This window comes from Panthera leo, chromosome D1 (assembly GCF_018350215.1).
Source record: "Panthera leo isolate Ple1 chromosome D1, P.leo_Ple1_pat1.1, whole genome shotgun sequence".
Classification (NCBI taxonomy): domain Eukaryota; kingdom Metazoa; phylum Chordata; class Mammalia; order Carnivora; family Felidae; genus Panthera; species Panthera leo.
In genome coordinates this window covers 108567516-108836010 of record NC_056688.1, presented here as the reverse complement: position 1 = coordinate 108836010, position 268495 = coordinate 108567516, and the positions used below count along the sequence as shown (strand labels likewise).

The window sequence follows — 268495 nt, the reverse complement described above, 5'->3', positions numbered from 1 at the left end:
ATTCATTTATCAGTTCTAGTATTTTTTGATGGAGTTTTTAGGATTTTCTATATATGATATGTCATTTGCATATAGAGTTTTACTTCTTCCTTACCAACTTGGATGCCTTGTATTTCTTTTAGTTGCCTGATCACTGTGGCTTGGACTTCTACTACTATGTGGAATAAAAGTGATGAGAGTGTGCATCCTTGTCTTGTTCCTGACCTTAGGAGGAAAGCTTTTAGTTTTTCACCATTGAATATGACGTTGGCTGTGGGTTTTTCATAGAAGGAGTTTATTACGTTTGGTATGTTTCCTCAAAACCTACTTTGCAGGGTTTAAAAAAAAATTTTTTTAATGTTTACTTATTTTTGACAGAGAGAGAGAGAGAGAGACAGAACATGAGCAGGGGAGAGGCAGAGAGAGAGGGAGATGCAGAATCCGAAGAAGGCTCCAGGCTCTGAGCTGTCAGCACAGAGCCCGACATGGGGCTCGAACTCACAAACTGTGAGATCATGACCTGAGCTGAATTCAGACATTTAACCGACTGAGCCACCCAGGCGCCCCTGCAGGTTTTTATCATGAATGGATGTTGTACTTTGCCAAATGGTTTTTCTGCATCTACTGAAATGATCATATGGTGTTTAATCCTTTCTCTTATTGATGTGACATATCACGTTGTTTTGTAAATATTGAATCACCCTTGCATCCTGGGAATAAACCCCACTTGATTGTTGTGTACACTTTTTAAAAATATGTTGTTTGTCGGGTGCCTGGGTGGTTCAGTCAGTTGAGCATCTGACTTCGGTTCAGGTCATGATCTCACAATTCATGACTTCGAGCCCTGTGATGGACTCTATGTTGACATCTAAGAGTCTAGAAACTCCTTCGGATTCTGTGTCTCCCTCTCTCTCTGCCTCTCCTCCACTAGCATTCTGTCTTCCTGTCTCTCTCAAAAAAAATAAATAAACATTTAAAAAATATATTGTTGGATTTGGTTTGCTAATACTGTGTTGAAGATATTTGCATCTATACTCATCAGAGATATTGGCATCCTGTAGCTCTCTTTTGTGTGTGTGTGTGTGTGTCTGGTGTCTTTATCTGGTTTTGGTGTCAGAATACCTCATGGAATGAATTCAGAAGTGTTCCTTCCTCTTCTATTTTTTGGAATAATTTGAGAAGAATAGGTATTAACTCTTCTTTAAATGTTTGGTAAAATTTGTCTGTGAAGCTGTCTTCTCCTGGACTTTTGTTTTGGGGGAGTTTTTATTATTATTATTATTATTATTATTATTATTATTATTATTCTGCTTCAATTTCATTGCTGGTAATTGATGTGTTTAAGTTTTCTATTTCTTCCTGCTTTAGTTTAGGTAGGTTAACGTTTCTCGGAATTTATCCATTTCTTTTAAGTTGTCCAATTTGTTGACATGTAGGTTTCCATAATATTCTGTTACAATTGTTTGTATTTTTGTGGTGTTGGTTGTTATTTCTCCTTTTTCATTAATGATTTTGTTTATTTGGGTCCCCTCTTTTTCCCTTTCTCTCTCTCTATCTCTCTTTCTCTCTCTAGCTAGAAGTTTATCAATTGTGTTGATCTTTTCAAAGAACCAGTTCCTGGTTTCATTGATGTTCTATTGTTTTGTTTTGTTTTTAGTTTCTATATCATTTATTATTTCCTTCCTTTTGCTGGTTTTGGATTTTGTTTGTCCTTCTCTCCTAGCTCCTTTAGGTGTAAGGTTTGGTTACTTGAGATTTTTCTTGCTTCTTGAGGTAGACCTGTAGTGCTACCCTCTACACCCTCTTAGAAACACTTTCCCTCTTAGAAACACTTTTGCTGCATCCCAAAGATTTTGGACCATTGTGTTTTCATTTCCATTTGTTTCCATGTATTATTTTTTAGTTTCTTTCTTTCATTTTAGTAATCTCTACACCTAACATGGGGCTCAAACTCACAACTTTGAGATCAAGAGTCATACACTCTTTTGATTGAGCCAGCTAGGTGCCCCTCTATGTATTTTTGTTTCTTTTTTTTTATGTTTATTTATTTTGAAAGAAAGAGAGAATGAGCAGGGAAGGGGCAGAGAGACAGAGAGAATCTCACGCAGACTGCACTGTCAGTGTAGAGACCAACCTGGGGCTCAAACTCACAAACTGTGAAATCATGATGTGAGCTGAAATCCAGAGTCAGATGCTCAACCAACTGAGCCACCCAGGTGTCCCTTTTATTTATTTTTTGATTTCTCGGCTGATACATTCATGGTTTATTAGCATGTTATTTATCTCTAGGTTATTTGTGGTCTTTCTAGATTTTTTTTCCTGTAGTTGATTTCTAGTTTCATAGTTTGTGGTCAGAAAAGATACATGATATGACTTCAATTTTTTTTTGCGTTTGTTGACACTTGTTTTGTGGCCTAATATGTGATCTATTCTCAAGGATGTTCCATGTGCACTTGAAAATAATGTCTATTCTGCTGTTTTATGATGGAATGTCCTAAATATGTCTGTAAAATTCATCTGATCTAGTGTGTCATTCAAAGCCATTGTTTCCTTGTTGATTTTCTGTTTGGATGATCTATCCATCAATATAAGTGAGGTGTTAGGGAACCTGGGTGGCTCAGTCAGTTAAGTGTCCAACTTCAGCTCAGGTCATGATCTCGTGGTTTGTGGGTTTGAACCCCACATCGGGCTCTGTGCTGACTCCTCAGGGCCTGGAGTCTGCTTTGGATTCTGTGTCTCCATCTCTCTGCCTCTCCCCCACTCACACTCTGCATCTCTCTGTCTCTCTCTCTCTCAAAAGTAAATAAAACATTAAAAAGAATTCGGGGCGCCTGGGTGGCACAGTCGGTTAAGCGTCCGACTTCAGCCAGGTCACGATCTCGCGGTCCGTGAGTTCGAGCCCCGCGTCAGGCTCTGGGCTGATGGCTCGGAGCCTGGAGCCTGTTTCCGATTCTGTGTCTCCCTCTCTCTCTGCCCCTCCCCCGTTCATGCTCTGTCTCTCTCTGTCCCAAAAAAAATAAATAAAAAACGTTGAAAAAAAATTTTTTTAAATAAAAAAAAAAAGAATTTAAATATAAGTGGGGTGTTAAAGTGTCCTACTATTATTGTATTACTGTCAATTATTTCCTTTGTGTTTGTTATTAACTGTTTCTTTTGTTTATTTTTTAATGTTTATTTATCTTAGAAAGAGAGACAGACTGTGAGCAGGGGAGGGGCAGAGAGAGAGGGAGACACAGAAACCAAAACAGGTTCCAGGCCCTGAGCTGTCAAGCACTGAGCCTGACACAGGATTCAAACCCACCAGCCATGAGATCATGGCCTGAGCCAAAGTCAGAGGCTTAACCAACTGAGCCACCCAGACGTCCCTGTTATTAACTGTTTTATGTATTTAGGTGCTTCCACTGGGTGCATAAATATTTACAGTTTTATATCCTTTTGTTGGATTGTCCTCTTTATTATTATATAGTGTCCTTCTTTGTCTCTTGTCACGGTCTTTGTTTTAAAATCTCTTTGGTCCAATGTAAGTATTGTTACTTCAACTTTCTTTTGATATCCATTTGCATGATAAATGTTTCTCCATCCCTTCACTTTCTTTCTTTCTTTTTTTTTAAAAGCTTCTATTTTTAAGTAATCTTTATACCCCATGTGGGGCTCAAATCCACAACTTCAAGATCAAGAGGTGCATCTTCAAGATCAAGCTCTTCCAACTGAGCTGCCCCTCCATCCCTTGCCTCCAATCTGCAAGCGTCTTTTGGTGTGAAATGAGTCTCTTATAAGCAGCACATAGATAGGTCTTGTTTTTTTATCCACTGTCATCCTATGTCTTTTTTTATAAATCACCCTATGTCTTTTGTTTGGAGCATTTAGTCCATTTACATTCCAAGTAATTATTGATAGATATGTATTTATTGCCATTTTCTTACTTGTTTTATGGCTGTTTCTATAGATTTTTTCTGATCCTTCCTGCTCTCTTTCATGGTTTGTTGACTTTCTTTAGTGATATACTTGGATTCCTTTCTCTTCATTCTTTGTATAACAACTACTGGTTTTTTGATTTGTGGTTACCTTTTGGTATATAACTATCTTCTGCATATACCAGTCCATATTCAGTTGATTGTCACTTAAGTTTGAACCCATCCTCTACTCCTCTCCCCACCACATTTTAGGTATATAGTATCATATTTTACATCCCCCCCTCATTTTTTTATGGATCCCTTGACTGATTTTTACAGAAATACTTATTTTCACTGCTTATATGTTTGTTTGTGTTTTTTTGTAGGGCTGGTTTAGTGGTCATGAACTCCTTTAGTTTACGTTTGTCTGAGAAACCCTTTATCTCTCCTTCTGTTCTAATTGATAGCTTTTCTGGATAGAGTATTCTTGGCTGAAGATTTTTCCCTTTCAGTACTTTGAATATATCATGCCACTCCCTTCTGGCCTGCAAAGTTTCTGCTGAAAAATCTACTGCTAGTGATGGGGTTTCCCTAGTGTGTAACTGTCTTCATGTCTTTTACTGCTTAAAAATTTTTTTTTCTTTATCACTACTTTCACCATTTTGATTACTATGTGTCTTGGTGTGGACCTCCTTGGTTGAATTTTGGGGTGATATCTGTGCCTCCTGGATCTGGCTGTTTCCTTCCCCAGATTAGGGAAATTTTCAGCTATTTCTGCCCCCTTTGCTCTCTTCTTCTTATGAGATCCCTATAATGCAAATGTTATTACCCTCGATACCCTTGATGGAGTCACTAAGTTCCCTAAGACTATTCTCAATTTGCATAATTTTCCTTCCTCTCCTTTGCTCAGCTTGGCTACTTTCCTTGACTCTGCCATCCAGGTCACCAATTCATTCCTCTGCTTCATCTAGTCTGCTATTTATTCCATCAAGTGTATTTTTAATTTCATTTATTGTGTTCTTGATCTCTGATTGCTTCTTTTTTATCTCTGTGTTAAGGGTCTTACTGATGTCCTCCACTCTTTTCTCAAGTGCAGTAAGTATCTTTATGATCATTACTTTAAATTCTCTATCAGGTATATTACTTATACCCTTTTTGTTTAGGTCTCTAGCTATGATTTGGTCCTGTTCCTTCATTTGGAACACATTTCTCTGTCTCCTTGTTTTGTATAACTCTCTGTGTCTGTTTCTGTGTGTAAGGAAACTCTGCTACTTCTCTTGCCTTTAACAGTAATAGCCTTCTGAAGAAAAGGTCTGTAGTGCCCTGCAAGTGGAGTGTCCCATTCCCTAGGGCTTGGAGCTTCAGGGAGTAGGATCTCTTATGTGTGTTGTGTGTGCTCTGCTTATTGAGTCCTGGCCTCTCTTTCCCTCAGTTCAGTTGTCTGCACAGGTTCTCTTTGCCTATTATTGGTAGTGTTTGGTCTCCAGCAGGAGTGGGGCACGTTTTAACAAGGTGTGAAGTGGTCTGCTTGCAAAATGAAAAGTTCCCCTGCTGTGACTGGACCCAAGGTCCAAAAAAAATGTGCAGGTAGGGAGATGAGGTATTGGTGGGGTTTGCACTGGTCTCCTGGGGAATGGGGCACACATCAGGAGCATTAAGGTCAGTGTATCTGGGAAGGGCAGATTCACCAAAGTGTGAGGGGGTGGGGCTTGGTATAAGCAATGTAGGTAGTGAGTGTTGGCTGTGCTGGTTCCCACAGGTGTCTGTTGTTTATGCCGAGGAGTTGGGAGAGGGAAATTACACCTGCCAGCCCCCTTGTTCCTGGAGGGGTCTCCCTGTGATCCCTGTGTCTCTGGGTCATGCTCTGAAGTGAGCAAATCACTCTCCCTCCCATCTGCCCCCCAACCACTGGTACTTTTTCAAGCTTCTGTACCTGCATGGACTGTTTGTCGTGCTGTCTCTTTAAGGGCAGGGACTCCACTTCCTAATGCCCTCCAGGTTCTCCCAGAGCAGAGCCTGCTGATTTTTAAAATTCTAGATTTGGGGTGTTTGGATGGCTCAGTTGGTTGAGCTTCTGATTCTTGATTTTGGCTCAGGTCATGATCCCAGGGTCATGGGACTGAGCCCTGCATCAGGCTCTGTACTGAGAGTAGAACCTACTTAGGATTCTCTCTCTCTCTCTCTCTCTCTCTCTCTCTCCTCCCTTCTGTGGCCATGCACTGAAGAAGAAGTTCTCAGACACCAGATTGAGCAGATGTGCAGGACTACCTCTGTGAGAGAGCAGCAGCAGCTGGGGTCTGGGGTCTACACATAGCCTTTATTTCATGTTTTCATTAGATATAAGTATCAAAGCATATCAAAGCATGGAAAGAGAACACAAAGGATCTTTAGACATAAACCAGACATGCACCTGCTGACTACATGAAGACATTCAGGGAGTGGGTGTAGTTTCAAGGAGTGTCAGGGAGTTACAACGGGTTTTGTATCTTAACTGTCCTCTGGGGGGATCAAGGGGCTCTGTATCTCATAATGTTATCACATTTGACAGCCTTGAGACATTGCTGATGTTTCAGTTATTGCCCCATTCACCCTCTAGGACTTACAATACATTCTAGAAATAACTCCACACTCTCCCTCTGCCCCTCTCCCCCACTGGTGTTCTCTCTCTCTCTCTCTAAAAACAAACAAACACCAAAACAAACAAACAAACACCCAAAACTTCCAGGCTTTTAGTCCCAATTGTTGTAAGAACTCATGAAATTTGGCACCTCTTGCTTTCAAGGACAAATATCATGGGGATTCATGCTCTCTGTTCATGGGCTCCCTGGTGTGAAAGTCTGTTTTCACCCTTCTCTGCACCACTGGTTGTTTCCCCACCATTGATGGCTATGGTCTGTTTCACTCTCAAATCGTGTCTTCATCCTTCCTAACTTCTTTGATGTGGCCTCTTCTCTACCTTTAGTTGTGAGTTTGTTCTTCCAGGCTTCAGCTTGTTTTCTGGGTTATTTACCCTGATGTGAGTGTTATTTAGTTGTACCTTTATCATGAGGTGAGCCTAGGGACCTCCTATTCTGCCATCTTCCCAGCTGACCCTATGGAAATAACCCCTTCCCTTTTCTTGACCTCAGTTTCCTCATTTTACAATGAAAAGACTAGACACAATGATCCTTGATTCTGAACTATAATGTTGAGGAGGAGGCATTTTGGAATTAGACCTGGGAAGGGGCTTGCTGGTGACATCATAAAGGGAGAATTCCGTGAGAAGACTCGGGCTTTCCTAGAAACCCCAGTGCCACAGCTTAGGTGGGAGGAACAATTCAGGAAGGAGTCTTTTGGCCCACATCTTGAGCTCTCCTCGTTCCAGAGGTCCCAGCATAGTCATGGATCAACACTCATTGGCTAAAACAGCTCAAAATGAGGCAGACACCAATAATTTGGATGTGTTATCTCACCCCAACTCACCAACGCCACAGCACAGACCAGGCCATAGTGGAGTCCACCACCATCGTGGGTCTCATTACCACGGTGGGTCCCACCACTATGGTGAGTCCCACCACTACAGTGGGTCCCACCACCATGGCGGGTCCCACCATCAAGGCATAGTCCACCATCATCATGGGTCCTCCCATCACATGGGGTCCCACCACCATGGTGAGTCCCACCACCACGGTGAGTCCCACCATCATGATGGGTTCTCCCATCACAGTAGGTCCCACCGTCACGACAAGTCCCGCCATCATGGCACATCCCAGCATTATGGCATATCCCACCATCATAGTGGATCTCACCACCTTGGTGAATATCCAGACTCTCATGACAATGCCTCCTCTCACGATTCTGGCAATTCCCACCACCCCCACCACTCCTACCACCATGGTGAGGCCCACCATCATGGTGGAGCCCACCACTCCACATCCCTTGCCCTGGCTCCTTCTCATGGCACTGTTCATGGTGATTACCACCATGGTAGCAGGAGATATCATGATAGGCCCCACCACCGTGGTGATTCCTACCACCATGATGGGCAGTCTCACCACCATAGGGGGTCCCACCACCATGGTGGATCTCACCACTATGGCGAAGTTTCCCACCATAGTGGGCTCCATCACCAAGGTGAGCCTTACCACCGTAAGGATCCCAACCCCTATGGTGGCTCTCACCATCACAGTGAGGTCCATCAGCATGGTAAGCACCATCTTGAAGTCCACCACCACAGAGGGCCTCTTCATCACGGAGAGACCTATTCCCACCATTCCTATGCGGGGTCCCACCAGGATCGCATACCTCGCTCCGGCAGACACCCCAGTGAGCACCACCATGGCCACCATAGCAAATGCCACCATGGCCACCATGCAGAGTGCCACCATGGTGAGCACCACCACAAGGAGCATCACCATGGCAAGCACCACCATGCTGTACGTCGTCATGATCATCTCCCTGGTGATCACCGCTATGGGGAGCACCATCATGGTAGCTCCCAAGTCTTTGGCCCACACAGGTCTCACAGTGTGGCCAGACCGTCTCTCCATTCTGGCGTAATAGCCCTCCACCCCAGCATGGCACAAATACAGCACTCAACCTTCAGCTTGAGACGTTCCCTCAGTGTAGTGTACTCATGTGCATCCCAGATATCCAACAAAGTCCATCCTCAGGATTCCTCCTCTACAACTTCCTTGGAAACCAGGTCCGAAGAAGATGAGCAATTTCAGAAGCGTAAAAGTGAGTCGCTGCTCCCCGCAACCCCAACTCCCACTGCCTGGCCCAGATTTCAGGCCTGACTCGGGCCCTGCACTGACCTTCGGCAGATCATGAGGCATGACTCTAACCTGCACGCATATTCCATTGGCTATCCGCTCACCTGGCTGTCCATCATCCATCTTTTGTTCCTTGAACGACGCACCTCTTTAGGCCATCTGCTACTTGTTCATCCAGTCATTGCCTTGCATATGTACACTCACTGATTGAACGTTTCTTCTTGTCTCGTACAGGTGCCTGGCCTGCCTGGGCCCTGGGAGCACAGAGAAAAAAAATCCTGCCCTCAAGGGGCTCCAAGACGGGGGGTGGTCACTTAGACAACCAATCCTAGACTAGCCCACCATATCAGGGCAGTTACCACTGTGGATTCTATTTGTCCACATTTGCCCCCACTCAACCATGAGCATCTTGACAGAGATTGGGAACCGGTGTCTGAATGAGGGTCTTGAGGGCAGGAGGGACCTTAGCTATTAATTCACAGTCCCCCAAGCTTGGCCTCTAATGGTTCAGTAAACAGAGCAACAGCCTCACAAACAAGCAGAGAGGGGCAGGTACCTAACTGGATAGCAGCAGGGAAGGCAGCTAAAAGGAGGGGACGTTCCAGCAGGATCTCGGAGGGAGAGGGAGAGTTTACCCAGACGATGGGTTAGGGACGAGAATGGGGTTTTCCGTGCTTAAGTTGCCACGTGGGTAGAGAAAGGCCTGGAGGTGTAGAAGCATGAGCCTGCAAGATGAGCCTGAGTAGACCACAAATCCCAAACAGGCCGGCATCTGCCACGGAAGGGGTCAGGACGGTGGCCGCAGGACCAGCACAGGACTAGTCTATGGGCACTTCAGCGAGTGAATGGTAGGCAAGCAGGCAGGCATGAAGACGAACCCCAAGTCAGTCTGGGAGTACGCCTCCTCCTCCAACACAGACTTGACCTTCTGTCCCCCTTACAGCCGCCAGAACTCAGCGGGCCCACAAGAAGCTGCACACCGTGGATCTCTTCCACAGGCTGTGGGAAAAATTAAGCCACCTCACTCAGCGCCTCCGGGGAATGCTTAGGAACCTGACTGAGTCCTTACCCTTTGAAGCCTTCATCTTCCTCGTCGTCAGCCTCAACACTATCATGCTTGTGGCCCAGACTTTTGCCGAAGTCGAGGTCCGGGGTGGTAAGAGTTGGGGACTCCCCTTTCACATGGAGCCGGCCATAGATCTTGTTCCAGGCCTCCTGTGGGCCTAATCTAGTGTCAGGCGGTTTATGTAACTTAGCTCATTTGATTCTGACCCGTGGGAAGTCGACAACATTGCCCAGTATTCAAGATGAGCCTCAGAGATTTTGCTGAGGTCAACCAGTCAGCCGCAGACAGGCCCGCAAAACTGGAGGACGTGCTGTTCGTGATACAGACACCAGGTGGCGCGCCAACCCTAAACACGCCGCTTTGCGGGGCAGCTGGTGGAACCCAGGTCGCCCAGAAGGGCCCGGAGACCCTGGAATGCTGTGGAAGGGTGAGGGTGGAAAACTGGGGAAGGTGGGCCCTAGGACTCCTGGTAGCAAGGTGAAAGAAAGGCCTGCCACAGCACACATTAACTAAAGAGAGAATAAAGGTGGCTGCGTTCTTATTCTTACGGTGTGAAATGAATGTAATATTCACAAAAATGCTACGAGACAGACCGGTGTCGTCACCGGACCAAGGTGGGTCTGCTGCTTGGTGAGTTACAGGCAGACTACACCAGGTTGAGTTAACTCACAAGGTCATCTTTATCTGTAGAAATAAGGACATCAAGGGGAATACTTTCTTTTCTTTTCTTTTTTTAACATTTATTCCTTTTTTGAGAGACAGAGAGAGAGAGAGAGAGAGACAGCGTGAGCGGGGGAAGGACATAGAGAGAGGGAGGCACAGAATCTGAAGCAGGCTCCAGGCTCCGAGCCGTCAGCACAGAGCCCGATGCGGGGCTCAAACCCACCAACCACCGTGAGATCCTGACCTGAGCCACCCAGGAGGCCCCAAGGGAAATACTTTCTAAAGCTGTGATTCCCCTAACAAGGGAAAGCAGACTCCTTTTACTGGGGCTGGGGATGAATATTCAGAGGAGGATTTTAACATTATAATGAGGCTGAGAGGAACTTTCTGGCAACTCTCGGATTCTGTGCCGGCAGTCTTTCTCAAATGTTTCTTTTTTCGGTTCCAGCAGTTCCTTCCTTAGTCTCTAAAAGGTAAGACTGACTGACAGGTAGAAGCTTCTAGAAGTTTCCTGAATTCAGGAGATCAGTCCTGAGTTCAGGGGGTCAGGCCAGGGATGGTGTTATCACTGCTTTACAGACAAGAAAACTGAGGCACAGAGCGGTGAAGACACACAGCCATCAGGGCAGAGCCGGGTGCTCCCTGCAGGGCTGTGTGAGGTTCCAGAGGGGAGGAGGGGAGAGGGGCTAAGGTTGCTGGGGATGGCCCCGAGTGAGCCGCTTGTGTCCGTGCAGAGTGGTACTTCATGGCCTTGGACTCCATTTTCCTCTGCATCTACGTAGTGGAAGCTGTGCTCAAGATCATTGCTCTAGGCCTCAAGTATTTTTCTGACTCCTGGAACATTCTGGGTGAGTGAGGATGGTGTGTGTGTCTGTGTGTGTGTGTGGAGGGAGCCACGGGACTGCTAGAGGAGGCTGAGGACGAAAGCGGAGGGCGTTGGTGTCGGGAGGACAGGGGGTCTGGGAGCCAGGTGCCTGGGCAGGAGTCAGTGACACCCAGCCCCCCGCTGTGCCCTCAGACTTCTTCATCATGATCATGGCTATGCTGGACTTCATGCTCTTGCAGTTCAACTCCTTCTCCTTCGTCTACCACCAAAGCGTCTTCCGGATCTTCAAGGTCTTCAAGAGCCTGCGGGCCCTGAGGGCCATCCGGGTCCTGCGGAGGCTCAGGTTAGCTGGGCCATGGTTGCCCACTCCGGTGTGGGGACTGCACAGGAGATGGGGACACGGGCCCGGGCAACCAGCGTGTCTCCTGCGACCTGTTTAAGGGATGGGGGCTCCAGCCCACTTCTGATAAGCCTCCTGCCGTCTGCTCAGACCAATCATTTTCCAGAGAGGGCTGGACTGTCCCAAGCCCCGGGCAAAACGGGGACCTCCTGCCCGCACTTGCAGTTTCCGGCTGCCGGGCACAGATCCCCACCCCTGCTCCTGCATTCGGCCTCGCCCTCAACTTCTGCCCACAGCTTCTTGACCAGCCTCCAGGAAGTGACCGGGACTCTGGTCCGGTCCTTGCCGTCCATCACCGCCATCCTTAGCCTCATGTTTACCTGCCTCTGTATCCTGTGCTGTGGGGGCTGGGGTGGGAGCCAGAGGTGCTGCGGTGGAAGGGTTTGTAGCGGTGGGGGGGGGGGGGGGGAGGGGGGGTGGGCGGGACCCTGTGAGCCTGGTTTGGCCCTGAACAGCCAGTCCTCTTCTCTGTGGTGCTCCGGGCTCTGTTCCGTCAATCTGACCCCAAGCGCTTCCAGAACATCTTCACCACCGTCTTCACTCTCTTCACCATGCTCACCCTGGACGACTGGTCCCTCATCTACCTGGACAGCCGGGCCCAGGGTGGGACAGGCCCCAGGCTGGGTGCAGGGCAGGGGCTTGGCTTGGGAGGGCAGACCCCGAGGGCTCCGTTGCCCCGTATGCGAAGTGGGGCTTCTGATGCTGGCAGGGGTGTAGGGAGGGCCGTCAAGGAACTCACAGCTCGAACGACGCCCTCTCTCCCAGGCGCCTGGTACATCATCCCTATTCTCATGATTTACATCATCATCCAATACTTCATCTTCCTCAAGTAAGGACTCCACCCCTACTTTGCTCCCCAGCTTCACCCCCGCTCCCCACCTACCTTGGGGCACCCCTGCCCAGCCTCTCCAGCCATCTCCCCTCGGTTGTGCCCCAACGAACCCGGAGGAGGGTTGCAGGGCCTCTCCTACAGCCTCCTCCTTGAGAGTACCCACCCCCACTGCCCACCCCCACCATCCCCAGCCTGGTGATCGCCGTCCTGGTGGATAACTTCCAGATGGCTCTGCTCAAAGGCCTGGAGAGAGTAAAGCAGGAGGTACTGAGTGCGGTGGGGCAGGTGGGCCGGTGAGGGAAGCCAGAAGGGGTGGGCACAGAGGCTGGAGGGAAGGGTGGAGGGTGTTCCAGAAAAAGGCAAACAGGGGACTCTGGCAGGACAAAAGCCTTTTCTTCCCAGAGGGCAGCCCGGATCCATGAGAATCTACAGGATGACTCACTGACCGAACTCAGAAAATCAGGTGCTGGCCCTCCTTCCACGGTCAGACACAGAATTCCGGTCTCAGTGGCAGAGTTTGAGAATCCGAGACTCGGGAGAACTTACAGAGCTTAGACCTTTGGTCCAAAGAGCTCTAAGGCGATCCTCTAAAAGCCAATTAAGCGGATAGTCAATTCTTGAAAGCCCCCTTTATGAAATGATTAATTAGCCAGATTATGATTTGCCAAATAGTCATTTCTTCTAATAACTTATAAAGGTTATAGCGGTTGGTTTTACATGGGATGGTTTTGACTGCCTACACACTCGTCCAGACTCACTCAAAGTGGATTGAGAGTAAAAATTGAAGTTTCCTGTACATGTTCATTTTTACAAAGCCGATTTCCTGAACGATTGACGTTGAGACAGTTGGTGTGCTTCCTGCTTAAAGATCTTCAGAACTTTAGAATCTGGGCTCCAAGAATCCCACTCTTAGGCTCATCAACACTAGAGGACTAAGGATCCCCAGGGGTCACCTGGTCCCTCACCTGCCCCCTCCATCAGGGTTAGACGCTCAGGGCAAAAATGCTTAAGGAAAAAGAGGAATTAATTGGCTCAAATTACTTAGCAAATTCAGGGTGTGGGGGTTTTCAGGAATGGCTGGATCCAGGACTCGAATGCTGGTCAGGAGTTGGTCTCCTTCTACCTCTCTGCTCTGTAGTCCTCTGTGTGGTTTTGTGCTTAGGGTGGTTCTTCCCTTGTGTTAGGAAAATGGCCACCTGCTACTCTAGCCCCAAATCCTTGCAAATTAGCCATCCCTAGCATGCCCAGCAGAGAGGTCCTCTTCTCCCAACTGTTCCAACAAGGACCCAGAAATGAGGCTTCTTTTCTTTGATCATCTGACGATTTTGGAACCAATCACTATAGCCAAAAGAATAGGCTGTTCTGATTGGCCAGGTCTGGGTCACATGTCCTTGGAGGTAGGGGGACAGGGTCAACCCCTGCTGGATGGTGTGGACCCAAAAGGCACAGGAGTGATTCCTCAGGAAAACTGGGGGACTTTCACCAGAAGGAGAGACAAACGAACAAACAAAACTGATACCCACTCTGCATGGAGAAGCCATCTCTTTGGGGCCATCATGGACAAAAACTCCTTTAGCCCCATTTGATTTTTGTTTTTTAATGTTTATTTTTTGAGAGAGAGAGAGAGAGAGAGAGCACGAGTGAGGGGAGGGACAGAGAGAGAGGGAGACACAGAATCCGAAGCAGGCTCCAGGCTCTGAGCTGTCAGCACAGAGCCCGACACAGGGCCTGAACTCACTAACCGTGAGATCATGACCAAGTTAGACGCTTAACCGACTGAGCCACCCAGGTGCCCCATCCTTTAGCCCCGTTTGAATATCTCTGTGACACAAAAGGTTCCTTCTACCTCCTCTCGATCCAGGCATCTCCTTGACGTTCCCCTTTTTTATATCCAGAGCCTGAAGAGGTGGTGAGTGAACATACCAAACAGAAGCAGTTCATTGAGAAGAAATTTGGGACCATGACTGAGAAGTAAGGAGGCGCAAAGGGAGGGGCGGCCATGGTCTGGCAGGGAAAGGGACATCATCCACCTCTCTGGAAGGGGGGGTGGAGCGCCAAGGCTCAGGTAGAGCCTACGGGTGGAGGTGGAGACCACAAGTGACTTCTGCTCACCCAGAGCCATCTTGTGTCGCCAAGAGAATCCCACGAGCGGTGCCTAGAGGGCCATGAGAGCTCCTCGAGGCTGAGGACAAGCGCAGGGCATCGGAGAGGTCCCAGAGAAACAGCGATCCTGCTCATCTGTTTACTCAAGGAGCATCCCTGACCCTTGCTCTGGGTCAGGCCCTGCGAGGGTTCCAGGGACCCAAAGATGACACGGACTAGGCCCGCCCATGACAACCCTATTGCTAAGGACCTGTGCTGGGCCATGGAGAGCAGTGGTCGGTTAGGTGGAGGGATGAGAAGGATGGGTCGAGGAGCGGCTTGGGAGAAGGCCTGGGAGGCAGATGGTCAACACCCCATTCTCGTCGAGTCAATTGGCCAATTGGTCCAGGACGGCTGGGGACTTGTGGCTGTGCTCCTGGCTGGGGGACCTCGGCACAGACTCCCGCTTCCTGGCTCCCAGAGAACCTTCTCTCTGAAAGCTGGGCCCCCCTCTACCTCAGCCAGTCTGGCTCTAAGCCAGCCGACAGGGCAGCCTGACTCCTGGAAGCCTCCAGCCTCTCCTCACCCACCATCAGAGCTCAAGCCCCAACAGGCCCTCTGTGATCAAGCCTTTGCCAGCCTCCCTCGTTGCCTTACGGCCACTCCCACCCTGGCACATCTGGGCCTTTGCCCACACTGTCCTCTCTAACTGGAGTGTCCTCTGGCTGCCAGTGCCAGGCTCAAGTGACCAAGATTTGGGAGAGCTGAGCTCCAATCCGGCTCGCTTCACCTTCCGGCCCTCCCGGCCCCTCCCTCCACGTTCCAGCAACTTGGCCCCTGGCACAGCGGACCCTTGGCACCTTTCCTTGGGGGTTTCTTGGCCTCCAGACTCTTCCCCACTGGTCCACCTCCACTACGAGTGCTCTCTGTTCGTGTTTGTGTTGTTGTTGTTCGTATGTTTTACCCTTTCCTTTCTTAGTGGTCTTTGTTAAAAGTAGTTTGGGCTTTTCCTTCATCGTCAGCATTTAAGACCCTACAAGACGCTTGCCTCCTTTAGGCATCCACTCTCTACAGCCTCCTTCCCTGAGGCCTGCCCTGGCCCCCAGCGTAACCCCGTTCTTCTGGGGTAGGGGACCAGGAACCTTGCCTAAGCCTGGCAAACCCTCACGTGTCTTTCAAACTCAGCTCCATGGCACTTCCTCTGGAAGCCTTTTCTGATCCCCGGCAGTGGATGGGGTTTTCCTCCTCGGGCACCCTCAGCACTCTGTGTTTCCACTTATCCCGAGTGTAAACACTCGGTTTGCTTTCCTGGCTCTGCTACAGGCTGAGCTTCTTAAGGGCGAGGAGGGTTTCTTGTTCATTTCTTTTTTTTCAACTTTTTTTTTTTTTTTTTTTGGGACAGAGAGAGACAGAGCATGAACGGGGGAGGGTCAGAGAGAGAGGGAGACACAGAATCGGAAGCAGGCTCCAGGCTCCAAGCCGTCAGCCCAGAGCCCGACGCGGGGCTCGAACTCACGGACCGCGAGATCGTGACCTGGCTGAAGTCGGACGCTTAACCGACTACGCCACCCAGGCGCCCCTTCATTTCTGTGTCCTCAGAGCACCTGGCAGTGTTCATTTATTTCAGTGTCATTTGGTGGATGGATTTATAAAACAGGCGGGTGATGAGGGGGTCGGCTGGATGAATGGTTGGGGAGGGGGGTTGTGAGGTGGATGACTGCACAACACGGTGAAGGGGTGGGTGGCTGGGTCCAGGGACGAGCAGGTAGATGGGGGCGCGGGTGAGCAACTACAAGGTTGGGATGGTCGGATGAGTGAGTGGATGGCTGGGTAGGTGGGGGCATGAATGGGTCGATGGGTGAGTGGGTGCCTAGAGAGGTATGGGGTAGTTGGAGGGGCAAGCAGACGGGTGGGTGGAGGGAGGGAGGGATAATCGGGAGGGTTAGCGTCCTCCGTGGCACAGGCACGCGCGGGGCTTTTTACTCGTGGAAGAGAAGCACCGCGAAAGGCCACGCTCAGAAGAGCCGCGAGGGCGGGCTGGTGGGTGTCAAGCAAGAGGAGCTGGAGTGGGGGGAGGGCTCTGGCAGCCCAAAGGGCCCTGCCAGGCAGGTCAACTCGGCCTCTCCTCTGCCCCCCTCCCGCCCCCAGGCAGCGAGAACTCCTGTTCCACTTCCTGCAACTGGTGGCCGGGGTGGAACATCATCAACAGAAATTCCGCTCCCAGGCATCCGTCCTGGACGAGATTGTGGACACAGCATTTGAGGTGAACAGGGCAGGACCAGAGGAGAGGGGCCGGCATGGGAGGACCCCAGAAGGCCAGGCATGGGAGGCTCGCCCCCAGACGTGCCCCTAAGGGTCACAGGGGCAGGCGAGAGGACAGAGGCCAGTACTGGCTCAGTCGGCCTCCCATCCTACCCCTGCAGACTGGAGAAGAGGACTTCAGGAAGTGACCCCTCGATGGAGAGAGACATGGGATGAAAGCCTTCGGCCTCTGGCAAGCTGCCCACCAGGGTGGGCCAGGACAAGTTCCTACCTCTGCTGGAGTGGTTGTCGGGCCCACAGGGCTGGGCCCTAACAGAGTTTTAAAACCCCAAGTGGCTCTGTGTCCTCCCTGGGTAAGCCAAGGCACAGGGCAGGGGAACTGTGTGCACTGGCGGGTGTACATGTGTGTGTGTGAGTGTTGGGTGTGACAGGCGCTGTTCTTGGTCCCCTCCAGCCCCCCACCCCCACACCCCCAGGGCCTGCATCCTGGCTCGGGCCCACAGTGCATTAGCAGCAGCCAGAGAGGTGACTCAGAAAGGGGGCCAGGCTCGGTGCTGGAGGGTGAGTGGGCAGTCACCTTGCTTCGGGGAGGAAGGTCCATCTGGCCCCAGAGCTGGGAGGAAAAAGAACCAGCTGGAACAGCCCCTGGTTGTCAGGGCCTGGGGGATCAGTAGGTTCCAGAAATCGGGGCTCAGAGTCCAGGAAGCCGGGCCTACCGAGACCCTCAGAATCCAGTACAAGAGTGCCGACCTGATGGCGATAACACGCACTCAGAGGTCAGAGGTCATTGCCATACCCTGCCCTGCCTGGGGTCACATTAAAGAACCCAAGTGAGGGGAAGCAGGGTGGAGGCTGTTGAAGTCCTCCTGGCCTCAGGCTATTGGTTGGAGTGCAGGTGGGGGTGGGTGGGAACACAACGTATGTGTATATGTGAGTGTGTGTGTGTGTGTGTGTGTGTGTGTGTGTGTGTTGAGGGGATAGATGAGCCTCTGTTGGAGGAAAGCAGAGAATGAGACTAATGGTCGCCCCCACCCCCAACCCTGCCTGGTCTAGGGCTTAGATGAGTTCCCCTACTTTCAGCCTGAACCTGGGCAAAATGCCCAGAGCCCGGCCCCATGGCCTTGTTGGAGGTAAGGCTCTGACCCAGGTCCCCAAGGGCCTGGGCCCGGTGCCGGAGACCTAGTGCTGAGTCAGGCTTGAGCCCAGCCTTGGCACTTCACAACCGGAGTGGGGCGTTGCACCGTCTACGGCAGCCACCTCGTCCCTGGTAGAGCGAGGCCAGGGCACAGTACGGGCTGGAGGGGGTCAGGAGCAGGATGGTTTTGCCAGTCTCCCTCCCCCTCCACCACCTCTAGGCTGGGCCAGACAGAGGTGAAGACTCCAGGCCCTCGGGCAGAAGCAGAGCCTCACTCCCTGGCCCGGCCCGGGGTTCCGCCTGGCCCGAGGCCCGGGAATAGACTGTGTAGACGAGATGCCGTCTGGGATCCGGGCACTGATTCCGGGGGTGGAGAGGCCACCTGGCAGATATCTGCAGGCGTCGCCTCACCCACCGCCTCACGCATTCATTGAGTAAGCATTTCCTGCCACTTCCCCTGCCCAGTGTCGGAGGCTCCTGCTAGGTGGCCCACGGGAGCCCTTCCAAGCGGAGGCCGACCTCCACACTCCATGGCCCTGGGCTGTCTGAGCTGTCTCGTCTGACAGGCTCAAGCAGGGCTGAGGTTTTCCGTTGCACCCCTAGTTCCCGTCAAACTCAGCCCCTTCGCTCCTCAGTGTTCCGTGTGGAAGTTACCTCTATTTTCCGCCTCCCCATCCCTACCCCTACATAGCCTCTGGGAGCAGAGGGCAGGGCCTGGCACCCGGGGCTGCTCCTCATTAGGTCCTAGCACTGGGCAGGGGGCTGGAGGCAGGCACGATGGGGGCGGTGAGGGACAGAAGACCGGGGCAGGGGCATTCCCCAGGTCCACAGCCACCAAAGTTCAGCCCGCCAGGGCCTGCTGGGGCCCACGCCTAGTGCTCCCAAGGGATCTAGTTACTGCTCGTCCTGTTCCAGGCGTGTGCGTGTGTGTGTGTGTGTGTGTGTGTGTGTGTGTCTGAGGCACAGCTCCCGGTGGGGGATGTGGGTCTCTGGGGTTATGTGTTTGGAGGTCTGTATACATGTCCAGGCTGCTTGGGGTGGAGGGTGTTACTTCTGTGTGCACCTGTGTTTCTGGAGCATCCAAGTGTGAATTGTGGTTTGTGTGTGTGTGTTTGGTGTGTATATAGTGAGGACGAATGGTACACACATATGCAGTTGTGCATAAAATGTTGCAGTTCCGTTTTCTTTAAACGACATCAAATTGCATCTGTCCCCTCATCCCTCCTGTGGGCAGATGTGACCTCGGTCCCCTTGGGGCTTCCTGTCCGTCCCCTTCCAGGAGTCTTGCCTGGGGCAAAGCACTGGGGAGTCCCTCTGGCGTATAGCCCACAGTGTATCCTTGAAAGCCGCTGTCCCTGCCCTCAAGGTCTCGTGGCCTGTGGGACTCTGCCATCTCTGGCCCACGTGAGGGTATGGGATTCTCACAGGCTGCGAACTCTGAGTCCTGGGCAGCGGGGAGTGAAGCACTCAGGAGAGTCCAATGTGAGAAGCCGGCAGCGCTTTATTGTGACAGATACATCCATGGATGTGTGCCTTCCGCGCTGCACCTGCTCCCTCCGGTGCCCATGCCTGAAGGGGTCTAGGTTATGGTCACACAGTTATGCTTTAGAAGTTGGGAGGAATTCTGCCAGGGGACCACCAGGATCTCGAAGTCACAGAGCAGTTTCTGCAGGGAGAGAAGGAGAGGTGAGTGGGGCCCCAGGCCTGACTCCCGGTAACTGCCATCCTCAGCCTGCGACGCTGTGCTCTGGGGTCACTGGCCCAAAGTGACAATGAGTCAGATGGCCGGGACTAGATCCCAGATCTTGCTAGCCTGCTCCTGTGAGGGAGAAGCCCGTCTCCTCCTCTCTGTACCCCACCCTGGCCTGGTGAGTGAGTCATCCAGGTGGCAGGGACAGGTTCAGCCAGACATCAGCCTGGCCAACCAGACCAGTTCGGGCCGGACAATCTAGGGCCTTGGGTGCTGGGCAGTGGGATGCGGGGCTGTTACCTCCTCCTGCACGCCTGTGGCCAGGGGGCAGGTAGTGACATCTACGCCATCTCCGGTGGCCACGTTCTTCCGGCAGGCTGTGCTCCCCATCTCCAGGGTCAGGTAGTACTTGATGCCCGCCACCAGCTGGGGAGGGAGGGCAGGAGCGGGTGAGGGGCACCGGAAAACTACCCCGGACCCAGACCTCTCCCCCCTCTCCACGTTTGGCATGCTGGGCTGGGCCTCGGGATTCAGACCCTGGATGGGGAAGTTCTGGTGGCGACCCCTGGGGAGAGGGGCGGAGGCCCGGGCTACACAGGAAGCTGAGACCCAGGTGTGCACATGTCCTGAAGCCCACCGCCCCATCTCCCTCACTCCCCTCTCCCCAGTCCGCCCCTCAGGGCGGGGGCTACCGTGAGGCTAGTGAGACAGGGCTGGATCCCGTCCACTGAAAGCTGGATAGGTCGTTCATAATGAATTCTTGGCATTAATCCGATTTAAAAAATACATCGTATGAAAATGTCCCGATTACTCTCGTGGCACCCCCTCAACCTGGCCACCGGCTGAAAGCCCTGCTGGCCTGGTGGGAGGCTGCCCCTCGCCCCTGACCCGCCCGCCCGTCCACACCTGACTCTGGGCCTTGAGGATCCTGGTGTCGCGGAAGTAGTAGAGGCTGTTGCTGCCCATGTTGTAGCTGGCCACGGCCGCCTGCGCTGCCTTCTGCACCTGCGGGTCACTGAGTGACAGGTTCTGGCGTTCTCCGACTCTGCGTTCCGCCCGGCGGGCACGGGCGTCACCGGGCAGCGCCAGGAGGCAGAGCGCGAGCAGGCCCAGGCCCAGAGCCCGCGAGAGGCTCGGGGGCGCCATGGCCACGGTCGGTCGGTCGGTCGGTCGTCAGTGTCAGGCCCTCGGGGGGGCGCGCCGTTTTTATAGGCTAGCGGCCCCGCCCGCCCCGCCCACCCCGCCCGCCCCGCCCACCCCGCGGCAGAGGCAGAGCCGGGGAGGGGTGGGAGCCTGGGCGATCTGAGAGGCCGCTGTCCTCGCGCCAAAGGGGGCAGTCCATGGCCCCAGCACACCTGTGTCCCCCGCGATGCTGCCCTGCCCTCCAGGGACACACCCAGTTCGTGAGTGAAAGGACCGTGACAGTCCCCGGCAAGTGCCACCATTCAAACAGTTCCATGGAAAGCTCAGCCGGCATGAAATACCGACAACCGTTGGCGAGGTCTTACTATTGCCACCGTTTGCTACCTGTGTAACCTGGAAGGGATGCCTTAATCGCTCAGTGCCTCAGTTTCCCTCTCTGTAAAATGGGTTGCTGTGAGAACTCAACAGGCAAAGTGCTTGGAGAAGCCCTGGTCCTATAAATATGACAGGAAAGGAGACCAGTGCACTGAGCTGGGCACCGTTTGACCCTCCCGGCCAGCATGAAATGGGAATTGGTAATGTTTCCACCTTACGCAGCGAGCCACAGGATGCAGAGGGGAGAACGATTTGCCCCAGGATGTCAGCTAGTAAATAGTAAGTGATGATGCTGGCTTTTGAGCCCAGGCAGTCGAACTCAAATCTGTGCTTTCAGACCACGCTGAGCCCAAAAGATGAAGACGGGCCAGAAAGAGGGGTGTGTGTCATACCAGCTCAGCTCTGGTGACTTGGACAAGTCCCATGGCCTCCCAAGGCCTCTGTGTCATCATCGAGGATAGGTGACCACTCTTACCTGCTAAGGTTATACTGGCATTAACACCCGGGACTGGGCCACCCATAGGTAAATTGTGCTTGCTGGAGGTAGCAGCCAAATAGGGCACTAGGAGTTTTTTTAGAAAAATCTGGTAATCAATGGACAGCACTGAAGCAGCTAACACGGGAGAAGTCTGAATCTTGGTGGACTTCCTTATTTGTGTTTTAGAGTTCAGTGTAGCTTGTACTTTTAATCACGAGTTGTGGGGGGTAGGGGTGCATTTTGCTCTGGGGCACGAAGATCTTGTTAGTGCTTAGGGCCTCCAGGGATCTCGCTTGGGGCTTGTAAGGGGTAGTGGGTTATAGTACCTGACAAACCGTGGGGGGCTATTACGATGGTGAATATTACGACCAGGTAGAATTCCCGGTCGGTCGCGGAATCCCGGGGCCAGGAAGGGCCGTGATTTCCTCCCAGGGAGACCCAGACCAGCTGCTCCCCACCCCCTCAGCCCAGCTGTGAAAACCAATCTGGGATTCCAAGGAACAGTCACACAGTCACAGGATAGGCTCAGGTGTCTGCCTTAAAGGGACAGATGCCCGTTTGTGGGAGAGCCGGCTCACTTGTGGCTTAATGAGGCAGAAACCCGACCTGAGAGAACCTGGGAGGGGGTGGAGTAAGAGGCTCAGGGCAGAGGAGGGAGAGGCAGCCCCAGGGGGCCGGGAGCCTCCCCAGACTCTCCCCCGTCCTGCTCTGCCATTACTTGGAGCTCAGCCATGGCCACACTTACCTCCAACAGCTCCTTGGAAAACCAGCCAAGGCCTCGTCTCTGACCCACCAAGGGCCGGTGGGTCCCTAGCTCGCTGGCCCCTACCCTCCCCCTCACTCCTTTGCACCGGGTGCGAATGAGCACCACAACCTAACAGTCTCCAAAGATCTTTCACCCACTGGTCTATCCTAAGCACTCTTAGGTAGTAAGCATCGAGCTTGTTTTTCAGATGAAGAAAGTGAATCAGAGAGCTCAGGTCATTTGTCTAGGGTCACACAGCTAGAAGCGGTGTCTTGGTGGGAAAAGAGGGATGGGGAAGGCTAAGTAACAATTGCTGGGCTTCTGGTGTGTGCCGGGTCTTGCACCGGGGCCTCGACACACTCTCATCCTCATAACTGCTCTGCGGAAGCCGTTTTACTAGGGAGAAATGGGGGAGGTCAAAGGAAAAGTGTCAGGGGTGGAGCCGGGTGCGTGCCAGCGTCCTGGTGTGTGAGTCCTGGACGTGAGTCCCACGTCTCCACGGGGATATGAGGTCTGCTGTGTAGGCGGAGGCTCCCTGGAGGCAGGGGGACCCCGAAAGGATTTTCCCAGGGCTGGGTCTCATCTGGAGAAGAGCCCTCGGCCTGGGCTCCATCCTGTGGGGACCACTCTGGCTTCCAGAAGGAGGCATGGGCCAGGTGTGAGCTCGGGGTTGGCCCTCCCTACCGGCCACAGGGCACAGTCTTCTTTTTTGCTGTGGCCCAGGGATCCCAATCCAGGTTGCCCGTGGCACCACCCTCTTGCCTCTGGCCGATGGGTCTTGCTGACCAGGGTGGGCTCTCGACATCTTCACCCTGGGATCAGGCTACTCGGGGCCTCGGTGCTGCCCCCAGAGCCCTCTTCCCTGGACTTCCAGTTGGGCCACGGATATTCCCTCCCCCGGGGCTTCGCTCCCCTTGCCCTAAGCACATCTGAGAAAAGAGACGTTAAGGCAAGGAAAGCTGAGATCCAGGAAGCTCCCATCGGTGGAGGAGTGCCCCAGAGTGCCCGGGGCTTCAGGTTCATTAGCTGGTTGAACCTTTACAACCTATACCAGGTGACAGAGGAGAGAAGTCAGGCTCCGAACAGTGAGCAGCTGGCCCCAGGTCACACGGCAAGTCGAGGAGGCCCTGATTCAGAAGCGGGTCTGGCTGGCTCCTTCAGGCTGTCAGCAGTCGAGGCCCCGAGTGACAGTAGAAAGAGCCTTGGGTCCCTGAGGGGGTGTGGGCAACGGGGAAGGGGGTTGATAGGCAAGAACGTATCTTCTGAGCCTTTCACACCGTCTGGGCTGCTACTGGGCCAGAGTGGGGAGGCGTGTCTCAGGCTGGGGTTCATCCCTAGCCTCCCATTTCCCTCCGGGAACAGCAGGACCCCTTCCGGACCCCAGAGCGTGGAAGTTGGGTTCACCCCAAGCTCTGGCCACATCTGAGTACTCATAACTAGAGTGGCCGAGCGGGTCAAGCTCTGGCTGGGTACCGCAGGGGAGGGAGGAACAGGGGGCAGTATCTGCTGACTCCCGTGCCCACCCGTGCCCCCTGGCCGGGCACATCCTGTTGAGCAGTTTGGGTTGACATTTAGATAACCTCCTACCCGTCCCCGCTCAGGTCTGCTTTCTCCAACATTACAGGCCTTGGTCCCTATGTCCTGCAGGCTAAGTTGGGGCTGGATCTCTGAAGCCACCCTGTCACAAAGTACATTCTAGATGCCTTCTGTCTCCTGCTGCTCTAGGACTGAACCAGGAACTTGTGTGGGATGCACTAAGGGACCCAGATAAAGGGTTTCGACCTTTAACGTGTCACAGACGCTGCCTGAGCCCCAAGTGAGAGGTGAGATAGCAGGTCCCAGCCGCTTCAGAGACAAAGACTGTGGGCGAGGCAGGGAAGGGCCCACGAGACTGTGGGTGAGGAGGAAGCAGAGCGGGCAGTGTGGCCCACGAGCTTCTGCTGGGCGGGCCCCCTTGCCAGAACCACGAGAGGCAAGACCTGCCAACCGGCATGGGCAGGAGCCATGGGAAGGGTGTTGTGGGGGAGGAGGGAGTCTCCATTGCCTCCTGAGCGTCAGCAGCCATCTGGCAGCGTCAGGATTGACGTAGGGGGAGGGCATGGCCCTGCCGAGCCCCTGCCTGAGCACCCCAGGCCCGTGTGGCAGTGTCACACCGCAAAGGGTTGAGGCTGAGGGGACTCTGAGGTGGCCCTGGACCCATCCAGGAAAACATCTGAAACTTAGCCTGAAACTCCACGGACGGCCTGAATTACCACCGCGGTCTGGGAGTCAGACTGGCATCCTCCCAGAAAGTGGTCTGTAACACAAGCTGGGCCCTGCTCTGGCCACCTGGTGCCCTTCCAGGAGGGCTGCTCACTTTCCAGACCCAGCCCCGCACTCACCCCTTACCCCGACCAATAACCATCCTGTTTTCCAAGTAATCACGTAATTGCTCTATCCCTGGGGCCTTACTTTTGATTTCCTTTTTATCCTTCCACTGTTCTGAGATGTAGCTTATACCGGAAAAGCACACACTGCGTATGTGTTAACAAATTAGTCGACACCTGTATTGCCACCCCCGCCCCCAAGCCCCCCGCTGCTCACACCTCCTTCCCCCAAAGGGAACTACTCCGCTTCTACTCGTCTTTCTTCTAGAGTCTTACCACCTATACAGGGATCCCTGAGCAGGGATCCACTTAACTTTACGTGAACGGCATCACGGCATTTGACATTTTGGGCGCTCGGTTCACCTGTCCTTTGTTCACGTTCACTGGTACCGACAGCCGTTATGGTTGGTCCAGTTGGGGGTTGTTATAAATGAAGCTGTGGTGAACACGCATTCGTGAGCACGCGTTCAGGTGCGGACATGCGAGAGTCCTTGGCAGTGGCCCCGGGAGCCGACCTGCAGGGTCACAGGATGGGTCTTATCTTTAGTTTTACTAGAAAACGCCCAACTGTTTCCCCAAGGGGTCATACCAATTGACACTCCCACCAGCTGCATGGAAACTGTTGCTTCACTCCCTCATCAGCACTTAGTATTGTTTGACTTCGGAATTTTTGCCAGGGAGTGGACAACGACATCTCATTTGCGTTTCCGACTCCTGTGATCGAGCACCTTTTCTTAAGCTTATCCGCCATTTGGGGTGTTCCTTTCATGGCTGCCATTCAAGTCTTTTACTCTTTTTCTATCTTGTCTGCTTCGTCTTCATCATCGTCAAGTTCTCTGGATGCAGCCCTCTGTTGTTTATGTGTGTTGCCCGTAACCTTTCCCACCCTGGGGTAGCACTGCCACTCTCTTTGGAACTTCAGACAAAGTTGCTATTAGCGGAGTTGAGTTTATCAACTTTTCCTTCACTTTTCCCTTCCCCGGGATCACGAGAATCTTCACATAGTATCCCAATTTTTTGCATCTAATACCTGTCATGCTCCCCTCACCAGACTGTAAGTCCTGCGGGGAGAATTCTGTAAGCAAGGAGTTCCTCATCAGTGGTCCGGGGAAAGAAACAAAGCCAAGCAGGGCTGGGTGCCACACGGCTAGCGTTATACCTGATCCTTACAACCACCTCATTTGCCAAGTGGGAAAACAGAGGCTTGGAGAGGCCAAGTGACGTGACCAGGGAACAAAGGGCCCTCAGGTACGTGGGTTTTGAGCTACATTTTGAGGGCCAATCTGGCAACTTCCGAGCAGGAAGTCCATGGTCAAATTACTTAGTCTCTCTGAGCCTCTGGTTTCCTCACCTACAAAAGAAAAAACAATTACCTCTTACCAGGGGAGAAAAATATGTTTGCAAAGATCTTAGCTGCGGGCCTGGTTACCACTGAGCGTTCAACAAAGACCAGGACAAAAATTACCCAACAAAAGTATAACTCACTCAAGCCCGCGTAGTTGTGATGTCCACGTTCTTTCTGGCTCCCTAACCTCCCTAAGAGAGCCAGAGGCCTGGCCACTCCTCCCAAAGGCCAGGAAAGCACCCGATGATTGGCAGGTGAACTCTTACCTACATCTGATTCACCCTCTTCCCGGTACCCTGGACTCCCACTGACTTTTCCACCAGGTGCTGCCTAGCCCAGATGTTGACTCGGATGACATCTGGAACATCACAGCCCACCCAGATCCCAGGGAGATATCAGCCCACACTCCCTGCCAGGTTACTAAGGGACACGCCAAAGCACCTGGCTGAGGCCTACGTGGCTAGGGTGGCTGCCCTCCCGGGTAGGAAGGAAGCCGCCAGTTTCAATCTGCACTGATAAGGAGTGTCGCAGACCTGGTCAGTCTGTGGGGAAGTCCCAGCCCACCTGCTTTTCAACGCACAAAGCCCAGTCAGGAAGGCCACTGACTTTATTGATTTAAAAAACTTTACAAGGACAGTGACTGTTTTGCCAAAAAAGAGCCAAATAGCATAAAACAGACCAGAGGTGGGGGTGGGAGTGGGGGTCAGGGAAGGGCCTGGAATCCACTCGGGAGAAGCTGGTAATTGTTGACATGAAACCGGCAGGGGAAGGAGAAGGGAAATGCATGCAAGGGCGAGAATTTCAAAAAGTTGAAATGGTGAGGGGAGAGAACTCCCAAAAGACCTTGGAGTACATCAGAGGTGGAGTACGACAACAGCAATCTCTTCCTTTGTAGAGGACAGGGGAGGAGTCCCCACGCGGCTGCAAACTCTGGAGACTCCGTGCTGGGGCCAGGGGCTGGGGGCTCCCCGGAGAGCCTCACAAGAAGGCGTCGCACCACTCCCGAAGGCACCCGAAGCAGTCCCGGGACTGCTTGGCATTGGCACCGCATGTGTCCTTCAGCCATTCCCGGAAGAGATCTTCATCTTTCTTTAGCACCAGGAACTGGCCAAGGACCACGTAGGCCTGCACAACGGGCAAAGTAAAGGGCATGCTGCTCAGTGCTCGAAGGCCACTACTGTGGCTTCAAAGCACGTGAGGCTGGCGGGTACAACAGGCTCTGGCTATCCCTTCAGATCACACACCACTGTCCACCCCCAACAGTTACTCTCGCTTTCCTCACCCCTAACTGCCAGGAAACATGGTAGTCTGCCCTACCCACACTCACCACCCCCCCCCCCCCAGATGCATGCAGTCACCCCCCACCTTGTCAAAGCCCCTTTCCTCCAGCTTCTTGCCCAAGACTTCACCAATCCCGGCCAGGCTCCCCACTGGCTTTTCCCCCATGGGCTCTGCCACGAAGTCTCGGTGTTTTTGGGAGGTTGTCATCTTGATCAGCTTAATCTAGGAATCCCAAGAAAAGGGAGTTAGGGCTGAAAACCGGGAACTCCCAAGGGCCCAGGGGCCCTGTTCTAGTAAGAGAACGCGAAACCAGCCATTACGGCGGCTACCCCGATCCCCCTCCTTTCACGGAGGAGAAAACCGGGGTCCAAGAAGAGTGTTTTCCCCGCCAGGCAAAAGAACCTTTCCCTGCGGGATCTGGGTTTTAGCGCTGCCCAGGAGGAAAAACTCTCCTGCCCTCACAGGTGGCGCACTCGGGGCAGCGGGAAGATTCCCAGAGTCGGTAGCCGGGGCCCTCCCTGAGCTGTCACTCCGTGTGTGTGACCTTGGCTGGGCTAAGAAGGCACTGACCCCGCCAGGAGCGGCTCCCCTGGGCCGAAAAGCAAACGAAGGGTCGCTCTGCCCCCACTCGCCCGCGCACGCCGCTCACGGAGCGACCGCGCTGGCCGGAGCGCGCGCACCTGCTCCTCCCGCGCGGCGGGGTCCACGCACGCGCTCCCGCCCCGCCCTCCGGCCCCGCCCCACGCGCGCCGCCCCGCCCCCTCCACGCGCCGCCGCGCCCCGCCCCGCCCTCTCCCCGCCCGGCGGCCGAGCCCTCTCCGAGGGCGCATCCTCTAGGCCGCTCCAGCGCTCGGGCTCCTCTCCACCCCTCCTCCCCGCGCCTCTTCCCGTCTCCAGCTCCGGCCCTGCTCCGCAGCTAGCGCTCACCGGCAGCTCCCGCTCCCGTAACGGCTCCTCCCGCCACCCGGCTGCTCCGAGCGATACCTCAACCCACTAGAACTTTCTTCCACTTCCGCTTCCGGGTCGCCTCAAGAGCCGCCTGTGAAAAAAAATTCCGAATTGGGCGCTTCTAGCCGCCTCGAGCCATAGAGATGAGGCGCTCTCGACCTCAGTGGCGCCTTTAGTAGGCTTGGCTTTCGGGTTGCCTCTCGGGAAGCCCGGCTGCTTTCTGTGGTCTCGCTTCTCGGGCAGTATGTCCGGTCTCAGGAAGCTGGGGCGTCGGAGAAAACTCCGTTCCCCGCTGCACGCATCGGGAACTTAAAAACTTAGCCTCGGCTGACCTGGCGGTGGGAAGAGTTAAAGAGACGGACGAGGCGGGGGAGGGTAGCCAGGAGGCTTCCGCGGTAGCACCGGAAGTACGGTGCTCGGAAGGATCCGACCCAGGAGGGCTCGCGTAGTCCTCGTCGTCACTGGGCTTGGAGGAGTCGGCTAGAAGCCAGAGGCGCGGGGGACCTGAGTATATGTCCACGCCATCGTCGTGACCGCCGGCAGGCCCCTTTTCTGTGCCTTCGTTGGCTTAGCTGCGAAGTGAGTCGTGGGCGAGCTGCTCTCGGCCTCCTGGAGAACGAGGTCGTTCGGGCAGCGCCCGTGGGAGACGCAGGCCAGAGAGTAAGTGTGGGTCTCGCTCTCAGCGTCTTTCCTCCAGGAGAGGGAGGGAGGAGGGCAGGGGACAGCAGCTAGAGGTGTCACTTTGCAGTTTCCTTTGGAAACCTTCAGCCTTGGTGGAACGAGTCCTGTCTTCTCAGTACCCAAGTCAGAAATCAGATGCCGCAGACCAAGCCGGCTTACCCGACCTTCTATGAACTTGTTCCTGGCTCGGACCATGGGTCTCTGACTATAGTGTGTTGAAAAATTGAGCATCTGTGTTGTGTGGCTGTGCTGGGATGTACGGATGTGTTGAGGAACATAGTTAGGTCCTCTCACACTCCTTCCCCGGGCGGCTGCTGGAATGACTTATTTCTGTAGGACATGTGTTTAGTTTCTGTGATTGTGCCAGCACATGTGGTAACAGGAGGGTTTTTTTTTATATTTATTTAAAAATGTTTACTTAAAATGTGTATTTCCGGGGGCGCCTGCGTGGCTCAGTCGGTGGAGGGTACAACTTTGGCTCAGGTCATGATCTTGCGGTCCCTGAGTTCGAGCCCCGCGGCGGGGCTCTGTGCTGACAGAGCTGGGAGCCTGGAGCCTGCTTCAGATTTTGTGTCTTCTCTCCCTGCCTCTCTCTTGCTCGTGCTCTGTCTCTCTCGGTTTTAAAAGTAAATAAACATACATACATACATACATAATTAATTAATTAATTAATTAAATGTTTATTTAGAGAGAGAGAATGAATCCCAAGCAGACTCCTAAATAAATAAATAAATAAATGGAATGTTTATTTAGAGAGAGAGAGAGAGAGATTGAATCCCAAGCAGACTCCCGGCTTGATCTCACAGCTACGAGATGAGGACCTTAGACGTTGTCAAGAGTTGGACACTTAATCTACTGAGCCACACAAGCACCCCAATCAGTTGTTTTTATGTGCCATATCCTGTGCTAAGTGCTTTGCTTGCCTTCTTTTATTCTACTAACGGTGATCAGAGTTAGCTATTATTTTTCTCTGAAACTAGGGAAGTTGAACAGCTGGGACATAGCCAAGATAGAATTTTTTTTTTTTTAATTTTTTTTTTCAACGTTTTTTATTTATTTTTGGGACAGAGAGACATAGCATGAACGGGGGAGGGGTGGAGAGAGAGGGAGACACAGAATCGGAAACAGGCTCCAGGCTCCGAGCCATCAGCCCAGAGCCTGACGCGGGGCTCGAACTCACGGACCGCGAGATCGTGACCTGGCTGAAGTCGGATGCTTAACCGACTGCGCCATCCAGGCGCCCCAGCCAAGATAGAATTTGAATCCTAGTAATTAGATTTTAAAGGTCATGTTCTTTTTTTTTTTTTTTTTTTTTTTAACGTTTATTTATTTATTTTTGAGACAGAGAGAGACAGAGCATGAACGGGGGAGGGGCAGAGAGAGAGGGAGGCACAGAATCGGAAGCAGGCTCCAGGCTCTGAGCCATCAGCCCAGAGCCCGACGCGGGGCTCGAACTCACGGTCCGTGAGATCGTGACCTGAGCCGAAGTCGGACGCTCAACCGACTGAGCCACTCAGGCGCCCCTTAAAGGTCATGTTCTTAACCAGGACATAGTCACTCATCAGTAAAAGGTCTTTCTCCGTCTTCAGAACAGTCCTGGGTTCTGAACTTGCCATCGAAGAAACTCAGGAGGAGGAGTTGACAGTCTCCCCATCCCTCACCCCCTGGGACGGGCCCCAGCATGTCTCAGGCCACCAAGAGGAAGCATGTGGTGAAGGAGGTGCTGGGGGAGCATATGGTGCCCTCTGACCAGCAGCAGATCGTGAGGGTGAGTGGCATTGGGCATAAGCGGCTCTGCCTCCCCATCCTTCTACTCCCCTTGGACCCCTAGCATGGCGGTAAGGTGCAGCACAGCTCACTGAGTATTTGAGCTGGCTGATGAGGCTGACTGGTTCTTGGTCTCTCTTGGACCAGGTACTCAGGACCCCAGGGAACAATCTGCATGAGGTGGAGACAGCCCAGGGGCAGCGCTTCCTGGTGAGCATGCCCTCCAAATACCGGAAGAACATCTGGATCAAGAGAGGTGAGAGAGGTAGCCCTATAGGAGACAACTGTTTCCTGGGGGCTTGGTTTCCCCCGCTGCAAGCAGGATTTATTGTGTCTTTTCTCCTGTCTTACCTGCAGGCGACTTTCTCATTGTTGACCCGATTGAAGAGGGAGAAAAAGTGAAGGCTGAGATCTCCTTTGTGCTCTGCAAAGACCATGTGCGCTCTCTGCAGAAGGAAGGGCTCTGGTAGGGTGGTCCCCTTGGTCACTGCCTGTCTCATTTTGGGGGATATTGACTTCCTAGCTGTGGAGGTGGGGGAGGGAAGATGGCATCCCAGGCAGGGACAGCTGGAAACAGCTTTTTTGCTGATAGATTTTTCTGTCTTTTCTGACCCCGGTTCTTCTCTTGGTACAGGCCTGAGGCCTTCTCAGAAGTGGCTGAGAAGCACAACAACAGTAGGAACAGGTGAGGAACAAGCCTTAGGACAGAAAATAGGGGCTAAGGCCTTGGAGACTTGAGGGGAAAATAGAGACCTTCTTTCTATCTGTGTAGAGTCCCTGGTGAGAGCTCCAGAATATGTGGTTGTGAGTGTGGCTTGAAAGTCAGATGCCTGGGGTTAAAATCATGGCAATACCACTTGTAAATGAATGGTTTAAGTAGGTTACTTCATCTCTTAGGCTTGGATTTCCCCGCCTGTAAGATGGGAGCTTTGTGAGGATTAAAGGAGTTAATGCTTGTAAAATTAGTTAGTATAGCACTTGGTATGTAGTGTGAGTCCATTGAGTGTTGGTGATTGGACTCCTTATTAAAACCAGTGGTTCTTGCAGACTTTTGATGTGAGGTGGGAAGTAGTCTTTAGACAATTTTTCTTGGCCTTATGCCCTCCTTTTTATGGGGCTCCTTGATTGCCAGTCTAGTTTTTCCAGAAGGCATTGGGTTAACCCTGTCCCTTTCCCCCATGCAGACAGACTCCGCCAGAACTCCCAGTGGAGCCACAGTCATCAGGAGAAGAGTCCAGCTCTGAAGATGATTCTGACCTCTTTGTTAACACCAATCGCAGACAGTATCATGAGAGCGAGGAGGAGAGCGAAGAGGAAGAGGCAGCCTGAGTCCCTCGACCCGCTTCTCTTGCCCAGAGACTAGGATTGGCTCCTCTGAGCTCAGACATTCCTGGGGTGCTCTGCAGATCTTCCCCCTCTGGATGGGGGACAAGGCAGGGCCCCTCTCTGAACTGACCTTCTGCTCAAGGAGAATTAAACCCCTGGTGGGTGACGACTTGTGCTGGTGTCTGAGTGGCTCTCTGGAGGGAGGAGGGATTCGTGAAGTTACAGACTGCTCCTTGGTGCAGGTCCTAAACGGGCAGGAAATGGAAATGGCTGGAACCTTTCCTAGATTCTCACTGGGCACTCAGTAAGTGCCAGGCCCTGTGCTGTGCCTTCATGCATGTATTTACTAACTGGGAGCAATCCTTCTCTGTTGCCTGCTGGCAAGTAATACTGAGTCAGGCATTCAGGAGCACGGCGGAAGGATCTAGTGCCTCCGCCTCTAAGAGACACTCAGGACAAATTTCATAGTGCCTCGTAAGCTGTTTTCCTGGCATGCCAGTCACCACGACTGCAGGAATGCCCACCTCCGTGCCGTGGTGTACATCCTCTGCCTGGTGGCAGCCTTGTGGCTACACAGACCATTACTCCTCAGCCCTCTTGCAAACCATCCCACTTGTCCTTTGAAGCTCATACTTCTGGCCATACACTCCCTCTTCATTATTGGCCTTGACCTAATCACTGTTCAGATGTTGAAGAGTTTACCCCCTGGCTTAGAGTCTTCTATTCCTGCTTCTGTCATCATTTTCTACCTCCTGGGAGTGGGTCTCTTCAACACTGTGTGTGGCCCCCTACTTCTTTGTCTTCCACTTAGGCCTGCTGCCTGTGTCTTCGGTCCCTCCCTGGATCCCTGCCATTGGTAGGAATTGCCCTTCTTGAATTCATACATCTGTGCAGTCACCACGTCCTGGCTTTCTTGCTTGCTTGCTCAACTACCTCCTCTTTATCTTTATCTGCAGGCCTCCCCCCCACCCCCCCCACCCCGCTCCTTTCCCTTCTTACTGTTACTCTCCTATCTCCACTTTCCTATACCCTCCCGCTCCCTTGTTTCCCTCCACTGTGTTCATCTAGTAAAACCTAACCCCGGCCAACCCGTTTACCTCTCTGCTTATGCTCAAGTAACTGCTAGAGAAAACAGCCAACCTAGCTCCCTAGTTTTACCTTAAATTCATAATTAACAAAACCTCAAGTGGACACTCAGCACTGCCTAGCAGATCTTCTCTGGGATGTTGTATTTCAAAACTTTTACGTTGTCTGCCAATTCCTCCTTCTCTTAGGTGTTGACCACATACTTCATTAAATCATAGCCTTTGGAGGGAACTCTCACCTCTCCGTTACCAAGCGTACAAATGTGCTCGTGGATTGTCTTGTCTCTAATGTCCCCATGTAATCCAGTGGGACTAAAACCTTTTCTGTTGTGCTTTGGAGCTTGTCTGTCCTCCTGCTTAAGGACTGTATGGAAGTTTTGGTTTTTGTCATCCTTTCTACTGGATGTGTTAGCATCGAACACGCTGTAGACTCTCCCATCCAAAACAGCCTGAAACACCGGTCGCTGTTCCCACATCCTCTCCAGCTACTGCTTCATTTATCTGCTTCTTGTTCACTTTCCTTTATAGTATCTTAGTATAGCTTTAAACGTATACATGTGTATGTGTTTGTATGTCTGTGTGTACAAAAAATAAACTTCAGGTGAGTTAAGGATATGTATGTATGTGTATATTGAACTTGGCTGAAATTTATTTTTTATGGGAAGTGACTTTTGCTAAAGGGATAGTCATCTGTATACCATCTACTGAAGGGGTCGTTCTTCACAGATTTAAGGTATCTTAAAATAAACGAAATTCCTGCGTATTTATGGGTCTCCTTTCGGAATTTCTAATCTGTTGATGTATGTGCACCTACTACGTTTTATGGCAGGATTAATAATCTCATAGCTCCCTCATCTCTGCCTTACTATTCCTTGAAAATTTCATATTTTCTCTTACATAAGAACTCTAAAAGGAACTTGTTAATTTCCACTTAAAAATCCTGTTGAGATTTTCATTGGCAGGGTTTTACATCTAGCTTGAGGGGTGCCTGGGTGGCTCAGTCAGTTAAGTGTCTGACTTCAGGTCATGATCTCACGGTTCATGAGTTCGAGCCCCACATTGGGCTGTGTGCTGATAGCTCAGAGCCTAGAGCCTGCTTCAGATTCTGGGTCTCCTGCTCTCTGTGCTCCTCCTCTGCTCATTCTCTCTCTCTCTCAAACATTAGTAAGTGAATAAATCTCCTAGCTCAATTTGGAGAAAAGCGCTATCTTAACTCGTGAACCATGAGATCATGACACTTAACGGGCTGTGCCACCCAGACGCCCCTGAATTCTTCAGTTCTCGTGGTTTTTCAGTTAATTCTCTTGGCTTTCTGGGTAGTCCAGTCATGTCCCACTGGTGGTAGTTTTATCCTTGACACTCTTTTTTCTTTAGGGATTACAGGGATCAGGACCTCCAGTGTAACATTGGGTGGCATCCTTGTTTTTCTCCCAATGGGAATGGTTCTCATGTGTCATCACACAGTTCTTGCTCTAAGTTTCTGCTAGATAAACTCCATTAGGCTGAAAATGTTTCCTTCTGTTCCCAGCTTGCTGAAGGTTTTTACCCTGTATTTAACAATGATGGATTTTGCTATCTCCTGAGTTAACCAAAAGTCTTCATCTTATTACTGTGCTGCTGTCCATGAACAGACTTCCTCAAGCTGTCCTTGGGTTTGCTTGTAAGCCCTGTTTAGTTTTAGAGGATTTGTTCATTTCTTTAGGATTTTTATATTTACTTCTGGGCCAATTTCACTTTTTGTTTTAATGGTGTCGCTGTTCCATTTTGATAACAGCATTATGCTAGCCTTGTAGAATGGATTTGGAGATGTTTAATCTTTATCTTTTTTTTTGTTCTGCAATAATTTGTAGAACAGGAGTAATTTGTTGCCTCAAAGTTTGGTAGGCTTTATTTATAAAAATATCTCTGTTTGGTTCCTTTTTAAGGGGTAGATCTTTGCTTTTTAATCCTGTGCCATTTTATTCAGGTTTTCTATCCTTCAGTCCATTTTGGCAGTTTATATTTTTTGAGTCGTATTTCATGTGTATTTAAGCTGTTTGGGGCATCATTTTGGACCTTCTTACTTATAAGCGACAAAATCTAACTCCAACTAGCAGAAGCAAACCAGGGCTCATTGACAGAGGTCTAAGAATACAGCTCTAGGCAGAGCTGATCCAGGTCTGGCATGATTTCGTTAGGACTCTCATTTGTTTCTTGGATTACCTCTGCTTCTGTAGGTGGACGAATCTCTTTCTCCCTACCATTGTTTTCTGCAGGAAGCCCTGGTTTACACTCAGTCCTTACAGGCAAAGAGTTCCTCCCTTAGCATCTGTGTATTTCACAGAAGATCAGTGGGTATTCTTGGGTCGCTGGCCCTCTCCTGAGCAAGCGCTGTGGCCAGGGCTGAATAGGGAGGATGGGGGTTTGGTGGGAGGCGAGATGAGCCAAACCTGATTCGTATGTACCACGTGCTCCATAGAATAGAGAGGTTCTTTTACCAGAATAAGGAGACGGGGTGAGAGCAGTTAAAACCAACAAACATTTGTCCTGTATTCTGTGCATTTTATTTTCTTTGACTAGCTTTGCAAGATGTCTGCCTACTTTATTGGCCCTTTCCTTCTGTTTCTTTGGGTTTATTTGCTCAAAGCTACCTTACTGAGTTGTGTGCTTCATTTCAGTCGTATTTCCTAGCATACTCGTGGCTACCAGTGTTCCTCTGAGTACTCCTTTGACTGTTACCCGCTTGGTCATATGTATCTGCGATTTTTTTGGCATTGTATCTGTAAGCCTGGCCTTAGATATTTCTCTAGCTTTCAGTGATTGTGTGATGTACCTAATAGCCCCTGTTTTCCCCCTAAAACCTTTTCATCACCATTTCTCCATCTCTTCTCAGTCTTTTAGCTCCTGTGGGCCGTAACTAAGCTTCCCGATGCAGGTACAGTCCTGTGTTCTGCATAGTACTCCCCTTTGCCATTCTCTGAAGTTGAATGCCCCCTCCATTTCCCAGCTTAGCGGCAGAATCCAACCATGAGTGAATAGATCTCCCAGAATGAGCTGAGTATTCTAAGAGCTCCCCCTCCGCCCCCCACGATGCCATGGTCAGTCCATGCGATTGGATGCCCAATAGTAGTAATTTGTTAGGTTTGAGACTTGTGGCCCTTCGGGCTCTGCGCCTGTATCACTTTAGCATCGGCCTTACGGCAGGTCATTTCCACTAGAACTTCCCCACCCGCCTCCTCCCTCACCATGCGGCCACCAGCATACGGGTGCCAAGGAGCACACCTGGTAATCTGAGCTAGCCACGTGTTTTTTCTCCTTTAGCCTGTGACTGCGGTAAGCTACCTTGACAGTTTTCTCATCTTAAAACATCCTTGCATTCCTGGAATAAAACAGCCATGCTATATTTTCCAATATATTGCTGGACTTGTTTTTCTGATATTTGGGGGCATTTTGGCATCCAGGCTCAGAAATGAGATGGTTTAAGTTTTTTCTCTCCTGCGCTGCCCTTGTTTTTATATCGAGATTATTCCAACTTCATAAAATGAGTTAGAGAGGGTTCTATTGTCATTACAAGTGTTTGTACAACATTGGAATTTTGGATTTCTAAAATTTTTGGTAAAGCTTGCTGTAAAACCATGGTGCCTGGCATGTTTAGGGTGGGTGGGAAGTTTTTTTTTTGGTTTGTCTTGTTACAAGAGCAAGACATTATGAGCTGGGGAGAGGAGCAGAGGGAGAGAGAGAGAATCCCAAGCAGGCTCCAGGCTCAGTGTGGAGCCCCATGTGGAGCTCGATCCCATCACCCTGGGATCATGACCTGAGCTGAAATCAAGAGTCAGCTGCTCTACCGACTGAGCCACCCAGGCACCCCAGGTGGGGAGATTTTTAACTCTAGATTTTTGGTGATAATAGATCGTTTATGTTTCTCTGTTCTGGATTCTGTGATACTTTTAAGGAAAAATGTTTTCCTATTTTGTTATCTTTGTGCTTTCAAATTTATCACAGAGTTCTTTGTAGAACTGCCTTATGTTTGTAATCTTGGCTATCCACATTGTGTCTCCTTTTTTGTATCTAATATTATTGTGTTTTCTCCTTTTTTGTCAGTCTTGGTAGACATTTCATTATTCTTCAGCGCATTAGTTCTTTGTTGTCATTCTTCTTCGCTATTAGTTTGTTTCTGTTTCACGAATCAGAAATATGAATTTCCCTTTTTCTCACACTCGCCTGAGTTTATCCTGTGGCTCTTATTCTAACCCTTGTGCGTGGGCACTTCGGCTCGACCTCCTGCCCGCGCCCAAGCCTGAAGAAAAGGTGAAAGAATTGTATGCCCTTCGTGGGGCCACCGCTTTGCAAGATTTGCCACGTTCTACTCCTTTCTACACACAACATGCATAGGTTTTACATCGAGTTGTTATGTCTGTTTAACCTCTTTTAGAACAGATACCTTAATGGGCTTTTTTTTTTTTTTTTTTTTTTTTTTTTTACAAGTTCAAGCCAGTTATCTTATTACAATGTACCATGTTTGGATATCTGTGATTCTTTATGCATACTTAGATTTGGGTTAAACAATTTTAGCAAAAATAGCTTAGGACTGATGTGTTCCTATTGCTTATCTAAGGCGCATGGTGGTGACGGAGAAGGTCCCAATCACTGGTGGTGCTAATTTTGATCACCTGGTTAAAGAGATGGCTTCTAGATCATTTCTCTACAAAGGTGCTCTTTTCCCTTTGTGGGACAGTCTTACCCTTTCAGGCCAAAATGTCCTTTGATGCAGGTCTGTATGCATTTGTATTTAGTTATTATTATTAAAAAAATTTTGTTTAATGTTTATTCATTTTTGAGAGAGAGCACAAGCGGGGGAGGGGCAGAGAGAGAGGGAGACACAGAATCCGAAGCAGGTTTCCAGGCTCCACGGTGTCAGCGCAGAACCCAACATGAGGCTCGGACCCACGAACTGTGAGATCATGACCTAAGCTGAGGTCAGAGACTTAATCAACTGAACCACCCAGATGCCTAATTTAGTAATAAATTAAATTATTTAATTAGTAAGTTAAAATGTACATACAATTTCCCATCATAACCATTTTTAAAGCATTTTTTTGAATGTTTATTTTGAAGAACGTGAGTGGTGGGAGGAGGGGCAGAGAGAATCCCAAGCAAGCTCTGTGCTGTCAGCTGTCAGAGCCCGGTGTTGGGCTTGATCCCACAAACCATGAGATCGTGACCTGAGCTGAAATCAAGAGCTGGAGGCTTAACCGACTGAGCCACCCAGGCGCCCCGTCCCATTGTAACCACTTCTTAGCATACAGCTCAATAGTGGTAAATACATTCACAATTTTGTGCAAACACTCTCCTTTTCCGACTGGCTTGGCAGAATGTCTTCAAGGTTCAGCCATGTTGTTAGCGCATGTTAGAATTTCCTTTTTACGGCTGAGCCTGTCCCGTTGTTTGTGTATACCACAGTTTGCTTATCCATTCACCCATCGGTGGACTCTGGGATTCCTTCCACCGTTTAGCTATTGTGAATAATGCTGCTATGAACGTGGGTGTACAGGTGTACAAGCATCTCTTTGAGACCTTGGTTTTAACTCTTCTGAAGATATGCCCAGAAGTGGAATTGCTGGATGATAGGGTAATTCTATTTTTAATTAAAAAAAAATTTTTTTTTAATGTTTATTTTTGAGAGAGAGAGAGGGAGACAGAATCCCAAGCAGGCTCCGTGCCGTCAGCACGGAGCCTGATGTGGGGCTTGAACCCATGAACCATGAGATCATGACCTGAACCGAAACCAAGAGTTGGATGCTTAACCAACTGAGCCACCCAGGCGCCCCTCTATTTTTAATTTTTTAAGGAACCATCAGCATACTGTTTTTCATAGTGGTAGCATTATTTTACATGCCCACCAACAGTGCGTAAGTTTTCCAATTTCTTCATATCTTTGCCAACACATTATGGGTTTGTTTTTTTTTTTTAAATAGTAGCTATCCTGGTAGGTGTGAAGTGTCTAGTGTTTTATTATAGTTTAGTTTTGAGTGTTTTCTAATTTCCATATGATTCCATTTTTGGTCCATAAATTATTATATTTAAATATTTGATTAAAAAAAATTTTTAACATTTATTCATTTTTGAGAGTGAGAGAGACAAAGCATGAGCAGGGGAGGGGCAGAGAGAGAGGGAGACACAGAATCCAAAGCAGGCTCCAGGCTCCGAGCTGTCAGCACAGAGTCCGACGCAGGGCTCGAACTCACAGATCACGAGACCATGACCTGAGCTGAAGTTGGACGCTCAACCGACTAAGCCACCCAGGCGCCCCTAGTTGATTATTTTTAATAATGTAAGCACCTTCAAACTCACCACCACAAAACAAAGACTCCAGCTGACTCTACAACAACCCAAGCTATCATTTGCCTCCACCCTCCCATCCTAAACCCTGTCCGTCCCATCTTCCGTTCCTCCACCCAAGGCAACCAACTTGGACTCTGTATGCCCTTGTCTTCTTCCCATGTCATTTTCTTCTACCTACGTGCGTTTTCTAAAAGGTTTTTTTAGGGGTACCTGGGCGGTTCAGTCGGGAAGCATCTGGCTCTTGATTTTGGCTCAGCTCATGATCTCAGTTTGTGAGTTCGAGCCCCACATCAGGCTCCGTGACGGTGCGGAGACTGCTTGGGATTCTCTTTCTCCCTCTCTGCCCCTCCCCTGCTCAGTCTCTCTTTCTCTAAATAAACTTTTTAAAAAGGTGGTTTTTAACCTTATGAAAAGGATGACATGCCAAATGTCATATTTAGGGGCTGATGTTACATTTAATATATTACTTTGATTCTCCTGGTTGCTGTAGTTCATTTGTTTTGACTGCCAATAATATTTCCTTGCGGGACTCTCTCACAATTTTTCCACTCACTCTTCTGCTGGTGGCCCTTGGGGTTCTTCCTCCCCGCCTCCCCCTCCCCCAGTTGTAAATATTCTGGTAGGTAATCTGTGCCGGTGTGAAAGTTCCTCTTAGGACATTTCTCGGGCACGGAATTTGTCACAATTTTAGGCGATGCCACCAAATGTTTTCCGAAGTGGCTCCATCGATGGACATTCATCAGCTGTGGATCCCTGAGGGGACTGAAGGATTTCTTCCTGTAGTCTGTCACCTTTTGCTTAATCGATTTTGAGTTTATGGTATTAAGTACAACACATTCAAAACTGCTGTCTCCTTTTGTGAATTGAACCCTTTCTTACGGAGTGATGCTTTCCATCCCTCCAGATGCTTTTCATCCTTGTTTATGTGATGTTAGCATAGCTCCCCCCAGTTTCTTCTTTTTTTTAAATATGAAATTTATTGTCAAATTCGTTTCCAAATCCCAGTTTCTTCTGCTTAGTATTTTTCTTTCTGCCTGGTAAATGCTTTTCCATACTCTTTCTTTCAGATGCTCCACCCATCTCTACATCGTAAAAGTTGAATCACGCATCACTATTTTTCCTTTAAATGATACACGCAGCTCATGTAACTTCTTTTAATAATTGGTATAGGGGACCCATCTGTCCTATTTGGCAGTTTGGATGGATGTAAATTTCCAGATCCTAAATCTTTTCCTTCAATACTTTGAAAATATTACTTGATCGTCTTCTTGTTTTCAGCGTTGCGATGGAAAACCCTGACATTGGTCTCGTTCTCATTGCTTTGCATGTGGTATGCTCTTTCCTATCCGTGTTATCTGCGCTATTCGTAAAGTTCTAGATGGCGTGTGTAGATGTGAGTTATTCCTTTTTCTTCTCCTGGCACTCTTTGGGCATTTTGTGATCCCAGGTGCTTTATGTTTATATGATTCCAGGAAGTTTGTCTCCATTATTTCTTCAAACATCTTCTCCCTCCATGTTTAGATTTCTCTCCAGAATCCCTGTTTTTCAGATTTTAACATCTTTATTTCTACCTTCCATACCTTAGCTTTTCTTGTGCAGCTGTTTTCTTTAGTCCTTCCTCTTAGATCTTCTCAGTCTGGTATTCTGATTTCCCTGTTTCATGCCTAAGAGGTATCCCTTCTGTTAGACATCCCGTCTATTATGTTCCTTTTTTTTTTTTAATGTTTATTTATTTTTGAGAGGGGGGAGGGGCAGAGAGAGAGGGAGACACAGAATCCGAAGCAGGATCCAGGCTCTGAGCTGCCAGCACAGAGCCCAACACGGGGCTCAAACTCATGGACTGTGAGATCCTGACCTGAGCTGAAGTTGGACGCCTAACCGACGGAGCCACCCGGGTGCCCTCCGTCTGTTGTGTTCTTTACTTCAACTCAGGTTGACTTTTCCAGCAGGTTGAAACTGCAGCTGACCATACTAGAAATTTCCTTCCTAGAGAACTCTGGGAGCCAGCATCTAACCCTTCAGCAATAGCCCGAGGGCAAGGCAGCGAGGGCACTTCCCCAGCAACTCACACCCGTCATGGGTGGAAGAGGGCTGCTCCTGGGGGGTTGGCTTCCAGCCTGCCCCTGTGTGGGTACACAGACTTCGGTGGCCAGGGAAAGTCCTCAGGCAGAGAGTTGCGTGTGATGGCCATGGAAACCTGGCCAGCACGCACGCATCTGTCATGTGCTGAGGGGATGCGTGTGGGGTTCTACAGGAGGCACATCCCAGCGGCAGGGAGAAGACCCTGAGAACTGGTGGAATGGAATTTCCGAAGCTGAGACCGTCGTTCTGTGGGGTGTGCAGGAGACGGGGCTCAGTGGCGGCGCCGGGTTCGCAGCTTCTTGATCTTCCAAAACTTCCTGTTCCAGAGGGCCCTTCAGGCACGGTCTCTCGCCTGCTGGCCTGGCGCACGGGCTTCAGTAAGGTTCTTAAATGTGGAGTCTGCTGCCTTCAAAATACAAAGAAGCTAAACTGGCATAGGGCTTCTTTCTTTGTAGTCGGAGGCATAAGGCCGGCAATTTATCCTCAGTAGGTGCCCAGACGTCCCTGAAGGAAGTTACCTGCGTTGCAGGACCCCGGATTTTGCCCTCACCCAAAGCCCAACCATCTCTGCTTATCTGTATCTGAGCGGCGTGTGAGGCAACATGGACAGTTGGCTCAGTAGGAACCAGGGTCCGTGTCATCGACGTAGTGGAAAGTCAGGACAGCAGTAGCTCATATCGTGCTCCGGCCTGATCCACTGATGACACCTGCAAGAGACTCCACAGCCCCTACGGAAGGCGTAAAGGCACTTGGCACACCTTGCCTGGTGACGCAGAGGAATAAAAGCACTGGCCGAGGCTGTCCGCTGCGCGTCAGCAGTGACAGCAACTTTTCAGCTGCTGTTGCCATAGAGTCCGATGATGCTAACTACTAAAGTGTGTGTGTTCAGTAACCCTCACTGGTTCGCAGTGAGGTGCCAAGGGCCAGAAACCTTCGTTCCCAACCGGTCCCGGTTGTTAGCCATGGAGGTGGTCGTGGGTACCACAATGCCTCAGTGGTTTTTATTTGAGAGCAGCACTCTCTTTTCCTCCCTGTGGTATGCACTCTGGTTCCAACTGTGTGCCCCGGGCCCAGGGCCCACATGAGGTTGCTGGCTCCGTATTCCGCCCACATTTCTAGAAGCTACCAGCAGAGGTCACGATGAGCACGTCCAAGCGGCAAGTCAGCACCCACCCCTGTTCGGCAGCAGCCGCGCCATCCGTCCTGATTGTGGGATCCAAGACCAGCCACAGCAGGCCAAGTCCAACCGGGGGCTCCAAGTGTCTCAACAGCAACTGCGACACAAGTCCCATGCCCCACGGGGAACTCACTTACAAGGCGCTATCGGTCCCCTCCCCTCCAGCGTATATAAAACAGAAGACGTGCTTGGAGAGGGGTGGGGAGCTGCCTTCGTCTTTCAGTTTGAAAGTATCCAAATCAGGGTGCCGGGGACTCAGCAGTATCTGTCCCCCCAGATTTTTCAGAAAATGGCATGGAATCCAGGAAACCATGAGAGGCCGAGGAGGGGGTGAGACCTCAGAACCCTACAGGGGTATTCTCCCCAGAGCCCTCCTCACCCCCCTATTTTGAGTGTTTCCCTTCTAGAAATTGCTGGAACTTTCAGACTCTTACTTTCCTTGCTCCCTTCATTTGCCTTGTCTCTGAACCCTCCAAGTGCTTTCCTCCTTCATATGGGTCCCCTGTCACCTTATGTCTTCCATAATCTAGCATTTTGATAGTCAAGTTGTGCCTTATTAAACCGTCCATGGCCACACATAGCTTTGCGAGAGGGGGCCTTTGCAGGGAGAACCTCCCCTTTCTTCGTTCTCTGTCCAGACACTTTTTGGGCCCCCTACCTCCCCGCCAGCTGTCCCCTCCCCACTCCCCAAGGCAGAGCATATCTTGGCACAGAGAACTATTTTACTTCTCTCAGTGTCTCCCAGAGCCGGTGCACAGAGGAGGGAAAGGCCAGGGGTCTGAGGAAGGGCAGGTCACGTCGTGTGTCTGTGCCGAGCAGGGGCATGGTAAGTCTGGAAGGTACGGGGCTTGGAATGCCAGGCTAAGGGGCTTTGACCAGAACTGCTTGAGGTGGCAAGATCTGGTACATCGAGTCTGGGAAGGGGAGACGGATGGCTAGAAGCCAGCCCAGCCCGTGTGCAGACCCTGAGTGAAGGGACTCTGACTTCCCAAGGTGTTGGGGCTTCAGAGAAATGGCCGAGGAGGAGAGACTTTGACTCACCCCAGTCTCATGAGCAAGGACGGCCATCCCTATCTTATACCAAGGTGAGGGCATTCAGACCAACTGAATATAGGAGTTTATCACCAACAGACAGGAGGAACTTCTAGAAGATGAACTTCAGAAAGAATGAAAAGAGATCAGAGAGGGAAGAGATCAGAATGAAAAGAGATCAGAGAGAAGAGATCAGAGAGGGAAGAAGGAATGAAGAGCAAATAAGTGACTGAGGATGATGTCCAATTTGGGGGTGGTTCTTAAAAAGTCAAAATTAAGTACTGGAGAGCAAAAACCCATAAGAACAGAGAGCGATAATAATAAAGTGTTCTAAAGGCTTTGTATAGGTTGAAGGGAGATAGATCCATTGACTAAGTTTAGACTTTTGTCAATACACTTGGTGAAATGTAAGAGTACTCTCCAAAAGAATAGAAATTGTAGGGCGCCTGGGTGGCTTTGTCGGTTAAGCGTCCAACTCTTGATTTCGGCTCAGGTCACGATCTCACAGTCGTGGGATCAAGCATGGATCTTGTTCAAGATTCTCTCCCTCTCTCTCTCTGCCTCTCCCTTGCGCTCACTCACCCTGAAAGAAAGAAAGAAAGAAAGAAAGAAAGAAAGAAAGAAAGAAAGAAGAAATGAGTGTATACCTTCTGAGTCAATAGAAAGAAAACGTACTGGGGCGCCTGGTTAAGTGTCGACTTTGGCTCAGGTCATGACCTCATGGTTTGTGAGCTCAAGCCCAGCTCCAGACTCTGCACCTTCTCTCTCTCTCTCCCTGCACCTCGTGGGATTCTCTCTCTTTCACTCACACACTCTCAAAAACAAATTAATTAATTAACTAATTAATTTAAAAAAAAAGAAAAGATATTTAAAACCCAATCATTAGAAAAGAAAGCAAGGAAGCAGAAAAACAATAGAAAGCAGGACAAACCGAACATATAAAGGTTGTGTAGAATAAAAACGACTCTGTTTTTGTTTAAGCAGAAAAAGAATTTTGGAGACTGTTTTAGGTGACATGTTTTGATGTTAATTTTCTGTGTCAGCTTGACTGGGCTAAGGGATGCCCAGAGAGGTTTTATTTCTGGGTGTGTCTGTGGGGCTGTTTCTGGAAAAGACTAGCATTTAGATCAGCAGGCGGAGTAAAGAAGGTCCCCTGCCCCGGTGCTGGTGGGCACCATCCAGTCCGTTGAGGGCCCGGAGAGAAAACCGGCGAGGGAGGGTGAACCTGCTCTCTGAGCTGGGACCGCCACCTTCTCCTGCCCTTCTGGACTGGGACTCACGCTGTCGGTTCCCCTGGTTCTTGGGCTTCAGACTTGGACTGACTTACCCCACTGGCTTTCCCAGTTCAGTCCACAGACGGCAGACTGTGGGACTTCTCGGCCTCCATAATTATGCGAGCCAATTCCTATAATAAATCTCAGACATATGGGTATATCGTGTTCATTCTGTTTCTCTAATCCACTCATGGAATCTCAGGAAGCTCAGAGACTCAGAGGTTCCATGGCCAGGAGAAACACCACTTCGAAGCGTCCAGTGGCCCCAACTGGGGAAGTGTTGGCCCTGGAGGTGTCTCACGGGGCTGGCCCGGGACCTCAGCATCCATACCCTACCACTCTTTCTTCTGGAAGTCAATAAACATCAGAACTGCTTTCAGCATCATTGCCACTAGTTGACTTAGAGCTTTTATTTGATATTTATTTATTTTTGAGAGAGAGACAGAGAGACAGAGTGTGAGTCGGGGAGGGACAGAGAGAGAGAGGGAGACACAGAATCTGAAGCAGGCTCCGGGCTCTGAGCTGTCAGCACAGAGCCTGACGTGGGGCTTGAACCCACGAACCGTGATATCATGACCTGAGCCGAAGTCAGACGCTTAACCGACTGAGCCACCCAGGCGCACCCCCAAGAGCTTTTTTATTTGAAATAGATGATGTTTTTTTATCAAACAGAATGAATACAATTGCATGGTTTTCTTATTTAATTGTGCATGTAATGAATGATGTCAATAGATTCTCCATGGAGAATCACCCTTACTCTTCTGAAATAAATCTCATGGTGTATTATTCTCTTGATACACTCCCGGATGAGATTTGGTATTTTATTTAGAGAGTTTGCATCTATATGATTTATAAGCAACATTTGTTTTTTGCAGCATATTCCTCAGAGTTGGCTATTCCCATTTTATCAACATCACAAAGTATGCTAGAGTGTTACCATCTTTCCCTGGGGTCTGGAACAGTGTAAATAGCATATGAATCATCTGCTATTTATTTTTTTTTAATTTTTTGATGGTTATCTATTTTTGAGAGAGACGGAGCATGAGCAGGGGAGGCGCAGAGAGAGAAGGACACACAGAATCTGAAGCAGACTCCAGGCTCCAAGCCGTCAGCACAGAGCCTGACGCGGGGCTCGAACCCATGAACCGCGAGATCATGACCTGAGCCAAAGCCAGATGTTTAACCGACTGAGCCACCCAGGCACCCTGGAATCATCTGCTATTTAAAGGTGAGACAGAACCATCTGGGTCTGGTGCCTTTTTTGATAGTTCAAAGAATAACCACAACAAAGATTTACACTGTGTTTAGATTTGGAAAATTAATAGTGGCCCTTTGAAACACTGTAGCAGGAAGACAGGAAGTTACAGGCCTGGGAAATGATAGACCCTTAAGAGAAAAAGGAGAAAAGTGAGCTTTCTTCAAGTGAATGGAAGAATTCATGGACTTTCCTCAGTTCTCAAGCTGGACATTTTTGTTACTTATGCAATTATTGAAAACAGTGCTTGACATATCTTTTTTTTAATGTTTATTTTTTTATTTTTGCAAGAGAGAGTGAGCGAGCACTATGGGGGTGGGGCAGAGATAGGGGGACAGAGGATCTGAAGCCTGTTCCACGCTAACAGCACAGAGCCCGACGCAGGGCTCGAACTCACAAACTGTGAGATCATGACCTGAGCTGAAGTTGGACGCTCAACCTACTGAGCCACCCAGTGCCCCCAATGCTTGACATATCTTAATGAACTTAATGAACTTAATGACCATGAACTTTTTACTTCATAAGAGAAAAAGATGAACTTCCCGGAATGTAAGAGCCAACTTAGAAAATAATACGACGAGCAACAGGAATTTTAGCTTAACAAATTTAGCTAGTGAAGCAATTTACAATCTTATAAAGGGAGCCAATATTTCTGACTTTTTGCTCCTTCACAACAAAGGGCCTTATATATATATATATATATATATATTTTTTTTTTTTTTTTTTTTTTTTCCTTCACTATCTTTAATCATCTTTCCAATCTCTTGTTTGGTCATTAATCTATTCCTGAATTCTAATGGTTTCAAGGTCAATCTTGGTATTTTACATTATCCTAGGAAATGATTAATTTCCTTTGAATTTTCCAGCTGGTTGTTGTACTTTTTCTCAAAAGCATTCCCTGGTGATTATTTTGATTTCTTCTGGATCTGCAATAATGTATCCTTCCTCTTTCTAAGCCTGTATATCCTTAAGTTTTTTATTGAAGAATATTCATACAATAAAGTAAAAAAATAATAAGTATACAGCTCAATATGTTTCCACAAAGTGAGCAAACACTCCTGTATCCAGCACCCAGAAGAATAAATAAAACGTGTCCAGCCCAGCTCCCCTAGTGGCCGCTCCTCGTCAGTCTCTACCCCCAGAAACAATATACTGACTTCTAAGGGCATAAATTAATATTCCTGTTTTTGTAAAGCGGAAGCAGCGTGTATGATTTTATGTTTTACTTCTTTACTTCTCTACTATGTCTTGAGAGCCATCCATGTTATTCATTCCATTATATGAATATCCACTGTTATTTATCCATTTTACTGTTGATGGACATTTGGCTTGTTTCCAGTTTGGGATGGTTATAAATAGTGCTGTTCTGAACATTCTTGTTCATGTTTTTGGCTGAACATATGTACATTTTTCTGTTGCTAAGCCAACATTTTTGCTTTTTTTTTTTCTTAATTTTTTTTTTTTTTTTTTTTTTGAGAGAGAGAGAGTGCAAGCGGGAGAGGGATGGAGGGGGAGGGGGGAGAGAGGGAGAGAGAGAGAGAGAGAGAGAGAGAGAGAATCCCAAGCAGGCTCCATGCTGCCAGTGCAGGGATCGATCACACAACCCTGGGATTATGACCTGAGCCCAAATCAAGAGTAGGACGCTCAACCGAGTGAATTACCCAGGCTCCCCTTTGTTCTCTCTTTAAAAAAAAATTTTTTTTAGTTTATTTTTTGAGAGAGAGAAAGAGAGAGAGCGGGGGGGGGGGGGGGCAGAGAAAGGGAGAGAGAGAGTCCCAAGCAGGTTCCGCACTGTCAGCACAGAGCCCAGTGCGGGGCTCAAACCCACAAACTATGAGATCGTGACCTGAGCCAAATCAAGAGTAGGACGCTTAACCAACTGAGCCACCCAGGCGCCCCATGTTCTTTTTAAACAAAGTTTTACAATAGAAGTTTTCAAATATATTCAAAAGTAGATGGAATGGAATAATGAACCCCCTTGTGCCCATCACCCAGCTTCGATAACAATCACCTTGCTACCCCTGCCTCATATATCCCCACTCCCCATATTTTTATTTATTTATTTATTTTTTATTTATTTTTTTTTCCAACATTTTTTATTTATTTTTGGGACAGAGAGAGACAGAGCATGAACGGGGGAGGGGCAGAGAGAGAGGGAGACACAGAATCGGAAACAGGCTCCAGGCTCCGAGCCATCAGCCCAGAGCCCGACGCGGGGCTCGAACTCAGGGACCGCGAGATCGTGACCTGGCTGAAGTCGGACGCTTAACTGACTGCGCCACCCAGGCGCCCCTATTTTTTTTAATTTTGGAGTAACTTAAAGCAAATCCCAGATCTCAATGCATACTCCTGGTGGTTGTATACGTTATAACACACATATCATATATATAATATATACACATGTATATTACATGCTTCTCTAGCAGATAAGGATTTTTCTCTTAGCATAACCATCTGATGGTATCATGCCCAACAAAATTAATAGTTGCCTTGATAGTATCATCTAATACCCAGTCTGCATTCAAATTGCTCTGATAATCTTAAAAATGTTTTTCTCATCCTGTTTGAATGAGGGCAGACAGGGTCTACATTGTGCTTTCCTGTGGATGTCTTTTTTTGTCAAGTTTTTTTTTTTTCTTTGAAAGAGAGTGAGTGGGGGAGGAGCAGAGAGAGAGAGAGAGAGAGAGAGAGGGAATCCCAAGGAGGCTCTGTGCTGTCCGCTCAGAGCCCAACACGGGGCTTGAACGCACAAACTGTGAGATTGTGACCTGAGCCAAAACCAAGAGTCAGATGCTCAACTAAGTCACCCAGGCACCCCATCTGTGTCTTTTTCATCCACCACATTCACCTCTCACCTTTTCTTGTGCCTTTTATTTTTGGTGAAACAGGTTCACTTGCCTGTGGACTGTCCATGCGTGATTTGGCTGTGTCCTAGTGGTGATGTCTTTTTTTTTTAATGTGTATTTATTTTTGTAGGAGAGAGAAAGCATGAGCAGGGGAGGAGCAAAGACAAAGGGAGGCACAGAATCCAAAGCAGGCTCCAAGCTGTCAGCACAGAGCCCGACGCGGGGCTGGAACTCACAAACCGTGAAATCACGCCCTGAGCCGAAGTGGAGCACTTAACCTACTGAGCAGCCCCCCACCTGGCGCCCCCTAGTGGTGATGTCTTAATGTGCTCTGCCGTTGCCCGTTTTTCGTGTAGACTGGTAGGTAAATTTAGAAGCTATTGTTTTAGAAAGAACACTTCACAGGTGATGCTTCTGCATCACATCAGGAGGCATGTTCTGCTTTTAAATGTGAACATTGTGATTTTAGATGTGAAAATTGACCCGCGTGTTCAGGAATTGTTGGCAAGACGCATCTGTTATAAAGTCTCCTATCGACCTTCACGTGATGGTTTCAGCAGCTGTTGGTCGAGTTCATCATGATCCTGTTGATCAACCTTCATTAACCAGGCATTGCAAAAGGGTGATTTTGTTCTCATTAGATCATTAGTTCTGTATCCTCAGCTGGAATTTTTCTAAAAGGAAAAGCTTTTCATTATTAGCTATTTGGTCACCCTTAAATATAATAAGTAGAGGAGAAACAAGAAGTGTCTTGTTTTTTCTTTTTTTAACATTAATTTCAGCATTATCTGGCGCCTGTACCAGCCAGAGCCCAGCAAGGAGATAGAAGGAGCCACTTCAGCTGTGAGAATGTTGTCTAAAGAACCATTCAGCAAAGTCTTTAAGAACTGAGAAAGCAGGGGGCGCCTGGGTGGCTCAGTCGGTTCCGACTTCGGCTCAGGTCATGATCTCGCGGTCTGTGGGTTCGAGCCCCACGTCCTGCTCTGTGCCGACAGCTCAGAGCCTGGAGGCCGTCTTGGGTTCTGTGCCTCATTCTCTCTCTGCCCCTCCCCCACTTGTGCTCTGTCTCTGCCTCTCAAAAAATAAATGTAAAAAAAAATAAAAGCGAGCAACTTCTGAGAGTATTATGAACTCATGATTTTTTAAAATGTATTTGAGTGTGTTTGAACCCAAGTCATTAATATTTTTGATGCTTAAATCGTCCTATCTCTGGCTGGCGGTGGTCCCTTACAGGTGGCTCCTGTGTCAATCTGACAATCCCCGTCCTAGGTTCCTTGCTATCCAGCGTGACAAGATATTTCAGACTCAGCTTGTGTATTTCCTGCCCCAGACCCAGAGTCCACCTTCTCTAAAGATACCTGCTTCCTTTTAGTGGTAAGTGGTTTTTGTTTTGTTTTGTTTTTGTTTTTGAAAGAGAGAGAGAATGAGCAGAGGAGGGGCAGAGAGAGAGGAAGAGAGAATCTCAAGCAGGCTCCACACTGCCAGTGCAGAGCCCGACCCTGGGCTCGATCTCACGAACTATGAGATCATGACCTGAGGCGAAATCAAGAGCCGGATGTTCAACTGACTGAGACACCCCAGAGCCCCGTGATTTCTTAATTGTTTATTCATTTCTTTTTTTTTTTTTAACGTCTATTTATTTTTGAGACAGAGAGAGACAGAGCATGAATGGGGGAGGGTCAGAGAGAGGGAGACACAGAATCTGAAACAGGCTCCGGGCTCTGAGCTGTCAGCACAGGGCCCGATGCGGGGCTCGAACTCACAGACCGCGAGATCGTGACCTGAGCCGAAGTCGGCGCTCAACCGACTGAGCCACCCAGGCGCCCAATTGTTTATTCATTTCTTAATGGCTCTTTTTATCCTTACTTGATACCCCAGTAGGGGGTGTAAAGTCAAAATGTATTTTTTGTGTCATTCAAAAGAATTTTTTGCTATGTTGCTATGCAATCAACTTGATATAAAATTCGGTTCACTTGTTTATTTAGGCTTTTAGGGATTGCTTTTATATTGACTTACATTTAAAAAATAATGTAAAAAACTTACCTGGTTTCCAAAGTCAAAATGAGAAAACAAGACACATCAGAGAAGTCCAGACTTCTTCCGAGTTTCCACTCAATTTTTTTTCTTCCATCGTTTTAGAGAAAATAAGATTATTTGCGTGTATTAACATCCCTCCACTTTGCTCAAAAGTTCAGAGGTCTGTCTAGCTTGAGCAGTCTCAATTCTTCAAGCTTTTGCTCTGTTAGACACCAAAACCAGCTTCCAGGGGCTCCCACTGGTAAAACTTGGGACAATTTGAGGTGGGAACTTTTGTCTCCATCTGGGAGCCAAGGAGGCGGGGCTCAGCGGGGGCACAGAGTGCACCCAGGGTCCCCAGGGTCGTGTAGATGATGAGCTGGGTGAGACCTGGCCTAGTGACCAAGGAGGGAAAGGGAATTTGTTCCTCCCGCTGTTGCACCCCCTCCTCTGGGAAACAGCCCCTTCTGGGCACTTGACATTGAGGCCTCAGAGGCTTGACAACCCAGAGCCCTGCTCAGTAGGCTCCTGAAGCCACCTGGCTCCTTCCTGAGGATGCCAAGGGACGATGTGGGACCAGCTGGGAAAGGTGGGGCAGGGAGCATAGCTCCAGGGGGCAGTCATGGGCTTGGCGCTGAGGGGCGCCCAGGATGGCACCTCGGGGGCAGACAGGAAAGCATTCAGCTCACCAGCCTATGCTCCGAGGACCTACTGCCAACAGCCCAGACTGGCACCTCTTACCGGTTGCATCGGGATGCCTGGGCCGGCCCTGCCTGAGCTGTTTCCGGCTCCGACAGTGACAGCCTCCTAAGGGACCGCTGCCTACGGAGTGAGGACTGAGGTCGGCACGGGCCCGGCCAGGGCGGGAGCCGCACGAGGCACGGTGACCGTGCACACCGCCAGCCGGGTCTCACGAGCTTCTGGGAGAAATGTCCTGAGTTCCAGACGCTAGAGCCAGCGTTGGCGCCCCGAGCCCGCGGGCAGCCCTCCCCAGGGACCGGAGGGGCGGCCGAGGTGGAAATTCAACCCGGGCGAGACCTCACACGAGGGAGACCACGAGCTCAAAGTAAGCGTGATGTGACCGCTTGCTGGGTTTGTCCGGCAAAACCGTCCCCAAGAGCAATCAGGGCAACTGTGTGTCGCCCGAGCTTACACTTCCTGCGAGACCGTTTGAAACCATCCTTCTCTTCTACTTCGTGTTTGTTGGCCTCAAAAAAAAAATCCGTGAACCACCTGGAATGTGTTTGGGCGTCGGTGGCAGCAGGACACCAGCTCTCCAACGGGAGCCTCGATTCAGGGCTCTGGTGCGTCCCGTCGTGGCACGTCCGAGCCTCCTTCAGAGCTCACCTCCCTGGGGAACCACACGCGGGACACGTCCCCAAGCAGACGGGGGCGGCACAGGGCCTCGAGGAACGCGGCGTGGAGCCCGGCCCACTGGCCCACGCGGTCCCGGGCCCCCGAGGGCAGTGATCATGTGTCATCAGAGGCTGGAGAGACCAGGGTGACCGAGGCTCTAAAACCACCTCCACTTCTCACCCGACAGCCATCCCTGGCGAGGGTAAGGTGTGACCTTTGACAATCAGCCACGACCTGAACCACCACGCCGGGGGCGGGGGTGGAGGACTGTCCTAGAGGATCTGGACAGTCTCTCCCTCGTCTCTTTATCTGTGTCACTGGGTCATACCTAGCAGATGTCAGACTCTGAGGCATCTCTGAGGGGTCCTGCTCGCCTCTAAATGCCAGGTGGGTGGGTGGGTACATGGACGTACGGATGGATGGATGGATGGATGGATGGATGGATGGATGGATGAACTCATTTCATCCTCACAAGACAGTCTATGAAGCAGAGGTGCTTTGATTGTACAAATGGCAGAACTAAGGCTCAGAGAGATTCGGGGACGTCCTGAGGTCACACAGCAACCAGAGCCCGCCTGAGGGCAGCGGATGCCCCGCCCAGCACTGCCTGCCCCTCCTCCCAGGTCTAACCCTGGAATCTGCACCATGACGCAGGAGGAAAAAATAAGGAGGGAACTTTATTTAATATTAAAGTCGGGGAGGGGATCGGAAGGGAGATCGGATTCACTTGGTGATGGTGTTCCTGCGGAGAGAAGAGAAGCATGAGGCTGGACACCGGCTTGGGCCTTCCCACCTGGTCAGGTGGCCCCTGCCACGGCCCCCGCCCCCACCCCCGCCCCGGCCCTGCCCGCCGTGCTTCCCCACTCACGCGTTCATGCTCTTGCCGCTGCCACTGAGCACGATATACGGGGTCTTCTGGGCCTTTTGCTTCTCCTGGAGCAAAGCCACTGTGCCCAGGGGCGTGTCGCTGGAGCTCATCTTCTTCAGGAGCTGCAGGACAGGGGCCAGTCAGCACAGGGCAGGAGTGGGCCCCAGAACACCCATCACCCCAGCACCGGCAGGTGCCGAAGCCACCCCACGTCCCCACGGGCCACCCACCGCCTCCTCGTCCAGCTTCTTCATCCGCCGCTCAGTCTTCATCTTGCCTGAGCCTTTCCCGTGGAAGCGGTGGGACAGCTGCCGGAAAGCCTGGGGACACGGGGCAGGAACCGTGTGAGAGCCGCCTGTGCCCCAGAGGGCAGGGGAGGGGTGGTCGGGCCGGGGCCGGGAGGAAGGCAGCGACCTGGCGCCCCCCAGGGGCTCCGCAGAGTCACAGAGACGGACTCGGGGGCCGGAGGTGCCGCGACAGGGACACTGAAGATCCTCGGTGAGACCTGCGTGCGGAGGCTGAGCCGGCCAGGGGCTGGGGCTGGGTGGGCCGTCCAGACTGACGGTGCACCCCGAGGCTGGGCTGGGAGCACGTGGGGAAGAGCGCCAGTGGGGCGGGGGCCAGGACGCCAGCCACCAGAAAGGCGGCCCCCAGGGTAGGTCAAGCCACGAGGGGGCAGGCCGGCAACGGGCCCATGATGGAGCCTGCTGTGCCCCCCAGAGATGGAAACTGAGGCACAGGGGCTCTGACACTTCACCAGCACTCCAGCCAAGACCCCGCGGTGCAGCTCTGCCTCCTCCGGGAAGGGCAGGGGCCCCGCCTCTCCGTGACTCAGTCGCCCACAGCCCTGCTCACCTCCTTGGGCGTGAGTTTCCGGCCCGTCTCGTCCACATACTCAATCTTAACGTCGGGTTTGTAGCCGTCCTTCTCCTTGAAGTCCTGGGTAAAGCCTCGGTACTCCTCCCGCCGGCTGTACTTGTCGTCGATGGCCCTGGGTGAGAGACGGGGGGCCTCAGGGCCAGCACCGCCCACCCCGCCTGAGTTCCCCACAGCCTCCGGCCGGTGACACCCCCGTGACCCGCTGCCCAACCGTCCCACTCACATCTTGTCTTCGATGCAGTACACGGCCGACGGCAGAGACTTGTTGGGCGCCTTCACCCGGGCCACCTTCTGCACCGTGGTCTCCAGCAGCCCTGGGGAGAGGCGGTGGTCAGACTCCAGGAGGCCCGCCGGGTCCTCAAGCCAGGGTCTCTCAAGGCCACGGCCTGACCACTTCCACTGCCCCGGTTCTCCCCAGAGATGCCAAGACTTCAGGAGCGAGTGGTGGCTTTGTGGGGGGGGGGGGATGGGCAAAGCCGTCAAAAATGGGTTGACACGGCGCAGAAAGGCTGGATGCTGCTATGACCGCCCCAGACCTGGGGGCAGGGGGGCAGCTCGCAGGGCCCGGGGAGTGGCTCACCCTGCCGCCCCCGCAGGGCTCACAGCCCTCACCTTTGTTCTGACACAGCAGCAGGGCAGCTGCCAGCCCTCTATTCACGATGGGCTCCTCGTCCAGGATGGTGGTGGAGGAGGCAGAGAACTGGGGGGCGGCACACGGGACGAAGGTGGTGAGCGGGCCGCGCGGACTCTTCTCACCCCTCACCCCCCACCCTCCCCCCACCGCACACAACCGCGGTCCTTCCGGTGACCGGCCCCACGCCAGACGCCTCGCTGAATCCTCACCACGACCCTGTGAGCATCACAGGCCCCATCGCAGAGGGGGACGGCGGGGCTCTGAGACAACGGGCCACTGCTCCAGGTCCCCCGGCCCCCAACCCCGCTGCGCCGTGGGCCCCTGCTCCTCCCCCCCCCCACCCCCCGCCTCGCTCCGCGCCCCTCACATCCTGCTGCTGCTTCTCCTCGTCCAGGTTGACGGTGCTCCAGCCGATGTTCTCCTCCCCGTCGGACTCAGAGCCGCCGTTGGCCGAGCGTTCCTCGTCTCGTTCAAAGTCCTGGGGGTCAGGAGGCCAGGGTCAGCCCAGGGAGCCCCAGCCCCTCCCCGCCCCCAGCCTCCTAACCCACCGGGGCCCCGAGGCTCGTTCCTGGGGACCTGACCAGAGGGGGGGGGGGGCCCAAGCCGGAGCCGAGGGGAGCAGGGGGGAGGGGCAGGCCGCCCGAGGACCCACCATGAGCTCTTCCTGCTCCTCCCGGTTGCCCGCCAGCCCGTAGGTGGGGATCTCCCCCAGCGTGCGGCAGAACTCCGACGTGGCGTTGAACACGATGGCCCCCTTCCGCTCGGGGTCCTCGTCTTCCTCCCAGCCCCGCTGGCGGGCTTCCAGCTTCTTCACAATCTCCACCACCTGGGGGAGGGAGCAGCTGTGGGCAAACCCAGAAGTTTCTGGGGAGGTGCCGTCGAGACCCAGAGGCCGCTCCTATGTCCACAGCGGACCTGGCTGGTCTCTGCTTCCTCCCTGGCTCCCCGTCCGCTCCCCCACTCTGCACCTACACCCATCTCGCTAGGTCACTCCTCTGCCGCAAAGCCGTCGATGGCTCCCTTCTGCCCTTTAAATTAACATCCAGAATTCCACACGGCCGTTCTCCAAAGCCCCACAGCCTCACGTCTTCCTCTGGGACCGGGGCACCCAGGGCCTCTCGGCCACTCCACCGCCACCCACCCTTCACCCCACAAACTCCAGTTTCAAACACCTCTTCCAGAACCCTTCCCTGAGCCCACAGGGTGGGGAGACGCCTGTGGAACTCCCACACACTTCTGGCACCCACCGCCCCCCCCGCACCGCCTGCCTCGCTCCTCCCTCAGGCCACCCTCTGGCCCAGCATGGCCCCAAGGCCCCTCACAACTCCGCTCCCGATGCCACCCTCCGGTCCCCTCCACGCAGCACTCCCATAAGCACCCAGGACCGTCTAGGATCTCCCCTCCTTCCACCCCTCACTTTCGTGCTCTGCCCCGACAGCAAGCTCCTCAGAGAAGTTTCCAGTCACCACATCCACTTCCACACCCCTTCCTTCCATCCTGTTTTACTACGTTTATTTTTTTTTTAACGAATATCACCATAAACATAAAAGGGTCCTGGCACGTGCATGTTTAAAAATAGTAATAACTAAACACACACCCAGGCACCCATGGCCCACTCGCAGATATATCATTAATATCCTTTCAAGCCTGACTGTCTCCTCCCCCTTTTTGGGCTCATAATTCACTGGCTTTACTCTCCTTTTTTAATAAAGTTTATTTACTTATTTTGAGAAAGAGGGAGAGAGATGGAGAGAGCTACCAGGACAGGGGCAGAGAGAGAGAAAGAGAGAGAAAGAGAGAGAATCCCAAGCAGGCTCTATTAGTGCAGAGCCCGATGGGGGGCTCCAACTCATAAACCACAAGATCATGACCTGAGCCGAAGTCGGACGCTTAACCAACTGAGCCACCCAGGCGCCCCTCACTAGCTTTTCTTTACGGTTTTACCACACAAAGACCCATCCACAAACAGGGTATTATTTTGTTGTACTTTTTTTTTTTTTTTTTAAGTTTATTCTGAGAGAGAAAGAGCGCATAGTAGGGGGAGGGCATAGAGAGAGGGAGACAGAGAATCCCAAGCAGGCTCCATGTGGCCAGCACAGAGCCTGACACAGGGCTTGATCCCATGGTGTGAGATCGTGATCCGAGCCAAAATCAAGAGTCAGACACTTAACTGACTGAGCCACCCAGGCGCCCCTGGTTGTGTGGTTTTTTTTTGTTTTTGTTTTTTTTTTTTTGAGAGAGAGAGACAGAGACAGAGGGCGCAAGTGAGCAAGGGGCAGAGAGAGAGACAGAAAGAGAAGCGGGGCTCACCTGAAGCAGGGCTTGTGTTTTACGTAAGTGGGGGGCTCATGTTTTACCCAAAGCAGGGCTTAAACTCACCCGATATGGGACTCGAACTCACGAACCGTGAGATCGTGACCTGAGCCGAAGTCAGATGCCTAACGACTGAGCCACCTAGGTGCCCTGGTTGTGTATTTTTTTTTAAATGCTTTATTTTTGAGAAAGCACAAGCGGGGGAGGGGCAGCAAGAGGGGGACAGAGGTTCCGAAGCAGGCTCTGTGCTGACAGCAGCAAGCCCGAGTGGGGCTCGAACTCACGAACTACAAGATTGTGGCCTGAGCCGATGTCGGACCCTCAACCTACTGAGCCACCCAGGTGCCCCCAGCTGCACGTTTTTAAAACATCATACAATCTGAACCGTGCTGTAGATTCCTCCGTGATTTGCTTTTTTTTTTTTTAATACGTTTTAAGATTCATCCTGACACGAGCGGCTGTACTTCGTTAGCTTTTCGCTACAGAATCGCGTTCCACGATGTGAACGTACTTAACCTAGGCACCTGGCGCCGCGGACGGCCCTTCTGTCTTTCCACACAGGACGCGGCGACCAGCGACGTGACGCCCGGGCCCCGGAGCGCGCGGGCAAGTGCGTGTGAGGATTCTGGCCGCTCCAAACCCTGACACTTGACCCCGTCAGACTCGGACATTTCTGCCAGACGGTGCGGGCGGGACCCGATCGACGTCCTCGTGGCTCGCCTTCCCTTGACCACGAACGAAGCTGGGCCCCCCTGGGTATCCTACTGGCTATTTCCCCTTCCGCTTCCGTGAACTGCCTGCTGGGGTCTTCTGCCCGTTTCCCCGTTTTGCCCGTTTTTGTTGTCCGGATATTCTCGACACCAACCCTTCTGGGACGGTTACGTGCACGTGGGCAGAGATCTTCTCCAGGCCCATCTCGTACTCCTCGTGACACCTTTTTCAAATAACTACCGGTTCTTAATTTCTAAGTAAATATTAGGGGTTTTTTTCCTCCCCTCATGGTTTACGCTCTACATTTTTATCGTTTAAAAAATCTTTCTTCTAAAATCATCCAATCACAAAAAAACAAAAAGCAAAAAAAACCCAAAAACCTGTGATGCCCCCCGCCCCCCCCCCACAGGAGGTCCCTGGAGAAGGTCAAAATCACAGGGACAGGAAGTAGGGCGTGGCTGCCTGGGGCCGAGAGATGAGAGTGTTTAATGGGAACGGAGTTTCAGGGTTCCAAGACAGGAAGAGTTCTAGGGATAGATGAAGGACACGGCTGGCTGCACAACCACGTGAAGGGATTTAACATCACTGAACATTTAAAAATGGTTAAGGGGCGTCTGGGTGGCTCAGTCAGTTGAGCGTCCGACTCTCAATTTTGACTTGGGTCACCATCCCAGGGTCGTGGGATGAAGCCCCAGGTCGGGCTCGGTGCCGAGTGGAGCCTGCTTGGGATGCTCTCTCTCCCGCTGCCCCTCTCCCCTGCACACTCTCTCTCTAAAATGTATATATATTAAGGCCTAAGTGGCAAATTTTATGTTCTATGTATTTTAATGCAATTAAAAAAACGAAAAAAATTTTTCTCTGCTACAAAGTCACAAACATAATTTCCTTAACTTTGTTCTGAAATGTCCTATCCGTTAACGCAGCTGTTATGGACTGTGCTGCGTCCCCCCCAAATTCCTATGTTGAAACCCTACCCCCAGTATGACTGTGTCTGGAGACAGGGCCTTTAAGGAGATGGTCATGGTCAGAGGTCATAAGGCTGAGGCCCTAATCCAGCAGGTTGGTATCCTTGTGGAGAGAGAACGACACCCCAAGGATACAGGCACACAGGGAAAAGGCCACGAGAGGCCACGGTGAGAAGACGGCCACCGACAAGCCTCAGGAGCAGCCAGAACTCCTGAACGCCCTCCCGAAATTTCAGACTCCAGGACTTTGAGAAATAAATTTCTGTTGCTTAAACTACCTTGTCTGTGGCATTTTGTCAGGGCAGCTCTAGCTGCCTAAAACAACAGTGTACCTGTCTTCTTTAATGTCTTTTGAAACCAGACTAGGATCTTCCCCGTACAGGTCTTTTTTTTTTCTAATGTTTATTTTTGAGGGAGACGGAGTTCAAGCGGGGGAGGGTCAGAGAGAGAGAGGGAGACACAGAATCCGAAGCAGGATCCAGGCTCTGAGCCGTCAGCCCAGAGCCCGACGCGGGGCTCGAACTCATGGACCGCGAGATCGTGACCTGAGCCGAAGCCGGGACACTTAACCGACTGAGCCCCCCAGGCGCCCCTCCCCTCCAAATCTTACGCATCATTTACTCCTTTTTATTTGGTTGCTGTCTTCCTTATCTGTTACCCGTTTAGAAAAGATAGAAAACATCTGTTTAGCAAGCTGCCTATTGCTTGCCCGTATCACTTCACCACCTGTAACGCCTTCATAAACAGTATCTTTTTTTTAACATATCTTCTCTCTCTCGCTGGGGTACAGAAACACGACCGGCTTTCCTCTGGTAATCTCGTATCACCAACCTCACTACAGCCTGCCTGATCTGCCCGCATCTCCCACCGAGGCCACCTTGGGCAACAGCACGGATGACCTCCGTGCTGCCCAATCCAGAGGTCAGCGCTCATCCCGGATACCCTGATTCTCCATGGCATTTGTCACAGATGCCTCCTGTCAAGAACCTCTCGGCACGTGGCTTCCAGGACAACACCCCGTCCTCCCGGTCTTCCTCGCGCGCTCTCCCCCTCGGGCTCCCCTCCTTTATCCACACTCACCGTCCTGGGGACTCTACCCACTCCTGTGGCTTTTGACTCGCGTCTACATACCTACTGACTTCTGCATCTATGCCTCCAGCCTCAGCCTCTCCCTTGACGTTCAAGTTCTTGCATCCAACTGCCCGTTCGGTGTCCAACACGTCTAGTAAAAAGGCACCTCAAACACGGCCAAAACCGAACCCTTGGGTCGTCCTCCCCCAAACCCGTCCTCCCCTAGCCCTTCCCATCTCAGGAACAGCCCTCCCTGCTCCTTAACTCAGTCGACGGCCAGCTGTTCAAGTCAAGGTTCCTGGGGGTCGTCCTTAACCTCTCACACCCGCTCGCGATCTCGCACGCAGTCGGTCCGTCAGCCAACACCGTCAATGCCACCCTCAAGATGCACTCCACACACGGCGGCTCCTCCTGGTCTCCACGGTCCCCGGCGGGCCCCCATCCCACCTGGTCTTCCCCCGACAGAACCGCACTGGCTAAACCTACCGCGAGAGCAAGCCCCCGCCCGACGTGGCCTCTGCCCACCCCCCTCCCTGCCGCTCTCCCCGTGGCCCAGGCCACACGGGCCTCACCCAACTTCCCGAGCGCGCCCGGTCGCTCCTGCCTCAGCGCCTCAGGTACCGGGTGCTCCCTCACCTCGGAACCGTGCCCTAGGATGCCGCTGAGGCTCACTTCATCTCGTCTCAACCGTCACCTCCTCGGGGAGGCCCCCCCCGACCAGCCGACTGAAAACGGGAGCGCTCCTTCACTCCTGATCTCCCCACCGCCTCGCCTTCTCCTCTCTCTCCTCTTCTCACCGCCGGATGTTGTTCTGCCCTCTCTCATCTCCTCTCACTAGAAGCCAAGTTTCACGAGGACAGACACTCCTGTGCTTTCAGCTGCCGTGTTCCCCGCTGGACGCGGGGCGCTTGGCAAGTTACTCGCCGCGGAATGACGCTAACATCCCGCGGCACCGTGAACTCTGGGAAGGCGCCGAGAGCAGCTCCGCCTCATTCCCGACGTCCTGCGGGGCGCAGGCCCTGGCACGTGGGGGGCGCCTGCTGCTCCCGGGCTCCCATCACCTCCCGACCTCCTCACTTTCACTGTGGATTCCGGCACCCAGCCTCCTGCCTTCCCTCTGCCCCTACTCTCGTCTGCACTCTCGGGGACCTCTGCCTCCAAAGGACCCATCCAACCACTACCCCAGAGGTTTGCTGAACTCCTGACGGCTAACAACCGTTTCCCCAGCCTCTCCTCCCCTCCCCTCCCCCGCCAGGGCTCGTCCTCCCGGCCCTGGCTTGTCATCACCGACATCCACAGCCCCGCCCCGTCTCCTCTCCATCGGCTGCCTCCCATCTTCCCGGCTCACTTACCCTGTAAGCCTCAATCCAGTAACTCCCCCACCTCACCAGGACTCCAGTCCCGTCCTCCCACCCGTCGCCCCTCCTGGTGCGTCCGTAGCGCCCAGCGTGCATTCTGTGCGTCAGCGGGGTCCCTCCTCTGCAAACACTTTACCTTGTCTCTCCCCTCGACCCACCCAACCCGGATTCATCCCAGACGTCACCTACTTGGCTGACAACACGGAGCACCGGACGGGCTGCAGAAACCCTTAAACGCGCAGACCCACTTCCGACTCGCGACCCCTTGTTGCAAACGCGGAGTCTCCGCTCATCTGCCCAGCAGACCTGCTTTTCGCCCCGTACCCGACTCCGGGCTCCCACACAGCGCCCCACCTCCCCAAGACCCCGCGTCCACCCCACCCTCCACCTCCTCGCTGGAAAACAGACAACCAGACGGGGCTCCCTTAACTTCTTCCCCCCACCAGCCACCTGCACCTGCTGTGCCCGCTCCTGTCCTCCCCGAGACAAACCACGACGTGACCTGGCTCCACTCAAAGGCCACCCCGACCAGCACTCCAGGCCCCACCCCTGCCTTGCTCCTTAAGGGTTTGCTCCTGAAAACAGCTCCTCCCTTCTCTTCACTTCTCTGGCTCCCTTGGATCGGCAGCGAGCACACTCGTGAATCGCCGTCACTTAAGAAAACCTTCTGAGAATTTAAAACTGGATTAGACGTTGGTTCAAACCCAAAAGGCGTTGGGGGCATAACTGGGAAGTTTTGTCATGGACTGCTATCAGAGGATTTATGGGATTTTTCCTCCGGGGAAGGTGGGGTCCCCTGAGCCTGGGGTTCAGCAAGTACCGTATGGGATTTTTAAGGGAACACAGCTACGTAGGGCAATGTCCTTATTTTTAGAGACGCCTGCTGAAGTGCCTCGAGGGAAGAGTCACAGAATCCGCAACTTACTTTCAGGGATTCAGAAAAACAGAAAAGAGAAAGCGAGGCGAGAGCACTGTGACAAAATGTTTAAAAATACTGAATTAAGAGAACGTATAAAAAAGCTCATCATGGGGGCGCCTCGGGGGCCCAGTCTTAGTTAAGCGTCCAACTTCAGCTCAAGTCACGATCCTGTGGTTCGCAAGTTTGAGCCCCACGTCGGGCTCTGTGCTGACAGCACAGAGCCTGGAGCCTGCTTCAAATTCTGTCGCCCTCTCTCTCTGCCCTCCCCCGTTCTCTCTCTCTCAAAGATAAATAAACATTAAAAGTAATTTAAAATTAAGTTCATTATGATACTCTTTCAACTGCCCTGCACCTAACTGCTGCGGGGTGCGGCCCAGGCATGTTTACAAACACCCCCAGGTGACTCGGGCTCAGCCCAGGCTGAGAACCATCGGGCCACGTGACCTCTGCGCAGTCCTTCCAGCCACAAACTCTACGATTCTTAGATCCCATCTGTAAATATTAGCACTATTAACCATTAAGTACAAAAAAAAAAAAAAAAACAACCCTACTCTCCATCACGCCCCCTTCAGCTACTGCCCATTTCTCTGACCCTCTTTAGGGCAGCGGTGGACAAAGGACCGGCCATCACCTGCTGCCACAAATAAAGTCTTACTGGGTCGCAGCCATGCCCCGCTGCAACGGCCGAGCGCCTGAGCCCCTGCGCTCCAGTGTTCGTGCGGTCCACCTGCTCCCGCTCTAACTGCCCCAAGTTGCCGCCCTCGCTTCCGTGTCTCCTCAGTCTCGTTGACACACTGTGCCGCACCTGACTTGCCTGTCCCTCCTCGAAAGTCCTTCTTGGCTTCTGTGAGCCCCACTCCCGCGGCTCTCCTCGACCTCAGGGGCTGCTGCTTCTTGGATCCCCCCGCAGGAGCTCCCACTGCTGTGCCCCACCGGCTGGGCACGCAGGGCTCCCCGTCCCGGCCTCTCTCTCTCTCTCGCTGCAGAAGGGGGAGGGGTAGGATTAAACGCGCAGACTTTGGAGTCAGGCTGTTCAAACCCACGTACCAGTCACGGAACCCTGGGCAACTTGCCTAAGTGAGTCGACAGGGCACCCAAGCGGTGCCCAGACACGCTAGTGCCCGCTGAGGGTCAGCAATGACCGAGGCCATACGGACCGCCGGCCCCTCCGCTCAGCTCACACCACCGGGTCCTCAAGAGTCCTAGGCCAATCCCTGCGAGGCTGGCCCCTCGTGTTAAGAAGTCTCAGCTCAGATGCCGCCCCCTGCGAGATCTCCCCCAGACAGCTGATGCAAGACGCCAGCCGCCCAGCCGTCGGCTCCGTCTTCCTGGGTTCGGTCTGCCCGGCTCGAGGCACCACCAGAGTGTGTTCGTGCACGCGTGCCGGCCTCCACCCCCAGCTAGAAACGCAGCTCCGTGAGCACAGGGCCCCCCGCGGTCCTGCTCACCTAGGACTCCCCGGCCCTCGGGACGATGCCTTACTCGCGGCAGGCACGCAACACCCGACCACAGAAGGGAGGGAGGCAGGGGAGGCCCCAACCCTACGCCACCTTAGAGCAAAAACGCCGCTCAAACCTAGGGATCTGCTAACGACGTGATGCTAAACGAAAAAGAGGATCCTGGCCGGAGTGCAGGTGCCGTGCTCACGGGGACCGGGCGCCACGGCACACCCGTCCCCGGAGACCCCGGCCCCGGAGGGGCCAACACCCACCCGCTCCCGCCCGGCCCCAGGGCCCCCTACCTTCTCGCCGCTGTCCCGCAGCTGTTGCAGCTGCCGCAGGCGGCGCCCCTTTTCCAGCTGCTTCTGCAGCTCCAGCTCCGCCTCGTCCTCCTCCAGCGCCTCTGGGGACCCGGCCTGCGCGCCTCCTGCCTCCTCTGGCGGGGAAACACGGGAGGCCTCTGCTCGAATCATCCCCTCGCCCCAGGGTGCTCGTCCCCGCCCCTGACCGCTCCCCCCACCCCACCAGCCCCCGGCCGGCAGGGCGCCTCACCCTCATCGCTGATGTCCATGTTCTCCAGGCGGGTGTCATCCGACTGCGAGGGCTGAGGCGCCGGCTCCTTCTCCTCCTCCTCCGGGGCCTCCTCGTCCGCCTCAGGCACTCGGCGCCGACCCCGGCCCCGCAATCTGGGGGGAGAGGCCTCTCGGGTGAGCACGGGCCCCCGGGCCAGGCCAGCCCCCACCCCGCACCCCTCTTTGCAAGCGCACCGGGAACCAAAGTCCCCGTCTTGAGTCTGGTCCCCGAGAGGCAATAAGTCATCGGCCCGCACGACCACCTCCTTCTCTTTCTTGCGGATCTTCTTCACCCTCCGTTTGGTCTTTTTAAAGGTCACCTAAGGGGAGGAGAGGCGACGCCTGAGACGGGGAAGGCGGGCGGCCACGGGCCCCCGAGAACGAACACTTCCTTGGTGCTCCTCCGTGCCAGCCTCTGTCCCAAGCGCTTCCCGCGCACAGACGACACGTGAGGGAGGTGGGACTTCATCCCACCTGTGATGACGAAACCTGAGGACAGAGAGTCTACGTTCCTTGCCTCAGGTTGCCCAGCTGAGAGGGACAGCCGGGATTGCGAATCTTGTTTTCGGGGCTCAGGGGGTCCTGCTCTTAATCACGCGGCCAAGCACTTCACCGAGCCCGGCGTCTACCTCTGCGTTCACAATCCTCCCAAACACAAACTCCACACAGAAGGTAAACTTACGCTCACCCACGCTGTCACTAACCCTCGCGATGGCCCTCAAGACGGGGGCTCCTGCCATTCCCATTCCAAACGGGGAGCCTCGGCCTCACGGTCAAATGACTCACCCAAAGCACGAGCTGGCTAGACGGCAGAACCTGAACACGAACTCAGGACCGTCTGTCTCGACGGTCCCCGTTCTGTTGACAGCCACTGGCTCCCTGCAACACCTCCCTGCTCACCCATGAGGGCCAAGACCCTCACACTCGATCCCCCGCAGCTCATCTGGCCGCACAGGACCCGGGAGGAGGGGGAGGAAGCCCCACCCCATCACAAGCCGTGGCTGGAGGGCTCGGGGCTCACCATCTCCTCGGGCGTGAGGTACTCGGAGGCGAGCCGGGGCCCGACCGTGCTCAGGGACTGAGCCTGTAGCCGCAGCTTGGCCCGGATCTCCTCCAGCTCCCGTTCCCGCACGCCGTCAGCCGTGCCGCCCTGCTCCAAGCGGAAGGAGTGCGGCCGCTCGCCCTCGAGCTCCTCGTCGTACTTGGACAGGATGGAGCGGGGTTTCTGCTGCAGGACAAGGGGGACAGGTCGGGATCCAGCCTGTTCCCGAAAAGCCCCAGAGCCCCCATCTCACAGCCCCGTGCCGCCCGGCCTGCCTGGGCCAAGCCGTCCACGCTCTCATCCTCCGCATACGGCAGGTAGTCGGGCTTCTTCTTCCGCAGCTCCACGTTTTTCTCTGCCCGCTCCTTATCTACTAGGTTCACGTTCACCAGGACATCCTCCTCCTCCTGCAGCACACCTGCGGACAGGGCAGGAGCAGCAGCCACTCACAGCTGCCCTCAACTCAGCAGTGCCTACGTCCCCGACCAGAGCACCTGAGCTCAACCCACCTTTGTCCTTGAGGGTGAGGATCACGGTCTCCCCCTCTCGGAAGGAATCGATAGCGTGCTCCACGGTGAGGCCCTGGAGGTCCCGGGCACTGTACAGGTCCTACAAGGCAGAGGGAACGTCCAGACAAGTCAGGGGACCGGACTCCCCGAGCCCTGGGACCCCAGCACTAAGGACAGTGGTGCGTCCACCCCTCCCTGCCCTCGGCCGCTGCAGCAGCCTCACCTGCCGCCTCTGCCCGAACTCCTCCTCCACCAGAGTGCTGACACCAAACTCTTGGTCCATCTCCTCCAGCAGTTTGGCCTATGGGATGGGAGGGGGGTGACCTATGACCTCACACCATTCGGCATCACTGGAAGACACGTGGGACTCTACCAGGTGGGAGTGCAGAAAAAGCAGGCCATTGCAGGGAATCCAGAGCAGACAGCATTGACCGTGGGCCTCCTACCTCTCTGAGCCCGGTCACCTCCCAAGAACAAGCCTCCTGCCTCACCAGCCGGTCGGGCTGCCAGAGGCCCTGAGTGACCGCCCCCAGCTTCCCCGGGCGCTCACCCTCTTCTCCGCCAAGTCCTTCTCCTTCTGAAGCTGCCGGCTCCGCTCAATCCAGGCCGCGGTGTCGTCCAGCCACGGGTCATCCTCCCCCAGTGTCTTTATCTTCCTGAAGAGGAAAGAAAGTGGCCTTCTGGAGAACCCCTTTCCTGCTCCCCCCACCTGACTCAAGAGCTCCCTGGCAGCCTCCTCAGGTCCTTCCCTTGTCCACCCCGGCAGGGACCCCCTCACCCCAGCTTCTGGTTCAGGAGGCGCTTTTCTTTGGCGGCTGCCAGCTTCTCCCGTAGCTCCTCTCGCTGTCTCAAGGCCATGGGATTGATGACATCGGCTGCCACGGGCTCCTCCTTGGTGCCCGCCTCTGGAAGGGAGGCCCAGACGTGAGGCTATGCCTGCCCGTGGCTGGTGGGGAGAGGAGGGAGCCACTCACCCTGCCCCCTTCCAGCTCAGGGGGCCAGAAGGGGCCAGGAGAGGGGGGGATCGAACCCTTCACTTGCCTCCTCCCACTACATCCCCACACTTCCGTGTCACCCCGCACAGCATGATGGGACCCTCCACGCCTTACAAGCCCCCCAAGTCATGCTTTAAAAGACAAACACACCTGACACGTGCACAGCTCAGGTCAGTTTGTAGCAGCTACGCATGTGTCTCAGCCTGGTTAATGCTGCCTCACAGCACAAGGCTAGCACGTGGTGCTAGCCATTTGAACTTAAAGAATAAGCTGATTCCCAAACCCCCATGACCGCTGTAGGGAAAAGCCTCATGTCTATTGGCAACTATGTACACACATACATACACACACACACACACACACACACACACACACACACACACGGACAGCGCCACTAAATGGGGCTGAACCTGTGCCATAACCCCACCCTCCTCAGAGACCCTTCAGATGGTCCTTTTCTTCCACCAAAATGCCCTCCCTCACCCCCATCCTCAGCCCCACACTCACCCTTCTTGACAGCGTTGACCTCCAAGGGTTTCAGCCCCAACTTTGCCCGGAGTTTACTGAGGGCAAGAGATACAACTGTTAGGAGCCGTCAACGAAACAGGTGCACGAAAGACATTTCAGGACAGACGGGGTGAAAACAGGATGAGACGGAGAGATCACGAGGGTCCCCAAAACAGGACCTGACCCAGGCAGCCTAGGACATTGGGAAGGACACTGGCCTCCAATATGGGGAACACAGGCACCAGGCCTGGCCTGCCCCTTAACCAGCGGGCCATCCTTCCTCTCAGATCTTAGTGTCCTCTTCTGTAACTCGGATGGTCATACGGCACTTCTGATTTCAATGAGAATGCTTTAGTGTGGGGAAGGCCACCCCCAAGAAGCTGTCCCGGAAAATAAAAGCAGAAACATACGGGAGACAGAACTTACTTGGTCTCCTCGATGCTGAGTGACGAGGCATCTCCTGAGCTCGTTTTGGAGCCGGCGGCTAGAAGAAGAAGAAGCCTGGATCAGGTGCCGAACACAGGCCCAAAGATGAGGGCCTCTTCCAAACTCCTCCATTTCAGGAGACGACACAACCACCCACCTAGCTGCTCCAACCAAAATTCAAGGAGTCATCTTCATTTCCTTCCTCTTCCCACCCTCATCCAAGTGCTAAGATGTCTTAAATTCCTTCCGCAAAACACGATTTCGATCTGTTTCGGGTCTCTCCATCCTCCTACTGCCTCGGTGCAGACCACTATCAGCCCTCACGTGGCCTCCACTCTTGACTACTCTTGAGCCAGTTCTCAATGCGGTGACACTAACAACATGATCAACTCACTCCTCGGCTCAAATCTACGGCTCCCGACCACCCTCAAGACAAAGCTCAAATTTCTACAGGGTCCTTTGCGTTCAGACCCGTTTCTTATCCCTGCTATGAGCCCTGCACGATCTGCTCAATACCAGATTTCTTCCTGCCTCTACGCACGCTAGGACTACTTCATTCATCCGTTCACTCAACACGTTTACTGAGGGCCTGGGACGTGCCAATTGCAAGGAAAACAAAATCTCTGCCCTCGCGGAGCGCAGTGGAGGGAGACAACCCTCAACCCCAAATAACCACAGAAGACCCTTTAATGAGTGCCGACGAAGACAGTCTGGGGGTGCCCAGGCCCAGAGTACTCGGCCCGCACACACCCAGGCCCTCCCGCTCCGGGGCCCCGGGTACGCCCCGCCCCCACAGGCCACGCCCCTCACCGGCCTCGTAGCCGTCATCGCGCTTCTCCCGCTTCACGCGCCGCTCGGAGGGCTCTGCCTGGCTGCGCTCCCGCCCGTGCGCGCCGCTGCGGGCCTCGGCCTCGGCCCCGCGCCGCCCGCTCCCGCGCTCGCCCCCACGCTCCCGGCTCCGCTTCCGTCGTTCGCCGCCGCTACTGCCGCCGCCGCCGCTCCGGTGCTTGTGTTTTTTGTGCTCCCGGTGCCGCGGCGGCTGCTCGGTGGCGCCTCCGGTGCTGGCCGCCGCCGTCGTCCCGGCCGCCTCCTTCTCCCCGCGATGCTTCTTCGACGACCCCATGGTGGCACGTCCGCCCGGAGCCCGGCCGCCGCCGAGGCCCGACGATGCAAAATGGGAACACTTCCGGGTCGCCCGGCAGCCGCAGTCGTGTTGCCGGAAACCAAGAGCGGCCGCTTCCGTCGTTCGCGCCGGAGCCTGCCCCAAAGGTTCATGGGAAGGCCGGGATCGGAGCCCAGCGGCGCCAGAGCGGCCGCGTCGGTGGGGGTGGCGGTCTTTAAGCTGGTAGCCTGACTGCGCATGCGCTCCGGGGATGGCGTCGACCGGATGTACTGGTTACGGGTCTCTCCGCTGTAAGCGCTCTACGCCAGCCACCTGGGAGCTGGAAGCGCCCGCCCGGCACCGGACGCTGCGTGTCTCACGGACTTGCTGTGGACGGCGCCCGGCGCTCCTTGGGCGTCCTCCTAGTGGACTCCCCAGGGTCCTGGCTCCATCGGGTGTCGGACAGCGCAGCATGGTCTCCTGACACCCGTGGCTCCACAGTCCAGCCTCCGAGTCCCTGCAACCAGTGTGGTCAGCAGACGCCGCCTTCCCACGAGCCTTGGATTGGGCTTTTTAACCTGTACTCTGGAATCCCCTAAAACCGAGTGTAGAATTTCGGCACATCTGTGTATGTGAGCCCCCTCCCCCCCCCCCCCCCCCCTTGGAGGGCGTCTCACTTGAAATTAAGTTAAAAGCCCAATTGGGGCGCCTGGGTGGCTCAGTCGGTTGAGCGTCTGGGTCTCCGACCCTTGGCTTCGGCTGCGGTCATGATCTCAAGGTTCCTGAGTTCCGGCACTGGCAGTGCAGAGCCTGCTTGGGATTCTCTCTCTGCCGCTACCCTGCTCGCGCATGTCCTCTCTCTCTCTCAATAAATAAACTTTTTAAAAAAGGCTCAATTCACATAATCCCTTCTCACACTCCCACCCCACAGTTGCTCCGTCTGGCCTGTTATGGTGTGATGTACCCCATTAAAGGTCCAACCCCTACCCCCCACCCCCACCCCACACACGCACCAGGAGTTCTCAAAAGCCAGATCCTATTCACTCGAGTTCCTAAGACCCAGCATAGACGGAAATGGGGGTGGAGGAGCCGCAGCTGTTGCCCTATGCGACGACCCACTCGGGAGCAGAGGCAGGGCTGTGTGTGCTGGGCGGGAGCAGCTCCGGCAGCCAGAGCTCCTGGGTGATGGGACAAGCTAAGCCTGCTGCCTACCCACTTGCCACCTCCTACTCCCAACCTGCAGCCTCTTCCCAGCACCACCAGAAATTACACAGTGTGTTTCCATAAAGCCTTTAATCATTATCTTGGGAGCTGGGCTCAGTCTGGGCTTGGAGTGGAGTGCCTGTTGGGCTGGCTTCCAGTGGGTTCTGCCTTTGGGGGGCTTTCAGAAGAGTGCTCCATCCTTACCCCCATTGACCTGTGGCTCCTTAAAGGTGAAGACATAGGTAGAGACCATGGGTTTCTAGCTCCCCACCCCCATGCCCAAGGAGACCTGGGCTGTAGGAGGGGAAAGGCCATTATTGACATGTGGGTTCAAATCTGGCTCCTGTGCTGTGAGACCCCGAGCGAGTGATTTCCCCTCCTGAAGCCTCAGTGTCCTTATGCATGGGCCTCATAATCCCTGCTGTGCATCACCTTGTTCTAAAGCACAAGGGACAGTATACAGGGGGTGACTTGTGGGGCCCCACCCCACAATGGGGTCTTGGTGTGTGGCCACTCATTTGGCCACAGATTCCCAGCCCGGCTCTGCTGCTTATTCGCTCCTGTGTCTTTTGGACAGGACCAGGTCCTTAGTTTCTTTACCGGGATCTGGAGAGCATCACCCCGGTCCTGCCTTCCTCGGGTGACCTGGGGGACAGGGCCTAGGGAAGGACCGATTGACTGCTAGAGCTAGGCAGTGTCCTTCAGGCCGAGGGGTTGGGCCACCAGGACTTAGATCCAGGGCGGATCAACATGGCTGCTGGTGAGTTTTCTCAGCTTCTTCCCAGATGGTCCAGTCCAGGCTGGAGATGGGCAGGGCCACAGCTAGGGGAGACCCTGTAGGGCCCAGAGTACTGGCGGTGGCCCCCCCACTTCCCTTCTCCCTGTAGCTGGGCAGAGCCAGTTCCTTGGCTAGCTAGACGGCCTCACCTGGGTTTCCCGGAGGCGCCCTCTGTGTTCCCCTTTCCTGCTTCAGCCAGTAGCTGCTCCTCATCCAGTCCCAGTGCTGACAGCACCTGGGAGAAGCGCCGGGTCACCGTGAGCCGGGCATTGGCCTGAAGAAAGAGAAGCGTTCCTGCTCTGCAGGCTGCCGGGGACGGGTGGTGCCGCGTGTGAAGGTCCCAGGGCTTCCGGATGGGCGGTGGCCCCGGGGTCCCGTCTAAGGGGGCCCACTCTCACTTACATCCCTACGCACTCAGCCAATGAGAAGCGCTGCTCTCGGGGAGGCTGATGCTCGTCCAGGGGCTAGGCCTCACCTGCATGGCCTGCTGGAACAGGTAGGGCCGGGCCTGCACCCTGTGCTGAATGCCCTGCAGCTCTGCCTGGTACTGAGCAAAGCGCTGTCGCTCCTGACGCCTGCAGGGAGACGGACCTGTGGGCAGCCAGCCGCGAGCACAACCCGTCCCCAGTCCTGAGTCCACTCCTCCTCGCTAGGGACGTGACGTCCTCCCCGCCCTTACCTTGCAAAGCCATTTCATTCCCAGCCTCGCCCCGGGTTCCTCCTGAGGTCAGTGGGGTGGAAATTATTTGCTCCATTTTACCCATGATGAGCCGGAGGCCCAGGGGGGTTGAGGGACTTGTCCAAGGTCGCACAGCTGGGAAGTGAGAGACTGAGCCCCGAGCCCAAGTCTGCAGGCTGCGCAGCCGGGAGCTCATCTAGCATCCCAGCCACCCCCAGGCGGAGGGACCAGCTCCGGCTTCGGAGCAACTGGGCATCAGCTTGCAGGGCCTCTCCCCTCCCTGCGTTTATACCTCTGCGCCCCTTCACCCTGCACCTGTGAGGAAGAAGCGGTGGCTGTTGGCTGTGGCTTTGGGCAAGGCCCCAGTCTGGGCTCTGGGTTCAGTTTCCTCTGTGCTATGGCAGGGATTACACAAGCTTGCCGCCATTCTCTGTGGTTTTTATAAGCACGCGGCTTGGAAAATGGGAGGGAGGAACAAAAGAAACATGTTGCAGATGACAGACTGCATCCCGAAAATATCAGGATTGCACTGGGGAAGCACAAATCCACTTACAAAAACCCAGTCTGTGCACTTGTCTGAAATGTGTCTGCTCTTCAAGCCGGGTATCCTGGCAGCAGGAGGGGCCCCCTGGCTGTACTAACACCCGAGACCAGGAATCCTGCGAAGCACGCAGGAGAGGTCTCGGGAATTGGTGGCAGCACCCACACACAGGACGGGAGGGGAGAAGCAGACAAGACCCCAGGACCCATTCGGGACCTCTAGCAAATGTGCCGGCCAGGATCTTTGGCTATGTGCCAGGGAAGGAAGCTTCCTCCATTCGAGAAGAAGAGATGAATTTGAAAACCCTTGGCCAGGAACAGGAGTTATTGCAAGATGGAGTCTTCGGCATTCAAGAGGTCATTTCAGCAGCTACAGAAGGAGGGGGTGGGGAGCGCCAGCTTGCGTTTGGTCTCTGTGTCGCCTGTGAGGTCTTGCATGTTTTTCCTGCTTGATTCTTGAGGCTGTTCGTTAGAATGGAGAGGAAGTCCACATCTTGGAGCCCCAGGCAGAAAGGAAGCCTGTGAGTGGATGTCAGCCCTGTCCAGCATCTGGGAAGGAAAGGAAGCCACATAGCCTCCCTACCACCGGGTGACCTTAGTTGAGCCAGCGTCTCCTGCACAGGGCAGAGTCTTTGCGGCTCGGAGAGAGCAAACTTCACGGGCTATAAGGGCTGAGAGAGCCCGTGGCATATATCTGCTCTCAAGTAGAAAATAAAAGGTGTGTGGGAAACACTCCTCTCACTGACATCCGTCCCTTGGAGTTCTGAACTTTAGGCTTCCTGCCTTATTTAAGAAACAATGAACTTGAGGTCTGGCGTGGAGAAGGCATCTCCTCCATCACTGGCCAAGGATTCCTTTAAAACACCCTTGACTTCTTAGAGTCCTGGTTTCCTCATCTTCGAAACTGGGGATGATAAGACTGAGCCTCAAAGAGTACGTGATCAGAACCCCACTGAATCCTTGGTGGGCCGCTGCAGGACAGAGACCTTCGGGTCTCTCCGCAGCACTCCACTCAACCTTGACCTGGCCCTTCTCCCAGGATGAAAGGAGATGAGTTGTGGAAAGATCTACCCTGCTGCCAGGTGCACCCAGTAGGTGCTCAATGTCAACGGCCCTGGTGGCCATATTTATTTGTGATGTCTGTTTCACTAGGTAGGGCTTTGGGGGGACCATCCTGGCGCCGTTTATCTGCAGATTGGGTATCCGAGCACTCCGGGACCACGTAGCAGCGCGACTCAGTGGCTGCCCACGTTGGAATCCTAGCTTCGCAGCTCACTTGTGACCTTTGGCCAATTATTTAAGCTCTCTGAGCTCAGTTTCCTCCTCCGTCGAATTATCGTTCTGATGCTAATGCCCACTTCATGGTCCTGTTATGAGTCTAAAAAACTTTTAAATACACATTTGCCCGTTTCTTTTTAAGCGTGAAAATATAGGGAGAGAGTGAAACAGATGACCCTTCACCTGATGGCAAAGAACGGTTGTCCCCAGGAGTGAGATCCCAGGCTCGCTTTACGTGCCATGTTAACTATTCCGGTAATGTCGGAGTTTTTTTGCAAGAAGCATCCCTGGCTTTTGAAATCGGAAAAGATCAGAACGAGTGGGAATGCGGGCAGAACATTTTAACCGTGAACTTTTGCCAGCTGCGGGGATCGGTCTTGTTAGCCGGTGACCTCGCCTCAGCTCCTCCTCCGCCAGTGCCTCAGTGTCTTCATGGGTAAAGCGCGGCCAAGTGGCCTGGAAGATGGTTGTGGAGACTCAGCCCTGAGGGGAGGGGAGGTCTGCATCTCCTCTGTCCTTCGTCTGACAGCTGACATCTCTCGCGCTGCCTCCCCCTGCCCTCTCCCCGCCCCGGCGACAGGCTTCCTACCTCAGCTCCTCTAGCTTGCACTGGGTGGCGCCCGGCCCCCGGCTCCCTCCGGGCGCATAGGCCGCCAGGCAGCGAGCCACCTGCTGCTGTACCCGCTGCTCCCGGGCCCTCCGCAGCTCGGCCCGCTGCAACTCCTCCTGCTGCTGCCGCTCCCAGGCCTGCAACAGGCTTCTTGGGAGGGGGGAGGGAAAGAAGAAGGTGGGAGAAGTCTGGGGGGAGCAGCAGTCTCATGGAGACCAGGAGCAGGCAGAGGGGTGTGGGGGGCTGAGGGAGGGATCGCAGGAGCCCAGAGAGCCAAAGGCCCGGGGAATGGCGTTCGTCTTGGAAGTGTGCCGTGATGAGGGCCGCATCTGGCCCGCCTCGGGGCCTTTCGCTACTCTTCCTGGAGGCCTCGTCCCGCTCCAGCCAGCTGTATGCCCCAACGGTGGACATCCTCAGCCCTGTGGGGCTTGGTGCACCTGTGACCCCGCGTGTATTGCTAACCTCCCCTTGCAGAGCAGCTCTCCTTGAGGGCAGGGGCCAGCTCTGGTTCTCTCTGACCCCCATCTCTGGCAGGAACTAGGTTAATGCCTTTGGGTTTGAGGGACAGACAGATAGATGAATGGATGGGAAACAGAAACAAATTGGTGATGGGATCAATGGGTGGATGACCGGATGGATGAATGGTGTGGACGGTTGAATAGACAACATCGAGATCCATGTGGAACATTCTTCCCCTAGCTCTTATGGCCAGTTCCTTCTTGTCGATTGGGTCCTTGTTCAAAAGTGAGAGAGAAGGAGAGTCCCTGACCACCCCTTCTGCCTCTAGCTATACATCTTGTTCATTTCTTTATTAATTATCCTTCTTCCCAAGGAGAATGTAAGCCTCATGAGAGCAGGGTTCCTTATCTCTCCTCTTCACCACCAGTGTCTCCCCAGCACCTAGGACAGTTCTTAACCTAACTAGAAACTCAGTGTTGGTGACTTCGTGCATAATTCAATCATGGTTGGACTAATAAAAGGGAAGATGCGGTCACTCACTCAGCACGTATTTATTGAGCACCAGCTGGTGCCAGGTCCTGTGTAGGGGCACCAGAGAGGCCATGATCAATAAGATCTGGTACCTGTCCTCAGGGAGCTCTGTACACGGGGATAGACAGGTACCCCGGGACCCCAATGCAATGCCGCGTGGCAAAAGCTATGGTGGAGGCAAGCACAGGGAAGAGCTTCCTAGAGGGCGCCTGACTTGCAAGTTGAAAGATGCATCCGAGTTACCTAGGTGAATGAGGAAGAGGGGCAGTCCCGGTAGAGAAGGGAGGGAGAGCATGGGGCATTCTAGCACTCTGACTGGCTGGCATGGGAGACAGGAGGCTCCTTACCAAGAAATCTGGGCTTTGTCCTAAGCAAACTGGGAAGCATGGGAAGCAAGCAGGGGATGACAGTAAGAATTGGAGGGTGCTATTAGAGTGCTGAGTGGATTCTCACCTGCCACTTCTAACCAGTCACCAAGACCTGCTGAGCCAGCCCCCAAATATCTCTTAAATGGATCCCCCCTGTCTCCATTCACATGACCACCTGGTTTATGCCCTTATCATCCCTCACCTAGACAATGCAAAGGTGCCCCCTTTCCAGGCTTTCCCCCTCTGTTCCAGTGTCTTTTGTTTAAGCCCCAAGTATAGCGATTGTCTAACTCTACTGCCCTCATTGCTGTCTTGCCCATCCGTCTCCTTTTCCAACAGACCTTGAGCTTCTTAGGGCTAGGACCAAGTCTTTTTATCTTTACATCCTGAGGACCCATGAGTAGATACTCAATATATGTTGCATTAATCACTTAGTTAATAGATTAATTGATGGATAGAAGATGGGAAATGAATGAAAAGTAGCTTGTATCGATAGATAGCTGGCCAAGAAGGCAGAGATGGATGGATGGGTGGGATGGATGGGAGGGAGGACGGGTGGGGGGTGGATGGATGGATGGATGGGAGAGAGGATGGGTGGGTGGATGGATGGATGGGAGGGAGGACAGGTGGGTGGGTGGATAGATCCATAGAAGATTGGATGATCAGAAGATTGGAGAATGGATAAATGAAGGAATGAATGAGATGATGAATGATTCAACGTCTCTAGAGAACTGGCTCCTTCTCTACTTCCTGTCCTTTCTTCCCATCCTCCTTTTTCTTCCACCTTACCTGGTGGCCTCCTGTCGTTTGTGGAAGGTACGGTTAGGAAAGTTGGTAAACTGGAAAGTCTCTTCATCTCCCAAGGCATAGGTCTTCCCACTCCGGTTGGAGGCCTGCACAGCAGCCCGCAAAGCCTTCCAGGGCTGCTTTTCAGGGCCTGTCCACAACGGGACAAGTTAGAGAGTAGCCCCCCTCCCAGCCCATCGGGTGATCCTGCCTAGTATGTGGAGCACAGCACAGCCCTGTCTGAACTCCTGGCCCAGGGTGCTGGCTCCCCAACCTGTCTCCCCGCTGTGTAGTTTCCTGGGGGACCCAAACGTTGAAGTCCACACTCACCGCAGTCCAACTCTTGCTGTAACTGCCTCTGCAGCTTCTCCAGCTCCTTGGCCCTTGACTTCCTCGTCTGCGGCCCTCGAAGGTTGGAGCTGCTCGCCTTGCGCTGTAGGTCACCCTCATCCAAGGCCTCCTTGCCAGAGTTCTGCCCCTTTCTCTGCGAACCAGCCCTCCTTCTATGGGGGGCCCTGTGCTCCCCCTCCTCAGCTTCCTCCGTCACCCCTGCAAACCGCTCCTCTTCCCAGATCGACCCCCTCTTGAGGAGCTGGGACATTTCTCCAGGGCTCATACCCCTCTCGACCTCCTCAGCACCCAGGGCTTCCGGCTCAGCGCCCTCCTCAGACTCTGATCCTGAGCCTGACCTCTTCCCAGGTGGCTGGAGGTCACACTCACTGGGGGCCTCCAGTTCCTGGCTCCCCCCTTTGCCAGAAGGGGTAGGGATGCCGTCCCAGGCCCTGAGCCGCTGGCTCCTCTCCAGGTTTGGCACCTCTGTCTTCCAGCAGAAGCCGTGGGCATCTGGGAGGGTGGCTGTGGACTTGAGCCTGGCCTTGTGCTGGGTGACGGCTCGGGGCAAGGGCGGGGCTTGGTGGCCGGGCTGAAGCAGGGCCCGACCATCAGTGAGGAAGCTCTCCCAGGCCCACTGGAAGGGAAAGGAGGGTTTCCGAGGAGCAGAAGGGATGAGACTGAGGAAGGAAAGGACAGGGAGCAGGGGTCAAGGTCAGGATGCCGGCCCCCCCCATGGGGCCTGACACCCAACATCCCACCCGGCCGGTCGCACAGCTGCTTACTCTTCAGCCTCAGCAGGGCTATGCCCTTTCTTGTTCCGGACCTTGGGTCTCCGGTCCTTCTTTGCCGTCTGCCCAGCACTCCGAGACCTCGGCTGCTGGCCCTGAATTACACCATCACCGCTCCCAAGCCTCCCCTGAGTGAAGACAGGAGAGGAGGCCCAGCTCCAAGCAGGCTCCTGGACCACCTCACACCTCCCTCAGGGGATCTCCCTCTTCTGTGCACCCCAAGTGGCCCCCTGGACTTTTTTTTTTTTTAATGTCTATTTTTGAGAGAGAAAGAAACAGACTGCGAGTGGGGGAGGGGCAGAAAGAGAGAGAGACACACAGAATCCGAAGCAGGCTTCAGGCACCGAGCCGTCAGCACAGAGCCTGGCGTGGGGCTCGAACCCACAAACCACGAGATCATGACCTGAGCCGAAGTTGGACGCTTAAACGACGGAGCCACCCAGGCACCCCCCTGGACTCTTGTTACCAGTATAACCGACTGATCACCATCTCAGTGTTTAGTATTTAAATAGCAACCACTGCTCCTCACTGAGTACCTGCCAGCTGCTCAGGATTTTCTCTCAGTAACTCATTTAACCTTCCCGAGGACCCTGTATTCCACTATTACCCCAATCCTGCAGATGAGAACACTCAGCCTCAGAGAGGGGAAATCACTTGACTTAGGTCACCCAGCGGGTAAGCGGAGCCAGGACCTGATCATGTTGAGTCTGTCCCCAGAGCCCAGATCTGTCACCACGTGCAGTGCTGCCTCTGGGCCCCGGGGCAGCTCTTCTGAATGGCCCCATGGGGTCCCGGACTTGCTGAGTCAAGGTGGAGGAAACTCATGATCTTTCCCAAAACCCTCCTCCTCCCGCAGTGTTCCCCAAATCACTCCACCAGAAGGCTGGGAGTCATCTCTGGGTGTCTTCCTCATCGTCGCCCTGGACGACTTCGGCCTCCCTAGGGTCCCTGTCCCCTTCCCACCCACCCCCACCCCCCGTCTCTCACCTGGGCCTCAGCTCAATCTCATGGCTTCTCCAGGGCCTCCCTCAGCCCTGGCCTAGGTGGACCCCAGGCAGCCAGCCTGCCTCCAGGCAGTTGGAAGTCCTCCCACAGGGCCTCCCTCACCTGCTCAGCCTGGGGGATGTCCGACAGAAACTTGAGCAGCCCTGTGGTCGTCACTGGAGCCTGGAGCCACGTGTCCCGCCCTGGTCTCCCCGAAGTAGTCCTGATCAGCTGTTGGTGGGTGTTTCGCATGTTGGTGTCCTGCCCCATCCCCCACCCCCATCTGCCAGCCTTGGAACTGCCCTCCCCACCATCTCTATGGCAACCAGTCCTCAGCCAGTCTCAGGGGCTCCGGCAAAAAGCAGGCCAGGAAGGGTCAGTCAGGGTATGTGAGGCCAACTTCCTTCCAGGGGGGAAACTATAGGAGGATGCTGAGGAATGATCCGGGGCTGGGGGTCCTGGGACCCAGGGCCAAGCCCTGCCCCTGTGGGACTCTTTGTTGACCTGCTGTAAGTCCCCTGCCCTCACTCAGCCTGTGTTTTCCCATCTGTCTGTGAAAAGGACCTCCAGACCATTTGGGAGGGTGCTCACATCCTATGAAGATGGCCGGGGGGCGCCTGAGGTGGGCCCTCTCCCTCCTCCTGCCTCCTGGGTTGTCTCCCAGCTCAAATGAGGCTTTATGGGAGCCAAGCTGAACTCTCACAACAAGATCTCCTTCGAACCACGTGGCCCCCCAGGTCCTGGCAGGATAAGAAAGGCCAGGAAGTTGCACACCAGGCCCAGGAGGGAGGCAGCAGGCAGACCCGGGCCCAGAGGAGGCTCCGGAGGGATGTAGAGCCTTTAAATCTTATCCCAAACTTCTAAGCATCGCCAAAAGGCCCTGTCGTGGCAAATCCCCATGGGACACCACCACCACCAGTGCAGGGATGTGGCGCCAAGCTGAGGCCCTAGAGACTGAGCGGTCTGGCCGGAGGCCTGGCTTGGCCTCGCACTGGCTCTGTGACTTTGGGCAACTCACCTCTCCCCTCTGAGAAACTGGAACTCACAGGCCATCCCATAGGCGTGTTTCAAGGATCCAATGGAATCATAAAGGCAGCGCGCTCGGCAAAGGTTTGTCCTTATTAGACCGCTAATGATAACCGATCGTTATTGGGAGGCAGCAGCAGATAACGGTTGGGGCTGTAATAATGGCATCTACCTCCTGGGGTCATAGTGAGGATTAAGTCAGTTAATATACACAGGCGCACATAGAACATTCCCACAGCCCATCCTAACTGCTGTGTAAGAGCTGTGGCTACTCAGCCAACGGTGCGGCCCCAGTGACGCAGGTCAAGGAAGTACATCCCAGCAGACGCCCTCCGGGCGTGTCTCTCCCGGAGCGTCGTTTCCGGGGACCCTCATCTGCTCTCAGGCTCCATCCCAGCAGCACCTCTACAAGGAGCACACCCAGCCCCAATAATGATTCAGGTGGAGATCTTTGGGCCCTAAAAAAAGGCCAACTCCGCTTCTTCTGGCGGCTGCCATGCCCACCCAACTGCCTCGGCTCCCAAATGTCACGTAGAAGCGCCCAGGTAGAGGGCAAGCCCTCTCCAGACCCCGCCCAGTTGATTTCCTGGACGAACTCTGGGCCACTTCCTTCCGCGGCAGAGGGCAGGTCTGAGCCTCTCGGGTCTATATTTTCACGAGGTGTGGGCAGGCTCTTTCCTTCTCTAGCCACGCTCACTTCTCAGGGGAGCTCATCCGGTCCGACACAAGCCATCCTCTGCCTTCCACCCGCCCCCAAGTTTACATGTCTCAGCCCTGACTTCTCCCCAAAACTCCAGACTGCTATCTGACAGCCACGTGACACCCCACTTGGATGACGCGTGAGCATCTTAACTTGACGTGTTGAAAGTAAGACTCTCCCCATCTCGGTCAAGGCCACATCCATCCTTCCTGTTCAGACCAAAACCCTGGCAGCATCCTGGGTTCCTCTCTCCCACACGCCACGCCCCACGCCCTAGCAAACCCTGCTGGTGCCGCCTTCAGGATTCATAGAGAATCCAGCCACTTCTCCCCACCTCCACTGTGAAGACGCTCCCCCCCCCCCCACCCCAAACCACCACCACTGCCTCTCCGCTGGATCACTTGGCCTCTTCCTGGCTTTTGCTCTTGCCCGACCCTGTTCTGTACTCAGCAGCCAGAATGATCCCGTTAAGGCCAGATCCTGTTCAAAACTCTCCAATGGACCCCATCTCTCATATAGCAAAAGCCAAAGTCCCCACCATGGCCTCCGAGGTCCTGTTTGGTCTGTCTGCCGCATGATTCTGCAGGTCCCATCACTGTCCCCCTTCACTCACTCTGGTACAACCACACGGCTCCTTCAGGATACCAGTCAGTCCCACCTCAGGGCCTTTGCACTTGCTGCTGCCTCTTCCTGAAATGCTCTCTTTCCAGAATCCCTATGGCTCACTCTCCCATTTCCTTCAGGTTTCTGCTAAAATGTCCCCTGCCAAATGTCCCCCTAAAATGTCCCCTGAAGTGCCACTGTGCCCTTACTCTACTTTACTTACATATACACCTCATATATATTCATTTATTGCCTGCTCAAGGGCGTGGCTCCGGTAATCGGCCCCCTCTCTCCTGGGCAACTTTTCACTGTCTTTGGAATCATTTCCATCAAAGCAAACGTGCTATGATTTCTCTCTTGACCTCACTTCTCCCTCCCCAGTACTGCCCTATTTCTCAATTCCCCTTGGCAACAGAACCTCCTGACAGAGCTGATCTGTCAACTCAGTCTCAATTGCCGACATGAATCTCCCCCTCCTGTTCTCTCTCGGACCCTCTCCCATCGGGCCGCCCACCTGCTCCTGCTTCAGTCACCAGCCACCTGACCTGTTGTTAACCCAAGATGCCCTGGATCCTCCTACCTCTCTGGTCACTCCTTCCCAGCGACTTTGCTGGCCCCTCCTCCCCTCCCAGGAGCCGGCTCAGCCCGTGGTCCTTTGTGTCCACATTCACGCTCCTGGTGGTCTCATCCAGGCTCGTCTTTGAAATACCATCTATCTGCAAATGAGTCTCAAAGTCATCAGTACTCCTGGCATCTCTCTCACACTTGGAACTCGATTCCTTTCTCCCAAATGCCGAATTTCTACTCCACTCCTCTGCCTGGATGTCTACTAGGCATCTCAAGTGTACTGGGTCCCAAACTGAGCTCTCTATCTTCCCCACAGGCCTCCCCATCTTGGAGGAGTGGTTATCTATCCTTCCAGTTTCTTAAAAAAAATTTTTTTTAATGTTTATCTATTTTTGAGAGACAGACAGACAGAGCCCGAGCTGGGGAGGGCAGAGAGAGAGGGAAACAGAATTTGAAGCAGGCTCCAGGCTCTGAGCTGTCTGCACAGAGTCTGATGCAGGGCTCGAAACGACGAACTGTGAGATCATGACCTGAGCTAAGTCAGACCCTAACCGACTGAGCCCCCCCCCCAGGCACCCCTATCCTTCGAGTTCCTTGAGCAAATCCTGGACTCCCCTTTCTCTTCTCCGTCCTGACAGTTAATCCTCATGTCAAAGTGTATTCAGAGTTGGAACACTTTCCACCACCTGAGCTCAAACCACTGTCAACACTCACCTAACTTTACCATTTTAACCACTTTTAAGTGGACAATTCAGCGGCATTAGTATACTTATAAAATGTTGTGCAACCATCACCGTTAACAATCTCCGGAACATTTTTTATCCTCCTAAACTGAAACTCTGTCCCCATTAATTAAATAATAACTCCCCATCTCCCCAGTCCCTGGCAATTACCATTCTATTTTCTGTCTCTCCGTGTTTGATTATCCTAGGGGCCTCATGTAAGTAGAATCCTGTCATATTGGTCCTTTGGTAACTGGCTTGTTTCACTCAGTGTGATGTCCTCAAGATTCATCCATGTTGCACCATGTGTCAGAATGTCCTTTCTTTTTCGGGCCGAGTACTATTCCATGACTGCATCTAGCACATTGCATTTACCCGTTTACCTGTTGATGGGCACTTGGGTTGTTTCCAGCTTTCGGCCACTATGAACCACGCTGCTGTGAACGTGGACGCGCAGCTCTCTGTTCCAGTCCCTGCTTTCCATTCTCTCGGGTGTGTCCTCAGAAGTGGGAGCACCAGGTTAGATGGTAATTCTATGTTTAATCTCTTGAGCAACCGTCACACTGTTTTCCATAGTTGGTTGCACCATGTTACGCTCTCAACAACAACGCACGAGGTACCAATTTGTCTATATCCTTGCAATCCTTGCTATGTTCTGGGGTTTTTTGTTTGTTTGTTTTTGTTTTGCGTCTGCATTTTATTTTGTTTTGATAGTAGCCTCCTTGCAATGGCCTATGGTCACCCGGCCCCCAACTCCACTGGCTCTCCCACTTCGTCCTCAGCTGCTTATCCCACCTCCACCCCTTGGCTTCTAGCTCTTCTTTGGGATACATCAGACAGGGTCTCACTTCTGCCCTGGTCCTTCCCCCTACCTGGATGCTCTGTCCCCAGATGTCTGTGTGGCTCAGGCCTTCAACTGCTTCCAAGGTAGTGCTCAAATGTCTACTTTACAGAGACCCCACCCTGACCACCCTATTTAGAACTACAACCTGCACCAAAAACACGCATTCAACCCCTCTTATTCTGCTTTTTCCCATTGCACATATCACTTTCTATTTTTTTTAATTTATTTTATTTTTAGAGAGAGCGCACACACAAGCAGGGAAGAAGGGCAGAGGGACAGAGAAAGAGAATCTTAAGCAGGTTCCACACTCAGAGTGGAGCCCAACCCAGGGCTCAATCCCACAACCCTGGGATCGTGACCTGAGCTGAAACCAAGAGTCAGATGCTGAACCGACCGAGCCACCCAGGTGCCCCAGCACGTGTCACTTTCTAACCTTCACCGTTTGCTATGGGCTGACATCCTTTCACCCTTAAATTCAGACGTTGACATTCTAACCCTCGGTAGCTCAGAATGTGACTGTATTTGGGAATAGGGCTTTTTTTTTTTTTTTTTTTTTTTTTAAATTTTTTTTTTTTCAACGTTTTTTTATTTATTTTTGGGACAGAGAGAGACAGAGCATGAACGGGGGAGGGGCAGAGAGAGAGGGAGACACAGAATCGGAAGCAGGCTCCAGGCTCCGAGCCATCAGCCCAGAGCCTGACGCGGGGCTCGAACTCACGGACCGCGAGATCGTGACCTGGCTGAAGTCGGACGCTTAACCGACTGCGCCACCCAGGCGCCCCGGGAATAGGGCTTTTAAAGAGGTGATTAAGGGGATGCCTGGGTGGCTCAGTCAGTTAAGCATCTGACTCCTGATTTCAGCTCAGGTCATGATCTCATGATTTATGAGATTGAGCCCCGAATCGGGCTTGTGCTGCCAGCATGGAGCCTGCTTGGGATTCTCTCTCTCCCCCTCTCTCTGCCCCTCCCACACTCACTCTCTCTCATAAAGCAAATAAATATTTTTAAAAAGAAGCGATTAAGTTAAAATGAGGTCACAGGGGTGGCCCTCTCCCTAAAGAGGAGATCAGGACACAGACATACACAGAGGGAAGCCCATATGAGGACACCAGAAGAAAATGGCCATCTACCAGCCAAGGAGAGAGGCCTCAGAAGAGGCCAAACCTGCCAACATCTTTTTTTTTAATTTTTTATTTTTGAGACAGAGAGAGACAGAGCATGAGCAGGGGAGGGACAGAGAGAGAGGGAGACAGAATCCGAAGCAGGCTCCAGGCTCTGAGCTGTCTGCACAGAGTCTGATGCAGGGCTCGAAACGACGAACTGTGAGATCATGACCTGAGCTAAGTCAGACCCTAACCGACTGAGCCCCCCCCCCCCAGGCACCCCTATCCTTCGAGTTCCTTGAGCAAATCCTGGACTCCCCTTTCTCTTCTCCGTCCTGACAGTTAATCCTCATGTCAAAGTGTATTCAGAGTTGGAACACTTTCCACCACCTGAGCTCAAACCACTGTCAACACTCACCTAACTTTACCATTTTAACCACTTTTAAGTGGACAATTCAGCGGCATTAGTATACTTATAAAATGTTGTGCAACCATCACCGTTAACAATCTCCGGAACATTTTTTATCCTCCTAAACTGAAACTCTGTCCCCATTAATTAAATAATAACTCCCCATCTCCCCAGTCCCTGGCAATTACCATTCTATTTTCTGTCTCTCCGTGTTTGATTATCCTAGGGGCCTCATGTAAGTAGAATCCTGTCATATTGGTCCTTTGGTAACTGGCTTGTTTCACTCAGTGTGATGTCCTCAAGATTCATCCATGTTGCACCATGTGTCAGAATGTCCTTTCTTTTTCGGGCCGAGTACTATTCCATGACTGCATCTAGCACATTGCATTTACCCGTTTACCTGTTGATGGGCACTTGGGTTGTTTCCAGCTTTCGGCCACTATGAACCACGCTGCTGTGAACGTGGACGCGCAGCTCTCTGTTCCAGTCCCTGCTTTCCATTCTCTCGGGTGTGTCCTCAGAAGTGGGAGCACCAGGTTAGATGGTAATTCTATGTTTAATCTCTTGAGCAACCGTCACACTGTTTTCCATAGTTGGTTGCACCATGTTACGCTCTCAACAACAACGCACGAGGTACCAATTTGTCTATATCCTTGCAATCCTTGCTATGTTCTGGGGTTTTTTGTTTGTTTGTTTTTGTTTTGCGTCTGCATTTTATTTTGTTTTGATAGTAGCCTCCTTGCAATGGCCTATGGTCACCCGGCCCCCAACTCCACTGGCTCTCCCACTTCGTCCTCAGCTGCTTATCCCACCTCCACCCCTTGGCTTCTAGCTCTTCTTTGGGATACATCAGACAGGGTCTCACTTCTGCCCTGGTCCTTCCCCCTACCTGGATGCTCTGTCCCCAGATGTCTGTGTGGCTCAGGCCTTCAACTGCTTCCAAGGTAGTGCTCAAATGTCTACTTTACAGAGACCCCACCCTGACCACCCTATTTAGAACTACAACCTGCACCAAAAACACGCATTCAACCCCTCTTATTCTGCTTTTTCCCATTGCACATATCACTTTCTATTTTTTTTAATTTATTTTATTTTTAGAGAGAGCGCACACACAAGCAGGGAAGAAGGGCAGAGGGACAGAGAAAGAGAATCTTAAGCAGGTTCCACACTCAGAGTGGAGCCCAACCCAGGGCTCAATCCCACAACCCTGGGATCGTGACCTGAGCTGAAACCAAGAGTCAGATGCTGAACCGACCGAGCCACCCAGGTGCCCCAGCACGTGTCACTTTCTAACCTTCACCGTTTGCTATGGGCTGACATCCTTTCACCCTTAAATTCAGACGTTGACATTCTAACCCTCGGTAGCTCAGAATGTGACTGTATTTGGGAATAGGGCTTTTTTTTTTTTTTTTTTTTTTTTAAATTTTTTTTTTTCAACGTTTTTTTATTTATTTTTGGGACAGAGAGAGACAGAGCATGAACGGGGGAGGGGCAGAGAGAGAGGGAGACACAGAATCGGAAGCAGGCTCCAGGCTCCGAGCCATCAGCCCAGAGCCTGACGCGGGGCTCGAACTCACGGACCGCGAGATCGTGACCTGGCTGAAGTCGGACGCTTAACCGACTGCGCCACCCAGGCGCCCCGGGAATAGGGCTTTTAAAGAGGTGATTAAGGGGATGCCTGGGTGGCTCAGTCAGTTAAGCATCTGACTCCTGATTTCAGCTCAGGTCATGATCTCATGATTTATGAGATTGAGCCCCGAATCGGGCTTGTGCTGCCAGCATGGAGCCTGCTTGGGATTCTCTCTCTCCCCCTCTCTCTGCCCCTCCCACACTCACTCTCTCTCATAAAGCAAATAAATATTTTTAAAAAGAAGCGATTAAGTTAAAATGAGGTCACAGGGGTGGCCCTCTCCCTAAAGAGGAGATCAGGACACAGACATACACAGAGGGAAGCCCATATGAGGACACCAGAAGAAAATGGCCATCTACCAGCCAAGGAGAGAGGCCTCAGAAGAGGCCAAACCTGCCAACATCTTTTTTTTTAATTTTTTATTTTTGAGACAGAGAGAGACAGAGCATGAGCAGGGGAGGGACAGAGAGAGAGGGAGACAGAATCCGAAGCAGGCTCCAGGCTCTGAGCTGTCTGCACAGAGTCTGATGCAGGGCTCGAAACGACGAACTGTGAGATCATGACCTGAGCTAAGTCAGACCCTAACCGACTGAGCCCCCCCCCCCCAGGCACCCCTATCCTTCGAGTTCCTTGAGCAAATCCTGGACTCCCCTTTCTCTTCTCCGTCCTGACAGTTAATCCTCATGTCAAAGTGTATTCAGAGTTGGAACACTTTCCACCACCTGAGCTCAAACCACTGTCAACACTCACCTAACTTTACCATTTTAACCACTTTTAAGTGGACAATTCAGCGGCATTAGTATACTTATAAAATGTTGTGCAACCATCACCGTTAACAATCTCCGGAACATTTTTTATCCTCCTAAACTGAAACTCTGTCCCCATTAATTAAATAATAACTCCCCATCTCCCCAGTCCCTGGCAATTACCATTCTATTTTCTGTCTCTCCGTGTTTGATTATCCTAGGGGCCTCATGTAAGTAGAATCCTGTCATATTGGTCCTTTGGTAACTGGCTTGTTTCACTCAGTGTGATGTCCTCAAGATTCATCCATGTTGCACCATGTGTCAGAATGTCCTTTCTTTTTCGGGCCGAGTACTATTCCATGACTGCATCTAGCACATTGCATTTACCCGTTTACCTGTTGATGGGCACTTGGGTTGTTTCCAGCTTTCGGCCACTATGAACCACGCTGCTGTGAACGTGGACGCGCAGCTCTCTGTTCCAGTCCCTGCTTTCCATTCTCTCGGGTGTGTCCTCAGAAGTGGGAGCACCAGGTTAGATGGTAATTCTATGTTTAATCTCTTGAGCAACCGTCACACTGTTTTCCATAGTTGGTTGCACCATGTTACGCTCTCAACAACAACGCACGAGGTACCAATTTGTCTATATCCTTGCAATCCTTGCTATGTTCTGGGGTTTTTTGTTTGTTTGTTTTTGTTTTGCGTCTGCATTTTATTTTGTTTTGATAGTAGCCTCCTTGCAATGGCCTATGGTCACCCGGCCCCCAACTCCACTGGCTCTCCCACTTCGTCCTCAGCTGCTTATCCCACCTCCACCCCTTGGCTTCTAGCTCTTCTTTGGGATACATCAGACAGGGTCTCACTTCTGCCCTGGTCCTTCCCCCTACCTGGATGCTCTGTCCCCAGATGTCTGTGTGGCTCAGGCCTTCAACTGCTTCCAAGGTAGTGCTCAAATGTCTACTTTACAGAGACCCCACCCTGACCACCCTATTTAGAACTACAACCTGCACCAAAAACACGCATTCAACCCCTCTTATTCTGCTTTTTCCCATTGCACATATCACTTTCTATTTTTTTTAATTTATTTTATTTTTAGAGAGAGCGCACACACAAGCAGGGAAGAAGGGCAGAGGGACAGAGAAAGAGAATCTTAAGCAGGTTCCACACTCAGAGTGGAGCCCAACCCAGGGCTCAATCCCACAACCCTGGGATCGTGACCTGAGCTGAAACCAAGAGTCAGATGCTGAACCGACCGAGCCACCCAGGTGCCCCAGCACGTGTCACTTTCTAACCTTCACCGTTTGCTATGGGCTGACATCCTTTCACCCTTAAATTCAGACGTTGACATTCTAACCCTCGGTAGCTCAGAATGTGACTGTATTTGGGAATAGGGCTTTTAAAGAGGTGATTAAGGGGATGCCTGGGTGGCTCAGTCAGTTAAGCATCTGACTCCTGATTTCAGCTCAGGTCATGATCTCATGATTTATGAGATTGAGCCCCGAATCGGGCTTGTGCTGCCAGCATGGAGCCTGCTTGGGATTCTCTCTCTCCCCCTCTCTCTGCCCCTCCCACACTCACTCTCTCTCATAAAGCAAATAAATATTTTTAAAAAGAAGCGATTAAGTTAAAATGAGGTCACAGGGGTGGCCCTCTCCCTAAAGAGGAGATCAGGACACAGACATACACAGAGGGAAGCCCATATGAGGACACCAGAAGAAAATGGCCATCTACCAGCCAAGGAGAGAGGCCTCAGAAGAGGCCAAACCTGCCAACATCTTTTTTTTTAATTTTTTATTTTTGAGACAGAGAGAGACAGAGCATGAGCAGGGGAGGGACAGAGAGAGAGGGAGACAGAATCCGAAGCAGGCTCCAGGCTCTGAGCTGTCAGCACAGAGCCCGACACGGAACTCAAACTCACAGACTGTGAGATCATGACCTGAGCCGAAGTCGGACACTCAACCGACTGAGCCCCCCAGGCGCCCCCAAACCTGCCAACATCTTGATCTTAGAGTTTTGGCCTCTAGATCTGTGAGAAAATAAATTCTTGTGGTGGAAATTTCTGCTGTCTGTAGCACCTTGTCATGGCGGCCTCAGCAAATGAATACAGCTTCTACTGATTTTGGTCCGCTTGATTGTCCTTCCCAGTTAGCTCTCAGCTCAGGGAGAGCAGGGCCTTCATTCGTGTTCACAGCTGTATCCTCAGCACCAAGGACAGAGCCTGCCCATCGTGGACCCTCAATAACTAGTCTGTGAGCCAATGGACGAACAAGGATACACCGCAGGGGCACCTGGGTGGTTCCGTCGGTTAAGCATCCAGCTTCAGCTCAGGTCATCATCTCGCAGTTCAGGAGTTCGAGCCCCGCGTCGGGCTCTGTGCTGACAGCTCAGAGCCTGGAGCTTCCTTTGGATTCTGTGTCTCCCTCTCTCTCTCTCTGCCCCTCTCCCACTCACATTCTGTTTCTCTCTCTCTCTCCCTCTCTTTCTAAAAAATAAACATTTAAAAATTAAAAAAAAAAGAATACACTGTAGATTGCTGTCATCTTAGGCCGAAACCCAGTGAGAATAACTTCCAGATGTTTTCAGGTTGTTGCCTCTCATTAACCTTCCTTCGGCTTCCAGATTGGGACCCAATAGTGGTTAGCAAGGTGACGTGAACACAACACCTTCTTTCAATAGCTGATGGGCACATACACAAGCATCTTCTTTTTTAAATTTTTTAAAAGTTTTATTTATGTTTATATAATCTCTACACCCAATGTGGGGCTCGAACTCATGACCCTGAGATCAAGAGTCGCATGCTCTTCTGACCGAGCCAGCCAGGTGCCCGAAACATTTCCCTTAATTTTAAAATCAAATTAAGGCGCCTGGGTCACTCAGTCAGTTAAGCATCCAACTTCGGCTCAGGTCATGGTCTCACAGTTTGTGGGTTCGAGCCCCGTGTCAGGCTCTGTGCTGACATCTCAGAACCTGGAGCCTGCTTCGGATTCTGTGTCTCCCTCTCTCTCTGCTCCTCCCCCACTCATGCTCTGTCTCTCTCTCTCCTTCAAAAATAAATAAAAACATTAAAAATAAAATTAAATTAAATTTTAGAGTAGGTTCTGTGCCCAACAGGGGGCCCGAACTCATGACCCCAAGATCAAGAGTTGCACTTTCCACTGACTGAGCCAGACAGAAGCCCCCAGCATCTTTTTAAATATATACATACTTCACAGGAATAAATTATATCTCCCCTGAGGTGGAACTCAGAAAGGAAGGAGGAGCAGAGGGCATGGAAGGCACTCTGGACCGGCAGGACCCATCTTGAGGCTTTCATTTTGGGGCAATTTATGGGTGCTCCAGAGACCCTTCTGTGAACTTTCAGCCACAACCCCTGTCACCAGAAGCTGCCCCTGCTCTGCACCCAGGATTTCTTTCTCTGCAAAGTCCCCATCACCCCCATCACCATCGGGTGCTCCCTCGGACACACTTCCTGTCAAGCTAGTCCTGACCTGGATCCCTACCCACCGCGTCTTCTGCCCCTTGAGGTTGGAGGCTTGCTTCACTCTTGGATCACAGGCAGTCCACTCCTTAACCAGCCCCTTCGCCTGTCACTAGGAAGGCAGCGGCTGTCCAACCTGTCCCCTTGCCATTTCCATTTCCTTGGGTCAGACTCCAACGCTTAGATATTTCCAAATTTCTAGGAACACAGTTCTCTGAGCCCCTCTCAAAGTCTGAGGAGAGAGGAAGTCCAGCCCATCACCCCAGGTTTCTCTTCCTTGCCCACTCTTGTACATCACCCGGGGTTGAGGTGGGTACTGGGTTGGTGTTACCTGCTCTGTTCCCCTCCCGTTCTGCCTGCAAGGGGGTCTGGACCCTAGCAATGTGGGAGCCCTTGAACTATAGCTTTATGCTTGGCTTTCAATGCAAAAAACTGAGACCCAAGGGGTGCCTAGGTGGCTCAGTCCGTTAAGCATCTGACTTTGACTCAGATCATGATCTTGCAGTTTGTGGGTTCAAGCCCCACATCAGGCTCTGTGCTGACAGCTCGGAGCCTGGGGCTTGCTTTGGATTCTGTGTCTCCCTCTTTTTCTCCCTCTCCCCTGCTCATGCTCTGTCTCTCTCTTTCTCAAAAATAATAAACATTAAAAGAAAAACTGAGACCCATGTCAGTGGGTCATTATAATATCTTCTGATTGTGCGTCTGTGTATATATAATTTTTCAACAAAACAAGATCTACTTTTCTTACTTAATAGTATGTTATGAAACAGATGAACATAAGGGAAGGGAAGCCAAGATAATATTTAAAAAGGGAGGGGGGACAAAACATAAGAGACACTTAAATATGGAGAACAAACAGAGGGTTACTGGAGTGGTTGTGGAAGGGGGGATGGGCTAAATGGGTCAGAGGCACTAAGGAATCTACTCCTGAAATTGTTGTTCCACTATATGCTAACTAAGTTGGATGTAAATTTAAAAAATAAATTAAATTTAAAAAATAGTATGTTATGCTTGGGGCACCTGGCTCAGTTAAGCATCTGACTCTTGATTTCGGCTCAGGTCATGATCTCACAGTTCAGACTGAGTCCTACATTGGGCTATGCACGAACAGCGTGGAGCCTGCTTGGGATTCTCTTTCTCTCTCTGCCTCTCCCCCACCTGCCAGCGTGCGTGCTCTCCCTGTCTCACTCTCTCTGTCTCTCAAAATAAATAAATAAACATTAAAAAAATAGTACGTTATACTCATTGTTTTGGGTCAGTACATGCAAAGCCACCTCAGTGTCACCACAGTCATTGGGCACCACAGCACGACCGACATAACGTAACCCTAACCCTAACTTGTCCCCCCCTTCTGTCAAAGACACATGTGGCTCCCACTAGCTTCCCTACTACAGACATTGCAGCAGTGACATCCATGTAAATGCACCATTGCACATTGGATATTTCTGCCAGATAAATTCCTATAAGCAAACTTGCTGGCTCTAAGAAACTTACATTTTGATAACGCCCAGTCACCCCCGCCAAATGCTCAGTCAATGTGGATTTCCACCAACAGTGTTTACATTCTCCCCAGCAAAGTATATCATAATTTTTAAAAATCGTTAATGTGATGAAAAAAATGGGATCTCATTGTTGCTAAAACTTGCATTCCCTTTATTATCTGTAAGACTAGTAGTGTATTTCCATTTCTTTTTTTTTTTTTAACGTTTATTTCATTTTGAGAGAGAGAGAGAGAGATGGAGCGTGAGCAGGGGAGGGGCAGAGAGAGAGGAAGACACAGAATCCAAAGCAGGCTCCAGGCTCTGAGCTGTCAGCACAGAGCCCAGTTTGGGGCTCGAACTCACAAGCTGCGAGATCATGACCTGAGCTAAAGTCAGACACTTAACTGACTGAGCCACCCAGGCGCCCCATGTATTTTCCTTTCTTTATGAGCCATTTGTGCTTACCCTGTGAACTGTCTGCTTGGGATCTTCGCACATTTCTCTTTTTCCCGTCCTCAGGAACAGAGAGCTGAGTTTATGGTGTTTCCCATTTTACAATGAGCAAGAATCATCAATGGATATAAGGCCACTTCATTGTTTTGATTTCATTTCTGTTCTCCTTTATCCTCAATCCCCATTCCCATCCCACTTAAATATGAATGGGTCCCAAGGGATACAGGAGTACTGATGCATAGGGGCGCTTGTACCCCAATGTTTATAGCAGCACTCTCAACAATAGCCAAACTATGGAAAGAGCCTAAATGTCCATCAACTGATGAATGGATAAAGAAATTGTGGTTTATATACACAATGGAGTACTACGTGGCAATGAGAAAGAATGAAATATGGCCTTTTGTAGCAACGTGGATGGAACTGGAGAGTGTGATGCTAAGTGAAATAAGCCATACAGAGACAGATACCATATGGTTTCACTCTTATGTGGATCCTGAGAAACTTAACAGAAACCCATGGGGGAGGGGAAGGAAAAAAAAAAAAAAAAGAGGTTAGAGTGGGAGAGAGCCAAAGCATAAGAGACTGTTAAAAACTGAGAACAAACTGAGGGTTGATGGGGGGTGGGAGGGAGGGGAGGGTGGGGGATGGGTATTGAGGAGGGCACCTTTTGGGATGAGCACTGGGTGTTGTATGGAAACCAATTTGACAATAAATTTCATATATTGAAAAAAAATATGAATGGGTCCTTGGGAAATATCTAATATGTTTATGCATTTGTAGGTTTGGCTTATATAAATGGTGTTATGCTATCGATCTCATCTTTGAACTATGTATTTTTTTTTAATTTGAGAGAGAGTATGAATAGGGGAGAGGGGCACAGAGAGAGAGAGAGAGAGAGAGAGAGAGAGAATCCCAAGTAAGCAGAGTCCAACTGGGGGCTCGATCCCATGACCCTGGGATCATGACCTGAGCTGAAATCAAGAATCAGATGCTCAACCGACTGAGCCACCCAGGCGCCCCTGTAACATTCTTTGACATTTGATATTTTATTATTTTTAAGCTATTTTTTTATTTATTTGTTCATTTGAGTAATCGCTATACCCAAACGTAGGGCTTGAAATCATGACTCTGAGATGCATGCACTTCCGACTGTGCTCCCCTGATATTTGCTATTTTATTTTTGAAAGAGGGAGAGAGAGAGAGAGCACGAGCAGGGAAAAGGCAGAGAGAGAAGGAGAGAGAGGATCCGAAGCCGGATGCGGGGCTTGAACCCATGAACCCTGAGATCATGACCTGAGCCCAAGTTGGATGCTTAGCCGACTGAGCCACCCAGGTGCTCCTACCCTGATATTTGATATTTTAAACTTTTGTGGGGGGTCTCAGCGGTCAGATCATATGGGGCCTGGTGGCCATGGGAACGACTGTAAATTTGTCGTTAAGTACGGTGGAAAATGTGACAATATTGGAAAAGCCCATTTAGCCACTCTTGCAAACCCTGGTCCCACCTCAAGAGTATAAAGAGATGGAGGACGGTGGACCCTGAAAGAGGAGCCCCGACACTGCCTTCCGGGGGTGGGACTGGGGACTGCCCGCTAATCTCCAAGTCAGTCTCCGCCCCCGGAGAGCTGGGGAGGGGCTCCCGGAAGCCATGGCCGCCCGGTGGGTCAGTGGTCCACGAGACTTCCGGGGAGACTGTGGCACCACAGTGGGAACTGGCCTGTGGCAAGGTAGCAGGAGGTCCTGTCCAGAGGGCTTCTGTTATATTTAGGTGGGTGGTTTTGAACCCACAACCCTGAGATCAAGAGCCACGCGCTCCCCCAAGAGCCCACTTGAAACAGCTGCCACCCATAGAATGACTCACCATCTTAGAGCCAATCAAGGAAAAACCCTCTGCACCCACTTCCCTCCTTCGTCCCTGCCCTCCAACAGCAGAGGGTTCTGAAGCTGGGGGAGCAGGAGGGAAGGCAGAGAGGCAGACCTGACTTCCCCTGCATCCCTCATCGGCAGGGGCCAAAATGGCTGGGGAGATGGAAATGATCTCATCGAGTGTAAAGATCTGGCTACTACACAAAACTGGGCATTCTGACGGAACTTATTTAATGACTTCAAGTGATCACAGGGCTGTAAGCAAAGTTGGCACAGAAGGTCATGACTTCATTTGTGGGCAGAGAGAAGAGTTCCCTTGCGAGTTTTAGAGGGACACTGGGAGACAAAAATAATCTTTAATTATATCCCATGAACTTTGGTGAAAGGAGCCATCAAGTAGAGGACTTTGAGAGGGGGAGTGATGTGAGCTGATTTATGTTTTTAAAAGGCCCCTCTGACTGTAGAGAGATAGACTGGAGGGCGGGGAAATGAGGGGCTGTCATCTAGGAGAGACACCGGAAGACTTGGGCCAGGAGAGACAGGCAGAGGGGAGAAGAGGAGAGGCCTGGAGACTAGACCTGGGCCCACCGCCATTTAGAGGTCAGGAGAGGTCAGGGAGACATGGCCATGGAGACCAGACAAGAGCAGCCAGTAAAGAGGAAGTGGAGAGAGCAAGGGCTCCCAGCCAAGTGAAGAAAGTGTTTCAAAGAGGAGGGAGTGACCGACTGTGACAAGAGCCACTGAAAGTTCAAGGCAAGGCTGACAGAATTAACAACAAAATTTGGCAACCTCACTTGTTCCCTAGGCCCCAATTCAAGGACACATGAGGTCCTTACAGATTTTGGCTGTTGGAATGTGGGTGGAGATGGCCTCTGTCACACCACACAGTATCTCCTCATGGAGTTCCATATGAAACTTTTCCTTTAGCCTAGGAAAAATGTGGTTTTTTTCCTCCGAAGAAATTATAGGTGCTATCTTTGGGGGGAGGGGGAGAGGGGAGGAGCTAAGTTACTATATCTCCCTTTTTGCTTTGGCTGCCAGGAAGCTCAGAGATGAATGTGATACTCAGTTAATAGAGCTGAGAACACTTTATGGGCTACATATTTATTTATTATTATGTTCTTGATCCTGATGTCCATGTTCTCTCTTAAATTATCACATTTTTGGTTTTCCATTTCTATTTTTAGTTTGTCTTCTTGGTTCTTGCTGGAAGCTACCTCAGGTGCCTTGAGCAGTCCAATGGGGGAGGTAAAACGTGCACTGGCAATTATGCTGGAATCAGAACATGGGAAGAGTCTTGGAAGAGGAACAGGCGAAGGAGTCGGGGTATTCCAAGGAGAGCGAGGGACTGCTGATTCTGGCCACAAGGAAGTAAGTTGAACTGAAACGATTCTTTCCCCATGAATAACTAAGAAACTGGACAAAGCATAAGAAACAACTGCGTTCAGATATTAGAAAATTGGTAGCACGGACTGTAATCCCTGAGAAAAAGGAAGCAGACAAGGTGAGCCCTACCATCATCCAGGCCCTCCATCTGGATCTGCCTAAAGGCATCTGAGATCTGCCTAAAGGCAAATCCCCTACTGCGTGCAGGGAGGGGAACCCAAACAGTGTCCTTCAGTCTCACTGAGTAACGAGTCAGAGACCAGTTTGGACAGGCAAAAGGCAGCTAGAATTTGGGAGGTAGAACATTTAAGAGGAGGAGCCTATGTAGAGAAAGATCCCCAAACCCAGTAGAGGGGCTGTAAGCTTTTAGGAAGCTACTTTAAGAAGAATACTAACCTGCACACGGTGTAAGGTGAAGCCCCACAAAGCTGGACAAAAACACATTTCAAGAGAACAATTACTGCAGAGCTGAAGACAGGTAATTCCCAGAGCTCATACAAGACTTTGTAAGAAGATTCTCTCCAGGGACGCCTGGGTGGCTCAGTTGGTTGAGCGTCTACTTTGGCTCAGGTCATGATCTCACGGTTCGTGGGTTCGAGGCCCATGTTGGGCTCTCTGTTGTCAACGTGGGGCCCACTTTGGATCCTTTACCCTCCTGTCTCTCTGCACCTCCCCAACCTGTTCTCTTTCTCTCAAAAGTAAAATATTAAAAGAAGAAGATTCTCTCCAGTCAGAGTAGAAAAATCTCACTAAGTACGTAGAAAATTCAGTAGAGAACCAGACAGACCATGTCTTAGAGGTGGGCCGAAATCAGCCCTTAGTGAAAGCCACTCTAGACCCACCATAAAAGAGCTTGAAACAAATCTTGCAATGATCAAACCTAACCCACAAGTACTAAATTACCAAGGAAAGTCCAATACTCTTTAAATTTTTTTTTTCAACATTTTTTATTTATTTTTGGGACAGAGAGAGACAGAGCATGAACGGGGGAGGGGCAGAGAGAGAGGGAGACACAGAATCGGAAACAGGCTCCAGGCTCCGAGCCATCAGCCCAGAGCCTGACGCGGGGCTCGAACTCACGGACCGCGAGATCGTGACCTGGCTGAAGTCGGACGCTTAACCGACTGCGCCACCCAGGCGCCCCAAGTCCAATACTCTTTAAAAGAATTCAATCAAATTCAGATTAATAGCGTAAAGTTCACAATGTTTGGCATCCAATAAAAAATTAGTATACATACAAAGAAGGAGGGAAGTGTGATGAATAACCAGCAGAAAATCTGCCCATGAAAACAAACCCAGAAGATGGCAATACTATCCAAACCGATTCAACCCAATCCCTGTCAAAATCTCTGCTGCCTTTTGCAAATATTGACAAGCAGATCCTGAAGTCTACGTGGAAAGTCAAGGAGCCTTGCTAAACAATCTTGAAAAAGAAGAACAAAGTTGTAAGACTCTGATTTCTCCAATTTCAAAACTACTATAATCAAGACAGTGTGGTACTAGCATTGGGACAGATGTGGACATCAATGGAATAGAACTGGGAGTTCAGATAAGAGAGCTCTTATGTTTATGGTCAATTGATTTTAGACAAGGGTGCCAAGACCATTGGATGGGAAAAGAATAGTCTTTTCAATAGATGATGCTACGACCACTGGATTTTTACATGCAGAAGAGTGAAGTTGGACCCCTTCCTCATACCATATATGAAAATTAACTCAAAGTGAATTATAGACTTAAGTGTAAGAGCCAAAACTATAAAACTCACAGGGAAAAAACATAGAAATGATCTTGGATTAGGCAATGGTTTATAAGTTACATTAAAAGCACAAGTAATAAAAAATAAATAAATTAGGTTTCATGAAAATTAAAAACGTCTGTGCTTTGGGGCGCCTGGGTGGCTCAGTCGGTTGAGTGTCCGACTTAGGCTCAGGTCATGATTGGTGAGTTCAAGCCCCGCGTGGGGCTCTGTGCTGACAGCTCAGAGCCTGGAGCCCGCTTTGGATTCTGTGTCTCCCTCTTTCTCTGCCCCTCCCCTGCTTGCTCTCTCTCTCTCGCTCTCTCTCTAAAGGGTAAATAATAAGTAAATAAAAAATTATAAAAAAAACTTCTGTGCTTCAAAGGACACCATCAAGGAAGTGAAGAAGCGACCCACAAGATGGGAGAAAATACTTGGAAATCATTGATTTGATAAAGGACTTGTATACAACATATACAGAGGAGTCTTAATATTCAACAATAAAAGACAAATAACCCAATATAGAAACGGGCAAAGTGTGCACACAAACCAACCAACGAGAAACAGAAACAGACTCATGAATACAGAGAACATACTGGTCGTTGCCAGAGAGGAGGGAGGAGAGGGATGAACAACATAGACAAAGGGGATTAAGAGGTACAAAGTTCCAGGTACAAAATAAATAAGTCACAGACATGAAAAGTATAGCACAGGGAATATAATCAGCAATATTGTAATAATATTGTATGGCGACAGATGGTCACTACACTTATCACGGTGAGCATTGCGTCACGTATAGAACTGTCAATTAATTCACTATGTTGTAAAGTAACGTAAACCTGCAACTAATATAACATTGTATGTCAACTATACCTCAAGGGGGAAAAAAGACGTTAAAAAACGGGCAAACGATTTGAATTGACATTTCTCCAAAGAATGCATTCAAATAGTCCATAAGCGCATGAATGGCAAGTAAGGAGGTCAAGTTCAGTGTTTTCCAGGAAAAAGAAGGCCGTGTGAATAGGGGGATGGTGATCTAGGAGTCAGAAAGCTAGCAGGGCCCAATCACAGAGCCTTTTATGACACTTCAGTAAGGAAGTCAGATTTTTGCTTTAAGTGCAACGGGAAAGCCATTGAAGAATTTGGAACAAGAAAATAGCGAATGATGCTGAGCTACAAGAAAAATGCAAAAAAAAAAAAAACACCCAAAACCAAAAACAAAATAAAAAATAACAAGTATCAGTGGGGAGTTGGAGAAATGGGCACCTTGGGCTTTGCTGGTAGGAACAAAAATGGTGCCCCTATGGAACGCAGTGCAGGGGTTCCTCAGAAACTTAAACGTACCATTGCCAAAGGATCCAGAAATTCCCCTTCTGCATATGTATCCAAAAGAATTGAAAGCAGGGACTGGAAGAGATATTTGCATATCCACATTCATGACAGCAGTATTCACGGTAACCGAGAACGGGAAACAACCAAATGTCCCTCGATGAATGAATGGATGAACAAAATGTGGTATATACATTAATGGGCTATTATTCAGCCTTTTAAAAAAGGAAATTCTGGGGCACCTGAGTGGCTCAGTTGGTTAAGCGCCTGACTCTTGATTTCGGCTCAGGTCATGATCTCATGGCTCATGAGATCGAGCCCCACGTTGGGCTCTGTTCTGACGATATGCAGTCCGCTTGGGATTCTCTCTCTCTCTGCCCCTCCCCTCTCTCAAAATAAATAAATAAACATTTTTAAAAAGGAAATTCTGACCCATGCCACAATATGGATAAACCTTAAAGACGTGATGGTAAGTGAAATAAGCCAGGCCTGTAAATATACACATTGTATGATCCCACTTCCATAAGATACCTGGAATAGTCAAAGACAGACAGAAAGCAGAACCATGGTTACCAGGGGCTGGGGGTGAGGGAGAAATGGGGAGTTGGTGTTTAATGGGGACAGGGTTTCAATTCGGAAAGAGGAAAAGGTTCTGGAGACGGATGCTGGTGATGGCCGCACAACCATGTGAAAGTACTTAATGCCACTGAACAGTACACTTAAAAGTGGTTAAGATGGGGGGCGCCTGGGTGGCTCAGTTGGTTAAGCGGCCAACTTCGGCTCAGGTCATGATCTCTCAGTCCGTGAGTTCAAGCCCCGCGTCGGGCTCTGTGCTGACAGCTCAGAGCCTGGAGCCTGCTTCATATTCTGTGTCTCCCTCTCTCTGACCCTCCCCTGTTCATGCTCTGTCTCTCCCTGTCTCAAAAATAAATAAAACACCTTAAAAAAAATTTAAAAAAAAAGTGGTTAAGATGGTAAATTGCATGTGTATTTTGGAACAGTAAAAAAAAAATGTAAATGGTATAAACACGCCAATGAAAAAGAAGAGACTGTCAGGTCGCATTAAAGATGCAAGACTCAAATCACATTCTGCCTACAAGAAACCCACTCTAAATGTAAAGACACAGACAGGTTTAAATGGAAAAGAATGGAAGAAGGTATATCATGCAAACACTAACCCACGACCGAAAGGAAGCAGAAGCCACTGTCAGCCAGGCATCCAGGAAGGCTTCCTGGAAGATGTGACACTTGAGCTGAGTTGTTTTGTTTTGTTTTGTTTGAGAGAGGGGGAGAGAGCACAAGCAGGGGAAGGGCGAGAGAGAGAGAGAGAGAGAGAGAGAATCCCACGCAGGCCCCTCACTATCAGCACAAAGCCCAATGTGGGGCTCCCTCCCACCTGAGCTGAGGTCAAGAGTCGGAGCCTTAACTGACTGAGCCACCCAGGTGCCCCACCCCTGAGCTGAGTTTTAAAGGCCGTGTAGGATTAGGGACTGTGAAGACTGAGAAAGCCCATGTGGCAAAGGCATTGAGTCAGAACATGGCGTGTGTGTGTGTGTGTGTGTGTGTGTGTGTGTGTGTGATGAGGGGTATACAAGGAGTTAATTACCACACTGGTAGAGGGAGGTAAGTTGAGTTTCATAGTTTAGGTGCAGTTAGATAACTACTTTGGGAGGAAATGAGGAATTTCCCGGTCACGAATGCAATGGGATTCAAATCCAAGGAGACAGGGGCAGCCACAGGATTTAATCTGATGAAATCTGAGCTTACAAAGTTGAATCTGGCCCCACATTGGAGAAGGACTCGGCACTGGGGACGCTGGAGGCAGGGCGGCCCGTGAGCAGTATGTTGGGATAATTCAGGCGAGAGATGATGGCACCACAGGAGACAGAACGGCACGGTTTACTGAAGGCTCGGGAGCCGGGCACTGTTCCGGGTTGTGTTGTGGATTCTGTTAGGCTAGCGGTTCTCAACCCCGGCTGTGCGTTAGAACCACCTGGGAAGCTTTGAAAAATGTACCAAGGCCCGGGCCTCCCGGCCGGTTAGATCAGAATCTCCAGAGATGGGCCCAAGGCCAATCGCCCTCAGAGCTCATCGGCGATTCCAAGTGTAACGAGGGTGACACCCCTGCCTTCACCAAAGGTCAAGTACACGGGGACTGGGTTTGTTCACTGTCGAACGCCAGTGCCTAGAGCTGAGCCTGGCACGAAGCAGGTGGTCAACAGGTCTCTGTAGATATCAGTTAATCCTTACGACAACTCTATGAGGTAGGGAAAATGACGGTGCCTGTTTTATAATAAGGCAACTGAGGCACCGAGAGGTCAGGTTATGTGTCACAAAGTTCTGTGACTACAAGGCTGATAAGCGCCATGCTGCGAAATACATGGAGCATCACCCCAGAGCCCAGACTCTTACGGGGTCCTCCACTCTCGAGCGTGGTGGGGGTGCGGATCCTGAGGGACCTCCCGAGGAGGTCCCTACCCCATCATCAGCGTCCCGCCCCCGACTGACCCGCTTGTCTGCAAGGTCAGATGTGGCTCCAGGCAGAGGAGGCAAGCAGGGGCAGAGAACCCACGGGGCAGAAACTGAACTTGAAGCACTTAGGGGAAAGGGAAAGCGAAATCTGGCCAGCACGGGGGCACAGGCCACAGCGGAGACTGTGGCTGGAGACCAGACAGCACATCCCCTCACAGGAACAAGGAAGGGGGAAGGGTCATGTGGCCCGGGGGGCTCCCCTGAGCTCCTGGCACAGCGGGCACACTCACGCCCGCCTCTCTCCTCCCCTCCCCAGCTTCTTTCTTTCCTTCCCTTCTTGACACCCACCGCCCAGCCCTTCGGTGGGTGCTGTTCTCGGTCTGCCGGTTCGCCACCCCGACTAGAATGGAAACCCCTGCCCCCTGGGAGCAGGTCCTCAGGTTTGTTTTGCTTTGGTTTTGGTTTTGGTATAGAGAAGGTGGTTAGTTTAACCACATAAAAACAAAACAAAACAGAAAGACAATCAACCTGAAGCCCCTCTTACTGGTCAAGGTACTAATTCCCCCCCGGCTTCTTGCCCGATCATCTGGCTCTTTTACACACACACACACACACACACACACACACAGAGTCTTCCACTTTTCCAACGAGTATTTATTTTCAGCTAAGCCATGATTCAGATCCCAGGGTGCAGATCACCGTGTACCCAGGTCACCCTCCAGAACCCTGGATGGAGGACAGAGGAGAGGTGGGAGGAGCCAGTGCAGATCTTCCCAGGAAATGTGCCTTCTGCCCTGTAGTTGTGCCAGGCTGGCACTCAGGATGTGGGGCAGAGGGACTTGTACACACGCCAGTACCATTTGCACACGGAGACATCGCCCCTTGAACAGTCATTGCCCTTGGGACAGCGCTACAAGTCCAGGGAGTTCTGGCAGAAGTTCCTGGTCTGATTCTGGCGGGGAAGCGGCTGTCAAAGGGGCAGTCTGGTAGTTCTTGATTATGATCTTGATGTCTTCTGCCATGGTGCTTGCTGAGTCCTAAAGACACCCCTGAAAGCAGCTCGAAGGTCAATGTGACCCTTCAGCGAGGACACCAGAGTCAGACCAGAAGCCGCAGGTTGTGAATTCTTTTGTGCCTTCCTCCCCAGAGCCTAGACGGGGCCTGGCATGGAACAGGTGCTCAGAAATATTTGTTGAGTGAGTGAATGAGAAAAACATACATGACCCCATAAACACGGCAGGGCCACTGTTTTCCTGTGGGTTGAGGCCACCTTGTGGGTTGAACCCATTTTGGAAGACGACAATTGGCAATCTCTTTTGTTTTTATTTAAACTTGGGAGCATAGGGGCGTCTGGGTGGCTCAGTCGGTTAAGTGTCCGACTTCAGCTCAGGTCATGATCTCTCAGTTCGTGGGTTTTAGGCCTGCATCGGGCTCTGTGCTGACAGCTCAGAGCCTAGATTGAGCTTGTTTCAGATTCTGTGTCTCCCCCCTCTCTCTGCCCCTCTCCCACTGGTGCTCTGACTCTCTTCTCTCTCTCTCTCTCTCTCTCTCTCTCTCTCAAAAATAAACATTAAATTTTTTAAAAAATAAATTAAAATAAAATAAACTTGGGAGCATAGACAGGAGCAGCCCATGCTCCTTAGTTTGGGACACTCTATGCATCACAAGCTTCGCAAAAAATGAATCACCAGCCTCCGTTTGAAATGAACTTTCCCTTTCAGCCTCTCCCCAGTCCTATTCCAGCTTCCCATAGCTCCCCGCTCTTGGGTTTGACGCATGACCTTCCAATCTGCTTTCCAGGCATTGAACTCCATATACATCAGTGATGGGAGGCACCATTTATTAGGTGTTTACTATGTGCTGGGCACTGTGTTAAGCACGTCATGTATCAAATCTCATTTAAACATCACGTGTCCTTGAAGGAATTGCTACTATTGTCCCTACTTTACAGATGAGAAGACTGTAGCAGAGAGACCTTCTGTCAGATGCCCAAGGTCACGGAGTAATTGGCAGAAATATACAAGATGGTTGTGCTCCTCTGTGTTTGTAGTTTCCATAAACACAGCTGTGCTGTAGAGGTTGGTCTGTATTTTTCTGTTTTTCACGCAACACTATGTGTTGAAGCTTTGTCCACATTGCTATCTGCCATGCAGTTCCCCAGGGACAGATACTTAGCCTCCGGCTCTTCGCCACCTCAAAGCACACCCAGGACACATCTTTCTATTTGCGAGAGGTTTTACCCCGGAGTGGACCTGCCAGGGGGCACTTAGCTGTCAAACCTCCTTTTCAGACATCCTCAATGGTTTACACTCCCACAAAAAGCACCAGACTCCCATTTACCGACTCTCCACCAGTTATCTTTTTTTTTTTAATTTTTAATGTTTACTTATTTTTGAGAGAGAGAGAGAGAGAGAGAGAGAGAGAGAGAGACAGAGCACAAGGAGGGGAGGCAGAGAGAGAGAGGGAGACACAGAATGTGAAGCCGGCTCCAGGCTCTGAGCTGTCGGCACAGAGCCTGACACGGGGCTCGAACTCACCAATGAAGAGATCATCACCAGAGCCGAAGTCAGACAGACACTCAACCAACCGAGCCACCCAGGTGCCCCATCCACCAGCTATCATTTTTACCTGACTTCCTATTCTTGCCCATCTGACAGGTGTCACGTGGGATCTTGTGTTTTCCTTTGCAGCTCTCTGATTGCCACGGGTGGGGGGGGGGGGGCAGAGATCTTTGTCCTTAGGCCATTTTTCTTAAAGTGACATTTGAACACACACACACACGCACACAACAGGAAGGATGTGATTTCAGAATGCAGTTCACTCTGATGAAAGGAGGTGAGGGTCCCCCATCGCCTGCCCCGCTCCCCAGCTACGAGGAGTCCCCCGAGGGCGTCCAGAGCCACCGGCCATTCTCACAAAGGCTCTGCCCAAGGAGAGGAGGGACCAGGCCCCCTGCAGAGATCTGGGTGTTCCGTGTCATTCCCCTGCCACAGTGCCCATGGCCTGGAACAGCGGGAACGCGGTTCTGTCCGTGCCCTGGAGACAAACCTATCGCACCTGACAAGGGACGGCGCTTGGGTGAGAGGAGGAGGCCATTAACTCCATTTCCCCACACACGGTCCCCAGGACCCCGCTCAGGCCTGTATACGAGCCCCCAACCCACCTCCGAACCGAAGAGCAAACTTAGGCTGCTCAGCTCACTTCGCGAGCGAGCCTCAGTCTCCTCATCCGTGAAGTGGGGGTGATGAGGACACTTCTCCTAGAGACAGGCTGAGATAATCGGGGACTCGTATCACAGTGACGGGCTGCAACATGCTTGGCCTCCTGTCGCAAGGGGTGGTGTCAACAGCCCCATTTGATGGAGGTCAAGAGGTCGTCACACAGGTCACACGGTGCGTCTGATCTCAGATCTCCAGGCCAGTGGATGGTGGGCAAGCTCACCCCCATCCCTCAGCTGTCCCTCCCTCACCCTGGAGCCTCCAGGTCAAGTAGCACCCAGGGCAGGTGTGGCTAAGAGCCCACGGCACTACCCTCTTCCCCTCAGGAAGCTCCCGAGGCCCTGAGAGGCGGCCACAGAAACACGCCCCAGCCAAGGCAGGCCAAGTACAGGGCTAGTGGCTAAGTAAGGCTCCTGGGTGGTGGCCGAGGCAGTGGGAGCTGGGGAGCCCAGGGGAAACCGGACAGAATCAAATCGCAGTCCTCCAGGACTTTGCTTTTCCTGTCCCTTTGCCTGGAGCCCCCTCCTCAGATAACTCCTCACCGAGCGGGGTTTTCTACTCCAATCTCCCCTTATCATTGTCTCCCCCTGAGCCCTGTTGGGGATGGCTGGGGCCACCCTGCCTGCCCCAGGACTCCCTACCGCTCCCTTATTATGCTTTATTTTCCCCAGGGCACGCGTTACCATCTGACATACCGCTCATCTGCCTTATTGTCTCTCTCTCCCCATCAGAAATAAACGCGGAGATGGGGCGCCCGGGTGGCTCAGTCGGTTGAGCGTCCGACTTCAGCTCAGGTCACGATCTCACGGTCCGTGAGTTCGAGCCCCGCGTCGGGCTCTGGGCTGATGGCTCAGAGCCTGGAGCCTGCTTCCGATTCTGTGTCTCCCTCTCTCTGCCCCTCCCCCGTTCATGCTCTGTCTCTGTCTCAAAAAAAATAAACGTTAAAAAAATTAAAAAAAAAAAAAGAAAGAAAGAAACGCGGAGAACACGCATAATCGTCACCCCCTATAATAACGCCTAGCGTGCAACAGGTGCTCAGTAGATAGGTAAAATTTTTAGAAGCCTATCATAAAAATGCACATCTTAAATGTGCAGCTTTCACGTATTTTTATATACTACCCCCACCCAGTTCAAGTGGTAAAACATTTCCAGGGGGTTCCTTTGCCCCCCCTCCCGGCCAACCCCCACCTCCTGAGGTACCGTTATACTGACTTCCCCTGTCTGTTCCTGAACTTCATCTGAGTGACTTCGATCAATGCGTACTGCAGGGTGTAGGCTTGCGTTTGGCTTCTTTTGCTCAATATAACGTCTACAAGATCCACCGTGATGTTGCGTCTAACAGCTGTCAGTCCTTTTCTAGTGCTGTTCTATTGTACGATATTCTATCATTTATTTATTCGTGCTCTTGTCGCTGGGCATTCTGGGTGGTTCTGGCTGGGGCTATGAACAGGTGGGTGTCAGTGGCCACATGCCTAGAAATGGAATCGGACCGGGGCGGGGTGGGGGGTGGGGGGGACGTGTGGGTCAACAGACTCCAGGAGAAGGTGCCAAACCATTTTCGAAGGCGGCTGCACCCTCTGACATTCCCACCAGCAGCGTGAGCTCTGGGGCCGTGACCTCCTCCTCAGCACTCGGTGCGAGCACGCTGTTTCAGGCTCCGGGAGGGGGACTGTGGTACCTCCTCTCCCTGCTGAGTGAGGATGCTGGGTGCTCGAGGAACGTTTGCTGCCTGAATCCCCAGGGGCGCGGTGGCGGGAGACTCTCCACTCAGCAGGGAGGGCTGGGTCCACACCTTTCGCCCGAGGGTGGTAGCCCCGGGCGGCCTCGGTGCCTAGAAGCTGCTGGTCATTTCACACACTGGTCACACTTACACCCCAGGGCGCAGCCAAGTCTGGACCGAGGCATTCGGATAGGACTTGGCCCCAAGCTCAAGGCTCCCCCGTGAAAACAGAGAACAAAGGGAGAAAATCAATGGGCCCGGACAGGGCTCTGCAGATGGAATGCTGAAAGCTGCGGCTCCTGGTGCCCAGTGGCACCTGCCGGGCCCAGCCACCCTTCCCATTCCCAGGATGCACCCAGAGCCCAGGCCCAGCCAGAGGTGCTGTCTCCCCGCGGTCCCTGCCCTCACTCAGGAGGCTACATTCCTAACACTTGGTAAGGACTGGGTCAGGCCCTTCCCAGAGGCCTGTGAGGTCAGTCTGGCCACCTAGCCTCCCTCAGGTGGGGCCTTGTGACAGTTCCTACGGGAGGTGAAGAGCCAACGGGGCCACTTCCAGCCCTGGCCCCAAAACCCCTCCGTGGTCTATGAGCTTGCCCTTTCCACAGTGACCTTCAAAGTCACGGGTATTTCGAGTTTGTTACATCGGCCCTTTGTCCTCACCAGTAATTAGTACGTATGTTACAGCACACATAACTGACATAGGTAATCGCTAGCCCCATTTTACAGCTGAGAAGACTGAGACACATACATGCTATAGGATTTGCTCAAAGCTAATAAATGGAGAGGTCAGGATTTGAACCCAGGGCCTGGTTCCAGAGGTTATGCCCATCAGCCCACTGCCCAGGCTAAAAAAGCAGGCCTGGAAAGCAGAGGCGCAGGCCAGCGGCTCCTGGCATCTTACCTCACCTGCGCCCCCTCCAGCCTTTTGCCTGGAGGCTGCTCCCAGCACCCTGGCCTCCTTGCCTCTCCCAATCCTCCCCAGCCTGGTCGCTGCGAACCCTCTCAGTTCAGAACCTCACCTCTGGACAGAGCCCAGCAACAGGCTCCAAGGGTCTCTTCCTCTCCCACCCCGACTCATCACACCTGCTTGGCACGCCCTCAGCTCAGCGGACCCCGGTGGCCACCTTCCCCGGATGGGCCCAACTCACTGCTGGGGAGAGCTGCTCCCGTTCCTGGGCCTTTGGGAACCGCCTTCCATTCATGGTCCCCGTCAGCCAGAGTTCTTTCAGTTACGAGTGACAGAAAGCCAACTGGCTTCGAGAGGGAAAATGTTTATTGGCTCACGTGACTCAGAAGTCCAAGGTATACAGGGTTCAGGCAAGACTGGGTCCAGGTGTCATCAGACGTCAGTATCTCTGAGCCTCCTGGATCTGCTGCGCTGACCTCATCCTCAGCCAGGAGCGCTCCTCGGGGTGGGAAAAGGCTTCTAGCAGCATCCGGCCTACATTCTGCCAGCTTTGCTACCCCGGTGTGGCCACCATCATCCTCTCCAAGGCTCCCGAGTGGGTTCCTTCCTGCCTCCAGTGCCACGGGAAAGCTAGCGATCTTGTGAATCCCCTTCCCCGACGGTCCCACCTAAAGTCCCAAGGGCTCAGGTGTGTTGATTGGCCCACACCACGCACTGTGGCCACAGTGTGTAGTGTGATGTCCCCACCCGTTGACATCAGGGAGTGGGGACAGCTGCGCGTACTACAGGTTGGGGTTGTCCCCACAAGATAGCAGGGACGCTATAACCAGAGGGGGAGCAGAGGAGAAGCAGACAGGACCCAGCTGCTCCTAGGCTCCAGGCCCATCCACGCCTGTCACCTGGCCTCCTCTTCCCCAGAGAAGCCAGACCCTGTCAGATAAAAACCGAATACCTCAATGCCCCTGCCAAACCCCCTCGTCACCTTGCACCTCCCCCTGGTCAGGCTGGGGTCGGCCCCAGGCGACCTGACCTCACCGCATCCGCCCCTCCCATCCCCGGTCCCCTTCCTCGCTATAGCTGACATTTCTGCTACCTTAGGACACAAAACCCAAAACTGTCCCCTCTGCCCTCGTTCCGAGCCACAGCTCTCATCTCCGCTTCTCAGCCCTGAGCATCACTTCTCCTCACCTCGGCTTCTCACCTCCAGCTCCCAGCCTGTCAACGACCAGCAAGCCTTCCCTAAAGCCTGCAAGGTGTTGGGACCGCTGACCTCTCCCTCCTCCCAGACATGCTTGCGTGGGCACTGCCAGTGGCTCCTGGGGGCCCTGGGGGCGGCTGCTCTTCAGTCTCCTTTGGTGGCCTGTCCGGGCTCCACCCTCTCTCCCTGAGGCGAGGTCATCTACTCTCTAAGCTTGCACATCTGTCTCCAGGCCCCTACGTTCCAGTGCCTTCTCCCCAGCAGCTTCACAGGCACCCCAAACTCGTCACAGCCTAACACCTAATCTTGCTCTCTGTGTCCTCCAGCTGGGAGTGGGGGGGGCCTTGACCAAGTCACTGCAGACAGAAACCGGGGAATCCATAAAGTTCCCTCCCTTTCAGCCCCACTTCTAGTCAGTTCTCAGCACACTTGAGTCTGATAACACGCACCTCAAGTCTGCCCACCGTCCTCCACGTCTCCTGCTCAGCCTCCCCGAGCCCCTGCTCCCTGAAGGCGCACATCTGCCTCGTGGACCCCGCAGTTCCAAGGTCTGCTCAGAAATGGGGGCGGACTGCCCAGCTGTGTCACTGTTCCTGCTCGAAAGCCGATCTTTGGGGCCCTCGACAGTCCCACCTACCTCTGCTCCCTCAGCTCCTTTCCACATACCCTTTGTGGCACCAGACGCAGATTTCTACAGCGTGCAAGGCCTCTTCCCATTACTTGTCCAATCTGTCCCTTTGCAGCAGCCCGGGGAGGGCAGAATAGCCTCCATCAGAGAGACACGAAGAGGCCACTCAAAGAAAGACAGGCACCTTTCCGGGGTCGTAAAGCACAACGAAACAGGTCGTCCCCCAGCATAAGCAGCACCTCTGGCTTAGGCCCTACACCACCACTCTGCCCGCCTTCCTTCTGTCAGCACCCCAGCTCCTACCCTGGCAGAATCGTGGCTCTGGCCCCTCCCTTCACTCTGCTACCCTGCCCACCACCGCTTCTGGCCTCAGCTCAGCATGGGGAATGCAGGTGGGTGGATGGGAAGGTGGCCACAACGCCCTGGACATAGGCTGGGACAGACACTGGTGTTCCCTTTTATTATTAATTGTTTAATAAATTTAAGAACAGCTCTACCTTCTCTCCTCCCCCCAGAGCAACTAAAACCAGCTAAAAGGGGGTGTGGCCTGGGGGGCAGAGGGCGCTAGGAGTCATAGTCTTCTTCATCCTCTGCGTCAGGTGCTGAGGGGCCCGGGGGGGCCGGGGGCAGAGGCAGACTCGAGGTGAAGGGCATGAAGGGTGTCGGGGGGCTGCAGGGCAGAAAGCAGGAGACAAAGATCAGGCCGCTCTCCAGGGCCCATTTCTGCCCACTGAGCCCTACCCTATCCCAGTGAGCATGGAGCCCACGGCTCCCTGTACCAACAGGCAGCCAAGCTCAGAGAAGAGAAGGGCCCAGAGCAGGTCACACAGCACCAGTTCAAGCCCCATTCACCACGGCGGGGTGTGGGTGGGGGCAGGGACCTTCTGAGAGCAGTCTCCTGCCTTTAAGCCCTCCTTGGTTCCTCCCTTCCCATCCCCCAAATCGGCCACAGCCAACAAAACCAAGTGGCCACGGAGGACAGGAAGGCCAAAGTCAGCCTGGAGGAATCTGTCAGCCCCCTCTGGTGCCACTGAGCGGCTCACCTCTGAAAGTGGGCAGGGGGGTGGCTGGCCTGTGGTGGAGCCTGTGACGTCTCCTCTTCCCCGTCAGTGTCGGTGTCGTCAGACTCATCCTAGGAGCAAGACAGGGTTCAGAGGGGACAAGAAAAGCATGAGGCCATTGCCGGAGAGCCTGGGAGTGGCAGGGACAGCAGACTGACCCCTAGAGCCCCAGTTTACAGAAAAACCACAGGTGAGGATGGGCCCAGGAGTCCAGCCAGCTCAGGCTGATGCAAGACTGCTCTCTCCCACCACGGGGTAGGGCAGAGGGCTGGGGGCCTCACTCACCTCCTGCTCCGAGTCCGTCCCCGACAGCTTCTTGTCCTTGCCTTTGCTTCCCATCCCGCCATTCTTCCGGCCACCGCTGCCTGGCTTCCGGCCCCTTCGGGAAGGCACAGTCCATCTGCCCAGAGGCCTCACCACTCCCTGACCACCCCCCAACCACCCCCAACCCTGGTGGCCTTGGCCTTCCCTGCCTGGACACCTGGCCCCGGCTCCCCACCTGCGGGCACCCTTGTCCCCATCCATGTGGTTGTCTTCCCCGTCTCCCTGCATGTCAGGCACAGAGGCCACCAGGTCCTTCAAGAAGTCAAACTGCTGCTCCAGCTCAATGCACTGCTTCCTGAAAGAGGTGGGGGGGGAGGTGGGGGGGGGGGGGACATGGCATTCAGGTAGGGCCCAGATGTCTGGTCCCTCAGCAAGGGTCTCTGTATGTCAGGAGAATAAACCTGGAAAACCTCCACCCCATCTCCACTACCTAAACTTCCTGATCTTGGTAGACCACCCAATCCCTTCCCCCCCACCCCAGTTCAAACACGCCAGTGCTTGAGGCTTTGCTGGTCTCCCAGCAGCCTCCCACCTCCCCTGAGTGTGTGAACTCCCACTGGGCCCTCCCAGCTCCCAGACCACTCACAGGTGGGATGTGGTCATGGTCTTGGCGTTTCTGGACTGGGTCACCTGGCAGGCCTTCTTCAACAGCGACTCCAGGAAGAGCTCAAGCGCCCGGGCTGAGAAGCGTCAAGGAGAACACGGGTGGGGGATCCCCTGCTTAAACAAGACGACCCCGGGCTCCCTCCCTACCCCACGTCCCTCAGCCTGGCCAGGCCCCGACAGGATACAGATGATGACAGGCACAGCCGCCGCCACCTTCCCAATCTCTTCGTCAGTTTGCATGATCTTCTTGATCCGCGCCTGGGGAGGGAGCACAAAGCTCGGACCCCGTCGCCTCCGTCCCAGAAAGGGGTGCTGGGTGGGGGGGGAACGAGAGAGGGTATCCCGGGAGAAAGGGGGCGGGGGGCACCTACGCGAGGAGGGCACGGAAGGGGGCGGGGCGTCCGTGCCCCCGAACACCGCGATGCGCCCGCCCCCACGGCCGGACTTGGGCCGGAGCCTCTCGAGAGCCGGGACCGCTCCTCCCGGGCCCGGCCACGTGCTCACCGGCGGGAACCGCGCGTTATACTTCTTCTTCTTGCTCGGCATCTCAGGGCCTCTCTCGCCGCGCCGGGCCCAGCGCCGCCGCCCGCAGCTTCCCGGCCCCCGGGCCTGCTCGCCGCCCGCCTGCCGCGGTTCCCCCGGGTCCTGGTGCCGCCTGCTCCGCCCCCGCCGCTCCCCACGGGGTCCTAGCGCCGCCTTTCAGGACGCCGCTCGCAGGACCCGAGTGCCTTCCCTTTGGAGCCTCCCCGGCGGAGTGCGTCGATCCCGGACCCGACCGCCACTCCCGCCCGCCCCCAAGCCTGGGAGAGCGAACGTTAGCCCCGCCCCGCCCCCGAAGCCCAGCCCCGCCCCGGGTTCCCCGACGGCCCCGCCCCCGGGGTCAACCCCTCCCCTCTCGGGCCCCGCCCCGCGGCGCGGCCGACCGGCCCGGTGGCCCCGCCCCGTGCTGCGCTTGTCTATAAAGTTGTTGTTGAGGCGGCGGGCGCTAAGATGGCGGCGGCGGCAGCCGTGGCGGGGGCGGGGCGCGGCGGCGGCAGCGGCGCGGAGCCCCGGCAGGAGCGGAGCCGGGCGCGGGGCTGGAGCGGCGCCGAGCGGGGCGAAGGCCGGAGGTGACGGCGGGGCTGCGGGAGGGGGCAGGGCTGGGCGGGGGCGCGGCTCGGGCTGTGGGCGCTAATGGCGGCGGGCGCGGCGGGCCGGAGGCTGGCCCTCTCGTAGGCCCCTAACAAGCCTGCGTTCCTGTCCGGCCACCGCCCCGTTGGCCTTGGACCGGTCACTGCCCTTTCTGAGCATCACTGTGCTCGTCTTCAAGTGGGCCCGACGGTGCCCGCCTGAGAGGTCTGGCCCCACTGGGCCTGCCTCATGCTGCGTGAACGCGCGCTTCTTTGCTGCCCTCCGTTAGATCCCAGTGCTCGGGATTCCTACCGGTTACTGGCAGGACCCGGTGGTGTAGCCGGGCTGATTGCTCCCACACCTGATTTCACGTTTCGGCCCTGACACTCACGGCAGGTGTGACCTTGGGTAAGTCACTTCTCTCTGAGCTCCAGTTTTCTGAGCTGTAAGTCGGGGAGAGCGCTAACGATATTAGCAACAACCTTTTTGCAGCGCTGATTCCGCCTCAGGTGTTTACTTTCTCAACAGCTCTAGGAGACCGGAACGGTTATTGTCCACTGTAACGATGAGGCAACTGAGGACATTAGGTCTTGCCCAAGGCCACAGAGTTTTAGCTCACTGGCTGCACCTGCTAGGGTCCGGCAAGTTGTAGATCTGTCCTGGACCTGCCCTAACTGGGTTCCTTCACAGCAGGATGGAGCCTGGTGAAGAAATGGAGGAGGAAGACTCTCCAGGCGGCCGTGAGGATGGCTTCACCGCCGAGCACCTGGCCGCAGAGGCCATGGCAGCCGACATGGACCCCTGGCTGGTGTTTGATGCCCGCACCACACCTGCCGCTGAGCTGGATGCCTGGCTGGCCAAGTACCCACCATCCCAAGTTACTCGCTACGGGGACCCTGGCTCACCCAACTCCGAGCCCGTGGGCTGGATTGCAGCATACGGGCAGGGCTACGTCCCCAACTCGGGCGATGTGCAGGGCCTGCAGGCAGCCTGGGAGGTTCTGCAGACCAGCGGGCGGCCCGTCACACCGAGTACCCTGCGCCAGCTGGCCATCACCCATCATGTGCTCTCTGGCAAGTGGCTGATACACCTGGCACCTGGCTTCAAGCTGGACCATGCCTGGGCTGGCATTGCTCGGGCTGTGGTCGAGGGCCGGCTTCAGGTGGCCAAGGTGAGCCCACGGGCCAGGGAGGGTGGGCGCCAGGTCATCTGTGTTTACACGGATGACTTCACGGACCGCTTGGGTGTACTGGAGGCGGACGCGGCCATCCGCGCAGCGGGCATTAAGTGCCTGCTCACCTACAAGCCTGACGTCTACACCTACCTGGGCATCTATCGGGCCAACCGTTGGCACCTGTGCCCCACTCTCTATGAGAGTCGTTTCCAGCTGGGGGGCAGTGCCCGCGGCTCCCGTGTGCTGGACCGCGCCAACAATGTGGAACTGACCTAGTGTGGCCAAGTGGGGCCGACCACCTTCTGCCCCCTCCCACACTCGGGATGGATCCTCCCGTCTTCCTCCTCTCTGTCCCAAAGAGTTTGAGCCCCCCAGGTCTGAGGACTAGGTCAACCGGGAACTGCCTGCATCTTCGAACCCTTTGAACACTTGCCCTCTGTTCAGGGCTGACTCGAGTCCCCACCAGCTGGAGGCTCTGGCTCCCTGAGGGCCAGACCCTCAGCCTCTCTGTTCACTGCTGCCCCCCCTCTGTCATACAGAACTGCAGGCTGGGTACAGATTTCCAGGAGGAGAGCCTTCCTTGGCCACCGTCATGTCCAGCTGTACCTCCGTCTCCTCCTGCATTCTGTCCTCCTCCTCCCTGACAAGAGAGAAAAATTAGCGCTTCCGGTCCCTCTTGGAGCCTTTGCAGTCCAGGGGCAAAGGCCCTGCAGGCCTGAGCATGCTATTTTGTTGCGGGGAGAGGGTGACTGTATCCACTCAGCCCTTTGCAGAGAGAGGGGATGCCAGGGCCATGGACACGGGGCCGGCCCCTCCCTGCCATCTCCTGCAGCCTGCACCACCTTCCTTTCTTCCTTGGCTACCTTGACATGTGCCTGCTCCTGGCATTTCAATAAAACCCAGTTTGGGTCTGTGTCTTGAGTGTTTTTTAAAATGCTGTGTTGGTTGTTTCCCTGCTTTGGTTGCTGGAGAGAGGCAGGCTGGGAGAGACTGCCTCCCTGCCCTAACTGGGCACCCCTAACTGCCCCCAGTGATAAGATTCACCTCACTGCCAAGGCCGGGAACCTCTCTGAGAGCCTCTGCAAAGCCAGTCCTGCTTCTCCTCCGTCCCAAGGGTCAGAATCGGTTTCTTGGTGGTTTCCCATAAAGCTAAGGGCTTGACCCAGCCAAGTCTGAGGGACTGCTACTAGCCCACAGGGTGTATTTGTGCCAGTTAGAGAAAGGTATCCTCTTGGTCCTGGCAATTGTAGGTTAGGGCATATGGTCTCGGGAGCAGACAGTGAGCTAGATTTCAGCAGCCTCGGTTGAACATCCTTGAGCAGCGAACGACCTGCACAGCTGTAAGCTGTGGAAGCTTCCCCATTTGTACTCCCTTCTCCCGCCCTGAGTGTCCTGGGCCACTGGGCAGTTTGCAGAGCACTTCCACGTGCATTGTACAATTCTCACAGCCCGTTGAGAAGGAAATGTTGGTCCCCTTGTGTGGTCAAGGAAACTGAGGCCAAGAGGGAAAAGGGGTTTTCTCGGGGTCATGCGGTGAGTCGAGCAGAGTCGGACTTGCGCCCTGGCCCCCGCCTCCTCCTCAGACACTTGTCCAGGGCCTCGGCCACAGCGAGCTCTTCACAACCCACGAGGCACGTTCACTCTCATGATCTTGCCGGGCCGCCCCGCTCGGCCGAGGCTCCTGGAGCCTGGGAGCCTGGCCCCGGCCTCGGTTGGAAGCCAAGGTTTCTGGCAAGGGGCCCCTTGGGATGCTGCTCTCGTGCCGTGCCGGAGCTGACTCAGCCTTCGGCAGCCTCACCAAATTGGAATTTGGAGCAGGGGAGCGGAGATGCCACTGGGCTGACGGGGTGGAAGTGGTGAGTCATGAGATGCTGGCTCAGCCCCCTCCCCAGCTTCCTCTTCACCCCAAGTTTCCCCAGGGTTGAGTCCCGCCCCCCTTCAGCCCCAGCCCTGGGAAGTCCCAGAGCTGGGTGGTCTCCGATTTAGAGCCCACTGCCCTGCCCCCCTCAGACAAGCGGTGCTTTGCACTTGACCAAATTGGGCCGAGGGTTGCAGGGATCCCGGCCAGGCGCTCGTGGGTCTCACAAAGATGCCCGACTGGTATCTGCAGCACCTGATTCTCTTTTCCTAACTAAGCATTTCACACGCTCCTCCTCTCTCCTCCAGCCTCCTGGCCCTGCCTTCGCCCTGTCCTTTCTCTCTCTCTTTCTCTCTCTCTCTCTCTCTCTCTCCCTCCCCCCCACTCTCCCACACACCACTGCAGCTTGCCTCCTCTGTTCCACTCCCTCCCAGTGACCCCCGCTACCCCCCTACAGAGCCCTGCAGAGCTGCCCAAGCCCCTCCCTTACTCAAAGTCTTTCCATGGTTCCCCCTGGCCTGCAATATAGAGTCCGCTCTCCTGAGGCGCCCGTGACCTAGACCCCTGCCAAGCCCCAGCTTCCCTCAGGTGCCCCTTCCTGCCTGTGCTTACCCTACTGGAGCCAACTGGCACGTCCTTCACCGCCTGGCATGCAGCCCTGGGCCTCAGGCCGTTCCTTCTGCTTGAACACCTGTCGTTCAGCAAGGGTTGAGAAGTTATTTATGTAATTGCTTGATGTCTGTCTCCCACAGGCCCAGAGTGTGGGGCTTAGCGAAAGCAGAAACAGTGTCTAAGTCTCAGCCCTGTCCCAAGAGCCTAACACTGTGCTTGGGCAGAGCAACCTCTCCGTAAATTAACTAAAATCCGAACCCAAATTTCAAAGCAAATGCGGCCCCTGTCGGTTCCTCTGGAGTCCTTTCATCCACTCTCTGCTTCACCCTTCTTGTTCCAGAAATCTGAGCTGTCTGTTGTTTTCTTGCATCCATGCTGGCCTTTCCCATTTTTGTGCCTTGCTCACGCTGTCACCTGCATTTGGTGTGCCTGAACTTCACCTGCTTTCGTGGCTGAACACACCTCAGACCTCCCAGCTCATCCTCTTGGATTTCTTCTTCCCCATTCATCGGCACCACAGGCTCCCGTCACACCCACCCACCTCTCATCTGTATGTCTGGGGCCCCTCAAGGACAGTGGCCACACTTGATCCCGCAGGGTATCTTCAGTGTCCAGCATAGGACCTGGCCTAGCACAAGTGCCAAATAAATGTTATTGAATAAACGAGCGATTGAATGAAGTCACTCTCTGTCTCTGGGCCTGTTTCTTCATTCTGTTCATCATGAGAGCCAGGCACCATGCTGAGTGTTTCCATACGCCGTCTCATCGAAGTCTCACCTGGCTCTATCATTATTGCCATTTTTCAGAAGAGGAAACTGAGACCCAGAGACGTTCAGTAATTGGTTCCAGGTTGCAAAGCCATAAGTGTCAGAGCCAAGATTTGAACCCAGGTCGTGCAACTCCAGAGCACCTGATGCATCGTTGAGCCCCCACGATAGAAAGTGCTGATGTGGTGGGGGGCTACAAGTCCCAGCAAGGACTTAGGTTCTGATTTGTAAAGCACACAAGTCGGGGCCTCACAACTGCTGGAGAGAGAGACTGGGCCAAGACTAAGATTCCCATTTTACTGGCAGAGAAACTGAGGCCCAGAGAGTACAGTGACTAAGCCTACTTGGGCAGGAAGGATCTCCCAGGCCTGTGGTAAGGACTGCTTCCCTACCAGGCCGGGGGCTCCCCAAGGCCCACCCCCTCAGGCTGACAGGGGATTCTGCCCTGTTTGGGGTAAGGAAGCAGCCCGGGCCCAGGGTGGGTCAGGCTGAGTAAATTTGGACAAGCCTCCGTGCTCAGCTCTCTTTTACAAAACCATGGGAAGGATGACAGAAGAGGGCAAGGAGACTCCCCCTCCCCACCTCCCATTCACATGTCCCGTGAACCCCAAACCTCAGGGAGGAGGCTCGAGAGGGATTGGCCAGGGAACGGAGAGAATATCTACCGGACCCCTGATTTCAGCCGGGGCTAGGGGCTAAACCAGGGAAGACAGGAAATGGCTGAGTTGGGAGAAAGTTTCAGCCAGGGCTTTGGCGAGGTTTTGGGGATTTTCCCAGCAGGGCAACTGCACCCCTCTCCCGCCCTCTGGGAGGGGCCCTGGCAGGGACACAGCTGATTCATCCTGGGAGGGAAACTCCCCACTTCTCTGACGCGCATCCCCCAGACATTGAGGGGTAACCTGAGGGCACCCGGCCCAGAAACCCACTGAACCCATTTTCCCTTGATTATTGGCTTCCCAGCAGATCATGAAACCCCCCAGGCTGGAAAGACGGACAGAGTCAGGCAGTGGGAATGATCTCAGAGACTAGAACCAAAGCAATGGCCGGACAAGGGATGCCTCTGGCCCCCTCCCCTCACCCATTTTTTAGATGAGGCCACCGAGGCTCAGATAGTAAGAGCAAAGGGGCACAAAGACCTGCTCTGTACCAGGCACTGCTCCAAGCAGTTTGCATGCATTAGCTTTTTGGTCCTCGCAGCCCCTGTTTTACTGAGGAGGAAACTGCAGCCAAAAGAGGTAAAGTCACTCGGCCACAGTCAAGGCTAGAAACGCTCTGGCAGCCTCCACAACTCCCCAAAGTGCTTGTACACACCCCTGTGGCAGGGAGCTGTGTCCCTCGTCCCTGAGCAGCTCTGGCTCCCGGGACAGACATGTTACCCACTGGGCCCTAGCTCCTCCCAGGCTAAAAAGAGAAAGCTAGTCCCGCAAGAATAAAAAAAAAAAAAAAAAAAAAAATCAGCCAAACCCCCAGAGGCCAGAAGAGGGCAGAGAAGCATTCCCGCCAAAATTGTCCTCTCTAGGGCTTTGACTCCTTTCCAAACCCCAATCCTTTCCTCCCGAGTCACAGCCTCTGTTTCCGGTCTGCCAGCCTCACTCCCCAACACCACACATTCAAACAGGAACACATAGGCACAGGAACACACGGTCGTGCTCACTGGGAGTCCAGCCTCCAGACCCTGTCCCTCGGCGAGGCACGCTGGGGTCCTGCCGGTGTTGGAGGGACCCTGAGAGTTGTGACGTTATGAGGCATGGCCAGCGGCCCTCCGCAGGCAAGCTCTGCCCTATCTGGCTCCCACTCACAGGCTACATGAGTCACCCCCTTGCCCCCCATGACTCAGTTTACATGGGTGCCCAGAGGACCTCCCAGCGAGGGTGGGTGGCTTACTGGCCCAGCCCAGGCCCGCCAGCCTTTTATCCCAGGATGAGCGTTTCATCCCCGTCCTGGCCCAGAGCAGGAACTGGCACCCAAGAGCCCAGGGGTGGGGGTAAGCCTCAGGTCTGGGAGGGTAAGGAGGGCTCCAGAACTGGGTGACGAGCCCTAACTGCCCTGGGCTTCGGGCTACAGAGAGCGGGAGCTGCTCCAAGAAACGTCAGGAGAGAGGCTGAGTGGGCAGAGCCATCCTGGGCATTGGCAGCACAGCCCCTGATGCCCTCCATTCAGAGGAAGTTCCACAGGGCACAAAATATCACAGCAAGAAAATGCTCACTAACACCTACTGAGCTCTTCTTGTACCACTCCTGCGCTAAGTGTCACCCACGCCATGTCTCATTTACTGCTCCAACAACCCTGAGAAGCAGGGACAATTGTTATATCATTTTTACAAACGAGGAGACTGAGGCATAGAGGAGTTAAGAGAACGGCCCGGGTCCCACCGTCAGAAAGTGGCTGAGCTGGGACTTGAACCCAAGCCATCTGGCTCCAAAACTCATGTTGTTATCCCCTGCTGCTTCTCCAAGCTGTGCTGGTTGGAGCAGGGAGAGGAGCCCAGGGGTCTGCCCTGTGCCCCTCCCCCAGGTGGACCTCCACTGACATTTCTGGTTTCAGGGGTCGCAGTATGTAAATCACTCATCTGTAAGAAGAGAAAACTGAAGCTCCCAGAGGAAAAGGGACTGGCCTGAGGTTGCATCACAGATCAGAGATGCACTGTGGTTGCGGCCATGTCTCTGAGGCTCCCCAGGATGCCCTGGGCTGGAGAGGTGGCTGGTGGGAAAGGGAACCCCAGGACAAGAGCGGGGAGATGATGGCCTTGTCCCCGATTCCCCCTTAACCCAGCCCCTTTCCCTCTCTGCGGCCCCAGGGTTCTCACCTGCCTCATGGGGACAGGACTGCCATGGCAGCAGGGTGGCATGACCGTCAAAGGACAGCAGAGAGGACAGGCACCTGTGCATGCTCAATTGGCGTCTGGGGAATGGGGAGAGAGTGATACCCAGGCCCTGGAAACAGCAGCCCAGCAACGCCCCCCCAACACACACACACACACACACACACACACACACACACACACACACCTCAACCTCTTCCTCGCCCAGGCCCCGCCATATGACTCCCCGGACCTCCAAAGCCTGGATGGCCGGGCCCAGAAGACCTTCCCACAAGGGACCCGGCTCCCTCTTCCCTAGACTCCAGCCTCAGCAAACTGAGCACGGGTTACTTCCCTGTTCAAACGCCACTCAGGGCTCCCTTGTCCCCCAGCCCAAGTCAAGCTCTTCAGCCTGACATTGCAAGACCGGGGCTGAGGCCTCACTCCGTCCACCCCCAGGCCTTTTGTACCCACTGACTTCAACCCCGGGAATGTCTCCCCCCGCCTCAAATACTCCTGTGCCAGGAAGGCTGCCCTCCTCCAGTGGGAAAGAATCCTTCCTTCCTGGGGGCTCCTGTAGCGCCCCCGGTGCCGCGCCTGTCCCCAGCATCGGCGACCTACTGCTTTCTTCAGTGTCTGACGACCTCTCTGCGCTGTGAGCGCCTTGGGGCCAAGAGCAAGTCTTTGATCATCCTACCTTCTCCACAGCCGGCTCCATTCCACTTTGTGTTCCGTTAATTCAGGAGGATGGATATAGAAACCGGTCCATCGTGCAGTGGGATCGGACTCAGCAATCAAAAGGAGTGAACTAGCGCTCCACACATCTGGAAGAGTCTCACAGACATAATGGTGAGAGACGGAAGGCGGACACAAAAGAACACACGCCGGGTGATTCCATTGATGCGAAGTTCCAGAAGGGGCAGAACCGATCTATGGCAATAGAACTGAGACTGAGTGACTTCCTGGCTTGACCGCAAAAGGGCAGGAGGGAACTTGCCGGGCGGAGGGAAACGTTCTGTAACTTGATTGGAACGTCGCTCACAGGTGTGCGAAATGGTCGAACACCTGGCCCATAAATCGGATTGAATGTTAAATATACCTCAACGAAGCAGGTATTTGTTTTAGGTTTATTTACTTATTTTGAGACAGAGTGCAAACAAGGGAGGCGGGGAGAGAGAGAGAATCCCAAGCAGGCTCAGTGCAGAGCCCTATGCAGGGCTCGAACTCACAAACCACTGTGAGATCATGACCCGAGCCCAAATCAAGAGCCGGACACTTAAACCGACTCAGCCACCCAGGCACCCCAGATATTTTTCTTCTTATGAAGCAGAGCCACATGTACTCAGTGGAAGGATCTCCAAGATATAAGAAAAAAAAAAAAAACAACAAAACAAAGAGAAAACAGGACGTAGCGCAGGCTACCTTCTAGGTAAAAAGATACGCAAGAAACTGGTCACACTATGGAGTGTAGTTTTCACTGTATACCCTTGTGCAGCTTCTGGACCTTGAAGCATGTTAATGCATTACCTGGTAGAAAAAGAAAGGCAATGAAAAATTTAAAAATAGAAGGCAAAGTAAAAAATAAAGATCATGTTTTAAATTTTTTTAACGTTTATTTATTTTTGAGAGACAGAGAGAGAGAGAGAGAGAGGGCAAGTAGAGGAGGGGCAGAGAGAGAGAGGGAGAAAGAGAATCCCAAGCAGGCTCCGTGCTGTCAGCACGGATGGCGGAGCTCCATCTCACGACGGTGAGATCATGACCTGAGCCAAAATCCAGGGTGGGATGTTTCACCAACTGAGCCACTCAGGTGCCCCAAAATGCTCAGAATTTAAAAGATTCCCTCAGGCTGCCAGGTGGGAAATGGACAGGAAAGAGCCAAGCCAGCGGCCGTGGACAGCGTGCAGGAGAGAGAGGATGGGACCAGGACCGAGGGAAAGAAATGTCGGTTGAAGCGAACTAAAATGTCACCTCCAGCTGTGGGGCAGCCAGAACTCTTACCCACTGCTGGTGGCATGTAAAAGGGCACAACCCCTTTGAAGGACTGTTGGAGAAAAGCAGAACTTGGGCGCTTATTCAGGGGAAATGAGTGCAATTGACCACCGAAGGGTATATCCATTTATACCAAGGTCAAGAACAGGCAAAAATCATCAGTGATGAAAGAAGTCAGGAGAATGGCACCCATGGGTGGGGAGTGGTGACTGAGAAGGACACAGGGAGCTTGTGAGCTGCTAGAAACGTCCTGGATCAGCGCAGTAGCTACATGGGTTTACATACATGTAACAAGTCATTGAGCTGAACGTATTGGATCAATGCACTTCACTAGACGTGTCTTAAACTTCAATTAAGTCAAGAAACTAAATACAAGAATGAAAATTATAAAACAGAAGAAAACATAGGGGTAAATATCCATGACCTGAAGTTTGGCGGTGGGCTCTTAGATTTGACGCTGGAAGAATGGGCAACAAAAGAAAAAACCCGAGAAATTGGACTTCATAAAAATTTTAAAATCTTTTGTGCAGCAAAGGACGTTATGAAGAAGGGGTAACGACAACCTACAGAATGGGAGAAGATATCTGCAAATCCTATCTTTGATAAGGGTTTGGGAGCCAGAATATATAAAGAACTCATATAATTCAACCACACACACACACACACACACACACACACACACACACACAAAACATCAACTCAATTAAAAACGGGCGAAGAATGGGGCGCCTGGGTGGCTCAGTTGGTTGAGCGTCCAACTTCAGCTCAGGTCATGATCTCACGGTCCGTGAGTTCAAGCCCCGCGTAGGGCTCTGTGCTGACAGCTCGGAGCCTGGAACCAGCTTCAAATTCTGTGTCTCCCTCTCTCTCTGCCCCTCCCCCATTCATGCTCTGTCTCTGTCTCAAAAATAAATAAACATTAAAAAAAACTTAAAAAAATTTCCTTTAAAAAAATAAATAAGAAAAATAAGTAAAACATTAAAAAAAATTTAAAAACGGGCAAAGAACTTGAATTTTGTCCCCCAAATATATACAAATAGCCAACAAGCACATGAAAAGAGTTCACTGATCATTAAGGAACATGACCAGTTATTAAGGAAGTGAAAATTAAAACACGTCACACTCTCTAGGATGTCTTTCATTTCAAAAACAGAAATAATAAGCACTGGAAAGGATGTGGAGAAATTATAACCCTTATACACTGCTAGTAGGAACGTAAAATGGCACAACCACTTTGTAAAAACAGTCTGGTAGTTTCTCACAAGGTTAAATAGAGACTTGCTATAATACCCAGAAATTCTACTCTTAGATACATACCCAAGATAAATAGAAATATATGTCCACACAAAAACTTGTACACAAATGTCTGAGAAACATTCCAATGTCCATCAACTGATGAATAAATAAATTGTGGTATATCCATACAATAGAATATTATTCAGCAGTAAAAAGGACCTGAGTATCAGTACATGCTATAACACAAATGAGCCTGGAAAACATAAGTGAAAAGAAACCAGACACAGAAGACCACGGACTGCAGGATTCCACATATATGAAATGTGCAAAATGGGAAAATCCATAGAGACAGAAAGAAGGTGTGGTTCCCAGGAGATGGGACTGGGAGTGATTTCTTCATGGGAATGGGGTGATTTTCTGGGATAATAAAAAAAAAGAAAAAAAGTCTGGGAAACTAGAGGGAAGTAGTGATTGCACAACATTGTGAATTCACAAAATTCTATTGAACTCTACACTTTAAAATGGTTTAACTGTGGGGCGCCTGGCTGGCTCAGTCGGTGGAGGGTGCAGCCCTTGGAATCTCAGGGTTGTGCGTTAGAGACCCACGTTGGGTATAGAAATTACTTAAAAAAATTAAATTCTTGGGGCGTCTAGGTGGCTCAGTTGGTTAAGTGTTGGACTTTGGCTCAGATCATGATCTCGCAGTTCCGGAGTTTGAGCCCGAGTCGGGCTCTGTGCTGGCAGATCAGTGACTGGAACATGCTTCACATTTCTGTCTCCGTCTCTCTCTGCCCCTCCCCTGCTCGCACTCTGTCTCTCTCTCTCAAAAATAAATAAACATTAAAAGAAATAATAAAATAAAATAAACCAGTGCTTTCTCAAATATATACAAAAATTAAAATATATAAAACATTTAAAAATTAGGGGCACCTGGGTGGCTCAGTCAGTTAAGCATGTGACTTCGGCTCAGGTCATGATCTCACGGCTTGTGGGTTCGAGCCCCGGGTCGGGCTCTGTGCTGACAGCTCAGAGCCTGGAGCCTGCTTCAGGTTCTTTGTCTGCCTCTCTCTCTGCCCCTCCTCCACTCTTTCTCTCTCTCTCTCTTTCTCTCTCTCTCTCTCAAAAATAAATAAACATTAAATTTTTTTGATTTTAAAAATTACAGTCTCTTAAAAAATAAAAAAGTTAAATTGGTGAACTGTATGTTATGTAAATTTCAACCTCATTTTTAAAAATAAATACTTTGAGGCACCTGGGTGGCTCAGTCCATTCAGTGTCAGACTTTGGCTCAGGTCATGATGTCACAGCTTGTGGGTTCGAGCCCCGTGTCGGTCTCTGTGCTGACAGCTCAGAGCCTGGAGCCTGCTTTGGATTCTGTGTCCCCCTCTATCACTGTCCCTCCCTCGCTCACGCTCTCTCTCTGTCTCTCAAAAATAAATAATAAATCAATGAATAAATGCATAAATAAAAATTAACTTTGATTTAAAAAAGCGAGTAAAAAAATGAAATGCATCAACATCACCTCCAGTGTCCTGGGGGCACTGACAGAACGTGTTGGGTGCAAAGCACACCATCGATCGCCTCTTTTTGCTTTCCTGCAGCCCCAGGAGGTGGACATTCTCCGGGGCTCAGAGAGGGAAGTGACCCAGCCAGGCTCACACAGGCTGCCAAGGGACAATGCCCTGGTTCCTCAGACCTCTGGACCCCCAGACTCTTGCAATCACAGTGGCCCTTTGGGATTCTTGCCAGGCCTCCCTGGGTGGGAGCTGGTGAGGTCAGGGGCCAGGAACGTTTCTGCAGCCACGAAGCAGGAGTTGGTGACTGAGGAGCTTGGAATGTGCCTGTCTCTGAAAGGGCCTCCTTGTGGCTCCACCAACGGTTAGAGCAGGAAGGGACTTTCAGAACCATGTAATCACACACATACGCGCACACACATGCACACATTTGAGACCTGAGCCCCTGCTCAGTCGCTGCCCCAGGATGCTGGGGGAGTGGGACAGGGCGGTGTTTCTGGATCAGGCGGATGCATGGATGCAGTCAAGGCTGACCTGTGTCATCCTCGAACGTGCCACCACCTGGCCGCCTTCGGCACCTTGACCCCTCCAACTTGGGCTCAGCCCAAGAGTGCGCATGTCAGCGCGTGCGCCCTGCACGATTGCCTTAGCGTGTGATCAGAACCCCAAGGGCTCCCACCTCCGGAGCTTTTTATTAACATGTGTATTTATTTTGGCTACTGGTCAAGTTCTTACTATATGCTGTGCCACACGTGTGATATTATTTCATTTCTATTCTCTAACAACCCTGAGCTGTAATTATCATTACGTTTCCATTTTACAGACGAGGGCACAGAGGCGCCGAGACATCGTGTGCCTCACCTAGGCTGGCGAGCCGCCTACCCAGAATTCCAGGATTCAAACTCCAGGACCCAGAGTTGTCTGATTCCAGCATGCGTGTTCTTGCCCATGGATCACACTGCCTCAAAAACCTCTCTCCCTCTCCCCTCCCCCACCCTACACATCTCTAGTTCTAATTCTGGTGAACCGATGTTGGTTTCTTTTCTTTTTAGAGAAGGACAAGCATGGAGTCGAACAAGGCAAGGGAGAGGCAGCGGGCTGAGTGCACAGCACGTTACAGCTCACAAAGCACTTTCACATTTATGATCTCATTTGATCCTGCGGGAACCCCAGGAGGTCAGCACGAGGCTCAGTTGTTCCCACTGGGCCCGGGACTCACAGGGAAGTGACCCACCCAGGGTCACGGAGACAGAAAATGGTAACTCTGGCACCGGAAGCCCAGGCCCAAGCTGGCCTTCTGTCCCTGAGTCCCGAGTGCCCCCACAGACACCTGGCCCAAGGAAGACGGCCCAGGAACCCGCTTCCCTGGAATCTTCCTTCCCTGAGAACAAAACTCGAGCGCATCAAATGGGGGTAGCAGTGGACAGCAGGAGAGCCCAGCTGTCTTTCTGTAGTTGTGTGACACTGGTAGCCCCTTACTCTCTCTAGGCCTTAGTTTTCCCATCTGCACAGTGGGAGGAAACAGAGAAGCTTTGGGGTGGTCCTCTCAGCACAGACCTTCTGCACCCGTGAAAACGCGTCCGTGAGCCTTTGAGAGAGCTCGTCTGAGCCTGGAGCTCCCACAGCCCTGGTTTGGCAACCTGCGTCAACCACTCGATCAGTGATATTAAGTGCTTCATTTCTTTTTTGTTTTAAATGTTCATTTCTTTTTGAGAGAGAGAGAGAGAGGTGTGCGTGAGCGAGCGGGGGAGGGGCAGAGAGAGAATTTCAAGCAGGCTCCGCACTGTTAGCGCAGAGCCCAGTGTGGGGCTTGAACTCACAAACCACGAGATCATGGCCTGAGCCGAAATCAAGAGTCGGACAAACGCTCAACGGACTGAGACACCCCGGCGCCCCTCGCCACTTCATTTCAACACCTGTTGGCCTCAGTTTCCCCACACGTGAAATGGGGATGCTGATGGTACCTACTCCCCAAGGTTGCTGGCCTTTGGTTGTTGAAATCTGGCCCTGGCCTCACGTTCACACAGACCTTGGACATGATCTCCAAACAAGGCTGGTGACCACGCAGTTCCCAAAGAGCAGTGATAGTATTTATTTATTTATTTTTAATGTTTATTCATTTTTGAGACAGAGAGAGACAGAGCATGAATGGGGGAAGTTCAGAGAGAGAGGGAGACACAGAATCTGAAACAGGCTCCAGGCTCTGAGCTGTCAGCACAGAGCCCGACGCGGGGCTCGAACTCACGGACCGCGAGATCATGACCTGACTGAAGTCGACTGCTTAACCAACTGAGCCACCCAGGCGCCCCAAGCAGTGATAGTATTTAAACAAGATGGCACTGGGGTGCCCGGATGGCTCAGTCAGTTGGGCTTACGACTTAAGCTCAGGTCATGATCTCACGGTTCATGGGTTTGAGCTCCGCATTGGGCTCTGTGCGGACAGCTTGGAGCCAGGACCCTGCTTCCGGTTGTGTCTCCCTCTCTTCCCCTCCCCAGCGCATGCTCCGTCTCTCTCTATCTCAAAACCAAATAAACATTAAACATTTTTTAATAAAAATTTAAAAAATGAAAGAAGATGGTATTTGTCAGACCACTGGATAACCGGGGCCCCCCGCAGCCTCTCGCCGTTTAGAGAAGCTCTGAATTAAAACTTGCTCTAACTTCGGAAATTATCCTACCAGTGGCACGATTCTATGGCATTGTTTTTGTGGGCAGTTCAAACCACGAACTTGCTCGTTGTAAGCGTCTGAACTATATCGCCCTTTCGGCAACCCTGCTCTGTCGTTTATCCACTTTTTAGTGTGCCTGAACCTTAAAACAAGGCCAGCAGAAGCGCCTCGGGCCACCACCGTGAAGCCTGGGAAGGCAGTAGCAACGGTCCCTGGCATGAAATAAGCACCCGGTAAGTAAACCCGTAGCAACAATCACATGAATAACCCCCTTTACTGTCTCCGGGCCCCTTTCTCATTCTTCACCCCGACCTCCCACGCGCTGCAAGGCAGCTAGGTGATGGTTTCGCCCCATCTGACGGAGGCAAAAACTGAGGCCAGCCCGGGCTTCGCGGCGCGGGCGGCGGGGAGGGCGACGGCGGGCCCGAGGCGGCGGCCCCGGGGGGCGGGGCGCCCAGCTGCTCGCAGGTGCGTCAATCCGCGGGGGAATCCTCGGCTCCACCTGGGCGCGGCGAGGAAACCGCACCATGTATGGGCAACTACGTCAGAGAGGGCGGGCCCGCCGCTGCCGCGGGGGACGCCAGGTCCGTCCCTTTCCCCGCACGAAAAGGCGGCCACCGGACGGTGGGAGGCGTCGAAAAGTTCGGGGCGGGCTGGCAAAAGGCGGGGCGTCTGGAGAGGTGGAGCCCCGAGGTGTCCAGCGCCGGAGAAACGCCCGCCCCCCCCTCCCAACTGAAGTGGTTCAGCCCGAGCCCTTTTCATTCATAAAAGAAAAGACTCCCGCGAGGAGCAAGTGAGTCAGAACCGAAGCCGCCGACGCGGACCCCACAGAGCAGCCAGCCAGGGCATGTTCCGAGACTTCGGGGAACCCGGACCGAGCTCCGGGGCCGGCGGTGCGTACGGCGGCCCGGCGCAGCCCCCCACTTCAGGCCAGCAGGTGAGAGGGACCCGACGCTGGGGGATCCCGGGTGGACAGCGCCTGGGACGCTGCGGTCGGCTCCTGCACACTCTGGGATTGGGACCGGGAACGGGAGTAGGGACTGGATCTGGGGCCGTGGCTGTGGCTGTGGCTGTGGCCGTGGCCGCGGATGCTGCCCTGCCCGTTCTCCGCGGTCTAGAGGCACATTTCCCCCCCGCAAGCCCAGGGGAACGCGCGCGGTGGGCGCAACAAAGATCTACGGACGTCCCCTCTGTCGCTCACCCCTCTTCCTCCGCTGTCTGCTATCTGTCCCTCCGTCTCTGTTACCTTCCAACTTTTCTCCCGTCCACGCTTACTTTTGTCCTGTCTGCGCCAGAAGGGCGCCCCTTAGTCCGGGATTGGTCCCACCTCGGACTGGATCAGAGGGTCTGATCCATCTCGGACTAAATTCCTGGGAGGCCGAGATGTTCCCACACAGGAGGGAGGCGGGATCCACCGGCAGGCTAACTCCGACAGACTGGGAATCCTCAGCACTGTCCGTGACCGTCTGTGTGTCTGTCCGTTTGTCTGTCCCTCTCTCCCCCGTCGCCAAGTCCCTATCCCCTTCTTGACGCAGTGGAATCCGTCGGGCTCCGGGAGACTGGTTTTTGACCCCTTTACAAGCTGGGGCCCCATGGAGACTGCGGGATGCCGGGACGTGCGCGGGGTCATGCAGCGGACAACTCCCGCGCCCCTCGACTCCCGGCACCAAACGGCGCCCGCTGCAGGCTGGGGGGACATGGGTGGCCGCAGGTGCCCATTTCCTGTCGGCGGGCAGCGCGCACGTGTCGCTCGGCGTCCGTTCCGCCGAGTCACAGCGGCCGAGTCACGGTGGCTGACTCACCCGGGGCGCCCCTCCCTTCCTGGCCCGGAGCGGCCCCGGCCCGGACAACCTCGGGAGAGAGAGATGCCGCCGGCGGTACCTCGGTCCCGGAACTGGGGTCCCTGGGCCACTGGGCCCGCAGAGCTGGGCCGGGGACATCGCTGTCTGGACTTGCCTGGGCTTGTGGCGCGCTTCCCGGAGGACCGGGCACCCACACCCAGAGCCCAGCCCCAGGGCTTGAACCCAGTTCTCCTCCCCAAACACTGAGCCCCCATCTCAACCCCTTCCTCAGATTTCTGGCGGAAAGAAAATCTTGGCAGGTAATACAGGCAGAGCAAACAGTGCAGCCAGAACAGCGGTTTCTACCTCATTTACCGTATTTCACAGAATCTAAGATTTCATTGGTTTAAAAACCCATTATTTTGTGCCACTAAATTTTTCTAAAGTTGCCATTGAACTATGATTTCAGAGCTACTAAAGGGCATTTCTTAGCATCAAGGAGATGTCATAATCCTCACCTAGGACAATATTAAAAGACAAGGAGGGGCACCTAGGTGGCTCAGTCGGTTAGGCGGCCGACTTCAGTTCAGGTCATGATCTCACAGTTCATGAGTTCGAGCCCCGTGTCGGGCTCTGTGCTGACAGCTCAGAGCCTGGAACCTGCTTTGCATTCTGTGTCTCCCTCTTTCTCTGCCCCTCCCCCGCTCACACTCTCTCACTCTTAAAAAAATGAATGTTTTTTTTTTTAATTTAAAAAAACAAAACAAGGAAACTAATGTACATTGAAGTTCCATGACTTGCCCAGAGTCTTGGCCAGTAAGTGGCTGAGCTAAGGAGCTAGCTGGGTCAGCCTAAACCCAGGGTAGTGGTTCTTGCCCACCACAGCCCCTGTTCATTGGGCACCTACCTGCCACTTACCAGGCTCTGTCACACACATTCTTTCATCTGACTCTCACAGCCACCCTTGGAGATAGGAGCTGGAATTATCCCCTTTGTGCAGATGAGACTCAGGCAGGGTACAGGAGCAGTTAAGAGCCTGACTGCCTGGGTCCAAACTCCACTTCCCGCTTGCCGGCTGTGTGTCTGTGGACAACTGTTTTCCTGTCTGAAAATGAAGACGCTGTTGTGCAAATTATGACTCAGCATTTGTAAAGTGGTTGGGACTGTGCCTAGAATTCATACTTTATTATAAGTATTAGTTCTGATGGGGAAATGAAGGCACAGCAAGGTTACGAGACCTGCCCCAAGCCACACAGCTCGTGAGCAGGGATTTATCGCCAAGTTAGTCTCTCTGGCTGCCCAGTTGTGCTTTCTGGGCTCCCAGAACCGGCAGCTGCATCGAGGGTAGATGGCAGTGTGGTTTCTGTCCAGCGGAAGCCCCTCAATCCGCAGAGACCTCATCCTTGGCCCCTCCGTTTCTCGCCCCTCAGAAGTTCCACCTCGTGCCAAGCATCAATGCCGTGAGTGGCAGCCAGGAACTGCAGTGGATGGTACAGCCTCACTTCCTGGGACCCAGCAGCAGCTATCCCAGGCCCCTGGCCTACCCCCAGTACAGCCCCCCCCAGCCCCGGCCGGGAGTCATCAGGGCCCTAGGGCCACCTCCAGGGGTCCGTCGCAGGCCCTGTGAGCAGGTAAGTAGCAGAGGCATTGTGGCGCTGGCTCTGATGCCTACCGGGGTGCTGAGGTGCAGAGGACAAGTTCTTCCTTAAAAGAACACTAGGCAGGTGGGTAGGGCCGCTGGTGACTATTGGCCAAGGCAGAAAGCGATAGGAGGCCCTGGGGTGATCCAGCAGAGGGCAGAGGTCACCCCTAGATCAGGGAAAGCTTTCTGGAAGTGGAGGTACAGTAGTGTAGAAGGATGGGTAGAATTTGCATGGGTCGAGATGAAGAAAAAGACATTCCCGGCGGAGAAGAAGGGAGGAGCAAGAATGGAGGTAGAGGTGAGAATGTGTAAGGGGTACGTGTGGAAAGGTGTGTGGACAGTAGAGGGGCTCCACCTGCTGACGTATATGGAGAGGCTGAGCTAATGAGTCAATGTAGCTGGGGAGAGAATGGAAAGAGAGGGTTCTCTACAGCTACTCTCTGGGTTTCAGGTTCCCCATCCTACTTAATCCTTACAAAAAGCCTCTGGGGAATGCACTCTGGTTTTCTCCAATTTATCACTAGGGAAATGAAGGCACAACAGAGGTAGTCACTTGCCCCAAATCCCACAAGTAGTGAGTAATGAGACAGGTCTTTTCAATTCTAAAGTCAGATCCTAACCATCAAGCCACACTGTCTCATCCAGAGCTAACAGAGGCTTGAAGCAGAGTGAGCTGGGAACTCTCGGCTCCCCAACCAGGGTTCCTGCCTTTACACTGCTAAGAAAGTCTTTACCAAAATAAACGAGAGGGTTATTTATTTGTTTGTTTGTTTGTTTATTATTTGTGAGAGAATGAGTGGGTAAGGAGCAGAGAGAGGGGTGGGGAAAGAGAGGATCCCAAGCGGGCTCTGTGCTGACAGCAGAGATCCGGATGGAGGGCTCGAACTCACGAACTGTGAGATCCTGACCTGGGCCAAAGCTGGACGCCTTAACCGAATGAGTCACCCAGGCGCCCCAGAGACAGAGGGTCTTTGAAGGGAGTGGCCCATTAAAGAGCTTGCCCTGACAGCAAGGTAGAAGATGAGGAGAGAGGTCAGGATCTTGGGAAAGATGTGCAATTAGACAGGGTGGTTTTCCCAGAAACAGCATGGTTGCCCTTTGTGACCAACTGGAGAAGAAGACCGTGCTGGGCCCCAGAGGCAGGCTGCTGGACTTCCCTCCTTCAGTCCGGTCCTGAGGGTGGCTCCTTGTTCCTGAGTCCTCCTAGACTGGGGCTGTAAGCTCCCCTTTTGGGGGAGGTGGTCTTCATCTGTGGGCCTCTCAACTTTATGTTGAATAAAGTGAGTGGATTTTCATTTCAGCTCTGGGACCATAAACGAGTTATTCATCGTCTCCGGGCTTTAGTTCCTTACATGGGAAGTTGGGTTCAGAATCTGTGTGAAGCTCTTAGCTTGTATGTAATAGGCTCCCAATAAATAATTTACTCAGCGGCAACACTCATTAACCCCTCCTAGTGCTTACAGCCCCTGGGGAAGAGCACGCTTGGTTATCAAGAGACTGAAAAGGATGAGGGTCTTTCGAAAAAGAGAGGCTGGGTCCCAGGGGCTCAGAGGAAGAAAGGCCACTTCTGGCCAGGGAATGAGAGAAGGCTTCCTGGAGGCGGGGGTATCTCAGTGGAGTCCTGAGAGATGGGGGAGGAGGTTGAAGGTTTGTGGCGTGTGTGCGTGTGTGTGGGGAGCATTCTGAGAGGGTAATCAGAGGAGGCAAAAGCTGGGTGCGAGGAGGAAGTGTGATTAATTCAAATTTACTGAAGCGTGAATGCGGGGAACGGGTCGCCGTGCAGTGGTCCCTGAAGCGCAGCCCGGGGGCGCCCCACGCTGCTATGTCCTCCGCTAGGGTCCCAGCACTGGGCCACCTCAAGAGGCGAGTGCCGGGCAAGCCAGTGGCCCAGGGTCTACCTCACTGATCGATCCTTTTACCCCATCCCCGACCCCACCCCCACCCCAGATCAGCCCGGAGGAGGAGGAGCGCCGTCGAGTGAGGCGCGAGAGGAATAAGCTGGCCGCGGCCAAGTGCAGGAACCGGAGGAAGGAACTGACCGACTTCCTGCAGGCGGTGAGCACTGGCTGGTGCGGAGGGAGTCGAGGCCCGGGCCCACCGAACCTCAGAGGGGCGCGGCTCCCCCGAGCCTGCCCGGCCCCAGGGGCGCCGGTGTATGAAGTTACCCCCCCACCCCCACCCCCAGCACCCCGTCGGAGGTGCAGCCCTTCGGAAACAACAATGACGAAAAAGCGATTAAAAATTAGTTACAGCGCGTCTCACTCCAGCAGAGCAGAAGAGTTAAAGCTTCGGCCAACGATCTCCTAAAAAAAAAAATGCTCCCGGGCCTGATGGGAGTCGTGCCGGATTTCTCCCAAGGCCTCATGGGAGTTGTAGTCCAGACTCGCTGGAGACCCAGCCCCGTAACCTCCCCCCCCCCCCCCCCCCCCCCCCCCCAGTTACCACCACCTCCCCGAGGCTACGCGGTATTCCGCCCTCCTCTTCTAACTCCTCTTCCAACCCTCTACAGGAGACTGACAAACTGGAGGACGAGAAATCTGGTCTGCAGCGAGAGATTGAGGAGCTGCAGAAGCAGAAGGAGCGTCTGGAGCTGGTGCTCGAAGCCCACCGTCCCATCTGCAAAATCCCGGAGGGGGCCACGGAGAGGGACACTGGCGACACAGGCGGTACCAGCGGCACCAGCAGCCCACCACCAGCCCCCTCCCGCCCTGTACCATGTATCTCTCTTTCCTCGGGGCCTGTGCTTGAACCTGAAGCATTGCACACCCCCACGCTCATGACCACACCCTCCCTGACTCCTTTCACCCCTAGCCCTGTCTTCACCTACCCCAGCACCCCTGAGCCCTGTGCCTCAGCCCATCGCAGGAGTAGCAGCAGCAGCGGGGACCCATCCTCCGACCCTCTGGGCTCTCCCACCCTCCTTGCCTTATGAGGCAAACTAGCATCCCTACCCACGGGTGCCACCCTAGCCAATGCCTTCCCACCCACTGGTCCAGCTGGTCTGGACCGTATCCCATGCCCAAGCCCAGCAGGTTCTTCTCCATGCCTCCAGATGAGACTGAGCATATTTTGCTTCCTAGTACAGCCAGCTTGGGGCCACCAACGCTGCCCACGGTTTTTCTAGAGCTGGCTTCTCTAGCAATTTGCACTAAATCAGAGACAAAAGATTTCCTATTTGTTCGCGAGAACTCCCGGCAGCCCCAAAGGACTTTGTGACTCCCTAGAGGTCCTCTAGAGCCCTAACTCCCTCCAGACCACACCTACAGTCTTCATCACCCTCTTCCTGTGATCCACCCGATCCTACTCTGACAGGTGATACTCTACCAGCCTAGAACACTAACTCACCCAGCCCCACGCTGCCAGCAGCACCAAGTGATTGAACCAGGGCATTCTGCTGGCCCCTCCTGAATGGCAGGAGGGTGTCAGAGGCTTCTGTGATGAGCTGACCTGCAGCCCCCAGCTCTGAGAAGACTTTAGCTCCAGGGAATCCAAGCCTCCACAACGAAGGCAGCTGCTATTTATTTTCCTACAGAGAGTATTTTTATACAAACCTGCCAAAATGGAATAAAAGGCTTGAAGCTCTGGCCTGGTCTCATTGAACCCAGAGGCTAAAGGGAGAATGTTTGAAATCAGAAGCCCTAGGCTCCAGTCTCAGCTCCACGGACTTACTGCATGACTTTGGACAAACTATTTGATATTTCTAGACCTCAATTGTCTTACCTGACAAAAGAGGTTACATCTGCTCTGCCTCATCTCCAGCATTGAGAGGAGGAACAGAGTGCTGCTGTTGGGTGCAAGCCAAAGGATTATCGTCTTCCTCCGGATGCGGGCCCACAGCGCTCCTGCGTGTGCCACAGGAGGGCGCTCTTATGCCCCTTCCAGCCTCAGGGGAGGTCGCTGAGTGGGTTCTAGGCCCCCAACACCTGCTTCCTGCCCCATTGTCTTGGACAGGAAGGAGCCGGGAAGGGAGCTGGAGCCACTTCAGGGGCCAGAATACGGCCTGTTCCGAGGCCTGATGGGGGGAGCCAGTGGTTTACCACGGTCCCACATCCCGTCCCAGGCTTGAGGTAGCGAGGGTCGGCCACGTTAGTTCTGCAGCCCCTCCGGATGGGAATGGTACCCCGTCTCAACGTCCCCGCCCGCGTCCCCACCACGGCGAGTCCCAAAGAGACGCTGCCCAGGCCAAGGGCTCTGCTTCCGTTCCAGTTTATTAGCCCCCACCCCGTCCCCGGCAAGTCCCTTCTCTCCAGCATCCAGTTCCCCTGCCGCCACACCAGCGAGAGCAAGGGGCCCTCCTCAGTGCCAGAGTTTCCAAATCCATGCCAGCGGCCCGTCGTGCGAGGGGGGACGGCGTCTAGGTCCCGAGGTCCACCGCAGTCCCTGCGCTTTGGGAAGCAATCTGGTCGGGCGTCGACAAGAAGGAAGCTGAGCCCTCAGTCATCTGGGGAGCAGGCCAGGGGCAATTGGTCGGGACTACCCACGCTGCCCGTGCTGGAGCTTCCATCGCCCAGGTCGCGGGGCCCGCAGGGGGGCAAAGCGAGCTCGGGTGTCGGCCCGGCGCTTGAGCCCCCCGCGCCGCCGGGGCCGCTCCGGGGGCCCCACTCCTCGCCCAGAGCCAGGCAGAGCTCCTTAAGCGCCAGGTTCTCCCGCAGCAGCTCCTCCTGGCGGCCCTCCAGCTCGGCCAGCTTCTGCCAACAACCGCCCAAGTCCTCGCGCACCGCTCGGGATGCTTGGGTCCCGAAGAGCTGCCACTGGCGCGCGGCACGCCGCCCGCGCTGGCGCTCCGAGTCCAGGAAGCAGCAGAGGTCGCGCAGCTCGCGGTTTTCGGCCTGTAAGCGCCGGTTAAGCTGCTTGAGCTCGCGGATCTCGCCCAGGTGACCCTGCAACTGCCGATTCACCTCCTGCATGAGGCGGCCGCGCTGCACCAGAGCCGCCAGGCGCGCCGCCTCCTCCCGTCGCAGGCGCCGCACCAGCTCCTCTTTGCCCAGCGCCGCCATCTCCTCGTCCGTCAGCTCCTCCAGGCCGCCCGCCTCGGCCTCCATGGCTGCTCAGGCCTCTGGAGCATCGCCTGCCCGCCGCCGCGGCCCAGGAGCCCCACGTCCAGCCCGGCGCGCTGGGGCTTGGGCTCCGGCTCCGCGGGCGGCAGGCTGTGGTCGGGCAAGCGTAGGCTGCACCAGCCGCCCAGGGGTGGGCACGCGGCGGGGCGCGCGCCGGGGCGGGGTCGTGTGACGTAAAGGAAGGACAGCCAATCCAGGAAGCCTCCCCGGAAAGGGGCGGGACTTGACCGCAGAATAGACAGAGAGAGAGAGAGGGAGACCCTTCTCTGCCCCTTCCGGACCGCGGAACGACTGACCCTCGTGGACACTGGGTCCCAGCGCCACCACCTTCCCCGACAGTCACCCCCAAACTAGGCGCTTTGTACCTCCCACTTCCAAACCTCCTCAAGCCCTAGCCTAGGCCTCGCGGCTCCTTCTCAGGAACCAAGATTCCGGCATGGGCCGTCGACTCTCGTGTCCACCTCCCGACGGAACCCAGAAGGATCTCGTTTCCATCTTTCCTGGCTTAGTTCATACTCGAGAGTCTTGGCTCCCTGAACATCGCTCCCAGCTCTTGGGAACCCTGAGTCCAAATGTGCCTGCCTCACGGATCAGCCTACCCTCTCATGGACCGGTTTCCTGCCTCGGGGGAAGGCACACACAAGGATTCATTTGTTCAATAAACTTTTATTGTGTGCAGAAACTGTGCAGAAATAAACTTGGCTAAGAGTCTGATCCTGTCCTCAAACAGGTTGTAATCTAGCAGGGGAGACAGGCTGTGTTAAACAGGAAGCAAACGGGGGAGGAGCATGGTCTGAGGGACCTCCACCCCCCCAAAAAAGGTTTTCTCAAAGAGGTGATCATCTGTGGGGCCTTGAAAGAAGTATAGGCCTTTGCCAAATAGAGCTACTTCAGGGAGTGGGAAGAGCATGGTGAAAGACATTGGGGGCCAGCTGCTTCAGGAACAGTGAGAGTAGCTCGATGTTTTCGAAAGGTACGTGTGTGGAGAAAGTGATAAAGTGAGGGAGAGAAGCAACAAAGGTAGTTGGCTGGAGTGTTTCCACAGGCCAGTAAAGATTTTAGGTGGGGGGGATTAACATTTTAAATATGTATGCATTGGGGTACCTGGGTGGCTCAGTCTGTTAAGCATCTAACTCTTGATTTCAGCTCAGGTCACGATCTGGGGGTCATGAGACTGACCCTTGCCTCAGGCTACAAGCTGAGCATGAGACCTGCTTCAGATTCTCTCTCTCTCTCTCTCTCTCTGCCCCTCCCCTGCACACGCATGCACTCCCTCCTTCTCAAAAAAAGTAATTAAACTATAATACGCACTAAAAAAATTATTCAGGCTGCTCTGTGTGGGATGGACCCTGGGGAAAGGATGTATGTAGGCAGGGAGATTAGTAAGAACACTGTATCAATGGGAGAGACAGAGCTACGCAGGACTGGACTGGGACAGTGCCAGTGGGGATGGAGAGGACAAAGCATCCCAGAAATATTCAGGAGGCAAATCAGCAGAACTAAATGTGAGGAGAGATGAGTCTGGGAGAAAGCTCAGGTTTTGTGGCATCAGAACTGGGTGAATGTTGGGACTTCACTGTGATAGGAACGCAGGACAGAAACAGATTGGAAAAAGGTCGGTCTGGCTTTTGAGGGGCCTGTAGGGGGCAGACAGCCTGAAAAGACCTGCGGATGGACGGCCCTCCTGATGTGGACTTCCAGGCAGAGCTCTGAGCTGCAGAGTAAGAGAGGTCATCAGTGGTGGGGAGGGCGGGGGGCGGGGGGGCGGGGTTTAAAGCCATAGGAAGAAATGGCCCATGCCCGGAAGAGGTGCTCATCGGCAGGTTGCCCTGAGGGACTCCCAGTAAGGGCCCTTGGAAGTCAGGTCAGACCTATTTTTTGCACAGAAAAGATTTAGGAGAGAGACCTGTGAAACCACCACATTTAGGATACGGGTCAAAATAGGGAGGCCCGGAAAAGGGCAGAGAAAGTGGGAGAAAAGCCTGGAGGAAGTGAGAGGGAAGGTTACAGGGGCAAGGGAGACTGGCCGCTGGCCTCGACTCCCAACGTCTTCCTGCAAACTGGGCCAGGATAGGATGGGGGGGGGGTGGTTAGGACAGGGGGCGGGGACAAGGGACCTGAGATTGCCCCTCCCGCCGCGGGGAGGAGCCATTCCTCTTCCTTCGCCGCTTCTGCCCCCACCCCCTCTGTCCCGGAAGTGGTCCTTCTCTGGCTCCGGGTGCCGGGAGACGAAGCTCCGCGTTCCCGGAAGTAACCCGCCGGCGGCGCGCCCGGCCCGGGGCAGTGCTCGCTCCAGCCGGGGCGCTGCAGCCGCGCCCGGGTCCGGGCGTCGCCATGACCAGCGAACTGGATATCTTCGTGGGGAACACGACGCTCATCGACGAGGACGTGTATCGCCTCTGGCTGGACGGTTACTCGGGTGTGTGGGGGGCCGTCTACGGAGCGGCCCAGAAGGGGCGGTTGTTTGGGCTGGGAGAGGGGGCGGAGCCAGGACTCGGGCGTCCTATGGGGAGGTGGGCGGAGAGAGTAAGGGATGTGTAGGAGTTGGAGCTGGGATCCCCGGAGGGTCTGTGGGTTCGGCCGAGCCGGTCCTAATGCTAGCTCCGACTCCCTAGTGAGCGACGCGGTGTCCCTGAGGGTGCGCTCGGGAATCTTGGAGCAGACGGGCGCGACGGCAGCGGTGCTCCAGAGTGACACCATGGACCACTACCGTACTTTCCACATGCTCGAGCGCCTGCTGCACGCGCCGCCCAAGCTGTTGCACCAGCTCATCTTCCAGATCCCGCCGTCCCGACAGGCGTTGCTCATCGAGAGGTGGGGACGCCCACCAGTCTGACCCATTTTGCAGGCCGCAACTGAGGCCCGGGCCGGGATGGAAAGTTGCGAGCAGGAGGGGCCACACTTAGGCGCTGCCAGACCCCCTTTCCCCTCCTATATGGAAAGTCAGTGGTGTCCTCTGCCTCCACGCAGGTACTATGCCTTTGATGAGGCCTTTGTGCGGGAGGTCCTGGGCAAGAAGCTGTCCAAGGGCACCAAGAAAGACCTGGATGACATCAGCACCAAAACAGGCATCACCCTCAAGAGCTGCCGGAGACAAGTGGGCACTGCCCCCCCCCCCCCCCACCGCTCCCTAACACAACATCCCATGTCCAGTCTGCCCCTTCACTCCGTCTGTTTGGTCACTGCCCCAGCGCCTTTCTCCTTCCCCACCTCTGGTTGTGGCAAGGGCTTCCTACCCAGTCTCCTCTCGCATCTTTTTGCAACTTCCAAACCATCTCCTACACTCTGCGGGAGCTATTCTTTCAGAAGCTCAGATCTGAGCGTAGCTTTCCCCTCCTCATAAACTTTAATTGGCTCCCACTCCATCCTGGATAGTGGCCATACTCTTCGGCCTTGACCTTCTTACTCTCGTGTGATCTGGTCCCTGCCAACCCTTCTTGGCTTACATTTTTCCAGCCGGTGGCTTTCTTGCTCATGCTCCTCCTACTTCCAGGGTGCTATTCTTGGCCTTGTCTCCCCCTTGAAGTACAAAGCAGGGGGATTAGATGCCGCCTCCTCCACAAGCCTTTCTGGCGGTACAGGGAGAAGTAACCCTTCTTCTGGCCTTTAGTATCTTTTCTCTGTGTCTCTTGTTCGCTCCCTCTGTGCAGTTTAGCATTTGTTCATTTTTTTACTTCCTGGACCTTAGCCAAGAGGGTCAGTTTCAGCACAACTCCTGGAGAACTGGAGAGCATGATGCTAAAATAGGGGGAATTCAGAGGTAGGAGTGAGGAAACATTTATCCAAGGCAACGTGGTTGAATGGACAACAGGTATTAACAATTAATAGTTTACTGAAGAATACCACAGGCTGTGTCGGCCTCCGCTGACTGGATAGATGGACAGATGAGGGAGGGATGTTCAATCGGTTTATTGGGTGACCAGCCTCTGACCAGTCCTCCCTCCTCCCCTAACTGCCCTACAGTTTGACAACTTTAAGCGAGTCTTCAAGGTGGTGGAGGAAATGCGGGGCTCCCTGGTGGACAACATTCAGCAACACTTTCTCCTTTCTGACCGGTTGGCCAGGTGAGGGGCTGGGCAAGGAGCCAGCCGTCTCCCCTTCCTGCACACTCTCCTTGGGCCATGAGGCGGCTCTACCTTCCCCACCCCAACCCACTTGATCTTCTGGCTGTATTGGGGATGATTATCCTACTTTTAGTCTGTGCTTTAGATCAGATTGGCCTGGTTTCAAATCCCAGCCTGGCCACTTACCAGTGGGGTTGTTGTGAGCTATGCTACATATGAAGTCCATGGTGCCACCCCTGGGGCTTAGGGAGTACCCAGTAAATCGCAATTCACCCTCGTGGTCTCCCTCTGTATCCCTTAGCAGACCTGGGCTGAAACTTTCTCTTTAGGCAGGTGAGGAAGCCCAGGGAGAAGGGACTTTAACTTGTCACATAGTGAGTTGGGGCAGAGATAGGCCAGAACTCCAATGCCCAGCCAGTGCTGCAGGTGGGAGCTGCTTGCTAAAAAGGAATCTCAAACCCTGACAGGCCCCCTCTCCCCTCTCTCCAGGGACTATGCGGCCATTGTCTTCTTTGCCAACAACCGCTTTGAGACGGGGAAGAAAAAACTGCAGTATCTGAGCTTTGGTGACTTTGCCTTCTGTGCTGAGCTCATGATCCAGAACTGGACCCTCGGAGCCGTCGGTGAGGCCCCCGCTGACCTTGGTGCCCAGATACCTCCCCACCTTCTCAGGGCCTGGCTCGCCACCCGCAGTTTCTCCTGCGGGCCCCAGTCTCCGGCATCCTTTCTCTTCAGTGTCCCCACCGCAGCCACCTCTGGACACAGTCCAGTGTCCCCATGCACACCTTGTCTGCAGACAAAGGGCCTGCTACTTCTCTGCGGCCTGGGACAAATCACTCCACCTTTCTGACACTTCCTCTTCGTGGGGTTCGCTGAGGTGGTGGGTGTGGAAGGCTCAGGAGGTCCCTGGAGGGGTTTTTACCCCCTGCCCCAACTCCCTTGCTGGGCCTCCTCCAGACTCCCAGGTGGCTGACATGGATGTGGATTTAGACAAGGAGTTTCTCCAAGACTTGAAGGAGCTCAAGATGCTTGTGGCTGACAAAGACCTCCTGGACCTGCATAAGAGGTGACCCTGGGGAGTCCACAGGGTGGGGCCCGAGTGGGGGCCCAGGCGGCTCTGGGCTTACCCTATCTCCCTACAGCCTGGTGTGCACTGCCCTCCGGGGGAAGCTTGGTGTCTTCTCTGAGATGGAAGCCAACTTCAAGGTCTGTGGCCCAACCCAGCCTCTGTCCTTTGGGCATCGTCGGCCTCAGTGCACTGTCCCCATTGGGCAACTCTGCTCATGCCGGACATTGACCGGCAGGTAGTTGGCCGCCCCTTCCACCCACCTGGGAGGGGAAAGTCAGCTCCTGGACATTGGGGAGTTATTTGATTGAGGGAGGTGGATAGATTTGGGAAGGGCCCTACCCCTCCTCCAGCCTCTGGGCTCAGCCTCCAGGCTCTGGGACAGAGGGCAGAACTCCCAGGCTCCTTGCCCCACAGAACCTGTCCCGGGGGCTGGTGAACGTGGCCGCCAAGCTGACCCACAATAAGGATGTCAGAGACCTGTTTGTGGACCTCGTGGAGAAGGTGAGCTGTCCTGCTTGCCGTCCTCTGATTCCCTAACCTGGCCTGTCCCTGGGCTGTACCAATCCTAGATGTTTCCTTGGGCCCACAGTTCGTGGAACCCTGCCGTTCTGACCACTGGCCACTGAATGATGTGCGGCTCTTCCTGAATCAGTATTCGGCATCCGTCCACTCCCTGGATGGTTTCCGGTGAGAGACCCCAGGCCTCCTTTCCAGCTTGTCCTTGCCGTAGCCAGCCTTCTGCCAGGGCCTAGCCCTCCTGCAGACGCAGGGTTCTCTGTTCTGTCCTAGGGGTGGAAGTCTGTCTGTGGGCTCCACCTCTTAGAAGCTGTGACCTGACCTTGGGTAGGTTCCTTAAGCTCTCCATGTCTCCGTTTCCCCCATAGAACCTGGAGATGGTGATGATAACGATCGTAAGAATATTATGAGGCGTGAAGGGGCACTTAGGCACAGGAAGCTCTCAGAGCAGTGCTCAGAAGCAGTAGGGATTCAGTAGAAGGCAGCCGTCACTGTTACTGTTATCATTACAGGCACCAGGCCCTCTGGGACCGCTACATGGGCACCCTCCGTGGCTGCCTCCTGCGCCTCTATCATGACTGAGGTCCCCTCCCGCCACCCTGCCCCCACTGACAATAAAGTTGCCATGACTTCGGAAGAGCCTGTGCATGGGAGTGTGCGTAGGTGTGCACGCATCTGTCTCTAAGGGTCAGGTGAACGTGTACACGGCTGTACGTGTCCGCGGGCCCCACAGAGACCAGGATGGGTCAGCGCACGGTGTCGGTGCCCTCCCCACCCATTTCCGCACCCCAGCTGAGTACGCTTGGAAGCCAGGGAGCTTATCTTGGTTTATTCAAGCCGTAGCAAGATGAAGAGGACGGGCAAAAGCCTTGGGTAGGGCTGGCGAGGAGACAGCTGGCATAGCAGGACAGAGCTGAGGGTCAGTCGCGCAGGCTCAGGGAGGGCAGGACACTGGGCGCTTCTTCGCTGGTTGGTCCACACGGGCAGTGAGCGGGTACTTGGTGATGCCACAGGTGTTATTCCCTCGGTACAGCCGGAAATAGCCCTGGGAAGTTAAGGGGACCTCAGGGCCAGAAGGTAGGGGGAAGCCTACCCTGCCTCGTCCCCTGAGTAGGTCTCCTTCTCACCTTCTCACCCCATTTGGTGCCCCAGGAGTTCTTCAGGATCCAGAACGGGATTGAGCGGCGAGATTGAGGCTGGGCTCCGGCTGCCCCTGCCCGCCTGTCCGCCACTGACTCGCTCTTCCCAAAGCCCACAAGCAGGACAGAGTGGTCCACGAGGAAAGGGTCACAGGAGGTGGGCGTGGCCTCGATCACACCCTTCTTGTATAGCTGCAGCGGCAGAGGGGCTGAGTCTGAGGCCACCTCCCCTAGATGCCTCTCCCCACCCCCACCCCCATTCTAGATCCTGTCCCACCTTCAGGAGCTTCATATTGATGGTCACGGTGATGGGGCCTTGGGTGGCCAGGTACCAGGCGATTTCTGGGGGTGGAAGGTGCCATTAGGCCTTGCTTGCTCTGTGCCCTTTGTTCTTGGCTCGTTCTACCTCCCGTCCCCACCCTCCACCTCTCTGTCCCTCCATCTCTGTCTGTAGCCCAGTCTGTTTGTCTCTATCCTGGTCTGTCTGTCCCTGTCCTTCTCCCCCCATGCCTGCCCTTGTCTCCCCTCTGCCCGCACTCTGCTCGTTGTCCGGCAGCATGATGAAATCCTGGATCCAGGCCACCTTCTTATGCTTCTTGGCCAGGCACCGGTGGGGTTTGACCTGCCCTTGGAATGGGTAGTCCTTTTCGCTGGCCAGCCCACCTGGAGATAAGCAAGGCCAGGGAGGAGGCTCAGCTCCTGAATGTTGCTCCCCCCTTCCCCCCCCCCCCCCCCACCTCCACCACAGCTGCCCGGAGAGGCAGGGCACTCACTGTTGTTGAGGACGGTTATGAACGCATCCCAGACGAAGCCACCCCTGCAGCCATCCCCACAGCGGCCACAGTCGAGCAGCTCTGGTGCAAGAAGGGACAATGGGGGTTGACTATGCCCTGGCCCCCCGCACCTCCCTCTCCCCCGTCACTTGCCCCACTCTGTCAGCCATACCCTGCACGGAGAGTTCTACGGACTGGCGGTATTTGATGCCCCACAGGGCCTCGATGTTGCCTGCCGCTGCCATGGCCCAGCAACAGCTGCAGCTTTCCTGCACGAGGAGGGCAGGAGAAGAGATTTCTGGGCCTTGCCCCGCCGTCCCTCCACCCCCAGGGCTGGACTAGGCCGGACTGGGGCAGGTACCTGCTTCTTGACGGATGAGATGACTCCATCCAACTTCCGCCAGTCACAGGTTGGGGGCACTGACTCCCCCCACTCTTCAGACCCTACCTCTCTGCCCACTTTGGGAACCTCTCCATCCATCCTCCGATGCCCGTAGAGCCGGCCAAACTCCTCCTCTGGGGGTATAGACAGGACCACCAGGGTCACAACTTAGACCCCTTCTCCCCCACATCCTGCCTCGCATACTCCCAAGCATCCACATCCTCGGTTATTTGAGTCCCCATAATACCCTGGGAGACCGGCGTGGATGTCGAGGCCAGGAGAGCAGCCGGATTTCTTCCTAGGATGCATCCCCGTGCACTTGCTGCCTTGCCCCTGAACTGGGCTGGGGCCCAGACCTGACCCTTCTCTCTGTGACTTGGGGCAAGCAACCAGGCCTCTGGCCCTCAGGGTTCCTCTCTGGGAAATGAAAGCTGCACGTCTGCCCTGTCCATCTGCCAGTATCCCCGGAGAAGTCACTGCTTCCCCACCTACCACCTAGGGTCCAGGAAGTGTCCATTACCTGTGAGGTCACTGAATGGAGTCACCCCAAACTCGGCTGTGCCTAAGTCTTCCTCCTCCAGCTGCTGAGCCTGGGCCAGGTTGTGTGCAAAGATGTCCAGGCGACGAGCATACTCTGGACCAAAAGAGGGTTGTCTTAAGCTGCCTCCTAAGCCCCCGTGGGCAGGAAGTGGCCGCTGGCTGGGCATCCGACCACCCACACTCACCCAGGTGAGTGTTCACTCTTCTCTTGTGGCCGCTGCAGGCCAAGGAAGTGGCTCTCCAGCCTGTCTAGGGTTGGGTTTTCCCCAGAGGCAGCAAGGGGGACATCTCTGCCCACCCACGGAGAAGATAAGTGAAGGAAGGGTCTGAAGAAAGGCAGAGTGACTCAGAAAGGAAAGGTGGGTGATCAGAGACTGGCTTCCTGCCAGCTTACATTCTCCACCTTCAATTCACACCTCTGATTGTAGGTTCGGAGCTGAAATGTGATGAAGGTGGGGAAGGAGTGGGGGTTCAGGCCCGTGGCATGGGCAGCTTGGCCTGAGAGGTGTCCACAGGCCACTCCCCTGTGGAAGATGAGACCCAGAGAGGGCAGGGGCAGGGCTGCGACCTCACGTGCATGGAGAGTGAGTTCCCAGCTTGGTGTTTCTGAGTGAACTCACGGCAGCAGTCAGCCCGCTGCCTGGAGGCAGAGGAAAAGTGGCTGTGGAGGCGAGGGATCCTCTCTGTCCAGGGCAGACCCCCGACAGCTGCTGCCTGCCCTCCAAGTTCATAGCAAAGAATGATTAGGAATGATTGTACGTTTAGGAAACCGGGGAGTGCACCCCCAGCCATGCCACTGTCCTGCTGAGTGCCTTTGGCCAAGCCGATTCCCCACCCTGAATCTTGATTTCCTCATCTATTAAATGGGAGAAGGGGGTTGGGCCAGAGATGTACATGCCCCGTGATACCTTCTGGGTTTGAGTAACTCCGGTTGTACTGGATCTGGAACAATGTGAAGGCCTGTTTCAGCTCCAGTGGCTGGGGTCCTGGGTCCTAGCAGGGAACCAAGGGGGTGGGGAGTCATTGCTGGGACCCCACCTCACCCCGGCCTTGCAGGGATTGGGCTGGGGATCAGCAGCTTAGCCTGCTCTGTCTCCCTGAGCATGTCAATCACTTTTCCAGCCTTAGTTGCTCCCCCCTGAGAAATGGGAATAAGGCTGTTGTTTCTGAAAGGGTGAGACCCAGGCATGGGATTTGCGGGAGGAAGGGTATGGGAAGCAGGTGGGGGGCACTTACCTGGCTCCTAAGGGAGCTCTTGATGCCTTGAGCCAGGCCGGCCATAGACAGGACCAGGAGGCAGGGAAGGTAGACAGTAATTGCCATGATGCTGCAGACAAGAGTACTGGGAGCAGGAAGCTGTGCAAACCAGGCTGGAGGGGCCGAGGGGGCGGAGCTGGAGAAACCACGAAGGGGAAACCAGGTTGGGAGGGGTGGACCCCTCCACACAGGAGCTACCTCAGACCTTCAGGCTTTTGTCCTATGCAGCCCTCTGCCTGCCTGTTGCCCACTCCACCCTTCTTTATTCAGCAGAGGCCCTCTGTCCACCCTGTTCTGGGCAATTCTAGGGATACAGAGGTGGATCTGTCCTTAAGGAGACAGGAATAGACAGATCCTAAGTGAGGAGTGACCGTGTACGGCCATCAGTGTCATGACGGGAAAATCCAGGGGACTGTGGGTGCCACAGGCTCCTGACACCTGGGTCGGGGTGGAGGGCGGTCGGTGCCCCCTGGAGAAGCACTCTTGCTCATCCTGGGAAGCTCAGTCAGCTCAAGGGTCACCCTCCAAAAAGCCTTCCCTGTTGCCCTTCCTCTGATGTAACCAGCAGCCCCTTGAGCCCCTGCTGTGCCTGTGCCCGCTCGGCATCTGCCTCCCAGCCACACAAGAAGCGTCTGATACACCTGTGTCCTCAGCACCCAGCACAGGGCTGGGCACAGAGCAAGCTTTATGGATGTTCGTAGACCGAACAATTGCTTGTTGGCGGGTTTTGAACAGCAAAGTTCAGGCTCTAGGGTACAGTAAGCGGCAGCTACTGCCTTCTGGTCCTCATTCTTAACACAGTCTGGGGGTGGAGATGAGGGGTCTGGGTGGGCCTGAGGGGCCAGATGGGGTGCAGAAGGGGTGAGGGCAGGGGAAGTCTGTGTCCTGGAGGTCAGGAGAAGCGTTGCAGGGAGGCAACTCCGAGTGGCAGGTGCACTGAGGTCTAAGCACAAAGATGGAGGCTCAAGTCTGGCCAACTGCGCACCCAGCCATTCCCCTCCCAGCCTCGGATCCTCATCTCGCAGTGGCAGCAACAATTCCTCTGAGTGGGATGACCGTGGGGCACCTATGACCCCGGCTGGCACAGAAGAGGTGTTCAAAATGGTGGGCTCTTAATACTCTACTCTGGGGCAAAGAACCCAGAGAGTCTTGGAATCAGAGTGCCTGAGTTCAAATCCTGTCCTTCCCACTCTGGCTGTGCCTCGGCAAATTTCAGCCTCTCTCATCTGTGAAATAGGGTGATGATACCGGTACCCCTTCCCTGGCTGGGCAGGAGGATTGCATGAAATGCACGCTGGTGCCCAGAAAGGTTATATACCTTAGTAATAACTATTATTTTTATTTTTTAATGTTTATTTTTGAGAGAGAGCACAGAGGAGGGGCAGAGAGAGAGAGGGGGACAGAGGATCTGAAGCGGGCTTGGTCCTGACAGCAGCGAGCCCTATGCGGGGCTTGAACTCATGAACCGTGAGATCGTGACCTGAGCTGAAGTTGGACACGCAACTGAAAGCCACCCAGGCACCCCATTTTTTTAAGTTTATTTATTTTTTAGATAGAGTCGGGAGGGGCAGAGAGGGAGGGAGAGAGAGAGAATTCCAAGCAGGATCCGCACGGAGCCCAATGCGGGAACTCACAAACTAAGAGATCGTGACCTGAGCCGAAGTCGGCCACTTAACCGAGCCACCCAGGTGCCCTAAGAACTATTACTTTGGTTATTTTTTAACTACCGCTTTATTGAGACATAATTCAGATGCCATAAAATTCACCCTTTTAAAGCGTACAATTCAGTGGTTTTAGTGTATTTACATAATCGTGCAACCATCACCACCATCTGGTTTCAGAGTATTTTCATCACCCCAAAAGAAACCCATGTCCATTAGCCCTCCCTTCCCCTGGCAAACCCTAATTTGTCACCCAGATTTGTCCATTCTGGATGTCATATATATGGGACATGAGGACCTTTGTGTCTGGCTTCTTTCACCTTGTGTAGTATTTTTTCAAGATTTATCCTCGGAGCACATATCAGTACTTCATTCTTTTTTGTGGCTGAATAACATTCCATCATATTACCACATTTTGTTTATCCATTCATCAATTAATGGGCGTTAGATTGTTTCTACATTTTGGTTTTATGAATGGCGTTGCTCTGAGTGTTGTGTATAGATCTTTTCCTATGGACACAGGTTTCCAATTCCCTTGGGTATGTATATACATGGGCGTGAAAGTTCCGGGTCATGTGGTAACACTCTGAGGTCCTTCCAAACTTTTTCAAAGAGGACCACAGTGTATGAGGGTTCCAATTCCTTCGTATCCTCGCCAACACTTGTTATTGTCTGTCTTTTTGGTTTCAAAGAGCTATTGTTGTTAGCGTCCTCGCCCCTGTGGTTGGGAAGGGTCTGGGGGGTGGAGGGTACACTCTTCAATGAACCCCAAGGGCTGATATCGGTACCCACGTGCCCCCGTCGGCACACCCTCTTCCTGGGCGGGGCCGCACTGGGGGCGATCGTGAGGATAAACAAGGGTGGGAAAGGGAAGGGAGGGCTCAACAGTTCCCGCACGTCTTCGGCCCCACGCGGGAGATCCCTGCACTCGCTGCCCTTTCCCGTCTGGCCCCGCCCTGAGACGTGGGCAGGACGAGGCCCCGCCCCTTCCTGGGAGCCAACTCCGCCTAAACTCCTCCCCGAAAGGCGCGCCCTGCTCGGGAGAGAAGGCCGAACCCCGAGGTGGCGGGGGAGGGCGGGGGACGCGTTTGGGTGGGAGGAGGGCCGGTAAGGCACTGGCCCCGGACCCTGGCGTCCTGTGCGCCCAAGTTCGGCCCTGCCCGCCTTCTCAGGGGCTTCCATTCATTCTGGGCCAAAAGGGAACTGCCGCCCCCGCTTCCAAACTGCTGTAGTTTCCCAGATGGGTTGTTCGGAGGAGGCGGTCCTGGAGTGAAGGGACCACCTGGCTGACAGCCCTAGAGATGGAGGCGAGAAGGGACAGACATGAACAGTTCTGGGCCTGGGAACGTCCTCAGGCGAGGGTCTGGGGACCCTGAATGCAATTTTGGTGTTTACAGAGTGACTGTTCGGGTACACGGAATAAAATTCTGGAGGGCGTAGAGTGAGGGTCCGGAAGCCCCGGGATTAGGTGGGGTCCAGGTGCCCAGGATGACTTTCTGGGAGGCGCAGAGTGTGGAGGCCCCGGCGTTTAGATGTGGGTGCACAGGATGGAATTCTAGGAGCCCAGATTAGGATCCAGGTGCACAGGATGACATTCTGGGGTGCGCAAAGTGAGGGCCTGGGGGTTCCCCTGGTTGGGTCTGGGGGCCTGGCATCAAGGCCATGCCCCCAGGATCGGGCGCTAGGGGGACCCTGGCCCTGTGCCGGGAGGCGGCTCCGGGCAGCGCCGCGGGGGACCGGGTGGGGGCCTGCGGCTGGCCGGGGGCGGAGAAGCGGGGGGTCGGGGTCCCTCCCCCTGGCGCGGGCTCAGGAATCCGCCGAGGGGCGGGCGGAGGCGCCGGGGTGGGCCGCGCCGCGGCGGGCGGGCGGGCGGGGGGCGCTTCCTGGGGCCGCGCGTCCAGGGAGCTGCGGCGTCCGCCCGTCCGTCTGCCCTCAGGCACTGCCCGAACCAGCCGAGCCTCCGGAGACCCGGGCCGCGGGGGCGTCGCGGGCTCAAGTGAGTGGCCGTCCGTGGGGGGAGGGCGCGAGCCGGAGTCTCGGCCGAGTCGGCGTCAGCGCAGAGCCGAGAGGCCCGCGCTCCTCGGCCCGCGCCACAGGGGGACCGGGCGGGGGCGGGGTGGCCCCGGGGCGGGTGGGCCCCGAACCCCGGCCTGCGGGAGGAGTGGGCCCGCGGCCCTGGGAAGCTCCGGGGCCCCAAGCACAGTCCCGAGCGGGAGGCGGCTCGGGCCAGGGCTCGGAGTCCCGGTACAGGGAATAGGGGGTGCGTGGCAGAAGTTCCCTAATCACCTCCCACCCCACCCCCTCGCCCACCACCTCCCAGCCCCAGGATGCTCCCCTTCGCCTCCTGCCTCCCCGGCTCTCTACTGCTCTGGGCGCTGCTGCTGTTGCTTTTGGGGGCAGCATCTCCCCAGGATTCGGAGGAGCCGGACAGCTACACGGTGGGGACCGTGGGGCCACTGGCCTGGGATGGGCTGGGTAGGGACACAGAGACCAGGATCCTGGGGTGGCTGCTGCTGGGGACGATTCTCCCCTCCCCTGGTTGGTGAAGCGGCTGGGGGGCCATTGTTTGGAGCAGGCTGGGAGGGTGGCCAGGCTCAGGCCCTGATCTTGGCCTGGTCGTTTGAAGGGGACTGGGAAGGACTACTGGCCATCTCTGATCCCTTTGTAGGAATGCACAGATGGCTATGAGTGGGACCCCGACAGCCAGCACTGCCGGGGTGAGTGCGCCTGGGGGACGGACCCATCCCCAGGAACTGGGAAGGGGATTGCGGCCTCAGCTCCGAGAGCAGCACTGGGAGCCCGATGACCTGTCCTCTGCCCAGCTTGGCTTGGCGGAAGCCAGCTCTGATTCCCTGGGGGCCAGCTCAGTTAGGGGTGGAGAAGCCATGCAGGCCCCTCCCTCTCAGAGAAACTCAGGACACCCTGCCCCCACCCCTCAGTAGGCAGGAGAACAAACAGGGCACTGCCCAGAGGAGTTGGGTCCTGGCACCTCTAATCACTCTTCTATGTAGCTTTGTCCCATCACGTCCTGGGAGGGCAGTGTCTGTGGGGTGGGTGAGGAGGCCTGCACATCACTCTTGGGCTGAGCCAGGGCCAGGGCTTTGGGGAGGGATAGAGACCCTCTTGGGGGAAGAGAATGGGGGGGGGGGTGGGGGGACTATGGGAACAGCCACCCCGCCCCACCATCAGCCCTGGCAGGCTTGGGGAAGGGTCCTGGGCAAGCACCTTTAGCTTGTTGAATAGAGAGGGAAGGCCTTGCCTGGGTCGCACAGCTTATAGAAGGCCAAGCTGGGCTCCTGCCTGCCACCCACCCCACGGCCAGCCCAGGAGACTGGCTGTGCCCAGCAGGCCCCTCTCTACAGATGTCAACGAGTGCCTGACCATCCCCGAGGCCTGCAAGGGGGAGATGAAATGCATCAACCACTATGGGGGCTACCTGTGCCTGCCCCGCTCAGCCGCTGTCATCAATGACCTTCACGGCGAGGGACCACCACCACCAGTGCCCCCTGCTGAACATCCCAACCCCTGCCTACCAGGCTATGAACCTGATGAGCAAGAGCGCTGTGTGGGTGAGTGAGGGTCACCCTGACTCGGGGACTTCCAGTCCTCCTACCAAGCATCTGTCACTGCGTCTTAAAAACTCAGACCTCAGTTTCTCCCTTGCTTGAAAGCCTCTTCGGGGCTACTGGGATGCCATCCAGATCCTCGCTTTGTGTGGGGCCTGCCACACGTGGCCCCTGCTCCTGTCCCACTGCTCCAGCCAGCATCTGGAGCCCCCTCCCCGATTGCTGGACACACACTGCAAGAGCTCTGCTTCTCAGCTTCTGTCTTCTACCCTCTTCCTGATCTGGACCCCGCTTCTGGGTGCCACGGGCTTTGGAGGAAGGCCCTGGAATCAGTGTTCCTGGGAGTATGGGCAGGGCCTTACCTCCTAATGCCCCTCTGGCATGGGAATGTCACAGGTGAGGGGTGCCCTTCCTGTTGGCTCCCAGGCTGACGGACTGTTGAGTCGAATCCGTGAGCTCCTTTTTTGAGAGTTCTGGTTTTACTCACACACCCCGTGAGTCGTACCTGACCCGTGTCTTCCCGTGTTGAGGTATCTGTCATGTTGGGTGGTGCATGGGCTCCCAAGTGGGGGCTGAATGGTGTCTCCTGCAGACGTGGACGAGTGTGCCCAGGCCCTGCATGACTGCCGCCCCAGCCAGGAGTGCCATAACCTACCTGGCTCCTACCAGTGCACCTGCCCCGATGGCTACCGAAAGATCGGGCCCGAATGTGTAGGTGAGTCCGGGGAATAGACCCTCTAGTCTCTGCCTTGTGCCCTTGGCCTGGCTCTCACCTTGCACCTGTTCTGGCCCACCGTCAGGCTTTGCCCCAGTCCCCCGCCACCTCTGCCTTCCTGTCGCCAGTCACAGGACCGTGAGGGTATATGTCTGAGTCCTGGCTGACCTGGCCCAACCCAGCCCCCGCCCCCGGCCCCAGGCAAGACTGTGGGCGGTGAGGGGGTGCCTCGGTGGCTCAGTCGGTTAAGCATCCGACTCTGGCTCAGGTCACCACGGTCTCACGGTTTGTGAGATCAAGCCTCGCGTCAGGCTGTCAGCACGGAGCCCACTTGGGTTCATCTGCCCCCCTCTCTCTGTCCTTCCCCAACTTGCGCACTCTCTCTCTCAAAAAAAAAAAAAAAAAAAAGACTATCAGTGGTGAGGCCTCGAGGCCCGCGTGACTTGTGCCCTCTGCGCTCTTTCCTCTTCCTCCACCGCAGATATCGACGAGTGCCGTTACCGCTACTGCCAGCACCGCTGTGTCAACCTGCCCGGCTCCTTTCGCTGCCAGTGCGAGCCGGGATTCCAGCTGGGGCCCAACAACCGCTCCTGTGTAGGTGAGGCTGGGCCGGGCCGAGCCAGCTCCTGGATCCTGGGCAGGGTGGTACGGGGCAGAGGAGCTCTCTTTCTGAGCGGCCTAGGTAAAGCGGGCTGCTTCCTGGCTTTCACCCCTCCCATTTTGCCCTGCACTTGCAGATGTGAACGAATGCGACATGGGGGCTCCGTGTGAGCAGCGCTGCTTCAATTCCTATGGGACCTTCCTGTGTCGCTGCCACCAGGGCTACGAGCTGCATCGGGATGGCTTTTCCTGCAATGGTGAGAGCTCCGCATCGACCACCTGTGCCTCTGTTGCTGTCCTGGGTCCCGCGCCATGCCGTGTTTTCTGCCACACGGTCGGTGGTCCTTTGGACGCCTCTGGGTCACATCCGTTCTGCCCTCGTGTACCTCCTGTGTATTCCACCCTGGGGCTGATCGTAGGGCACCTGCAGACCCGCCCACCAGGACTCCCAGCTGGGGCGGGAAGGCCCAGAGGGGAGCAGCAGGAAGCACGGAAGCTCAAGCTCGGCGGGGAGACCCACAAAGGACGTGGGTCCTCCCCTCTTTGCGGGTCAGGTTGCCCTGCATTCGAATCCTGGACTAGGGCAAGCCACTCTTTTGAGCCCATTACTTCTGTAAAATAGGGTTGTCTTGAGGATTATGTGGGGAGTGACAAGACAGGCTTCATCAAGTTCCAAGCCACAACGTGGTTTTGTTTTTTTTTTTTTAAGTGTATTTATTCATTTTGAGAGAGACAGAGACAGAGCGAGTTGGGGGAGGGGCGGAGAGAGAGAGAGAGACAGAGAGTCCCAAGCAGGCTCTGAACTGGCAGTCCAGAGTCCGACACGGGGCTCGATCCCACGAACCGTGAGATCATGACCTGAGCCGAAACCAAGAGTCAGATGCTTAACTGACTGAGCCCCCCAGGCACCCCCCAGGCCACGACGTTTTAAGGCGAACTACCATTTATTGAGAACCTTGCCTGTGCAGTGCATTTCCTGTACATACTTGGCCACATTTAATCCTGCCAACAACCCTTTGATGTAAGTATGAATGTTTCCTTCCTCTGCAAAACGAGCATGGGAATATCTCCCCTGAGCTTTAGTGGGAGGATTGTTAAAAAAAAAAAAAAAGTAAGCATAACATCCTTCAAACAAAGAGAGGTTACGTGACTTGCCCAGGGTCATACAGCTAGGGTAAGATGGCACCAGGGTTCCGCTCCGGACTTCTCACTCCCTGTCAGCTGGCCATGTACCCTGTTTATGTCCTGCTTTGCCGCTGTGTAAGGCCCCACTGATACCCGGCTCGGTGCTGGGCATCATGAGGAGGGCCAGAGCAGAAAACCTGGCTCCTGCCTGTGCAGCTCGCAGTTGGCGGGACGGGACTGTATGCTTAGGCTGACTGTGGGTTGCAGGAATTGGGCGAGTTGCCAAACCTATAGATTCCCAGTGCTGTCGTTTAGCATCGCCTTGCGGTGCTGGGGCAGAGAGGCCTGTGGGCTGGGCGGTCTGGGCAGATGTTTCTTTGAATCCTCTGTCCCCTTACTGAGCTTTGCTAGGCTGGTCTCACCCCCCTCTGTCTTTCCACACTGAGCCTGACATCGGGCCGGGGCTCTCTCCGTAACCGGTTGTCCGTGGGACCGGATCGAGAGGATTGCCCTTGGCCCAGAGCCCTCCTCCCCACTCTCCCTCAGATATCGATGAGTGCAGCTACTCCAGTTACCTCTGCCAGTACCGCTGTGTCAACGAACCCGGCCGCTTCTCCTGTCATTGCCCGCAGGGCTACCAGCTTCTGGCCACGCGTCTCTGCCAGGGTACGGGCTGTCCCGGTGGGGCGGGCAGGGTGGTATCGGGGGCTGGTGGCCTGACGTCTGGGTTCCAGCCCCTTTCCCCTGACACAGACATTGATGAGTGCGAGTCGGGCACACACCAGTGCTCTGAGGCCCAAACCTGTGTCAACTTCCACGGGGGCTACCGCTGCGTGGACACCAACCGCTGCGTGGAGCCCTACGTCCAGGTGTCGGACAAGTGAGTCCACTCGCACAGCTCCCCCCTGCCCCAGAAACTGCAACGCTCAGAGGCCTCTGCTATTCTGCCTGGCTAGTGCCTCGAGGGCCGATGGGAGTTGTAGTCCGTCATGGCTAAACCATGCATACTGTTCTAGCAGGAGTGGGAGGATCCTTTGGGGATCCCTATTTATTATTATTATTTTTTTTTTTTTTAATTTTTTTTTTCAACTTTTTTTATTTATTTTTGGGACAGAGAGAGACAGAGCATGAACGGGGGAGGGGCAGAGAGAGAGGGAGACACAGAATCGGAAACAGGCTCCAGGCTCCGAGCCATCAGCCCAGAGCCTGACGCGGGGCTCGAACTCACGGACCGCGAGATCGTGACCTGGCTGAAGTCGGACGCTTAACCGACTGCGCCACCCAGGCGCCCCTATTATTATTTTTTTTAATATTTACTTTTGAGACAGAGCGCGCGAGAGCATGAGCGGGGAGGGGCAGAGAGAGAGGGAGACACAGAATCGGAAGCAGGCTCCAGGCTCCGAGCTGTCGGCACAGAGCCCGATGCGGGGCTCGAACTCACAAACCGTGAGATCGTGACCTGAGCTGAAGTCGGACACTTAACCGGCTGAGCCACCCAGGCGCCCCTGGGGATCCCTATTTCTAGGGGTGGGGCCAAACCTGGGGTATGGGCTAGGACCTCATTCATGTCCTCGTCTCCGGGTCTCTAGTCGCTGCCTCTGTCCGGCCTCCAACCCCCTGTGCCGGGAGCAGCCCTCGTCCATCGTACACCGCTACATGAGCATCACCTCGGAGCGGAGCGTGCCCGCCGATGTGTTCCAGATCCAAGCGACCTCTGTCTACCCTGGCGCCTACAATGCCTTTCAGATCCGTGCGGGAAACTCGCAGGGGGACTTCTACATTAGGGTAAGGCTTTCCCCTAACTCCACCCTTCAACTGATATGCATAATCCAAAATTGAATTCCAGGAAACCCTAAGTGGGAGACTCGGCTTTATCACCATGTCCCGCCTCTTCTTTCAAAGCCCCGCCCCCTGGGAGGTGCAATTTCTGTAGAAAGGTAGGGGTATTCTAAACTCCCTTGGCACAAACTGCAGGTTGTTAAATACAGTTCTAACGGGGCCTTCGGACGCTGGGGTTTGAGTCCCTGCACCGGCTTCCATATCTGGCCTCAAATTTCTTCACCTTTAGAACAAGGCACTGGCATGAGAGGCCAGCCCAGGTGACAGATGCAGCGGAGTCTGAGGAAGGCAAACCGATGAAGCTGGGCCTTGGAGAGAGAGGCAGTGGGGGTTGGTGCGGGGGCCTGCGGTACAAGAGTCCAGCTCTCTGCCTGTGGAACCATAGGAGGGAGGGGTCCTGGTGTGACTGACAACAAGAGGGGTCCAAGGGTTTATCGGATATCAGTTGTTTTCTCTTTCCCAAACTGAATGCTCTGAAGGGAAGTCGGCCTCCTCCAGGTCACCAAAGGCCCCACCACTCCCAAGAGTCTCCCACCCTCACCTTGAATCATCAGTTGACCCCGGTTAGACAAAAGAACTAGATGGGAAAGGTGGGAAGAATACCAGTGGTGGATCGCTCTCTCTCTCTCTTTTTTATTTATTTTGAGGGAGATGGCATGAGCAGGGGAAAGGCAGAGAGAGAGAGAGAGGGAAAGAGAGAGAATCCCAAGCAGGCCCCGCGCTGTCTTCGTGAAGCCCAATGCAGGGCTCGAACCCACGAACCGTGAGTTCACAACTTGAGCCAAAACCAAGAGTCAGACGCTTAAACCACCGAGCCACCCAGGCGCCCCACCAGTGGGAGATCTCTGAGGGCAGGAGCCTGGGGGCACGAGAGAGGAGATGTCAAGGGTGTCACAGAGCCAGATGAGGGCCTGGAGTCCCAGCCTGGCTAGGGCTTTCTACTTCAAAGCAAACTGGTTGTGGGTGCAGGAAAAGGGACAGGGAGGGGATGCCAGGGCAGGGTCTTGGCACGTAGGTTGACACAATCTGCATGTCCCCCCACCCACTGTGCCCTGCAGCAAATCAACAATGTCAGCGCCATGCTGGTCCTCGCCCGGCCTGTGACAGGCCCCCGGGAGTACGTGCTGGACCTCGAGATGGTCACCATGAACTCCCTCATGAGCTACCGGGCCAGCTCTGTACTGAGACTCACCGTCTTCGTGGGGGCCTACACTTTCTGAGGTGTGGGTGGGGAGCCCTCAGGGAGGGAGAGGTTTCCTGTAGCCGAAGAGCCGGGGGCTCAGGGATGACTGTGTTCGGCTAAAAGGGAAGATGCTGTTGTGAAGAGTAGAAAGAGAAAGGCAATAAAGGGAGAAAGAAGGAGTCCTGGTGGCTGAGGGGGGTGGGTCACATTGTAGTGAACCCCAGACCGGGGAAGGGACCAGGCTGTGGGAGGAGGGTCCACCACCCACAGGGGGGGGTGTCTCTGTTCAGGCTGAGAGGGCCCCATGGATAAGAACCGGGAACTGCAGCCCCAAGCCAGGATTGGTCTAGGTACCACGCACATCAGAATCGCTCTGAGAAGGTAGGAGGTAATGAGGCTGCAGACTCCAGGACCCAGCCCAGAAAGTGGGGTTTGACTGGTCTGCAGGGGGCCTGGGAAACCCCACTGTAGACGATGGAAGCCTTGGGTTTCAATCCCAGCTTGGCCTCAAACTGTCAACTTGGCTCGACCCTCGTGGCTTCCCGGGCCTCTGTCTTCCAATCCATAAAATGAGGCAATCAGACTATGAGTGCTTTTCAAACTTTTCTTTTCCAAACTCCAGAACCTCTCATCGAAGGAAATTTTATTTGATCAGGGAAGTCTGATGACCTAGGACTAGATTCCAAGCTGCAGTGCCTTGCTTACTCCATCTCCCGGGTGGTCTCAGTGCTCCACCAGGGAGCCCTAGGGTCCTAAGGAGCTCAGTTTAAAAATCACCAGACCTGCTGGTCTCCCTAGTTCCTGCCTGGATATTTCACAAGGCCCCTGGGGCCTGGCACCACCCTCATAATACACAAGGCTGCAAATAGTTATACTTTTATCGTAGCCCAAAAGATTCCGATTAAAAGGCTGGCTAGCCTGTGAAGGTGGGGGCTGGAGTCGGCCTCGTGGCATGGCTCAGGTCAGGGGGCCGTGGCTGCAGTAGAGCTGGGACAAGGTCCTGCTCAGAGCGGGTCCCAGATTCCTGCACAAAGAGAGAGGCAGGTGAGGCTCAGGCCCCGGGCCCGAGCAACCCAGCCCCAGCCACTCCCTCTGGGTCCTTTTCCTTGCCGTCACCTCTGCAGTTGGCCGCACTTGATGGTGCTCAGCAGCAACTCCTGTTCCTTGGGGGTGGCACAGGCATCATAGGCGGCCAGTAGGCTGGGGGGGGAGGGGGGTGGGTGGGCACAGGCGTCATAGGCGGCCAGTAGGCTGGGTGGGGGGTGGTGTTTGAGTTTCTAAAGCTTGACAACAGCGGACAGCTGGCCCACTTTGAGTGGTGAGGTCAGCATCACGGGGGACAGGCAGAAGAGGTCAGCACGGGGTAGAGGGGTCAGGACCACTGCTACACTTCCTGAGCCTGGCATTCAAGGCCCTGTTCTATCCAGCTCACACTCCCTTCGTGCTGCTGCAAATGTTCTCCAAGTATGGCCATTCTTGGCCCAGTCTTCATGGCCCAACCCCTCCTCCAGAAGCCTTCTCTGCTGCACCAGGCAGAATGTCTCCCTCCCTTCCCTCCCTCCTCCCTCCCTCTTAGTGGCTGAGATACTGTCTGGTCCTAGCTGGCTCTGTTTTCCTTACCATCTGACGTCCACTAACTCCTCTCCGTGAACTCAGTCGGGTCTGTCCAGCCCTCGAAGAGCCAGACCCCCCTGCAAAGCACTGGTTGAGCTGGATTCCACGTAGGTAGGGCAGAGGCAGAGGACCCCTAAGAGGCTCTGTTGCAGGCCTACCTGGCAGGGGTGCTGTACCGGTCCACTATGGCCGCTGCCTTCTCCCCACTCACACCGCGCACCTGCATCAGCTGTCGGGCGAACACCTCGCGCACTGACTGGGCCTGGGACGGGGGAGGACTGTATCAGGAGTGGTCCGGGGCCGGGCCACCTAAGGCGGCGCTGGGTAGAGGCAGTACCTTGTTCTTGATGGCTCCCGCGTTGAAGTCACTGAAGGTGAGGAGTGAGCAGAGAGGATCTGGAGAGGGCCCAGGCCTTGATTCAGGGTCCCCGGAGGTTCCCCAGGAGCGACTGCGTAGGGTATGGCCCTGAGGGAAGAGGGAACTGAGGCCAGGACAGAGCTCTAGGGGACAGCCCCCAGCCAGTCCTTGCCCGATCCTAGGCCTCCGTGAGCCAGCCTGAGAAACAGACGGTTTGCTCCCTCACCTTCCTTGGGGGAAGCCCAGGGCTCGAGGACAAATACACCCGCTCACCTGGTAGAGTCTCTGCAAGCCCCGCGTCATGAGGGCCAGGTAGGCAGCCGACTCCTTAACGTCCGCCGTCCGCTTCACAAAGAAGCCGTCGATGACCTGGGGAAGAGGAGGAGCCCACCCAAGAGGAGGAGGGGATCCTGGCGGGAGCCGTGGACCACGGGGTCCCTGCCAGCCTGGCCCTGCCCCCTCGGCTCACCTGAGTGTTGGTGACAGCCTGCAGCAGCGTGCTCTCCGGAAGGCTGAGGTTGTTCGCCGAGCAGTGCTCCTCCACCAGGTATATCCGGTGCCCCAGGCCACAGCGCTTCAGCCGGAACTGAGGAGGCAGACAGACGGGCAGGGTCAGGCCCGGATGCCCACCTGCCAGCTGTCTACCTGTCACGCTCAAAATCGTCACGGGACCCTGGGCCCACCAACCCACCTCCTCATCCTCCCTAGCGTCTCTGCCTGTCTTAGAGCGGCCTCCACCTTTACTCGCACCGTTCTCGTTGCACGGACACCCCTTCCACCGTCTCTGAATGGTGCCCGTTCTTCAAACCTCTGTTGGCCTACACGTGGCCTGACTACGCAGTTAGCCCAGCAGCCGGCACCGAGACTGAGCTGCTTCCGTCCCGCTCCTGGAGCTTTGGGTCCTATTTATCCCGGACTGCAGGGGCCGGCCGCCCGAGGGTACTCGAATACGCTCCTCAGTCCGGTCCAGTCACCCTGAGCCCCTCCCGCGTGCCTGCAGGGGCTCCACGGGTCGGATCTGGGGGCTGCTTGGGTGCACCTCTAATGGGAACTCTGCTTTGAGGCCACCCGGAAGTGCCCCGGGCTCCTCTGGGCTGAGGAGGAGCCCTAGAGCAGACAGGGAACTGGGAGCACAGTGAGGCCAGTACGGGAACCTTCTGCTCGTGGAAGCGGCCATCCATGATGCTGCTGTTCAGGTCGTCCAGCCGCTTGCGCTCCACGATGTGGTCCAGGACGAGCTCCCCAGGTCTCGCTGCCAGGAAGCCAAGAAGGGTTCTATTGGCTTGCGTGTCCCACCCCCCAACCGGGCCCGGCCTCTGCTACCTGCCCTTCCGTCCACGCCCCTTACCTGGGTCTCCGGGCTCGGTCTCCTGCGCCACCCACACGAAGTCCCCAACGTGCAGCTTGCGCACCGTGTGGGTGACACGCAGCCGCTGTAGCTCGAGGAGCAGCTCTTGCCTGTGCCCGGCCCTGGGGTTGCGAGACCAGAGGCCTAGATCAGGACGCCTGATCGTGCCGCCTCCCAGCATCCTCCCCCTCGCTTCCCCCACCCCACTCACCCCTTGGCTTCACCGATGTCCACACACAACAGCACCCTGTACTCTCCAGGCCTGAGCTCCAGTGACAGCTGCTGGGCACTCCCTTCGCTGGCGCCACTACGAGGCGGGGAGGGGGCGTTGGTGTGTCTGAGGCCAGAACACCAGCGCCAGGCAGGTTCCCCCCGACAACCCACAGTGGGTGGGCAGCTCAGCTCTAGCTGACGGAGACAGGGTTGGCCTCATTTCTGGGACCCCTTTTTCTCCCCTGTCGTCCCCCTCCCCGCTCCTCCTCACAGCTCAGCGGAGGCTGCTCCTGGCTCTTCTGGCTCCGCCCCAGGGGGCTCCTCTGGTCCGAGGCCCACATTCAGTGAGCTCAGGCCCTCTGACTCAGCCAGCTTCTGGGCCAGCTCCAGACCCTCAGGGGTCAACGAGTACCTGGGAGATGGAGGAGAGGAACACAGACCTCCCTTTTTCACTCACACCTGGCAGGCTCTCCCGCCGGCCCCCAGCGAGGCTGGCCTCGCCAGCCTCGGTGACCCTGCACAAACAAGTCCAGTGGCTTCCACGCCCCCATGCTGTGTTCTTGCTCCCCGGATCAGCATCCTGTGGACCTGCCCAGGGATATTTCTCAGTCTGCAACAAGCACATCTCAGACAGACTTTCCCTCTCTCCGGAGCGCCTTTTCTGCGTCTCTCCCCACTACGTTCTGAGACGCGACAAATGCCGTGTCCTCCAGCAAAGCCTGTCTGCTCTTACAGTAACCTGTGGCACCCTCTCCTCTCGGATCCTGCTGGGACTCCAACAGTGGGGGCTCCTGGGAGTACAGTCCTCCCTCCCCCACTTATCTCAACAGCACGAGGCCTGAGATTAGCTGGGTGACTGTAGGGCCCCATTTGGAACATCATACCACATCTCCCCCCCTGCACCTCCTGTAGTTGACCCTACCTGGCTGGCTGGTGTGTCCTGAGAACGAGGTTCCTGTGGAGGAGGGAGCGGAGGGCTGGCCAGGGTCGAGCACTCCCAGGAGCCGCCTGTCCACAGGGGAGGAGACCCTTAGAAAGCTCCTGGTACTACCACACGTCCAGCTCCCTGGGCCCCAAACCACTGCTTGCTCCCAAGAAGAGAAGTCTCTGGTGGACTCGGGGTCTCATCAAGAGCCACTCGGCTCCACCCTTTCCCATCTCAGTGCTCACCCTGGGAGTTTTCTGGGCACACCTCCGCAGAAGCTCCTCCTTGGTCAGGAAGCCATGACCACTAGGATTCTGGAACCAAGGCAGAAATGTAACCGAGGCGGGTTCAGCACTGGGGCCAGTCCAGTCGCTTCCAGGAGCCTCACGCCCCACTGCCTGACTTCCCCTGACTCCTGGGACTACCAAGCGCTCACCAGGTGTTCCCTGTAGAGCAGAAGCAGGACTGCCCGTGCTCCTGAGTGCCGAGTGGGCCGGTAGCTGCCACGGCCTCCTGCTTTGGGCTGGGCTGAAACCTGAAAGATACACAGCGGCTTTGAAGAGGAAAACCAGTCAGCCATCAGAGACCGAATCCCTGGCAGGGCTGGGGTTCAGGTTCTATCTCAGCGCCTGGCTCCAGACAAGTCACGCAAGCTGCCTCTGTTTCCCTATCTGTAAAATGGCTCAGGTGATGGGCCGGCCTGTAAAAGCTGCAGCGAAACGGTGGATGGTTGGAGTGGGGGATGGGAGCAGGAGGGGGGGGGGGGGTCAGGGGTGTAACTGGCCTGACCCAGCCTCAGTTGTACCATCCACTGCACAACAGAAGTAGTAAGGAAAAGCCAACAATAGCAATGCCCACGACTTACTGGGCTTGGCCCCCTGAATAGCCTGATCGTGGAACTCCTCAACTGACTCTGTTTTCATTCGGTATCTCCATCCACAGAGGACAAAACGAAGTACGAGGATAAATCATTTGCCCAAGGCCAGGCATCACTGGTGGGAGATCTGTACCCAGGCCTGATAAGTCCCCCAAGCCACAAAATCTTACTCCTGCTGTTCCCATTTTCCTTTTCACTACCCTTGCCCACTCCTCACTGGCACGGAAGAGTCCTGGGCTGTGGCAAGTGGCCCTTCTGGGGCTGGACTCTTCTCTCCAGACGGTGAACTTGGAGCCTGGTCACCTGCGGGAGCAGAAGACAGTCAACCCCACGGAATCCAACAGGTGGGAAGGTCTGAGACGCTGCCAGCTCACGTGGTAGGTGAGACAGGTGAGGCTCCGTGTGTAAGCCAGCCACTAGCCTGAGCTTAAACAGCAACTTGGACATGAGTGAGGTGCCTGAAGCTAAGGCATACCGGATGATTATGGAGACTGCTCCCGGGGGGAGACTCGGGGACCACCGACTCCTGACCCCAGCGCTCACCGCCTGATGCTCTGTGCTGCTGCAGCCGCTGATCCAGCATACGGCAGAGCCTGTCTCCGAAGTGTTGTAAGATTTTTGCTTCCTTGCCGCTGCGCAGAGGCAGTGGGTACCGCCGGAGGGAGCGCAGCGCCTGGCGGCGGTGGGGGTACGGTACTAGGTCAGGGCGGGCCTGGTTGTCTGGTTCCGCCCGCACCTGTCCCCATTAAGCCGGGACCCACCTTCTGAAACACGAATTGCGTTCGGCGCCCACTACTGGCTGCCTCGTCCCGCCATTCGGTTAGCCAGCGTATGAAGAGCGGGTTGGGGCAAACCGGCAGCGGGCGTTTCCGGCCCATGCGGACCGGCGCTGCCATGAGCCCCAGGGCGGGTCCTCTGGCGCCTCGCGCCGACGGGAATGGGACGCCGCCAGTTCTGGAGACGGGATTCGAACACCTGACTCGAAAGGGTTAGGGCCGAACCTCTCCAATCACGTGGTCCCACGCGGGGTACTAACTAGACGAGCCTTCCGCTGCCCTCCCCGCCCCTGCAGTACTCCAAGTGGTTGGTGCTGAGAGCTTTCTCTATACCCTTTCACCCCCTCGCCCCTCCCGGCCCAAACCAGCCTTCGGGGCGGGCCCCACCCAGACCCTCGGAGCCTTGACCCGCCCTTTCCTCCATCCCAGATTCAAGAGTGGGGTCCTCTTTGTGCGAGACAGGAAGGCGGACAGCGCCCCCGTGTGGCTGGGAGGGCTGGCTGGGGTGGTGCTTAACACCGAGTAACCTGAGGCTGTCAGTTTCAGTCTCACCTTTGCTGAGGAGGCTGGAGACGGGGTTTTCGGAAACGGAGAGGTGGGGGGCTGGGGGGAGGGACAAATGAATACAGATATATTTGCAGGAGGGACATCTAGAAAGGGCTCCAGGGATGGAGATACAAAGGTAATGTAGGAGATGCTGAAGGACCTCCGAAGAAACGGAGGTCCTGAACTGGGAGGGAGCGGAGCGTGGATGCCCAGCAGTGGGGGAGGGGCGCAAAATAGGGGACGTATTAGGAAGGCCAAAGCTAGGAGGACGGAAGGGAACAGAGAACAAGTTGAAAAGGGACAAATAGGAAATGCTAGAACTCAGGGCAGGTGTGTGGAGGGAGTCTGAGATGGGCATGTGGTTGGATTCAGGGGAACCGACTGGAGGTAAGAGCCCGGACAAGGGTGGAAGGGGAGAACATGTCGTTTTCGTGACTCATTGGAGATGAGAGACCCTCAAGGAGGTTTAGGTTTAGGCTTATGCAAAAGGAACCCAGGTTGAGAGACGAGTACAGCCGAATTCGGCTCGAGGATCTCGCCGGGAAGTTACAGCCTTCCCCAGCTGTTTTACGGAAGTATCGAGGCGCAGGTCTGGGGCCTTCGAGGAGCGGAGAGGAGGGCGCCGGAGCTCCAGGCCCGCCCCTTCAGACTCCGCCCAGCCGCGATTCTGCACGCCCTCCTCCCCCCCTTCCCCCCCGCAGCTAGCTCCGAACTCCCGCCTCCCTCCCGAGGCTGCCTTATAAGGAGCCTCCATCGGGCTTTCGGTTTGGCACCACCCCCTCTAGTCTCTTGTCCTAATAAGGACATCTAGGGCATCCCGTGGCTAGGGGCGGGCGGGAGCGCGTCTCCAGGGTAACTTCGAAGTCTCTCTCCCCCTCCTTGTTGCTCTTGGAAACTCCCCGAGGCTTGAGAAAAGTGGAGCCAGCCTCCTTTTCTGGCAGGGTCGTTTACGGGGCTGGGGGTCGAGCGGCGGCCTCCACCTGGGGCTCCAGGCAACTCGGCTGGTGGGCGGTGCAGCAGGATGTCTCTGACTACAATCCCCGGCATGCCCTGCGAGGGGCCCCCACTCCCGGTCGGGAAGACCGGACTTGCAACCCTTCATTTACATCCTTTATTCCAGTGATGGGATCCATGTCCCCAGTTCCCTTGTTTGCGACTCTTTATGTGTTTCTGTAGAGCTTATGGCCATTGTCATTGTTCGAGGCCAACGAAAACTCCCGTACCCTCATCCGTTTTGTTTGAAACACAGGCCCACACAAAGCTGTGTCTTAATTCTCCCGGGTATTAAGTTAGACGTAAGCCTGGCTGTCAACTCGAGAACGAGAGTCAAGTCTGGTTTAATATCTATTTCCCCTTTTCACTGTGTCTAGCACAAAATCTTTGAACTGAATTGATCGCACAAAACCGTGCCCTTCTCCCTTTATTGTTCCGTGAATTTGTCAGACATCTTTAAAAAAAAAAGGACAAAGCTCTATTTTTAAAGACTTCCTTGTAGCCTTTCCCTGGTGGTTTTTTTTTTTTTTCTTGTTCTAATTTAATCGAAGTTGCAGATAGCCTTTTCTCAGTATGCAAGTGGCTTTGCACATGAAGGGTGCTCAAGAAATTTTTTATTGAAGACGCCTTACACTTTCTATTCTCCTTGCTCTAGGACTGGATTCCAGGTCAATGAATAAGTTGCTTCAATTCAGAAAAGCAAAATTTTCAGACCAGAAAGTGCCAAGATGGATCTTAGGAAACAGTTTCGCTGCGGATAAAGAGCGGCGAGGTCGACGACTCATTTTCGGGTCCCATTACCTAGAGCCGGGGCCCTTTGCTCAGCTGAGCGTTTCCTGGAAAATTGGGCCAATGGGCGCGCTCTCCGTGCCATGGCCCCGCCCCTCGTGGCTGCCTCGGACTACGTTTCCCAGCATGCAATGTGGCGCTGGGAGGCCTGCTGGCGAAAAAGACTCCGTTACCCAGCGAGCCCGAGAACGGCGCAGGACCCTTGGACTTCACTTCCCGTCGGCCCGTGGGGAGGGCGCCGGAAGCCCGCCCCGCCCCTCATTGTGCGGCTCATACTAAACGGAAGGGGCCGGGAGAGGCCGCGTTCAGTCGGATCCCGGCAGCAGCTGCAGCGGCTCTCGTCTTTTCTGACTCTCCTTGCTATCTCCCTTTCGCTTCCGGAAACATGGTGAGCAGCAGGCCATGGCGACTGAGGGGTGGTGGCTGCGAGTCGGTCTGCGCGCGGGGGAGGGAAAGGGGGAGCGACGTCGGCACCCCCTCCCCCAGCGCCCCGGGCGGGATGAGGGTCTCGGACCGAGGGGCGGGCGGCGTTGGGACGCGCGTGCGCGCCCGCGGGCGCTGGGGAGGGCTGCCTCGGACGACGCTCGCGCGCCCCCTGGACTCCCTTCCCCTCCCCCACCGCGCTGGTGCGCTCGCGCGGACACCGACTGTGGGGGAGGGGTCCGTGGCGCGCGCGCGCCCGCCCCTCGCGGAGGAGCCGGGGACGCGCGCCGAGGCAAGTCGGTTCACGGGGGCGCGCGTTCGATAGGAGCATGCGGCATCGGAACTCGGCCCGGGGGGCGGCGAAGGAAAAGCGCGCGAGCGGTCTTGGCGCGCGCACCCCACCCAAGGGCTGTTCCTGTCTCCGCGTCACCCTCCCTCGACTGGTGGGTCTGTCTCGAGAGCAGGTGGCAAGGATGTCTGCACCCAGGAGGGGCGGGGGCGTTGGGCCAATGGAGATGCGAGGGCGTCGGGGTCCAGGCACTGGCGATTGGAATTAGGGGCTTGCACCGCGCGACACGGAGCCGCGGGTTTGCACCGCGGAGATCACCGTTCTGATCCGTAGCGAGGGAGCCCACAAAGCGATCAGGGTTGTGTGCTCCGTACATCCGGCAGAGGCTGGAACGGCGCAGTCGGCCGGCGCGTGCGCATACGCTCAGGCCCCTCCGCTGGGCCCGAAGCCCTGGACCAGCGGGGCCTTCGGCTCTCCCGGATGGGGCCTGAGGGTGGAGCCGAGTTTGGGGAAGTGACCCAGGCGGGCACCGCCCGGAAACCACCCCGCCCGCCCCATGTTCGGCCCCAGGGCTACGAGAACTGAAGGTTGTGTAACTTGCCCAAGGCTCCAGCCGGCAGCGGACGGGGCTGATACGCCGGTCGGTAAAAGCGATTCCTTGGGGTTGAGGCCCTGGGGGTGCTACTGCCTCCGGGCACAGCTTTCTCGCCCGGACCGGCCGGGCCCTGGCGAGCACTTTTCTCCGCCTACTCCGGAAGCGGCGGAGTCACGTGGCCGGCTTCTGCAGTTCCGGGAGTGGGGGGCACAGCTGATTTCACTGTGGGCGGTAGACCCTCTCTTGTTGAGGGTGTCCCCCAGGATGGCTCAAAATAGACGTTTAAGAAGCTTTCGGGGTCCGTGGGCACTTGGGTTTGGCCTGCTAACTTCTATCAGCGATCTTGGGGTCCTGCATTTTTCCGGGAGGACAGGGAGGTTATGGGGCAGGGCCTTAATTAGGGATTGTGATTTCTGCTTTGGTTGAAGAAGACCTCGGCAAGAAAGAGGATGGTTTGTGTAACAACTGCATTGAGTAGTTCTGAAAGACTTAGTGAGGGTTGTTGAACTCATTGGTGTCTCACCTACCATTGTGGTTCTGTTTGCAGAAGAGATGGCTATCTACGACTTGAGTACCTGGGTTCCCTTTCCCTATGTGTGAAGTTTTGAGTCAGCACTTTTATCCAGGAACTGAAATTGAGTACTTTAAGAAACGAGTCAGTAGCTTGTGGGTTCTTTTAATTCTGGGCTCACATCAAAGCCAAGGTTCTGCTCTTCACACGTCTGCAGTTTCTAGGCTGTAAGATGTTCGGTGGGGGAGGATGATGTTGAATTCGATGATTAGAGGTCTCTCCTGTGATTGCCATTCTGGGGTTGTGTCCTGTCTAGTTCTTGGACAGTGGCTTGGGTGGGAAAATGGTGACATTTATCTTGGGAAGGGGGTTGATGAGCTCTTGGGGTTGAGGACCGTATTTGTTGGCATCTATGCAGATCTCCTAAGATTGCGAAGAAGGGACTTTACAGGGAGTCCCAGAAATCTTTCATTTGTAAAGTATATGTGGCTCATTCTCCAGGCCTCTGGTGTGGCAGTCTCTGATGGTGTCATCAAAGTGTTCAATGACATGAAGGTTCGTAAGTCCTCAACACCAGAGGAGGTGAAGAAGCGCAAGAAGGCGGTACTCTTCTGCCTGAGTGAGGACAAGAAGAACATCATCCTGGAGGAGGGCAAGGAGATCCTGGTGGGTGATGTGGGCCAGACTGTAGACGACCCCTACGCCACCTTTGTCAAGATGCTGCCAGACAAGGACTGCCGCTATGCCCTCTATGATGCCACCTACGAGACCAAGGAGAGCAAGAAGGAGGACCTGGTGTTTATCTTCTGGTGAGACCCTCATGCAGGCACTCCCTCCTGTCACCTGCCCCAGCCCTGCCCCACTCTTCCTTCTCAGTATTGAACCTCTGTGGCTCCTGGTTAACCCAGAGGTGTGTGTTTGGGGGGAGGGTGTTGGAACGAAACACTGGTCAGAGAGGAACTTGATAAAAGCTTGAAAGCTGAGGACCAGTTCAGGGGGTTCTTGAGGTCCTCTCCCACTTGAGGGCACTTGCTAGACTCCAAGAGGGAATTTTGTCGCATGTTCTCTGACTCTCTTTCCCTCCAGGGCACCTGAATGTGCACCCCTCAAGAGCAAAATGATTTATGCCAGCTCCAAGGACGCCATCAAGAAGAAGCTGACGGGTAAGGGCCGGCATTGGTGCCATGTGCCTCTTCGCTCAGGCTTTGGCTGCAGGTGGGGGGTGGATGGCATGGTATACAAGATACCTCCCCCCCCCTCCCCTGCCTGCTGGAACGTAACCTTGTCCCTACCATCTGTTCTGATTGGCTCCTTCCCAGCCCCGACTTCCCCTCCCCCAGTGCATCCTGCTCACAGATGCTCTCATTCTTCCTCACAGGGATCAAGCATGAATTACAAGCAAACTGCTACGAGGAGGTCAAGGACCGCTGCACCCTGGCCGAGAAACTGGGGGGCAGCGCCGTCATCTCCCTGGAGGGCAAGCCTTTGTGAGCCCCCTCCAGCCCCCTGCCTGGAGCATCTGGCAGCCCCAGACCTGCCCGTGGGGGTTGCAGGCTGCCCCCTTCCTGCCAGACCGGAGGGGCTGGGGGGATCCCAGCAGGGGGAGGGCCATCCCTTCGCCCCAGTTGCCAAACAGCCCCCTCACCCCCTGGACCTTCCTCCTCCCTCCATCCCTGACGGTTCTGGCGTTCCCAAACTGCTTTTGATCTTCTGATTCCTCTTGGGTTGAAGCAGACCAAGTTCCCCCCAGGCACCCCAGTTTGGGGGGGGCCTGTATTTTTTTTAACGATGCCCCAATTCCCCACCTGTTCCTCCCTTTTCCCATGCTGCCAACTTCTAACCGCAATAGTGACTCTGTGCTTGTCTGTTTAGTTCTGTGTATAAATGGAATGTTGTGGAGATGACCCCTCCTCGCGCCGCTGGTTCCCCTCCCTTTTGCCCCTGGTCTTCGCCACTCATGGAGGCGGGACCAGTAAGGGACCTTCAATTAAAAAAAAAACAAACACACACACGACAATAAAAAGGCTCACTAACGGGATGTTTGTTTCAGGGTTGGGGCCCCAGGGACCTTGGGGCTGGGGGGAGGTGTGCTGAGATAATGAGCAGCATCTCTTTTCTATACCAGAGCTCCACCCACCCCCTCCTCACTTGGCCCCAGCAACTGGCAGAGCCCCCTCTGACACTCCTAGGTGGTGCCGCAGCTGGTGCCAAACTGGCTGTTGAGGTGGCTGAGCCAGGGTGCACCTGCTGCCAGTCACAGGAGTCCCTTGAGCAGAAGGGGCTTCGCGCCTGAGCTCTTAAGCCCATAGCATTTCCACGGGTGGGTCCCTGGTCGCTGAGACCCGTTCCCTGACTCCCCGCTCAGTCCTGCCTAATGGAGGCTCTGAGCTTGCAAGTTACAAATTGCCTCTTGAGCTGTTGAGTCTGTCTGTGAGGTTTTCTTTGGTTTTTCTCTACCTTCTTTCATGGATGGCTGATTCATCTGTGAGGGCTGGGTGCAGTGGCTGCTGTGAGTCAGAAGCCAAGTTAAGCCTTTGGCCTCCTGCAGATGTGACTGAAGTCCAGGGTGGGGCCAAGCCAGGTAGAGCCCAGGACTTCAGACCCAAGTGTCTTGGGTCCCACCTCCCTGTGTTTAATCAAGAGGGTGTTGGCTGTGGCCCTGAGCCTTCTGCCAATATTGCTGCTGGCTCTCCAACCTGTACTTTGGGTTTTCACCTGCCTAGGAGGTAAAAGTACCCTAGAAGTTGTACCCTAAGGGTGTGGATGCAGGATTATAGTTCCCCACTCCCAGTCACCTGAACTGGAGGGGAAAAAGCCTCTTGGTGTTAAAGCTGGTCCCTTAGTTCCTTGGAGCTTGCCAGTATCCAAGAGGGAAGCAGGAAGGAGTAGTTACCTTTGAGGACACTGGGGGGGTTACCCAGGGTCTGGTCTCCATGGTACCCTGGTGAATCTGGGCCCTGGAGCTGTGGGAAGTGAGGACAAACAGGCCTCCTTGTAGCAAGAACCAAGTTCTTTATTTGTGAACAGGATGGGGACAAATGAACTCTGGGGGTGGGGTGGGGGACAAGGTGTGGGGGCTGCCCCTTGGTCCCCAGGAGAGGAGGGAGGTCCAGGTCCCAGGCCTCCCCAAAGTTGGGGTTCTGCTTACCTGTGACCAAGGATGGTACTCATGCTGCCCTATCTTCCTTTCGTAGGACCTGACACCTTTGGGTGGGAGTAGGGCTTGGGCTTGCCCTTGCCCTGGGAGGTCATGGGGCCTGGCTAGTGGCTGCTGTGGGGGTGACATCTTGTTGGGGTGAGAAGGGGGGGCTCTTGCCACTAAAAGGCCCCAGAGCAGGCTCTGGCTGCTCTAAGGCTCCCCCTTGAGCGCGACAAGGGTGTTCCGGAGAAGGAGGGTGCTGGCCTGCATAGGAGAGAGGTCCTTGATGCCCCCCACCCCCCACCCCCTGCCACCCTGCTCCCTGCTTCAGGGTGCTCCTCTTCCCACACCTCCTGTCCCTTCCGTCCTTGCATTCTTATTCTCAGCAATAACGGCCACCATTTGTTGAGGGCTTACTGCTGATGGTGGTAAGGGAAGGGGTCCTGGCGCAAGAGGAAACCTGGCCCTGAACCTCAACTGGGGCTGCTCAAGGTCCACCTCCCCCTTGACACATACTTGCAAGCATTTGGTAAGAATCTAGAGGTCTGGGAGTGGATGGCAGAGGGACAGCAAGACGGCACGGAGGCTGGAGGGCTTACCTTGGCGTGTTTGAGCTCCAGCTCTGCCAACTCGATGAGGTTCTTGCGGAAGGAGGACACACGGCGGGACTTGAAATCCATGAGCTCTGGGGAGGAGGGGGGAGAAGTGGGGACCCTGGCAGGGAAGGCTGCCCAGCGGCAGGGGTTGCGGAGCCACGGGGTTTACCCTGCTTGGCCGAGTCAGAGAGGCGTTCGAAGCGTCGGCAGCACAGTTGCTGGTTGCTCTCCGCGGTCCGCACCTCCCGGTTCCTAGTACGCGCCTTGTCCAGTGCCTTGTTGGCGTTCTCGTAGTCGGCCAGCGCCCGCAGCCGCCGGTACAGCAGGTCCTGGGGTCAGCAGGGGCACGGGATCACTGGTGCCCACGGCCTCGCCTGCTTGCCCTCCCCTGTTGTTCCTGCTGTTCTCCAGCCCCGAGGTTTGCTCCGGGGCCGCGTCTCACCTTGGCCGCCTGTGAGTCTCGCATGTAGTATCTCAGCATGTCTGACAGCTTGAGGTCCTCGTCAGAGGCCACTCGGCCTTCCAGCTTCTGAATCAGGAAGTTTGGAGGCTGGGGAGGGAGCTTACAGAGGGGCAGCTAAGGGCTGGGGTACTGCTGCTCATCTTAATATCAGAGAGTCCCTGGATAACCGCTCTAGGTCAAACCCTGATATTCAGGGGAGCAGGCCAAGGAAAACCACTAGAGTGGCATCTCATCTGGATCTTGGGAAGGAATTAGACAACAGCCAAAGGCGCTGCAGGTGTGCAAGCCTAGTATGTGTTCATGAGTTTAGTGGGGGCACTTGGACGGTGGTGGTTGGATCCTGAAAGGCCTAAAATGCAAGCTAAGAACTTCGGGCTTTGTATTTGGGGCAGTTTCTGGAAGCGGCGTGGTCACTGAAGGGCCTTGAGCAGGGAAGAGATGTGATCCAACACGTTTTAGAAAGACTGGCACGCTGCGGTGACTCTTGGAGAAGGGGAAGTGTGTGTCTGGGGCAGGATGTTGGCGATGCAGTGCAGCCTGCTAGAGGCACGTGGCGCATCCTTGTAAATGCCTTGGCAACCCTGGTGCCCACCCCCTCCCCTAACACCACACACACGCACTTGAGGCTGGATCCCTGTCCCCACTCCCCCTCAATAGGGTTTAACTAACGGTGAGTCCAGGGTACCGCTGGGTCCAAGTCATCACTGAACATTCCAAAATGACCCTGGAGCTTTCTCCATTTTCAGGACTCTTTTGTCCCCTGCAAAGGATCGTTGGGTGCCCTTCCAATACAGGAAGCAGTACTCACCCTTAGTCGTTCAAAGAGTTCTGCCAATTTGAGGAAGCTCCTAGGAGGCAGTGGGGAAGAGTTAGGGCAGAGATCTTGAGGGGGTGTTGCTTAAAGCCTCCCACCTTAAAGCCTCCCTTAGCACTCGCACCCCCCACCCCGCCCTTGGGGAAATCTCCCTCACTTCTCCCAAATCCCAGCAGGAAGGAACTTCTGCACCTCCCACCTACAGCCCATAGTAGGTTTCCACAGTGACCCCTAGTGGGTAGACACAGTATTACAGGTATAAAGAGAGGGCAGGAGGGGTGAGAGGGAGTCCTCACGTCTTTAGCTGGTTGACCTCCTGTGTTCCCAGACTGCTCAGTGCAGCAGAGATAGGGATATAATCATCTGCCAGGCCTGTTGGGGAACAACCCTCCATCAGAGTCCCTTGGTCTGCACATCAAGCCCCACCCCTGGTGTTTGTGGTCATAGTGAGACCCAGGGCATTCTCTTCTCTCCCTGCAGGGAGTAGGAATGCCGGGGAGAGGGGGCGGAGAACCCAGAATCCCTTGGGCCCTGCATACACTTGTGGGACTGCATGACACGGTCTGCCCGCAGGCAGGCATCCCGGATCCGGGTGTGGTACTCCAGCAGGAAGGTCCTCTCATGCTCAAAGAAGTCATCCACCTCCTAAGGGAGCCAGACAGGAGCCACTTATACTGAGTCAGCAGGAGCACGGCACCCATGGACATGCAAGGGTAGCACAATCTCCTTCTAGGCCATGCCCCCACCGGTGGTTTCCCTCCCACAGCCACCCTAGGCCTCAATCTTTGCTGTGGACTTGAGGCCCTGGGTGGAATCTGCAGAGGGCCCCCACGGGTCACCTTGAGCCCTGACATGCTGGTGATGAGGGCTTCATCTGCAGACTTCACAATATTCCTCAGAAATCCCCCAAGGAGCTCCTTCCTGTTCTTTCCTCGGACACTGAGCTGAAGCACACATGGGGAGAGTGTGATGTTGGGGAGGGCATTTGCACTTCCCACCCCAGGCACATGCCACTTGTGGAGCTGATGAGACAGAGGCTTGAGCCCACCTAGCATCGTGCCCCCTGCCCCCGAGGGTGACCCCAGTGCTCTGGCCCAGCTCACATCCTGGCCGTATTCCAAAAAGACAAAGAAGTTGTGGTCTCGACGCAGGGTGGGGTGGGCCGCCAGGCGTTGCAGAAAGACCTCATGCATTGCAACTGTCTTCTTGAAGATTGCCAGGTACTCCCTGCAGAAAATGGCAGGAAGCTCAAGGCCCTGCGAGGCTCTGCTAGGTCTCCTGCCCCTCAGAAGCCCTGGGGTCAGAGGTCAGGGTCTCCATCCACAGGTGATGAAATCCTAGGACTCTCAGGAAGGGGGTGGGCCTGGGGCTCCATCATAGACAAGGAAAGGCCGTAATACTCACGCTTCCAGCTCCTGCTTCATTTTGGCAAACTCTTCCCGCGTGATGGAGCTATCCCCCTCACCCAACTTCTGCAGCTTTTCCCTCGAAGCCTCAAAGTCTGGCCTTGGAGGGGCTGGGGGGATCTGCTCAAAGGAGGGACAGAGCTGGGAGGTTCTCTCATTGCTGAGAAGGCCATCCCCAGCACGGGGAAGTGTGGCCCGGTCTTCTATCCCCATCCAAGCACCCAGGCCTGCCCCTCACAACCCCAGCCCGCCCTGCCCCTCCTCACAATGAGGCCGGCGTACTCCTCATTTTCCACGTAGGCATCATGGAGCCAGATGAACTCCTCGTGCTGCCGCACAACTGAGAATTCCGTTTGGGCGAAGTGAGGGAGGCAGCTCTGGAAGCCGAGAAGCCTGTCTGAGGTGTCTCTCCTCCCCTCCCAAACCCTGCACCCATCAGGCATCCTGGGCACCCACTTTTGGGCTTCCCCAATCCCACATCCCAGGTGAGGCCCAAGGTGGGCCTTGGTGGCTTAGCCGTCCATGATTTCACTCAGGATGATGGACGGGGGAGGGTTAGGACTTGGGGCCAGAGGCAAACGGCCAGCTGGAGACTAGGCGAGATGCTTGCTTTCTCAGAGGGGCAGGGGGCAGGGGCCAGGTTGAGGAACAGGGCCCGGAGTCTCTGTTGGCATCTGCCCACCACCCCCTGGGGCAAGCAAAGGCTGGGGGCAGCAGGCTCCTCAGGCAGGCATCCGAACTGCCCTCTTGCTCCCCTGGCAGCCTCACCTTGGTTTGAACAGTGAATTTCACCTTGTCCCGCTCACTCACTGCATCAGAGATCTCCACCTGTAAGGAGCTGTCTCCCTGCGGGTCCACTGATATGGAGGAGGGCTGCCGGGGAGGGGAGGTTTCGGACATGACTGACCACAGCCCCTTACCCGCATCCTCACCTCTGACTTCAGGTCCTCCTGCAAAGCCCACCTCAGCAGCACTGCTTCTCCAATGCCCTGGGGTCACCAGCTACCCCTAGAGGGATCCTGATGAGTCACTGCTCGGGGCTTTACAATTACTACAACGCTTTCCCACACTTCCAACCTCAGAAGCAGCCAGAATGCTCCCCATTTCATAGATACGGAAGCAGACCACCAGAGAGGTGAAATAACTTTTCTGAAATCACACAGCCGCAAAGTGGCAGGACCGGATGTGAACCCAGTTTCTCAATTCCAGACCCCCAAACCCTTTCTTAGCTACCAGCTTACCTCTTCCCCAGCTGGTTACTTCAGGTACCCTTTCATCAGGGCCTAAAGAGAGTTAGATAAGATGTTCTCGCCCCCTTTTGAGGGGTTCCTGAGACCATTCACCGCTTTTAGTCCCAAGAGGCATTGGCTTGTGGGCAAAGCGGGTGCATTTCTCTAAGGGAAAAGATCCGCGAGGCATGAAACTACGAGTTCATTCTTGCACTGAGCTTTTCAACACACATTTATTGAACACCTACTATGTCTACACCACTGTGCCAAGTGAAGGGGAAGAGGCCATTCTACCTTCAAGAATTGCTCGCCAGTATATATACATATATGTATGTGTGTGTGTATATATATATATATACACACACATATATATACATGTGTGTATATATATATACACATACATATATGTATATATATACACATATATGTATATATATATATATACACACACACATACATATATATGTATATATATGTGTGTGTGTGTGTGTGTATATATATATGTATATATATAAACTGGCACCTTCCCACCTCTCGCATCCAGGGGTCTCACTCTCTCCTCTCACAGGCTTGGGCACATATTTGGTACATACTATGGACGACTGACTTTTACCACCCTAGATTATTTTGCCCTGGCCTTAAACTTCACATAAATGAAGTAGACACCATTGTTTCCACGTTCCTTCATGAGATCCATCTATGTTGTTGAGTGCAGTAGTAACTCTTTCACTGCTGTGTAGTATTCCATATGAAAATATCAGAGTTTATGTATCTATTCTCCTGTGAGTAAGGCTTCCATGAACAGTCTCGCGTATGTCTTTTGAGGAACCTAAGTACTCATTTCTGCTGGGTATGAGAATTGTTTGGTCACAGGGTAGGCGTGTGTTTATTAAATGCTCTCACAGATACTGCCAGTTTTTCAAGGTGATCGTGCAAATTTATACTCCTGCCAGCACTGTTTGGAAGTTCCAGTCGGACAACACCCCTGCCAATACTTAGAGCTGTTAGTCCTTTTTATATTAGCTATACTGGTGGAGGTATGATAATCGTGCATTGTGGTTTTAACCTGTATTTCCTGATGAGGAATGATGATGAACATCATTTTATGTACCTATTGGCCATTTGGACATCTTTTGTCAAGTGCCTATTCAAGTCTTTTGCTTCGTCCCTACCCTCTTCTTTTAAAAATCAGATTGTCGGGGCGCCTGGGTGGCTTGGTCGGTTAAGCGTCCGACTTCGGCTCAGGTCATGATCTCACGGTCCGTGAGTTCGAGCCCCGCGTCGGGCTCTGTGCTGACAGCTCAGAGCCTGGAGCCTGTTCCAGATTCTGTGTCTCCCTCTCTCTCTGTTCCTCCCCTGTTCATGCGCTGTCTCTCTCTGTCTCAAAAATGAATAAACGTTAAAAAAAAATTAAAAAAAAATCAGATTGTCTTTTTTTAATTATTAATTTGTAGGAACTCTTTATATACTCTGGAGACAAGCCCTTTGTCAGTTATATGTGTTGTCAATATCTCCTATTCTTTGGTTTCCTTTTTACTCTCTTAATGGCTTATAATTCTACGAGCTCCAATATGTCAGTCTTTTCTTTTATGATTAAGGGTTTTTGTGTACCCTTGAAGAGACTTTTGCCTACCCTCAGGTCATAAAGATAAAGATATTCTCCTATTTTTTCTTCTTCTAGAAATTAATAGTTTTAGCTTTTAAATTTATGTCTATGATCCACTTTCAATTCATTTTGTATACAGTGTAAGGTATGGGTTGTGACTCATTTTTGCCATATAAATAGCCAGCCACTTTAGCACTATTTGTTTAAAAAAAGACTATTTTGGGGCGCCTGGGTGGCTCAGTTGGTTAAGCGTCCGACTTCGGCTCAGGTCATGATCTCGCGGTCCGTGAGTTCGAGCCCCTCGTCGGGCTCTGTGCTGACAGCTCAGAGCCTGGAGCCCGTTTCGGATTCTGTGTCTCCCTCTCTCTCTGCCCCTCCCCTGTTCATGCTCTGTCTCTCTCTGTCTCAAAAATAAATAAACGTCAAAAAAATTAAAAAAAAAATAAAAAAAGACTATTTTTTTAAGTTTATTTAAGTAATCTCTACACCCAACATGGGGCTTGGACTCATGACCTTGAGATCAAGAGCTGCATGCTCTTCTGATTGTGCCAGTCAGGCGGCCTAAAAAGACTATCTTTTGATTGATTTGCTTTGGTGCACATCTTGGTAGAAAATAAATGGACTTCATAAATGTTATCAGTTCTGTACTCTACATGTCTGTACTTCTGATATCATACTGCCTTGATGATTGTAATTGACAGACAAATTTGAAATCAAACAGAATTTACTTTGTTCATTTTCTAAATCATTTTGGCTATTATAGGTCTTTGCATTTATGTATAAATTGTAGAACCAGCTTTGTTAATTTCCACCCAAAAAACCTGCTGGGATTTTGATCGAGATTAAATTGAATCTATAGATCAATTTGGGAAGGATATACATTTTTGCAATGTTGATTCTTCCAATCCATCAACATGAAATGGCCTTCCAATTATTTAGGTCTTCTTTAATTTTTCTCAGTAATGTTTTGGAGTGTTCTCTGTAAAGGTTTTGCACATCTTTGGTTAGATTCATTCCTAGGTATTTTATGATTTATTATTTTTTTACATTTTAAAATAGTTATTTGTTTTTGAGAGACAGTAACACAGAGCATGAGCAGGGGAGGGGCAGAGAGAAGGAGACACAGGATCTGAGGCAGGTTCCAGGCTCTGAGCTGTCAGCACAGAGCCCAACACGGGACTTGAACTCACGAACCGTGAGATCATGACCTGAGCCAAAGTTGGAGGCTTAACTGACTGATCCACCCAGGTGCCCCATGATTTTTTATTATTGTTGCTATTCTAAATGCGATTTTTAAAAATTTCATTTCCTAATTATTTGTTGCTAGTATGTAGAAAGACACAATTGATTTTTATATACTTTGTGTCCAAAAACCTTGCTAAATTTACATACTACTTTTAATAGCTTGTAGATTATTTTGGATTTCGTCCCTATACAAGCCTACGATATAAAATAATGATAGTTTTAGTTTTTCCTTTCCAACCTTTATACCTTTTCTTACTTTTTCTTGCCTTATTGCACTTGCTAGAACCTCTAGTACAACGCAGAAGTGGTGACATGGTGAAAAAGGAAATCCTTGACTTGTTTCTGATCTCAGAGGGAATGCATTCAAAATGTAAGCCTGAAGACGTTTTCAGATACCCTATCAGATCAGTGAGACTCCCTTCTATGCCTAGTTTGGTAAGAGTGTTGATTTTTATCAATGTTTCCTCCCTTTATTGAGATATCATATGGGTTCTCCTGTTATTCTGTGTATGTGCTTAATTTCACTGATTAATTTTCAATTATTAAGCCACCCTGCATTCCTGGAATAAAGCCTTCATCATGAAGTATTATGTTTTTATATATTGCTTATTCAACTTGATAATATTTTGTGATTTTTCCATTTATGTTCACAAGAGATGTTAACCTATATTTTTCCTTTCTTTTAATGATTTCAACAGGTATTTTTGTGTGTGCGTGGTAAAATACACATAACACAAAAGATTCATTTTGACCATTTTTAAGCAGTTTATTGGTATTAAGTATATTCACAGTGTTGTGCAACCATCACTACCACCCGCCTCCTCTTGACAGGTTTTTGTAACAAGGTTATGTTATTCTTCTAAAATAAGTTGGAATTGTGCCTTCTATTTCTGCTTTTGGAATAATTTATATAAGAATGGTATTAGTTTTTCTTTAATGTTTCAAAAGAATTCACATGTGAAATGATATGAGCTTAGAGAGGTATTTTTGAACACTTTTAAATGATAGATTTACTTCCTATAATAGACATAGGACTATTCAGATTTTAATGTTTATTATTTTTGAAGGAGAGAGAGAGAGAGAGAGAGAGAGAGAGAGAGAGAGAGAGAGAAGGAATGCAAGTGGAGGAGGGGCAGAGAGCAAGAAGGGACACAGAATCTGAAACAGGCTCCAGGCTCTGAGCTGTCAGCACAGAGCCCAACACAGGGCTCAAACTCAGGAATGAGTGAGATCATGACCTGAGCCAAAATCAGATGCTTAACTGACTAAGCCACCCAGGTACCCCAGGGACTATTCAGACTTTCTAATTTTGGTTTCAGGTTTGGTAAGTTGCACTTTTCAAGTAGTTTGTCCATTTTATTTAAATTCTCTCATTTGTTGGCATAAAGTTGTTCTTAAAAACTCTTAACTATCTTTTTAATGTCTGAAACATCTCTATCAATGTGCACTTTATCACTCTGGTTTTGGTAATTAATATTTTCTCTGTTCCTTCCTCTCAGTCTCCCTCTTGCTCTGTCTCTATTAGTCTTGCTACAAGTTTATCAATTTTTTTAGTTTATTTATTTATTTATTTAGACAGAGAGAGACGGGGGAGAGAGAGATTGTGGGATTCTATCTCACGTTTGAATCTCATGAACCATTAGATCATGACCTGAACCAAAATCAAGAGTCAAACGCTTAACCGACTGAGCCACCCAGGCACCCCAGAAGTTTATCATTAAAAAAAAAAAAGTTTAGGGGCGCGTGGGTGGCTCGGTTGGTTAAGCGTCCGACTTCGGCTCAGGTCATGATCTCACGGTCCGTGAGTTCGAGCCCCACGTCGGGCTCTGTGCTGACAGCTCAGAGCCTGGAGCCTGTTTCAGATTCTGTGTCTCCCTCTCTCTCTGCCCCTCCCCTGTTCATGCTCTGTCTCTGTCTCAAAAATAAATAAACGTTAAAAAATTTTTTAAAAAGTTTGTTTATTTATTTATTGTGTGTGTGTGAGAGAGAGCATGAAGAGGGAAGGGGCAGAGAGAGAGAGGGAAAGAGAGAGAATCCCAAGTAGGCTCTGCACTGTCAGTGTGGAGCCTGAGGTGGGGTTTGAACTCACAATCTATGAGATTGTGACTTGAGCCGTAACCAAGAATTGGACACTTAACCGACTGACCCACCCAGGCGCTCCTGGAAGTGTATCAGTTTATATTAGTATTTTCAAAAAACTATTTTTGGCATTATTGAGTTTCTATATTTGTATATTTATCATCTATTAGTTGATTTCTGCTCTTTATTATTTCCTTCCTTTTTCTTTCTTGGGGTTTCAATTGCTCTTCTCTCTCTAGTTTCTTGAGATTGAAATTTAGGTCATTGACTTTTCAACCTTTATTCTTTTCTAAAATATGCATTTGGCGGTATAAATTTCCCTCTGGATACTGCTTTAGCTATATCTCATGAGTTTTGATATATCATATTTTCAAGACAATTTCTTTAAAAAACTAATGTTAATTATAATTTCTTCTTTGACCTGTGAATTATTTAGAAGCATGATGCTTACTTTCCAAATATTTTGAAATCTTTTTGATTCTTTAATCCTACTGGGACAGAGATCTCATTCTGTATGATTTCAATGTTTCAAATCTTGTTGATACTTGCTTTACAGCCAAACGTATAATGTATTTTGGTAAATGTTTCAAGTGCACTTGAGAAGAATTGTTTTCTGCAGTTGTTGGGTACAGAGCTCTACATAAACCAATTAGATCAAGTAGATTAATCATGGTATTTTAAAGCCTCAAATCCTTACATATTTTTTTTTTGTTTTTTTGTTCTAACACTTGAGAGAGTTGTGTTAAACCTATAATTGTAATTGTGGGTTTGTCTATTTCTCCTCTTAATTCAATAATCTTTTACTTTGCATATTTTGAAATGATGTTATTAGTTGCATATAAATTTAGGACTGTTTTATCTTCCTGTTGACTTGACTCCTTAATCATTATAAAATGTCCCTCTTTATTTCTACTAATACTTTTTGTCTTAGAATCTACTTTGTCTGAAATTAATATAGCCATGCCAGCATTCTTTTGGTTAGCATTCTTTTTGTATCCTTATAAAGTATGTCTTTTTTAACTGAATATAGTTGTCTTTAAAAAGTCCAGTCTGGGGTGGCTGGGTAGCTCAGTTAGTTGAGCATCTGATTATTGATTTCAGCTCAGGTTATGATCACAGGGTCTTGGGATTGAGCCCCGCATTGGGCTCTGTAATGAACGTGGAGCCTGCTTGGGATTCTCTCTCTCTCTCTCTGTCTCTCTCTCTCCCGCTCCCCCACTCATGCTCTCTCTATAAATAAATAAATAAATAAATAAACAAACAAATAAATAAATAAATAAATGTTTTAAATGTTTGTTATTTTGAGACAGACAGAATGTGAGTGGGGGAGGGACAGAGAGAAAGGGAAATACAGAATCCAAAGCAGGCTCCAGCCACAGGGCCAGATGAGGGGCTCAAACCCATGGACCATGAGATCATGACTTTGGCTGAAGTTGGCTGCTTAACTGACTGAGCCATCTATGCACCCCAATAAATAAATAAACAAACGAATAAAAAAATATCCAATCTGAAAAAAATCCAATCTGAATTTTTTAATTTTAATGTTTATTTATTTTTGAAGGAGAGACAGAGCATGAGTGGGAGGGGGGGGGCTGAGAGAGAGACAGAAGGGGGGAGGGGCAAGAGAGAGGGAGAGAGAGAATCCCAAGCAGGCTCTGCGCTGTCAGCATAGAGCCCAATGTGGGGCTTGATCCCACAATACTGAAATCATGACCTGAGCTGAAATCAAGTCAGGCGCTTAACCCACTGAGACATCCAGGTGCCTCTGATTTTTTTTTAAAGTAACCTACGGCACCTGCGTGGCTCAGTCGCTCAAATTTCCACCTTGGGCTCAGGTCATGATCTCACAGTTCGTGGGCTCAAGCCCTGCATTGCGCTCTGTGCTGACAGCTCAGAGCCTGGAACCTGCTTCAGATCCTGTATCTCCCTCTCTCTCTCTGCCCCTCCCCTGCTCTCTCTCTCTCAAAAATAAATAAACATAAAGTAACCTTACACCCAAGGTAGGGTGCAAACTCACAACCCCGAGATCAAGAGTCACATGCTCTACCGATTAAGCCAGCCAGGCACCCCCTGAATATGTTTTTAATGGAGTGTTTGGTCTATTCATAATTATTGTAATTACTGATATAGGCTACTAACTTGCTATCTTGCCTTTTGGGTGGGGTTTTTTCGTTTTTTTTTTTTTTTTTTTTGGCTCATCTATTTTTTGTTCCTTTATCCTTTCTTTCTTGCCTTCTGTTCGATTAGTCAAGTATTTTTGCATTATTTCATTTTATCTTCTATTATATATTTTTTTAATTTTTTTTAACATTTATTTATTTTTGAGACAGAGAGAGAGGGAGACACAGAACTGGAAGCAGGCTCCAGGCTCTGAGCCATCAGCCCAGAGTCCGACGCGGGGCTCGAACTCATGGACCGTGAGATGGTGACCTGAGCTGAAGTCGGACGCTTAACCGACTGAGCCACCCAGGCGCCCCTCTTCTATTATATTTTTATTTACATCTTCATTTAGTATTCTTTTCGTCTCTGTTTAAAGGAGAATCTTAGAGAAGGCAATGCTTACTCTAGAGGACATGATCTAATAGAGGACATTCAGAGAGTCTGGCACTTACAAAGTTTGAGGATGCACCCATCAGTTTGATAGCCCAGTACACATCCCATATAATAACAGTTATAACAACAACAATAACAATAGCTAACACTTATACTTGAGCTTCCTATATGCCAGGCACTGATCTAAGCGTCTTACACATATTAATTAATTTAACCATGAATACGAACATAGATAAACACTGAAACACATATTTTCTCCTCCATACTTTGTCTCTCTCAGGCCTTCTCACCTCTACGAACTCCACTTGAACCCCACTCCTCACCTTCTGGCTTCGACAACATCCCCAGGGCAGGCTCCTTTTGTGTCCAACTGCGATCCCCCCAACACATACAGTCTGGCTCAGTGGCACAATGGGCCCCTAAGTCTCCTGTATCCCCCCTGCTGCCTTAGTATCTCTGTTCTAACCTGTACTGTTTGGTAACTGCTTGAGGGAGAGGGGACTTCAAGGATGGACCACAGCTACTCCATCCTTGTCCTCCATGCACATACCTCCAACTCTCAAAAGTGTGCACCCCCGTGAGCCCAAGGATGCTCAACAACTATTTGTTGAACGAAATCAGGAGGAAAGGGTGAAGAATTCATGATCTTATGTTATAGGAACACGAATACACAAGTGAAGCCATTAGTGTTGAACCAGATTCCTTCCTGGGCAAAGAAGTGTACTCCATTCCCCTCTCAATCCCTAACATCCCTCCTTCCTCTCCTTCCCCGGTAAGCCAGAACCTGGGGAGGGAGGAGAGGAGTGGCAGTGCCGGTCCCTTTCCACCTGGCAGGGCAAAGGTAAACCCTGCCTCCTTTGGCCCCACGCAGGTGCCACAGACGCGCCCCACCCCCTTGCTCAGGTCTCTCCTCTAGCTCACGCGTGCGCGCGAACACACGCACACACGCCCCACTCCCTGATTGGGCATCATTGGGTATCATGGAGTGAGGTGGAGGTTGGGAGGGGATTTGCATTTTCCTTTACCTTGTTCTCCTTCCCAGCCTCTTGACGCCCTTCCATCACCCTCCTTCGTGGCCGCAGCACACAACTATTCCGCGGCTGGCCACTGTCCGCGCGCTCCCGCAGCTTCGTCCCCGATAACTCGCCGGTTGCGCGGGACTCGATCAGCTGACGGAGACACGTTCCCCTCCCTGCCCGGAGTCACCTGGAGTCAGGCGTGCTTCCCACCCGTCCCCTAGCAGCCGCGCCTTTTGATTGGGTGTCAGGTTCACCGTGAGCGACATCATTGGCTGCAACGCCTGTCGTTCCTGTGCTTGGCCCCAGCTTTTAAGGGGGCAGCGCGGGACCGAGAGGGCCGGGAATCGGCGACGGCTGGGGGGCCGGGGTCGGGGGTCCTGGGGTTGCAGACGCCTCGTGCCACGTCAGTCCCCGCCCCCAGGCTGGCAGTGAGCCGCGCGCCGCAGCTCCGGGCCGCGGCGCCAACCGCCTCGCGCGATCTGCGCGTGCGCACTAGCTCAGTCGCGCGCCCTCCAGGCGGTGGGCAAGGCGGCGGGCCAGTGGGCAAGGGTGGTAGGGTGGCAGGGTGGGAGGGTGGGGGAGGGCTGGGTGGGAGGGTGGGGGAGGGTTGGGGGAGGGAATGGGGAGCAGGGGTGGGTGGTGGGCCAGGGACGAAGGTGAGGGGTAATGTCTGTGGAGAAAGGGGTTCCGTTAGACTATTCGCTCTGGGGTATGAGGGATGTGCGGGGTAAGCAGCGCAGAGCGGTGAGGGGACGCGGCAAGGCCCGAGGCCAGGCCCGGCTTCACGGGCGGTCGCACCTGGGGCCAGGAAGCAGAGGGGCGCAGATTCAGCGAGAAAAATTGTGGGTGCCCTGGAACGGGCTCATTGTGATCGGGAAGAGAATGGAGCTCCTGGGTAGAAATACACAAAAGCCTAGGATGTGGGGCCCCAAGCTTGACTCTGAGAACTGGAGACTGGACGGTGTGGAAAAGAGGGTCTTGAAAGAGAAGTCAGGCCAGAGTCAGGAAAGGATGGATGTGAAGCTACTGCCCAGTGTAGCAGGTGCATTACAGGCTTCGGCAGGTTTGGGGAAAAACAGCCCAAGGGAGATGTGGGGAAAGCAAGAAATCGGAGGCAAACTAGGCGCTGAATCTGAAAGTGCAGGCACTACAGCAGGGTCTAGGATGGGGTCTGGTTTTAAAGACAGGTTGAAGGTTACTGGGGTACGGACCAGCGGAGAGGACTTGAGATCCAGGGGACATACACTAGGGCAGAATGAGGAGGAGCTGAGGTCCAGTGGAGAGAAGTTGAGGTCAAGTAGAGAGAGGCTGAGTCTGCGTGGAGGGAAGCTGAGTCTGAGTGGAGGGAAGCTGAGTCTGAGTGGAGAGAAGCTGAGTCTGAGTGGAAGAAAGCTGAGTCTGACTGGAGAGAAGCTGGGGTCAAGTGGAGAGAACCAGGGATCCCGGGGAGAGAAGCTGGGGACTAGTGGGGAGGATTTGAGATCCACTGGAGATAAACTGCAGTCAAGTGCAGAAAATCTGGGGACTAGTGGGGAGGATTTGAGATCCACTGGAGGTAAACTGCAGTCAAGTGCGGAAAAGCTGGGGACTAGTGGAGGGAAGCTGGAGGATTCAGGAATGGGGAGCATAAATGAAGAGAGTATTGAAAGGTTGATAGAAGTTACTGGTGCTGAGATGGAAATTCCTGTTGAAAGAGTGGAAGGGAATGATGAGCTCGAAGGGGCTAAGGAGGCGGGACTTGAGGAGGATGTCTTGGATGGGGTGAATGATATTGCTGATGAATCTGTTTCCGTGGAAGAGAAAGAGGTTACAGGTGAAGGTAGTGGTGAATGAGGCAGATGAAGGACTGAAGCTAAAGAAAGAAAGGGAAGCAGATAGCGGAAGTGTTGCAAGTCAAAAAGGAGAAATTAGAGCCAAGCAGAGCATTATTGACCCTGAAGAGGTAAACACGAGAGAGGGAAGGAGAGCACGGGAATGAAGAGCTTCTGGGGTTGAAGGTGGAGGCGAGGGCCGATGGAAACAAAGAAGGGTGAGAAAAAGGGAAATGGGAACATTTTGAGGAGAAAGAAAAGATCTGAAAATGTGTTGATAAGCAGAGGAAAAGTGGAGATTGGTTTCTTGGAGAAGAGCTGTGACTTGTAGGGAAATGTTTGAGAAAGGGATTTGGGATGGGCTAGAAGATTTCGTTTGATGTGTGATTGGGTTTACGAGATACAGAAGAATGCATAGTGAGAAAAATGGAAAATTACAGAAGGACAAAGGATAGGTAATGGAGGTTGTGAAGGAAGAAGCAAGCTGGAGCGAGCAAAGAAAACTTCTCAAAGAGGATCCTGAAGAAGAATGAGGGGCTCCAAAGTGACCAAAGCAAGAGCAAAGAAAATGAGGGAAGAGAAAAAAAAGTAAGAAGTCAAATCCCATCATAATGATTATGTGTGTTGGGTTTGAAAGTTATTTCCTTTACTCTTTCTATCATGTGTGCCCTCCCGTGGAAGCCAGTTTTATGATGTAATGGGACAGGCCTCTTGCAGGGCCCCGTACATCTGGACCAAGCTCATCCTAATGGGTCTTCCCTCTAACTGGCCCCCAGATGTATCCAGAATAATTGCTGGCCTCCACTATTTCAGTCACTTCACCATGATCACCATTTCCATGGGTTTCCCTCCCCTTCGCACATCAAATTCGAGTTGCTCATACTCAATTTGAAGTTACCTCAACTATTTGTGTTATTGTTTCCATTTTTGACCCATGTTATATATATATAATACACATTATATATGTGTATTATATATACACACATTATATATGTGTATATACATTATATATGACATATACACATTGTATGTATATACACATATATAATGATATACATTATATATCATGTATATCATATATATTTATGTATAAATAAATAAATATATATATATATATATATATATTTTTTTTTTTTTTTAAGAGAGAGATTGAGAGAAAGTGCTAGTGGGGGGGTGGGGAGAGGGGCAGAGGGAAACACAGAGAATCCCAGGCAGGCTCCACACTCAGTGTGGAGCCCAACCCGGGGCTTGATCCCACAACCCTGGGATCATGACCTGAGCTAAAATCAAGAGCCGGACACTCAACCAACCGAACCATCCAGGCGCCACTCCATCTTTGGCTTTTATTTGCTCATCTAATCACGTGGACTTTTCCTCTTGTGTCAGTCTCCTTTGGGGCTTTCTTTTATGACTTCCACATGCCATCCGTCATCCACTGTCATCCCAGGGAAGAGAGGACCCCCTGAGTGCCTGCTGTCACGACATCAGTGTCAGAACTTAGGTTCTTAGGTCCTGTTTTTCTCTTGGATAGGGATGTAAGGAGATGACAGAAAGCAGCCATGGAGTGTTAGGATGAAAGAAATATTTCTCCCTTTTCCTCCATATACTTCTTTTATTGATTCATTTACTTACTTATTTTTAATGTAATTTTTTTAAGCTTCTTTATTTTTTTGACAGAGATAGAGAGTGAGCGGGGAGGTGCAGAGAGAGGGGGGAGACAGAGAATCCCAAGTAGGATCCGAGCTGTCAGCGCAGAGCCTGATGCGGGGCTTGAATTCACGAACGTTGAGATCATGGCCTGAGCTAGAACCAAGAGTTGGACGCTTAACCACCTGAGCCACCCAGGAGCCCCACCTCCATGTACTTTTAAAAGTCTGTAATATTTCTGAGGAGTAGAAACTTCACCATATCATAAGTATCATGACACAAATTTAGAATAGACTCATGTTTTTATTTTGTTGAATATTTTATTTTTGAAAGAGAGAGAGAGAGAACACAAATAGAGGAGGGGCAGAGGGAGACACAGAATCCGAAGCAGGCTCTGGGCACCGAGTTGTCAGCACAGAGCCAGAAGCCCGACGCGGGGCTCGAACTCACGAACCGTGAGATGAACAGAGCCAAAGCTGGACACTTGACCGACTGAGCCACCCAGGTACCCCTAAATTGTTCATTTTTTACATACCCTTTGCTAGTTTTCTGCCAAGTTTCCAAAAGATCTGTAAAGCCCATGTCATAGTTTTGTTCATCTAGTCAAACCTAATAGATAATTTATTAATTTCGCTTTTTTTCCCAGCAATTTCCTTCTTTGAGTCCTTTGTCGTCTGGGTCTGACGTAGAGTGGCTCTGTTCTAGGCTTCCTCCACAGCTACTTTCCTGGGCTTCTTAACCCTTCTCTCTGTTCTTCTGTGTTGGATCTCCTACTGCCTGGATCTTCGATCTTCTCCCTCTCTCTTGTTTTACAGTCTTATTTTGGTCAACCACATCCTCTAATAGCTTCCAGAGATGGATATGACCTGTTTTTCTTCCATATATGAATTACCTGTTTTCTACCACGCTGACGGGTCAGCCTGCCCTCTTGTCTCATTTTCTGTGCTTCTACTATAGGACATTGGAGCCCGGTTAGGGCTCTTATCTTTTTTTTCTATTTTTGTCCCTCTTTTTTTATTCTACTCTCTGGACAGTGTCATTAACTTTACCTTCTTATCCTTTCTATTGAGGGTTTTGTTTTGTTTTTTTTTTTCAATTTCGATTCTCTTGTTCACTGATTGTTTCTTTTTTTATATAGCATTTCTGTTTTTATTTCATGTACATGTTCTCTTAGCTCTCCAAGGAAGAACTTTTCTGTTTCTAATTGTTCTGCTTTTCTTATTGTTTCCTTTGAATTCTTCTCCCCCCACCACCCTTTTCTGGGGTGTGTGTGTGTGTGTGTGTGTGTGTGTGTGTGTGAAGTTTTCCTCAAATGTTTGATCTTATTCCTGTGCACAGATGGGGCTTGTTAATTGACGGTCTTCATTCTTTATGATTTTTACTGTATTTACCCCTTTATTTTCATCTTGGTGAGGTTTGGAGTTAAACATTGTGTGTTCAGTCTGCCGTGTTTGACAAAAAGTCTCCTCCAATACATTTTGATTATTCTTTTTTTTAATTTTATTATTTTATTTTTTTTTACTTTACATCCAAATTAGTTAGCATATAGTGCAACAATGATTTCAGGAGTAGGTTCCTTAGTGCCCCTGACCCATTTAGCCCATCCCCCCTCCCACAACCCCTCCAGTAACCCTCTGTTCTCCATATTTATGAGTCTCTTATGCTTTGTCCCCCTCCCTGTTTTTATATTATTTTTGTTTCCCTTCCCTGATGTTCATCTGTTTTGTCTCTTAAAGTCCTCATATGAGTGAAGTCATAGGATTTTTGTCTTTCTCTGACTGACTAATTTCACTTAGCATAATACCCTCCAGTTCCATGCACATAGTTGCAAATGGCAAGATTTCATTCTTTTTGACTGCCGAGTGATGCTCGATTGTATATACATACGACATCTTCTTTATCCATCCATCCATTGATGGACATTTGGGCTCTTTCCATACTTTGGCTATTGTTGATAGTGCTGCTGTAAACATTGGGATGCATGTGTCCCTTGGAAACAGCACACCTGTATCCCTTGGATAAATACCTCGTAGTGCCATTGCTGGGTCGTAGGGTAGTTCTATTTTTAGTTTTTTTTGAGGAACCTCCACACCGTTTTCTAGAGTGGCTGCACCAGCTTGCCTTCCCATACATTTTGATTATTCTTAATTGAATTTTCAAGTGTAACCCTGATTTTCATCTTGAAGGTAACTTACTATTTCCTTTATGAATTTTCCTGGGTCAAAGTGACTAACATAGTGAACAAATAAACCTCAGCACACAGCAAAGTACTAGATCAGTGATTATAAACATGCTGTAATTGCTCTCATCTTAAAAAAAAAAAAAAAAACGTTGGGGCGCCTGGGTGGCTTGGTCGGTTGAGTGTCTGACTTCGGCTCAGGTCATGATCTCACAGTCCGTGAGTTCGAGCCCCGCGTCGGGCTCTGTGCTGACAGCTCAGAGCCTGGAGCCTGTTTCAGATTCTGTGTCTCCCTCTCTCTCTGCCCCTCCCCTGTTCATGCTCTGTCTCTCTCTGTCTCAAAAATAAATAAACGTTAAAAAAAAAAATTTAAAAAAAAACGCATCTTAAACCTGTTATCTCATTTTAAAACAACACAAAACCTCTCTTGACCACACACATATTCCCCTCTGGCTACCGCCCCATTTTTCCTGGCTCCCTGTGGTAGGCACAAAAGTGGCCCCTCGAAGATATGCTCACTTCCTGATCCCAGGAACCTGTGCATATGGCCTCATATGACAGAAGGGTGAATATTAGCTGACATGGCAAGAGATATGATTAAGTTACAGACCTGGAAAGGGGGAGCTTATTCTAGATCATCTGGGTGAGCCCTAAATGCCATCACAAGCACCCTTATAAGAAAGAGACGAAGGAGATCAGACAGAGAGAAGAGGAGGTGGCCGTGTGAGCCCAAAGCCAGAGGCAGGAATGATTCGGCCACCAGCAGAGCCTCTGGAGAGTGTGCGGCCCTTGCCAAGGCCTTGCTTTTGGACTTTTGGCCTCCAGAACTCTAGTCTCCGGAGGGAATACATTTCTGTTCTTCTAAGCCATGCAGCTTGTGGTAATTTTCTACAGCAGCTCTAGGAAACTGATACATTCCCTTCACAGCAGGATTCCTCCAAATAGTTGTTTACCCTTTTTCTAATCTTCTCCCTTCCTTTTTATCCAGCTGTTTATATTGGACTTTTAAAAACATACAGAAAAGTTGAAAGTTTAGAGCAACTAACTATTCTTTGCCTGGATTTAACAGTTGGTAATAGTTCGCCCTGTTGTGCTTTGTTAGTACCTCACGGATCTCCCAAGAATGGAGACATTCTCCAGGGGCACCTGGGGGGCTCAGTCAGTTAAGCGTTGGACTCTTGATTTCAGCTCAGGTCATGATGTCACTGTTCATCGTGAGTTTGAACCTGATGCTGCTCTCTGAGCTGACGGCACAGAGCCTGCTTGGGACTCTCTCCCTCTCTCTCTGCCCCTCCCCAACTTGAGGTCTCTCTCTCTCTCTCTCTCTCCCCTCAAGATAAATAAATAGGGGTGCCTGGGTGGCTCAGTCGGTTAAGCCTCTGACTTCAGCTCAGGTCATGATCTTGCGGTTTGTGGGTTTGAGCCCCGCGTTGGGCTCTGTGCTGACAGCTTAGAGACTGGAGCCTGCTTCAGATTCTGTGCCTCTCTCTCTCTCTCTCTCTCAAAAATAAATAAACATTAAAAAAATTTTTTTAAGATAAGTAAATAAACTTTAAAAAGTTAAACAAAGACATTTTCCTCCATATCCACAACACCTAAGTAAATTAGAACATTTTAAATTTAATAAAATAAAAATTAAGAATAATTCCCTAAAAGCATCTAATATTCAATCTATATTTAAATTTCCTTCCAAATAAAATAAAATAAAATAAAAATTTCCTTCCTTGTCCCCAAAAGATCTTTTATAACCTTTTTTCCTTGACCCAGCATGCATTCAGGGCTAATGTATTGAATGTGTTTGTTAACTTGTTTTAATCTACGTTAATTTCCTCTAATTTTGTTTTTAACAGCTTTGACTTTTTAAAGAATTTAAGCCTGTTTTCTTAGATGTCTAGCATTCTGGATTTGTCTAGTTGTGTCCAGATGGTATCATTTAGTTCATTCTTCTATCCACTGTAGTTCTCATGTACTAGAAGTTGGAGCCATAGGCCCTGGTTTCTTTCTCTGTAGCACTTATCACCTCTGACTCAGAATTTGCCTTCTGTCCTTTTTTTATTATCATCTCTCCCCAGTAGAATATAAGCCCCATGAGGGAATCAATGTGTGCCTGCTGGGTTCCCTGTTCTAGTCTGCTGTCTAACCAACACATAGTAGGCACTCAGCATGTGTTTGTGATAGGAACTAAAGTCATATTAAGTGACTTTACCTGTGTCACTACTATTTAACATCTAATGGGAAATTGCTAGAATAATTTACCCTATTCCTTAGAATAAATCACATTTTTTGAGGCCTCAAATGCCTGAAAATATCTTTATTCCATATTTGAGGTTTGTCTAGGTATAGAATTTTCCCTCAGTAGTTTGAAGACATGCCCCTTTGTGTTCTTCCTTCACTCATGGCCATTGAGAGTCCACATCCATTTTCGTGCTTGAGCCATTGCGCATGAGCAGGCGCTCTGTATATGTGGTGTTTTCTTCTCCTTGCCTCTGTTATTTCTGCTAATTTACTGGTCAGACGTTTATAGCTTGCTTATCCTTCTATTCTCTAGGAACTCTGATCCCATAGTTGGACAATAAAATAGACATAGTCGGTGTGGGCAGAATTGTAAAGATAAGCTACAGAAGGCTCAGCCCTAGAAGTAGGATCTTTTTGCAAGTGGTGACAGCTAACATTTCCTGAATTCTTCTGATAATCTGAATAATTTCATAGACACCATGCTAAGCACTTTACATGCTCCCTGTCATTTCATCCTTCCAACAACTAACTCTCTGAGACGGGAACTATTACCGTGTCAACTCCACTGGGTAGAAACTGCCAGGGCCATGCCCTGAGCCCACAGCTGCACTGGAAACCACCCTGATGAACTACCCCCTCTGTTCCTACGAGACAAGGCCTGCTACTGGGTTTCCCAGCCCGCCAAAGCAGGGTCTGCGATCCTGCCCTGGGGGCGGGGAATGAGGCCGGGCAGCAACCCGGTCCAGCTCTTCAGTGAGGCGTGTTGAACGAGTGCTTCGGTGGCAAGTTTTAAAGAACATAAATGCCAAAAAGCAGTGATGTTTATTTTCTTTCCCAGATCTCTGCCTTCCCAAGATCATCTGCTCCTAGCCTCGTCTGGTGATTCTCTGAGCACCGAGAAGTTGTCGCCTCTATTAAAGGAGGCCCACACAGGCACGAGGTCAGGACAGCTGTGTGAGGCTCTCCAGTTGCACTGCACAATGTATAAATGACGAAGGAAATAATCAGACCTGTTCTTTGGATGGATTACATTTTCTCCTGGGACACCGGATGCATTCCACTGAGGCCGCAGAAAGGAAAAGGATTGAGACGCCACGACAAATGGAGGCCACCTTGTAAGTGCCGATATTTTCAATCATCTAGATAGCTGGAACTTTATAGATGTAATATCCTTTAAAATTAACCAAAATGCACACATTTGAGGGCATCGAGGCTCTCGAGTGATTTTATGTATCCCTATTGTCCTGTTCTTTCTTTGCATATTTGCCAAAGATCCTGTTTCTTGCAACGGGATGTGTTAAAAATGACTTTATGAAAAAAAAAATGACTTTATGGTTTGGCTTGTGTTTAAATGCCCCCCTTTGCCGGTCCCATTAATTCATTCAGCAAACACTGAACACTTACCGTGTGCCAGCTGGGAATGCAACAAATGTGAAGGACCAGGTTCTTGCCCTTGGCCACCTGTCTCTTGTTGACACAGACCTCTCAACACGTAGATGTCCGTGCACCGTGAGGCGGGCGAGGAGGGCTCTATGTACTAAGAGGGGTGTAACTGCAGAAGGGGGAGGGCCTGGCCTTGCGGCTGGTGGCGGGGGGCAATCAGAGAAGCCTTCCTCGTGGAGGTGACCACTTGGGGCTGGACTTAGAAGGGTGAGAAGGGGTCCACGCTGGGTGAGGAGAGGATAAGCAAACATTCTCAGAAAGAAGATTGCTGAGGACAGTGACTGGGGACTGCATGGCTCAGTCAGGAGAGGAGAACAGTCATTTGGTGCAGCCGGAGCAGAGAGAGTATTATAGAGACTGGCACATTCTGGAAAACAGTATGGGAGGTTCCTCAAAAAATCAAAACTAGAACGACCCTACGACCCAGCAATGGCACTGCTAGGTATTTATCCAAGGGCTACAGGTGTGCCGTTTCGAAGGGACACATGCACCCCCATGTTCATAGCAGCGCTATCGACAACGGCCAAAGGATGGAAAGAGCCCAGATGTCCACCGATGGATGAATGGATAAAGAAGATGTGGGATATCTATACAATGGAGTATTACTCGGCAATCAAAAAGAATGATATCTTGCCATTTGCAACTACGTGGATGGAACCGGAGGGTATTATGCTAAGTGAAATTAGTCAGTCAAAGAGAAATATCATATGACTTCACTCATATGAAGACTTTAAGAGACAACAGATGAACATAAGGGAAGGGCAACAAAAATAATATAAAAACAGGGAGGGGGACAAGACAGAAGAGACTCATAAATATGGAGAACAAACTGAGGGTTACTGGAGGGGTTGTGGGAGGGGGGAGGGGCTCAATGGGTCAGGGGCATTAAGGAATCTACTCTTGAAATCACTGTTGCACTATATGCTAACTAACTTGGAGGTAAATTTAAAAAAATAAAATAAAATAAAATGATAGAGACTGGCAGGATGTGAGCTTGGCATAGCCTGGGACAGCCTTGAATGCAGGGTTAAGGAAGTTAGCCTTTGCTCTGTAGGCGACAGGGAGAATGACATCATGAGATCTTTGCTTTACATGGCTTACCAAGCTGAGAGACGTAATCAACAGGGTGCAGCATCAGGGGGGCTCAGAGTGGAGCACTGAGTAGGTGCTCAATAAAGCGGGAGATATGATTATTAGGTCATTAAAATGAACAGTTCAAGGGGCACCTGGAGCGTCTGACTTAGCTCAGGTCATGATCTTCCGGTTCATGGGTTCGAGCCCCACGTCAGGTTCTATTGCTGACAGCTCGGAGCCTAGAGCCTGCTTCGGATTCTGTGTCTCCCTCTCACTGCCCCTCCCCTGCTCATGCTCTGTCTCTCTCTCTCTCAAAAATAAACCTTGGAGTGCCTGGGTGGCTCAGCCGGTTAAGCGTCCAACTTCGCTCAGGTCATGATCTCACAGTTTGTGAGTTCAAGTCCCACGTCAGGCTCTGTGCTGACAGCTCAGAGCCCGGAGCTTCCTTTGGATTCTGTGTCTCCCTCTCTCTCTGCCCCTTCCCCGCTCGTGCTATCTCTCTCTCTCTCAAAAATAAGCAAACATTAAAAAAATAATAAAATAAAATAAATACACCTTAAAAAATATTAAAAAAAAAAAAAAGAACGAACAGTTCAAGGTAGAGAGGTCAAGGCTATGAACTAAAGCAGAGAAAGTGGGGACAAGAACCAGAGGATAGATTGGAGGGGGTTTTAGAAGTCCTGTTGAACAGGATTGCTAATTAATTGTGAATGGATGGTGAGGAGGGAGGCACCGCACTTAGACATAGCAGTAGCTGACTCGTATCATCCGGTGCTTACTCTGTAGTTAGGCGCTTTGCCCTAACTCATTTAATTTAATCCCATAATGGCCATAATAGCCCTATTAGAGGGATTGTATTACTATTCGCATTTCATAGGAGAGGAAGTTGGAGCCTGGAGTGTTCCACCAAGGCGACAAGGGAGGTATAGTGTGGTAGTGGTTAGGATTTGAACCCAAGACAATCGGCGCCCTTAGCTACTACACAGCTTCAGCAGCTGACTGAAGTTCGGGACCAACCGATTGGGATGTGAAGTGACCACTTCAGACAGCAATTACGCAAGTGGCAGATTAGGGCCTAGAGCCCGCTGAACCCACCTTCTGCCCCCCCAGAGCTCACAGACAGGCCGCTGGGTACCCCATCAGGCCATAGCCCTGTTGTGTTTGTCTTACAGAATACTTTTAAAAACATTTTTAGAACTGATTGCTAATGTTAAAAAAATCTAGAGAGTCACACTAAAGCCGGCTGGATTATTTTTATTATTATTATTAATTTAAATATTTTATTTTATTTTATTTATTTTTTAAGTTTTTTTTTTTTAACATTTATTCATTTTTGAGAGTGAGACAGACAGAGCATGAATGGGGGAGGGGCAGAGAGAGAGGGAGACCCAGAATCCGAAGCAGGCTCCAGGCTCTGAGCTGTCAGCACAGCACCTGACGCGGGGCTTGAACTCACAGACTCCGAGATCATGACCTGAGCTGAAGTCGGACGCTTAACCGACTGAGCCACCCAGGCACCCATTTTATTTATTTTAAAGAGAGAGAGAGAGGGTGCAAGTAGGGGAGAGGGGCAGAGGGAGAGAGAGAGAATCTTAAGCAGGCTCCATGCTCAGCACAGAGTCCGAAGCAGAGCTCAGTCCCACGACCCTGGGATCATGTCCTTGGCCGAAATCGAGAGCCGGCTGCTCAACCGACTGAGCCAGCCAGGGTCCCCAGCCTTGATTATCTTGAAAAGTGAGAAAATCTGGCCATACTGGGCCCATCTAGCAACACTTGCTGCCTATTCTGTGTTTCCTTCAGCTGGGACCTGTGCTCTCCCGTTGGCCAGAGCTCACCGGCCTGGGGTCCCTGCCCACCTCCACGGGTGCCGGAGTTTGCATCCCTCAGCCACAAGCTGGTCCAGTCTGATGCGAGGCTGTTTTTGTGCATTTCATCCTGTGTCAAGCCCAGGCCTCCACTGACGGTTAAATACTCCTTTCGAACTTCAGGGAATATAAGATAAAAACAAACAACACATTTTGCTTTGTTTTTTCCCTTCATGCTGTGGGAATTGAGAAAAAATAATCACCCATCCACACTTGAATGCCCACAGGAGGAGGGCCACGGACAGGCAGTGTGGGACAAAAGTGAATGGTCACAGTTCCTGAAACCAGCACCAGGTGAAAGGAAATCTCAATCGTGCCGTGGAAAACAGCAGATGTAATGGCAGCTATACAAATCATGCTGTGACCTCTTTCTGTTTAATTTGTTCGGAACTTAATAATTTGCCTGGGTTTTGAACTGGCTTCTTTGGGCATGTTACAAGGAAGCTTTGGAGGAAAATACGTGTGCACGTATGCATGTGTGTGAGGCGTGCGTGGGCCATAGCTTACACTCCGTAGCTTGGGATTCTCTGCAGAAGTTGGATTTCAAAATTTTATTTTAAAATTTTTATGATTTATTCAAGATTTGCAAAGATGTTTCTGTACCACTAAGTTAAAACGTGAGGCACAGGGCAGCAAACATGTTCCCATATTAAATATTTTTTTTAATTTTTTTTTAACGTTTATTTATTTTTGAGACAGAGAGAGACAGAGCATGAACGGGGGAGGGTCAGAGAGAGAGGGAGACACAGAATCTGAAACGGGCTCCAGGCTCTGAGCAGTCAGCACAGAGCCTGACGCGGGGCTCGAACTCACGGACCGCAAGATCGAACTCGGACGCTTAACCGACTGAGCCACCCAGGTGCCCCCCCATATTAAATATTTTGTTGCCCCAAAGGTGTAACCATTCCCGCAGCAGCGGTCAGCTTGGCTACATCATGGATTTTATGCTTGTGTGGTTGTCTGCAAGTCGTAAGCTGCACTCGGAGACACGGGTTCAAATGAGAAATAGAGCTGACGTCAGAGTTGTAGGAGCTTGACTCCTAATCTGTGTTGTCTGTAGTGACACCTGACAGTTTCCCCTCACGCCACCCGATTCAGGAACTGGAAGAAGGCAGCCGCTGCGGCTGGGCTGGAGTGTCTCAGGCCACCGGGCACCATTCTGGGAGGGCCCCTGCGTCTCAGGGTTCGCTGTCCATCTCAAAAGGGTCATCTGTTCTGTTAGACCACACCACCCCCACTCTCGAGAGGCCAGCCCCGCCAGCTTCCCCCCCCCCCCCCCCCCCCCGAGAGCTAGACGTAGTGTGCAGGTTCGCGGTGCAGATCAATCCGGTCCCTGGAGCCGTTCCTACACAGATTACACCGGCTCCTGAGGTCACACTGCTGTGCCTTGGACTCTGACCCCTGCCTAGAACATTCTTCTTCCTCCTCTCCTCCCTCCTCAGAGACTCCCTACGCCTGGGGTGCACACCCAGGGTGGGACCCGGGCGTGTGTTGAGGCCAATTCTTCCGTTTGACCAATTCTTCCATTCTTATCCGCGTCACTCGGAATCCGTTGGTCCTTATTGATATCATGTCGGTACTAGGTAGTCAGCACCGTGCTGACAGCCAGGGACACAACGGACAGGTGCCCTGCTCCTGGGGACAAGAGGAGCATGCAGGGACTCGCTCGTGAGCAAGGTGGCACTCGTCACAGGACTCGAACAACTGGTGTTTTATCTCAGCCACATTATAATTTCATTTCCGTGGTGAGGCCTAAAAAGCCTAGGCGCCCCAGCAGATCAGCCAGGCGCGTGGTAAAATTCTACTTCTTCCTTCGTTTACCAAATATTTGCTAAACACCCATTACTTGTCAGGCGCTGTGCGGGATGTCAGGATTGTAACAGAGGACAGAACTGACACATTTGTCACTTGGAACTTGCGCTGTCACATAAGGTGACAGAAAAAAAAAAATAGCTCAATATGTAACCTGAGCTAAGAATTTTGGAGAAAAACCAAGCAGGGTAAGGGAGAGAGAATGACCTGAGGCAGGAGTGAGGGGCCTGCGCTTTTAGACACAGTATGTAGGAAGGCCTTTCCGATGAGGTGACTCCTGAAGCAGGGCCCAGAAGGAGGGGAGGGAGAAGCAGCTGTTTGGAGGAAGTCCTTCCCCGGGTGAGGGGGGTGGGGGTGCGGGGAGGACTCCCCAGTGGCAAGTGGCCTGGCCTTTTTGAGAAATCAGAAGTCACCAGCTGAACTCCTGCCCCCGCCGTTTCCTCGTCCGCAAGTCCGTGGGCTTGTTGGGAGGAACAGACAAAATCATTTACGGAAATATCTATGTCAACCGTCAGGCACTGTGTAAAAGGTTACTGTCTTTGTGTTGACTTTACCCGGCTTCTGTAGAGTGTCTAAATGGTCAGGATTGTAATTGTTATATTACAGTTCTGCCCTTTCATTTTTTGTATTATCGTGGTGAAATTCATCTAACATGTAATTATCCCTTATAAAGTACGTACTCCAGTGGCATTTAGCCCATTCATTCTGCGTGCACCCACCATCTCTGTCTGCTTTCAGACTTGTTCATCATCCTGCTCTTAAGATTTTCAGATTCGTTTATGCAGCCCCTCTTGAAAAAAGCCTTTCCCCCCATATCTGACTTTGTCCATTCCGGTTCTGGCTGGCCTTCCCCAGTTCCTATGACTCCTCTGTGTGTTTATTCGACAGCTATTTATCGAGCAGCTACTGTGCAACGGGCACCAGGCTAGGTCGGTACTAAGGATATGACGGGGACAAAGGACACACAGGCCTTCACTTAGGGGACTCGTAATCCAGGGGGGATGTAGGCTCTGAACACGTAATTACCAGGAAATTGATTTAAATTGGATAAATGCTGATAAGAAAAAAGTGCTTTGAAAATTGTGTTGAAAACATTTGTGGAGTTATAAAAGCTACTAGAAGTGAGAAGTTTAATAGCTACTAGCTACTAAAGCTCCGGCTAGCATGACCATATTGTTCTTGGTTCAGAGACACTGGAAAGAAAGATCACCTCCGGGAAGTGACCTGGATTGTGTCAGCACAGAGTGGGAAGGCAGGGGCTGAGGTCAGAGCGGTGACGTCTCGTTCATTTCCTCCTGACATCAGTCTGTTGAGACACTCAGCGACAGACAGTGTTACCATTGCTCCCATTTTGTAGACGTGGAAACCGAGGCACAGAAGGTCGTGCCTTGCCTCGTGCCACCTGGTGGGGATTTGATTTCTCTTTAGCCCTCCGTCTGGTAGAGCTGAAAAGCATTTCGTCCAATAGGGGTCAGTGCTGCACCTGACTGGGTTTAAGACCTGCTCTGTCGGTCGGGATCCACCCAGCCCACTTGGTGTGCCCCCAGCCTTCCAGGAGAGGGCACTGCTAGGCTGGCCTTGGAGCCACCTCACCAGAGCTCCTGGGTCCTGCCCTCCAGCGCCCCCGCCCCCAGACTCATGACCCAGCGAGCTCTCAGCTCCCCCAGGCCTTTTCTTGCACACTCATGTGTGCGTCTGTGTTTTCCTAGATGATTGTTTCTTAATCACGCTACGGAATAACAAATCAGGGCTAGTGACCCGAGTTACCTCGAGTGACGAGCCGGGGAACACCAAAACGTAGGTACAGCCCCCTGGGCGGGGAGCCACAAAAACTGCTGGCGTGGTCCTCGTAGCCACGTGGTCCAGCAGAGCCACGGCAGTGCCCACACTGCACGTCCGTCATGTAGGCGCAATCGTCGGGTTTCTTTAGGCAAGGTGACCTGGCAGCGCTTCCACCCCACCCACAGCTAGTTTCGCTTTCCTAATGTTGTTAAAAAGTGCCTCCTAACTGAAGTAGGGTGGTTGAACCCGTTCCAACATTTTACTTAATTTTCAAATGTGACCACTTGTTGGAGATCTCTTCCTTCTAGTGGGTCTCTTCCCTTTCTTCTCGGGAAGACGCCCGCGACTGTCCTCTTTGGCATTTGTCCAAAGTCCAGTTTCTAGCAGCTTTGGGGCTGTGGTTTAATTTTAACCATAAGAGCTTCTTTTAGAATAATTACTTTTTAATCTGGAAAGAGCCAGTTTGTTACAGAACAATAACACCTCCTTCCTGGAACCAGTAGACAGAGTTACGTTCATTTACTGCTGATGTGTCTTTTTTTTTTTTTTTAATTTTTTAAACATTTATTCATTTTTGAGAGACAGAGCGCAAGTGGGGGTGGGGCAGAGAGAGAGGGAGACACGGAATCTGAAGCAGGCTCCAGCCTCTGAGCTGTCAGCACAGAGCCTGACACGGGGCTTGAACTCACTAACCATGAGATCATGACCTGAGCCGAAGTCAGATGCTTAATCGGCTGAGCCACCCAGGCGCCCCTGATATATTTCTTTTTAAAAGGGGAGACTGATTTGAAAAGGGGGAAATGAAAACTGTGGATAGGGCAGTTTGCAGGACTGTTTGAATGTCTGCTCTAATCAAGGCTGTAAACACCGGGTGTCTTGACAGTGAGCTTGGGAGAGCACCCAGGGACCAAATGATTTAGAGGCCCCTGAGCAGGCCCTGGAACGAATGCAGCAGAAAACGGCTTTTTAGAGCTGTCCTGTGGGCAGCCTTGTGGCGTTCGGTTTTCTGGGACAATCTCCGTTTCTGAGACCGAAGATACACTGGCCGTTCGCCAGGTCATGCATCAGATGGCCACCAATTCTTGGTTCTGAAATGTGGTCACCAGAGAGGCCTGTGAGCCGTGACAGGCGTTATCTCCTTAGCAATGACCTTACCCAGGCAGTGAAGCAGAGCTGGGATCCCCAGGGCACCGGCGAGGGTACTTCCAATTCCTCTTTCGCCTATGATGCAGGTCCTTTGGTAATAATGACTCGTATCTGTAGGACATTAAAGATTTTGATGCAGAAAGACAGAAACTGGTAATCAACCCTTTTGCGGTTTAGGTGGCAAACCTCTTTCTTTGGAAATTCAAAAAAAAAAAAAAAAAAAGCCCACAAAGATGAAAAGAATATAGAATATGCAACGGAGACCAGTTCTAGAAAAAATTATTTATGCCATTCTGAGCTAAGGCAAACAAATTTGGGAAGACTTCCTCGTTTTACAGAAAGAGTTTTTCACTTCACCAGAGATTCACACGCGGATTTATTTAAATATGAAGCTCTTCTAGAGCATTTGAGTAGGAGGGAGGACAGACACACTGGAGGCTAACTTTCAAAAGCTGTTACCAGCGGGAGATGAGTCTTCAATGAAAAAGTGTCTGATTGCCCAGTGAGTCAGTAAGGGCTGAGGCTTCCATTTAGAAAAATCTGACCTTGCACAGACTCTTTCAAGGGCAGGAGCGGAAAGCCAGGAACGGCCGAGCTGGCCTGATTGGTCCCACAGCAGCTCCTGAAGGCAGAGGCTGTGGCTTTCATAACTCCTCACCGCTGGGGCCCCTGGTTCAGAACACTCAGTGAATCTCCGACCAACACATTTACTGGTTAGATTTGACGCTTGTAAGGAGAAAGATCTTGCGATCCGATCCAGCACAGAATTAGAGCCTGGTGCTTCCCCCTTCTCTTGCCTCTGCATGAGTCCTGAAGAAGAAGAGGAAAAGTGCAAGTTTCATGTGCCCAGAGGAAAAAATTCATACAGAGATGAATTGGGGGGAAAAAAAAAAAAAGGAAAAGAAATAAAGCCGAGCTAATCTGGGAGTTTGATCACTACTGAGAAGGAGTTTTTGTTTCTTCATTCAGTTTCTAGCACGGCCTCCAGCTCAGACCTGTGCAGCCAAGTCTCACGAAGCTCCTTCCCTGCTCGGGCCTTCTCCCTGCCCCCTGGGCTCAGTTACTCATTTGGACCTGGGCTGCTACACCCCGAGGCACCCCTCTTTCCTGAATCCTCCCCACGCACCTACCAAAGGCAGAGGGGCTAGGGTGGCACTCTCAGGGAGGTGCTAGGCTTCCCGAATGGTGCCATCACCCCCTAGGAAGGCCTTCTACTTGGTGATGCCCTGGAGGAGCCCTGGGAGGTAACCGGTTGGGCACTGATTCAGTTGGAAGAGAGCTCAGAGGAAGATGCTTAGCTGGAGGAAATCGGGGCGCCTGGGTGGCTCAGTCGGTTGAGCGTCCGACTTCAACTCAGGTCACGATCTCGCGGTCTGTGGGTTTGAGCCCCGCGTCGGGCTCTGGGCTGATGGCTCGGAGCCTGGAGCCTGCTTCGGATTCTGTGTCTCCCTCTCTCTCTGCCCTCCCCCGTTCATACTCTGTCTCAAAAATAAATAAATGTTAAAAAAAAAATAACTGGAGGAAATAAGTCAGCCCAGGGAAGGATGGGTCTGTGTCTCCAACGGGTTTGGGGGTAGGAGGGTAGAATCAGGAACTTTTGCACCAAGAATTCCTAGAACGTTATGATGATTTTTCTAAGATTCTCTTATCTTTTTATTATTTATTTATTATTATTTTTTAAATGTTTATTATTTTTTGAGAGAGACAGAGACAGAGACAGAGGTTGAGCAGGGGAGGGGCAGAGAGAGAGGAAGATACAGAATCCGAAGCAGGCTCCAGGCTCTGAGCAGTCAGCACAGAGCCCGACGCGGGTCTCAAACTCACGGACCATGAGATCATGACCTGACCCGAAGTCAGACACCCAACCGACTGAGCCACCCAGGCGCCCGAGTTATTATTTATTTTTGAGAGAGAGAGCGCAAGTGAGGGAGGGGCAGAGAGAGAGAGGGGACAGAGGATCTGAAGCAGGCTCTGTGCTGATAGCAGAGAGCCTGATGTGGCACTCGAACTCATGAACCGTGAGATCCTGACCTGAGCTGAAGTCGGGCAGTTAACCAACTGAGCCACCCAAGCACCCCCAAGATTCCCTTATCTTAAGGTTTGTACTCCTTCAGCCAGCACACACGGGATTGGGACTTTCCTTTTGTCTTGATTATAGCCTCAGAATCACAGGAAAATCCATGAGAATGATAGAGTCTGAAAAACGAAAACTCTCACAGAGAAGGCTCAGCGTATTGAGGTAGATGTCAGAAGTCATGAGATATGTTATTGGTCAGTGAGAAATTTCCCCTAAATAATCTTTCAGAGAAAGGAATGGAGGGGCGCCTGGGTGGCTAGTTGGTTAAGCATCTGACCCCTGATGCTGGCTCAGGTCATGATCTCATCGTTCATGAGATCGAGCCCCACGCTGGCACTGACAGCATGGGGCCTGCTTGGGATTCTCTCTCTCCCTCTGTCTCTGCCCCTTCCCTTCTCTGACATGCTCTCTCTCTCTCTCTCTCTCTTTCTTTCTCTCTCTCTGTGTCTCTCAAAATAAATAAACATTAAAAAAAAAAAAAAAAGGAATGGAGTCAAGGGCTTAAGTTGGAATATATGTGGTTGACCTAGTTATAAGGTTGGCTGTCTGTTTAATTAATAGATACTTCCATGGTGTGGGACAGCAAGGTCACACGTAGCCCTGGATAGTCACAATGCTGTCCTGGGGCTCTGGAAAAAATGGTGACAAAGGATTCAGCTTCAGGCTTATTCGATCTTAGTCTCCAGGCTGGCATGGATCAGAAGTAGCATAAAATATTGAAGTGGCATCCCAAATATTAGTTCTAAAGAACAAACTGAATGGAGAGGGAGAGCATCTTAGATCCAGCCAGGGCAGCCAAGCCCCTGGCGAGTGACGTCACTCACATGTGCCTCGAGGGAGCACCTGCGGCGGTTTGGGATTTGTAGTCCGCTGTGGGACCACAGTGCTGACAGGGTTCTTCCCCGAGTTAGACTTACCCTGTCGGCAAGACACGGTTTTTATGACTTGTTCGCCACGTCGTGGCACATTAGGCACAATCTCTTTTAAGTTCAATTAAATTAATGTTTAGAAATACTGTAGATCGAAAGGGCTAGAAAGCACTCTAGCAAGCAGTATTACTGGAATTAAAATGCTTTGAGTTGCAGCCTTAGAGAACCTTACGAATTTGTAGGAGTTAACTGGGATGGGTTTCAGCTCTCGCAAGACACATCTAAGTTCCTGAGGGATATCAGCAGCGTGTAGTGTGCTAAACTGAAGTGACCTTGCCGTCCCACACCATGGAAGTATCTATTAATTTCAGGAGGTATTTCAGGTGGCTGGGGGCAGAACAAGGAGGGACAGCAGGAGATAAGCAACGTCATAAAGCATCTTTAAGCGCCAGACGTTATCTCCCTCTATGAAACACTGGGCACTGAATTGTTTGGGTCGGTTGCCTGTTTGGGTAGAAAGGTAAACTGAGGCAGGCGTCCCCGGAGCCGACTCGGGAGGAAATGTTCAGGGACAAACACCCTGTAGCTACCTCTTTGATGTCAAAGGTGAAGTAGGTGAACCCCAGACCTCACTATAAGATATGAAGAGTCACTCCAAATTAATAAGCTCGTTAAACTCGTATTTTTGACTGTCTACACATCGGCTTTAGAGAAAACACATAGAACGCTTCCAGCCACACCTTCTCAAACCACTTAGCTGACAGTTTTTTCTGCTAATTACTCTGGTGAGCGTCTCTGTCATTTACAAAGTTTGAGGCAGGCAGGGTGGTGGTGGGGGGGGATGTTTGTCCCTTGGTTCCCTTTTTAGCACCTAGGGATCAAATTCTGCCATCTCTTGAAATCAGTCTGAGCTGTTAGATTACCAGAGGCCACCAGAGTAGAGGACCCGAACCACACACAAACACACACACGCACACGATCACCCGTCTGATTTGCTGTGGCCGCAGGGCCAGGGTCTGTGTTTTTAGGTTTCTATGCGCTTCTTCATTGTCTTTAAATTTTTTTGAATGTTTATTTATTTTTGAGAGACAGAGAGGGAGGCAGAGCATGAGCAAGGGAGGGGCAGAGAGAGAGGGAGACAGAATCCTAAGCAGGCTCCAGGCTCCGAGCTGTCAGCACAGAGCCCGACGCGGAGCTCGAACTCATGACCTGTGAGATCGTGACCTGAGCTGAAGTCGGACGCTTCACTGACTGAGCCACCCAGGTGCCCCCTTCATTGTATTTTTGGGTGAATATCGGCTCATTCACCTAAAGGCTCCTGCTCCACGTTCACTTTGTTTTGATGAAATGAGACGGCTTCTGCCCTTTTCCTTGTTTCTTTCCTTCCTGGGACGTTAGTAAGATCAATGGGATAAAGCTCATAAAGTATGCTGAATTACTTCAAGAGGAGTACAGGCCGACTCACTTCACATACCCCACAGTCCAGGGCTTCTGTCATCTGCTCCCCTGGGGATGCTGCCCGAGAGGAAGCAGCTGGGGCTATGGACACAGTGCCACATGGTACTCTTGGTTGGAGCCGCTCACTCCTGACCTTAGCCTCAACACTCTTATCTCCAGAAATAGGATAAATGGCAGTTCAGCCACTGGTGACTCCTCATCATGGGGGCCTTCGGTCACCTCCAGCATGACTTACCAGACTAGATAGTTAGTTCCAGCCCCGGAATGTTCCAGGAACCATTCGAAGGTAGACTCAAAGGGGAACAAGGTGGAACGTAGGAACCTAGGAGGTACTCTCACCAGCTGTTCTCAAAGACGAGGCCGCAGGGAGATGGCGAGCCCCGCTCCTTTGTGTGTCGAGATGTCTGAACTCAGCTGGCAGGGCACAGTGAAGCCCCCCGCTTCCCGAGAGTTCTTGCTCAGGACAGCCGGGTGACCAGGGCTCAGGGAATGTCACAGTAGCTGCAAGCCCCGTCACCCAGATGTCGTTGAACTTCTTAGGCTGTCAATGCTGTGACCTGCTGTAGATCGTGTGGTCGAAGCGCGGACGTGGCTTGGGCAGGCGGCCCCTTCCAGACTCCTCGTTGGGTAGTGGCTTTTCACTAAACCTGTGCTATTTAGGGACTCTCAGGCCTCCCCCTTTTTTTTTTTTTAATTTTTTTTTTAATGTTTTTTTATTTATTTTTGAGACAGAGAGAGACAGAGCATGAACGGGGGAGGGGCAGAGAGAGAGGGAGACACAGAATCGGAAGCAGGCTCCAGGCTCTGAGCCATCAGCCCAGAGCCTGACGCAGGGCTAGAACTCGTGGACCATGAGATCGTGACCTGAGCCGAAGTCGGACGCTTAACCGACTGAGCCACCCAGGCGCCCCTCAGGCCTCCCCTTTACCCTGAACCACCTTCCCTCATGAGTGGTAAAGGAGTTCGATTTCTTAGGTCCGTGTGCCCCAGAGGAGGGAGAGCCGCTATACTCCTAAGAGTTATTCACCCACAGGAGAGCCTCAAGGACGAAAGAATCTTCTAGAGACAAGGCACGTTGGGGGTTGGAGGTTTGCAGAAGGAGACTCCGGAGTGGGCCCCGAGTCCAGCGGGAGCTCATTAAATCCTTGTTGAGAGGAGCCTGGCAGTGGTTGAATGAGGAAAGAGAAACAGCAGAGGCTAAAAGGGATTGAGACCAGTGGCCCTGGAACACAGCAAGAGGAGACGTTTAATTATGCTAATTAACTAAGCTAACTAAAAGGGAATATGGCATTCATTTGGTTGCCGAAAGCTATTATGAGAAGAAAAAAAAAATGTGTCAAATCCTGCATCGGGGATGGACGAAGGCTTGGTAGCCAAGGTCTTGGAAAGGACAGAGACAGCCAGCCTTGCAGCTATAAATGAGTCATTTCTGTGTTTCTGTCACCAAAATTTGCCCCTCGATGTCAAGTGACTCTTAGTGTTTGCACGTGAACGTTTATGCTATTAGATGGTCTTCTGAACAATTCTGAGCTTTACGAAAACACTGGCGAAGTCAACACCCAACATTTCCAGGAGCCTGGGTTCCACCCAAGCCTTGCTCAGGGAAGACGGGGCCCTTCCTCGTTCCATTCACCATGTGGCACTCCTGTCATCCTTCTGCCTGGACACTAGCCCTTCCTCAGGAGAGCTGGGCTCCTGCCCAGGCATCTGTGCATGTGTGCGTGCGTGTGTGTGTGTGTGTGTGTGTGTGCGCGCGCGCATGTGCATGGGGGGCGGGAGAGGAGGGAGAGGGGATTCTGTTCCTCTGTGGTGATTCCACCAGTCAGTGGAAGGCTCTGAGCAGAGGCAAGGTGAAGCGACAGTGACACCAAGTGCCAAGAGTGGGAGCTTTGCTGTGGCAGCCGGTGTGGTTTTCTCTCCTCAAATTATAGGAGCGGAAAGGCCTAGTTGCTGTCCGCGGCACTCCCCTCGAGGAGAGGGTCACAAGAGCCTCTAGAGGCTGACTTAAGGTCCATATTCCACTCCGCTCGTTTAGATGAAGGGATTGGCTCTCTGGGAATTAGATACAGAATGGGGGCTTCGAATAGATTTTTAAAATAAAAATCACGGTGAAATGTCTTGGCTAGAGCACAACACAGAGGTCCGGGTTGCCATTTCAGCCCCAAACTGGTCCTTCAGCCTCTTCTGGAGAATAAGCGTGGCCCGTGGATAGGACCACAGGTGGCCCCTCCTTGCTGGTGACGGAGAGCTGTCAGGTTACCGGGGCCAACCTTTGTATACAGGGAATAACCTGCTTCGCTTGTTTAAAAAAAAAAAAACAACAAAACAACCACTGACCCACTTCTCTGTGTTTGCCACAGAGGCTGCTCCTGACTCAGGGTCCCTGTGGCCAGAACTCCACCTTGTTAAGTCATGGGTCGGGGACTAAGATGCATATTCTTATGAAATGGCCCCTGAGAGGGACTGGGCACCTTGGGGGGCAGAGAATTCTGTGGCTGCTGAGAGGGGCTCTCCCCCAGTGCCGCCGGACCTACTCTGACAGCTCTTCCTCAGACATCTCCCCAGGGGAGGAATATGGCCAAGTTGGTATTTGCCTTCTGGCCAGTGCTTGTCCTCAACTTGGCTGAGACTTCTTCCTTCACGGGAGATAAGGAGGGAATAGATCTGTTTGTCCAGGTGCCACCAATCCAATGACTGTCTCAGGCACATGAGTGTCTTCAGGGTGTAGGATCAGATCTAGTCCTCCCCCGCCCCTCCTCCTTCCCCCTCCCTTCCCCCGTGACATCTCTATTTCTGATCTGGATGTGCCGTAAACAACAGGTTGATTCAAAACCAGGAGGCATTGGGAAACCCTTTGGGTAGGAGATTTCGAAATGAGATTTAGATTAGAAAAAATATAGTGGGGTGAGGCTCTAAGGAATAAAAGAGACCGAAAAAAACCTCCCCTCCCGCCCCCCCCCCCCCGTCTCTCAGCTGGATAGCGGGGATAAACAGAAGAGCCCTGAAGAGCCTAGAGTGGGGGAGAGGGGACAGCCAACACGAGCAGAAGGCTGTCCCCACCTCTGCCCATCACCAACAAGGAGGCGAAGCCACACCTGGAACGTGTTTCCAGTCTAGGACGCATCAGCTTCAGCGAGGTGTAGATAGATCAGAGGCCCCCCACAGAAGAGAGAGGGGCCTGGGGTGGGGGCAGGGAGCCAGGTTGGCAGGAGGATTAGGAAAAAACTTCACTACAAAAGATTTGAAAAGTCTTGCTGGGTAATTTAGGAGGGGACGAGGTGCAGCGAGGAGTAAGGAAGCCTCAGCTACCCCGGCAGAAGGGGCAGCCTCTCACTGCAGACCGATGGGCTTTAGCTCAGGATACCCTGGCATCGGGTGGCTCCAAGTGGCAGGTGCCTCTGACATGAAGGGCACAGGGGAAGATGCTGGCTGGATCCAGAACTGCAGAAGGTGGCCGTGAGGAGAAGGAGAGGGAAACTGAGGAACAAGGAGAGGAAGATCAATGAAACCAACTCTGAAGAAGGAAAGGAGGTAAACAGAAGGAAAGGCAGGAGGGGCGTCCTAGAAGGAGCAAAAAAGGAAGAAAAGGAGAGCGGAGATTATGCCCCTCATTTGAAGGCCTTGGAGCGGAGCAGTCAAGACTGAGTCTCCAAATGTGGTCGGTACTCGGAAAGCTTGTCGTCTGACCAGTAAATCCCTTTCGTCCAGTGGGACCAAGAAAGCGGTGCTCTTCGAGGGTGTACGTTTAGCACCATACTGCGTAGAAACCGTGAGCGGCACTGCAAGAACCAGCTAACCAGTTATGAGCGAGAGGGGCTTATGATTCATGAGCGCGCCAACCGCCCCCACACAGAAGCCGTGACGTCCCCGTCTCGTGCAGGGTGGGGACCCACCTAACCGGAACCGCCACCCAGCCTCTCCCAGTCTCCTTAGATGACGAGCTATGGCATCCTCGGTCCACCCAACTCAGCCCCCAAGCATCTTGCCGGAACATCAGTAAACAAGTACAGGTGAAGGGAGTCACAGACCTCTGCGCTTTGTGCCGTTTTCTCCCAGGGCCCAGCCCGTGACCGACCCGGGGTTTCTCATCACAGGCTGCGTATCCTTTCCTTAAACAGTAGTCAGAAGGTCTCCAAACACCTCCCTCTGAGCTCAGAGTAAGTTTCTTTTCTGTTTCTTTTTATGTTCTCTTACCATGGCCCAGGAAATCTAACAGTTTGCCCGAACCCCGTGGGAACATCATCTTTCCCCTCCGGCATTTCCAGCATTCTCAACAGCCAGCGCAAACTTGACCGTAGCAGTTGGCCAGCCTTCCTGCTCAAGATGAACCAGAGATTAATGTTATTAACCACAACATCCAACATTTGTTTAGGGATTTACACCTCACAAAGCAAATAATTATCTCATTTAATCCTCACAAGAATCCTGTGTTACTGTTACTTCCCGAGTTTCAGAAAGATAATGCATCTTCCTTGGTGCCAACTCGCAGACATAAGAGTCACTCACATCCTCTGACTGCAAATCCTCTGCGCTTGCTTGCTTGCTTTTTTTTTTCTTCCTAATGTTTGTTTATTTTTGAGAGAGAGACAGAGCACAAGCAGGAGAGGGGCAGAGAGAGGAGACACAGAATCCGAAGCAGCCTCCAGGCTCTGCGCTGTCAGCACAGAGCCTGACGTGGGGCTCGAGCTCCAACCATGAGATAACGACCTGAGCTGAAGTCAGATGCTTAACCGACTGAGCCCCCCGGGCGCCCCAAATCCTCTGGGCTTCCCACACAAGGTCGTGGGCCCCGTAGCGATTCCAGAGTAACGTCAGGGTTGTGATTCTTGGGTCTCTTTCCTGACCCCAGCTCTGCACCCTGGGTGACCTCCGACATCAGCCTTCCTTCCACCCATTCTTAGGCTACCCCTACTTCCATGATCACCAAGTGGGAGAAGAATGAATCTCCACTTCTTGGAGAAGAGTATATACATGAAGCAAATGGTTCTTACATTTCCTTTTCCAAAAACTCTTAATCAAAGTCACCGTAAAGGTTTCTTCTCATTACAAAATGAATGTGGGATCATTGGAGGAAAAGTACAAAGTGTAGATAAACAAACAAGACAGTAAAATCCGAATTCCACCACTGAGTAATAACTTAGTATTATGAACGCCATGGTGTTTAGTCTTCCATGATTTTTATGGTGTACACGTGGACTTGTTTGTGTATATCGGAATATAAAATGTGCCTGCCCATAACACTGTTTTGGAATCTGCTTTTTAAGCTTCACATATTGTAAACATTTTCCTGTTAGTAAATATTTCTGTGATATCATATTTATTAGATATATAATATGTCATTATAATTTTTAACGGTAGTCTAGAATTAAATATTTAGATTGTTCCTAGTTTTCATTATTATGACCAGTTTTATGAGAGACTTCTAGGTCTGATTTTAATTTTCATTTCCTTGATTATGAATGAAGCTGAATTTTTTCATATGATTTTTGTCATTTGAAGCTCATTCACAAATAGCCCATCCATACTATTAACAGTTTTCAGTGGTGTGTATTTTTTTTTTTTTATTGGTATGTAACAACTCTCTGTGTTAAGGCTAAAATTTATATTGCACTTGAAAAAAATTTTTTTTAATGTTCATTTTGAGAGAGAGTGAGCAGGGGAGGGGCAGAGAGAGAGGGAGAGAGAGGATCCGAAGCAGGATCTGTGCTGACAGAAGCGAGCCCCATGTGGGGCTCGAACTCATGAACCGTGAGATCATGACCTGAGCCGAAGTTGGACACTCAACCAACTGAGCCACCCAGGCGCCCCTACGTTGCATTTTAATGCACCATTTTGAATTTGGGTACATACCGATTTCCCCCCACCCAACTCTCCCAAATGGACCATAGATGCTTTGCTCTTTTTCCTCTACTTTTTCTTTAACAAATTGCACCCTCCCCCCCACCCCCAATAAAGCCAACTTTGTAAAGCTCTCCTCCCCCAGTGCTCACCAGAAGCACTCTGGCCTCCTTGGGGAACACCATTCCTCCCCGTGTAGGCACCAATCCCGGTAAGGATGGCTTCCATCCCTTCCGCCCCGACTTCCAAAACCTCACTGCCTCCTCCCCTTATACCGGCCTCTGGCTGGGGGTGGTGGTGGACCCCCAGAGGCTCTTGCATAATGCTTCAGAAAACTCCGACCTGTGCCTCTCAGAACCCCTCGAGAACAGTGGAAGAGAACGATCGAGCAGGCGTCTTGTGGGGGAGGCGGTACTAGTCAGGTCTGTCAGGGCAGGAATGTAGAGAACCCCACTCTCGGAGGGCCCCTCTTGCTTCCGAGCAGGGTCCTAATGGCAGGGGTACGCTGGCAGAGATCCTGCTGTCCTCCTCCTGAGTCCCAGGCGGTCCGTTCCTTTGCCCTGTTATTACCGCTGGCAGGTTTGTTTGTGCCTCTGGCAAAAGGGACACAAGTCCTACCAGTTCTCCTGGTGTCCTTCAGCAACTGGCCCGCCCTGCGCCCTGCGCCCTGCGCCCTGCCCTGTGCCTGTGCGCGCGCGTGGGGAGGAGGAGGCGCCCAGGCCTGTTACCTGGAGCCCCCCCCACCCCCCCGCCAGAGGTGGGGGAGGCCAGGAGGGGGCTGAGCAGGAGCCGGCCGGACGAGCCTAGGTGGTGAGGACAGGATGAGTTTCTTCCCCACCGAGATCACTACCTTGGAAAACTGGGACTGTAGGGAGGAGGTCAGGGTACACTGCGGGTGGGTGTTGGGAGTTCACTTCGGCGCTCCCGTGGGTTTGGAACGCCATGACCTGCTCTCACTCCCCTAAGTGTCTCCCCTCCCGCCCTTTCTCCAGGGTTGGCCTGTTTGGAAGATGGCTGTGGCTGTGACTTAAGCAAGAACAAGCCACCTGGCATTTCTGTGGGAGGAGCTAGACTCTGACACCCTGGCCCCCTTGGTCTCTGCAGCTGGGCTTAGGAGTTTCCAGAACTACCTTTTCTTTTTTCCTTTTCCCACACACTTTCTGGGAAGGCAGTGTGATGCTCTACGGTGAGAGCCTAGGGATCTAGCCAGGTGTCAGGTGGCTATGATGACCTTGACAGTATGTGACCTCTTTAGGCTTCACTTTCCTCTTCTGGACAGAAAACAGTGCCGACCTTGGGGCTGGTAGGTGGGCGCTCAACCTTGTCCGGGTTTCTCCCTCCTTTCCCTTTTCTCAACCCTATTGACATGGGGAGCACTGGGGAGCTTCAGAGATCTGTGCTCCAGGGTGGGGCTCCGAGGCAGCCCTTTCCTGCTGTCCTCAGTGCTCACCCACTAGTGCACCTGTCCCTCCCTACCCGCCCCCCCACCCGCCTCCCACATGGACTGGGCCACCTCCGTGGCCCAGAAGGTGACCTTATTCATCTTTGCAAAGCCAATGTGTCAGCGCAGTGCTTGACACAGAGTGGGTGCTCAGGGTCCAGAGAATTAGTAGAGAATGGGAAGGAAAAACCCTCCCGTTTCATAAACATCGAGAATTTGAGAGACAAGAAAGAGCCCCAGCTTGAGAGTCCAACCAACCTCAGGCTAGAGCCCGGCCTCATCGCTTGCTGTCCATGTGACCTTGAGCAAGATATTTAATCTCCTTGAGCCTCAATTTCTTTGTCTATAAATAGGAACAGTAATAGCTACCTCCTGGCGTCACTGTGGGGATTAGTGATGACGTCAGAGGGAAGCGAAGCTCGAAGCTGCCTGGCGCATAGTAAGAGCTCACTGGATGGAAGCAGCGGTTAGCTGCTGTGCAAGGACTGTTTACGCGTGTGCCTGAAGTGAACGCCTGCTCCAAGAATTCTGGGGTCAGCAGTGAGTGAGTGACACCCGGCATTTCCAGGTGCCCTCGGAGCCTCTCTCGTTTGGTCTTCCACCCGGAATGCTGCGGTCCCTCTGCTCTCAAGGATGAGATGGCCACTGTTGATGCCGATGGGCAGGATGGCCCAGCAGCCTGGCACAGAGCAGTCCACCCTGTGGCACTTGCTGCCTGCCCCGGGCAGCCCCGCCCGGGGTTTCCTCTCTGCAGGGCGGGGGGTGGCCACCCCTTAAGCTTGAAGTCAGAGCTGAAGTCTAAGGGCTGGCGGTGCCCCCGTTTGAGATCGAGGCAGGTTACACAGTGCGGCTGGCTCCCCGGCCCTCTCCTCTGAGCACATTGGCAGTTACCTGATTGGTATTTTATTCTACTTTGAAACGTCGATCAGGGTAGAAGTTCTCAGCCCATTTACACAGAGAGAACAAGGGAAGAACAGAGGAAATCTGTCACTTGATGCCCAGCTCTTATATTCAGGAAACAGAACCTGGAAGATCTAATTCTCTATGTACGTCCCTTGCCCAAGACCAGAACCTGCACATCTGCCAGCCTCCCCTGGGGGATGGGGGATGGGGGATGGAACGTCAAAACAGACTGTGGAAACTCGGGAGGGGGGCTGTGCGTGAGGAACGGAGGAGGGCACGTTGGTCTTGGACGCGAGGAGGGCAGGACATCATGGAGTCAGGTGTCCCGAGGGAGTGGCCTGGTTCTGGGTGGCCCTAGGGGATGGGCGAGGGCCAGAGGCAGTGAGAAGGGGTCTGCTTCCCCCAGCAAGTCCAGGTCCCCATCACAAGCCCAGAGTATGAGACAGCCGCCCCCAGCTGGTCTCTTCCCAGTGTTTTCTGTCTCATTCCATGCCGTTCACTGGCGTTCCACCCTGGCTCTGCCTTCCTGGGAATGGTGAACAGGTTTGGAAGTCATGACCGCTGCACCTTGGCCCCACCTTTTAGAGTTTCATGGGTAGAGTCCTGAGGGTTGTGTTGTCCAGCCTTCAGTCCCATGATGCAGTCCTGTTAGGAATTCCTTACAAATGGCTTCCCGGCCCTCCAGCGACAGTGTCTGGGGCTCCCCTCCACTGCCCCCCCACCCCCACCCCACGCGGCCACCTCATGGCTAAGCCATGCCGGGGCTCGGAAGTCTTGCCCTCCCTGCAGTGGGGTCTGCCCCCGCCTAATCCTCACGTCTTGGCCCAGGTTCTGCCAGCTGGAACCACCCGGGGAAGCCTTCCCTCTGCCCCAAGCCAGCAGCTGTGTTGCCGGTCCTTGCCGGCCACCGAGCGACTTCTCAGCCCTTCTCGCCTCCTCGTCTCCACTGCAGTTTGTGAGTTTTTTCAAAGATTTTATCGAGATGGGGGCCTAGAGACACAAAGTCTTTCTACCAGAATGGGACTTTCGAACTTAGGAACCCACCTCATTTTAAGGTGAGGAAGCTGAGAGGCGAGGTCACTTGCCCCGGGGGCCTCGCAGACAGCACGAGACAGGGCTGGGCCTCAGACCCACTGACCGGTGAGCAGCCCAAAGTGGAGGGAGGCCGTTTTGGTTGTTGACGCCACACTTCTGACCTTGGCCAAGATCACATTCGCTTTTTTGGGGAGGGCAGCCCCGTCTCCCCACGGATGTGTTGAACTTTGTGGCAGCGAAAACCCCTAAACTAGTTTACAACGTTATCTTCTTCTGGTTGTAAACATAAGATATGCTTATTGTAAAAAAAAAAAAAAAAGAAAAAAAAAAGAAAACACATAAAAAGGTAAGGTATAAACCTTCCTAGCACTTCCGGTTGTTAGAAAGTTTTCCCACCCCACACTTGTCTGCTTTGTTTTCAGCTCCGACCAGAGGACTCTTACTTCCATCCTCAGCGAGGCCATCTCCCTGGGCCCCGGCCAGCTCTCCTGTCAGAATCTCACCTTCTTATCAGTTCTTACTGGCACCTGGGGAGGGTTTAGAACATGCCTGTGGTGGTGGCTGAGGACAAAGCAAGCATCCAGATTGCTGATGGAAATAGAGAGACCCTCTGCCCACCCCACGGCCCACACCTCTTCCCTTCTGGGTGAGACCCCCACTCTTCCCTCCCCCCAAACACCTTCCCCCCTCTTTTGTCCTATGCAGATCCCCGATTTTCCAGCCCAGCCAGGGCTCCACTTCTCCCAAGAAGTCTTTACTTTTTCAGATGCAAAAGACTCGTTTTGGGGTTTCCCGGCATTTGTAGTCTGGCCACACGTGTGTCCCTGGTTATATATTGACTCCCACTCGTCTCTTCTCCCTGCCTGACTGGGGCCCGTTTCCCAGTCAGTGGAGGCCCCCTACTTTTCCTTGCAGAGTCTGGAGATCATTACGGGCCCTCGAACTGGGACCGCCTGGCCTGATACTGCTATGGAAGGGCTCATCTGAGAGGTGTCCCACCCTTGAGTTCTTCAAAGGAGTGGGAGAGAAAGTACAGGCTCGCAGGGGGCCCCAGGAACATTCCCCCACCCCCATCCCTGGCTTCCTAGAAGCTTATCCCCAGCTCCTCCTAAAGTTGACACAACAATTATTCATCTGGGTTCCCAACAATGGGTTCTTCCTCATCTTGGGACAGGGAGAAATGGGATTTGGTTGGCCTTTCACGTTTGGAGGTTTCTAGAGATAAAAATCCTCTGTGCCTGGCTATTGAAAGAGCCACAGGGAGGGTTAGGGGCCCTTCCGATCCTCTGGGCTTCTCCCAGGGAGCCTTACGCGTCGGACCCATGTTTTCCTTTCTCTTCACAGCACCAGGGTGCTCTTTTCCCACCTCCTGGAACATCACGTCAAAGGCCCACGCCTGGCAGCCGCCCCCTCCTCGTTGTCCATCTAGCAGGGAAGGGACAGGATGGAAGAACACTGAACTGGGACTCAGGGACCAGGTCCCCAGACTGATCATGTCTCCGCAAGCGATCTCGGGTAGGTGACGGGAAGGGCCCCTTAATCTCAAAGCCCTGGTCTCGTTCGGATTGCCTAGAGGCGCATGCTGCCTCCTGGTCTGCGTCGCAGCAGAGTGCACAGTGCTTCCGAGCACAGCCCGAGCCAGGCTGTCTGCTCCCAGCCCAGACCCACTCGTCAGTCAGGAAACCTTGGGCCACCACCTACCTTCTCTGCCAGTGGTGGTAACAGCACCTTCCAGACGGTGGCCGAAAGATCAAGTGAGCACGTGTGCGTGAAACACAAAGTGTGCCCCGCACAGAACAAGTGCTGTGCAAATGTGGCCGTCCCTATCGCTAGGTGTCTGAGCCGGAAGTGACGTGACCTTTGTGCCCTGTCATTTGGGATCACGGTTTTCCTCCTGTGGTCCTGGCAGGGAACTGGGAAGAGAAGCCGAAATGGGACCCCGAGTGACTGCACTGGCCTGGCGGAGACCCACGTCAGGATGTGGGAGTCAGGCAGGTGAGGCGAGCTGAGAGGAAGCCCGGCTGCCACAGCCGAGAGCAGAGTCTCAGCCCAAGGGTCGCAGGCCTTGACTGCCAAGACCACGGGCAGGCCACCTAATCTATCCAGCCCAGATTCCTGTCTTGACTCGAGGCCTACTGGTAACCATATAAGGGTAGATCTTTGAATAGAATGCGACAATTGTTTTGATTAATTTCCCTGCAGGTGGAAAAAGAGGTCCATGGGACAAAAAAGCAGAAATGCAGAAGACGAGAATTCTTTGATTTTAATAGTTGGGGGAAAGTTATAAAATAAAAGACAACACAGAGCGTTAGGACTCCCCCAGGTTGCAATAGCACAGGGACACAGAAATATAGACGAAACAGGGCTTCCAGGTAATGTTATCTCACACTATTTAACTTCCAGAATACAGCAGTTCCCAGACACTCCAAACTAAAGCAGTCTTCTGCAACGATCTCTACACACTCGGAGGGAAGTCAGGGCAGCCTGCCTCCCGTCGGCAGCCAACGCTGGTGCTGCCTACGGTGTGGCTGCGCTGGGCGGCCCAGCCCGCCGTGTTCCGCGGACCTCTTTCGAGTCTGCCTTCCCGTTCTTCTGCAGGCTGGCTCCACTCCTGCCCCTCTCTCCCTTTCGACCCACGCCCCTTTCCTGTTTTCAGCTGGAGGCACAGCCAAGCCGATAGAGCCTGGCTGATATCCTCAGATGGAGCCAAGCAGCCCAAGGACGGCTCTGTCCTTACGTGCTCACAACCCAGCCTAGCCATGTGAAAAACAGTCAGAAAATGGCTACAAATATAACTTGATAGCCATCTAATACTGTCCTCCTGAGAGGTTTCTGATGTGTCTGGTTATTATTCTCTGTCCCCCCCCCCCTTTTCTTTTTTTTGCTGCCGTCCTAGGGTTTTTCACTCAACCAGGAAAAAGGCAGGCCTTGCAGCCTGGCCCCATAGTCTTCTCAGTGTCTCAGACGGTGGACCCGGTGCATCAAAGACTCCTCGCTTCCGCCGGGCTTCCTCCTCGAGCCGCAGCTGGGCTAACTCGGCCTTGGCCATGGTGACTCTCGTTCCACAAAAGGAGGTCTGTTATTAGGAGGCAAGCAGGCTCTCGGGAACCCCCAGGCTTGCCTTGAAAGGATGTGGGAGGGAGGCAGGGTCACGGGGGAAGGGAAGAGCCAGTGTGATGCGCTACCCCAGCCCAAGGCGAAGAACAGAGCGCAGCGCGTTCCCCAGGCAGGGCCGGAGGAAAGTCTCAGGTTAAACGTCTCAGGAGAACCAAGGCACAGAGGAGGTGTGAAATGTCCAGGATAAATAGAACCGCACGGGGAGGGAGAAAAGCCAGCTCCATCCTCTCTTAAAAACAGCCGCCATCGGCACCAAAAATATATTAATATCTGTACATTTGTCATCTTTAAAAAAAGGAAATAAAACTTCCTTGGCACCTTGTAGTCGATTTCCTAAAAGTGAGGTGATATGTGGAAAGGCCTCCTGTGTGCACACGCGGGTTTGTGTCTCCGTGTGGGGAGGGCAGAGCCCCCCACCACGGCCCTGAGCGTTAGATCCCCCCACCACCCCCCCCAGGCAGCTGCCAGTTCCCCCACCGCCTCGGTGTGCAGGGAGCTCTTTACTCTGTGGTCCTCGCCCCTGCCCTCCAGAGGGCAGAGAGGGGATCTTCCGGCGCCTCCTCTGGGAGGGAAGTCCCGTCTCTAGGTGTGCTCTCCTTCAACCTGAAGGCAGCCTTGGCCTCACGGCCGCCCCGTACTCACACGTGTCTGCCCAGGCTCGGCCCGGAAGACAGAGATGCAGCCGCGAGCAGAGCTCACTCGATGTGGCACCTGAGTGAGCACGTGTGCTGGGGGGCTCCGGTGGTCCCCATCGCCGTGTCCGGCAAGGGGTGGCGGCGGGAGGACCGGCCAGGCAGCGGGGAGGGGGGCCCAGGCCGGGCGGCACCGCTCACAGGTGGTGGTTGCTCTGTAGCAGGGAGGTGACGGTGCTCTGCAGGGCCACGGCCACCTTCTTGGAGGTCTTGCGCAGCAGCGGGCTGTCGGGGTGGTGCTCCTTCAGGTGCAGGACGTGGCCCTCCTGGCTCTCGGACGTGCAGCCACACTCCTCACACACGTACAGCTTGGCCCGCCGCTCCTTGTACGCGTACTTCTGCTGCACGCCGTGGATCTTCTTGAGATGAGACTCCAGGGAGCAGCGCTGCGTGAAGGCCTTGTCGCACAGGCTGCATTTGTAGGGCCTCACGCCTGCAGGGACGGGAGGGCCGGTGTCAGGGTCCTGACAAGGAGCCCGCCGGCAGCTTCCCTGACTCAGGAAGGCCGGGCCACCTGACACCGGGGAAGAGGAACAGAGGAGGCCCGTCCGCCTCCGGCTCCCCGAGCGGCCTCACCGATGAGCTGAGGAGGACCTGGGGCCTGAGCTCCGAGGCGCCCCTCCGAGGCCGCCCCGCCGCCGAGGCGAGCGGGCATCGCCACGGTCCCCCGCGTGGCCCTGGCCGGGCAGAGTCTGGGTGTGCTCGCTCCCAGCCAAGGGGCTCCTCTTACCAGTGTGGGTGCGGACGTGTCTCTTCAGGTCGAATGTGTCATTGAAGCCCTTCCCACAGTAGGTGCAGAGGTGCCTCTTGACGTCATTGTGACACTTCATGTGACGATTCAGCATGCGCTGGTAGGTGAAGGCCTTCTGGCAGATGTGGCAGGTGAAGAGGTCACCGCCGGCACTGTCCCCGAGGGTCACCTGCAGGCGAGGACGGTGTTGCTGACAGATGACCAGGAGCCGTGGCTGCAGTCCACACAGCAGGAGGACACAAAGCCACCCCCGCCTCCCGGGGGGAAGCCGCGCTCCACACCTCTGGGCCCCCAGGCCCGCCGTGGTGGGGCTGGAGGGCACCTTTGGGTCAACGGTCGGGCCTCCTGTCCGGTTCCCAAATCCCCTTTCGCGGTTGCCGCGCGGCCCCTTTGCCTTCTCGGGGGACGGGCAACTGACTACCTGTAGAAACAGCTGGTTCACCATCACCTGGTAGAAAGGTGAGCTCCGATCTGCGGCTCTACACCTCTGCCCTCTGACCTCACTCTCCGAGGGGATGTCCGCCGCGCGGGCCCTACGGCAGCCCCCCTCGGCCCAGCCTGGAGGCCCCCGGCTTTGACCCGAGCCAGGCCCACCACAGCATGACTCGAGTCCCTCTGCCTCCTCACGACTCTCTTGCTTATAAACCTTTTCCTTTTTCTTTTTTTTGTGATTACGGAAAACCTCACGTCTCAGCTGTGGAAACGAGTGCCGTTTTAACTGTCATGTAGGGCCGGTCTTGCTTTATCTTTCCCTCCCAGCCTCCCCCCGCTGCCCTGGATCATTGGAAAGAAAACCCCGGCCACCCTCTGCTCCCCGGGCACCTGTCCAGCACCTTGGCCAGCACGGGGAGACGTGGTCTCCACCTTGGCCAGCACGGGGAGACGTGGTCTCCACCCTCCGCCTCGGTTACCGTCCGGAGGTCGGTCGTGCTTTGCGGGCGCCTCGGTTGCCGGCACCCCCTCCTGAGCTCCCCGGGCACCGGGTCACCCCGTCACCCCGCACCTCCCCCTCCACCGCTTCTGGCACTGGGGCGATGCCGCCTGTTGCTAACTAGTCGAGACCTTTTGGGTCAGGACTCGCTCCTCTGGCACATCTGCCATCCTGGGCCCTCTGCTCTCTCTGCACGGCCTCCCTACCCACCAGGATCCACGGGATGGGAGGGAGGCCCGCGAGGGCTCAGGGGCACCGCGCCGGCTCTCTGGCCAAGCACCCGGGACACGTGTGGCTGGTCTCCCTCTAGTTACAACACACACTTGGCCCCCACGGGGAAGAGAGGAAGGAACAGCATTGCACTGCCAGCTTTCTTCGGCCCTTCGGCACAGAGAAAAGGGCTACCAGAACCCTGCCACTACATCACCGCTGGCGGGTGCTTCCGGACCCTAGAACTTTCAGGAACGCGGGGCCTAGCCAGGGACAGCCCTGCTGTCTGCGCGCTCCTCGAAAGCAGGGGCCCACGCTCCTCACTGCCCCCGCTGCTGAGCACAGCTCCCCAGCTCTCGCCCCAGACACGGGGCCTCATGCGGAGGGGGCCGGAAGTGGCACACCCGGGGAAGGTGGAGGCCGCCGGGCACAGGCCTCAAGAGACAGTTAACCACCAGGTGGACTCCAGAGCTCACTCCGGATGCGGCACGGATGGGAACCCAGGAGAAGGCGCTGGGCCGGGCTCATGTCTCCATGGGACTCGCTTTTCCTGGGACTCGCAGAGAGGTGGCTCCCCTTGAGGCCAGAAACAAAAGGAAACAACCCCTGGAATGGCCTCCAGAGGGTGGGATGTCTCTTGCACCCCGCTGCTCCTTCTCAATGTATGACACTGTCCCATCGGACCTGCTTCTCTTCTTTTCCGTCCCCATCTGTGCCTTGCTGGGTTCACTTCTCTACGGGACCCTGGAGCCAGATGCAAGGCCAGCTACTGCCTAGGTCTCATTTGTGCCACGTCTTGTGGGCCGGACACAGGACTATAGACATGCTCCTGGTCCTTGGAGACAGTGTGAGGGTCGGTACCTTCATTTTGGTGCGCAGGAAGCCGTGGTCTCTGCTCTGGGGGTCTGCCAAACGACTCATGTCATCAGAGGGCAGCTGGGCTACCACGCAGGGCCCAGGGGCCACACTATAGCTGGAGTCCCGAAGGCTCATGTCCAAAACCAGGGGGCAAGACGGGGGTTCAGCCACTGACGGCTCTGGCTCCCGGTAGGGCTGCGGTGGGCAGAAGCCCAGACTGACTGCAGAGAGAAGAAATGCCAGGTGAGGGGCTTGGTGGGGAAAACAGGACCCTGTGGGATTTCAGGAAGGTTGCCTGGCAGCGGGCTGCCCCTTGCAGGCAAACGGCAGAGCAGGGCTGCCCCCGGCCCATACATGCTGCGCCTCCCTCCCGCCCCATTAAGGTAATTACAGGTGACGCCCGCCAAGCACCACAGCCCACAGGCCTGCCCGCTGAGTAATTTGTGTCTTAGCGGAACTGGGAGGACCCGACCTGCCCTGCCAATTATCCCTCCAGAGTTGTCTGCCTGCCCCACCTGGGCCAGTCCCTCTGGATTCCGGGCCTCATCCACGCTCCTGCGTGGACAAGGGGCACCACTGGAGGCCCTGGGCCCAGGGATCCACCCCTGCCCCTGAAGGGTCCCTGGTGGCCTGAGCCACTCTGGGCTTCTTCTTTGGGCTGCTGGCCTGGGGTGGGGGTCGGGGGGGGGGTTGAGTGGTCCTCCAGGCTGGCGGGTGTCGCTGTTGCCAGCCATCAGGGTTCTAGGCTCCCCACTCCCACTGGCCAAGCTCGGCAGGCAAACAGGCCAGGTGAGGTGGGGCAGGGAGGAGGTCAGGGAGCAGCAGGTGGATGCGGTGTAACAGTCTCCTGGGCGGCCTGCCCGGCGGTTGCGCAACCCTCCCCTACAGCAGGGACCGCTTGCTTGCTCGTGGCCCAGCGAGGGCTGGGCTCCCAACCTCCGCCCTCCGAGGCGCCGATACCTGGCAGTCCTTTGACGTGGCCGCTCCCCACGGCAGACACCTCACACTAAACGGGGCCAGAGAGGCTTGGCCCCAGTGCGGAGTAGAGAAGACGAATGGCTGCCTCAGTGACACACAGGGTACGGGTCTCAGAGCCGACAGAGCTGGGGCAAACTAGCTCATGTTTTCACTTATCGGTATCTTTCCTCCCAAAAGGCTAAACTCTATTATACAGTTGACCCTTTAACAGTGCAGGGGATAGGGGCCCTGACCGCCACCCCCCCCCCCAGCCTACGGTCAAAAGTCCGAATAGAACTTTTGACTCCCCCAAAACTTAACTACTCATAGCCCGGAAGCCTTCGCGATAAGAGATACAGTTGACTAACACACATTCTGTAGGTTACATGTATTATAACAATAAAGTAAGCCAGAGGAAAAAAGTGTTAGTAAGAAAACGGTAAGAAAGGGGAAATGCAGGGGCGCCTGGGTGGCTCAGTCGGTTGAGTCCGACTTCAGCTCAGGTCATGATCTCGCGGTCCATGAGTTCGAGCCCCGCGTCGTGCGCTGTGCTGACGGCTCAGAGCCTGGAGTCTGCTTCGGACTCTGTGTCTCCTTCTGTCTCTCTGCCCCTCCCCCATTCATGCTCTGTCTCTCTCACTCTTAAAAATGAATAAATGTTAAAAAAAAAAAAATTAAAGAAAGGGAAAATGCATTCACTGTACTGTATTTATCAGAAAAAAATCCACATAGAGGTGGGCCCGTGCAGTTCAAACCACATTGTTGTTCAAGGGTCAGCTCTGCTTAAAGCCCAAAAGCTAGGAACATTTTCCAAGCTTCAAAAGGAAAGGTCAAGAAGGGTAAAGGAAGGAAAGGACAAAGGTCTTCAGGGAGAAGGACTCAGGAGGCTGAGTCAAGGTCTCAGACACGAACAAGGCCCTCAGCACCCCCTGCCCCAGAGCTGGTGAGACAGAGAGGACCAGGACCCAGGGAGGGAGGGGTGGTCCCAGGGCAGGAGGGCCACTGCCCTCCCGTCTTCTCCCGGGACACCGCAGGCAAGGCTGGAGGTGGAAGGCAGAGGAACGTACTGATGGAGGAAGGGTGAATATGAAAGCACCCAAGTTTCGGGAGAGGCCCTGGCTCTCGCCCCCTCAAAACACAACAAAGGTCTGACAAGGGCAGAATGCGCCCGCCTGCCGCCCAGAACCCGTTCTGCTGGCACTGGCGTCTGCCTGTCCAGGGGACTTTGATGAGCCACCTCATTCCGGGAGTTGATTCACCAGTGCCTGGCCCTGGCCTGGCCTCTGAGCTGGCGTGGCGCCTCTCTCTGAACGCCAGGAGGCTGGACATCAGGCCCGAGCTCTTGGGGTCCCTCCGGCCTGCCCACAGCGATGGCTGTCTGTGTGCACAGGAGGGGGGCTGGGGGAAGGCAGGGGTGTGTCTATCCCTCCCCTTCTGACGCCGGTTTACCAGCCACCGGCTTGGCCAAGAACTCAAAGCTGAATGACAATTTCCATTTCTCAATCCAGGTAGAGACAAACAGAAACCTCTACCGTCTTCTGTCTCTCGGTATCGCATAGCCTGAGCGAGGCTCCTGAAAGCTGGAGCCCGGCCACACCGCCTGCACAAGGAGCGGCAGAGGGAGGAGTGACGGCAGGTGAGGGCTAACCAGTTTGTTCGTGCTCAAAGTGAGTTGTCACTTTGGCTCCCTTGCTCCACTGACGGGGTGGCGGTGAGGTGTTCACGGCTAGGGTTCCAAGTGTCCAGGCCGGTTTGGGAGAACACCCGCTTCCCGCGCCCGCCTCTTCCGTTCCACAGAAGCCTGGCAATGCTGGTGCTGGGGAACTGGGGACAGGGAGCGAGCCTGCCCGGTCTGGCCTCGGAGCTGCCTCTACCCTCAGCCAGGGGCAGGGGAGGCCGGACGCACCGCCACTCGGCTGCCAGGGTGGGGACGTTTGCCTCATCCCATCCACCCCGCCAAACCTGTCTTCCCGCCACCCCCGGGAGCATGGCCCTGCCGCGGCCGCACGCACAGGGCGTGCTCAGGGCATGCCGCTCCTGTCACTGGGTGTCACTGGGTGGCCGGAGACAGGAAGCAGAACTGGTCGGGCCCTGCTTGTGCTGCTCTCTGTCCCCTAATTAGACGTTTCCGGCAAGGCGGCGTCTGTGGCTACTCATCGCCCGCCCACAGCTGTGGAGAATGGCGAGGCCGCACCAGCCTGGCCCTCTCCCTACTCCTTCAGGGGTTCGCGGGTTCCCCTCGTGTTGGCCCAGCTCGCCTCCACTGGATGATGCCGAGAGCCGGGCCGGGAGCAGTTTGCCACCCGAGGCCCTTCTCCTCCTTCCCCCGGCAAGCCCCGCCTCCCTCGGACTGAGAGCTGCTGGCCAAATACTGGACAGAGGGCCAGGTCCTACCCCTACCCAGCAAGGCCTCAGGTCGGGGCCGGGCACGGGGCCCGGTGCCGGCTCCCCAGGGAGAGCAGGTAAAGCAGATGTGAGGACCCAGCCTCTGACCACACGGGGGCCGGTGCTCGTGCTGACCCGGGGTGTGGTTAAGTCAGCTCTGAACGGGCAGGGACAGCGTATCAGCACGGCCCAGGTTGGTGTTATCAGGGAAGGCAGGAGTCCCCCGTGCCCATCTCCCCCGGCCCCAGCAGGTCAGCTCTCGATGCCCGAAAGGCAGCTAGTGCCAGCCAGGTGGCAGAGGCGGGCGGCCCTGGAAACACAACGGGCTGGTTGCTCAGCGCATTGTGCCCGCTCTGAATGCCAAGTTTTTCTCTCAGGCAGTATCTTTTCCCCCTTTCCCAACTGCCTGTCGTGCCGTGGCCACAGCCAAGCTAACACGGAGCACCCGAGCCCTCACACCAGGGCGGATGGCCCCGACCGGCCGTGAACTGTGCTTCCCTGCGCGTCCTTGCCGCCCTTCTGGCCACCACAGGGCCGCGCGCCCCTGTGGGACACCACCCTTGTCAGAAGTAACCATCGGCAGTGGCCACCCTCCGCTCTGGTCCTCCCTGCGCCCGGAGGCCTTGCCCTCACCTGCTTTCTTTCTGGGACAAATGGTCTGGCAGGAGTCTGCCTCGGGTCACCCCAGCCTGGAGCGGTTTGGCAGCTTTGGGAGACGGCGCCCCATGGGACAGGCAGGCGCCCCATCTAGGCCACTGCCCGGGCCCACGTTGCTCTTCTGTCCCCATCCATGTCTGGCTTTCTATGCTCCCTGCCTTGCTCCCTGGAGAGTGCGGCAGACGCGTCCTTCCTTCGCTGCCAGCACTTCCCAGGAATGACAAGAATGATCCTCATTGGAGGCCTAATTTCCCCCCGCCCACACACATATACTCTGGGGCCCAAAGATGACCGAGAGGCCTGTCCACCGCGGCCGGACAAAAAGCGGCTCCCTGGGACAGGCATGTGCTGGCGAACTGGCAAGATAGACAAGAGAGGCCCCAATGCGGAGAAGGGGGTGCCTGGAAGAGGCCCTGGGACACCCACATCTGGGAGCACCTCATTACAGCTTCTAGGCTGTTTCCGGGCTCATCTCTCTACCCTCAAGTACCTTCCTGGCTTTTCGTTGTTCCTCAGCAGGGGCTTGGCGTACGGGGTTTCCCCAGCATCCCCTTCAGTGCAAGACATGGAATTCGGGCCCTGGGTACAGGTGCTTGGAGTTCTCCTCAAGAAACCAGCATTAGTCCCAGCATATTAATACTGACACTACAAAGGAGCAACGCTGGGGGCGGGGGAAGTGAAGGGCTCAAGGCCAAGCTCTTGGGCCCAAATAGGTAGCTGTTAATCTCCCTTCCACTATGACCTTTTAGCCCCATGTGCCCACTTCTGGGCTTTTTCCTCAGCTTTGGAAGGAGAGTGAGGCCAGGGAATGGTTCTGCCCTGGGGGTGGGAACTTCTAGAATTGTGTCTCAGGGAGAGAGGCTGGAGTGCTGGTCAGACTGGAGCCTTGGGCCTTCAGTCAGTAAGAGTGCCTCCTTCCAGGCGCTCTCTGATGCTTTAAGGGTCTCAGAGGGCCCTGGCAGGAAGGTCAGACCTCAAGTATTTCGCTCTTCCCCAGCTTCGGCCCCCCCTCCCCCAGTGCCTCTCACAGTGGGAATGGGGTCAATGCTTAGCTGGTCACAACGTGCTGAGTCTGTGAGGTGGGGTGAAGGAAACGTGCCCAGCCGGCTCCTGGGGTCATGGTCGGCTAGTGATGGAATGGCTCAGCCAGGGGACAGGCCACCACAAAACACACTCCCCACTCTGCAGCCAGCTGAGGCACCCAAGCGTGGCCCGAGAACATTCCCTTTCTCATTTCCAAAACCTGTGGGAAAACTCTCCAGTGGGCCACATGGCCTTTAGAGGCTAAATTAAGTGCTTTGCCTTCTACCCTTGGCCTCACCCCACAGGACTCTCCCTCCCCAAGACAATGAGAGCAGATTGTCACCTGTGCCCTCCAGGTTTTGACCCCCTACCCAACATCTGGGCCAATCCCCTCGATCCTGTGTGAGAGGCCTGCACATCTCCCCTCACCTGGACAGCAGCAGCGGGGGGGGGGGGGGGGGGGGGGGGGGGGGCGGGCACAGACCACCCAGAAGCCTTCCTCATCACCCGCTGGGACAGCCCCTGGGGAGAAGCCTCCCCCACCACTCCCACTATGGCCACCAGGACCGTGGTGGGGAAAGGTGGGGAAAATCACCAGGATGCAAGGAAGTCAATGATTTGAACGAACGGAATTTCTTTGTCCTTTGTAAAAGTCAACACATGATCTGTTACTGATTGGGATGTGAAATAAAACTAAAAATAACAGCACACCGAGTCTCCTGCAAGGCTCAGCTCACCTTTCACACAGTCCAAGTTCAGTTTATCAGATCCGAAGGAGCAGCTAAGCAGCAATGCAAACACAGGTGAGGGAGGAGGCAGGAGCGAAGAAGGGGGCTCCGATCCTCTCCCGGCCCTTTGCGGGTGGAACAGCCACCCCGCCAGGGAACTTAGGCAGGCAGGAAGCTATAAACAGCATCCGGGGCCCACACCCTAATCCACCTCAGGTGAGCCGGCAGCTCACTTGCCTTTTGTCTCAGTTTCCCCTTGTTTTAAGGAGGCCGTAGAAGCAGCTTTAAGATAAGGTTAAGCTGGGGAACATCCCCAGCGCCACAGGCCATTGGATCCTGGCAGATCAGGCCACAGAAATCTCATCACTACACCCACTGTCTCCACCAATTTCTTCAGGAGAGAAACTGAGGCAAGAGCCCTCCCAGGGCCCCTCACCGCCCTCATTTCACCACTTTCCTACAAGGCCTGGGGCGGTGCCAGGGAGCCTGCAGATCAAGGGTCAAAGTCGGTTGGTTAATTACAACCTCTCCCCCCACCCCCTTGGAGGCTCCGGGCAGGGTGTGGGGAGGGGGAGCTCGGAAGGAAGCTGGCTTTGTCCTGACCAAGGGGGGCGGAGGAGGACAGAAGGCACGAATGTTCTCAAGGCTTCCAAAGGAAGATGCCATTCGAGAAACAACTCGGCTTACTCATTCAAAGTTGACTCCGACGCTGTCAAGGCGTCTTCCAAAAACAAGCTGGGTGCACCAGCTCCCCCCACCCCGCCCCCGCCCCGGGGCCTGGTCCCTCGGCTGTGGGATGGGCTCCTTGCCACTCACACTTGCCACTCAAGTGTGTCCTCCGCGAGGCTGAAGGAGGCGCGTTTCTAATAGCGGTGGGACCGGATCCCACCTTGGTCTTCAGGACAAGCGGGGTGCGGCCGGGCGCCTGCCCCACGGTCTCCGCGAACTCTGCGGGGCGGCTAGCCGGGAGCCCCCCTCGGCTGCCCGACCCTCTCCGCGACCTTCCGGCCCGCAGAGGACGAGAGGCGGCTTAAACTGCGCCTTGTCTTACATTTCGCACAAATTTCGGCAGAAACTCCAGCTCGCTCCCTGCTCCCCCCCCCACCCCCCCGGAGTGGCATCGCTCCAGTGCCCTCCTCCCGCCTCATAAAAGTCCCGGCTTTGCGGATTTACGACGTGAGAGTGGAGGGTCGCCTGAACGGTGACACACCCCGTTGCCTCCCTTGCGCCTCGGCTCGGGCCGGTGGAGGGGAGGGCGGCACCGCGCGGGGCCGCGCGCCTCGGACCCGCCCGCCCCCGGGCCAGTGGCGGGGCCTGGGAACGGCTCTCGCCCCCTCCCGGCGGCCCCCGCCCCCACCCGGCGCCTCCGCCGCCGCCCTGCCCTCCCCTCCCCTCCCCTCCCCCCGCGCCGCGGGCTAACGGGGCCGCGGCCGCTTAAACATTAAATCGGGCGCCCCGGCTGCGCCGGCCCCCGGGCGCCGCGTCGCTGCGCCCCGCACGCCCGCCGCCCGGACGGGCCTCCCGGCTCCCAGCCCGTCGGGCGCCCCGGGCTCCAGGGCAGCGGAGGGCTCGGGGCCGCGGAGCGGCGCCTCACCTGGCACGTAGATCTCGCCGCGCTCCTCGTCGGGGAGCTCGCTCCAGTTCCTCTTGCACGTGGAGACGCACGGCTTCTTCACCAGAAACGCGCGGGGCATTTTCGAACCCTGCTCGCCCGGCACCGTCCGCTTCCGTAACCAGAGCCGGGAGCCGTCCCACCTTTCCCGGGCCGAGCCGGAGGCGGGGGAGGGGAGGGGGCAGTTCAGGGAAGGAGTCGCCCGAGTGCCCCCGCGTTCCTCGAGGAGACCGTGCCCGGGACGGCGCGCGCCGGTTTCCAACTCCGCGGGGCCGTCGCCGCCCTCCCTCGAACGGAGGCCCTCGCGGCCAGGTGCACCGGGCGGCGGGGACAGCGGCAGGTAAGCGTCTCCCAGATCGACTGGCGTCCCCCGCGGCCGCTCGGGAAGTCTTAAAGTGCGAGCCGGACGGACGGGTTCACGCTTTATTGGCTCGCGGCGGTGTGTGTTGGTGGCTGGGGCGGGGTGGGGGTGGGGGGGTTGATCTGAGCTAATTAGCTTGGAGTATCCCGGGGAGCGACGGCGCATGCGTTGGGAAATAACGGTGACAACCACCTATTTGTTACCTGTCGAACCGGTTTCCATTCCGCTGCGGGTGAGGTGGCCTCGCGGCCTGGGCGGGGTGGCCGGGCGGGGGCGGGGGGGGGGGGCGGCGCAGGGCACCCGGCACCCGGCTGCCCCGCCGGCCGCGCCGCCGCCCTCCAGGGACCTCCCAGCCGGGAATGCTAGCGTTCGCAGACGGAAGCTTCGGAGTTTCGGAGGGAGCAGAGGAGGGGAGGGGGCAACGTTATTTGCACCGGCGCTCGCACGCTCCGCGGGTGATGAAATGAAACTCGCCCAACGGGGCCCGGGCCCGGCCCCGGCGCGTCCCGGCGCCTGGGGAGGCGCGAAGCCGTCGGGCGGGAACGCGCGGCCCCGCCCACACTTGTTGAACCGGGCCTGGGCCCAGGCGGCCCGGTTCCCGAAGGCCTGGCTGAGCAATTCGTGCTTCAGCCTAGAGGTATTCGCCGGGCTCCGGCTCCGTGCGGGAAGGCACGCGAGGCGTGAGTAGCGTGGGGAGGACGCGGCCGCGGTGCAAAGCGGGGAGTGCCCTCCGAGAGAGCAGATCGGCTCATCACTGCCCAGAGCCCGCTTTCTGGCCAGGGAAGTGCCGAAGGCTTCGTGGAGGAAAGGGCGTTTAAACCGGTCTGAGTCCACCGAGATCCCGAAGGACCCCAGCGCCTTAGTCACTGGGGCTTACACACCTGCAGACACCCTCATCCTGGTCCCAACTGGCCAGATTTCAGTGCAGCCAGGCCGAGGCCCAGGCCCTCTGGAATCAGACCCAATCTACTTTGCCTGGTTGCAGCCACTGCAGGCAGGGAGCTCCTGTCTGCTTCCCCCCCCCCCCCCATAGCCCACCCTGGGCCGAGGTTCAGCCTGGGACACACACCCTCCCCCTCACCCCCCAACCATTCATCATGCTCTGCCCAGTCCCCAGGCTTAGCTGGAGGGAGGCCCACCCTCAGAGCCCTTGTTGGCTTGTTGCCTTCGGTGTTACTGTGGCGCTTTGGCCCCGGGCCATGACTGGGCTTCTCTTATCACTAAGGTCAGGAATGGGACCCCTTCCTCTTTTTAGCTCTCCTCCTACCCCCCTATAAAATAAACATTTCAGAATCTCTACCACACATACACCTTTCTCACGTATTAAATGTTTGCTGGAACAGGTTAAGAGGAAACGAGTCTGATAAATGAATTCACTCTATTCAAAAGCCAGAAGTCCAAGAGGAGCAGACCGCTGATGTCCGACTTCCGGGCAGGCCCTGTGCATTGCCCCGCCCCCACTCCCAGGACTTTCTGGGAGCACCCCCTAGGTGCGTGGGGAGAGTGTGGACTTCAGGAGCAGATAGGCCCCCTCCCTCCCTCCCTGGTGGGGCCTGTGAGTTTGGCCAAGGGGCTTTCCTCTCCCCGCCTGTTTCCTAATGTCTATCACCTGAGAATCCTGTCACCTGCCTCCTGGGGTCACTGGCCTCTGGCAGGCAGTACTGTTAGCGCCTTCGCCCTCCTCTCCCAGGGCTCTGCCTTCTTGCAGCCCAAACATACTTTGATAGTCCTCCCCTCTTACCTGCACCCTTGGGTTCAAGTGACATGACTTGAGTGCCGGCCGCGGACTTAAGCGTTTGAATAAATCCTGGAGAAACATCATTGACCAACCCTGCCTAGGAGGTAAATTCAGCTAATGAATTCAACACTTACTGAGCATTTCGGTTGGTGCCAGACCCTTACAGGGGCTCATCACCCAGTAGGTGCTTCGTGGAAACTATGACGAAGTCTTCACCGATGACCCCGGACACGAGAAGCATAGTCTTTCTCGTGGAAGGGGGGGCAGTGAGGAACAACTCAGATGTCTCCACTTGTGAAAAGAATGTCACACAGTGTTTGGAATGAGGCCCCGGGAGGGAGGGATATTCATCCATGGTTTCCGCTGCCCTATCTACAACTGTTGCCGGCACATAGTGGATTATCAATAAATATTTGTTGAATGAACGAATATCTGGTTTTCTTGACTCACGGGACCCATTCAGCCTTTCGCGTTCCAACTCTTGGTAGAGGCATGGATACAGAGCAAATTTATCATAAGGAAAGCGATGGGGCAGGTTCAGTGATAAAAGGCTGTCAGGGAGAGAGAGAGAGTGGTGGGGACCATGGAGAATGTGCCTATCGGAAGGGTGTAGTAGCAATCATGTCATTTGAGCAGAGAAACCCGGTGTGGCCCCATCTGTCCATTTTGGGAAAAGAAGCCCCCCCCCCCCCCAAATATCCAGATTTGTATGTGAAATATACCAATTTTTAAAAGCTGGCTCGATTTTTTTAAAACCATGGAACGAGTCAAACACAATACCTCTGTAGGGCAGATGGGAGCCATAGACTGCTGGCATGTCGCCTGTGGTTTGCGAGCAGCCCTGGAACCAGACGGCGTGTGTGAACTTGGACGAACACCAGGCTAACCTGCGAGCTCCATGAGGGCAGGCACCTTCTGCTCTGTTCACACGGCATCCGTTCGATATTATTCGTTCAGTCCTTAAGCCAGTCAACGGATACTTCTCGAACACCCACCATTGGCTGGGCACTGGTGATTCTATGACGCGAGGCAGACGGAATACTAAGGAAACTTTTAGCGCGGTGCACGGCTTCGGTGATGGGATAGTGACGGGCCGGGGGTGCTGAGATCTAACCAGGAGCTGTGCAGAGCAGGGAAGAGCCTGACAGTTGGTGCAAAGACCCCAGAGCGGGAGTGGAGTGAGCCTAGTGTGCGTGAGATGCACAGAAAGACCAGGCAGCGATATTATCAAGGGGATGGGAGGGTGTGGGAGCCGAGGTTGAAGAGGCAGGTGAGCCGTGTCATGTGAGGCTCAGAGTGGTGGGAAAGCCTTGGGGTAGGCTAAGGGGAACGGAGTATGTGTGTCCGGGGGAGGGTGATGAGGGTGGCCGTGGGGAGACCAGTAAGGAGGCTACTGCAGTTGTCCAAGCAGGAGGTGGCCTGGGCCATCTGCTAATGGAGCCGTGAGCTCTGATTCTAGGCATTCTGAGTGGACATCTCTCGTTGGGGTGGCGGACAGGGGTGTAAAGAAAGCCAGAGCCCCAGCAGGCAAGCAAGGACCGTGCTCCCCTAAAAAGTAGTGGCCGGCTTCCGCCTTTGGTGCCCTGAGAAGCCCAGGGAGGGCCGAGGCAGAGTTGGATGGAGAAGGCTTGGAACAACCCCTTCCTGTTCTCAGGGAAAGCTTAGCAGGGGAGCCGGGACGGGGTGCAGGGAGGGGGCAGGGCTGGGAAGCACAGAGGCTGAAGGTAGAGGGCTTCTGGGAGATGAGATGTGCTGGGAGGAGAAGCAGGAAAGGGCCGGGAGTCGGGCTGCCCCAGACTTTTAGCCTCCGGGGACTCAAGCCAAGCCGCCTAACCTGGCAGGGCCTCAGTTTCCACATCTGTAAAGTGGGGCTCCTGGTTCCAGCTCTGTTCCTCCGAGCGGTCAAGAGACGCTGTTGATTTGTTTTTGAGCAGCCTCTAAGAATGGACCCAGCCTTAGAGCAGGCCGATGGGGCCCTGGCCACCAAGGCCTCTGCTCAAAAGGTGGCCCTTCCGGCCCCATCTAGCAATGGCCTCGGGGAGGCCGCAAAGCCCTCGACAAAGTGGAAGTGCTGTGAGGACACCAACTCCCCCATGTGTGCTGAGGTCCTGCCCGTGGGCCTGCAGCCCTCCCACGGTCATCGTGGGCAAAAGGCTCAGCAGGTGGGGCTGGCGGGGGGACAGTAGGCAGAGGAGGAGGCTTCCTGGGCCATCTGGAACCTCTGGAGCAGTGCAGGGAGAAGCCAAAGCTTCCTGCTGGAGGAGACCAGGCAGCCAGGTGAGGCTCACCACTGTGGCCACCAGGCTTCACTCCGTCCTTACTGCCCATCGTGAAGACTGGGACTGTCAGCTCCCAAGTCCTCAGCACCCAAGCCCAGAGTCATCTGCCCCCCGCCTTTCCTCACCCTACACATCCACCCACGGGCAAGTCCCCTCCGCTCCCAGATCGTCCCGCATCTGCCCACGCCTCCGTCTCCACAGCTACCACCCTGGTCCAAAGCCCTGTCACATTTCACCCGGCCACGGGACAGCTCCCGCCCCCAGCTAGCTGTCTCCCCTCGGCTCAAGCCCTCCCGTGGCTCCCGTGGCAGCTGGAAGAACGTCTTGGAGGCCGGTGCACCTTGATCGCATGCTGACCTCCTGACACACGCGTCTCCCTTCCCGTGGGCTCTGTGTGCCCGCGTGGCCCGCCACCCACCCAGCCTGCTGAGGCCTGGTCCCGCTGAGGCCCCTCCTCCGCTGCGCCTTCCACCCGGAAGCCTTTTCCCCACCTGATGACTGGTTACCTCTTGTCATTCAGGTTTCGGCCAAGTGTCCCCACTTCTGAGAGGCCCCTCTGGCCACCCTAGCTAAATCCTTGTGGCCCAGTCATCTCTGGTCCATTACCCTGTTCTGTTTCCCTGGAGGCATCTTTTAATCCGTGAAATTTTGGTTTGTCAGGTTTGTCCGTGACCCTCCCCCGCCTGGCCCCTACAATGTAAGTTCTGTACACGAGGGACCTCTTTCTTTTAACACTATTTTGCTAGCTTTATTTAGATATAATTTAGGGGTGCCTGGGTGGCTCAGTCAGTTAAGCATCTGACTTCAGCTCAGGTCATAATCTTGCAGTTCGTGGGTTCGAGCCCCGCGTCGGGCTCTGGGCTGACAGCTCGGAGCCCGGAGCCTGCTTCGGATTCTGTGTCTCCCTCTCTCTCTGCCCTTCCCTGCTCGCACTCGGTCTCTATCTCAAAAATAAGCATTAAAAAACTTGTTTTAAGGGGCATCTGGGTGGCTCAGTCGGTTGGGTGTCCAACTTTGGCTCAGGTCATGATTTCGCAGTTTGTGGGTTCGAGCCCCGTGTCAGGCTCTGTGCTGACAGCTCGGAGCCTGGAGCCTGCTTCGGATCCTGTGCCTCCCCGTCTCTCTGCAGTGTGCCCCTCCTATGTTCATGCTCTGTCTCTCTCTGTCTCTCAATAATAAGTAAACGTTAAACAAATTTTTTAATGGTTTTAAGATAGAATTCATATACCATAAGTTCCCCCTTTTAAAGTATATACTTCAGGGGGTTTGGTGTCTTCACAGAGTTGTGCAGCCATCACCAGTCTTCCAGAACATTCTCATCACCCCAAAAGAAACCCCGTACACATTAGCAGTCCTTCCCCTTCCTCCCTTCCACTAGCCCTTGGCATCTATTACTCTGCTTTCTCTCTATGGATTTGCCTATTGATATGTTCTTTTTTTTTTTTTAACATTTATTCATTTTTGACAGTGAGAGAGACAGAGCATGAGCAGGGGAGGGGCAAAGAGAGAGGGAGACACAGAATCAGAAGCAGGCTCCAGGCTCCGAGCTGCCAGCCCAGAGCCCAACCTGGGGCTCGAACTCACGGACTGAGAGATCATGACCTGAGCCGAAGTCGGACGCTTGGACGCTCAACTGACTGAGCCACCCAGGCACCCCTGATGTGTTCTTTTTAAAGCATCCCTGTATACCCAGCGTTGGGAAGATGGGTCGGTCATGTCCCCATTTTACAGATGAGAAAACTGAGGCTCAGGACCCCTCGGAAAACTGACTTTCCCTTTCTAAGCCTTGTGTCTAGTGTCTTCCCCAGAGCTGGGCTACGCCTCTGGGGAGGATGGAAACTCAGCAGGAAGAGAAGGAGTGAGGTGTGAACATCGAGTAGGGAGTTCTGAGCAGGGAACCTGGCTGCGGCCCACACCTCTTGGCTGGGAGGCCACTTTCCAGGGCAGGCCTGCAGACTGCAGATTCAGGGAACGTTTGTGCTCTCAGTGCTGGTGGGCCGAGCTTAACTCTCTGGCTGGCCTGTGCCACAGGGGAACAGGGCAGGGACATCTGCACCAGCAGGTAAGGAGAAGGCCCATCCCGGGACCTGGACACCCGAGAGGGCTGAGGGCAGCTGGTTGTGGAAGGAGGCCGAGTCAGGGGCATGGAGGGGCTGTCTGCTGAGGTCCAGGCTCCACCTCTTAGGAGCTCTGTGACTTTGGGCTGGTGACTGTACTTCTCTGGGCCTTCCTTTCCTCATCTGTGAACGGCACCCACCCCCAGGTAGCCCAGGGCTGCTGTGAGCTTGGGAGTCCATGTGGATGTGGCCACCACAACATCGGGAACCACACATGGGTTCCCTCCCTCCGGACCCCTGGCCCCAAAGGAGCCAAGGCTCAGAAAGGCTGGCGACTGTCCGAGGCTGAATGAGGGCCAAAGTCAGTGGTGGATTTCCTGACCCTTTGAAGCCTGTCTCCTTAACTGTAAAAGAGGCTTAATAATCACTCCTCCCTCCCTGTGAGGGGTGAGGGCTAGGGGTATGTAGTTATCAGCACCCTCTGGGCCTCAGACAGGGAAACCAGACAGGCTCCTTGTTACCCCCAAGCTGACTTCCCTCTCAGGGCTGCTCTCATCTTGGCCTCTTTCATCTTAGGTTTAATTAGCCAGGCTGCCCCACCCCACAGTCTCTTGGGCGGGAGTCATCACTCCCATTTTATAGATGGGGAAACTGAGGCACCTAGAGGGAAGTGGTTTGGGGCTGCCGCCTGTGAGTCAACTGTGGACCCAGGGCCCAGAGGAGTTGGGACCGGGCTTTCCAGCTGGACCTGTCCCTGGGGGTGGCTCCCTGTCTCCATCCCCCTGGCATCCCTGGCACCGTGGGCACCCAGACAGCCTCTTTTCCAGCTCTCTCTACCCAACCACTCCCTATCACCTCCCATCTGGAGGGCAGCAAGATGGGGTAGGGAGGGGCCTGCGAAGACTGGAGAAAGGAGAGAAACTAGTTGGCAGCGCTAAGGTGGGGGCTCAGGTCTGTTTCATCTTCAAAGCCGGCTAATTAGAGCCAAAGGCGTTACCGTAGCTGGTGGGGCCTGAACGCCCGAAGTTCTGGGCCCTGGAAGCCAGCAGTCAGCGGGGCATCTGCAGTGTGGGTCAGGGGCCCAGGAGATGCTGCTTGATGAGCCCCAGGCGAGCCCCTTCAGTGCCGCCAAACAGCTCTGATCCAGCCCCTTGAAAATCAAGAGTGCTGAGTTCGTGCACTGCTTGCCCCCAGGTCTTCAGTGGCGAGGTCTCGGTTTCTGAGTCCGTGCTAGACATGCCGTGAGCCCGGTGACCCGCCAGGCCCTGCCACTCTGCACGTCTGCATCCCGTTGTTTTCCGGCTTCATGGAAGCTTATGGCCTTGCCCTGCCAGCTTTACGCTGGCTCGGCTGCTGCCGCAACCCTTGCCGACTGTGGTGTGGCCTAAGGCAAAGGTCAGCGGCTTCCGCCCGCCGTGACCCCGGCGCCGGCTCCGCGCCCCCAAGCCGAGCGGGTGGGGGACCCGGCCGGCGTCGGAGAAGCGAAGCCAAGCCCTGAGGCGCCCGACCGACCGGTTCAGCCGGGACTGTGAGGAGCACTTCCTGCGGGCGCCCTGGGACCGCACCTTGCACACCCCCCCCTCCCCCCCCCAGCGGGCACCCTGGGAGTCCAAAGACCCGCACCCCACGCCCCCCGCAGGGTGTGGTGCGCCGAGACGCCGGCGGGGGGCGCGCCGGTTGCCATCCTCGCCGGCCCGGTGGGCGCCGTCCACCCGAAGGCCCTGGGATCGCCGCCCGCGCGCGGACCGGACCCCGGCATCCGGGAGCCCGGGCCCACCCAATTCCACCGCCTCTGCCCGGGCCTGCGGCGGTTTCGGGGAAGGGGGGCCTGCGCGCAGCGGGACAGTTACTCAGCCCCAGCGAAACCGGCGAGTCGGCACCTGCTGGCTGGGCGGGAGGGGAAGGCGGTGGCCCCGTTACGGCCCCGCCTACGCCGCCCACGCGCCGCGCGCCCCGCCCCGCCCCGCCGCGCGCCGCCGCCCGGAAGGAGCCGGCCGGCCCCAGTGCCCGCGGCGGCTGAGTCAGCTACGGTGAGAGCTGCCGGCCCGTTACCGCGGGCGCCGGGGGCCGGGGCGGCGCTGTGCTTTCGGTGCCGGCCGCGGGCGGGCGGCCTAATGAGCTCTCGGCACGCACCCCGCGCCGGCGGCCCTGCCCCGCGGGGACCCTCGGCTCCCCGCCCCGGCGTCACCCCCGAAACTTCTCGGTTTCATCCCGGGATCCAGGCGCGGGGTCTCCGCTGGCGTCTGCGCGTGGCAGAGGGCAGCTGGGATTTGCGAGGCGGCCCCGGGGTGGCCGTGCCCCTTTGGGGTGCAAGCAGGTGCCCGAGCGCCCTCTGGCGGCCGCGAGCCTGATCCTCCCTAGCTTCTTTGCAGGGGACCTGCGTGCCGCCGGACCATGGGACCCCTGAGCCGGGAAACCTGGGCGCAGCGCCTGGGCGCCTTCCGGGCCAGCCCGTCCGCCTTCATGGCAGGTCCCGAGGGTGAGGACCTGGGTCGTGACCTGCTGAGCGAACTGAGAAGTGAGAAGCTGAGCGAACAGACCAAGGTAGGCCCTGCGTGCGCTCCCTGCGCTGACCCATCTGGTCACTTCAGCCCACCGCGCCCTGAACCTCATTTTCGTGATTCCCACCCAAATCCCCCATCTCCAGGTTTCTTTGCTGGCCCTGAGCCTGGAGTATCCAGCCCAGCTGTGGCCGGACGCCACTGCAGCCGAGGCAGCCGCCACCTCCCTGTTGGACACCCTGGTCCTTCTACCCCCACGGCCCTCGGCCCTGCGGCGGCCCCTGCTGCTGGCGGCCACCACAGCCCTGGTGGCAGGAGATGCGCTGGGCCCCGCTTCGGAAGCCTCCCGCCGGCTCCTGCCCCTTCTTCTCGGCTTGGCCTCCGGCCGCGATCTGGGGCGAGGCTTTGGCCCCGCCTCGGAGCAGCGCCCCCTGCAGGCCACGGCGTGTGAGTGCCTGCGGGAGCTGGAGAGCTGCAAGCCCGGGCTGCTGGGGGGCTGCCTGGGGCTGCTGCGGGGTCGGCTGGGGCAGGAAGGCCCGGTTCAGCCGCTCAGCCTGCTGCTGGCGCTCGCTCTGCGCAACACCTTGGTGATACGGGCCAGGGCCAGGGCCAGGGCCGGCCTGCAGGGCCTGCTCATGGCTGGGGATACTCCCTCTGGGGGTGATCCCTGGAACTGGGCGCTAGCCGAGGAGGGGGATGCCCGCCTTCAACCGCAGGCACCCAGCTGGCCAGCAGCGGAGGAGGAGTGTGGCCTTGCAGTGCTGGAACCCACTCCTGAGGAGGCCCGGGAGCTGCGGGCTGCTGTGGCCCAGCTTCTGGACACTTCCTACCTGCTCACTCCTGTGGCTCAGGCCCAGCTTCTGTGGCTGCTGGGCTGGGCCTTGCGGGGTCTCCGGGGACAGACGCCAGTGCTCTTCAAGCCGCAGTTGGTGCGGCTGCTGGGCACGGCGCAGCTCACGCTGCTGCACGCGGTTCTGGCGCTTAAGGCAGCCTTTGGGGAAGCCCTGTTCACGGCCCAGGATGAGGCCTTGCTGCTCCGCCGGCTCACCGTGGCCGCCCAGCACCCGGCGCTGCCCCTGCCTGCCCACCTCTTTCACCTGCACTGCCTTCTGAGCTTCCCCGAGAACTGGCCCCTGGGCCCCACAGGTGAGGAGGCCGCGCCGCTGCTGCTGGGCCCCCGGCTATGCCGCGGCCTCCTGCCCAGTCTCCTGCACGACCCGATGGCCCTCCTGGCCCGCCTGCATCTGCTGTGCCTGCTCTGCGTGGAAGATGAAGAAAAGGAAGAGAAAGGCCAGGACCGGAGCCCCCGGCATTACCTGGAGGAGCTGCTGGCTGGCTTGCGGCAGAGGGCAGCCCTGGACGGGGGCCCCCGGGCCTCGGCCACCCTCTGCTTCCAGGCCTCCTACCTGGTTGTTCAGTGCCTAGCCACGCAGCCTACGGTGCTGACACCCTTGACCCACGGACTGGCCCGGCTGTACCGAGCCCGGCCGGTGCTGGCTCCGCATTTTGTGGACCTCTTGGATCGCGTGGGCCCGGAGCTGGGGGAGCCCCTGAGAGTGGCGTTGCGGCAGGAGGTGGTGTCCAGGCCGGGCAGGGATGAGGCCCTTCGTTGGCACCTGCAGATCCTGGCCAGAGTGGCGGACGGGAATGCTCAGAGTGCCACCCTCGGCTTCCTGGGAGCCGCAGCTGCGCACTGCACGGACTGGGGCCTCCAGCAGGCCCTGCTCCGGGTCTGCCGGGCCTTGCTGCGGGCGGGTGTTGGGGGCGGCCCGGCCGACTTGCTGCAGGCGCTGGCCAGGCAGTGGGAGGACCCCGACGGGCGGGACCATGCCCGCCTCTACTACATCCTCCTGGCCCACCTTGCGGGGCCCAAGCTGGGGGTGGCCCTGGGCCCCTCGCCTGCTGCACCCGCGTCGGCCTCCTCCCTGGTGGCCGAGAACCAGGGCTTTGCTGCGGTGCTGGTGGTGCAGGAGGCCCCGGCCCCGATCCGGCTGAGCGTGGGGCCCCGCAGGGCGGCGGGCCCGGGCCCGGTGCTGCAGCTCCGCGTGGAGGTGCTGGAGCCGGCGTACTCTCTGGAGCTGCGCTTCCGCGTGGAAGGACAAGTGTACGCGCCCTTGGGGGCCGTCCACGTGCCCTGCCTGTGCCCCGGCCGCCCTTGCCGTCCTCTGCTCCTGCCTCTGCAGCCCCGACGCCCGGCCCCCACGAGGCTGGACGTGCGTGCCCTCTACACCACGCCCACCGGCCTCACGTGCCATGCCCGCCTGCCGCCGCTGCCCGTGAACTTCGCTGACCTTTTTCTGCCTTTCCCCCAGGCCCCCGAGGGGGACAAGCTGGGCTTCTTCGAGGAGCTCTGGGACTCCTGCCTGCCAAAGGGCGCCGAGAGTCGCCTCTGGTGCCCTCTTGGGCCACGGGGGCTGGAGGCCTTGGTGTCCCGCCATCTGGAGCCCTTCGTGGTGGTGGCCCAGCCCCCCACCAGCTACCACGTAGCCATCCGTCTGCCCCCGGACTCGAGGCTGCTGCTGCGGCTGGAGGCGGCCCGGGAGGACGGGGTGCCCGTGGCCCTGCGGACCGATGACTGGGCTGTGCTGCCCCTGGCTGGGGACTACCTCCGTGGGCTGTCAGCTGCTGTCTGAGCCTGGAGGCCAGGCCGGGTGGGAGCGGGACGAGGGAGGTGGCCCTCACAGGGTCTTGTCCAAGAAGGGCACTGAGGGCCAGGACCCAGTCCTGTGGGTCCTGTCTTTAAAATAACCTACGTTTCACCAGTGACTTTACTGGTTTGTTTTCTTTTGAACCCCACTTGGGGGCACGCACACTGGGGCGGGGGCGAGAGGCTCCGGGAAAACCTCCAGACTAGGAACCCCCACCCCTACTGCAGGGGCCCAACGTATCTTTCTGCCCCGGTATGCTGGGCTTCTCCAGAATCCCTGCCCAGCAAGTGGGAGAAAAAGTGTCCTTGTCGTCTCTACTTCCCAGAGTGGGGCCGGCGGTGGCCCGGAGCCTTGCGGCAATTTAGAAACGAGGGAGCTGGATTTAGGCCTCCTCACCTGGGACTGGTCCTTTCCAATTCCAGAGCTTTGCCGGGTGCCCGCCCCGGGGAGCTCCGGCTAGCTAGCGCAACGGACCGGACCGGAGGCCAGTCGCAGAGAGGGCTTAGCAGCTCCTTCCCGGGAGGGGGGCTCCCCGTGCTGTGTCGATTGGAGCCAGCTCTAGGAAGGGCCTGTCAGTATATTTGGGGAGCTAAGACAGAAAGGCCCCATAACGTGGGCTAAAACTAAGCCGACTCTCCTTCACTGCAACCCGACCTGTGGACCTAAGAATCTTCTAGCTAAGAAAAACTAGTCCCTTTGTTCTTTCTCCAAATGTGCAAGACAACTTTGAGTTCAAGTGTATTGGCGCCGACCCTGCTGCCGGGCACCAAGCTGGTATTTTCCACCTACGCTGCCTCATTTCATCCTTGCAACAGCTCGGTGGGGCCCCACAGATGAGGAAATCTGTAGGCCAGAGGGGTTGAGTGATTTTCCTGTGGTCACCAGCTGGTTAGTAATGGTGTTTCGTCATCTTGGAGGAGGCTGCCATCACCGCACCGTGAGGACAGAGACCTGCACGGATCACAGGGCGGCGGAGTCCCCAGGCCTCTCTGCCCTGGGCCAGCCCCTGGGGTGGCGGTGGGGGGTTGTGGTCCATCAGCGGTGATCAATCAGCAGTGCTGGGCAGAGGATGACCAGAGGCTGGGGCCTAACTGTTCTGCTCCGGAAGGGCCTCTCGCGTGGCCCCTGCCTCCTGGGCTTCCAGCCCACAGGTTCCTCATGGGCCATTCCTGCCCCTCCTAACTGTGGCGGGCTGGGAAAGGAAAGCAGGGCCCGGGACAAGCGGGCCGTCACAAGTCAGGTCGGGAGGTCTGTCCCAAGTTGGGGCCACGGCGGTAACTTGCTGGGTGATCTGGGCACGCCATTGCCAAATCAGGAAGGGTTTGGTTCCAGGAAAGAATCCAGGAAAGGGATTTAAGACACCCGGCTACTTCCAAAGTGGCTGGGAAGGCTAGAGAAGGGGGCCCCCAGGAGCTGCCTGTGGCACTGCTGAGTTCCAGGACCCCCTGCCCTGCCTGCAGTCCAGCTCCTCCGAGCACCCAGAAGCTGGGCCTCGATCCTGGAATGTGGGTGGGCTGCCAGAGCCCAGGTGCCTCTTGGCACCCACAAAGCCAGAGCGCTGGCCCTGCTACAGACAGGCCGAGCCTCCCGCGGCCGCCGAGCGGCCTCCGTCTTGTTTCCTCTGCCCACGTCATTTAGAGGACGTCTGTTTCTCACACCTCTAGCACAAGGGAGCCTGGGAAGTGTACTCGTTTTCTTTTTGACTTCAGATGCACTAAGTAGTGATAATCCTCAGCCTAAGATTAAGATCACTGGCCCATGGGAGGACTCACCAGCCATCCTTCTGTCCCATCTGTCCACCCATCCATGCATCCGTCCCATTTTGTCCACCCACTTCTCCAGTGCTGGGCACCAGATGACCTCCAGCTCCCCTGCCCCCACCACAGATATGCCACAGCGAGCGTCACAATATGTCCCTTCATGTGTCTATGTGGCAATTTCCCTGGGACACATGCTAGGAAGAGAATTGCTGAATCATAAGGCATGCGTGTGCTTAATTTGACTAAGAGGTGTCTGAGTAAAGTTTTCAGTTTCACATCCTCTCAGTACGCCTGGGAAGGTAGGGATGGACATGAGCCCATGGCATCCACCACAGTCCACCCCTTTGCACGCTCAGTCTCCACATACTTCTGCTCATACTTAAACTTCTTGAAGGTCATAGCAACAACGACATGCTCCCGCAACTACCCCTCTTCCAACCACGACTTCTTCCCAAAAGGGAAGACCCCAAGTTCCATCAGCCACTGGCCACCTGTCTGGACATTGGCAATGTTGCTGGCTCTCCACTTCTAGGTACATTAGTCCCCTTCCCCACCTCCCTGAACTTAGGCCTGGACATGAGACCAGCTCTGGCTAATGAAACATAGAATGTCAGTTCTGGGGCAAAGCACTAACTGCTAGCGTTCAGCCTCCCGGCCCTCTCTCCCCCCAGCATGGCAACTGTGGAAGTGTAGATTGGTGTGGAGACGCTTGGTAGTTGAGTCATGATCCCATCTCGATACACTGTAACAGGTGCACTGGGTTATGAAGACAATCATCAATAACACACTTTACATAAGACAAGGGAAAGATACTGGCTAAGCTAGATTTTACTTACAAGGAAGAAAGTGTTGTGTAATGAGTTACAAGGCCATCATTAGGGCTTCCAGCGTTAGCAAATTAAAATACTGTACAGGGTGCCCAGTTAACTTCAAAGAAACAACAAATAATTTTTTTAGGACATACTGATACTAAGCAAAAGTTGTTTCTCTGAAATTCAAGTATAACAGCATCCTGTATTTAATCTCTCAACCCCCTAGATTAGCATTTATAACTTATTTCTTCTATGATCCATCGCATGGGCTGTTTGTTTGTTTGTTTGTTTGTCTTCAAGGATCTTTACCTAGTGAGGTGACTTTCTTCCCCAAGAGGTCTAAGTCCTTGGTAAGTCTGCCTGTACTGGGTGTCTTTAGTTTTTTTAGTGAAGGTGATCACTGGGCCTGGCAGTCCTGGTGAGTCCTGGGGACTCCCCCCTCCATTGTATGGCAGCAACAATTTCTTCCTTGATCATCAGGATCAATCATCCTTTTATTTTTTATTATTAAAAAAACATTTATTTTGAAAGAGAGAGAGAGAGAGCCCAAGCAAGGGCGGGGAAGAGAGAGAGGGAGAGAGAGAATCCCAAGCGGGCTCCACACTGTCAGCACAGAGCCCGATGCAGGGCTCGAACTCATGACCCGTGAGATCACGACCTGATCCAAAACCAAGAGCTGGACACTTAACCGACTGAGCCACCCAGGCACCCCTCAGCCATCCTTTTAGAGCTGTTGGTACCAAGGCATGAAAAGGGCAAAAACACAAGGTAGCAGTCTTCCCTTCCAGTTCAAAAGAACCACTGCTGTGTCCACTAGCATTCTCTTGGGTACTAAGGACTCTAAACTGGCAAAGGCCAAAGCTGGAGGGATGAGAAGCGAATTATTTTGAGAGAGACTTCTGGGTAGCTAAAGACAATGACAGTAGCCGCCTAGTTCCTATCTCCCCCCCCCAAAAAAAAAACAATACGGAACGAAGAGAAGAGAAAGATATAATTATGCAAAACCAAGCCCCCAGTAGAGCCTGAAGGTCGAATGCTCAGACTTAAAAGGACCTGTAAGTAAAAACAAGAAACAGTGACAGCACACCATCTCCGGTGTCCCTGTCCCACCCTCACCCTGCCCACACGGGCTCTGAGCAGACCGGCTGAGAAAAGCTAGGAGAAGCAGGGAGCTGGTAGTGGCCCACACTTGATGGAAGACCTCACAGAAACACTGCGTCCACTTGACGTCTGAAAAATGTGAAATCCTGTCTGGACTAGGTCAGAGGCTTGACGCTAAGGGAGGGATTTCAAAGTACACAGTGATGTAACCGGCCCGTCTCTGAAAACCACAGATTCCTGGAGAGCAAAGGGCCACAAGGAAGGGAGAGGTACCCTTTGGCTGTCAAAGGGGAAGAAAACGGAGAGATTTCATGGTTCTGCAAGACGAAAGAACAAAACCAAAGGACCCCTTCTCCAAACAAATCCATGAAAGCATCTGGACTTCGCCATGTTGGCAAAAGAAGGAGCATTCGATCAGGGAGAAGACACCCAACAGCACAGAAATGAGCAAGAAAAGATGAACGGATTCTTACAGAGTCACTGCAAAATATCGCAAAATGAATTTCATCACCTGTCAAACCAAGAACAATTTACATCCACCCCTGAAGAAACAGCCACAGAGCAGCAGTCTAACCAGAACGAAATACACCCCAAACAAGTGTTAGAAGATATGCAAAGCCACCTAGAATGAGAAAAAAAAAATATATGTTTATTTATTTATTTTAAGAGAGAAAGAGGTCGAGGAAGGGGCAGAGAGACAGGGAGAGAGAGAATCCCAAGCAGGCCCTGAACTGCCAGCTCGGAGCCCCACTCGGGGCTGGAACTCACCAACCATGAGATCATAGCCTGAGCAGAAACCAAGAGTCAGATGCTTTAACTCACTGAGCTACCCGGGAGCCCCTAGAAGGAGAAATTTTAAACAGAATGGAAATAGATAACACCCAGGAAAAGAACGAAGAAGGTTGGTAGAACTCAGGAGAGAAATGGAAGAAACGCACAAAATTATCTAGAAATAAAGATTACGTTGTAAGATGCCCAAGGGAGAATCGACTCAAACATACAATAAGGGTCATTGAAGAAAGACAGAAGAACAATCGAGAGAATGAAAACGTGATAAAGAAGTAGAAGAAGGAAATAATGGTAACAGAAGATTGTCAAAGAAGGAATCCCATTGGTATTATCGGAGTCCCTGAAGAAAAACCAAACAATGAGCCAGAGCTGATATTTAACACTATAAGAAAAGAGCAAAAAACCTGTACATTGAAAGGGCCCACTGGGAACCTTGGAAAACTAACCCAGAACAATCAGCGTTAAGACATATCCTCATAAAACTATTAGCTTTCAAGATATTTTTATACTTTTAAATTTTATTTATTTTTAAGTAGGCTTCTACTGGGTAGAAGGTAGGCTACTAACTTCTGTCAGCACAGAGCCCAGTGAAGGGCCTGAACTCACGATCCTGAGATCAAGAGTCAGATGCTTAACTGACTGAGCCACCCTGGTGCCCCTGAAAATACTCTTTATAAAGAATTCTTGGGGCGCCTGGGTGGCTCAGTCGGTTGAGCGTCCGACTTGGGCTCAGGTCTTGATCTCCTGGTCTGTGATTTCAAGCCCCGCGTCGGGCTCTGTGCTGACAGCTCGGAGCCTGGAGCCTGTTTCAGATTCTGTGTCTCCCTCTCTCTCTCTGACCCTCCCCCATTCATGCTCTGTCTCTCTCTGTCTCAAAAATAAAATAAATAAACATTAAAAAAAAAAAAAGAATTCTTGGAGCTCCTGGGTGGCTCAGTCGGTTGAGCGTCCAACTTCGGCTCAGGTCATGATCTCGCGGTCTGTGAGTTCAAGCCCCGCGTCAGGCTCTGTGCTGACAGCTCGGAGCCTGGAGCCTGCTTCGGATTCTGTGTCTCCCTCTCTCTCTGCCCCTCCCCCGCTCATGCTCTGTCTCTCTCTGTCAAAAATAAATAAACATTAAAAAATTAAAAAAAAAAAAAAGAATTCTTGGGGCGTCCAACTCTTGATTTCGGTTCAGGTCATGATCTCACGGCTCGAGAGTTCGAGCCCCACATCAGGCTCCATGCTGACTGTACAGAGCCTGCTTAGGATTTTCTCTCTCCCTCTCTCTCCCTGCCCTTCCCCCCACCCCCCAAAAAAATCTTAAAAAAAAAAAGAATTCTTAAGATCTTCAGGAAGAAAGATCAAATAACTTACAAAGACAAAAGAATCAGAATGGCATCAGATTTTTAAAAGCCAAAATACAGGGGCGCCTGGGTGACTCAGTCGGGTAAGCGTCCAACTCTTGATTTGGGTCCAGGTTATGTATGATCTCACGGTTTGTGAGATTGAGCCTCAAGTCAGGCTCTGTGCTGACAGAGTGGAGCCTGCTTGGGATTCTCTCTCTCCCTCTTTCTGCCCCTCACCCCTCTCAAAATAAATAAATAGACTTAACAAAAAATAAAAACCAATAAACAAAGCGATACAATAATGGAACAGCTTTTTTTTTTTTTAACGTTTATTTATTTTTGAGACAGAGAGAGAAAGAGCATGAACGGGGGAGGGTCAGAGAGAGGGAGACACAGAATCTGAAACAGGCTCCAGGCTCTGAGCTGTCAGCACAGAGCCCGACGCGGGGCTCGAACTCCCGGACCTTGAGATCATGACCTGAGCCGAAGTCGGACGCTTAACCCACTGAGCCACCCAGGCGCCCCTAGCGTTTTTTTTTTTTAACCTTCTATTTTTTAAAGCATGAACCAAGGATTTTATATTCAAACAAGTTGTCCTTCATGTATCAAGGCCATAGGAAACAGTTTTCTGTTTTTCAGCAACTACTTCGGGAAGTCTGCACCTGTGAGCCAATCTGGTAGAGAATGTACTTTACCCACCCCAGAGATGATGCAAATATATATACGTATGACTTAAGGCTAAACCAGAGGTGGCATGGGGAAAAAAGTAAACATGTTACATATTGTGATAATGAGTGTAATTCAAAGCGTGGGAGAAGAAGGGAGAGGGAGAAAGGAAAATAGGATGAAACTCAGTGATGGCTGTATGGGTGCCTCTCCGCTCCAAATTCACTCTTAACGGACTGCTCTGTGAAAATACGCTGGGGCCATTTAAATCTGGGTCTTTGCCGGCTGGCTCACTCTTAAGCTTGCCAGCAGAGGGCGCAGAGGAGCCAGGGCAGAAGGAAGTTTTCTTTCCACCTTCTGAAGGTCTCACTAGACCCTCTCGTGAAGCTTCTCCAAGACCTATGGCTCCTCAGGCATGAAGCATGCAGGGCACCCATGGCTCTGCCGGCACCAACCTCCTCTAGCGCCCGACAGCCAGCCGTTAGCAGCTTCCCAGCACCTCCCCTTGGACTGTTTTGGCGCAAAGTATCTCCACTGAGACACCTGCCCATCGACAGCGTTCCGTGGCACCCTACAGAATGGTTTTCCAGCAAGTTCCACCTGCACCACAGTTGACTTCGCTAACACCCTGTGAGCCACAGTCATGCTCTGTCCAACCAGATCTGGATCTCAGACCTATGCGTGGGAAGAGAGGTATCTCCTGGGCACAGCCTTGCTGTAAATGGGGGGTGGGAGGGCTGCTCCTTATATCTGCTATTTCTTTTTTTTCTTTTTTTAATGTTTATTTATCTTAGAGCTAAAGAGTGCCAGCGGGGGAAGGGCAGAGAGAGGAGGGGACAGAGGATCCGAAGCAGGCTCCACGTTGTCAGCACAGAGCCCGCTGCAGGGCTCGAACTCCCGAACTATGAGATCCTGACCTGAGCCGAAGTTGGACGCTTAACTGACTGAGACACCCAGGCACCCCAATATCTGCTATTTCTATATTCATTGGAGTTATTATTGGCCAATGCCTTGGCACTTCGGTCCCTTGTTATAATTAATAATTCTTTATATCAAACTCCCCCTGTTCAAATTACTGTGTGATTTCTCTCCAGATTGGACTTTGACTGAAAGAACAGACAATAAGTAGGAGTTAAAGGTACCAGTAAAAATGGATAAGCCAGGGGCGCCTGGGTGGCGCAGTCGGTTAAGCGTCCGACTTCAGCCAGGTCACGATCTCGCGGTCCGTGAGTTCGAGCCCCGCGTCAGGCTCTGGGCTGATGGCTCGGAGCCTGGAGCCTGTTTCCGATTCTGTGTCTCCCTCTCTCTCTGCCCCTCCCCCGTTCATGCTCTGTCTCTCTCTGTCCCAAAAATAAATAAAAAATGTTGAAAAAAAAATTAAAAAAAAAAAAAAAAAAAGGATAAGCCAGACAGAGTTTTGAAATTGAGGTTCTTTTTTTTTTAAGGTATAAATACAATGGTAACCACTAGAACAAAAATATAAGCCTTCCTAAATACCAATTTATCTTATAAATTAAAGATCAAAAAAATACAACTCAAATATCAAATAGAACAAATAAGCATAATTATAAAATATTATGACAGAGAGTTATTACCAAACACACCAATTATATTGATAAGTGTAAATGTAAGGTTTAGCTCACCTATTTTCTTTTTTAATTTTTAATTTGGCTGAAATAGCAAGACCCAAGGATGTTATCTACAAGAAAGGCACCTCGAGCAACATGATTCAGAGAAACTAAAGATAGGGGATAAAGGCATACCAGGCAAATGGAAACAAAAAATCAGAGGTAATGCTCTTGATCTAAAACAAAGTAGGATTCAGGCTGCAAAGCATTAAACCTGACAAAAAGGGCAATTTTAAATATTAAAAGCCACAATTCACAACCACGCTGTAACATTTGTCACGGTATTTATGCACCGCATAGCATAACAAACTTTTTTCTTTTAGTAACCGCTACACCCAATGTGGGGCTTGAACTCCTGACCCCGAGATCAAGAGTCGCAGGCTCTTCCAACTGAGGCAGCCAGGTGCTCCAGTAAACACTTTCGAGATACAAAAACTACAGATGATGCAAATAAATATAGATAGAAATACACTAATTACAGGAGATTTTAATATATCACACTCAAAATAAGACAGAGGAAAAAAAGAGCCAAAAATAAGGAATGACATTGAAGACATAAACAACATAATCAATATAGTAGATCTCAAGAATGCCTATTGAACTCTATACACTAGCAAGGAACAATCCAAGAAGGAAATTAAGGGGACACGTGGATGGCTCTATAGGTTACGCGTCCAACTTCAGCTCAGGCCATGATCTCATGGTTCGTGAGTCCGAGCTCCACGTCGGGCTCTGTGATGACAGCTCAGAGCCCGGCGCCTGCTTCAGATTCCGTGTCTCCCTCTCTCTCTGCCCCTCGCCTGCTCACCCTCTGTCTCTTTCTCAGAAATATATAAACACTAAAAAAAAAAAAGCATCAAAAAGGAAATTAAGAAAAAATTCCATTTATAATAGCACCAAAAAGAATAAAATACTTCAGAATAAATTCGATCAAGGAAATGCAGGAGTTATACACTAGAAACTACAAAATATTTCTGAAAGAAATTGAACAAGACACAAATAATGAGAAGGCATCTATGTTTATGGATTGAAAGGCTGAATATTGTTAAGATGGCAATACTCCCGCCAAATGATCCACGGATTTGGTGCGGTCCTTATATCACAATCTGAATGGCTTTTGCAGAAACAGAAAAGCTGGTCCTAAAATTCATAGGTAACCTCAAAGGCAAAAAGTAACTGACAATGGATCAAGGACCTAAATGTAGGAGCTAAAGCTATAAAACAGAAGAAAAGATAAGGGTAAATTTTCATGACTTTAGACTTGGCAATGGTTTCTTAGATATGACACCAAAAAGCATAAGCAGCAACACAGACCAACTGGACTTCATCAAAAATTCTAAGGGGCGCCTGGGTGACCCAGTCAGTTAAGCGTCTGACTTCGGCTCAGGTCACGATCTCATGGTTCGTGAGTTCGAGCCCCGCGTCGGGCTCTGTGCTGACAGCTCGGAGCCTGGAGCCTGTTTCAGATTCTCTGTCTCCCTCTCTCTCTGCCCCTCCCCCACTCATGCTCTCTCTCAAAAATAAATAAACTTAAAAAAAAATCTAAACTTTGTGCATCGAGGGACATTCTCAGGAAAGTGAGAAGACAACCCAAAGAATGGGTTGCAAGTCATATATCTGAAATATTGAAAATTGCAAATATTTGCAAGTCATATATCTGAAAGGGTATAGTATCCAGACGTATCAAGAACAATTACAATTCAACAACAAAGAGACACACAACCCAATCAAAAAATGTGCAAAGGGCTAGAATAGATATTTCCCTTAAGGAGATATGTAAGTGGCCGAGAAGCACATGAAAAGATGCTCAGCCTAATAAGTCATCAGGGAAATACAAGTCCAGTTCAAAGCACCGAGAGAGAACTTGTGAAGATACAGTGAGAAGGCGACCATCCACAAGCCAAGAAAAGAAGGGTCACCAGAAACCAACCTTGATGGCACCTTGATCTTGGATTGCTAGCTTCCAGAGCTGTGAGAAGAGATTTCTGTTGTGTAATCCACAAGTCTGTGGTCTTTGGTGATGGCAGCTCTAGCTAATACCCACTCGAGTACACATGCAAGAGAGTTGAAAACATATGTTAACACGAAACAGGCACGTGAATGTTCATCATAGCATTGTTCATAATGGCCAAGAAGCAGGAACGACCCAACGGCCATCGCTAAATAAATGGATAAACCAAATAGGGTATATCTGTACAGTGAAATATTAGTCATCCGTAAAAAGGAACGGAGTCTTGACACGTGCTACAGCACGGATGAACCTCGAACACGTGACGCTAAGTGAGAGAAGCCAGAACCAAAAAGCCACATACTGTGTGAGATCGTTTTTATGAAATTTCCAGAATAGGCAAATCCCCAAAGACAGAAAGCAAACTAATGGTTGCCAGAGACTGGAGGAAGTAGGCAACAAGAAGTGTCCGCAAATGGAAATAGCATTTCCCTTTGGCGGGATGGAAATACTCTGGAATCTGATCATTGTGGTGGTTTCGTAATGGTGGGAATATCCTAAAATGACTAAATTTTATACTTTAAAGGGGTGAATTTTACGGTATGTGAACTGTCAATAAGACATTTTTTTTTAATTTTTTTTTTAACATTTATTTATTTTTGAGACAGAGAGAGACAGAGCATGAACGGGGGAGGGGCAGAGAGAGAGGGAGACACAGAATCGGAAGCAAGCTCCAGGCTCTGAGCCATCAGCCCAGAGCCCGACGTGGGGCTCGAACTCACGGAGTGCGAGATAGTGACCTGAGCTCAAGTCGGACGCTCAACCGACTGAGCCACCCAGGTGCCCCTCACACATTTTTTTTTTAAGCCAGATATATACTAAAGTCTTTTGTTATTTCTAAGAATTTTCATTTTATTTTCTTGGGTTTCCCAGAATTAGTCCTTCCACTTCCAAACAATGATAACTTTGCCTCCTCATTGCTGCATGCAATTTGTTTTCTTTTCTAGCACTTTCAGAACAATCTCATATGCTGCTGGCTTCAGTGGACACCCTCTTCTTTTTCCTGAAGTTTTCGTGGGAATGCTTTTCTAAAATTTTTTTTTTAACGTTTATTTATTTTTGAGACAGAGAGAGACAGAGCATGAACGAGGGAGGGGCAGAGAGAGAGGGAGACACAGAATCGGAAGCAGGCTCCAGGCTCCGAGCCATCAGCCCAGATCCCGACGCGGGGCTCAAACCCACAGACCGCGAGATTGTAACCTGAGCCGAAGTCGGATGCTTAACCGACTGAGCCACCCAGGCGCCCCATGGGAATGCTTTTCTATTTCACCAATAATCATGAAACTGCCTTTTGATCTGTTATATATGTCTCATTAAAGCTACCCTACTAACTCTTTTTTAACTCAGGAGTAGATGTTGGATTTTGTTTTTATATTTTTGATTCTGCAACTTTCCCATCATCTGGATTCTAGTGACTGCATTCCTAGTGTTAGGGTCTTCTGTCCTATATTTCCTGCCAATTACTAATGAGATCTAGAAGTGTCATCAGATTATGTGAGGGGAGGAGGCAAGACTGTTCCAAGGGGGTGCATAATACCTCATGTCTCCTTTTTGTGAGATTAGCAGCCATAGAGATCACCACGTAATCCGTTCATTCATTACGAGCTACGAAGCCAATATTCTAAGTCCACCATTCTTCTTTTACCCTCTAGAATACTTCTATAAAGACCACCCCCGCTGCCCTTAATCAACTATCTGGTTGCTCATTGGTAGAGTGAGTATCAGAAAGGCAAAAAAACTGCTTGATACTTTCCTTTTATTTCCATTTTTAAAATAATAAGGGAAATATTTAAATTTTTAAATATTTAATTTAAATAAATTAAAATTTTAAAATAATAATTTCCATTTTTAAAATAAAAAGTTGAGGGGCGCCTGGGTGGCTCAGTGGTTACGCGTCCGACTTCAGCTCAGGTTGTGATCTCGTGGTTCATGAGTTTGAGCCCCGTGTCGGGTTCTGTGCTGACAGCTCAGAGCCTGGAGCCTGCTTCGGAATCTGTGACTCCCCCTCTCTCTCTCTGTCCCCTCCCCAGATCATGCTCTGTCTCTGTCTCTCAAAAAATAAATGAACATTTAAAAAACTTTTTTAAATAAAAATTGGTTCAGCGTCCGACTTCAGCTCAGGTCATGATCTCATGGTTTGTGGGTTCAAGTACCGTGTCAGGCTCTGTGCTGACAGCTCAGAGCCTGGAGCCTGCTTCGGATTCTGTGTCTCCCTCTATCTCTGCTTCTCTCCCACTCATGCTCTGTCTCTCTCTCTCAAAAATGAATAAACATTTTTAAAAATTAAAAATAAAATAAAGTAAAAATCAAATCAAATCAAATCTTAGGGGCACCTGGGTGGCTCAGTCAGTTGAGGATCTGACTCTTGGTTTTGGCTCAGGTCATAATCTCTCAATTTGTGGGTTCAGGCCCTGCATTGGGCTCTGTGCTGACCGTGTGGAGCCTGCTCTCTCTCTCTCTCTCTCTCTAGTTCTCTGTCTCTCCCCCACTTGCACTCTCTCTCTCCCTCAAAATAAATAAATAAATTTAAAAAATATTTTTAAAGTAATAAAAAATAAAATGGAAAATCTACTTAATAACAGAAATAAAAACTATCTAATAATAAAATAATAAAATATGTAAAAACTGGGGTGCCTGAGTGGCACAGTCTGTTGAGCATCCGACTCTTGATCTCTGCTCAGGTCATGATCTCATGGTTTGTGAGTTCAAGCCCCACATGGGGCTCTGCATTAATGGCATGGAGCCTGCTTGGGATTCTGTCTCTCCTTCTCTCTGCCCCTCATCTGCTTTGTTCTCTCTCCAAATAAATAAATAAACTTAAAAAAAGTGAATATATCAACAAACTTCACAATTGCACAGATGTAAAAGGAGACATGAATAAATGGTATTATGTATCTTATGCTTGATAGAAAACTAAAGAAAGACTCTCTAATTTACCAATACCCTCCAGCCAAAGACACCAAGAGCACATCTATAGTTGCACAAATGGGTTTATTACTTTTGTGCTATTGGGCATCTCAGTTAAAGGGTGTTTAGGAAGGATTTATAGGATTTGGGCTTGTGCTAGGTGACTTGGGAAGGGTTTAAGAAAGTGAGAGTTCTTTGTACTGGAGTTGTCAGGAAGTAGTATTTCGAAGATGGGGTATGTTAACAAATCTTACCCAGACAAAGGCTAAAACTGTAATTGGTAAAGGTCGCTTACATTACCCAAGATGGAAGGATGTTTCATCATTTTTGTGGTTTGGACAATGTTCCTATCTTTTTTGGTGTTCACGTGATCTTGTTTTTACCTTGATCCCTCACATTACAGAATAACTTTGTTTAATGCTGATGTTCTGTGAAATTGTTCATGTTTAACAGAATACCACCGCCAACACCTGGGTGTCTGGAGGTGTGTTTCACTTTCTCAAATCTATACATTAACTGCAGTTTTAACCTTAATTACCAGTTTTGCACATACTTGTGGTATGAAATAACGTCAAAACATATCTAAGTTGAGCATCTGAACAAATAAACATTACGGAAGAGTTAGGAAACTAAAAAAACAAATATTGCGAACACAAAAAAGACATAAGAGGAAAAGGTTGATAAATTTACAAAAAAACAAAACAAAACATGTCACAGTTGGGAAAACAAACCACAAACTCAGATTAAAACATCTTCAACCCATTTGAGGAAGGCTGATGTCCCCAGTAAAACAAACAACTCTTCTTACCGATGACATGAAAAGAATACTTTTCGAAATAGTTTTCATTTTTTTTTTTAAATTTTTTTTTTTTCAACGTTTTTTATTTATTTTTGGGACAGAGAGAGACAGAGCATGAACGGGGGAGGGGTAGAGAGAGAGGGAGACACAGAATCGGAAACAGGCTCCAGGCTCCGAGCCATCAGCCCAGAGCCCGACGCGGGGCTCGAACTCACAGACCGCGAGATCGTGACCTGGCTGAAGTCGGACGCTTAACCGACTGCGCCACCCAGGCGCCCCAATAGTTTTCATTTTTTGCAACAATAACGTACCACTGAAAAACATTTTCAAGAAAAAATGGCTGGGACTTTAACACAGAGACACAGGGCTCGCAGAGGAGCCTCAAGGAAGGACTACGCCTCCCAGGAGGCTCTGCGCTGACCGTCCCCGGCCTCCCGACAGGCTCCGCGTGCTTTACGCGCCAGCTTTGGCCTTAGCCAGCGAGTGGCAGAATCGCGGCCGAGGATGGAGAGCGGCGACGAAGCGGCCGTCGAGAAATGCCGAATCCACTTGCGCCCCGGCACGCTGCGCGACGCACCTCCCGCCATGTTGCACCTTCTGCCCTGCGAGGTTCTGGTTAGCCGGCCTGCCCCCGTGGGGCGCTTCTTCACCCCAGCCATCCGCCAGGGTCCCGACGGTGAGCACTCACGACCGGACTACAGCTCCCGGCAGCCCCCGCGCCCGCGCCCCTCTCTTCTCGGCGAGGAGCGGCTCAAGGGCTCCTGGGGATCGTGGTCCACTGGCGATGGCGGGAGGGCCCCAGGGAGGCTGCCCCACTAGGCCTGAATCAGGCCCTCACTGAGGCCCCGCGCCTGTCTCCTACAGGACTGGAAGTGTCGTTTCGGGGCCGCAAACTACGCGGCGAGGAGGTGGTGGTGCCGCCCGGCCTCGTGGGCTACGTGATGGAAGAAAAGGGAGAGGTGGTGGTGGGGAAGGGCTCCTCGGAGGGTTCGTCGAATGACAAGGAGCAAGAGCAGCAGGAGCTGGTGGAACCCCCAGAGGCGCTGGAGCGGGACTTTGTGAGCACGGGGGTGGGGGATAGGGCTGGAGGGGGGCTGCGGGCGGGAGCGGTGGCCCCAATGTTCAGCCGAGCTCCCTCCCCAGGACCGCTTCATTGGAGCCACCGCTAGTTTCAGTGGCTTCACGCTGTGGGGCCTGGAGACCATCCCCGGTCCGGATGCCAAAGTGCGCGGGGCCCTAACCTGGCCCAGTCTCGCTGCCGCGGTGAGTAGATGGATGTGCCCTCTTCCAGGCCCCGTCCGTTCCTCTCTGACTTCAAGCTTATTGCCTAGGTTTTCCAGAACCTTGCCCCCGCAGTGGATTTGGGACTTCGGGGCGGGGGAGCACAATGGGACAGGTGGAGCCTGGGTCTGAATGGAGGACTGGACTGATCAGGGGCAGCGTGGCTTCCCCACCTAACCTCTGACCTGTCTAGAAGGGGCTGTCATTCTGAGTAGCTGGGTCCCTCCCAGAGTAGGTGGGCCGCCCAGTCACATGTCAAAAATCCAGTGGTAGAGGTGACTCCTGTTGTAGATTCACGCACAGGTGCCTGAGGACTGAGAACCGGAACCTGAAATTGAAAGCCACTGGTCCCTTCACCCCAGTAAACCAGCTCTTCACTTTGGAGCCAGCTGATTGCATCACCCCAAATAAATGAGCTTTTCACAGCACCTGTGAGTTTGTGGGCACCTTGGAGCCCCTGAGCTGGCACTGCCCTTTGTCCCACAAGAAACTTTCGTGGCTCTGGCCTATAGAAACAATTTATTGCCAAGGAGCAGTGAGGGCAAGAGAGGCCAGAATTTTGCAGCCAGTACCCACCCTCCCCCAACTCCTACTTTACAAAAGGAATTTTTACAGCCACTAGTCCTCTGTACAGAGTGCACCCACCCCCCCATGTCACTGTACACAGCTGCCTGGCTCCCTCCGGTCCCCGGTTCCTAGCAGGCCCAGGCCTGCGGTCAGCTGACCTTGGAGTTGACCTGAGCCCCGAGCTTGCCTTGGTGCTGGGCCCCAGCCGGCCCAGGCCCTATGAGGCCCGTCCTCTCTTTATGGAGCTGTCCTCAGCCCCACCTCCCTTGGTATGCCTCCTGGGGACCCTGGAAGGGGTGGGACGTGCTGTCAGCCCCGCGTGCTTTTGTTGCCACTGCTGTGGACAGTGCCTGGTCACCACTTTCCCCTCTTGCTCCAGTCCTTGGGAGTGAAGTGCAGACACTTGGAGTCGATCCGAAGGAGACGCTTGAGCATAGCTCGTTCATGCCCATCGACGATGTCCTCCGACAGTGTGAGGATATACTGGCCCTGGAGGGGAGATGGGGGGTGGGGTCAGCCCACGTGGGGCACGTGCTCTGCAGCCCTACACAAACCTGTCTCCCCCTGCCAGCCCCTACCTTGTAGTAATTGATGAGGTTGAGGTACTGTAGAGTGGAGATGACATCCTCCTTCTTGATGCTGGTGATTTCACTGATCTCGCTGTGGGAGGGCAAAGATCAGGTTCTCTGGGGACCTTCGTCTCTGCCCCAAGCCTCCCAGGAACCCCAGGAGTGAGGACAGGGCGTGCCATGCACCCCCGGGGGTAGGTAGGGCCAGGCTCACTTGATGGTGATCTGCGGCCTCTCCCCACTCTCTGACTTCAGCCCCATCAGGATCTCCAGGATGGTCTGGGACCAGTAGCTCCGGTAGGATAGGAGGCCAAGGTCTGAGAGGGGCTTCTCAGGGGTCCCTGTTTTCCCTTCCACTTTGGAGAGTTCATAGCCTACGGCAACAGAGCAGGAAGGGGTGGGTAAGCGGTCACAGCTTTGTGCAGCCAGTGTTTCAGAGCGTGGGTTATGGAAGTAGACTGCCGGGGCCCCATCTTGGCCCTGCCAGGTGGTCGTTCTGTGACCTGGCATAAGGGGCTTGTCTGTGGTGTCTCAGTTTCCCCGTAAAGAACTAATGAGCATTCACTCTTGACACTCTGCTGTGGCGGGACCTAGGGTAGAAGCCACAACTAGGAGGGATACTCAGGAGCCAGTGAGGGCTTATAGGCAGAGCAGGGGGCGGGGAATGCAGAGAAAATGTCTTAGGAAAAGAAAGTGCCTCTGATTTTCATCATTCCAGACTCTCTCTGCTGGGGTATGTGAGGAGGGAAGGCAGACCCCGCCTCTCGTCTAGGCCTGAGGGTCCTTGGATTTATAGTCAAATCAGTCCCCCTAGTTGCTACCTGAGGGCCATCAGTGCTCCAGGACCAGGTTAGGCCTAGCTAGGTGCTGACACGAAGCAAGGAGAGAGGTGCCTGGGTGGCTTGGTTGGTTGAACGTCTGACTTCGGGTTGGGTCATGATCTCGCGGTTTGCCGGTCTGAGCCCCATATCAAGCACTCTCCCGTCAGCATGGAACCTGCTTTGGATCCTCCTTCCCTCTCTCTGCCCCTCCCCAGTGTGTGCACGGCACGTGGCGCACACGCGTGTTCTCTCTCTCTCTCTCTCAAAAATAAACATTAAAAAAAAAAGAAAGGAGGTAAAGCAAGGAGAGCAGCGCCAATGCACCCCCCAGGTCAGGTCATTCTTCAGCAGGTTACCTGATCTCTCCAGGGACTCCCTCCTCCCCTCCCCCCTCTGACTGCTCTGTCCTCCTCTACCCTGCTGACTACTGGGCACTGGCAGACAGTTTCCAGCGAGCCCCTCAGCTGCTGCAAAAGCCTGTGTGGCTTCAGGTCTCCTGGCAGAGTCTTCATTCTCTTTCTTCCTCAGGGTCTGGGGCGTCCCCATTACTTGTAAAAGCCCTTCGCCCTCAGTCATCAACTATGTTGGGCCATGGCCCTTTCTGCCCCACTCCTCCCTATCTTTATCTGCCAGTCTTACCCTCTTGTCCAATCTCCTGTGACTTCCACCAGCAGCCTGGTGGAGGGAGGGACAGAGAGGCCGGTTCTTTAGAGAAAGGCAGCAACAGAAGGGAACAGGGCCGAACCCAGGTTTCTACTCAACTCTGCTGGGCCCACCAGTGCATGTGGAGTCCTGACAGATCAACTGGAGGCCACACTCACCACCTCCTTGGCTGCAGGGAACTCCTGGCCCCTCCCAGTGAACTTCCACCTGTCCTCAAGAACTGCCTGGACTGGGTGCTTGTGGTGCACCGGTCTGCTCCTGCTGGGGAGAACTGAGCACATCTTGGTGACCTTGACCATAACCTGTCTCCACTGAGGTCTGAGCTCCCAAGCTTAGATGCATTTTAAGTATCTGCCTGCTCTACCAGACAGAGGGCTTCCTGGGGATGTGCCACCGTCCAGCATCATTCTACTAATAAAATTCCTCAAATGGACCACGACCTGGATTAAGTCAAGCCTCTGTGTCTTCACCAAACAGCTAATGCTCCCTCCTGTCTCCCAGGTCAGAGCTTGGTTATCCCAAGGATTCAGTGAGTAGAGAGTTGAATGGAGTGGAGATAAGATACTGGGAAGCAAAAGGGGGCCTTGCAGCTGGAGGAACAGGGAAGAGTTCATGTATTACGAGGGACAGAGTCCCTTCTGGGCTTTAAAGAGACTGATCTGCCTGAATCCAAGAAGCAGAGGCCAAATCCACACAAAAATTTGCTGAGTTAACACCATTTTGATGTTTGATGACATTCTGATCATCTGTCTGCAAGGCTCAGGCAACAACTAGGGAAACGGAGGCACCGGTCCTCACCTAGGAACTTGTATGATGGCACAGAACCAGACAGATAAACAACAGTGGCTCACCTGGCCTCTGCCCGTGGCCCTCGGCAGGAGCCTATGAGTCAGATTTGGGGAAAGTTGGGTGGTGCTTAGAACCTTAGCCAAGGAGGAGTGAGGGGCTGAGAACCTAACAAACGAGCAGGGCAGTCATGCTGAGAATAGAAGACAACCTCAGGAGGGTCTCATCTTTCTTTCTGGCCAGCTCCCCTGGTGATGGGGCTGCCCAGCAGGGCTGACAGTAGCCTGGCATGTCTAAGAGGGAGGCACACAGGGGCACTGGTGCCGGGCCCGCCAGTACCCAACCCCAGCCCCCGGCCGAGGGCACAGGTACTCACTGAACTCGATCAGCAGCTTGCCGTAGCCCCGGCGCTGGTAGGGAGGCAGGGTCAGGATGCAGGCCACGTTGTAGTCTTCCGTGGATTCCTTTTCCTAGAAAGCAGGGGTGGGTGAGTGAGGAGGGGGACACAGCTCAGGGCAGGGCCGAGAGAGGATCCAGGTGAGCGCTCACCTTGGAGAAGTAGCCCACGATGTGGAAGCCCTTACAGTCATACTCCGTCATGACATAGAAGAGGAAGGGATCTGTGTCATAGTACAATGTCTTATGGTCGAGAAAACACTTGGCCAGGAGACACAGGTTCTGGGAATAACTCTGCAAAGGAAAAGGCCTGTCACCATTCTGGGCACCCAGTCTTAAATGTAGTCACTTAGTTTCTTTACCCGAGGCTGATAGGTGATGAGCCTCCCTCCCTGGGGTCTGATCCATTCAATCGGTCAGGCTGTCCCTGCCACTCAGGCAGAGCGACTTCTCAGTGCTGAGCCCATATACCAGCTCCACGATGGTGCCTGACCACCTGCCTTGCTGGTGGGCTGGGTGGGCTTACCCCCGGGCCCCATACCTCCACCTAAGTCTCGCCCAGGGGGCTTCCACTGCCCTCTGCCGTAGTTGACAACGGTCAACAAATTGCAGCGTGTTTCCAGGAAGGCAGACTGCCACGGCTTATGAGCAGCTCTACCCAGGTGATGGTCCTAGGAATCTACCTGTCCAAAACCACAACACTCTCTGGCCCGCAGTCACACCTACTGGAGGCTGACCTCCTATCCTACAATGGAGATTAGGTGTTCTGAAACTGAAAGGGAACAGCCTTCGGGGCTGCCCAGCAAAATGATTAATCTTGCTGCTTTACCTCTATACACGTTTTTCTCCTGCATACCAGACGTGGCTTTTTAACCACCTGCTGGGCACTGCCATCTGGAGGCCTAAATCCACATTTAACCACAAAGAACAGCGGCTAAAGCGTCTTTCCTGCAAGCTTCCCCAGCACCCAAGCCAGAGCTCTCACCTGCCCTTCAAGATGCTTCTCCCTCACTGCCCTCTCTGCCCTGGGAATGACCTCACAGTCCTAACGGTCCCTCCAGATTACTCCTTCCTTCCCGCAGCCACAGACTGAGGCAGGTTTGAAGCCCAAACCTGCAGCGACCCCTACTCCTCCCCCAACTGACCTTATTCTCACCACCTGAGCTCTGCTTCTTACAACAACCTTGCCTCATGCTCTCTGCCTTTCAGCCCAAATGGTCTTGAGCCCTCACACCACCTGTACGTCCAGGCTTACCCTTCAGGACCCTACTGCTTGTGACTCCCTTACCCACCTTACCCTTGTGTCAAGGATCAAAGATGACCTCCTCTGTGAAGTTCCGCTGGCCATCTCCTCTGGGTCCTGAGCCCCCCCCCCCCCCCCCCCCCGCCCTTTGTTTCATGACACTTATCCCTGGAATCTGAAGATCCTGGCAAATCTGTTTTTTCCAGACTGTGAACACTTAGAGCCTTTGTCTAGTTACTGGCCATCTTTACACCTCCCCACACCCGCCCTACGGCAGGAACTCCATAAAAATGGGATAAACTAATCTGCTGATCAGACTGCTCAGTGTGTTCCTGAGCAGGAGGAAGCTGCTCATTTAACTCCCCCCTACACCACCAGTGCCAATGGCTCCCCACTGCCCCTGAGCCACAGACCTTGTTCTTCCGTCCATCAATCTCAAAGAAGGAGATGGTGCCCTTGCGGTAAATCTCATTGCCCGGAGGATGTCGCAGGTCACACTTGGTCTGAGGAAGACAGGAGGATCAGGGGCAGGGGCAGGGGCAGGGTGGAGGGCAGCAGGCAGGCAGCCTCCTGGGACCCCTCATACCAAGTGACGCTGCAGACACTTCAGGCTACGGCCGTATTTGAGGCAGAACTCGCAGAGGTAGAGGACGGGCAATGTGGTCAGCTCCTGTGGGTACGGGGAGAAGTACCACGGCTTCAGGCGGTGCCGGCCCAGCTCGATGCACTCGATGTTCTTCATCCGGGTAACGATGTCGTCGTGGCTGCGGTCAGACACCAGGCTGCCAGTCATGCGTGGAGCCGACGGTATTCCATCTGAGCTGTCCTGGGAGTCCTGCCCAGGGCCAGTGGAGAACACCAGGTTACAGGACACAGCTCGCGTAACCCTTCCGTAGCTTTCCTTGTTCAAGCCTAACAACAACCCTATGGGGTAGTGTGGTACTATATTCAGCACTTTCCAGGAAAAGAAAAGGAAACTAGGAAAGTTTTCAATTGTAGTTTGAAAAAGATCACCCAGTGACTGATCTGGACCAGCTCTGCCTGGCTCATAACCCTACCTAGATCCTTCACTGCCTACAACCTCTTATTTATTCATTAAAAAAAATTTTTTTTAACATTTATTATCGAGAGACAGACAAAGACAGAGCATGAGCACGGGAGGGGCACAGAGAGGAGACACAGAATCCAAAGCAGGATCCAGACTCTGAACTGTCAGCATAGAGCCCGAGGCGGGCTTGAACTCACTGGGAGACCATGACCTGAGCAGAAGTCAGACGCTCAAGCGACTGTGCCCCCCAGGCGCCCCAACCTCTTATTTATTTTTAAGCCAATCACTGAACTCTCCACCCTGCCTGTGTCCCCTCCTTTTCACCCAGCTTTCCTCTTCCCCAGACCTACCTCATCAGTGCCCAAGCAATTTGATTTTCGCTTCCGTCCTGGCTGAGCTGCCACTGCCCTACGGGCGGATCCATTCTGCAGGTGAAATTGTAGGAACGGAAAAGGTGGCTGTGAGATGAGCTTGAAAGAGGCCGCCAGAGGGGAGAAGCGAAGAAGAAAACAAGGGTTTGGGGAACTTACCTGAGGAAAAACTGAGGCTGGCGCTGTCTCGCTGGGCACTGGAGTTGCTGGTGAAACCACCTCCACCTTCCGTTTCTGCAGAGAGAAACCAAGAAAGGTGGGTCAGAAGGTAGAGAAGGTGGGACCTAAGAGGAAAGCAAGGTCCCTGGAATTGCTGAGGGTACCGTTGAGCGGTGGTTGGGCTGCAGGCAGGAGCTGGAGGAGAGCGGCTGGTCAGGCTCGCCACCGGGAATGGCCTCCCGCTCCTTGGGCAGGTTGAAGCGGAGTGTGATCTGGACCGGGATTGGCAAGGTCTTCCCGCTGGCCTGGGCGGAGGCCGGCTGTAGAGATAGGTCCAGGGTCTTCCTCTGGGGTGGGGATGGTTGTGGGATGGGGAAGGGGAGTAGGGGCCCCTCAGCGTGGAGTGATCAAACCCCACCCTCTGCCCTCTCAAGGACATAGGAATAGCTACTGGACTCTGGAAGCTACATCTGCAATTTGGCCCCCCCATCCTTTGCAAGCTGAAGCCAGAGTGGAAGGGTGTGGACTCCTACCCATCCAGGAGCCCCTGAGGCCAAGAGATGAGAAAAGTAGGAGGCAGGAGAAAAAAGGTGAAGCACGGGACCTACTCACCACCTCTCTCTCTGGAGAGCCGGGGCGGGACCCAGGAAGTCCGTTCTTGGTGGGGGTCTTGGCCTCTTTCTTGGGGAACTGGATCTTCTTTAGGTCCAGCCGCTCGTGGGTCACCCATTCATCCAGGCGTTTGTTGACTGTAGCAGTGGGGATGGCTCAGGAAGGAATGCCAGAGGCTGCCTCCCAACCCCACCCTGCAGCCCTACCTCACCCCAACCTAGAACTCACAGTCAATATAATGAACGTAGAAAAGCTTGCGGCCACTGATGTCCTTCACACTCAGGATCTCGGCCAAGGCTGTGGGAACAGCACAGGCAGGAGCCTTAGACGAGCCAGGCGATGAGGATCCACCCTCCTAAGACCTGATCTCCACCCCCAGACTGGATCCCCAGCACTTGGAAGCCTTCGCCCAAACCCCTTTTTAGTCACCAAGTGCCGCCCCCTCTCCAGGCCCCGCCCTGTCCGTCTCCGAGCGGCTGAGAGCCACGCCCCTCCTGGGTATCTGCGCCCCGCCCGCCCCAGGATTATAGAGGCCCCACCCCCTCCCGAGGGTTCGGTTGACTCCCTCCCGCCCCTCGCCCTCAGGTTCCTTAGCCCCGCCCCCCGACGTCACTCACGCCACTCATCTTCGTTGTCCTGGTTCCGCCGAAGCACGGGCAGGCGGCAGCCCTCGATTATCTCCCCCTGGGGAGACAGCGCGGCGCCAGGGTCGGCTACTGGGGGGCCTCGGGTTCTACCCACCTCCCCTGGCTCCCTCCGCCCCGCCCCGGGCACCGGACTCACCACCTCCGCCATCTTCCCTCCCTCCACTGCCACTTCCGGCCCCTCTGGGAGACGTCACTTCCGGGACTGATCGCGCTGTAGGCCCGCGCCTCCTGAAGCCGCTTTAGAAGAAGACATTTAAGAGACACCGCTATCCAGCTGGAAGCAGGCAGGCGTCCCGTTTGGCTGGCGGGAGAGTGGGGTGTTTTAAATGAAGGCCTGGGTCCTAGGTGGAATCCCCGAAAGGCGCACAACGATTGGAGGAAAGCTGAGTCCGTCACGTGACGCCCACCGGGTGCGACGCCGATCACGTGGTTACGGCGCGGGTCACGTGGGACTAGGTTTGTGCTTCCAGGACGCCCGGGCTCGAGCGTCTCCTCGTGGCAGCGGGAGGCGTCGCCGGCAGGAACACAGCCTGCTGGGCTCCGGGGGCGGGTCTGGGGGATTGGGAGGCTGGAGAAGTGGGCGGGACCGCTAAGGGACCTCAGTGCGTGGCCGCTTGTGGACGTACTTCCTTAGAGATGGGGATTCAGATTTGTAGGCATATGCTTTTGTATATTAGTTTTCTAATTTTAAATGTAATGTATTAATCATTCATAGAATCAACAGATTTTTAGTGATCCCGTAGCATCCTAGGCACTACTCTAGGAGCCTGTAATACGTTAGCGAATGTGTGAAAGAAACCGACCTCATGGAGCTTACAGTCTTGAGGATTGGGAGGAAAAAGAGAGGTATAGATAAAAAATGTATTTAAAATTAGGGCGTCTGGGTGGCTCAGTCGGTTAAGCATCTGACTCCTGATTTCAGCTCAGGGCATAATCTCATGGGTTCGTGGGTTACATCTCTGTGCTGACAGTGTGGAGCCTGCTTGGGATTCTCTCTCTCTCCCCTTCTTTCTCTGCTCCACCCCCACTTGCATGTGCGTTCTCTCTCTAAAAAAATAAATAAACAAAAAAAATGTTTATCCAGGGCCAGCTATGGATCACAGCAGAGTTTCAGTCCCTGCCGCCTTGTCAAAGTCACCCGTGACCCCCATGGTAATCCCATGGCTGCTTCTTGGTCCTCTCATGAATGGTATTTGGCATGGTTGGTCATTCTCCAGTCCTTGAAACACTCTTTCCCTTGTTTCCAGGATACCAGACCCTCCTGGTTCCCATCCAACTTCCGTGGCTGCCGCTTATCTCCTCTGCTAGTCCTGTCCGTGACCATTAAATGTTCACAGGCCCCAGGTTCAGTCCTGGACTTCGTGGCTTTACATAACATTCACATGCTGAGGTTTCTCAAACTTGTATCTTCAGCTTAGATCTCTTCCCCAACTCCGCTCTCGCTGCCCATTCAGCATCTCTGCCTGGATGTCTAGGGGTCATATCCAAAAACAAACTCCTGGTCTTCGTCCTAACGGTCTCCTCCCACTCTCTTTCTTGTCCCTGTCAGTGAAAATTTTATCCATCCGGCTTCTCAGACCAAGAACCTTGAAGTCATCGGACTTGACTTCTCTCACATTCAGTCCACCAGCAAATACTTGAGGCTGTACCACTTCTCTCTGCCTTCACCACTGCCAGCCTGGGGCGAGCTACCGCCATCGCCTCCCAGAACTGTTGCAGAAGCCTCATACCCAGGAACGAGAGGGATCGTTCGAAAATACAACTCACACCGTGTCACCGTGATGATCAGAATCCACCAGTGGTTTGTCATTTACTCAGAGTAAAACCCCAAATCCCTGTATAAATCCAGTCCCATTACCATCTGCCGCTTCTCTCTCCATTCTCCTCTGCGACTCACTACATTCTACCCACACGGGCCTCCCTGTGTTTCCAGGACATAGGAAGTTCCTTTCTCTGGTCCTTTGCTGTTTCTTTCCTGCAACACTTTCTCTCCTTTTATCCACTTGGCTTAGTCCTCACCTCATTCAAGCCTTTGCTCACATGTCACCTTCCCAGTGAGGCCACCTCTGACCTTCTCAGTTAAGCCTGCCCATCCCCCACCCACCTCATCTCCCCGCTCCTTACTTCATTGTCCTGCATAGAATTTTCACCAGCCATTGAGCCATATATTTTCCTTATTTACTCAGTACTGTCTTTCCCTCACTAGAATGTAGGATCCATGAACACAGTATTTGTATTGTTTTGTCCAGCGCTATGCTCCTAGCTTCTAGAATAGTGCCTGGCTTACAGGAGGCATTCCATTAAAACCTGTCAAATGGATTAAGCACATGATTTCTCCAGGGAGCCTGAGATGCAGACTGTCATTTACTGCAGAGAGTGATTAGTCTCGTAAGATGGGAAGGAAACCTAAGCTCAGAGGAGACAGATCCAGGGAGGGATCTCAGAGCATCTGATGTTTGACCTACAGTTTAGAGGATGAGCAAGTGTTAGCAAGAGAAGGGACTTGGGGGACATTCCGGGAAGTGAGGACGGCAACAGCAAAGAAAAAAGGAGAAAAGAAACAGTTGGCGAACAGGGCATCGGGCATTCAACAACATTAATTGAGCACCACCTGTGTGCCACAGCCCACAGGAGCAACTTGAATGAAAACAGATGAGGCCCCTATTCTAGTGGGCTGGACATGAACAGTTAGCAAAAGAAAACAAAAATAATCCCCTTGGGTAGTGGTAAGTGCAGTGTCGATGATAAAACTGTGATCCGGTGGGGAGTGAGGTGCCGGTCAGTGCGGACCTCTCTAAAGGGCTGTCAGTCAAGATTGCTAGGCCCCAGAGTCACGCAGTGCCTTTTTTCTTGGTCCGCGTGGCCCCAAAGGCATGCAGGGCTTCAGGATGGCTTCGTCTGAGAACTCGACATATCACCAACAACGAAGCTTCTGTCTTTCCACTCCAGCCTCCTCGTGGTTACCTTCCTCCTACATTAGGGTGGGCTCTTCTCGTGATCACAGGACAGCTGCCCCCAGCTCTAGGACCTACATGTGTCCCAGGCCATGTCCAAGGAGAAAAATGTCTTCCCCGGCCGTGGGATTCCCTCAGAGTGAACCGTTATGGGGCACGTGTCTCTGCCTCAGCCAATGCCTGTGGCCAGCAGGGAGAGGAAGAAATGGCCGTTGAGGCAGCCAGGACGGCCACTGCAGGAGATGACATGTGACCTGAGACCCGAATGAAGAGATAAATGAATGAATAAAGAAGATGGGGTACAAACACGCAATGGAATATTAGCCATGAAAAAGAATGAAAGCTTGCTATTTGCAACAACACAGATAGAGCTAGAGTGCGATGCTAAGTGAAATAAGTCAGAGAAAGACAAATAGCCGTATGATTTCACCCGTGGAGTTTAAGAAACAAAACAAATGGGGGTGCCTGGGTGGCGCAGTCGGTTAAGCGTCCGACTTCAGCCAGGTCACGCTCTCGCGGTCCGTGAGTTCGAGCCCCGCGTCAGGCTCTGGGCTGATGGCTCGGAGCCTGGAGCCTGTTTCCGATTCTGTGTCTCCCTCTCTCTCTGCCCCTCCCCCGTTCATGCTCTGTCTCTCTCTGTCCCAAAAATAAATAAAAAACGTTGAAAAAAAAAAAAGAAACAAATGGACAAAGGAAAAAAGAAATAAAAACATTGATTCTTTTTAAAAAGTTTTAAGTTGGGGCGCCTGGGTGGCTCGTCGGTTAAGCGTCCGACTTCAGCTCAGGTCATGATCTCACGGTCCGTGAGTTCGAGCCCCGCATCGGGCTCTGTGCTGACAGCTCAGAGCCTGGAGCCTGTTTCAGATTCTGTGTCTCCCTCTCTCTGTGCTCCTCCCCTGTTCATGCTCTGTCTCTCTCTGTCTCAAAAGTAAATAAAACGTTAAAAAAAAAAAAAAAAAAAAAAAAAAATTAAAAAGTTTTAAGTTTATTTATTTTGAGAGAGACTGAGACAGCATGAGTTGGGGAGGGGGAGAGAGAGGGAGAGAGAAATCCCAAGTTCGAGCCCCGCGTCAGGCTCTGTGCTGACAGCTCAGAGCCTGGAGCTTGCTTTGGATTCTGTGTCTCCCTCTCTGTCTCTCTCTGCCCCTCCCCAGCTCGTGCTCTGACTCTTTCTCTCTCTCTCTCTCTCTCTCTCTCTCTCTCTCTCTCTCTCTCTCAAAAATAAATAACATTTAAAAAAATTTTAAAAGAAAAGGTAGAAAAGCTTAAATAAAAATGGAAGAAAATTATAAAAAACTATGAGCTTGTGTTTATTTGGTGAGGAAGATAGCCTCTGGAGGGGAACCAGGGGGTGCTGCAAGGAGGAGAAAGGAAATTTCTTTAGGACGTGCATTAGTTGGATACTCTCGGTTGTGAATAACAGAAAACCAAGAGTAAACTGCTTTAATAAGCCAAATATCTTACCTCCTTGGAGGTGGAGCAGCCCCAAGACTGCTTGGCCCAGTGGCTCAAAGATGACACCACCAGGCACCCAGGTTTATTCCATCTCTCCAGGCCACCAACCCAGTGGGTTGGCTTTGTTCTCTAGGGGATTCCCTTAAAAAAAATTTTTTTAACGTTTATTTATTATTGAGAGACAGAGTGACACAGAGCATGAGCAGGGGAGGGGCCGAGAGATGGAGAGACATAGAATCCGAAGCAGGCTCTGAGCCGTCAGCACAGAGCCCGACGCGGGGCTCGAACTCACAAACCACGAGATCGTGACCTGAGCCGAAGTCAGAGGCTTAACTGACTGAGCCACCCAGGTGCCCCTCTAGGGGATTCCCTCTAAAGCAGTAGGAAGCCTACAGTAGTCACTGGGCCGCATCCTTCTGCTTTCACACCTAGCGTTTCCGTGCAAGAATTCCTTCTTGGCATCTCTCAGGAAATGTGTTTTCCTGGATCCTAAGGAGGGTCAATTTCATGGGGATGTGACCTGTGCAGTTACACAGGGCCCAGAGCTGAAGAGGGTCCCACACTTAGTTTAGCATTCGGTTGTTGCCATCTTGAAAGTTCTTAATAACTGGGGCGCCTAGGTGGCTCAGTTGGTTAAGCGTCCAGCTCTTGATTTCGGCCCAGGTCATGATCTCATGGTTCAGGACATGGGGTCCCGTTGTGGGCTCTGCATTGACATCTCGGAGCCTGCTTGCGAGTCTCCCTCCCTCTCTCTCCCCCTCTCCCCCTCTCAAAATAAACATTTTTTAAAAATCTTTGTTAGGTTGAGGCACCTGGGTGGCTCACTTGGTTAAGCATTCAGCTGTTGACTTTGACTTGGGTCAATGATCTCACGATTCAGGGGTTCAGGCACCGCATTGGGCTCCGTGCTGACAGGGCAGAGCCTGCTTGGGATTCTCTCTCTCCCTCTCTCCCTTCCCCTCCCCCCACCCGTGCTCTCTTTCTCTCTCAAAATAAATAAATTAAAAAAAAAAAATCTTTGTTAGGTCACTGGCTGATTGTGCTCTCTGCCGCTTCCCCACTCGTGCTCCCTCTCTCTCTCAAAATAAACTTAGAGAGAGAATCCTTAATAACTTTCAAACAAGGGCCCCACAAATTGTGTGGCGAGTCCTGACCCTGAAAAAAAAAAAATCAGGAAAAAGTATTACAATTCCCCTACAACAGTTAAAGCTTAGTGGTCAACACGGAGACATTAATGCTTCGAAAGAAGCTGCTGATAATCAAGTCGAAAGCAAATGCAGAAATACGAGTTCATAGGAGAGAAGTCATCATGATGAAACTAGTTTCACTTACAGTCGTTTCCATACTGTTGAGTGTGGTTTCGTGGCCCTGCCTCTGCTAACAGGGAGGCATTCTTTCTTTCTTTTTTTTTTTTTAATTCTGGCAAAATATCCATAACCTAAGGCTTAACATTTCAGCCACTTTTAAGTGTACAGTTCAGTGGCATTAAGTACATTCATACTTTTGCACAACCGTCACCGCTGTCCTTCTCCAGAATATTTTCCGTCATCCCCAGCGTTAACCCTCTACCTATTATACGATCACTGCCCGCTCCCCACTCTTCCCAGCCTCTGGTAACCACTATTCTACATTCTCTCTCTCAGAATTTAACTGCTCTTGGCACCTCGTATAGATGGACTCATATGCTATCTGTCTTTGTGCGTCTGGTTTGCTTCACTTAGAGTAACGTTTTTAAGCTTCATCCATGTTGTAGCACGTATCAGAATCTTACTCCTTTTTAAGGGCGAATCACATTCCAGTGTATGGATACTAAGTCTGTGGGCAAACTATTCTTTATACAAATCTTATGAATGGTATCCCTAAGAAATAACACCTTCTGGAAGTAAAATAAGTCCTTAAGTTGGTCATTTTGACCTAGGATTCCACGCAGTACTTTCAATCTTGTTAGGAGACCCAAATGTCACATTATTCAAATACCACCCAATAATGTTCACTGGAGTGTTCTGGCATTGAAATAGCAGCTGTAGGCTGCGGCTCCTTGCGAAAACTTGAAGAAGAAAAACGCAAAGAGATGAAAAAGATGTGAGTGCTATGAAATGCTCCAGCAGGAAACCAGAAACTGATCCGAAATCTAAATTAACGATACTGATTTCAACAGCAAAACCAAAATCAGGACCAGCAGACAAAAGGTTTTCCTTATTAAAAAAAGGAAATGGGCAGGGTGCCTGGGCAGGTCAGTCAGTTGAGCGTCTGACTCTTGATTTCAGCTCAGGGATTGAGCCCCGTGTCGGAATTGCACTGAGCATGGAACCTGGTTAAGATTCTCCTCTCTCTGCCCCTCTACCGCGCTCTGGAGCACGTGAGTTCACGCTCTCTCTCGCTCTCTCTCTCTCTCTCTCTCAAGTGAAAAAATGAAAAGGAAAGGGGCTTGTATGAAGGATACATGCCTGAGTTGAAGTTGCTTGCAGATGCCCTTTTAACAATTTGATCAAGGTCAATGCCAAATGAAAGAAAGGTTTTCACATCTGGAATATTTGTTAACAAACAACTGTCAAGACTATCAGATAGGTAATTAATGCTTTGTATGTTTTACGTTTTCATTTTAAGAAGTGGTAACTTCTAAATATTAACTACTAAATACTTGTATTTATTTCTCAGTAATTGGCTTTTATTTATTTATTTATTTATTTTTAATTTTTTTTAACGTTTATTTATTTTGAGACAGAGACAGAGAATGAACGGGGGAGGGGCAGAGAGAGAGGGAGACACAGAATCTGAAACAGGCTCCAGGCTCTGAGCCATCAGCCCAGAGCCCGACGCGGGGCTCGAACTCACGGAACGTGAGATCGTGACCTGAGCTGAAGTCGGACGCTTAACCGACTGAGCCACCCAGGCGCCCCAGTAATTGGCTTTTAATTGACCTTGAACTTGTTCATTTCCCTTCTTTTTATCTTTTCCATCATCAAATGTCTGAATCAGGTAGAGATTTTTTTTTAAGTTGATTTATTTATTTTGAGAGAGAGTGTGCATGTGAGCAGGGGAGGGGCAGAGAGAGAGGGAGAGGGAGAGAGAGAGAGAATCCCAAGCAGGCTTCTCACTGTCAGTGCAGAGCCAGGTTCAGAGCTTAAACTCATGAACCGTGAGATCATGACCTGAGCTGAAATCAAGAGTTGGGCGCTCAACTGACTGAGCCACCCAGGCGCCCCTGAATCAGGTAGAGATAATTTTTACTTGTCATTGACACATATGGTCTTGGGATATATTGGTTCATAACGATAAATCTTTCAAGCATATGTGTGTGCATGTGTGTGTGTATATGTATACGCTATATATATATATATATATATATATATATATATATATATATATATATATAAAATATATAAAATATATAAATATATATATAAATTATATATATATATTTACAGAAAGCTCTGAAACTTTTCATACAATTCTATTATAGGAAAATAATTCAGGGCTCCTGGGTAACTCAGTCGGTTAAGCACCAGTCTCTTGGTTTCAACTCAGGTCATGATTTTGAAGTTGGTGAGATTGAGCCCCGCATCTCCTCCCTAGTGGTCACTGTTGTAGCCCCTCAGACCACTCCCCGAGTCTCTCTGCTGA

At 53.3% G+C, this 268495-nt stretch overlaps 22 protein-coding genes, 1 non-coding gene and 1 pseudogene across 60 annotated transcripts; 11 read left to right on the top strand and 13 right to left on the bottom strand.

Annotated features, from left to right (window-relative positions):
- The first annotated feature begins 7159 nt into the window (after positions 1-7159).
- CATSPER1 (cation channel sperm associated 1) lies at positions 7160-17081 on the top strand. Of its 2 annotated transcripts, XM_042905119.1 has the most exons (12): positions 7160-8591; positions 9570-9782; positions 11090-11203; positions 11374-11524; positions 11818-11909; positions 12041-12184; positions 12347-12410; positions 12605-12677; positions 12816-12876; positions 14309-14384; positions 16644-16758; positions 16919-17081. In XM_042905119.1, the coding sequence occupies exons 1-12, from the start codon at positions 7253-7255 to the stop codon at positions 16943-16945; spliced, it is 2469 nt and encodes an 822-aa protein (XP_042761053.1). In that variant the 5' UTR covers positions 7160-7252; the 3' UTR covers positions 16946-17081. The 2 variants fall into 2 exon arrangements, 1 of the variants encoding a protein (XP_042761053.1); XR_006193620.1 differs by lacking the exons at positions 12816-12876; positions 16919-17081 and having other exon boundaries at positions 16644-16732.
- Positions 17082-19351: 2270 nt separating this feature from the next.
- Positions 19352-20746, bottom strand: CST6 (cystatin E/M). The gene is made up of 3 exons (XM_042906473.1): positions 20489-20746; positions 19883-20008; positions 19352-19558 (listed from the first exon to the last, which is right to left on the bottom strand). Exons 1-3 carry the CDS (start codon positions 20726-20728, stop codon positions 19472-19474), a joined length of 453 nt encoding a protein of 150 aa, XP_042762407.1. The 5' UTR covers positions 20729-20746; the 3' UTR covers positions 19352-19471.
- A 5877-nt stretch (positions 20747-26623) lies between these two features.
- On the bottom strand, positions 26624-28348 carry BANF1 (BAF nuclear assembly factor 1). Its single transcript, XM_042906194.1, has 3 exons — positions 28243-28348; positions 27400-27537; positions 26624-27159 (listed from the first exon to the last, which is right to left on the bottom strand). The coding sequence occupies exons 2-3, from the start codon at positions 27520-27522 to the stop codon at positions 27013-27015; spliced, it is 270 nt and encodes an 89-aa protein (XP_042762128.1). The 5' UTR covers positions 27523-27537; positions 28243-28348; the 3' UTR covers positions 26624-27012.
- A 317-nt stretch (positions 28349-28665) lies between these two features.
- EIF1AD (eukaryotic translation initiation factor 1A domain containing) lies at positions 28666-33737 on the top strand. The gene is made up of 6 exons (XM_042906193.1): positions 28666-28923; positions 30534-30712; positions 30859-30967; positions 31069-31177; positions 31346-31396; positions 31896-33737. The coding sequence occupies exons 2-6, from the start codon at positions 30626-30628 to the stop codon at positions 32038-32040; spliced, it is 501 nt and encodes a 166-aa protein (XP_042762127.1). The 5' UTR covers positions 28666-28923; positions 30534-30625; the 3' UTR covers positions 32041-33737.
- An 11805-nt stretch (positions 33738-45542) lies between these two features.
- TRNAR-UCG lies at positions 45543-45627 on the bottom strand. Its single transcript has one exon. It is a non-coding gene; the product is annotated as a tRNA-Arg (tRNA).
- Positions 45628-53138: 7511 nt separating this feature from the next.
- Positions 53139-68866, bottom strand: SART1 (spliceosome associated factor 1, recruiter of U4/U6.U5 tri-snRNP). Of its 2 annotated transcripts, none has more exons than XM_042905698.1 (20): positions 68500-68866; positions 67690-67747; positions 67264-67319; positions 66540-66666; positions 66312-66417; positions 65985-66062; positions 65762-65861; positions 65528-65670; positions 65232-65438; positions 64406-64530; positions 64191-64324; positions 63941-64074; positions 55515-55688; positions 55230-55340; positions 54841-54928; positions 54452-54542; positions 54205-54340; positions 53580-53669; positions 53350-53471; positions 53139-53223 (listed from the first exon to the last, which is right to left on the bottom strand). In XM_042905698.1, exons 1-20 carry the CDS (start codon positions 68810-68812, stop codon positions 53205-53207), a joined length of 2412 nt encoding a protein of 803 aa, XP_042761632.1. In that variant the 5' UTR covers positions 68813-68866; the 3' UTR covers positions 53139-53204. The 2 variants fall into 2 exon arrangements, with proteins under 2 accessions (XP_042761632.1, XP_042761634.1); XM_042905700.1 differs by having other exon boundaries at positions 65232-65435.
- Positions 68867-70067: 1201 nt separating this feature from the next.
- On the bottom strand, positions 70068-78424 carry LOC122200863 (testis specific 10 interacting protein). Of its 4 annotated transcripts, none has more exons than XM_042906641.1 (8): positions 78252-78424; positions 77139-77272; positions 76354-77033; positions 76027-76174; positions 73859-74029; positions 71248-71347; positions 70922-71046; positions 70068-70217 (listed from the first exon to the last, which is right to left on the bottom strand). In XM_042906641.1, exons 1-8 carry the CDS (start codon positions 78396-78398, stop codon positions 70109-70111), a joined length of 1614 nt encoding a protein of 537 aa, XP_042762575.1. In that variant the 5' UTR covers positions 78399-78424; the 3' UTR covers positions 70068-70108. The 4 variants fall into 4 exon arrangements, with proteins under 4 accessions (XP_042762575.1, XP_042762576.1, XP_042762579.1 ...); XM_042906642.1 differs by having other exon boundaries at positions 73859-74026; XM_042906644.1 differs by lacking the exon at positions 70068-70217 and having other exon boundaries at positions 70956-71046; positions 71175-71347.
- A 22927-nt stretch (positions 78425-101351) lies between these two features.
- On the bottom strand, positions 101352-101697 carry LOC122201364 (annotated as a pseudogene).
- Positions 101698-108780: 7083 nt separating this feature from the next.
- Positions 108781-111131, bottom strand: DRAP1 (DR1 associated protein 1). Of its 2 annotated transcripts, none has more exons than XM_042906632.1 (7): positions 110842-111131; positions 110523-110595; positions 110318-110411; positions 109907-110026; positions 109693-109807; positions 109390-109478; positions 108781-109016 (listed from the first exon to the last, which is right to left on the bottom strand). In XM_042906632.1, the coding sequence occupies exons 1-7, from the start codon at positions 110881-110883 to the stop codon at positions 108911-108913; spliced, it is 639 nt and encodes a 212-aa protein (XP_042762566.1). In that variant the 5' UTR covers positions 110884-111131; the 3' UTR covers positions 108781-108910. The 2 variants fall into 2 exon arrangements, with proteins under 2 accessions (XP_042762566.1, XP_042762567.1); XM_042906633.1 differs by having other exon boundaries at positions 109693-109786; positions 110842-111130.
- A 181-nt stretch (positions 111132-111312) lies between these two features.
- Positions 111313-113534, top strand: CD1H11orf68 (chromosome D1 C11orf68 homolog). Of its 6 annotated transcripts, none has more exons than XM_042906531.1 (2): positions 111313-111446; positions 112141-113534. In XM_042906531.1, the coding sequence occupies exons 1-2, from the start codon at positions 111328-111330 to the stop codon at positions 112895-112897; spliced, it is 876 nt and encodes a 291-aa protein (XP_042762465.1). In that variant the 5' UTR covers positions 111313-111327; the 3' UTR covers positions 112898-113534. The 6 variants fall into 6 exon arrangements, with proteins under 6 accessions (XP_042762465.1, XP_042762464.1, XP_042762466.1 ...); XM_042906530.1 differs by having other exon boundaries at positions 112138-113534; XM_042906532.1 differs by having other exon boundaries at positions 111404-111446; positions 111737-113534.
- A 13321-nt stretch (positions 113535-126855) lies between these two features.
- On the top strand, positions 126856-132872 carry FOSL1 (FOS like 1, AP-1 transcription factor subunit). Its single transcript, XM_042906563.1, has 4 exons — positions 126856-127003; positions 129278-129478; positions 131437-131544; positions 131999-132872. The coding sequence occupies exons 1-4, from the start codon at positions 126914-126916 to the stop codon at positions 132419-132421; spliced, it is 822 nt and encodes a 273-aa protein (XP_042762497.1). The 5' UTR covers positions 126856-126913; the 3' UTR covers positions 132422-132872.
- Positions 132873-133679: 807 nt separating this feature from the next.
- Positions 133680-134795, bottom strand: CCDC85B (coiled-coil domain containing 85B). The gene has a single exon (XM_042906562.1). It carries the CDS (start codon positions 134529-134531, stop codon positions 133923-133925), a length of 609 nt encoding a protein of 202 aa, XP_042762496.1. The 5' UTR covers positions 134532-134795; the 3' UTR covers positions 133680-133922.
- Positions 134796-136775: 1980 nt separating this feature from the next.
- LOC122200568 (FGF1 intracellular binding protein) lies at positions 136776-140832 on the top strand. Of its 2 annotated transcripts, none has more exons than XM_042906261.1 (10): positions 136776-136965; positions 137162-137360; positions 137517-137643; positions 138510-138610; positions 139100-139233; positions 139568-139676; positions 139753-139816; positions 140094-140180; positions 140269-140366; positions 140564-140701. In XM_042906261.1, the coding sequence occupies exons 1-10, from the start codon at positions 136881-136883 to the stop codon at positions 140577-140579; spliced, it is 1020 nt and encodes a 339-aa protein (XP_042762195.1). In that variant the 5' UTR covers positions 136776-136880; the 3' UTR covers positions 140580-140701. The 2 variants fall into 2 exon arrangements, with proteins under 2 accessions (XP_042762195.1, XP_042762194.1); XM_042906260.1 differs by lacking the exon at positions 140564-140701 and adding an exon at positions 140708-140832 and having other exon boundaries at positions 136779-136965.
- Positions 140833-141010: 178 nt separating this feature from the next.
- CTSW (cathepsin W) lies at positions 141011-144400 on the bottom strand. The gene is made up of 10 exons (XM_042906259.1): positions 144266-144400; positions 143938-144022; positions 143010-143123; positions 142469-142623; positions 142280-142376; positions 142108-142188; positions 141872-141997; positions 141612-141676; positions 141323-141526; positions 141011-141240 (listed from the first exon to the last, which is right to left on the bottom strand). Exons 1-10 carry the CDS (start codon positions 144350-144352, stop codon positions 141130-141132), a joined length of 1125 nt encoding a protein of 374 aa, XP_042762193.1. The 5' UTR covers positions 144353-144400; the 3' UTR covers positions 141011-141129.
- A 3409-nt stretch (positions 144401-147809) lies between these two features.
- On the top strand, positions 147810-155567 carry EFEMP2 (EGF containing fibulin extracellular matrix protein 2). Its single transcript, XM_042905735.1, has 11 exons — positions 147810-147943; positions 148268-148385; positions 148616-148664; positions 149310-149516; positions 150106-150228; positions 150710-150826; positions 150966-151085; positions 152500-152619; positions 152707-152833; positions 153543-153738; positions 154851-155567. The coding sequence occupies exons 2-11, from the start codon at positions 148275-148277 to the stop codon at positions 155010-155012; spliced, it is 1332 nt and encodes a 443-aa protein (XP_042761669.1). The 5' UTR covers positions 147810-147943; positions 148268-148274; the 3' UTR covers positions 155013-155567.
- Positions 155568-155577: 10 nt separating this feature from the next.
- Positions 155578-162266, bottom strand: MUS81 (MUS81 structure-specific endonuclease subunit). Its single transcript, XM_042905734.1, has 16 exons — positions 161072-162266; positions 160854-160983; positions 160528-160613; positions 159870-159968; positions 159679-159747; positions 159431-159516; positions 158780-158920; positions 158507-158602; positions 158296-158417; positions 158102-158199; positions 157417-157533; positions 157221-157316; positions 156927-157055; positions 156748-156851; positions 156092-156175; positions 155578-155999 (listed from the first exon to the last, which is right to left on the bottom strand). Exons 1-16 carry the CDS (start codon positions 161204-161206, stop codon positions 155933-155935), a joined length of 1659 nt encoding a protein of 552 aa, XP_042761668.1. The 5' UTR covers positions 161207-162266; the 3' UTR covers positions 155578-155932.
- A 1445-nt stretch (positions 162267-163711) lies between these two features.
- On the top strand, positions 163712-167270 carry CFL1 (cofilin 1). 2 transcript variants are annotated; one of them, XM_042905748.1, is made up of 4 exons: positions 163712-163802; positions 165734-166041; positions 166319-166395; positions 166611-167270. In XM_042905748.1, exons 1-4 carry the CDS (start codon positions 163800-163802, stop codon positions 166721-166723), a joined length of 501 nt encoding a protein of 166 aa, XP_042761682.1. In that variant the 5' UTR covers positions 163712-163799; the 3' UTR covers positions 166724-167270. The 2 variants fall into 2 exon arrangements, with proteins under 2 accessions (XP_042761682.1, XP_042761681.1); XM_042905747.1 differs by lacking the exon at positions 163712-163802 and adding an exon at positions 164668-164766.
- A 900-nt stretch (positions 167271-168170) lies between these two features.
- Positions 168171-181543, bottom strand: SNX32 (sorting nexin 32). Of its 7 annotated transcripts, XM_042905746.1 has the most exons (13): positions 181388-181543; positions 172419-172523; positions 171917-172027; positions 171649-171770; positions 171348-171471; positions 171084-171188; positions 170784-170889; positions 170541-170616; positions 170239-170278; positions 169410-169496; positions 169137-169296; positions 168971-169056; positions 168171-168635 (listed from the first exon to the last, which is right to left on the bottom strand). In XM_042905746.1, exons 1-13 carry the CDS (start codon positions 181421-181423, stop codon positions 168582-168584), a joined length of 1212 nt encoding a protein of 403 aa, XP_042761680.1. In that variant the 5' UTR covers positions 181424-181543; the 3' UTR covers positions 168171-168581. The 7 variants fall into 7 exon arrangements, with proteins under 7 accessions (XP_042761680.1, XP_042761677.1, XP_042761678.1 ...); XM_042905743.1 differs by lacking the exons at positions 172419-172523; positions 181388-181543 and having other exon boundaries at positions 171084-171471; positions 171917-172180; XM_042905744.1 differs by lacking the exons at positions 172419-172523; positions 181388-181543 and having other exon boundaries at positions 168171-168436; positions 171084-171471; positions 171917-172180.
- A 467-nt stretch (positions 181544-182010) lies between these two features.
- LOC122199939 lies at positions 182011-224285 on the top strand. Of its 12 annotated transcripts, none has more exons than XR_006193663.1 (8): positions 182011-183780; positions 190092-190368; positions 211790-211916; positions 212419-212642; positions 213341-213511; positions 214893-215070; positions 221021-221148; positions 222275-224285. XR_006193663.1 is itself a non-coding variant. In XM_042905329.1 (6 exons), the coding sequence occupies exons 2-6, from the start codon at positions 190242-190244 to the stop codon at positions 215048-215050; spliced, it is 807 nt and encodes a 268-aa protein (XP_042761263.1). In that variant the 5' UTR covers positions 182011-183780; positions 190092-190241; the 3' UTR covers positions 215051-215430. The 12 variants fall into 11 exon arrangements, 1 of the variants encoding a protein (XP_042761263.1); XR_006193662.1 differs by having other exon boundaries at positions 221735-224285; XR_006193661.1 differs by having other exon boundaries at positions 221021-224285.
- Positions 215609-226543, bottom strand: OVOL1 (ovo like transcriptional repressor 1). Of its 5 annotated transcripts, XM_042905331.1 has the most exons (5): positions 225122-225346; positions 224315-224358; positions 218559-218776; positions 216536-216725; positions 215609-216238 (listed from the first exon to the last, which is right to left on the bottom strand). In XM_042905331.1, the coding sequence occupies exons 3-5, from the start codon at positions 218688-218690 to the stop codon at positions 215943-215945; spliced, it is 618 nt and encodes a 205-aa protein (XP_042761265.1). In that variant the 5' UTR covers positions 218691-218776; positions 224315-224358; positions 225122-225346; the 3' UTR covers positions 215609-215942. The 5 variants fall into 5 exon arrangements, with proteins under 5 accessions (XP_042761265.1, XP_042761264.1, XP_042761268.1 ...); XM_042905330.1 differs by lacking the exons at positions 224315-224358; positions 225122-225346 and adding an exon at positions 226482-226543; XM_042905334.1 differs by lacking the exons at positions 224315-224358; positions 225122-225346 and adding an exon at positions 225900-226296.
- Positions 226544-229959: 3416 nt separating this feature from the next.
- LOC122201363 (translation initiation factor IF-2-like) lies at positions 229960-234703 on the top strand. The gene is made up of 4 exons (XM_042907224.1): positions 229960-230178; positions 230497-230629; positions 233742-233880; positions 233992-234703. Exons 1-4 carry the CDS (start codon positions 229960-229962, stop codon positions 234701-234703), a joined length of 1203 nt encoding a protein of 400 aa, XP_042763158.1.
- Positions 234356-238246, top strand: AP5B1 (adaptor related protein complex 5 subunit beta 1). The gene is made up of 3 exons (XM_042906636.1): positions 234356-234382; positions 234725-234896; positions 235000-238246. Exons 2-3 carry the CDS (start codon positions 234747-234749, stop codon positions 237484-237486), a joined length of 2637 nt encoding a protein of 878 aa, XP_042762570.1. The 5' UTR covers positions 234356-234382; positions 234725-234746; the 3' UTR covers positions 237487-238246.
- Positions 238247-251729: 13483 nt separating this feature from the next.
- RNASEH2C (ribonuclease H2 subunit C) lies at positions 251730-253020 on the top strand. Its single transcript, XM_042905684.1, has 4 exons — positions 251730-251975; positions 252164-252357; positions 252443-252562; positions 252872-253020. Exons 1-4 carry the CDS (start codon positions 251804-251806, stop codon positions 252896-252898), a joined length of 513 nt encoding a protein of 170 aa, XP_042761618.1. The 5' UTR covers positions 251730-251803; the 3' UTR covers positions 252899-253020.
- A 62-nt stretch (positions 253021-253082) lies between these two features.
- On the bottom strand, positions 253083-260691 carry KAT5 (lysine acetyltransferase 5). Of its 4 annotated transcripts, XM_042905681.1 has the most exons (14): positions 260599-260691; positions 260433-260499; positions 260044-260112; positions 259816-259952; positions 259368-259523; positions 259204-259278; positions 259024-259098; positions 258212-258460; positions 258039-258128; positions 256536-256676; positions 256363-256456; positions 253931-254090; positions 253726-253807; positions 253083-253636 (listed from the first exon to the last, which is right to left on the bottom strand). In XM_042905681.1, exons 1-14 carry the CDS (start codon positions 260608-260610, stop codon positions 253502-253504), a joined length of 1542 nt encoding a protein of 513 aa, XP_042761615.1. In that variant the 5' UTR covers positions 260611-260691; the 3' UTR covers positions 253083-253501. The 4 variants fall into 4 exon arrangements, with proteins under 4 accessions (XP_042761615.1, XP_042761614.1, XP_042761617.1 ...); XM_042905680.1 differs by having other exon boundaries at positions 260433-260691; XM_042905683.1 differs by lacking the exon at positions 259368-259523.
- Positions 260692-268495: the final 7804 nt, after the last annotated feature.

What these genes read in the sequence shown, in the direction of transcription:
- LOC122201363 (XM_042907224.1), top strand. Translation starts at nt 229,960, where the DNA reads ATGGACCCAGCCTTAGAGCAGGCCGATGGGGCCCTGGCCACCAAGGCC. An exon ending in GTGGGCAAAAGGCTCAGCAG is followed by an intron (nt 230,179 to 230,496) that starts GTGGGGCTGGCG and finishes CCGTCTCCACAG; the next exon opens with CTACCACCCTGGTCCAAAGC. An exon ending in GAAGAACGTCTTGGAGGCCG is followed by an intron (nt 230,630 to 233,741) that starts GTGCACCTTGAT and finishes GTGTGGCCTAAG; the next exon opens with GCAAAGGTCAGCGGCTTCCG.
- BANF1 (XM_042906194.1), bottom strand. Translation starts at nt 27,522, where the DNA reads ATGACAACCTCCCAAAAACACCGAGACTTCGTGGCAGAGCCCATGGGG. An exon ending in AGGAAAGGGGCTTTGACAAG is followed by an intron (nt 27,160 to 27,399) that starts GTGGGGGGTGAC and finishes CCCGTTGTGCAG; the next exon opens with GCCTACGTGGTCCTTGGCCA.
- DRAP1 (XM_042906632.1), bottom strand. Translation starts at nt 110,883, where the DNA reads ATGCCGAGCAAGAAGAAGAAGTATAACGCGCGGTTCCCGCCG. An exon ending in GGACGGACTCGGAGCAGGAG is followed by an intron (nt 109,479 to 109,692) that starts GTGAGTGAGGCC and finishes TCTTGCTCCTAG; the next exon opens with GATGAGTCTGACGACACCGA. An exon ending in CCCCCTGCCCACTTTCAGAG is followed by an intron (nt 109,017 to 109,389) that starts GTGAGCCGCTCA and finishes TCTGCCCTGCAG; the next exon opens with CCCCCCGACACCCTTCATGC.
- CD1H11orf68 (XM_042906530.1), top strand. Translation starts at nt 111,328, where the DNA reads ATGGCGGCGGCGGCAGCCGTGGCGGGGGCGGGGCGCGGCGGCGGCAGC. An exon ending in GAGCGGGGCGAAGGCCGGAG is followed by an intron (nt 111,447 to 112,137) that starts GTGACGGCGGGG and finishes GTTCCTTCACAG; the next exon opens with CAGGATGGAGCCTGGTGAAG.
- KAT5 (XM_042905680.1), bottom strand. Translation starts at nt 260,610, where the DNA reads ATGGCGGAGGTGGTGAGTCCGGTGCCCGGGGCGGGGCGGAGGGAGCCA. An exon ending in GCTCTCCAGAGAGAGAGGTG is followed by an intron (nt 259,524 to 259,815) that starts GTGAGTAGGTCC and finishes CTATCTCTACAG; the next exon opens with CCGGCCTCCGCCCAGGCCAG. An exon ending in CAGCCTCAGTTTTTCCTCAG is followed by an intron (nt 259,099 to 259,203) that starts GTAAGTTCCCCA and finishes TTTCACCTGCAG; the next exon opens with AATGGATCCGCCCGTAGGGC.
- AP5B1 (XM_042906636.1), top strand. Translation starts at nt 234,747, where the DNA reads ATGGGACCCCTGAGCCGGGAAACCTGGGCGCAGCGCCTGGGCGCCTTC. An exon ending in AGCTGAGCGAACAGACCAAG is followed by an intron (nt 234,897 to 234,999) that starts GTAGGCCCTGCG and finishes CCCCATCTCCAG; the next exon opens with GTTTCTTTGCTGGCCCTGAG.
- CCDC85B (XM_042906562.1), bottom strand. Translation starts at nt 134,531, where the DNA reads ATGGAGGCCGAGGCGGGCGGCCTGGAGGAGCTGACGGACGAGGAGATG.
- LOC122200568 (XM_042906260.1), top strand. Translation starts at nt 136,881, where the DNA reads ATGACCAGCGAACTGGATATCTTCGTGGGGAACACGACGCTCATCGAC. An exon ending in TCAAGAGCTGCCGGAGACAA is followed by an intron (nt 137,644 to 138,509) that starts GTGGGCACTGCC and finishes ACTGCCCTACAG; the next exon opens with TTTGACAACTTTAAGCGAGT. An exon ending in TTGTGGACCTCGTGGAGAAG is followed by an intron (nt 140,181 to 140,268) that starts GTGAGCTGTCCT and finishes TTGGGCCCACAG; the next exon opens with TTCGTGGAACCCTGCCGTTC.
- SART1 (XM_042905698.1), bottom strand. Translation starts at nt 68,812, where the DNA reads ATGGGGTCGTCGAAGAAGCATCGCGGGGAGAAGGAGGCGGCCGGGACG. An exon ending in TGCGGGACAGCGGCGAGAAG is followed by an intron (nt 55,689 to 63,940) that starts GTAGGGGGCCCT and finishes TCCCTCCCCCAG; the next exon opens with GTGGTGGAGATTGTGAAGAA. An exon ending in GCTGCTGTGTCAGAACAAAG is followed by an intron (nt 54,543 to 54,840) that starts GTGAGGGCTGTG and finishes GCCTCTCCCCAG; the next exon opens with GGCTGCTGGAGACCACGGTG.
- SNX32 (XM_042905740.1), bottom strand. Translation starts at nt 172,093, where the DNA reads ATGCCTGATGGGTGCAGGGTTTGGGAGGGGAGGAGAGACACCTCAGAC. An exon ending in AGGAGTACGCCGGCCTCATT is followed by an intron (nt 171,771 to 171,916) that starts GTGAGGAGGGGC and finishes TCCTTTGAGCAG; the next exon opens with ATCCCCCCAGCCCCTCCAAG. An exon ending in ATGAAGCAGGAGCTGGAAGC is followed by an intron (nt 171,472 to 171,648) that starts GTGAGTATTACG and finishes CATTTTCTGCAG; the next exon opens with GGAGTACCTGGCAATCTTCA.
- CFL1 (XM_042905747.1), top strand. Translation starts at nt 164,683, where the DNA reads ATGTTCGGCCCCAGGGCTACGAGAACTGAAGGTTGTGTAACTTGCCCA. An exon ending in CGGACGGGGCTGATACGCCG is followed by an intron (nt 164,767 to 165,733) that starts GTCGGTAAAAGC and finishes CTCATTCTCCAG; the next exon opens with GCCTCTGGTGTGGCAGTCTC. An exon ending in CATCAAGAAGAAGCTGACGG is followed by an intron (nt 166,396 to 166,610) that starts GTAAGGGCCGGC and finishes TCTTCCTCACAG; the next exon opens with GGATCAAGCATGAATTACAA.
- OVOL1 (XM_042905334.1), bottom strand. Translation starts at nt 225,999, where the DNA reads ATGCCCCGCGCGTTTCTGGTGAAGAAGCCGTGCGTCTCCACGTGCAAG. An exon ending in CGGCGAGATCTACGTGCCAG is followed by an intron (nt 218,777 to 225,899) that starts GTGAGGCGCCGC and finishes TTCTCTCTGCAG; the next exon opens with TCAGTCTGGGCTTCTGCCCA. An exon ending in TCCTGCGCACCAAAATGAAG is followed by an intron (nt 216,726 to 218,558) that starts GTACCGACCCTC and finishes CCTCGCCTGCAG; the next exon opens with GTGACCCTCGGGGACAGTGC.
- LOC122199939 (XM_042905329.1), top strand. Translation starts at nt 190,242, where the DNA reads ATGACGAAGGAAATAATCAGACCTGTTCTTTGGATGGATTACATTTTC. An exon ending in CGACAAATGGAGGCCACCTT is followed by an intron (nt 190,369 to 211,789) that starts GTAAGTGCCGAT and finishes GTCTTGGCCCAG; the next exon opens with GTTCTGCCAGCTGGAACCAC. An exon ending in CCACACCTCTTCCCTTCTGG is followed by an intron (nt 212,643 to 213,340) that starts GTGAGACCCCCA and finishes TTCTCTTCACAG; the next exon opens with CACCAGGGTGCTCTTTTCCC.
- RNASEH2C (XM_042905684.1), top strand. Translation starts at nt 251,804, where the DNA reads ATGGAGAGCGGCGACGAAGCGGCCGTCGAGAAATGCCGAATCCACTTG. An exon ending in CATCCGCCAGGGTCCCGACG is followed by an intron (nt 251,976 to 252,163) that starts GTGAGCACTCAC and finishes TGTCTCCTACAG; the next exon opens with GACTGGAAGTGTCGTTTCGG. An exon ending in GGCCCAGTCTCGCTGCCGCG is followed by an intron (nt 252,563 to 252,871) that starts GTGAGTAGATGG and finishes CTCCTGTTGTAG; the next exon opens with ATTCACGCACAGGTGCCTGA.
- CATSPER1 (XM_042905119.1), top strand. Translation starts at nt 7,253, where the DNA reads ATGGATCAACACTCATTGGCTAAAACAGCTCAAAATGAGGCAGACACC. An exon ending in GCAATTTCAGAAGCGTAAAA is followed by an intron (nt 8,592 to 9,569) that starts GTGAGTCGCTGC and finishes TCCCCCTTACAG; the next exon opens with CCGCCAGAACTCAGCGGGCC. An exon ending in CAATACTTCATCTTCCTCAA is followed by an intron (nt 12,411 to 12,604) that starts GTAAGGACTCCA and finishes CACCATCCCCAG; the next exon opens with CCTGGTGATCGCCGTCCTGG.
- FOSL1 (XM_042906563.1), top strand. Translation starts at nt 126,914, where the DNA reads ATGTTCCGAGACTTCGGGGAACCCGGACCGAGCTCCGGGGCCGGCGGT. An exon ending in GTCGCAGGCCCTGTGAGCAG is followed by an intron (nt 129,479 to 131,436) that starts GTAAGTAGCAGA and finishes CCCCCACCCCAG; the next exon opens with ATCAGCCCGGAGGAGGAGGA. An exon ending in TGACCGACTTCCTGCAGGCG is followed by an intron (nt 131,545 to 131,998) that starts GTGAGCACTGGC and finishes AACCCTCTACAG; the next exon opens with GAGACTGACAAACTGGAGGA.
- CTSW (XM_042906259.1), bottom strand. Translation starts at nt 144,352, where the DNA reads ATGGCAATTACTGTCTACCTTCCCTGCCTCCTGGTCCTGTCTATGGCC. An exon ending in TCCATTCAGTGACCTCACAG is followed by an intron (nt 142,624 to 143,009) that starts GTAATGGACACT and finishes CTATACCCCCAG; the next exon opens with AGGAGGAGTTTGGCCGGCTC. An exon ending in CGTAGAACTCTCCGTGCAGG is followed by an intron (nt 142,189 to 142,279) that starts GTATGGCTGACA and finishes TTCTTGCACCAG; the next exon opens with AGCTGCTCGACTGTGGCCGC.
- CST6 (XM_042906473.1), bottom strand. Translation starts at nt 20,728, where the DNA reads ATGGCGCCCCCGAGCCTCTCGCGGGCTCTGGGCCTGGGCCTGCTCGCG. An exon ending in TCCTCAAGGCCCAGAGTCAG is followed by an intron (nt 20,009 to 20,488) that starts GTGTGGACGGGC and finishes CTCCCTCCCCAG; the next exon opens with CTGGTGGCGGGCATCAAGTA. An exon ending in CCACAGGCGTGCAGGAGGAG is followed by an intron (nt 19,559 to 19,882) that starts GTAACAGCCCCG and finishes CTCTCCCTGCAG; the next exon opens with AAACTGCTCTGTGACTTCGA.
- MUS81 (XM_042905734.1), bottom strand. Translation starts at nt 161,206, where the DNA reads ATGGCAGCGCCGGTCCGCATGGGCCGGAAACGCCCGCTGCCGGTTTGC. An exon ending in GCAGCACAGAGCATCAGGCG is followed by an intron (nt 160,614 to 160,853) that starts GTGAGCGCTGGG and finishes CTGCTCCCGCAG; the next exon opens with GTGACCAGGCTCCAAGTTCA. An exon ending in GCCGCTTCCACGAGCAGAAG is followed by an intron (nt 157,534 to 158,101) that starts GTTCCCGTACTG and finishes CTGCCTCCTCAG; the next exon opens with TTCCGGCTGAAGCGCTGTGG.
- LOC122200863 (XM_042906641.1), bottom strand. Translation starts at nt 78,398, where the DNA reads ATGGGGCAGGACACCAACATGCGAAACACCCACCAACAGCTGATCAGG. An exon ending in AAACGACAGGAGGCCACCAG is followed by an intron (nt 74,030 to 76,026) that starts GTAAGGTGGAAG and finishes CCCCCTCCCAAG; the next exon opens with AAGCCTGTTGCAGGCCTGGG. An exon ending in TGTTCCAGCAGGCCATGCAG is followed by an intron (nt 71,047 to 71,247) that starts GTGAGGCCTAGC and finishes CTCTTTCTTCAG; the next exon opens with GCCAATGCCCGGCTCACGGT.
- EIF1AD (XM_042906193.1), top strand. Translation starts at nt 30,626, where the DNA reads ATGTCTCAGGCCACCAAGAGGAAGCATGTGGTGAAGGAGGTGCTGGGG. An exon ending in GAACATCTGGATCAAGAGAG is followed by an intron (nt 30,968 to 31,068) that starts GTGAGAGAGGTA and finishes TCTTACCTGCAG; the next exon opens with GCGACTTTCTCATTGTTGAC. An exon ending in CTGCAGAAGGAAGGGCTCTG is followed by an intron (nt 31,178 to 31,345) that starts GTAGGGTGGTCC and finishes CTCTTGGTACAG; the next exon opens with GCCTGAGGCCTTCTCAGAAG.
- EFEMP2 (XM_042905735.1), top strand. Translation starts at nt 148,275, where the DNA reads ATGCTCCCCTTCGCCTCCTGCCTCCCCGGCTCTCTACTGCTCTGGGCG. An exon ending in CGACAGCCAGCACTGCCGGG is followed by an intron (nt 148,665 to 149,309) that starts GTGAGTGCGCCT and finishes CCCTCTCTACAG; the next exon opens with ATGTCAACGAGTGCCTGACC. An exon ending in CAACAACCGCTCCTGTGTAG is followed by an intron (nt 150,827 to 150,965) that starts GTGAGGCTGGGC and finishes CTGCACTTGCAG; the next exon opens with ATGTGAACGAATGCGACATG.